Raw genomic sequence first — 249,021 nt, 5'->3', positions numbered from 1 at the left:
AGACTGAAGTTTCTGACCTTTGTTATTTTCCTTCTTTCTAAAGAACTTTTTTTTTTTCATCTTTTTAGGGCTGCACCTGCGGCCTATGGAGGTTCCCAGGCTAGGGTTCAAATCAGAGCTGCAGCTGCCTTCGTACACCACAGCCACAGCAATGCCAGATAACATCGTGTTCACTAAAAAACAAATTGTGCTCAATCCTCAAGTCCCTTAGTGACATCAACTTGCCTCATCTAACAAGTACCACCCTACCCTGCAGTAACCAGACCCCACACTGACTCATAAGTGGAATTATCCCCAAGATTCTGCCCCCTGCCCTCTCTCATTGTGTCTTGTCTCATGGCCCATGGAAATCAACCCAGGTTTGCATCTCTAGCTCCCAGCAATTTACTGTGAGATTGCTCCACGGGCAGGTAACTGTCCCAAACTCAACTCCACAGTTCAACAAAAAAAAATTCTCCCCCCTGTGCTCCTGTGGTGAGTTAGAATCATTACTCATTCGGTAATTTAATAACTTATAAAAATAAAAGTAATTTAAAGATATTTTTTAAAATAAGAATTTAGAAACCTCAGTAACTCATTATCACTCACCTTCGCTATCCAATAAGCTGGGCCTTTGAGCACCTTTTTCACTGCCTTTGTTTTTTCTCCATCTTCCTCAGATCCTGATTATTTCTCACACAGACCGCTATTAATAATAACATAATCTCTCCTTTATGGTGTCACAGCTCTCCTTCCCTCAAATCTCAGGATGGAGCAGCTCACTCCCCTACTCAAACACCAGGGGCAGCTTATGCCTTATAAAGTGAAGCTGCTTTTGGCATTTATTTTTTATTTATTTAGGGCTGCACCTGCGGCATATGGAGGTTCCCAGGCTAGGGGTTGAATCAGAGCTATAGCCGTCAGCCTACACCACAGCCACAGATACTCAGGATCTGAACCACTTCTGTGACCTACACCACAGCTCATGGCAACACCGGATCCTTAACCCACCGAGTGAGGCCACGATGGGAACTCCCCTTTTGGCATTTAAATGCCTCCGTTCCCCAGATACAATCAACCTCCCCTGATTTGCTGCTCTTGATCAGCTCAGAAGACCCTCAGCCCTTTCGCCTGTTTAATAAACTCCTGTGCATCCTTCAAGGCCACTTTCAAAGCTGTGTTCTTAGTTAATCCTTCTTTGAGCTCCCCGATGGAATGAATCCTTCTTGGCATTCCTGTGGCATTTCCTTCTAACAGTTGTGTAAGTCTGTCTAGATATACCATTTGTGCACATTTCTAACATTGCAGCCACCTTAATCTTTTTCGATACTGCAAAATACTGAAGAAGGACAATGAGTTTTAGAGTTGAAGTAGGGTTTGAATTTCAGCTCCTTTACTGGATGTGTGATGTTGCACCAATTAGCCTCTCTCAGCCTAATTTCATCATCAGTAAAATGGGGAAATAATGTCTGTCGAAAAGCGTCGCTGTAAGAATTCAACAAAATAATATGATCAAAGTGCCAAGCACAATGTCTTCTTACTCACACTTACACACCAAAAATACTAGCTCAGTTCTCCACTCTGTATCATTCCAAATAACCTAAGGCAAGGCTTTATGAGCAGCAGGCTGTTAAAATGTTTCTTCGATAAAATTAATAATATTGATGGGAGAAAAATCTATCAAAAGAGTCCAAGGAATTACAGCTGAAGCCACAAACTGGCCAAAAACTGAGATGAGATCAAGACGAAAAATATTTTAAACAGAGAGGAAAAAAAGGGGAAGGATGAGCTTTAGGAAGCAGACTGATCAGCAAGGATTCCTGTAGGGGGAGGAGGGCATTGTGTGTGTGTGTGTGTGTGTGTGTGTGTGTGTGTGTGTAACTTCCTAATGAACACCAATAGTAATAATAAAATCAACTTTACCTTAAAGGCATTTGTTCAAATTACGCTCATATTTTCAAATGTTCTCCCATTTTTCTGTCTTGTCAGAAATGCTGAGCAGCCTGATACTCCCACTCAGTTCTCCTTATTCTTCCATTTCAGGTGATTTGCAACAGGAGCAAGTACTTTCACAGATGCTTTCCTCATCACAAGGCTAATGGGTTCACCGGCTTCACTTTCCTCCCCCATCAACTCAGGATCTAGATCTAGTGCGCTCTCTACTGCGCCCTCTAGTGGAATTGGTATAAAGAATTATGGGGTAGTTGAGATATGGGCTATATACTCGGTAAAGATAATATATATTTTTGTTGTAAAATTTCTCCAACATATCAGACTAAACATCAGTGAGCTTACAAAGCATGGATGGGAAATGTCTAATAATGTGTATGATAGGAGACCAACTTGGTAGCGACCATGCAGTCTTGATTGTTTTCCTCTATAAAACAAAATTAGTATTCTGAAGCATCAAATACTGGTGAGAAAAGACATATAAGAACTAAGAGTTTAATTTCCCCCCAGATTTGAAAGAACCTTACTGTTTATATCATCTTATAGAGGAAAATTTTGTGTGATGAATTTTATTAGCAGCAGAGTTACTGTATGGTAATAATATCAGATAAAAACATGGGCTTTTATTTTATAGGTAATTGACAGTGGAAAATTAGAAAGTAATTTCTTTGAAGCAGTCATTCTTTTAAAGAAACAAGAACACTTGGGAGAAATTGCTTGCCTATAATGGTGAAGGGCATTGATCTGAAGAAACGTTAAGGTCATCGAAGAAAATATAAGCTTAAAAAACCCAAATGTCATATAAGAAAAGAGAGGCTTGGAGGTAAAGTCATAATTTTGATTCTTTTCAGAGTATCCATATGATAATTTGGAAAATATTCTAGAAAATGGATGGCAAAAGAAATACAATCTATTTTTTAAATGAAACAACTAGAGTACATGGGCCAATATAAACAAACTGAAATAAAATAGTTGACCCCAGATAGAAATTCTGAAATGTTTTAGGCCAATAGCATTTCATTTCATCCAAATCTTCTCATTGATCTTTATTACTTGCTCTATTACTTGCTGATTTCACTCACAGCTGTCATAATCCTTTTAGACAAACTATTTTACTTAAATTTGACATTTGCTTCTTTACAACTAAAGTCTGCAAATCCCGAGGGCTTTATTTTAGTGATTATTTTTCCCTAGGACACCTTAAAGACAGTGATATAAAGTGAGTTTATATACATTTTAAGAAGTCAAATTTATAAAAAAAACCTGTTACAGAGAAAAACATTGACTTTAGTGAAAATGCCCAATTACATAGAAAAATCATAAAACGTGAATATATAATAAGGGAATGGGACTCAATAATCATAATAATCACTTCCATTGAGAACACGTAAAAATTAAAGAAATACAGCAGCCACTGATTCATAATGATTTTGAAATCTGGCTGGGTAGACATTTTGAAGGCCTGCTACCTGATGAGCAGGTACAATTTCTTCATTAGGTCCAGATTCTGCTTCTTGGGAGCAGCTCCCTCGCCTAGTGCTCTTGGTGGCCTGTGGCACCCCTGGTCTGGGAGTATGTTTAACTTTCCATTACATTCCTTGTCCACACTGCAGCATGCATTTGAGAATATGCCTCCTGGGGAGTTGCTCAGCTCGCTGACAGCCTACTTCTTTTCCCCATTGTGTTGGCCATATGAGGTCATTTTAAGTCCTGAAGGGTCACAGAATTTTAGTATCCAGATTTTTTTTAGTATCCAGACCTTTTAATATCCAGATTCGTGGTTTCTTTAACAATAGAACTCTCTTTAAAACATAGTAGGCTTTTTATCTATTGGAATTCAATCAGTTCCACATTCCAAAATCTGTATCAAGGGTTCCTCTCTAGAGTCTTCTTAGATTTGCTCTTTTCCACTGCTCGCAAATATGCACGACTCTATACTTATCTGCAGGCAAAATGAACTTATCAGACTTCTCTGCGAAAGCCAGACTTTTAGTCCCTTCTCCCTAAATCATTTCATCCAGTTGAGAGGAGGTACTGGATGCCACACCCTTGGTTTGAAATTTACTCTGAGACAATACTTTCACAAAGGCTTTTCAGAGCTTTTAACAATGTTGTGGAGACCATAATCTCATTTACTTTGTCAGCTGACTGCTTTTACTCTTTGTCTCGCAACACTTTTTCAGTTTTATCTTTTTGTGGTTGAGGTTGAGAGCAATTTTGTTTTCCAACTCTACAAGTCCCCCAATTTTTGCACTGTATTCTTTTTTATTCCTGCTACCATACAGTCAGATATTTTCTGGATTCATCTCTTTCTTTTAATACCTTGTATAATATAGCCAACAGCAGGCAAAACATTGTTCTCCAATCCTTCCCTCTTACACATTCACTAGATGTGTCATTCATCTTGTAAATCACTGTGGACAACCGCCAGCAAATATTTTGCCCCTGGATAACATCAATCTCCCTTTCATTCTTCAATATCAACTTTCTTGCTTATCTACCATCAACTCTTAAACCATTGACATATATTTTACTGTATTTTTGTTACAAAAACTTCCAATTCCTCATAGTAAATTCCCTCAGTAAAGATAATCTAGGTTATATTGCAATAACAAACAACAACAAAGAGCTCATCAAATTGAAACACCAGGTTTATTTTTGCTCGTGTTTGCTTGGCTTACCCTGCGCATGGCCAGCTTGTCCTCAAGTTGGGACCCAGTAATACTCTGGGACAGAGAAGTCACCGTCTAGAGCACCACCAGTTGCCACGACAATGGGCAAGAGAACAGGGTGAATTATTCACTGGCTTTTAAAACACAAGGAAGCACATATGGCTTGTAGTCACACTACATTGACTAAAACAAGTTATATGACTACACCTAATTCAAGGTGGGCAGGGAGTTATAATCCTGACATGAATCTGAAAGGGAACGGGAAATATTTGGTAGACAGCATCAATGGCTATCATATGCTACAAAATCTTTATCATTTTGCTTTTCACGTTTAGGGCAAGCACTTACCTGGTACCAATTTTGGTACGGTGTGATGGGATCCTGTATGGGTATCAGCATCATTTCTTGAAAAGCCCATTCTCTTCCCACTGCTGTACAGTGCTACTCTTGTTATAAATCAAGTGTTCATATGTGTATGGCTCTGTTTCTGGGGTCTGTACTATGTTCCTTTGGTCTATTTATCTAAACTTGTCCTAATTTCACATTATCTTAATTGCTATTGAATTATTATAAGTCTTGATAAGAGATAGAATGAGTCTTTCCACCTTGTTCTTCTCTACAATGTCTTGGCTTAACATGGAACAAGGTATTTCCATATGAAATTCAGAAATAGCCTATCTTTGAATTTGATTGCATTGGCAAGAAAAAATAATACCCTTACAAATAATGAGTCTACCAATTTATATTATGTAATTCTAACTATATTTTTCTTATTAATATCTTTCATTCTTCTCATTAATATCATTGTTTTAGCTAAGGAAGTCTTGCAAATTAGATTAGTTCATAGGTGTTTGATACTTGTGTGTTTTGTATGTGATACCTTTACATTTTTTTAATTTTATGGTAAAGAGAAATAATTGATGTTTATATTTTGACTTTGTTTTCAATAACTTCTCTAAACTCTAACTGAAATAATTTATCTGTAGATTTTTTTGGATTTTCTCTGTACACAAGCATATCATTGCTGAATCATAACAGCTTTACTTCTTCCTCTTCAGTCATTATACTTCCTATTTTTTTCAGCTGGCCTTATTAAACTGATTAGGACATTTAGTACAATGTCGAACAGAGTAGTTAGAATATCTTGTCTTGTTCCCAGTTTCAAAGGGAAAGCTTTCAATATTTCATCATGATATTTGCTTTAGTCTTGGGGGAGTAGGTAATCTTTATCAGATTAAGAAAATTATCTTCTATTCCCAGCATTTGTTAATAATTTGAACTATGAATAAGTGCATGTTATATTTTTGTCACAGGACTTTTATTACTCTATTGGATGATCCTAACATTTTTCTTCTTTACATATTAATGTGGCAAATTACATTGATATTTTAATATTAATCATTTCATTATTTGGGCGATAAGCCCAACTTGGTCATAATTTGTTCTGGAAATTTCCAAACACATGTAAAATTTGAGGGAAGAATATAAACCTCCCATGTAGCCATACTCCAGCTTCAATAATTAACAGTATACGATCAACATTCATTCATCTATATTTCCATTTCTCCATTTCCCACCCTCACCTCAGATTAACTTAAAGCGAAGTCCAGATAGACACTGTATTATTATTTGTATATATGCTTCAGTCTCCTTAGAACTCTTTTTTCAAAATATAGCCATAATAGTTTTAGATGTGTGTCTTGTAAACAGCATATAATTGGTTTTCCATTTAATCTAGTCTGACGAGGTTTTCTTACCTGGGAGTTCAGACCATTTGCCTTTAATTACTGTCAGTATGAATTCAAATGACCACCTTCTTATGTAATTATATTTATCTCTACTGGCTACATTGCTGTTTCATTTTTTCCTTATTTTGGATTGCTTTTTATTACTCTATTCTCCATTCCCACTCTAGTTTGGAAGGCTTACTCTCTTTCTATTCTATTTGAAAGATTTTTAAAAATTTCCCTAGAAATATACCTTCCAAAATATTAGTCTTTTCTCATTTACCAAACATGTATTATCTCCATACATCAAGTGAAGTAAAAAGAACAGAGATAAGAAAATGAGTAGCAGTTTCTGGTTCTTGAGTTTAGTCTAAACCAACAACTTCATTTTTCTTTTGAAGAATCCCTACACCTCCCAAGTTCAGACTACTTACTACTTTTTTTCATTTTGCAAGTATCATGTGCTTATGAAAAAGAACAGATTATTTTACAAGTTTATTGTGGAGATTGTCAGTCGTCTATGACATCAGTCTTTTTCACATATTGATTTTCTGGTTTTGGCTTGTCATTTCAGAAGATTCAGCTGTGCTGAATCTTTACATGTATGTTTCTACATATCACACCTATCCCCTCACAACAAATAATTAAAGTGAAGTATTATCTCCATTATACAGATGAGGAAACTGATTTCAGTGAGACTAAGTAATCATACAGCTAGTAAGTGGTGGGCTGGATCTGAATCCAGACTGCCTGTCTCTTATGTTTATTTTTTTCCCACTCTACTACCTGGCAGAATGTAGGCTAAAGAAATTGTAATGTGTATTAATACCTTAAGAGTGTATGATTGTCACTTGAGTTTACCTCGATGTAATTCATATACCATAAAATGCATCTTTTATTTTTGGGGGAGGGCACATCAATGGCATGTATAAGTTCCTGGGCCAGGGATTGAACCTGAAGCTGCTGCAGTGACAATGTTGGATCTTTAACCTGCTCCACCACAAGGGACCTCCATAATTTGTCTTTTTTAAATGTACAATTGAGGCCATTTTATTATATTCACAAGGTTGTACAAATATCACCACTACCTAGTTTCAGAGTATTTTCATCTCCCCATAAAGAAACTGTCTCTATTAGCAGTCACTCCCTATTTCTCCCTCCCCAAGTACCTTGGCAACCACTATATATAGTTTCCTATCCTGAATATCCTGGCCTTTTTTGTGTAGCGTTTGAGTCTGACTTCATTACTTAGCACGGTATTTTCAAGGTTCATCCATGTTGTAACATGTATCAGTGCTTCACTTTTACAGCTGAATAATATTGCATTGTATGCATACACCACCTTTTGTTTATCCATTCGTTGGTTGATGGACATTTTTGACTATTACAGATAATGCTGCTATAAATATTTGTCAACTTTTTGTGTGTATTTTTCTTTTTCTTTATTCTTTTTTTTTTTTTTTTGGTCTTTTCGCCTTTTCTAGGGCCGCTCCCACGGCATATGGGAGGTTCCCAGACTAGGGGTCTAATTGGAGCTGTAGCTGCCAGCCTACACCAGAGCCACAGCAACATGGGATCCGAGCCGCGTCTGTGACCCACACCACAGCTCATGGCAACGCCGGATCATTAACCCACTGAGCAAGGCCAGGGATCGAACCCGCAACCTCATGGTTCCTAGTCAGATTCATTAACCACTGCACCACGACGGGAACTGTGTGTATTTTTCATTCTCTTAGGTATATACCTAGGAGTGTAAGTGCTGGGTCACGTGGTAAATCTTTAATTTTTTTGAGGAACTGTCAAACACAGCATCATTCATTTTATGTTTCTACCAGCCAAGTTTAAGAGTTCCAATCTCTCCACAACATAAACACTTGTTATTGTTCATCTTTTTGAGTATAGCCATTCTAGTGGCATGAAGCCATTCTACTGCCATTTCAACCGAGCAGTTTTAAGATTTATTTTTATTTAATTTATTTATTTATTTGCAGTTTCACCGCTATGTCAAGGTATGGATTCCTTTCTTTTATCCTACTTTTTGATTATAGCCATTCTAGTGGCATGAAGTATCACACTGGGGGTTTGACTCTCAATTCCCTAATGACTAAAGATGCTGAGCATGCTTTTATGTGCTTATTTGTTGTTTGTGTATCTTCTCCAGAGAAAGTTTATTCAAGTCATTTGTCCATTTTTTAATTGGTATTTTTGTTGTTGTAGTTCTTTACATATCCTGCATATTAAGCCTTGTCATACATATAGTTTATAAATATTTTCTTCCATTCTGTGGGTTTTTTTTTTTCACTTTCTTGATAGTGTCCTTTGAAGGACAAGTTTTTAATTTTGAGGAAGTTCAATTGATTTTTTCTCTCTTTGAGAGAAGAGGGTTATTGGTGCTTTAGGCCTCATATCTAAGAAATTACTGCCATTTAATCCAAGGACACAAAGATTTATGTGTAAACACTATGTAAATACTACTTTTATGCTCTTCTGAGACAGAAGAAAAACTTCGGAGAATTTCATTTATCCCTGTACCTTATATTCTATTGTTATCAAACATATAAATATATACATATTGAAATGCCATATAATACATTACCACAATCATTTTATGCAGTTAATTTGCATATACATATTTACCAGTTTGTTTTCATTTTTTACTGAAATTCAGTCTCCATAGGGCTTATTTTCCTTTTGTCTGAAGAACTTTTTAAAAATTTTTCCTTCCTTAGTGTGGCTCTGCTGTTCTGAAATTATCTCAATTTTTACTTTAATGATTTTATTCTGCCTTCATTCCTAAAGATTATTTCTATTGTGTAGAGTCCTTGGCTGAATTACTTTCAACACTTTGAAGATATTTTTCTACTGTCTTATTTCTAGTGTTACTACTGAAAAATCAGAAGTCTTTTGAAGATAATTCATTCTTTTTCAACCAAGTGGTTTTAAGATTTATTTTTATTTATTTATTTATTTGCAGTTTCACTGCTATGTCAAGGTATGGATTCCTTTCTTTTTATCCTACTTGAGATTCATTGAACTTCTTGAATATAGGGCTCAATGTCTTTTATCACATATGGAAAATTTCAACTCTTATCTCTTTCAATACAGTCTCTGCCACATTCTCTCTCCCCTCTTTTTCTGGAACAACAATTACGAGTGTGTCTGCCATTCTCACAATGTTCACGTCTTTTATCTCTCAATCATTTTCCATCTTTCATTCTCTTCTCACTTATAATCCAATTTACTAAGTTTTTCCTTTAGCTCTATCTCATCTGATAGTAAACAGCTCCACTGAGTTCTTAATTTGGTTATTTTTTCAGTACTTGAACTTCTAAATGATTGTTTCCAAATTTAAAAAAATTCAGAATTTTAGTATCTGGAGTCTGTATGGTCTGTTTCCTATTGGTTCTGACTTATATGTATCATCTCATCATGTTCCTTCACTTTATCTGAAATACTTTCAGAACTAATTTGGGAATTTGGATGATCATCTTCCAGAGAGGATAGTTCTGCCAGCCACTAGAAAGTATTAGCAGTGTTATCAAGATTTGAGTTTTTCTAAAGCTGAAGTACACTTACTACCTTCACTCCACCAGTCTCTTTGCTGAAGTTTCCCCAGTCAATTTGTGGCTGGAGGAAATCAATCTTTAGATTTTCTCAAAAACAAACAAACAAAATTACTCACATTAGAATGCTTAAAACTTTTTCCCCATGGTCTTGATACTCAAAAGGACAGCTTGACCTTAAACAAAATCATTTGGGTTACACTCTTTTTTTGAGGTTTTTGAAAGTTCTGCTTCGCATGTTTCTTGTGAAATCTGACAGCAGTATAATTTTATTACATTTTTTTTTATCTTTTCTGTGTGTAGACCCTGAGAACTTTTACCTTTATAGTCAAATAGTGTTTCTAGGATATATCTTGGTGGGTTAATTTGGTTGAGGGTCAATTCTTCTGGAACTCTATGGGCCCTTTCAATAAGAACTCAGGTCTTCTCCTATTTGAAGAAAGTTTTCTTAGATGGTAGCTTTTAAAAAAACTTTTCATTTTAAACACATTTTAGCCTTACAGAAGAGCTGTATGAATAGTGCAAAAAAGGCCTCTATATTCCTCACTGTGCTTCTCCTAGTGTTAACAACTACCATAAAAATATTATCAGAATCAGAAATTTAATGCTATTAATTAAATTCCAGAACTTATTTGAATTTCACCAATTTTCTCACTAATGTCTTTTTTTTTTTTTTTTTCGGTCTGTCTTTCTAGGGCCACACTCATGGCATATGGAGGTTCCCAGGCTAGGGGTCCAATCGGAGCTATAGCTGCTGGCCTACACCAGAGCCACAGCAATGCAGGATCTGAGCCGTGTCTGTGACTTATACACCACAGCTCACAGCAACACCAGATCCTTAATCCACTGAGCAAGGCCAGGGATCAAACCTGTGTCCTCATGGATGCTAGTCGGGTTCGTTAACTGCCGAGCCACTACTAATGTCTGGTTTTGGTGTCAAGATCTTATCCAAAATTCCACATTGCATGTAGTTATTTTTCCCTAAGTCCCTCCAGTCAGTAACAATTCTTTAGGTTTTCCTCATCTTTCACCTTGACACTTTTCAAGAGTATTGATAACTTATTTTGTAGAATGTCCTTCGGTTGGGTTTGTCTGCTGTTTTCACTGGGTCAGAATAATATTATGCATTTTTTGCAGTTTTATTAAAGAACTAGTATTGTACATTTCTTAGTAACTCATATTAAGGGGGTTCATGAAGTCAATATGTTTTATTACTGGTGATATTAACTTGAATTATTTAATTGATATCTACTGAATTTCTCTACTATAAAGCTATCTTTTCCTTTGTAGTTAATATGTACAACCTCTGTGATGCCTATTTCTAGCCTATTCTCTCTCCTACAATATGTCTAAACATTTATCACGTAACTCAAGCCCCCCAGATGTACTAGACCTGTTCACTCTCCACTCTTATCCTGCTCCTCTGTCGCTAGATAAAAGATAATCAGATATGCATCCTCTTTGCTCCAGACTTTCCCCCCTTTTTCTTGCCCTTTTTCCTTCCCCTCAAGCTTTATTTGTGTTCTTGACCCTATTTCTCTAGCCTGCTCTTGGACCCAGTTGCACCGACTTTGGTGTTGCTGCATTTTACATGAATACAACTCACACAAAATCAGCTCTACATCAGGTCCCATTATGCCTTTTCGTTGTTGTGTCAGCTGGAGTCACTGTCACTCCACTGCTGTTCATTACTGTGCATAAGGATGGCAGGTAACAGCTCTTCCATACTTAATGTGCCCCTTTATCAAGAGAGATTGAAATGCCACAAATAGAGAAACGACATGTTGCCATTCAGTTCATCCCTGATGAAGTAAGCAATGCTTGATATCTTCCAGCTGATCATAAAGTTAAAGGAAACAACCACGTGCTGTGAATGGGACTGAAATAGTCACAGGTCTTCTGCTCTCCCACTAACCATCAAGTGTCAGGCATAACCACCAAAAAAATGTTACCTTGTCTTGGTGTTTTTCTTTTTTTTTAGATTTCTTTTTATTTATATATTTTTATATATATATATATATATATATTTGTCTCTTTGCTATTTCTTTGGGCCTCTCCCGCGGCATATGGAGATTCCCAGGCTAGGGGTCGAATTGGAGCTGTAGCCACCAGCCTACACCACAGCCACAGCAACGCAGGATCCGAGCCACGTCTGCAACCTACACCACAGCTCACAGCAATACCAGATCCTTAACCCACTGAGCAAGGGCAGGGACCAAACCCGCAACCTCATGGTTCCTAGTTGGATTTGTTAATCACTGCGCCACGACAGGAACTCCTGTCTTGGTGTTTTGATTCTAGTCGTTAAAATCATGTTTCTGTTGTTGTTGTCCAATGTGACCTCAATACAAGCTAACAACATGCACTTGAGAGTTAGCATTACAACCCTGGAGATGTTACAGAAACCCTTGGGCCACATCACTGATATTGCTGTTACCTCCAAGCTTTCAGTCAGCATCTTTTCTGAGTCACAGAAATTAATATATATCAAAATACATAAAACAGAACAAAAGGTTTGTAAACACAATGGATTCCTAGCTGGTAACTGGCTGGTGAGCTACAGAGTGGAGGGGTAAGGATAAGGACTGTCAATTCAAACAATATACAGATCACTCAAAATAAACATTATCTAAAGCACTTTGGATTTCTGAAGTCTAGTTGGGAATTTTCAGAAAGCATCAAGGACCATAGCAGTGTTCTTCAGATCTACACATCAATTTTCTTCGCCCAAAACCCATTTCCTCTTCCTTCACTCATTTCGTACTTCTAAACACACACACACAATACTTAGCAAAGGCTTTGCATTAGTTATGTGACAAGGATAGAAGAAACAGGAATTAGCTCTGTTAATAAACAGTTAAAGGAAAAGCAAACCACTGACATTAATTCCACCTTATGTTTATGCTTTGATCTATTCAGCTATGCTCACTTACGCATACTATTGTCAATATCTTTGAAAAAGAAGAAAAACATGTAAGAATTAAATATTTTAAGGACCTTTCACAAACCAAATGGTGGCAGGTTTTTATTAACATATCTTACAATGTTGATTATTCCTAGTTTTGTAATTTCTGCCTAATTATAAAGGTTGATTTAGCTTCTACAGTAATGTACTGTATTTAAATGATCATTCATACAAGATATCACACCAGTACATTTTTTTTTTTGAATAGTATACACACATCACTCTAATTTGGACCTGTTATTTTTAAAAGTGAGTTTATAAATGGGACTTATAAAAGTTATGGGGGAAAACTAAAGTTCTAGTTTAGCAGCATGCATGTATGTAATTCAAGTACAGTTTTCAACCAAGTGCTTTTTAAAATTTCACTGGTGACTAATTCACCAATATCAAAATAAACACTATCAAATACCCAAATTTTAATGTTAAGGCTAATATTTTCACTTCACATCCATATGCACAACCATAAAACATTCCATTTTAAATATGTAGTAATCAAAGTCTGAATACATTATACCATGTATATATAGCATCAGAGTTTCAAACTGTAGAATTATTCAAGTTCATGAATCTTGTAACAGTATTTACTAGAGATGTAAATCAGCATTTTGTTCTTCAACCACACTTACAAATGGTCTGGTATCCATAATGACCAAAGCAAAAAATAAGACAGGCTGAGTTTATGATACAGTATTTAAAAAAGTAGCAATGTGTTGGAAAGAACTGCTATTTAATTAAACAGAATCATTCTAGTCTTTCAGAAAGTTATCTTAATATTTTGGAAAGGTATATAAAAATAGCAAGCTATTTCCATGTATTTTATTGTAGAGCTATAGGTAATTTTTTGATTTTTTGAACACATTTGAATATTTACTCTTCTGTTCTATTTTAATGCACGGTCATCATTTAATGTCCATTTTTATATCTTGTAATATCATGTCATTCAATAATTTTTAGAACACAGATCTGACTTTATTTTTACATTTTATCATTAGATGTTTTTTAGTTTATTTTTACACATAAAAATGTAATTTTATATAACAAGCCATGGAAGTCCAACGTATCAGGAATTGCTTGATAGCACTATATATTAAATAATCATCAAATTATTGAATCATTTGGAAGAATAATCTTGGTAGCAATAAATAACATGCTTCTCTGTAATCTTCCTTCTATAAGAACAGAGTGGGTTTTAGCTCAATCATATCCATTTTTACGGACTTAAAAACCCTACAAACATAAATTGCTTTTCACAGCAGCTTCTAACAAGGATGCAGATGTACAGCTCATTCATGAAGATCACCACCACTGGGCCTTTTTCTTTTCCTTTTAGGAAACCAAGCAGAAATAACAGTGATTATACTCCACAAATTCAATACAGATGAACCTCTTGAGCTGATAAGGAAAGTTTCAAAACTATGTTTCATTTGTGGGAAAGTCAGAGCATCTTCCAATCCAATCATTTAAATAAAAACTTGGTTGGTAATAAAAGGTGGGCATGCACAGAATCAAAATCTGCCATGTGTATGTATGCTCTTAAAACTTCCGATTTTTTATAGTAAAATCTATTTGTTACTACCTCAAGTAATTCATCCAAGTGAAATGGCAAATTTTGATTTTTAGGAACTCCCCCAACCACACATTATGTCCCCCAAAATGTACTGTATTATATTAACAGCAGCTATCTACTTATTTTACAACTATTTCAATTATTTACCTGGGGAGAATATTTATGAAATTCCTGAGAATGAATTAAGTTTTCAGCAAAGCCTTAAACTTTTAACCGATTCCTCACAATAAGAAAAAATTTTAAAGTTCTACAATTAGACCAACTTTTACTATACAATATTTCACATAAATCATGTTTTACATTTTTTTCTAATTACATACAGCAAAAACCTCAAATCAACACAAGAATGGCAGAGGGAAAGGATGCATTATGTTTAGCAGGTGCAAATTAAAACACAGATATAAAGCAGTAAAACTTTAAATAAATCACACCCACTCTAAATATCAATGAATAGCAGATATGCATTGCTTGGAGAATCATTTTTAAATGATTTTATCAACAAGTTGTGCTTCTTATTAATCGTGGACTTTAAAAAAAAAAAAAAAAAAAAGGACCACTAAAGAATGATTTAACTTGTTACTTGTTACGTTTTCCAGATACTTACAAAAAAAATTATACCATTAATGTGATTACCAAGCACCTAATTTTGGAAAGGCTTTATAATGTATGTTTTCTTTTCTTTCCCTCGGCAAAAGCGTTATTCCCCCAAATTAAGTTAAAGCTTATTGTTGATAATTCTTAATGAAAATGATACAATGCAATGCTGAGGTGGTGAGTCACAGCCCATTGTAATGTGGACCCCATCTTTTATTGATGTGATCAAAAGTATGAGAAATCCACTGTTGTTCAAGAACCTTGTATCTTTCCTTACAAATGTAGAGAGGTTTGCCTCGCCTAGAATAAAAAGGGGGAAAAAGTATTAAAATTAATACAATGAAGATTTCACACACATTTAAAAAAATTTATTTTTGTTTGTTTTTTAAATCTTAAGCGCTACGCCTGCAGCATATGGAAGTTCCCAGGCTAGAGGTTGAACTGGAGCTGCAGCTGCTGGCCTACTCCACAGCTACAATGCAGGATCCGAGCCACATCTGTGACCCACACCACAGCTCACAGCAATGCCAGATCCTTAACGCACAGAGCAAGGCCAGGGATCAAACCCGAATCCTTATGGATACTAGTTGGGTTCATTACCATGAGCCACAATGGAAACTCCCTAAAAACAGATTCTTTATGGCAAGATCTCACATAGTAATTTGGTTTATTTCATATTTCTTTAACATGATGCTAGGGAAAATATCCCCCAAGAGAGAAACAGCTCTAAATTAATGATTGCCAGAATTTCTTAATATAAAAAATAATTATTATTAAAGCTAGGAATGGCAGATTATTTTTAATGACCAAACTTGAACAAAATAGGTGGATATAGTCATGCACATCTAACCTCAGATCTCGGTCTTCCTCTCCATGAGCATCCAAATACACAGAACCCCAGAGGCAGAAGCGGTGGCCTCGAATGATGATAATCACTGATGCATTGATCAAAAGGAAAATTCCTGTTCCAGCACCACAGTTCTGAGAATGCTAAAAAAATTTAAAATGTATCAATGAGCTTCATAATAAAATGGACTTCATAAGAAAATCAAGAATGCCTTTAATTGTCTTCTAAATAATACAGAAATATTTAAAATTTTTAAAAATCAGATTTCATCTAAGTTAAACTTATAATCTCATTCTTAATACTTTATTAATAGTACATTAGGAGGAATCTGGGTAAAGATTATCTGAGAAATCAATTAAGAACTAACCTAAACTTAATTCAGAGGCTAATATCCACAACAGAATATATGACTATTGTTTCACAGCACAACATTTAAAAGAATACACCATTAAAGGGCAGGGGGAGTAGGGAGAACTGCACTTAAGAAAGGTTTTTAGTTACTTAAATAAAACCTCAAGGTTTTTTGTGGTGGTTTTTGTTTTTGTTTTCACCCTTCTATTGGATTTAAAATAACAATAATAGAAACAAGATCTTATAGGTATTGTGTACTTAATCCACAGAGTAGTTAAATTTGAAGAGCTGGCTTGACTATATAGACCACATTTCCATATGACATGAGATTTCAGTTTTCATAAATTTTATATTATTTACTATTGCTTACCAATACACATTCACAGTAACTTTGTTGCTTGCAGCAAAGTCCTTTCAGGCATACAAAAGTACCACAAACAAGGCAAACGGCAGGATCTTTAGGAACCTTGGTGCAGACACTACAGGTTTTTCTATGGTAGTACTGGAAAATGGTATTATAATTTTCAGGCAACTGTAGCAGGTGTGGCAATTTCCATTTTGACTCCTGGATAAGCAAGGCCTAAAAAATATCCAAAAATATTCATTACTCCTATGTATTTAAGTCCCTAACACAAAATATTTTTTTCAAGGCCTTTAAAAAAAAAAAAAGGAAAATCTGTCTCCAAGAAGATGGCTTATTTTTTTCCTTTTTTTTTTTTTTTTTGCTTTTTAGGGCCACGCCCACAGCATATGGAAATTCTCATGCTAGGGGTCAAATTGGAGCTGAAGCCACCGGCCTACGCCACAGCCACAGCAATGCAGGATCCGAGGTAAGTCTGTGACACCACAGCTCACGGCAATGCCAGATCCTTCACCCAGTGAGCGAGTCCAGGGATCGAACCTGCAACCTCATCGTTCCTAGCTGGATTTATTTCCACTGTGCCACTATGGGGAACTCCAAGATGGCTTATTTTCTTTATTAACATTCTTCCTATTTCCATTTTACAAATGACAAAAGATAGTACTTCAGCAATTATCAATCTATTTTTAAATTTTTTTTTTTTTGGTCTTTTCTAGAGCCACACCCTTGGCATGTGGTGGTTCCCAGGCTAGGGGTCTAATCGGAGCTGTAGCCGCTGGCCTACGCAAGAGCCGTAGCAACACCAGATCCGAGTCATATCTGTGACCTACAGCACAGCTCACGGCAACGTCGGATCCTTAACCCACTGAGCAAGGTCAGGAATCGAACCCTCGACCTCATGGTTCCTAATCGGATTCGCTTCTGCTGTGCCATGATGGGAACTCCCAATCTCTATTTCAATGTAATTTTCAATTACAACATAATTTTTAGTCTAAGCACCCTAAATTATTTAAATTTGTTATTACTTTAAAAGAAAAATATTACCTATAACTAGACAGGGGAAAATATATCCAGAAGTACTTGTTTTTAAATATTCTTAATGAATAATTTTAAAGTTACACAAGTTTTTAATCTTTTTTAGGCAAATTAACAGTTCATTGGCTTTTTCTTTAACAAAGAGTACAGTTACAATTCATTAATTCATTATTTCTATTCCAATACATTATATATATATATATATATATATATATATATATATATATTTTTTTTTTTTTTTTTTTTTTTTTTTTTTAAGGGCCGCACCTACCCATAGCATATGGAAGTTCCCAGGCTAGGAGTCGAATCGGAGCTGCAACTGTTGGCCCATACCACAGCTACAGCCATGCCAGATCAGAGCTGTGTCTGCAACCTATACCACAGCTCACGGCAACACCAGATCCTTAACACACTGAGTGATGCCAGGGATCAAACCTGCGTCCTCATGGATAACAGTTGGGTTTGTTACCACTGAGCCACCATGAAAACTCCTTGTTTTTTTTTGTTTTTGTTTTTATTTTTCAGTACATTAGAACCTTGAGTTTCCGTCCCAGAAGACGAAAAATCTTACACTGCAAGATGTAAGATCTTCTGCATCCATAAGTGCTGGGGCTACAACTTTTTTCATAAATTTTTTCACTAAGTATGAAAAAAATACCCAATTAGTTCAATTTCACTACAGGGTATCTTCATTTCTGCAGTTATATAAAAATACTGGAAATAGCACTAATTTTCTTTCTAGTTGTTACTTCATTAACATTTAAGACAGATAAAATGCAGTATGAATCTATAACCTTATGAGCTGACAATTCACATGGTGATCATTTCACATTACTTACCGCCATAATACATTTAAATCAATGCAATAACTAAGTATGCAGCTTTGTGTTTACATAAGTATGTTCAAGGATAAAGTGGCCGTGGAAGCAAGGACTTATATAGGCTTACAACATGCTATTCGCCAGTACTCAGTGCCCAACCCTGAACTCCAAAGACTGCATATTCTGTAATGGGTTGGTTATACTGGAACCTTTCCATCAATGGGAGGAACAGAATTTTGCTGTGGCTGTGGGATAGGCCGGCAGCTATAGCCCCAATTCGACTCCTAGCCTGGGAACTTCCATATGTTGTACCTGCAGCCCTAAAAAAGCAAAACTAAAAATAAAAAATAAAAATACATAGCACACTTAAGAAACATTCTTCTGTAGTTTGAGCAAGATGGTAACAGGCAAGTGGTATGGAATAAGGTTAGAAAGGCTTAGCGAGACAGTGAAAATCCTTGAATGCTATGCAAGATTACCTATCTTTCTCCAAAGCCAAGTGGGGCATCCATTTTCAATGGTGTTTAAGCAGGAGCCAGTTCCCATCAGAACTATGTATACTAGTTACTATTCTTCTGATTATTTGAATTCAAGATCTTAAAGTCATGTACACCTAGTCACCAATACCTGTATATTTTTCTCAAGTGTCTCTTGCATTGGTTACATTCTATCTAATTTCTACTGTCAAAACAATAGTCCAGATTTTCTTCACCACCTAAATAATCTCTGGCTTCTCTCTCTCCGTAGATCAATATTCCTCCTAAAGAATCACTAAAATTACTTCCCTAAAACACTACTTTCGTCATATTATTCCATTTATCAAAAACTGTAGTTCTAAACAGAAGAAAGTCTGAGTATCAAACCAGGGCACTCAGAGCCACCCACTGCTGTCTCCACTCTATCTTTTCAATTCACTCATCTCCACGACACCTTCACCAGCCAGGGTGACAGCGCAGGGCCAGCAAAATTTTAAGTTAAAGACATGATCTTTTAGATCTACTAGTCCAAATGGTTAATTTTTATGTGATACCTCTCTTTCCAATAAGCTTACAAGTTCCTTGTCTATCTTAAAATTCCTTTGTATCTTCCAAGTCTAGTGCTATGACTATTTAAAGTATTCAATAAAAAACCTGATGAGGGGAGTTCCCATTGTGGTGCAGCAGAAACAAATCCGACTAGTAACCATGGGGCTGCGGGTTCAATCCCTGGCCTCTTTCAGTGGGTTAAGGATCTGGCATTGTTATGAGCTGTGGTGTAGGTCACAAACATGGCTCGGATCCTGCGTTGCTATGGCTGTGGTGTAGGCCTGCAGCTGTAGCTCCAATTTGACCCCTAGCCCGGAACCACCATATGCCATGGGTATGGCCCTAAAAACAAACAAACAAACAAAAAACCTGATGAGGAGTTCCCATTGCGGCTCTGCAGAAACCCCTGATAACCTAAAACAAAGCATCATATATACCTTAATTTTGTTAACTGAAATATTTCTGCTTTTACACTCATAAACAGATATTGTATAAGTAAGCCACTTTAAAAAATAATTAGTTTGATAAATAATGTCAAGACCAGATGACCTGAAATGTTAAATTCTTCATTTTTCTCTTAAATACTAGCATATCACCACTATGGCAAATGAGTATTACTCTTTTCACATACCTTTCCTTGTTCTGCATGTCTTTCAGTAAATGAATTTATCTCAAAACACCACTGAGATATAATATCAAATGCTGGAACTGGCCAATCCAGACAGGAGGCACTGATGAATGGATGTTCTGTTTGGTAAAATGTAGGAAGAAGTCCCAGGCAGCTGGAAAGAACTGAAAATTCTTCTTCTTCCTTTTAGATATGAAACAGAAAATTCTCAAGACGTTTCATCATGAAAATTTCCCATTACAGATGTTTTAAGTGTCATACCCATCAATTACTTTTGGACAGTAAGAAAATTTTCTTAACTGAGTCAACCAAACAAAGTGAAGGGGGTAAAAGGGGCAAAGAAGAGAAAAAAAAAGGGCCCAAGGTGTTATATCCAATAATACTATAATATTTCTCTTTGAAATTTAACTCCTAAGTACCATAACCTCTGCTTCATTTATACACTTATTTTAAAAATAGTGTTGCCATATATCTGATGAATTCAGTCTAAAGGACCCAGCTGCTCTATGAAAGCAAAAGTTAGTTTGGGGCAAAGGGAAAGTGACTTTTGGTTTAAAAGACATAGACTGTCAGTGCAGATAAGGAAGAATAATAGTCGAAAATTGGAATTCACAATGGGCAGTGCTAAATAATCTGCCTGGACCCTGAATGAATATGAAACAAAGTTAGTTTTAAAAAGAGGGTGAAGTTTTAAAAAAAACTGGAGTGCTCTAAGTGCCAGGTAATCTGAGTTGTACTCAGTAATAACAGAACCAGAGAAATCAGAGATCCAAGGACTCATGTCCTCAAAGATGATTTCTAAAGGAGTTTATTAGTCTTGTTTGTTTTTTGTTTTTTGGGGTTTTTTTTTGTCTTTTTGCTATTTCTTGGGCCGCTCCCGCGGCATATGGAGGTTCCCAGGCTAGGGGTCGAATCGGAGCCATAGCCACCGGCCTACACCAGAGCCACAGCAACGCAGGATCCGAGCCGCGTCTGCGACCTACACCACAGCTCACGGCAACACCAGACCCTTAACCCACTGAGCAAGGGCAGGGACCGAACCCGCAACCTCATGGTTCCTAGTCGGATTCGTTAACCACTGCGCCACGACGGGAACTCCAGTTTATTAGTCTTGTAAATACCAAAATACACTCCCCCAGCCCCCTTTATTTCACTAAAAATACATTTGGGAGGCTAGTTAGTCTACCTTTGCCTGTCCACTGGATCAATCCCTATCACCCTTCAAATTCCAGCTCCTCAGGGACGCCTTCCCTGATCCCAGTTAATGATACCTTAGACGACTAGCTCCACTGAGATAAAATTAATCTGTCTATACTGTGTAAACACTTCTTCTTGCATTTATACTAAGAAATACTTTAAAAATAAATTGGCCTTTCCTTTAAGACTGTGTGGAATAATCTCTGGGATAGGGGCTCTGTCCTCCTAGTGCTTGGCACATAGCAGACAATCAACAAACACCTGTTTGCAAAACTGAACTAATTATGTGGATTAAGTACAAAATGCTGAAATAAGCTATAAAGAAGAAATATAGATGCAAAAGCAAATGACATGCAGGTTGTAAAAGGTGCTCATTTTTTACATCACTAGAAATGAGGCCCCAACCCCCCCATTTGTACAGATACATAAGTAAGGCATCTTAAAAGCTAACTTTATTGAGGTATAATTTACATACCATAAAATTCACCCATTTTAAGTGTAGTCTGATGAATTTTGGTAAATATATGATCATGTAACCACTGAATAATTCCATTCCCCTTCAAAATTCTTTTGTGCTCCTTTGCAATCAATTCCAGCCCCTACTCCTGGCCCCAAGCAACTACTAATCGGCTTTCTGCCACTTTAGTTTTGGAATTTTTTTTTAATTTCATATAAATAGTCATACAGTATGCAGCCTTTTGTGCTTGGCCTTGTTCTTAGCTTATTTTGAGCTTCATGTTACTGTGTGTATATGCAGTCCATTTCTTCTTATTGCTGCGTGGTATTCCACTGAATGAATACATTACCTTTTGTTCATACATTCACTTCTTGACAGAATTCTGGGTTGTTTCCAGTTTTTGACTACTAAAAATTAGTCTGTTATGAACATTCATTTAAAAGTCTTTATATGGACATAAATTCTTTTTTTTATAGATACCTATTTAGTTGTGGGTTGTACTGTAAATGTGTGCTTAACTTTTTAAAGAAGCTGTCAAACTTTTCCCAAATTTGACTATACCATTTTGCATTCCCACCAGCAAATGAATGAGAGTTCCAGGTACTCCAGATTCTCACCAATACTTGTAACATTAATTTGTACTCCTCTAATCAATAATGATGTTAAACACTGAATTTTTCATGTACTGTTGGTCACTCATGTATACTCTGATGAGAAGTGCCTGTTCAAATATTTTGCTCAACTTTGTGCTTTTTTATTACTGTGTTATAAGAGTTCTTGATATATTCTGCATTTAAGCATTTTGCAATATATTTTTGAGATAATTCATATACCCTAAAATGCACCCTTTTAAAACATACAATTTAATGAGTTTTAGTATATTTATAAAATTGTGCAACCATCACCCACTAATTCCAGAGCATTATCAACCTAGAGCAAATGGAATTATTTTAATTTCATTTAACTGCTCATTGCTATTGCACATAAACACGATTTTATTTATTTTTTTTTACATTTTTCATGTATCCTTCAACCTTGCTGAACATGCGTATTAGCTCTAATAGTTCTTTGGAGATCCTTCGCAATTTTCCACAAACAGATCATGGAAAGAAAGAAACTGTTTTCCCTCTTCCTTTCCAATCTAGATGACTCATTTCTTTTTCTTGCCTAAATGCTCTTTCTAGAACCTCATATAATGTCAACCTTAAAAGATGTGACAAGGCCAGACATCCTTGTCTTGTCCCTGATCTTAAGGGGCAAGCTTTCTCTCTTTATTCTTAAGTTTGGCATTAGCTATGGGTTTTTCATAGGTGCCCTTTATCAGAATTTCCATTCTATTCCTTTGTTGCTTTAAGTGATTTTTACCATGAAAGGGTGTTAAATTTTGTCAAATGACTACTGAGGTGACCATAAGCTTTTAAAAAATCAAATTCTATTAATATGGTAAATTAAGTTTATTGATTTTATTGTTGTTGAACTATTGTACATTCCTAGGATAAACCGAAGGACTTTAGTCATGATGTATTATCCTTTTCATTGGTGCTATTTTGTTAAGTCTTTTGCTTCTACGTTCAAGAGAGATATAGAAGTGTGGTTTTCTTTTCTCATGCTGCCTCGTTTGGGTATCTGGGTAAAACTGGCCTCAGAAAATGAGTATGGAGTGTGCACACAGCATTTAGAAACTCTGTTTTCTAAAAGAGTTTGTTATAAAGTTGTCAATCTTTTCTAGAAGGATATTATAGAAGCTTAATAGCTAAATCAATTCTTACTCAATATAGAGCTATTCAAAATTTTCTATTTCTTCTTGAGTCAGTTTTAGCAATTTGTATCTTTCAATGAATTTATTCATTTATCTATATTATCAAATTCATTTGCAAATGTTATTCATAATATTTTCTTATGGTTCTGGAGAACATTTCCTCCTTCATTCAATTTGTTCTTTCTCTCTCTCTCTCTTTATATAATCAATCTAGCGAGGAGTCTGGCTTTTGCTTAAAAGCCTGTGTGTGATTTTTCAGGCCTAACTACAGGCTATACAAAGGTTTTCACTTTGCAGGACTCATAGTGAAAACTATCCTCCCTCCATCAGACTTGGCACACAGTCAGTGCACTGCCATCTCTGAAGCGATTTGCAGTCACAGTGTCAGGCCCCCTGGCCAGTCATGCTCCTTCACATACTACACTCCTAGCCCTGTACCTTTATTCCTAGGCCTCTTTATCTGAGGCCTTGCACAAGAATCAAACTTTCTCACTCTGACTCAGTACCCAGTACCTTCCCACTCCTATCTCTACCCCTTCACCTTCTCTCCACCTCAGAGTCCATAACACTGCCAGAGCCTTCTATTTGAGGCTCCCTTAGCAGACTCCCACATCTGTGCTGATCCACCCGATCCTCAACTAGTATGCCATTTCACTCCTTGAGGGTGATGGAACAGGGAGAATCGGCATTTTCTCTGCTTGAACCATTATGGTGAGTGATGAAAGGATTAACTCTTTCATTTTTGGCTTGCTGCTTTAATCAGCCACCCCAACATCTACCAGCTCAGTTCTCTCTCTCCCAGCTCAGCTGAGCTCCTGACATTTAAATGTACCCATTAATGTATCCATTACAGATCTTTGCAAAGAACCAGATTTTGGACTAATTTTCTCTGTTTCTGCATTACTACTTCAGTGATTTTTGCTCTCTTTTCCTTTCTTTTACTTGCTTTGGATTTAATTTGTTTTATCTCCAGTTTTTTAAAGTAAAAATTTAGATAAATGGATTTTAGATCTTTCTTCTTTTTAAATATAAGCATCTGTCACTGTATCTCTTCCCAATCTATTTTAGTGGCATTCCACAATTTTTCTATGTTGTGTTTTCATTTTCACTCAGTTTAAGTGTTTTTTGATTTCCATGTGATTTCTGCTTTGACCCATAAGTTGTTCAGAAGGTACTGCTTAATTCTCACACATCTGGGTATTTGTGTACTTCCTTCTGTTACTGACCTCTAATTTAACTGCCTGGTAAGAAAATACAATTTGCAATGATTCAATTTACAAACAAAAAGACATACAAAGGAAATTTTAAAAGCATTTTCTTTGGGGTAGGGCACACAAAAAAAGGGTATTGCCTATCACTTTCACTGCTCAAAATAGCACTGGACATGCATTAAGACAACAATAAAGAAATAGATATTTGAAAGGAAGGGACAATACTGTCATTATTTTCAGAGGATATGATACACAGAATAAATAAAAGAATCAATAGGCAAACTATTAGAATTAAGAAGAGTTTGGCAAGTACTCAGTCATGAGAACACCCCAAAATCAACAGTATTATTCTAGAGCTCACTTCAGCACCACATATACTAAAATAGTATGATTCTATACCAGCAAGGAGTGATCAGAGAACGTTACAAAAAATAAGATATCATTTAAAAAGAAATTAAAATTATAAAGCCTCTAGGATTAGCTTTATAAAGAATACCTGACTTTAAAATGACAATTTTAAATTTTATGAAAATATTAAAAGAAGTCCTGAATAGACATACAGACTACATTCAATGCCTTTAAACTATAAATTCAAAGAAAATTCTCATCTAACAGCTTGTAGGATTTTGGAAACAAACTTACAAAACTGATTATAAAATTTTATATCTAAGAATAAAGGTCCATCTATAGCTAACCAGGAAAAAAATTTGAGAAAAAAAAGATGTTAGAAGGAAGAAAGAAGTAATGCTCACTCTGCCAGATATAATGTCTACAATAAAACCACTGTAATTAAACACTGTGCTACTAGTTCACTAACAAATACCTCAATAGTATACAATAAAGAATCCAGAAATACGGAAACATGTTAGCATCTGAAGTTAGTATCCAAAATTTATGTTATTTTATAAATAGGTTATTTTGTAAATAGTGTCAAGAAAACTCATTAAATACAGAAAAAAACAAATCTTTACTTCATATAAACTCCAGATTGAATGAAAAAATCTAAACGTAAAAATATAAAAAATCAAAACTATAAAAATAAAAGAAAATACAAAGTAATTTTATAATCTCACACTACAGAAGGATTTTTAAAATAAGATTCTGAAAGCATAAGTCATAAATTAAAAAGTGATAGATCTGACAATATTAAAAGTAAATATTTCTGTTCCACAGAGGGCAACAGAAACAAAAATCTGTGAAAAGATATCCACGATGAGTAAAACTGACAAAGCAGGAGGATAATAACAGAAAACCCAATTTTTAAAAATGCTCAAAGAACAGGAGTAGAAAATATACAGAAGAAAATTTAAATGTCAAAAAAATACATGGGTAGATGATCAACTGCATTTATATTAGAGAAATGCAAATTAAATTAACCATAAGGATATACTTTACCCCCATCTCACTGGCAAATATTAGAACACTAGATAATAAAAAGTGCCGGCAAGTGCAGGGCAAAAAACAAGAATCCTCATGCACTGAAAATAGATGAGAATGTGAACCTTGAGCAGCCATGTTAGAAAGCAAAGAGGCAGAATGTATCCTATGGATCCACAATCTCATAAATAGGTAGAGAACCCAGAGAAAGCTTAAAGTACACAAAACATTACCTTCATTCCAGTAGTTTATTTTTTTTCATGATAGCAAGGATTTGGAAGCAGCCTAGCTGCTCACCAATGAGGAGTAAGTAAAATGTGGACTATACATATGTTGGAATACCAACTATGCAGAAATAAGAATTATTTAGAGATACAAGATTAGGTCTAAATGATATAATATTTAGTAGGAAAAAACATAAGAAAAATACAAGATGTATAGCACAATACAAACATATTACTTCTGAACGTAATGGCTAAGGTATGTGGGGAACAAAGGGAGAATAATATTAGAGGCATTATGCATGGTATGCCATAAGCTGAAGAATATGATCAACTGAATTCCATCCACATGCACCTTCATCTTTCCTCTCAAAAATGAAAAAAGATAATTTCAGGTAAAGAAATGAACAAGGAGAACAATATGATTTCTATCAGATGAATGAAGCAATTTCTTAATAGCTGAGAAGTATCTTCGTCCTTCAATTTCCTCACTGCAAAATGAGAACCTCGTTTATAAGCTGGTGAAGAAACAGCCAGTCATTATAAATTGCTTTGTAAAGGTATCTAAACAAATAAATGTTAAGTCTTTTCTCACCCAAATGAAACAAAGGGCTATAAATGAATAATTCTTGAGTTAATCTTAAGAAATACAGAAAAAAAAACATTAAGAGAAAACTGATGAATGAGTAGATTTGCAATTAGAATCAAAAGAAATAAAAGAATAAATTTTAATAAAGCATTTTTTGGCTAAAAGTATGAGATATGAATGGGTGAAACAAAATACTCTAAATGGGAGTTCCCGTCGTGGCTCAATGGTTAACGAATCCAACTAGGAACCATGAGGTAGCGGGTTCCGTCCCTGCCCTTGCTCAGTGGGTTAAGGATCCGGCGTTGCAGTGAGCTGTGGTGTAGGTTGCAGACACGGCTGGGATCCCGCGTTGCTGTGGCTCTGGCGTAGGCTGGCGGCTACAGCTCCGATTTGACCCCTAGCCTGGGAACCTCCATATGCCGTTGGAGCGGCTCAAAGAAATAGCAAAAAAAGACAAAAAAAATACTCTAAATGAAAGTGACATCAAGAAAAAAATATCAAATCCACAAAAGTTAAAAGTGTGCATAACATTATACCCATCTATATCTTATTGCCATGATTAACAGAAACAAGCCAAAGTGAATAAAGTATGAAAGCAAGCAAATATCTATCTGTATTTTTATATTATATATTCATATATTTCTGTAATTACATATATTTTATATATTACATATATATGTAAAAAGCAAAAAGATTACACAGATGACAGAAATCTAAACAAAAAGAGCAAATTTCTATCTAAAGTTATATCTTACTTTTTTCCAATTGAATATATCCACTTAACTCATATAGTCCAATTTTTTCCAATTGAATATATCTGCTTAACTCATATAGTTTAACCCTTCAACTTAAACATATGCAAAATACTTTCACTTGGGCCCCCACAAAACTGGCCCATATTCCTCCTCTAATATAACTGTACCACAAAGGTTCAAATCTCCCAGGCTTAAAACCCAAGTACAGCATGCTTCTTTCTTCTCCCTTGATTTTCGCATGTTGAACTAGCTATCAAATCCTTACTACTCCATCTATGAAATCTTTAAATGCTTCTTATCTTCTTCTAATATGTCCTTCCCCAACTGGCTCTTCTGTTCCCAGTTCCTCCACTCCTCACAACTCACAAAATGTCTTACATTAGGATGAGGTTTTATGCTGAAATACAATTTGAATGTCACATTTTTGTTCAAAAATCTTTCAGTGGTCCAAATTCCTTCATGTGAAATTCAGGATCCATCACAACTTCCCCTTCATTTACCTTCTGACACTATGTCACCCTGTTCCTTTCCATGTCTCCTAACTGTTGAGTTTCTTCCTTGGTCTAAACTACTCCTACTGCTCCTCCACAGGCATCACTGTATGCCCAAGCCCCAGACTAACTTTCATGACCAATTCAAGAGCTTCTGCTTCCAGGTACTTTATTACGGGAGAAAAATACCCTCCAATAAAAACACATGACAAAATAAACAATTAGGTAACAAGAGCACAAAGAACCACAGCCTTTAGCTTTTTAATGTGAAGAAAGCCAAGCTGATAAAGGAAGTAGAGATTCTGCTTGGTTAACCTCTTCCATGCTTGAAGATGCTCATATGCCAGAAGGAAATACACTTTTAAGTTCAAATTTTAAAGTAAATAACTATGAAAGAAAATATCTAATACATCAATATTTTAAATTTGTTCCTTATCTTAGAACTCTAAATAGAATGTTTGGGAACAAATGTGCAGAGTTTATCCTTAATCACTTGATAAAAAAACAAGGAATTTAAACTATTTAATGCATTGTCAATTATTTAAGAGAGAAGGAATGATTAATGACTTAATTCTGACATACTGCATGTAGGCTTCAAAGACCATAAATATGTGTCGTACTTCTCATATCAAATTCCCTGGAAACAAATGGCAGATAATGTCAGGATCATAATCCTATAAACAAAGTTTGGTTTACTTACCTTCTGGTTTCCTACTGTGTCACTGTCTTGCCTACTCACACTGGCCCACAGTTTTACAAAATAGATTAAACCCATGATAATCATTCATCCAAGAATATTCTGCAATTCTAAAATTACATAAATACCATCATATCTTTGACCAACCAGCTTTCTGGCCAGCATTAACATAATATCCTTTAAAAAGGTTATTACAAGCCAGTTATGACTAGTGATAAATATATCAATATGACAAAAATAATGACAAATATATCAATATGAACACTATCTTCTGTTCAAGTGCTGGGCATTTATTATCACAAATCTAATCCAAAACTCCTCTAATATAAAATACTAATATTAATACTATCATGAAAATATTTGTTTGAATGCTAACAAATACAAAAGTAACAATGACAGTAAATATTCTAAATATGTCTTTGAGCTAAATTAATGTACATTTGTATGACAGTTCGGGATACAGATTATTATATTATATATCAGTATATTTTTTAAAATTAGCTAATTGGGTTTTTTTTTAAGGTTCTCTACTCTCTATCCCAAATTATACCTGGCAGCTAGGTAAATCTTCCCCAAAAAGGTGGTGCTGGAGAAGGCTGGTGATTCTGAGGAAAGGTAAGCAGAAGTCTTGTAAATATTTTTCCATGGATTCAGGAGACCAAGCAATAGGGCTAACCTAAAGTTAAAAAAGAAAATCTAAACAATTCATTCTATAACAGACATAGCTTAAAAAATTACACTCACAATGGCAAGAATATCTAAATTTTTAAATAACCACTACATCTAGTCTTAGAGAGAGCATACCATTGTACACTCCTGAGTTCCTTCTTCATGGTATAACTTTCCTTTAGATAGTTCACTTATCACAAAGCTCAATAACACTTCATGAGATTTTTCTGCATCACATATATTCTGGAAAACAATTAAAAATTAGTTTAATCAGTCACTGAAAATTACAAAAACATTTATATTGGAAAAAACACTTTTAAATGAGTATAATTGTGATTACATTGTTTTTCAAGCAAGTAAACTTCACTTTCTCAAAATCTGTGTACAACAGTATGCCTCCGGATTCACAATGAAATTGGGTAAGTGATTAAAGCTATTCTAATACTTCTTTAAAAGACACCATATAATGTATGTGTAAATGAACATATCTAAATCATATCTTTTGTCCCAAGAATTCTCACCCCTCGAAATTCTTCCTAAGGAAAAAATCTAAAAAGAAAAAAATAGCTATAGGCCCATGACATTCAATGAAGCACTATAATAATGAAAAATTAGAAATGACCAATCAAAGTGCAGTTACCTAAATTATGACATATCAGAATTTTTTATTAAACTATATTTGATTTACAATGTTGTGCCAATTTCTGCTGTACAGCAAAGTGACCTGTTATACATATACACACATTCCCTTTCTTGTATTATCCTCCTTCATGGTCTATCCCAAGAGACTGGATATAGTTCCCTGCACTGTATAACAGGACCTCACTGCTTACCCATTCTAAATAGAACAGTTTGCATCTACTAACCCCAAACTCCCAATCCATCCCACTCATTCTCCCCTCCCCTTTGGCAGCCACAAGTCTGTGACATATCAGAATATTTCATAGGCAGTAAATATGACAAATTTGAGCTACGTGAAAAAATATTTACAGTATGATGTGAAAAAAGCCAACAGAAGTATATATACACTCATTATAGTGGAACAAATCACATATGCATGAAGTATAATATGGACCACAAGTTTTTTCTTTTACAATTCCCTCAAACTCCTTGGATAAGATTTGCTAAAACAATTTAATGTAAAAATGAAATAGGACAATGTGTTTATTAAAGAATTACAGATAACATTAATAAGTCTACAAATTGATTAAGGTTAACAACTCTATATTTTTATAAGAAAGGAAAAATAAAGCTATTTATAAATTTAAATTTATTTCAATAAGATTTTTACACAATGAAATGCATTTTTTATGTTCAGAGACATTAAAATTGTTGCAAATTATAGCAAAATAAAATTATAATAAAATAATAAACGTGATGTCATTTATTCTATTCATTAACTATATTTTTAAAATAGTAAAATATAAGAATTGAGTAAACCCTGTGGGATATAAATTTATCCTGAATTATTAAGGCACTGATAGTTGGGACCACAATTTTTTTTTTTCTTTTTTTTGCTTTTTTTTTTTGCTTTTTTTTTCACCTGCAGCATATGGAGGTTCCCAGGCTAGGGATTGAATCAGAGCTACAGTTGCCAGCCTAAGCCACAGCCACAGCAACGTCAGATCCGAGCCGCATCTGCAACCTACACCACAGCTCAGGGCAATGCCGGATCCTCAACCCATTGAGTGAGGCCAGGGATCAAACCTGCAACCTCATGGTTCCTAGTCGGATTCGTTTCTGCTGCACCACGACTGGAACTCCCACAAATTTGTTATTTGATGATACTTTCCTTCTCACATGTTATTGTGCTTTCATCAATTAGAATGTAAATTCAAAATATCAGGAACTATACTTTATGTCTTCTATATCTCTCTCTACCTAACAAAAATCTGAGCACTAAATACTTGCTGGCTAACTGATGGAATTTATTTTGGTAATGGAGTTTTTATCTTGGAACTTGCCTACATGCACCTCTTTTTTTTTTGTCTTTTTGACATTTCTTGGGCCACTCCCGTGGCATATGGAGTTTCCCAGGCTAGGGGTCTAATCGGAGCTGTAGCCGCCAGCCTACGCCAGAGCCATAGCAACGCGGGATCCAAGCCGCGTCTGCAACCTACATCACAGCTCACGGCAACGCCGGATCGTTAACCCACTGAGCAAGGGCAGGGACGGAACCCGCAACCTCATGGTTCCTAGTCGGATTCGTTAACCACTGCGCCACGACAGGAACTCCTACATGCACCTCTTTTAATAGTGAGTTCTTTGCACTATCTTTAAATGACCCCCCAGCTTTCTGTCATATAATGCAGCCCTGTAGTTTTATCATATCCTGATAAACTATAAAAAGACTCTGACTCTACAACTGATATCCTTATATCACATGGCCTACCACACCCCTGCATAATTAATCAACAGGATGATTACTTGTCAAATATGATGACATATAGGTTATACAATTTGCAAGAAACAATATGCCACTGAATATCAAAACAGCAACATATGTTTTTAGAAATGACTTAATCAGAGTGGTTCTTGAATAGGCAACACAAAAGAAAATATTAGACAGGTTTGCTGCTTATTAATCAATGCAATATATTTAAGGTTGTGAAAAAATACAATTCAGCCTAAAAGTCTAATTCAATATACTCTTTTAAGTAAAAGATTTACAGAGCATAACAACAGAAAAGTATTTCAAGTATAATACTTTCTGATTATGGGAAAAATATCCTTCAATAAAAACAAATGGTACGTAGATCATGCAAGGAAGTTACTGAGTGATAATTAGCTTTTAAATTATTATTATGAAATACCTTTTAAGGACTTCTTTTACACATAGAAGACACTATATCAGATCAGAAAGCCAAACACAATGTAGTATTCATTGTTTTACATTAACTCTTCTCACTCAAAGAGTATTAGATTAAGGAAATAATTTTACTTCATATATAAACAGCCTTAGAAAACCATATTTTATATAAGCAATATTTGAATAAAGCAAAGAATAGGCTTTTTGGTAAAGCTTAAGAAGATAAGCTTTAAGAAGCAAAGCTTTTTTTTTTTTTTTTTTTTTTTTTTTAAGAAGTAAAGCTTAGGAAGAGGATTTCTGAGACCACAGATGAAAGACCTAGGATCACAATCAGGAGAATCCTATTGGAAAAGTGGCAAAGGTATGTGAGTAAAATAAAAGAATTAAGGGTTGAAAGATGCAATAGATGCTGTGCTGGGTAGATGCTTTGTCCAAATTATAGCACCTCTTAAACTTTTAGAGGTGGCAGACCTTTTGAGTATTTGCTGGATTCTACGGTCCTACTCCCCAGCAAAACAAAACGAAACAAAGGACCCCAGATTAAGAAATCCTGATGTGTTAATACTCTTTTAATAGAAATTCCACTAACAAAAAGAACACAATGTATAATAACTGAAATGATTTTTCCAGTGCAATTAAACCTCATTATCAAATTAACTCTAACATCCCTCTGAAAACACATAGTACCTATGAATTTTATTTTACTAGATAAGATCTATTATCATTGGAATTATCATACCTGAGGATAAGGAATTACAAACATGAAATGAGTAAGACTCAATGAAGAAAGAAAATAAGGATGGGAAAGAGAGGAGGAAGAGGTAAAAGAAAAAGGAAATTTTTAAAAGGAGGAATGAGGAGTTCCTCTTGTGGCTCAGTAGTAACAAACCTGATTAGTATCCATGAGGACACAGGTTCGATCCCTGTCTTTGCTCAGCGGATTAAGGATCTGGCATTGCCATGAGCTGTGGTGTAGGTCGCAGATGCAGCTCAGATCCTACATTGCTGTGGCTGTGGCAGAGGCTGGCAGCTGCAGCTCTAATTCGACTCCTGGTCTGGGAACTTCCATATGCTGCAGGTATGACCCTAAAAAGCAAAAATACATACATACATACATACATAAAAGAATGAATGATAGAGAATACAGTGATATTTCATTATTCATAAATATTGCTGCTGCTATTATTTACAACCTGTCACTTATCTAAATGTTTAGATCTATAGTAGAAAAAGCTAATAATGTGGTAAACCAACATATAGACTGTCATAATTTTTTGTTTTCATTCATTAGAGCAATTTATATAGCTATAAATTTCCAATTTATGTTCTGATAAGAATCTGACTCAAATGCTTTAAGTATTTTTTAAAAACAGCTAACAATTACCAAATTAAAAAAGAAAACCGACAGAAGAGTTTTCCAAATTACTTCATGTTCCTTCCATCATAGACTTACAATTGTCTAATTTTCTGTCAGGAAGTCTCATTTTAATGAGAAGTCAGATGAATAGATTTAGACCCAAATTATATCAGAAAGTGTTTTAAATGTGTACTGCTTCATGATTAGACAACTTACTAAGGAAACATTTAAACAATGACGCAGCATAAGATTTGTTACACTTGATTTGAATACAAACAATCCAAATAACAGATTAGAGTACAGAGAAACTGAAAGAACATTTAGAAAAAAGAAAGATAATTAGAGAAGGCAAAATTATCCCAGAAACAACTAGAAAGAAGGAAGAAAAATCATTGAAAGAAGAGATAGAAATTAATTTTGTTATTTAGAATAACAGAATTTTAGAAATAGAGGGGACCTTATAAATCATATGTTTTAAACCTCTCATTTACCTTTGAGAAGGCTGAGGTTCAGAGAGCTTTATGTCTTGACCAAAAAAGTAATATCTCTATTGAGTGGCAAGAGCTTGGCCTAGTACTCAGGTACAATGGCCAACCACCAATATCTCTAAATTAGGATATAACAAACTTTGTCACGATGCTATATTAAATTTTTTTACACATAAGTATTTATAATTGTTTTTCTCTCCTTAATACAAGTAGATATGATTTTAACAGAAACTTTTCAATGAAGTTTAAAATCTCTTTAAAAGTCTAAGCCAAACAAAAGGTTCAATCTAACACTACAAGTATTACTTTTTCCTGCCGATTTCTCCAAATAAACACTGAAGTAATCTCCCTATTTCACTTATCTCTAAGCCAAATTACTCATTCAGTTCTTTGGTTCCACAGTATCTCATTTGTTTTCAAGCCACTGAAAATACTAACATTTAACTAAACTTGCACGATTTTTCTAAATTGTCCACATAATTTTAACTTAAAGAGAATGCCTTTAAATTTACTAACAACTTATACATATATATTTTTTAACATGGGAAAAAGCAGTTTTTAAAGAAGTATAATTAAGAAAAAGCTAGGATTTTTAAAATCTGTAAGTGGTGAGTCAAAAGCGATCTTTGGATTATGATTGCGGATGGAGCAAGGGGAAGAAAAAAAATGACGGATAAGCAAAACAGTTTAAGTCTACATACATTTTATTACTTGCTTCAATTTTTATACCTTTTCAAAGTTTAAGGCTTGTAGCAAAAGCGAAACGAAACTGCCCAAATAAAAAGGGAAAGAGGCCAAGGTTTAGAGATGGATGCAGAAGTCCTCATTGTATAAGGAAAACATTATTAACTGTTTTAGCCAGAAGGTGCTCCATTTCCCATTAATACACTGTTAATAATTGATTTTGTCTTTCAAACATCTAATCTCATTCACTCATAACACAACTTAAATAGTTCACCAAACTACTAAATGACAAATTCAGATAAGATACTGACCTTTTTGAGAGCTCCCGTGTGTTTCCAGGCTGACCTATCTTCCTCACTGCATTTAACTGAAAGTGCCACAAGGCCTTGCGTGTACAGTAGGGTAAAAAGCACCTTCACGATGCAGGTGAAGTGGTCTAGAAGAGAAACAGAAGATCATTATTTCTTCAGAATCTGGACAGTTTGTACTCAAGATAATTTCCCAAATATATATATATTTACACATATGCCTTTTCTTGCAGATGTAATTGATTTTTATTCAACACTTGTTACATATATATATATTCAACACTTTTTACACATATATATATTCAACACTTTTTACACATATATATATTCAACACTTTTTACACACACATATATAACACTTTTTACACACATATATACACATATGCCTTTTCTTGCAGATGTAATTGGTTTTTATTCAACACTTGTTATAAAATAATAATGTGATATTATATTCGCTACCCAACAGATCTGGAATTATGAAAGCAAATTTTCTTTATTCATTTACATACTATGCAGATGAGAGGCATTTAGCATATTGGAAAGTGTGCTCTGTTTTAGAAGACCTCAGTACTAAGGCCACTCAACCTCAGAATAGCTGTGTAATCTTGGAAAATCACTTGCTGGACATCATGTGTTTAGAAACAATGACTGGGAGTCTGAGGGCTTAAAACTGACACTTTGCTTCTAATCTGATATATATCTTCTAAAGGATAATACAATACAGAACTTCTACAATGAAAGAAAGAAAGAAAGAAAGAAAGAAAGAAAGAAAGAAAGAAAGAAAGAAAGAAAGAAAGAGAAAGAAAGAAAGAAATCCCAATATTTTAAGTACTCTAATTGAATTTTAAAACTCAGTGAAAACTATAACAATGCAAGAATAGTAATAACAACACGTAAAATGCCTGGTAGCTTCTGGCACATAATAGGTATTAATAACAGTAGCTAAATCATCATAATTAACATTTAAATACATCTAATAACTTAGAAAATTTTTTCAAATGTTTCCTTTCAATCTTCATAACAACTGGACAACTGAGCTTCAAAAGGATGTGCCTGTGATGATAAAGCTAATAAGCACCCAGTTCTGAACCTGAATCCACAGAAATCATTCAAATTCAATTATTCTTTCTATTATGCCACTCCCCTTCGTAAATGGTTACTTCCAATTAATCAGCTGCTAAATTCAGAAACTTGTTGACATCCTTGATACTTTCCATTAAAAGAAAGTATCTTGATCTCCCCATTAAAAGAATCACCAAATCCTGTTAATTATTTTTAAAGCTCTCAAGCCAGTTCCAATACTCTAGACCATACTTCCATCCTTTCTTTCATAGACCCATAAACTGTAGCATAAATACTTGTGTTGCGGGTCCCCAGGACTAACTCCAGATTTGCTGATTCACTAGGAACACTAACAAGACTCAGCATATACTCCCATGATTTATTGCCACAAAAGGATACAAAGAAAAATCATCAAAAGCAAAAGGGATATTGGGTGAAGTCCAGAACCCTCTCTCTGTACAGTCACACAGGACATGCTTAATTCCCCCTGCAATGTGCTGTGACAGCATGTGTGAAGTATATACCATGGAAGCTCTTAAGAGATTATGCCTAAGATTTTTATTAGGAGCCACTCACATAGGTACCCTCTGCCTAGCATATACCAAAGTTCTAGATTCCCAGGAAGAAAGCGGGTATGTTCAGCATAAACTACTTTATACAGTTTAGGCATAGAGAGCCACTCTTATGAGGGGAATGGTGGAAAACCTCCCCAAATCAAAGCTCCCAGATACTACTTAATGGCCAACTTTGGTAGCAGGTCTTTCAAAAGATAGCAGTCAGGTCTTCTTGTTAACTTTTCTTTAGCCCCTTGCAATTTTTTTGTTGTTGTTGTTTATTATAGCAAGACTGATCTTTTTAAAGGAAATATATGGCATTGTTCCACTGGGTCTCTGTACAAGTGGAAACACTCCCACTTCGAAGCCTGGCTAATTCTTAAATTAGTCAGAAGACACCTTAAAAATTATGCCCTAAGAAAAACCTCACCTGATTTTATTTTATTGTTTCCTTGGGGCTACAAAAGTGGCATGTGAAGGTTTCCTGGCTAGGAGTCGAATCAGAGCTACAGTCACCAGCCTACACCACAGCCACAGCAGTGCCAGATCCAAGTCGTGTCTGGGACCTATACCACAGCTCACAGCAATGCTGGATCCTTAACCCACTGAGCAAGGCCAGGGATTGAACCCGCATCCTCATGGATACTAGTCAGGTTGTTAACCACTGAGCCATGACAGGAACCCCCTCTTGCCTTATTTTGTATTTCTCTCTCTCTCTGTGTGTGTGTGTGTGTGTGTGTGTGTGCGCGCGCACGCGCGCACGTGCATACACACACATGCTGTTTCTTATCAGTGTTGAAGGGCTGGGGTGGGAACTTGAGATAAGCTGAGCCAGTCAGAGTACCTACCTGGGATTTTTCTAACTGGAGGTAAATAAAGGAAGGTGTAAAGATGAGAGTCTGGAAATATCAGCGGCCATGTTCCAGGTCTGTGGCAGAGACTATCTAAGGCAAGACTGAAGCAGATCCACAGATCTACAGAAAGAAATATAGACCCAAGATGGCAAGAACCCTGCCAGCATCTGAAGCCCTACTTCTGGCATCCCTAAGACTATAAACTCCTACAGTTTGGTTGTATACATCCATTGGTGCTCTTTCTTTGTGCTTCTAAGCTAGCTCTAAATGGATTTCTATAAATCCTAATACCTAGGTATTTTACACATACCAGGATACAGATAATAAGGATTTAGAGTCTGGAGAGTGGGAGAGAGAGGCAGATGGCTATATGTATGTACAGGGTGTAATGGGAGCAAATAGAAAAGGAACTAATATAGACTAAGGGCGGGGCATAAAAAAATTTAAAGCCACCCGCCCCATCAAGGAGTGTTAGTCTTGCATGATACAAAGAAATAAGCCATAATAAGGAAGGCAAGGATGGTACAAGGCAAGGAAAGGGGAATTCCAGACAGAGGAAGCATTTGTGCAATGGCCACTGAAAGAGCCCAGGACTTAACACGAATTGTAAATTGTCCAGTGTAGCTAGACTATAAGCAGTGAGCTTTGAGAGACAAAGCTAGAAAAGTAATCTTTATGCCAAAGACCAAAGGTTGCAAACTGAAGGCTACCTGTTTGAATGTAGCCCACAGACATATTTGGTTTGCCTTTATCCTGCTTTGCTTTCAGTTACTGATATTTAAAAACAGAATATTTCTTGTAAAAGTCCAGAATTCTACTGACTCTTGACAAACAGGAAGATCTGACAGTACTGGCCCACATTCTTACCTGCCAGCAATTATCTGGAGCTGAGTAGTAACTGGCCTCTTTGGCCAAGTATACATTCTCTAACTTGTCCCAGTCCCCAATTCCCAATTATATCAAACTAAAGACAAGGAGTCAACAGAATACATTACTGTTAGGAATTAACTTAGGCTATGAAGCCAAATTGTTTAGATTTAAATTCTGAATCTTCTGATCTTAGGTAAGTTAGTTAAACACTCTGATTTTATTTCTTTATCTGTTAAATGTGGATAATATTGCCTGCTTTAAAGGGATTAAGTGAAATATGGTTAATTAAATGTTTAAAATAATGACTGGCAATGGCAATCAGTGAACATCTGTTGTTATTAATATCACTATTTATGTTACTTGTTTGTTATCTATAAAGCACTTGATTTATAGCACCTAGACCGGGCAATGAAAAGACTTTAAACAGGATAGTGATAATATTAGATTTGAATTTTAAAATATTCACTGCTGCTTCCTAGAAGAAAGGGACTGAAACAAGACTAGAGGCAAGAACACCTATTCACAGACAGCGGAAGTACTCTAGCATATGTCAAATTAGATGGCCTGATGGAGAGAATGAGTCAACTTAGAGAAATATTTACATTAGAGAAATTATAGGATTTGAAAGAGCTGTGGAGGTAGAAAATGAAAGTAGTCTCTCATTCTACAAAGAGTAAACAGTGGTACTATTAACTAAAATGGAAAACACAGGAAGAGAACAATTCTGGATAGGAAGAAAATGAATTAAAGTTATATAATTGAGTTTGAGGCATGTACAGAAACTGAGGTCTGCAGCTCATCAGGGAGTTGTAGATTGGAGCTAGATATTTGGGAATCACCAAAGAATAGGTATAGTTGATGTGATGGGAAAAAAGGTAAAAATGAGACAGGGTCAGGAACCAAGGAACAACTCAAAGAGTGGTAAGACGAAGAGGCTAATGAAAGCAGCCTTGAAAATGAGTAGAAGAGATAGGAGGAGAACCAGGAAAAAAAAAAAAAAAAGAGTATTTCATGACAATTAGATGTTTTAATAGAATGATGAAAGTTACAGAATTTGCCTACTAAGCACAAAGTCACTTTAACCAGGAAATCATGTATATTGTCTAGAAACACCACCCGCATACAGCTGCTTCTCACTGTAAACTAAATAAATAAATTTTTAATTAGAAAGAAACAATGCATTTAAAGAAATGTTACCTTAGGCTTTTTATTGAAGCAAAGTATGAATTTTTAAAATTACTTTGTCTACTGTGATTATCATTTTAAATATTTAAACATCTGTGAAATCAATGTCTTTTAAGGACTTAGAAAAAAACAAGTAATCTCATTTTCAGTGTATATTAATTAAGGTTGCTGTCTTCCAAGGTTACTACAGAGAGCAAAATCCTTTAAATACAATTATCAAAATTTAAAAAGGAGAAAAATTGGACATCTACTCTCAATCAACATTTTTTTTAAATCCCCTATCAAGCCACCTGAGAGTAAACAAAGGAAGATCAATATTTATTTAAAATGCCTTAGAAGCACACAGACTTAAAACGATGGTACAGATTTAAGTTTTATAGTGCTACCACATGATAGGGAAAAGGGAAGGAATAGGGAGACAAGGCACCTTCAAGGGCTCAAACTTGCCCCTATTGATCACATAAGATGTAGAGTTTGGTAGGGTGGAAATACTGGCCTGGGGCTCTTTAAAAAGTGAATTTTCCCTTAGAATCACAAATGAAAATTATTGGCATTAATATTTAGTTTTATTATTCTTTACTGCATCTTCTAAACTGCCGTGACGACTGAACTACTAAATAGATGTCACATCTATCACATCACAGTATCACAGAAAATGAAGTCATTATGGGGGGGTGCTTTTTTTTTTTTACAGCCTCACCTGTAGTACATGGAAGTTCCCAGGCTAGGGGCTGAATCAGAGCTGCAGCTGCCGGCCTACGCCACAGCCACAGCCACAGCCACAGCAAAGCTGGATCCAAGCTGGTCATGACCTACACCACAGCTCACAGCAACATCAGATCTCTGACCCACTGATCGAGGCCAGGGATCAAACCCTCATCCTCATGGATGTTAGTCAGATTTTTTTCCAATGCACAACGGGAACGCACCCCACATTCATTCCTGATAACTCTCCCTATCTCTGTTCTCTCATCTTCCTCTCATCATCCCATTATAATCTGCATCTCATTCTACAACAACTCAAAAGCAATTTCTTTACTGCTATTCCTTATTATAGAAATATTTATTTGTGTATGACCAAGAGTCCAAGGGGGAATTTATAAATAACTCGCTTTTGGGGTCAATATTCTTTTGAAAATATGGTAAGAGCTATGGAACTTCTCAGAAAGAATAGACATCTACACACAAAAATTCTTATATCATTTGGGAAATTCTTGGACTCCTTGAAGGTCGCTAATGAATTCCTAAACCACGGATTAAAAATCCTTGGTTTGAAAAGCTATCAAAGACTACTGGACAATAGGACACAAGCCAACACAACCAAACAGTGTTTAAACCATTGTTATTCTATACTGGAACTCAAAGACAACACATTTGTTAAAAAATCCACAAATTCATAATAAAACTAAAAAAAAAAAAAAAGCAATCACCTTTGGCGAATGACAAAAAAGAAAAAAGTCACTTTCCTGAGAATTGGTAAATCAATCAATCAAGCATTTAAACTGACTTTCCTGCCCAGAAATAAACCCATGTATATACGATCAATTAATTTATGCAAAGGAGGCAAGAATATACGATTGGGAAAAGACAGCTTCTTTAATAAATGGTGCAGTGAAAATTGGAAAGCTACATGGAAAAGTATCAAATTGGACTACTTTTTCAGACTATATACAAAAATAAACTCAAAAATGAATTAACGACTTAAATGTATGACCTAAAACCATGAAACTCTTAGAAGAAAACACAGGTACGTATGCCCTTTGACATCACTCTTAGCAATATTTTTTTTGGATATGTCTCCTCATGAAAGGGAAACAAAAGCAAAAATTAAACAAATGGGACCATATCAAACTAAAAAACCTTTGCACAGTAAAGGAAACTATCACTAAAACAAAAAGGTAGCCTTCTGAATAAAAGAAGACATTTGCAAACTATATGCCCAATAAGGGGTTAATATCCAAAATATATTAAAAACTTAAACAGTTTATACAACCAGGGAGCAATAATTAAACTATTTCTAGTATTTAATGCTGTTAATATGATACTAGTATCATATTAACACTAATTAAAAATAATGAGTCGGAGTTCCCGTCGTGGCACAGTGGTTAACGAATCCGACTAGGAACCATGAGGTTGCGGGTTCGGTCCCTGCCCTTGCTCAGTGGGTTAAAGATCCGGCGTTACCATGAGCTGTGGTGTAGGTCACAGACATGATTCAGATCCTGCGTTGCTGTGGCTCTGGAGTAGGCCGGCGGCTACAGCTCCGATTCAACCCCTAGCCTGGGAACCTCCATATGCCGCAGGGGCGGCCCAAGAAATGGCAAAAAAAAAAAAAAAAAAAAAAAGACAAAAAGAAGAAGAAAAAAATAATATATAAATAAATAAAAATAAAAATAATGAGTCATCTCATTTTGAATAACTCTATCGTACTACTGTATCAAAATAAAATATGTACGCATGTAAATAAGGTGGCGGCATTAAAGCTGCCAGTTTGCTCTGTTTTTTACATTTCTGTATTATCATTTTAACTTTTTAAAAACAAAGATTTTCAGGAGTTCTTGTCATGACAGTGCGGAAACGAATCCGACTAGGAACCATGGGGTTCCGGGTTCGATCCCTGGCCTTGTTCAGTGGGTTAAGGATCTGGTGTTGCCATGAGCTATGGTGTAGGTCACAGACGCAGCTTGAATCTGGCATTGCTGTGGCTGTGGCATAGGCTGGCAGCTGTAGCTCCAATTCGACCCTTAACCTGGGAACCTCCATATGCTGTCGCCAGTGCAGCCCTAAAAACAAAAACAAAAACAAAACAAAGATTTTCTGAGTGATTTCCACATGCCTTTATTATCGACTGAAAAGCTAAAAATACAGTCACAAGGAAAAAAGACCTCTTTATTTGACTGTCATCTTCTTTACATATACATGATTTCTATTTACTAATAGAAAAAAAAAGTGCCATTTAGCTCAGAACATTTCCATCAGACTGAATGCTATATTTCTGCCCATGATTTTTAGAATATTCATTATATATACAATATAATCTAAGGATCTGAATTATAAAGACATACCTCTGCGTAAGGGTTGTGGCATCATTAAGATCTGGATGAGCAAAAGGGATGTAACATCATGATAAAGAATTGGAACCTCAGCCTGTTGCTCCTCATTTCCCAGCCTAAAAGAAAAATGCATGATCACTTAAACAGCATTATATATTTCTTCTTTCTAACTCATTTTATATTTCACATATATGTCTATGGAACATAAATCAAACTTTTATAAGCAACTGAGAAATTGCAAAAGGGAAAGTTATGGCCATATTTTTGCCTAAAAATATAATCTTTTAGGCTCATATATTTCCTTGCCTCTGCTCAATATAAAAAAACTACCTAGAAAATATATTAGGTCTTACTAAAGTAAACAATTGAGATACATTAACTTAGTTACAAATCTTTTTTTTTTTTTTTGGTCTTTTTGCCATTTTCTTGGGCCGCTCCCACAGCATATGGAGGTTCCCAGGCTAGAGGTCAAATCAGAGCTGTAGCTGCCGGACTACACCAAAGCCACAGCAACGCGGGATCCGAGCCGCATCTGCAACCCACACCACAGTTCATGGCAATGCCGGATCCTTAACCCACTGAGCAAGGCCAGGGATCAAACCCGCAACCTTATGGTTCCTAGTTGGATTTGTTAACCACTGAGCCATGACGGGAACTCCAATTATGAATCTTTCTGATCTCTTAAGACTATAGAAATCAAATGAAGCATTAAATGGAACTTAAGAGAATTAGTTTTACCACACATGAGGTGGGCCTTAAGACACTTGCTATCACAGACTTCATACTGAAGAATAAGTGTTCATGTTATTTAAAAAAAACAATTCACAAACAAGTTACAATGAAAAGGCATGGTTAGTGTCTCATTACAAGTTTCTGAATAATACAAAATTCAAATAAAATCTTTAACATTTTCAAAGTTCCAAAAAAGATAATAATAATCAAAGTAGAACTTAAAATATACTATAAAACACATAGAATATATTATAAAGCATCTCTTTTTATCCTAAAAGAATTTTTAAAACTCCTTTAGAAGTTTAAATTTTTTGATCACAGGTTTAGTTTTTAATGTCAGAGAACAAAAGTAATTCTTAAGCTTCTAAAATTGGCTAAATTCTGCAGCTACACTTGAGATTAGACTTGGGATAACAAAAATTGCTCAAATCTTTTATTAGGCTCCATAATTCAACTATGTACTGCTTACTTACTGTATGTCAGGCACTGAACACACTGGGGACATCCCTCTGCTGGGAAGCTTATATAACTGCCAGAGGAAGACAGATCTTTGAATGTCTCCATTCTCTACAAATATGCTTGTCTTCCTCCCCAGAGGCAATCTGTCATTAATGCAAGAAACCTGGCATTTCTTGTCTCTTAAGTCTCTGGCATCTCTTGATAGGTCCAAAGTTCTTAAAAAGAAAAAAAATCTAAGGGGCATCATTTCCTCATCTATTACTCAAATTCCCATAGAAATGGTTTTCCATTGGTTATCAACGATCTCCCAATTAGAAAATTTAGTGGACATTTTCAATGCTTATTTTACCAACCTTCAACTTGGACAAGACAATGCTCTTGTCTGGAAAATTCTTTTGGCTTTTATAAAACACTCTCCCAGGCGCTCTTCTATCTCTCTGATTACTTCACTTTAATCTTCTTGGCAGGTTCTTCTTCCTCTGATCAACTTTGAAATAGAGCTGTCCCTCAAGGCTCCAATTCTCACTCTCCCTTCACGCCAAGGACTCCTTTTGAAAGATCTCCTAAACCCTGACTTCAATCACCAGTCATACACTGATGACTCCCAAGTCTCTATCTCCAGCCATGACTCTCTTGAACTCTCTATCTGAATATGCACTACCTCCACTTCATCTGGCAGGCAGCTCAACCTAAACATGCCTGAAACTGAACTCATGATCATACCACTCTACTCTACACACACAATCCTATCCTGGGCATAACCAGTTGGATCTCCCTCTATAATCATAGTCTTGATGTGGTTTACTGATTATATCCTCTAGCACAGTGTCTGAAACATAACTTGCATAATAAAAGTATAAACAATAAATAGGTTAAGAACTTGGGGACAACTATCTTATCTCACTCACCCCATATTTAATTGGGATTCTATCTTTACTCCCTCTGGCCATCCCTATAACCACTACCTTCTAACTATCTGATGTCTTCCAATTTCACATCCCTACAACTCATCCTCTACACTGTTGTGCCCTGAAAAAAACATATCCATTGTATCATGATTACCATTATTTCCCCAATGCCTGGATTAAGCAGTTAATAAAAACTAGCTAAAAAAAAAAACAAATAAAAATAAATGGAAAAATAAATGAATGGATGAACAAACAGCAGGGAAGAGACAAGACTCCAGCACATAAAGAGACAGATAAAATGAGCTGAGGAAGGAATATCTTAAGTAAATTACAAACATAGATACTACTCATTTTCGTATTTTGTCATTTTATCACAGTTCATTTAATTAAATGAACAAAATGACTCAAAAGGAAATATGCAAAAAGGCTGAAATCAGACCCAAACAAAGGGGAAAAAAAGAGTAAAAAGAAAGTAACACTGAAAAATCTTTGCTGACCTATGGAAGGAAAATGACGTGGTTAAAAAAATAAAAAGATCCACAAAAAAGCCATTTAAAATAAAAATGATTTTGGATTATCAAACTACTGCATTAAATCTAACAGATGATTAAATAAAAGACTCAAAAGGATCTTTACGGCTTTTAAATTACACCAGTTTCACTCTTATGCAAAGATCTACTTGACTGCACAAAAATCAAATTGGGTTAAGAACTTCTTAAAACCTAAAGACAAACAAACTAAAGAGCTTCTTAGAAATAGAAAAGAGCATCTGAAGTACAGTTTCTTCAAATAAAGATATTACAAGCGGGAGTTCCCGTCATGGCGCAGTGGTTAACGAATCCGACTAGGAACCATGAGGTTGCGGGTTCGTCCCTGCCCTTGCTCAGTGGGTTAACGATCCGACGTTGCCGTGAGCTGTGGTGTAGGTCGTAGACGTGGCTCAGATCCTGTGTTGCTGTGGCTCTGGCGTAGGCTGGCGGCTACAGATCCGATTAGACCCCTAGCCTGGGAACCTCCCATATGGCGCGGGAGAGACCCAAGAAATGGCAAAAAGACAAAAAAAAAAAAAAAGAAAAAAGATATTACAAGCAATTAAAAACTTGAAACGGCTAATAGAATTTCAGATTCTCATTTATTATATGTTAATATTTTTTCTGTAATAGAATCTTTGTCAAAATTACAGGTGAATTACTTTTTGCTTTTATTTATTTGCTTATTATTATTACAATGATCTTCCAATATTATTTAAAATCAATCTATATCACCATAAGCATGAAAAACTCTATACTTAAGATTATGCCCTCTATTATGATTATTTATATACACCCTGTTAAAAACTTAGCAATTTTTATATTAAATTCAATTAAGAATGTATAATTAGCAAATATTTCAAAACTAGAATGATTTTTAAAAAAAAAAAAAAAGGATAGAAAGAATGGGGAATGTTCCCAGTGGAGGAAACGCTCTACTACAAAGATAACTATTTTTTCTAGATTAACTTATGAGTTTAAATAATTCCAGTCAAAATCACAAGTGAATTGAAGGGTTTAGAAAAAGGTTCTAAAGATCATCTGTTAGAATAAACAGATGAGAACAGTAAAGAAAAACTGGGAGGTGGAGAGGAGAAAAGAGAAAAACCTCAACCAACCAGAGGTATACTCCTCAATATATAGCATGGTTTTATCAAAGACACAGATAGGCTTTGAGATCAATAGAACAAAGGAGAAATTAGGATCATAATAATATAAATCCTAGTTAGGACAACACAGATCCTAATTAGGAGAATATATAAAAATTACATATTAGTGTATAATAAATGATATATAGACTGCTGGAAAACTAGCTGATGATTTGAAAATAAATTATAAATATTTATTTATTGATTTACTATTGATGCAAACCAATTCCTAGTAGATTATATTATTTTAAAAAATCATCCCATAAGGAAACTCTACAGAAAATATACAAGTAGATATTGCATATTCTAAGATGGGAACACACTGTAATACTACTTATAAAGGTAAACATCAGATCTTGGATGGGATAGGCAGGCATTCTAAGTATGAAAGTAATCAAAAAAATAAGAAATATGTGTGAAATTCTATATCCTGTCACCTGTAATGATGTCCTCTGAACTTTAATATATTCATTTGATTGACAATAAAGTAATGTATTAGTTAAAAGCATAAACTCTGATATCAAAACAACCTGACTTGTGTTTAAAAAAAAAAATTAGGATTTAATGATTTTGGCTAAGCTTACTTAGCCACTTTAATCTATCTCTCCAAAAGTAAAAGGGAAACAGTAATAAATGTCTATTTTTTCTCAGGAAAAAAAAAAAAAAAAACGTGTCTGGTTTAGCTGTGGAAAAACTTAAAACTCTAATATGTCAAGAATATAATTATAGGGAGTTCCCGTCGTGGCTCAGTGGTTAACGAATCCAACTAGGAACCATCAGATTGTGGGTTTGATCCCTCCCTCGCTCAGTGGGTTAAGGACCCGGCGTTGCCATGAGCTGTGGTGTAGGTTGCAGACGCGGCTTGGATCTACATTGCTGTGGCTGTGGTGCAGGCTGGTGGCTACAGCTCCGATTATATGCCTAGCCTAGGAACCTCCATATGCTACAGGTGCGGCCCTAGAAAAGACAAAAAAAAAGAAAAAAAAGAATGTAATTATAAAATTTAAAAGCAAACATATTTTTGAAAGAAGTTTCATTATCCACAACAAAGTATGGTAATATTTTAAGCCATAATGGATCATTCAGATAATTCTTTAAAAATAAGATGGCAAGAGAAAAATGGACAGATGTCCTGACTATATTAATTCACAAAGAGTGCACACAAATAGCTGATAAATATGAAATATTTAATGAAGTCAACTTTACTAAAAATTAAATAATTTTTTGTTGCTTTGGTACCTCATTTTTATCTACCAAATTAAATAAAAACATTTTTAAGTGACAATACTCAAGCTTGACAGAAATGGGGATATCCCTACATTGTCAGTTAAAGTTTATATATGTACAGTCTTTCTGAAAAGCAGTGTTGCACTATGTAACATGGAGTGCCTGACACTTGGTGAACACAACAAATAAATGAGTGAAAATCTAAAATATTCACATGCCTTCATGTTATCCTATAGTTCTGGGATTATATCTGACACATTAAGAACTGCTTAATACATTATCTGATATTATACTAGAAAAGAAGAAACAATTTAAGTGATTAATAACAGGAATGAATAAATTAGGCATATCATTTAAAGAATTTTTAATGATGTAGGAATTTGGTTGTGTTATTTTTAAAAAGCGGATTCTAAAACTGATACAATATGACTCAAATAGCTTTTAAAAATCCATATGTATATACATACACACACACACATACACAGAAAAAGAGAAACTGGAAAGAAATGTCTTAACATGTTAATAGTCAAAGGAATTCCTGGAAAATAAGATTGATATTTTCCCCCTACTATTTGCTCTCATTATGACTCATGAGTTCATTCAACTGTAATAAACTACATATAGCACGTATGTTATGAGGTTTTATATTCATTCTCTTTCTCAACACTTTTGTATGTTCTAAATATTATACAACAAATATAACTTTATAATCAGGAAAAATTTACAAAAACAACAACCTGGAGTCTGTTGACTACTAAGGTAAAAATAATCATTCTGAGAACACAGAAATGGATCTTTCCTGGCACACAGTTAACATATACTCTGAATGAATGAATGGATACACCCCACTGTAGAAAAGAGAACCACAGATTTTGAATGTAGGGTTTAATATCATCATTGTGAAAACTATCCATTAAATGCTTCTTAACACTTTAAAATACATAATTATTTCTATCTCAAAGTTTTTAAGGAATCTTTAAAATCCAGATTATAAAAACTATACACTACTACAAACTCTATGCATAATAAGAGGAAGTGGATGGATTAGATTTATAAGCCTAATTTTCACTTTCTTTTTTTTTCTTCTAATTTTATGGCCACACCCACAGTATATGGAAGTTCCCAGGTCAGGGACTGAATCCGAGTCACAGCTGTGACCCACACAGCAGCTATGGCAATGCCAGATCCTTTAAACCACTGCATCACAGTGGGAACTCCTTCCCTTTCTTTTTAAAAACCAAAGTGATTATCAACACAATGAAATTTAAAGAAAATAAGGAAATAATTTTCATGAGGATTATAGAAAGTATATATGAGAAACCTATATCATTAGGTGTAAGAATTTATGTTGTAAAAGTATTAAAAGTGAAAATATAGGGAAAGATACTTTCATTTTAAAAAATCTAATATACAGAAATGAAAACCAAATGATATAATCAACTGTAATATTACAAGTTATTGAACTAATGAACTATAAAAATGAGAGCAAATAAGAGGGGGGAAAAAATCAACTAGGTTTTCCCCAAGTTCCTCAGACCTCTCCAAATCTGATTCCAGAGCCTAAGTTCTTAACTATTACTTTATGCTTCCTTAGGCTCTGAAATCAGAAAGATTTAGATACAAATCAGCTCTATTCCTTCACAGCTGTGCGCTCTTAAAGACCATGTTAGTTTTTCTAAGCCTCATTTTCCTTGTGTATAAAAACTGGGGCAACAATGGTACCTAGTATATAGAGTTACAATGGTGATCAAATGAGATTATATATGCAAAGCACAAAAAATATGTAGCATGAAGTAAGCACTGGATAAATGATAAAAACAGCATTTACTACTATCCTAATGAGTATTAAATCTTAGGGCTAGAAAAAAACATAACCTAGCAATCGGTAATAGGGAAAGCATAGTATCTCCTTGTTCTTTAAACTTTAAATTCGCCAATACCACATTTAAGAAATTTCTTGTTTCCTAAACATCTTTACACTCAAAGAGTTAGGCATTCTAATATGTCATCTGCACACTTTCCTGTCCTTGAGTATGCAAGTGTAGCTAGAAGGGAAAATTACTAGCTAATACCAAGAAAAGTGATTTATTTTCCTTAGCCAGAACATTCAAAATATTCCTAGCTGGCTATTTTGGGCCACAAACGCACACACGTCACTTTTTTTTTCTGTATTTTTGAGAAGTAACGGGATACTATATATATATATATATATATATATATATATATATATATATATATATATATATGTAGCCTCAAAGTAGATCCCCAACAGCTAATTATTAATTACAAAAGATAAAATAATAACTTTACAAGAGTTCCGCTATGGCACAGATGGTTAAGAATCTGACTGCAGTGGCTTGGGTTGCTGAGGAGGTGGAAGTCCGATCTCTGGCCCAGTACAGTGGGTTAAAGGATAGGGCATTGCTGCAGCTACAGCATATGTCACAGTTGCAGCTCAGATTCAATCCCTGGCTCAGAAACCTCCATATGCCATGGGTGCAGCCATCACCACGACCACCACCACCATCATCATCATCATAATTTTACAGCAGAAAAACCTGACAGATAATATATTAGCCATATAGTCAAGAGTTACTTGTACCAATAACAAGACAAATCAACAGCATGTACCTCCTGATATGACACAGTAAAAAGACAATATTACTTCTGTGACATTTCTGACAGAAGTTTATCACCTGAATCTAACCACAAGGAAATACAAAGACAAAAATAAACTGAGGGGTTCTACAAAATAATTGCCTAAGCTCTTCAAAAAAAATTTTTAATGTTGTAAAGTACAAAGAAAGTCAGGAACAATTTCAGATAGAAGGAAATTAAAGAGACATGAAACCAAGAAGGAAATTAAAGAGACATGAAACTAAGCACAGCATGCTCCTGAATTTTCTTTGCATGGCACTTGCATTTTCCAGGACATTACTGAAATAACTAGTAAAATCTGAATAGGTTCTGCATGAGGTAGGAGTCAATATTAATTTTTCTCATATAAATATCCAATTAACCCAGTACCACTTACAATAAAGACTGTGCTTCCCCATCTGCTCCACAGCGCCATCTACACTACAAATCCAATATCCACATTTGTGTGGGTCTGCTTTGTTTTGTTGTTTTAACAGCAAATACAAATTTATTTCTCATCCCTCTGGATTATACAAGTGGGAGCATAAAGTACAGATTTTGCACTCCTGGATTTTTCTCTTAATATTGTATCTTAATAGAGATCCTTCCATATCAGTAAACAGAGCGCTTTCTCTTTTTTCTCTCTCTTTTTTCTTTTTTTTCTGGTAGATATGTTTTAATTTACTCGTGTAGGGAAGGCAAAGCAGCAGGATAGCTAATAGTGAAAAATAAAACTGGATCTATTCCTTATACCATACATCATGAAAAATTCCAGATAAATTTGAGATCTAAGTGTAAATACTGAAGCTAAAGAAATATTAGAAGAATCATATATGTCAATATCCAAATTACAAAAAGAACTCACACAATTCAATAGCAAAAAAATAATCCAATTAAAAAATGGTCAGAGGATCTAACTAGACATTTTTTTTAAAATATACAGATGATGACCAAGTACATGAAAAGTGCTCAACATCACTATCACCAGGGAGATGCAAATCAATGCCACAATGAGATACTGCCTCACACCTGTCAGAACAGCTATCATCAAAAAGACAACAAATAACAAGTGTTGGTGGAGATCTGGAGAAAAGGAAACCCTCGTGTACTATTGGGATTGTCACTTGGTGGGGTCACTATGAAAAAACAGTATGGAGGTTCCTCAAAAAAATTTAAAAATAAAAATACCATACGATCTATCAATTCTAGTTCTGAGTATTTATGTGAAGGAAAGTAAAACACTAACTCAGAAAGTTATTGTAAATAATGCTGCAGTGAACATGCATTCCCCATATTCACTGCAGCATTACTTACAATAACCAAGACATGGAAACTTAAGTGCCCATTAATGAGTGAACAGATAAAGAAACTGTGGCATATATATATATGTGCACTATGAAGTATTATTTAACCATAAAAAAGAAGAAAATCTTAGCATTGATGACAACAATAGATGGAGCTTGAGAGCATTATGTTAAGTCAAGTGAGTCAGAGAAAAGCAAACACCATACAATCTCCCCTATTCATGTAATCTTAAAAACAAAAAGCAAACAGACAAAACCGCTCATAGATACAAAAAAAACAGACTGGTGATGGCAGAGATGAAGTGGAGGGTAGGGGGTATGTATGGGTAAGGGTGGTTAAAAGGTACAGACTTTCAGTTATATAAAGTACATACAGAGATGTAATGAACAGCATGGTGACTACAGTTAATAATACTACATTCTATTTGAAAGTTGATAAGAGGATAAATTTTAAAAGTTCTCATCATAAGAAAAAATGAATGCATGAACCCCCTTATAACCAGATAGGAAAAAGCCTCAGTCAAAACCAAATTCCAGAATTAATTTTTTAAAAGATTAATAAATATGACTACATTAAAAACAAAACTTTGCATGACAAAAAATCATAAAGTAAAAAAACATTAGACAATATGGTGAAATATATTTGCAACTTATCACACAAAGGACTAATATCCGTAATGCAGAAACATATTTTTTACATAAGGAAGAAAAAGACCAACGACTTGATTTTCAGATGGAGAAGAGACAGGAAGTTCACAAAAAGAAATGCAAATGGACAAAAATGACATATACATGTCTCTAAATTTATTACATAGCTTTTACTTTGGAAAAATTGCTTTATGTAAGTAAAATTTAAAAATCAAGGGGAGGAATTCCTGTTGTGGCTCAGCAGGTTAAGAACCCAACTAGTATCCATGAGGATGTGGGTTTGATCCCTGGTCTCATTCAGTAGGTTAAGGATCTGGCATGGCCATGAGCTATGTTGTAGGTCACAGACACAGCTTGGATCCCACACTGCCAATTCTAAATTGGGAAGAATTAAGCATTCATCCTGCCAAACCGTGTTTCAGAGTAACCAAACAGCTGATATGGTAAAGTTCTTTTTTATAAAAACAATCTAGTTAATGAATCAAAAGGAAATTTTTGTGTTTTTCTTTTTAAATCACTATTTTGCAGTGCCTAATGAAACATTGGATTTAGGCAAGAATCATAATGGGTCGCAAATACCATTAGATGAAAGGCTATGGGGAACGTTACAATGAAGGGATCAGGTTAAGGTTACCTGAACCCACTGGTCAATTTTTTTTTCCTTTCTCTTTTTCTTTTTATGGCCATACCTACAGCATATGGAAGTTGCAAGCCTAGGGATTGAATCAGAGCTGCAGCTGAGGCCTACACCACAGTTAGACCAGCATCGTACCCGAGCCACATCTGTGACCTATGCCACAGCTTCAGCAATGCCAGATCCTTAACCCATGGAGCCAGGCCAGGGTTCAAACTCACATCCTCACAGAGACAATGTCCAGTCTTTAACCTGCCAAGCCACATGGGAACTCCTTCACTGGCCAATTCTGACATAAAAGGACAACCAACCATGATATGTCTCTCCCAGAATCTTTTATCTGCATAAAAACCAATATGATTCTTTAAAAGATTCTCTCGCTTAGTGGGAATTTCTATGCAATTTTTACAAAAAGTATAGCAGTAAACTGTCTTCAATTTTTATTATATATTTCTGTTTCATAAGGAAAATTCACTTACTTATAAAGAATTTCAATCCCACTTAACCATTTTATTAAATCAGTTTTAGGAGTTCCTGTCATGGCTCAGTGGTTAACGAATCCAACTAGGAACCATGAGGTTGCGGGTTTGATTCCTGGCCTTGCTCAGTGGGTTAAGGATCCGGCGTTGCCGTGAGCTGTGGTGTAGGTTGCAGACACGGCTTGGATCCTGAGTTGCTGTGGCTCTGGCGTAGACCAGCAGCTACAGCTCCGATTGGACCCCTAGCCTGGGAACCTCCATATGCCACGGGAGCGGCCCAAGAAATGGCAAAAAGACAAAAAAAAAAAAAAAAAGTTTTAACTGAATTTAATCTTTCAATAATACTTACTGCGAATTCATCTCTTCTACTAACTGTGTAAGCTTTCTCCAGGGATTATACTCAGAATCAATGCTATAAAGTCGCATGTGTAAGGCTAATACATGGAACAGCTGATCTAAATAAAATGAAGAAAAGGTAATTAGAAGTTCACACAATTATTCTAGAACAATATTCAGGCAAAATTTTTAGCTAATTTATAAAAAAATGTTTTCTATCCTTATAATTTACTGAGTTTAAGTATCAACTATTTCATGTTCTCTTTTAAAGTAAATGCTGAGATATATATCCAAATAAATTCTACTAGAATTTAGACTATCTTATGCTCAATCTTAATACAAGAATGGTTTGTTTTCCTTATTTCCCGCCACAGATTACTTTTTCTTGGCTTTATGCTTCAGTCTTGATAACGTGTACTTCTCACTGTTGTGGTCTCCTAACCAAAATTTACTATTGTCTTCAATACCTTACACTTAGTAATACGGATAATAATATCCATATAAACCACTGTTAGGTGTAGTTCTTTCTTTATCTAATAGTTTCCCCCAAATATTCTTTAGATTGAATTGTGACTTGATCATAGATTCAATGTAAAGAAAAAAATAATGGAAATAAGACTATTCTGGCTATTTTCATTTCTTCTACTCAAACCATGACAAAAATCTATCAATCTTAGCTTTCAACAAAATTCTACTATTACATTTAGGAAAAAAACTTTGTTTAAAAATTTTCAATTATTTGAAAAAAATTCTAAATTTTGCTTTCAAATCACAGGTCTTTTTTCTGGCATAAATAACAAGGATTGGGCTAAATTATTCTGTGGTTAATACTCAAAAAATTTGAATTAAAATGAACCAAAAGTTGGAGTTCCCTTCGTGGCTCAGTGGTTAACGAATCCAACTAGAAATCATGAGGATGCCTTGATCAGTGTGTTAAGGATCCAGCATTGCCGTAAGCAGTGGTGTAGGTTGCAGATGCAGCTCAGATCCTGTGTTGCTGTGGTGTAGGCTGGCAACTGTAGCTCCAATTCAACCCCTAGCCTGGGAATTTCCATATGCCATGGGTGCGGCCCTAAAAGGCCAAAAAAAAAGAACCAAAAATCACTTTCTAAAAAGTCGAATAATCCTTTTTTTTTCTTTCTTTCTTCTTTTTTTAAATGGCCATACCTGCAGCATGTGGAAGTTCCCAGGCCAGGGGTTGAATCAGGGCTACAGCTGCTGGCCTTCACCACAACCACAGCCACAGCAACGTGGGATCCGAGCCACATCTGCAAACTACACCACAGCTCACAGCAATGGCGGATCCCCAACCCACTAACAAGGCCAGGGATCAAACCCACATCCTCATGGATACTAGTTGGATTCTTTCCACTGTACCACAAGGGGAACTCCTAGAAAGTATTTCTTGACGTACTAAAATTAACTCTTAAAACCAGAAAGAAAAAAGCCAAATAACACAAACATACTGTTGTCACTTACTCTCTAAATTAAAATATTCAAAACTAAACATTTTCTTTCTCTGAGCAACTGACTTAGAAATCATCCAAATTTCAGAATGTCTTGAAATTCATCAATATGATTCTTGTACATACATATATATTGGAGGAAAGGTGTAGTAGTGGTAGCAGTAGGAATAGTAGTGTTAGTAGTTTGGGGAAGCGATTTGTAAGACATGAGAGCTCTAAGATGAACAAAATAAATGTTCCACTCTGTGGGGCACGGTAGAGGAAACGGCAGGTGGGCAAGGCAGCTGAACCTAACACTCTATTCATACAATTAAGTTTCCATCTGATCTCTATATAACAAGCAGAATCTAAATACCTTAACCTGCTTCACCTTCTGTCTATAAGTCAATGAATAGCCTAAATTCTCTCTTTAAATTTCTTCATCCTATAAATAGTTGAGAATTTATTAGTGCCAAGCACTATTTAATAATCACTTTACACAGATTATCTCAATTTATTTTTACAAAAATTCTTTCAGGTAGGTAATATTGTTATCCCAGTTTAGAGACAAGTAAGTTTCCCAAATTTTCAGTTTTTTTCTAGTAATCTGGTTCTATTGATAACACTGAGAATTAGGGACATTTTTAGCATGGAAATAACATAGATCTACTGGTACTTTTTTTTAAATTTCAGTTCAGTTACACCTAAGAGCCTGGGTTTTTGTTTATTTGTTTGTTTGTTTTTACCAAGTACATAATTTATAACTTTTTTAAAGTGTCTAAAAGCTAAAAGTTTTTTTAACAAATAAATTCCTCTAGCAGAAAATATTAACTCAAGTTGTAAGGTAGGGAGCTTTGCATTCTTTTTATATAGTTTTAATTGAATCAAAGGACTCTTTTTTTTCAATATCTCCTTTCAAGATGAAAGTCAATTAACTTAAAGTTTATCTGATTTAACCAAAAGCACAGAAATTGGAATTTTACTGACCTGTTTTGCATTGAAACCATGCCCAGCATAAAAATAATGTTGCAATCTGCACATTTTCCTAGCCTTTACCATAATTAAAGAAATACAAATGGTAGAAGAAAACTTTTTCATCCTTATACTCCCTAATTCTACTGGTAAGGAAATAGGCCCAGAGAAAGGAAGACCTTGCCAGGTTACCCTAATGTTTACTGGGAAAGCTAAGAATAGAATTCAAGATTTGCTAATTCATAAGTTTATTTCTACCACTCCAGTTCTCCTTAGGGTTTTTATGATTAAAAGAAAAGTACAAAATTCCTTTTTTAACATATACTCCTTTCCATTCCATTCCTCTGAAAAACTGAGACTATAACCCTGCAGTGTCTTCTAAAACTATTTATACAAGAGTCTTTGGTATTGGCTTTAACTAGAACTGAAGGATGATAACATCTAATGAGGTACATCTATCTTTCAAAAACAACCCTGGAAACTGCAAATAACTTCACTAGGCAACAGACTAGGCCAAATAATATTCAATATTTTTCAATATGTTTATACAATTCACAGTGTTTTCAACGGAAAAGGGTATTAAACACTAACTGTGTGCATGACATTTAAAAAGCTGAAAAGAAATTACACCAAGACAGTGTACTATTAAAATTCTGAATAACAACAACAAAAAGAATAGATAACTTTTTCTGGAATGACACATTTTAAAGTTCTAAAATCAGACTTACATGTATTTATAAAAGGATTTAGAGGAGTTCCGGTTGTGGCTCAGTGGTAATGAATCCAACAAGGATCCATGAGGATACAGGTTTGATCCTTGACCTTGTTAAGGATCCAGTGTTGCCACGAGCTACAATGTAGGTTGCAGACGTGGCTCTGATATGGCATTGCTGTGCCTGTGGCAAAGGCCAGCGGCTAGAGGTCTGATTCAACTCCTAGCCTGAGAACTTCCACATGCTGCAGGTGCAGCCCTAAAAAAAGGCACAAAAGGGGGGGGGGAGGTTAGAAATGAGAAATATCACTAACTTATAGGTATGCTGTGATTTCAATAAATGGATAGGAGATACCACTGTCTAGTAAGAGCCAGGACGTCCTGGATTTGAATCCAAGCTTTGTACCCTAAAAGCTGGCATTTCCATAAGAAAGGGAAAGGGAGCCCTTCTTAGTTCTCTTTCCCTCTCATTCTGCACACACGACTTTACCTAAGCTCTACTTCCACTTCTACCTGTAAGTTTACAATTCACAAATTCCTCGAGCACTTCAGATGTTTGATGGGCACCACATAATCAATATATCCCAAACTAAACTGATTATATAGCCCAGCCTAGCTCCAATGTTCATTTCCTCTTATAATCCCATTTGAGTGAATGACATCACTGCAGATACAAACATCCAAAGAAGAATGTGGAAGACATCTCCCACATTCTCCCCCCGCCCCCATAGCCAAGTGATTACCAATCCTATTAGTTCTGCCTCCTATGACCCATTCTCTTCTACTGCACTCCTACCTCATTTCTCAATTAGATTACTCAATAGGGTGCTCATTCAGCTTTATGTCTTTCGTTTCACCCCCTTCTAATCCCTGTAAACAATAAGTCTCTTCATATTATCTCAAAATCAGTTGGTTAACCACTGAAGGAACAGGCATAGAAAGCCCTTCATGAGATGACCACTAGCTTCTTTATTACTTAACCTTCTTTCCTCCACTCCTTTACCAAGTATTCCCCAATGTGTCATAGTCTCACTCTGTCTCTGCAAACTGTTCTCTCAGCCTACAATACCATCTTATTCTCCAGGCAAACCTGACTCATCTTTCAAGAGCCAGTTCAAGTGGTCCTCTGTAAAGCTTTTCTAATACCATACCAGAAAGATATGACCATCCCTTGCTTTATGCATTCTCTATGCTGTGTTACCTCTACTTCAGCACTTCTTATATAGCCTTGTAATTATTTTTCACATGTTTTCTGTTCATATTAGATGGTGCTATCTCCCTGAAAAAAGACAATTGTTTCTTCTCTTCTTTGTACTTTCCAGGCTAGCAAGGTGCTTGATATTTAATAGGATTTTTTTTAATATGCTAACTATTACATCAACATCAACAATTCTATTTTTTAAAATCATACACAGAAGCTTAAAATTCATGATGGATTTATACTCTTCCTTTTCTGCCATAATGATGCACTAGCTCAGTAACCAAGAAGTAGGCCAATTAATCAGCCTTAATTTCACTGCCTCCAAAGAGACCAACCTTTCACCTCTAACTACTAAAGCTTGACCTACTTGCTCCTACCATCTTCTCCCCCATGCTGGTTGCTGTGACAACTCACCTGGGACAAGGAACTCCAACTTCTGCAAAACCTAATCAAACTCTACAACTGTGACAAGTCTAAGGTATTATAATGCACTTAATCACAAGAGAAACATATCATTACTAAAACAGAAATCAGCACTGAAAGACTGGTCTGTCCTTGAAAAAAAAAAAAAGATTTAATTATAAGAACCCTCAGCTGGAACAAAAAGGTAAGATCTATATTTGTCAATATGAAAGCAAGATTATTTATCAAAAAATTTATAAAATAAAAACAATTCCAACTTTATTGTAAATTTGAGAGTTACATGTATGGCTACGGCTACCATACACAAAAAACACTAGTAAGTCAATTTTTATGACTTGAGTGAATATTCACTTAAGGAAACTGAACCTGAAGTTGTTACATGTTAAACTCTTTCAAAAATGCTTTTGAAGCAGATGTTTAATGAGCTAAGTACAAGCTTGGAAATTCTGTTCTTCTGTCCATTATTTCTAAACACGTAAGAAATCGAAACTGGCAGATTATTTCTTAGTATAACTCAAACTGATGATTAAGAAAAAAATACATATCAAAGGGAAGACCTTAGTAAGCCATAGATATCAGAATTTTACCACTGTTAAAGAATAAGGTCATATTACTTGGTAACAATTTTATGATATTATTAAACAGTATCTTTATGGAGTCTTACTCAGCATGAAGTTAACATCAAAATAATTTTCTCTAACTCTGAATTCACCAAAAATTATTCTTTGAGCAACTAAAACTATTTTAAGATAAATGCATACATCTGAGCTGGACTGCTTTCTATGAATAACAAACACAGGGCTAAGTCCTCCACTGTATGCATCATTTCTTGAAAAGATCTTATATTATATCAAAATTAAGTTAAAACTTCACAAGTGAAAATGTCAAAGCAAAGGTTTGCTTTAACGTTTCCTGACTAAAGTTGTTTTTGTTTTGTTTTGTTTTACTGCTTTTTAGGGTCACACCTATGGCATATGGAAGTTCTCAGGGGCTGCAGCTGCTAGCCTACACCACAGCCACAACAACACAGGAGCTGAGCCTTGTCTGCAACCTACACCACAGCTCATTACATTGCCAGATACTTCACCCTCTGAGCAAGGCCAGGAATCGAACCTGCATCCTCATGGATGCTAGTCAGGTTTGTAACCTGCTAAGCCACAACAGCAAAGCTTAATTTTTAATCTCTATAAAGTCATGAAATCCACTTGTGATATATAAACTGTGACTTCTTAAATTACAGTAATAAGCAGAAAGCTTAGACCCAAATATATGGAAAGATGTTGATCTACTTAAAGATAATTTATTAAAATTATCCTCCAATGTTAATAATTTATCAATAACGCCTCTTCCATCTCCACCCCAGCTACCAGCTTCAACAATTTCTACTTGAGAAATACACTAAGAACATCATATGGCAAAAAAAGTGTTGAAAGCCTGTGAACTTCACTGGAATCTATGGAGTTTCATGTCTACCTTCAAATCACTTGAATGAAGAAATTAACTGAGTAACTTAAAAAAACATTATTCTTAATAAAAAGTTATGCCTTCAGGAGTCCCCGCTATGGCACAGTGGATTAGGAAGCCTACAGCAGCAGCTCAGGCAACTACAGAGGCATGGGTTCAATCCCTGGCCCAGTGCAGTGGGTTAAAGGGTTCAGTGTTGCTACAGATATAGGTCACAGCTGAAGCTTGGATTCAATCCCTGGCCAGAGAAATTCCATCTGCCATGGGTGCAGCTATTATTAAAAAAAAAAAAAAAAAAAAAGTTATGTTTTCAATTTTTGCATCTACTTTGCCTACATCTGTTGCTAACCAAGTTGGTGGTACTTATCAGTATACTTACCAATTTGTAACAAAAACTCCAAATTCACTTATCTTTCAGTCTTGTTCAAAACGCCATGTCCACCAAAAGCTTCACAGATGTTACAAGCTAATATGATCCCAAATTTCCAAATTTTCTAGAACTTTATCAATACCCCACTTTAGAAATTAACACTTTCTAGCTTATAATAAATTTATCTAGAAGCAGTCTGATCTGCTGAATACAAGGTCCTTAATGCCTGACCTGCCAATGGATAAAGAGGAGGTCCAGAGTTCTGACCCAGGAGTTACAAACAGAGCTGTTGGTGGGAGCTGAAGCAGATGCCTCCCACCAGGACCAAGGGGAAACCAGCAAATAGTGAAAACTAAAGGAGAACTAACTGGTATCCAAGAAAGAAAGAATCAGGACTTGAGAAAATGTCTGAAGGAGTGGGCCAAAACAAAAACAGGATTCACAGTGAAAGACTGGCAAAAGAAAACAGGCAAGATAACAGCAAGGTTAGCATGGGAAAGCCTAGAAAGATCCCAAAGTGTGAATAGGACATCCTTGACTAAGCTCATGGGTGAAAGTTTTTAAAGGTTCTGCATCCTTTGGGACACTTAAGGGCAAAGGATATGTCTTACATAACTAAACTTAGAATCATAAGAGCTGGGTTCAATTGCAAACTCTGACATTTTCCAGATGTATGAATTGGCAACATAATCACTCTGAACTTCAGTTTCCTTTTCTATGAAAAAGAGAGAACATCTATTTTACATGGTCATTCTAAAGGCTAAATAATTTATGTGAAGGTACTTTATAAACTTTAAGAGCGCAAATATAAGGTATTATTAAAATACCATAGTATGCTATTATGTGAATTAATTAATTTTGCTCATTTTTTTATTGTGGAAAATTTCCCAGACACATATTTTCAATGAATTTTACTCTGGTTGAATACTGGTCACTCCACCTCAATACTTCAAACACTGTTTGAATGTGGAAGTGCTAAATGGCATTGTTCCATGACAATTTGATTTCTCAGTATAAATTTGGCCAGTAATATTTTCCCTCTCATTCTTGTAGATAAAAGTCTCCTTTCCTGCCCCACCCCTGCTGTGTGCACGCGCGCATATGTGTGTGGTGTGTGTGTGTGTGTGTGTGTGTGTGTGTCCCCATCCATATTTATCTATCAGGCATTACTTACTGTTCCAGACAAAGTTTATTAAATCTTTTCTTAACTAAACTAAACTTCAATTCATTAGGAATTTGTGATGGGACATTATTCCAAAATATTATTCCCTTATCATTTGCTTAATTAGTGGAGCATTTTCTCACTCCTTTTCACCAAAATATTAATGAAAAAAGAAAAGATACTTTTAAAATGAGACTGACTTACAGGAAGGATTTAGAGAAAAGGCAAAATTTTTGTTTAGTAATACCATTAGTGTTCTATTGGAAGATGAAAAAAATTATATATTTGATCCAAGATCCTATGAAACATCATCAATTTATGATCTGGTTTTCAACTTATATTAGATTTGAGTTAGGCTTGAGTAAGTAACAAATACGTTAAATTAATACACTTGCAAAATAATATGATTTTATAGAACATACAACATATTTTGCATACATGATTTATAGAGTGCTTTTAAAACAATTAGGATAAATGATGCAAAAGAAACTAAACAAAAAGTCATATGAAAACTAAAAACAAAAATCATGTATACAACCTAAATATATACAATTTTTAGTTTGTCAATCATACCTCAATAAATCTGGGGGACAAAAGAACATGATTGATAAGGGAAAAAGAAAACTAAAAACAGTTTATAATTAAGATAAGCTTATCACGATCTCTTCTATACTGACACAGTAATCTCTTATTCACTAAAGGGTAAAATAAAAAGAAATGAAAGTCTGTTAATTTAATATAAATTAACATTGAGGGTGATAACTGAAGTGGTTGCTGCTGGACTTTTACTACTATTTTTGGCATTCTAGATAAATTCATCGTTTCTAAGTCTGGATGACTTTAAGAACCTCAGAGAGGGAAAAAAGTAGTTTTTTTAACATAAAACTGAAATTTCTTTACTAAACGCTAATATAACAGTTTCTGGAATATTATCAGCAAACAACAAATTAATAAGAAAGAATAATTTATATAAGTGAAATTAACATTTCTGCCAATTCAAACAAGAACAAAAAGCTAAAACTGATTTACCAACAACTTCCCCTTTAAAACATAAGGTTTAAGTGCATATATCAAAGGGTCAATAAATGCTAAACACTCAGTAAAAAAAAACCTTCCAAAACCTTAAACTTCTAAGAATCAAGTGATAACCCAAAATAAAACATCAAAACCTAATACAACTAGTAAGAGTTTTAAAAGTAGCTTGGATTTCACATAAATTTGTATCTTTATGTTAGAAAGTTCAAGATGACTGATCAGTCATCTTGCTTTGAAATCATTCCAAAATTACATATATATCTTTTTAAAACAATATACACATATTTTATAAAAACTAATATGTATTCTATAACTTAAAATAATTACAAATATTTTTATCATTTAAGAAAATATATTCATTTTTCAAAAGAATATGCTTTAAATAATTTTTATTTCCCATATCAATCACATTAGGTAATGTTTTAACTCCAATGATTTTGGATCAATAATTAGGTGTACCAGACATTAAATAATATTACCCCTAGTATTCACATTCTCTCAACAATGATTACACAGTGGTAGCATCAAAATCATGCTCAAGAAAAATCTACTTTAAGTTCTAAATGACACTTTTCAGAAATATACCCTTACAAAAAATACTGATCATACTCATTTTATAATATAAAACATATTCATGAACAAAAGTAAACATCTACAATTTTAATACATGTGTACACATCAAAGTACAGTACAAATGCCTTCACTAATTAACAACGGCTATTTATATGGGGATCTGTAGGCAACACAAACTGTGTTTATAAAAAGGTTTCTTAAATAAATGTAAAATTTCTTTTAAAGAATTTAAGTTTGAGGATTTTTTAATAGTTGAGGATAATACACTGCTATAATTTTGAACCAATGTTCAAATCTGATCAAGTAGTATGACATTTATTTGTTGAGTATAATAGTAGAGAAAGAGCTAAATATTCATGATTCTTCTAAATATAAAATTAACCATTTAAAGCATAGAATCACTATTAAAACTGATTATATAAAACATAAAGAAAATTTGAAAAAGACCAAGCATATATTGCCTATATATGCTTTAAAAATTGACATAATTAGAATTTTTTTTTTAAATTTAGCATGTTTAATACTTACTTAAACAAGACCTTTTACCAGCTGTGCTTGCACCACCTGAACATAAATTCCCTCCTCGATGAATTAATTCAAGTTCCAAATTGGTTCTGAAAACAAAGCATTAAAATACATCTGTCATTAGACTAGAGAGATACTTTTGGTTTTTTTTTTTGATATGTCTGAATCAACCTAAATAAAGTTCTTTGACTTTATTTTTTTGCAAAAGTATAGTTTATGCAATATCAATGATAATCATATTTTACCTGATATTTAGAAATAAAAAAGGGTAACAGTTTATATACCCTTACTTATATGTTCATATTTATACCTGGAAAACTGCACACGTCACAGTGTAATTGTTGCAAAATCCCAGCTGTTGGCAAATACTATAAGCTAGGCCTTAAAGAAAAAAAGCTGGAACACATTTCAAAAACCCGCACATGAATCTGATGAAAGAATTTATACTCTGTTAGCTACTGGTTATGTGGTTACTAGCATATAAAATACAAAAGCATATCAATTTTTCTATCAGAGAAATGGCTATCACTCATTGTAGCTTAGATGGCATCTAGAAACCAATACTAAGAAACAAAAAAACCACTAACATCAAAGTGGCTATGAACAACACATATAATCAACGGCAGCCTCCTTTATGGACTTCTAAAATCATATTTTTATTAAAACATTACAACTATTAACACTGCAAAACAAAAGTATTGTTCATATACATATGAAATGACCATATATTTAGCAATTATTAGCTTACAAAATAGCAGTAACTAGTAAACTGATATTTCAAAAAACAAATTAATTGGAATCTAAAGAATTTATTCAAAAACAGCAACAGTGAAATAGCCAATTTTGACAAAACAATAAATGAAAATTTCGAGTGCTAAATTGTGCATAGTTTTATTTTAACAATATTAATAAACTGAAAGAAATCTTTATTTGCCACAACTAAAACTGAACAAACTAGTTTATATCCAAATATGCATATGACACTAATAATGGCATAGCCCCCATCTTAAAAAAAAAAAAGGACAAAGTTTCAAGCTTACTCTTTGCAAGTGAATTCAGGAAAGAACAGTATCATTTTTTATTTAAAACAAAACATTTTGAGCTGGTTTTTGTTGTATTCTGAATACAGAATGTTTTGAAACATTATTTCACATATTTACTTACAAATGCAAACTGTTTAAAATATTAATATTCCTAAATCTGTACATTTGCCACCCATTTCTAAAGGAATGCTTTAATCCTCTCTACTCAGGGGGGGAGAAAAGCAATTTAACACTGATAATGTTCCTGCTCAGAGCTCCATCTGGTTGCTGCTGATAAGGGCATCTGTGTAACAAGGGAATTTTCCACCCTTCAGGCGATTTGCATTGCTCACTGAACTTCTAAAAACCTACCAGCAAGGAAGCAGGGACAAGGATTTCATATTAGTGGACAGAAAGCGAGCGGAGACCAGCATGTGTTCCTTCATCAAGGGAATATAAATGAGATCAATACATTTTGTTTTCACAAATCTTCTGTTGCCTAATCTGTAGAAAAAAATTAATGGCTATATTCTCTTATAAAAACTAAGATTTCCTAGATAGTACTTTCAAAAGAGCTAACCAGAACATGATTAATTCTTACAAATGAATGACAGAACCAGAATGTCAACCTTTATTTCAGTATAATTTGCAAAAATATTCATCAAAATATAAATACATGAACAATCCTATTTATTCAACTGTCAAATAAGATACTCTAAAGGATGACAAACATGTTACCAGAAATTTGATTTTAAAGAATACTTGAAAGAAAACTATTAATGTAATTAATTATTGTAAATTATGGTTGAAAGATCGTGTGTACAGCAATCCTTCTGAGTTAACGAAAAACAAAAACTACCTATCCAAAAGTTAGTATCATATAATATCTAGGATTTTAAAAATGAATATGTCAAAAGCCCTAGCCATCAGCTTTTCCTTAGTTTCTAACAAAACTGTCCCTTTAAAGTCTTGCTAGAGAAAAGAACACACAGATCCGTCATGTGCCCCATGACTGCTCTTCCCTCACTGTTGAAAATCACAATACAATGTGCTGTTTCTGCCCCCCTGAATGCATGATATAAAGATGTATTGGGAGCAGGAGTTTCCAAGCCATTTTGTTCTTTCCAAGCCAAATTTCTATATTTTCTAATATGATCACATTTAAATTAATTTGGAAGGGGGAAAAAAAAAGAAGAGTAAATCTCTACATTAAAAAAAAAAAAAAAAGAAAGACTGCTAAAAGCCTATCACGGTGGCCACCTAGTTATATACACCCACATAAAAACTCTGACTATGCTTCAGTTCCTTCACGCTTGACCAAGGTATATTTTCCCTTCTACCCCTACTCTGGCAATAACTTCTATTTTTAGAGCTATAATTTGAGAAACAAACATGTGTATAAAATGCACACACAGAGAGACACACACACACACTGGTTAGTGTGGCTTCAAGGCCTGAGCCTACACCTACTACACATCCAAGTAATTCAATTTCTTAGAGAAAAAAAAAATCTTCATCTACATCATGGCATGGCCTTATATTATAGACTACTCAGCTCAAGTTCAAGCTCAGCTCAGCTCAGTTAGGAAGAACTAACTCCTTTTTCTTGGAATAGGAAAGGAGCACTTCCACATACTCTATATTTCAATTTGCTCATCTTCCCTTTTGAAGTTCTACATCACTTTCTCATTATGACATGTATTTGTAAACAAATAGTTTGAACACTTTGCTAGGTACCATCAAAGATTTAGAAACTGTATCTGTTCAAAATATTCCAAGGAACTGACCATCTCTTTGTTTTGATATGTAACCAGTGATAAGAATTTCTAGTTCCTACAGTTTATTCTCTCTCTCCAGTTGATCCTTCATTCTATTTCTTTAAACTCAGCAGTGACTCAAATTAAGAAAAAAAATTAAAACAGGGGAACAGGGATTTTTTTTTCAACCTAAGAATTTTTTAGTTTTAAAAAGAATCTATAATTTGGTATTTAGCAAGCATTCTTTTTATTGCAAACATAATTGATAAGGTTTAAACTTATAATGCAACTAATGTATAAAGCAAAGTGCATTCAGTCTACTCAGTAGTTTGCTCACTTATGACTTAAAGATGTCTCCCCAACTACATCTCAGTCACTCAAGTTTCACCTTCTTTCCATTTCCGTGTTTCTCACTATATACAGGACAAGTGCTACTAACTAATAACTCTAGGCTATATAAACTTGGGTCCAAAATCTTTAGAAAAATCAATGACAAATTAGTGTGATTCACTGTTTCAATAATAAAATAATGAATTAGTATTGAAGTGAGGAAAGCTTTCTTCCCTAAAATTAACTTTGCATGTTCCATCTGAATGACTGATATTTGCAATAGGATGTTTTTTGGAAATACATTAAAACTTGAAAAGAGTTATTTTGATTAATTTTAATACAATAAAAGGATATCATTTCAACAATTCTCTGCTGCCCTCAGAAAATCCTCTAAGCCATCACCATGCAAAAAAAATTAAAAACAGAGATGCATATTGTCCTATCGAATAAAATACATATATAGCTCTAAAATAGTTATTGACAGAAACAGCTTTACTCAAAGCTCTTCGAAGAGCAACAAAATTGTTCAGCTGGGATAAATTCAGTTCTAGGAAACCAGTATTGTATCCCATTCAAATTACTAATGTCAAATACAAATAAATTTGCACGTTCTAAGAACTATACATTTAAGAATTACAAACTTTAAGTCACAAGTTAAATAATTCAAATTAAGTTTTTTCTAAGTATTTTACCATATTAAACACTGTTAAATATTTCAATGCCTACAGTTTATGCATAAAAATAATTATCATCTGTAATCATAAGTATTTAATGAAACAAGGTTATATGCTAGGCAGAAAATAACTATAAGGACCTGGTTTCCTACCCTGAAAAAGTTACATCTTATTCAAATAGGATACTACATGCTCTTTCCCTTCAATTTGTATTTTTGTTAATTTTTCAATCAATTTAGTTTGTGTGTGTATGTGTTTTCTTTTTAATGATTAAGTAAAACTCAGAGAATCTGCAATAGCCTGGGTAATTTTAAGCAAAGGATAATGAGATTGTTAAAGGTTAGATGGTTCCACTTTCAGAATCATTATCCTGTGGCTTTAGAGTTTATCACTAGGGATCAAGAAGTATAGGAAGAATAAAAAGAGAAATTACAGAATGGGAGAAAATAGTTTCAAGTAATGCAACGGACAAGGACTTAATCTCTAGAATATATAAGCAACTTACACAACTCAACAGCAAAAAAGCCAATCAACCAATGGAAAAATGGGCAAAAGACCTGAACAGACTGTTCTCCAAGGAAGATACACAGATGGCCAGCAAACACATGAAAAAATGCTCAACATCGTTGATTATAAGAGAAATGCAAATCAAAACTACCATGAGATACCACCTCACACCAGTCATCATTAATAAGTCCACAAATAACAAGTGCTGGAGGGGTTGTGGAGAAAGGGAACTCTCCTGCACTGTTGGTGGGAATGTAAACTGGTACAGCCACTATGGAGAACAGTTTGGAGATACCTTAGAAATCTATACATAGAACCTCCATATGACCCCGCAATCCCACTCTTGGGCATATAACCGGACAAAACTCTACTTAAAAGAGACACATGCACCCGCATGTTCATTGCAGCACTATTCACAATAGCCAGGACATGGAAACAACCCAAATGTCCATCGACAGATGATTGGATTCGGAAGATGTGGTATATATACACAATGGAATACTACTCAGCCATAAAAAAGAATGACATAATGCCATCTGCAGCAACATGGATGGAACCAGAGACTGTCATACTGAATGAAATGAGTCAGAAAGACAAAGACAAATACCATATGATATCACTTATAACTGGAATCTAATATCAAGCACAAATGAACATCTCCACAGAAAAGAAAATCATGGACTTTGAAAATAGACTTGTAGCTGCCCGATGGGAGAGGGAGGAAGTGGGAAGGATCGGGAGCTTGGGGTTATCAGATACAACTTAGAATAGATTTACAAGGAGATCCTGCTGAGTAGCATTGTGAACTATGTCTAGATACTCATATTGCAACAGAACAAAGGGTAGGGAAAAAAATTTATACATGTATGGATAACTTGATCCCCTTGCTGCACAGTGGGAAAAAATTAAAAAAAAAAAAAAAGAAGAAGTATAGGAAGACCAGAGAACATATTTTCTCCATTTCTCTACATATACCCTTAGTAAGTAACAGCCCAGGTTGCTGCTGTGGCACAGGTTGAATCCCTGGCCCAGGAACTTCTGCATGCCATGGGCACAGCCAAAAGAAAAAAAAAAAGAGAGGGAAAAAAACAAAAGAGTCTCCCAATATCACAGCAAGTTTTCTATAAAAAATTCTATTAAAAATTATATTTTTCTATAAATTATTTATATATTTAAACCAAGAAACAGGAATCCAAAACTTCTACCCAACTAAATTTAAATCAAATTATTTATCATACTATAGCAAAATTCTATGTACAGATCATTCCCATTAAACCTGGATTTCTTATAAGGCCAATCCTAATAAAGTCAAAAGCATAAATACACAAGTGACATAAATATGTGTATATATATACATGTGTATGTGTACATACATACAAATACATATAGCATAACTGAACTGGTCTACATTCATCTCAATCTTTTACCACAATATTGTACAACAGTTTATAAAACCTTGAAACTTGCAAAATTAAATTACAGTCAATTTAGTTTTCACATAAAGTGTATTTTGTAACAAGTGTGCAATTGGTTAACTCTTCAACAAAATGTTAAATTAACTGTTACATCTTCCCCTAAAGTATTCTGGATAAATAACAATAATAGTCTAGGAATGGGCAAATTAGAAAGTTACTTGTCAATCCATTAGTCTAGCATTTTCATTTTTAGATAAAAACTAATTTTTTTTTATCTTGAAGTCTAACTTGCTTGCTGTAATATTCTTAAATTTGGTTCCATTTTTCCTGGATTCAAAGGAGTACATAGTTTATTCATTCTTGTTACCCCTGCTCCAGGAATGGGGCAGAGGGAATGGCCATGATGAATTGCATGTATATGACTTATAAAAATTGAACAAAGGAGAGGGGAAAAAAGGGTAGTAATTGAAAGAACAACTCAGATTTGAGTTCTAGTCCTTTGCCACTAATTTGTCACATGGCTTCAAGTCACATTATTTCTCTTTATCTTACCTATTATAATTCTACTTGGACAAAATACAACATGTGCTTCTAGAGATCCAGGGGTCTAAATCAGATTTGGCAGAATGTGTTTATAAGTTCCTAATTGTGCCTGCTTCTCTCTTGTTTACTTTTTTTTTTTTTGTCTTTTTGCTATTTCTTGGGCCGCTCCCGCGGCATATGGAGGTTCCCAGGCTAGGGGTCGAATCGGAGCTGTGGCCACCAGCCTATGCCAAAGCCACAGCAACGCGGGATCCGAGCCTCGTCTGCAAACTACACCACAGCTCACGGCAACGCCGGATCGTTAACCCACTGAGCAAGGGCAGGGACCGAACCCGCAACCTCATGGTTCCTAGTCAGATTCGTTAACCACTGCGCCACGACGGGAACTCCCTCTCTTGTTTACTTTTTTTATGGCTCTCCATTTTCATTTAACTAAGTTTTCTAAAATTCCTATTTGGAACTATTTCTTAGGTACTGAACATCTCCTCAGTTGATTAGACTAATTCTACCTAATCTGAGAAATGAAAAGTATTTACCTTTGCTTTCTTGAGTATCTGATGGCTACTTACAGAGGTTTAGAACATGCCTAATCTCTTGCTTCCTCTCCTTTATTTAATTTTCTAAACCACCTCTACTCTTCTAGGATATTACTAGATCTTTCAAAAGCTTAAAACAAAGTATGTTCTTCTTAACTGTTGTTCTTTTTTTTATAAATTAAAAGTATTTGGAGTTCCCACTGTGGTGCAACAGGATTGGCAGCCTCTCTGGAACAATGGGATGCAGATTCCATCCCTAACCCAACACAGTGAGATAAGGATCCAGAATTGCCACAGCTGTGCCACAGGTCACAATTGTGGCTTGGATCTGATGATCCCTGACCTGAGAACTCCAAATGCCACAGGGTGGCAAAAATAAATAAAGTATTTAACATATTACAATATTTTATTTCTAGTCTAACCACTTTTTGACAGGGTTGCAACAGTGATTTTTTTTTTAATGGCCACTTCCTCCTCCATATAGAAGTTCCCAGGCTAGGAGTCAATTGGCGCTGCAGCTGAGGCCTACACCACAGCCATGGCAACACTGGATCTGAGCTGCATCTGTGACCTGTGGTAGCTTACGGTAATGCTGAATACTTAACCCACTGAGAGAGGCCAGAGACTGAACCTGTATCCTCACAGAGACTACCTCAGGTTCTTAACCGGCTGATCCACAATGGGAACTCCAAGCAGTGATTTCTTAACAAAACCCTTCATATGTAACACATGCTTTGAGGTAGTCATCTGCCCCTAAACACGCATAATATACTTTTCCTCACATATCCTATAATGCTCAATGACACTTAAATCAAAATTCCATTAAAATAATACCATGGGTGCGGCCCTAAAAAAGACAACAGTCCATTAAAATAAAAACTGGACAATGAAGGAAAACTACACTTTTATAGGAGGTTCTAAAACTAGTCATAATTTCAACCAACATTAAAAGTATGAAACCTTTCTTCAAATAAATATGAATGTCGATAAATAAAACAATAAAACCAACTATTAATAATAAGTAAATACTATAAATACCTACCTAGCAACAGAATACATAAAGAGAAAATCATTATCTGGTGAGCCTGGAGTCTTGCTATAGTCTCTATATTTCTTCTGAGTGGTATTTTTTATATCTTTCATTACAGATTCCATTTCTTTACTTAAGTTGGTTTCTGACTGTAAAAAATGCAAACACACATAAAAAGTTTATGTGTATTCATTTTCTCTAATAATAGTCTAAAACTACATTACTTATCATATGAGCACACTAGGAAATTAAGATTTAAAAGTCAAAACAGATAAACATTAGCTATCCTCTATAAATAGATGTAGTGTACAAACATAAAACAGATCAAGGGATATTTTCTCTTATTTTAGGGACCTTCCATCCTAATTTTATATTGTGATCCAACTATGCCTTTTTTTTTTTTTCTCCTAGGGCCGCACCCGCGGCATATGGAGGTTCCCCAGGCTAGGGGTCAAATCGGAGCTGCAGCCACCGGCCTAGGCCACAGCCACAGCAACGTGGGATCCAAGCTGCATCCGTGACCTACACCACAGCTCACAGCAACACCGGATCCTTAACCCACTGAGCAAACCTGAAACCTCATGGTTCCTAGTCACATTCGTTAATCCCTGAGCCACGACGGGAACTCCTGATCCAACTGTGAATTAACCATACAAACTATACTCTAAACAAATGAGTAGATGTCATTAAATTATTTTAGGTTTCCATGCTTATAAAAAAATCTTTAAGTTCATTTTTCAAGATTAATATTGATGCCTCTTTAAGCATATTTTTAAACACATAAAATTTGGATTTGCAAAAGAAAAAATCATATTAGACTCTAAAATTAGTCTTCAATTGAGAAAAGGAGATGGATCTTTCTGAGTGGCTTTAAACTATGAACTTCTGTTTCAAAAGTCAGATATTCATAGTTCCCATAAATTTACTGCATACACTGGGCACACCTGTCACTTCTTTCAGGGACCATATCATAAATCTATAATGAAGGTGAAATATTTAAGAATTTAAGTCAAATAAATAATTCCCACTGGATGAGATAAAATATATGGTCACTCATACCAAATACCAAAGTAAAATAAACTGACTTAAAGTGAACTGTTTGATCATATATAGAATATTTTATTTCTCAATTACACACACAAGCATATGCATAAATATATCATACTGATTCTAATATACCTAAGGAGCATATTTTAAAATGATTAGATTATGCTTGGCAATGCAAGATAAATACATACAATATTTGGTTTTGTTTTAAAATATTTCAAAATAACCATATCTAAACTTATAGAATTTTATGATCTGGAAGCTATATTTTAAAACTATAACAATTTAGGGAGTTCCTGTTGTGGCTCAGCAGTAATGAACTCAACTAGTATCCATAAGGATACAGGTTCTGTCCCTGGCCTTGCTCAGTGGGTTAAACATCTGGCGTGCTGCAGATTGCAGAAGCAGCTTGGATCCCATGTTGCTGTGGCTGTGGTGTAGGTCAAGCTGTAGATTCGATTCACCCCCTGGCCTGAGAACTTTCCTATGCCACATGTGCAGCCCTAAAAAGTGAAAAAAAAAAAAAAAACTACAACAATTTAGACTAAGGAAAAATATAACCTTTAGTAATAATTTGTATACTACTCTCACTTTTGTTTTTAATAACCATAAAGAGTAGAGGAAAAACCTCTAAAAGCAATTTCTACTAAACATATAGAAACCCAGAGTAATTTAGAAACGGAACAAAAAGTACAGCTGAAAAGGAGAGTTGAGTTAACCAGGAATTTCTGCCTTACACTGATGCTTACTGGGAAAGCTCCCGGTCGTCCCTGCAGCTCTTCCACTTCCTTTATGAGATCTTGTACACTTTTGTTACTAGGACGTTGCCAAAGATGGTTTTCGACATTGCTTCCAGGGTAACAAGGAAGAACACTGTTAGCGAACTGCCTACAGAGAGGACATGTGAATTCTCCTTTGTCCACTGAGAAGCCCTGAAGAACCTGGTCATTCTAAAAGATGAAACAAGCATATAAATAAATGAACCCTGCAGAAAAGGACCTCTAATATATGACATAAAAACATTTAAAAAATCATTTAATTATTGAAGCTTATCAAATCACTTTTACATTACAGCAATCATGTAACACTTGCCATAACCAATGAACTGCTTAAGTATTCTACCCATCTCTCAGCACGAAACATTTAAATAATGATGTAATCAATCTGAAATGTGGATTTAAGATAAAGAATAACAGAAAAAGCAGGTTACATAAGGTGAATCACCTTCCTCTTACTCCATGCCCCTGTTTTCATTTTCTGTAAGTGACTACTGGAAAGATTCTTCCAGTGCTCATGTTTTTTGATGTAGGACAGACAGCTTTTGAGAGTACTTAAGCCTAAAAAATGTGATGTGCCTTCTAAGGTATCTAACTGCTGAACACAAATGACAGGACCTGACATAGTAGGTTTGTTTAGGTTCAATACATAAGGAAAAGATTTAGAGTATTTAGAATATAAAGGTGATAGGAGGAGAATTAATTTAACATCCTTTCCTTCAGATGTTTCTGATAGGAAGAGGAGGAAAAATTAGAATTTTTGAAACAGACACACATCATGTACAAAGGCCTAGAAGGAAACTCTTGTTCATGAGACTACAATACATGCTAACTAGCCAGGAATTAAGGCAGGAATCCAGGCTGCTACATTTGTTCCTGTCTTTTGCCTGACGCCACCCATATCTGTTTCGTTCTTTTAGGCCATTGCTATGGTGTAGTCCTAACTACTGTGTTACTCTTTTTCCCAGCTCTCTTATTCTGCCGCTAACCTAATACTTTATCTCAAAATATGTTTTTGACGTACTAATATATATGTATGAATGCTACAATATGACCATTATTATTAACAATACAAAAATAATGATTAAAAAAAAGGTATGAAGAAGGAAAAAATGAATTTATTTGCCTGTGGTTACAAAGGTAGTTAATGAAAATGTCAGATGAACTTAAGTTCCCCAATTCTTTAGTTTAGTGTTCATTACACTATATCTTGGATCACAAATACTTTGACCAAAAAAGAGCTGAATTCTTTTTTTTTTTTTTTTACTTTATGACATTTTTTTTTCAAGTTCTTAAAAATGTAACACCATGTCTTATTAAATCCAATTCTATAAATAAATAAATACTAAGGCCCTGTCATGTGTCAAATTCTGTGCCAGGTGACAGCAAGAGTTAAGAGACATCTTCACTTAAAGGCAAAAAGAAACAAATCGCTTATAACAATAATGTGATAAATGCAACAGAGGAGGCTTTCCAGAGGAGACTTGTAAGGTAAGTTTTAAAGATATACAAGGAGTTCCCTGGTGGCCTAATGGTTAAGGATCTGGCATTCACTGCTATGGCACAGGTTTGATACCTGGCCCAAGAACTTTCGCATGCCACAGACACGGCCCCCAAAAAAAGATATACAATGAAAGTATACTAGAAGGTTGGGGTGAAAACTTCCACATGCCACAGATGTGGCCAAAAACACACAAAAAAAGATATACAGTAAGAGTGTACTAGAAGGCTGGGGTGAAGGTCCTGGTCATTGAAGGACATTCTATAAGCTCCCCTGTAGCCATCTTTTTGAAGAATGCCAGGTTCTCATCCTGGGCTTGACTGAAAGTAGGTTCTTTCCAATTTCATCCTCAGAAGCCCCTTCAAATATGTTCATTTTCCACATCCCTCACGCCTCAGTATCCTTCTCATCTCCAGTACCGGTTTAAGATCATTACTCTTGCATCCCCTTACCTATGCGGCTCACGTCATTTAGCAAGATCACCCTTTTCCTTCTTTTTTTATTGTCATCCATTGCCCTTAATATCAGAAGACTTGGATACCTATATCAGTTTCCTCATCACTCTAAGATGCAACCTCAATATGCATGTGAACTATCAACCTTTTATCTTAGACCCTCATATTCTTAACTTCATCAGCTGCTATGGCTTTGATCGCCACTCTATCAGAGCATCTGTTACCATAACGATATCCATATCTTTGTCTTCTAATGACCAAAAATTGTCCATATCTGAAAATATTAAACTCAAACATCTTACATTCTGAATGCTAACTCCTATCCCTTTTAGTGCTTCCTTTTTCTCTCAGTTTATCAGGCCTTTCCCAACCTACCTATACACCATGATCTATCATTTAAAAACTCTTAAGTTAATACTTCTCATTCCCCCTCCACATGACTTTCCAAAATATATACCTAACACGATTTTCATACAAAATTAATCCAGTGTATGACTGCAATTCTGCATTCAAACTGAGTATTGTTAGGGAAAACTGAAATAACTTCTTGCTACAAACTGCTTGCAACCTCACCTGAGTCCTGAATACTGCCTGGCAATCTTTTGCCAACATCCTACAAAGCACTCTTCTGCCCAATTCCCAAGTGGTTTTTCCAAACCACTTCCTCACTTGTCAAGTTCCTTCACCTACTGTACCTACCATAGCTTTGCCCCCCTTTACTCTAGGAACATAAAGGTGCACCTCCTGCTGCAGAAAGGAGAGAGTCACAGAAGTTAGACAGGAGGCAAGGGTCGGCACGACCATGAAGATGACACAGGCACTGAGGATTCAACATAAACTGGTTGGAACAAACTAGGCCCAAGATGGAGGAAGATTTCATTTCCAGTAGACCCTGAGCTTCATTATACACTTATTGTTATACACTAGCATACTAAATGACACACCCACCAGCACCATTACAGTTCAGGGGCCATCCACAAAGAGCCAAAAAGTGAGCAATAGCCCAATTCCCAGAAATCCCCACCCCTTCCCCAAAATAGTTGGATTCATTCTCCCATTTGTTAGCCTATGAAATTACTCAGTCCATAAAAACTAACCACCCCCAGAGTTCCCACTGTGGTTCAACAGGTTAGGAACCCAACACTGTCTCTGTGAGGATGCAGGTTCCATCCCTAGTCTCGCTCAATGGGTTAAGGATCCAGCACTGTGGCAAGCTGCAGCATAGGTCTCAGATGCGGCTCAAATCTGGTTTTGGCATGGCTGTGGTGTAGGCCTCAGCTGCAGCTCTGATTCACCTTCTAGCCTGGGAACTTCCATATGCCACAGGTGTGGACGTAAAAAGGAAAAAATCATAAAAACAAATAAACTACTAACCATTCCCCAGCCCTCACACCCCAGGGCTGCTCTCACCTTCTGAGAAGGACCACATTCTGCCCATGGAATGCGTTATCTCCCTGAATTAATCTCTCACCAAGTCTAGACAATCCTTCTCTAAATACATTCTCTAACCTCTTCTCCATTTCCACTGTCATGACTAAACCCAAACTATCATCATCTCTTACCTCCTAAATAATATAAGCTATCACCATATTCGTTCTTATTCTTCTGCAATCCCATAACAATCCCCTGAAATCTACACAATTGCCACAGTGACCTTTCTGAATATATCACCTCTCTGCTTAAGAGCCTTCAATGGCTTTAATGGCTCTTTCAGAAGAATCATCTAAAGTCCAAAATCCTTAGGTGGACCACATAGGCTCTTTATAATTTAACTCCTAATTACTTCTCCAGTCTTTCTTATCACTCAAGCACTTTACTTCATCAAAAAGTTCTAGCACTTGGCAGATGTTCCTTAATATATCTCTTAACACTCAGCGCATATATTGCAACTGTTTATTTCTCTCTCACACAATGCATAGTAAATTCCTTGAGAAGGAACTGTGTCTTTTTCACTGCTGTACCCCCAATGTCTATATCAGTACCTAGAACACTGTAGGTACTGATAAATACTTCTTGAATAAGCCACTGAATACAGAGGTATGAAAAATGCATAAATGTGCTTACAAAATTATTAATTAGATTATTAATGCTGAACTCATGGAAGATAAAGTTAAAGTAACAGGCAAGCCCAAATCATGGAGTGCCTTGAATGCCATTTAGGGAAGAATGAACTTTATTCCATCAGGAAGAAATCAGTAAAAAAAATTTTAAGCCAATGACATATCATCAGATTTACATTTTAGAAAGATCAATGTAATGATCAATATTAGATTTGGAGTAAGGGAACTAATAAGAAAGTGATTAAAAACAGTCAACATGAAAAATGAAGGCATACACAAAAAAGAAGAAGTGGAAATAATGAAGTCAGAATGTAGTTCGAGATTTAAGAAACAGAATCAACAGAATTTAGTAAGTGAATGAACATGAGAGGTAAGAAGTAGAATGGGAAAAAGAGAATTCCTCTGCTTCTGAGTTAGGAATCTGGGAATAGAATAGGCCACGCCTTTAAGAAGAGCTGAGAGAGAAAAAAAAGGCTGCAGCTACATGGGAATGCAAGATCAAGGAAAGAAATTTTGAATGTCAGAGACCTGAGCAACTTTATGAACTAAAATAAAGGAACAAAATAGGCAGAAAAACTGAAGACATAAAAGAAAAAGAGGAAAGAAAAAAAAAAAAAGGAGTTCCCATCACGGCTCAGTGGAAATGAATCTGACTAGAATCCCTGAGGACACAGGTTTGATCCCTAGCCTCGTTCAGTGAGCACTGCCGTGAGCTGTGGTGTAGGTGGAAGACCACAGACATGGCTTGGATCTGACATTGCTGTGGCTGTGGTGTAGGCTGGCAGCTACAGCTCCAATTTGACCCCTAGCCTGGAAACCTCCATATATCATGGGTACAGCCCTAAAAAACAAACAAACAAACAAAAAAAAGGTTTCTTACTGATAGTTCAAGGTTCCTATGGTGATAGGCAAAAAGGAAAACTAGAACATAAACAGAAAAATTTTTCCTGAAGAAAAAAAGGAATACTACCTCAAAAACAGAAAAGCAAGGATTGGGTGGGATGCAGTCATTTATTGGGGAACAGAAAAGCAAAGCGGGAAGCTAAGGCAGTATGTGACACACAGCCACTTGGTGTCACAGAAAGAGACAGACTCTGATGAGAGGAAAGGCATCTTGGGATTTAGGCAAAACAGAGAGTCTGGGAGAAAGGAGGCAAAGGTTTGGAATAACTGCCCAAGAGACTAGGAGAGGGAACTGATCAAAGACAGGTAAATCAATTGAGAAGCAATATCTCATTGAGAAGTCCATGACTCTAATCCAAGCCACTATTCTAAGAAACCACAAATTTAGGGAGGTACAAGTTCACTTAGTTTTATGATTTTTCTAACAGTGCTAGCTGCCTAGGTCTAAAATCAAAGGAGGCAGATTAAATGACTGGTATGGCACAGGATATCAAAGTGATATAGGAGTTCCCTGTTTTGGCTTAGCGGGTTACAAACCCGACTAGTATCCTGAGGCCTTGCTCAGTGGGTTAAGGATCTGGCATTGCAGTGAGCTGTGGTATAAGTTGAAGACGCAGCTCGGACCCTGTGTTACTGTGGCTGTGGCATAGGCCGGCAGCTACAGCTCTAATTTGACCCCTAGTCTGGGAACCTCCACATGCCACGGTTGTAGCCCTAAAAAGCAAAAAACAACAAACAGACCAAAAAAAAAAAAAAAAACCTCCAAAACAAAAGAAAGTGAGACTGGGTAAGAGCTAATGGGCTAATACAAGGGGTCAAAAGACTAGAGATCTTGAAGTCAGAAGCAAAACACACTAATAAAAGTAAAAATAAGGACACTGAAGAATAATCACATAATAAAATGATATGGTAGGCTATTAAAACTTAACATTTCCAAGCTAGAGTAGAAAAGTCTAAAATTACTGCTATGGAAGTCAGTTGCTAATGTGAAGTAAAAAAAAAAATGAAATCCCTAAAGTTGAAGAGGTCAAGGAATTGTAAGGCTGGATAGTTCAAATGGCAATCATAACCACCCAAGATGAACTAGGATGCATATGCTGTAAAAAAATATTTAATACTTAGAAAGACATATACACCTTTAAAATGTTTTGGCCAACTTACCCGTAATGATTCCATGTAAGATTTATGACAATCTATATGTAATGTGTGGCCACATGTTTGTACATAAACACCTCCTTCCCAGCCAATTGATACTGCCAAGAGACAAGAACTCTTAAAAAGAAAAACAAACAAACAAAAAAAGGACAAAATACAATTAATTTTAAAGAAGTATACACACATCTAGACAAATTCACATAAACCTCTCAATTATTTCATATTGTTATACTAGCATGAACTTTGTATTTCTGTGATATAAAGAATACACATGACGACAATTCTGAAGCAGAATTTTTAAACCTGGAACAGTTTTAGCTTCCAAATAACTACACTCATAATGAAAGAGAATAATTATGAATTAGCTTTTCTCTACTCCATAAAATATAAGAAACTATACTGCTATTATCTTACCTGTTCTATATGGTACTTCATTTCTCTGTGATAATTAACATTTCCAACTTAAAGTACCTACTTCCCCCTGGCTTACAATAATGCCACTCTCTTTTGGTTTTTCTCCAATCTCTTTAACCATTTGGTATGGCCTCCTTTTAAGACTTTTCTTTCTCTGTCCACCCCTTCAATAGAACTCATCGAGGTTCTATTATTAGTGACATTCTCTTCTCTTTAAAATTATTCTCCCTGAGTGACTTAATGAGTAAATTCAACTATCCTCCAAACCTGGGTCTCTTGTTTGAGTGCCGGATATAAATACTCAGCTGCCAACCAGAAATCTCACATTTGAGGTCTCTCAGATAACATAAAACCAGTGAGTCAAAAACTTTCATTTTCTCCATGAATCTGTCTCTTCCTTTTGGTTTAAAAAGTCCCATCTGGAATACCCCTCATGGCACAGCGGAAATGAATCCGACTAGTAGCTACGAAGATGCAGGTTCGATCCCTGGCCTCACTCCGTGGGTCGGTGGTCCAGCGTTGCCATGAACTGTGGTGTAGATCGCAGATGTGGCTCGGAATCCTGCGTTGCTGTGTCTGTGGTGTAGGCCACCAGCAGTGGCTCCAATTTAACCCCTAGCCTAGGAACTTCTATATGCCATGGATGCAGCCCTAAAAAAGAAAAAAAATCCACATCTGTTTAGTCACCAAATCAAAAAGCTAAAACTTATTCTACATCAAATCTTTTCCTTCACACCACATTATTAGTTTCCAAACCATATGAAATCTCTCTCCTAAATAATTCATGATTTTGGCCTCTCTTCTTCATTCCCACTGTAACATTTAGATCTGTGTCATTTGTTCTGAGGGACTGGATTCTTGAATAAAGTTTCTTAGCTGGTCTCGAAGATGAATCCTGCACACATCTTTCTAAAGTACAAATTTGTACCTGAGCATAACCCCCAAAAGTGACTAAACATTTACAAGGGTTTAATACAATACACAATAAAGAAGGGACTCAGATTGTATAAGCAAACAACAGACCCTCTAGAAATTTGTTTTAAACAGTAATTGCTTTCATCTCCTCTTTCTCTTACATCTTTGACTTCTCCTTCTCTGCTAATTCTTTCCCTTCAACCTGTAAACAGGCTTAGACTTTCCTCCTAATTTTAATTTTCTCTGAATTTTCATTTGGCCTCCGTCAAACAGCATTTGAGCATGAATTTGAGTTCACTCCTTACAGCCTGAAGCAAATAGGTGGCCAACTCAGTGCAATATTAGGCACAAGGTCTAACATGAGTGACAGCATATGATGAAAGATTTGAGAGCTATCAAAACTGAGTAAACTTTTAAATTTTATTTTTATACTGGAAAGAAACTCATACACTACAATGTAAGATGACCAAATCATCTTTAAACAATAGTAAACAGAATTTCAATATTAAATCAAGACTCTTCATGACATCTGAAAGTTAAAAATATTACACAGTGTAAAATGCCTTCCCAGTCAATTCAAAGATGTGCAACAGCCCAAATCAAATACTCACAGCAGGTGAGCTAGCTTCTGTTACAATCAAAAAAACAACAGGAGACCTGCTCCTCTGTTTTATGTTATAGAGCCATTTGAAGTAGAAGCAGATTTTGATATGAGATCATTTTAGAATGGTTGGTAGTCAGCTACTAAACAAGTTGCTCTCTTTGGCAATATATTATAAAAAATATATAATGAATCTTTCTTTTTAATAAAAGCAATTAGCTTTTAAAACTTTAAATAGTTATGTCATTTGTCTATGTAACTGTTTGATGTCTTATTTTAATCTGCCAGAATAAAAGAAGCAGAAAATCATTTACTAATACCTATATTACATTTATCTATATTTTAGGAAGACTTTAACAATGTGCCCACCACTGCACTAAGAGTTTAACATTGACTCTTTACAACCTCACTTATTTATTAAAACCTCAAACAGTAAGCGGTCTTAACCTTTTTATAAAAAAGGAGTGAAAAGTTGAACAAGATGACTCACTTATAAATGGCACAGCCCACATTTAACCTCGTCTATCTGACTCCCTCCCTAACGTATCATATCTCTCATATGCAACACTCTAGTTTTACTAGCAAATGTACTATCTTACATGATTAAAATTTTATACATCAACCTTATAAAATGCATGCTTTTCATATGAAAAGAGCAGAATTTACATAATTGGATTCTATAATCAGTATCAGTGTCCACTGATAGTAATTCTTCTGCTCCGTATGGTCTGTCTGGCTACAAAACTGAACTCCAATAAGCATCCTCAATGCACATGACATGTGTTAGTTCCTGAGGGGGCTCTAAAACCAATAGAAGAAACGGCCCCAGACGTCCAAAGGTATACAATCCAGGGAGCATATCATTTATAAATAAAATAACCATTCTGAAAGCAAACAAAAGTATTAATGTAGAAATAAAAATCTCACGGTCACTAACAGAAACAAAAAGAGATTCAGTCCAGTTCAGATACCAGTCCAGAGCTTTAAAAAAAAAAAAAAAAAAAAATTTTCCTAGAAATGAATAGCTAGTCCGACTGCAAGAAAAAGATACCCTACTTTTTCTCTCCTTTATTAAATCTCCTTTCCCTCAAAATTATTTAGTTCTTAGTTCTGGGTAATATTTTGACTGAAGAAATTATTTCTATTTTCTCTTTGGCTTTGGGATTCATCTTTACTCATTTATACTCTAAAATGATTCAAAATGATGAAATTAAAACCAAGATTACATCAAGAAAATAAAATCTAAATAAAAGTGGTAGTAAATTTTTATGAAATCAAAATTTAGCATAATTTCATTATTTTCTTCAAAATGGATATACTAGTCTCTGATTAATAAAGTAATATATTTATATGCTGCAAAAAATCCAAAGAAACAATAAAGAAAAAGTGTGAAGTGTGTGTGTGTATCTCTGTGTACATACACATATGTATGCATGTATATACACATACCGACTTCTTTTTTCAAACAATGATCATTTCATTGTAAAGCCTCTGAAAATATATGGAAGCACTGTCCTCATTACCTAACCCAAACTGCTTAATAAGCCCTATTTTGAGAACTCCTAAATAGCTACCTTGAAAATTAAAAACACCACTTTACATTTATATTGATCTTTATTACCTGTAAAATGACCTAAGAAATTCCTAACCTGTTGGGTTACTGCAAGAAAGACCATTATAAGCCCTATATTACAAACGAGGAAACTGAGTCTTAAGAGTGTTTGGCCAAGCTCTCATTGCTAAGAAAGGGCAGAATCAGGATCAAACCCCAGTTTTTCTGATCTGGGACTCTCTTTCTACTCTAAACAACACTTCCCTAACTAGAGCCACCATCTCCTCCAGAATCCACCGGAAACCTCCTTAGTCTAGACTACTGAACCATACTCTCTTCTGACTCTTACCATCTTAGATCAATTTCTGTTTATTCTAATTAAGTATTCCATCTTCCATGTATCCTACTAGTTGCCTCCATTTAATCCAGTGCATTATGGGCAGGAAAGAATTATATTTGGAAATCTACCAAAATAATCATCTCATTTTGATAACTAAAAATAGTGCTTCATTTTATGTTTTAAGTATTTAAGTTATTATCAGATGTTTATTTAATTCAAAATACAGTAGAACCAAGCAACAAAAACTGGTGAAAAGAGCCCCATTTGACAATCCACAATCTTATTTAGACATCCTTAGATAACTAAATAAGACTGATGATACCTCGGTGCTAGAGCCACTAAGTGCAAAGAGGTGGGGGAAAAACTACCAAGTTTACAAGAAATTATAAAAGCCATGACTAAATGCGCTCCCACTTTACATTTAAAAAGCATCATAGGAGTTCCCGTCATGGCGCAGTGGTTAACGAATCCGACTAGGAACCATGAGGTTGCGGGTTTGGTCCCTGCCCTTGCTCAGTGGGTTAAGGATCCAGTGTTGCCGTGAGCTGTGGTGTAGGTTGCAGACGCGGCTCGGATCCAGCGTTGCTGTGGCTCTGGCGTAGGCCAGTGGCTACAGCTCCGATTCAACCCCTAGCCTGGGAACCTCCATATGCCACGGGAGCCGCCCAAGAAATAGCAAAAAGACAAAAAAATAAAATAATAATAAAAAAAATAAAAAGCATCATAATGAGATTTTATTGTCTATCTTCAAATGAAAGTAAAAAGAGGCAAAATCTTCATAAAACATTCATACTACATCTAAAAGGTTTTACCATTCCTTTGAACTGAATGTGTACACCTCATAATAAATAGCATTTAAAACAAAGGTATAACATTTAAAACCCAAAATTTTTATTTATTAACTGACTTTCATTTCTTTAATATCCACATATTAATTTTTTTCTAATAAACTTCCAGATCCAAGTCAGAAAGACATTTCGTTGAAGAAAAATATAAAACTGTGGAGGGAAATAACCATCAATTTTGCAGGCAAAAATACTATTGATAAAAAAGAGCACTTACATCTTTAAAATAACGCTGTAACAATGAAAGCCTCACATCATGAACTGCTGCACATGTATCCCAAGGGTAAATCTGTTCCTCTTCAGTAATAGGCAGCTTTTTTGGCTCAACGTTGTCACGGCACTGCCCCAAAACTACATTAACAGAGATAAGAGCTCATTACAAAACCAACATATACACTTTTTCACCAAGAAAAGCTGAGTTATTCACCAGAAGCTACACTAATTTTTCTAATATTAGAATATGTTTAAAAATCTAGAAAAAAAAGTGGTATTCTAGTTTTCTTCAACTGAGTAAAAATAAAGCTTTAAATATGATAACATTTATTTTTTACACCAAAATATGAGTATGAGCTCTGAATGGTTTCCAAAATCTGTCCAAAAAAAAAGTCTAGAAGTTATAACTCTCCAATACTAATAAACTTCATTTCTAAATATGCTATTTTTGGAGTTCCATTGTGGCTCAGCAGTAACAAACCAGACTAGTATCTATGAGGACGTAGGTTTGATCTCTGGCCTCACTCGGTGGGTTAAGGGTCCAGTGCGGCCGAGAGCTGTGGTGTAGGTCACAGACATGGCTGGGATCTGGCATTGTTGTGACTGTGGTATGGGCTAGCAGTTCCAGCTCCATTTCGACCCCTAGCCCAGGGACTTCCATATGCCATGGGTGTGGCTCTAAAATAAATAACTAAATAAATAAATATGGCATTTTTCACCAAAAGGAAACAGATATCATTGAAGGAAAAGCTAAGTCCAAAGTTGGGGAGAAGGGTAGTTGAGCCTGGAATTGTGTGTGATAAAAAAGCAAGGAAGTATTCAAACACTGAGGGGGCAGGTCATGAGGAATTTTAAAGGAGTTCTAACTAGAAAATTTGGAAATCAAAAAGAATAATGACAGTAACAGATAACACAATCCTTGATTCATGTAGGGAACACCAAGATAAAATAAAAGGCTAAACTGTTAGATTCTCAATGTATCATCCTATAGATTACCAACCACCACAACCAAATGATTATATGTGGTTAGCAATACCAATAATGGGACAAATTATCACTATGGGCCTCCTGATGTGATGTAATGGTTTAATTTCATTGAGGTCAAAGGACATACTTTGGATGATTTTGCTATTATTAAATGTATTGTGACTTGTTCTGTGACCTAATATATAGGCTATCTATACAGTCTATCTATATATATGTTCCATTTACTACTGAGAAAATGTATATTCTACTGTTATTTGGATAGAGTTTTTCTATATAAGTTTGTTAGATTAAAATGTTCTATAGTTTTGCCAAAGCGCTGTATTTCTTATTTTGATCTTCTACCCAGTTGTTCTATCCATTATTGAGGTCTCCAACTATTATTACAAAACTTCTTCTCCTTCCAATTATAATATCTTTTGCTTCATGTATTTTGGGTCTCTGCTGTTTGGCGCATATATGCATATAACTGTTACATCTTCTTGATAGATTGACTCATCTATCAATATATAATGTCCTTTTTATCTCTTGTAACAATTTTTGAGTTTATTGCATCTGATATTCACATGACCACCTCAGCTCTCTTTTGGTTACTATTTGCAAAGACTATTGTTTCTCATCCTTTTTACTTTCAACCTATTTGTGTCTTTGGATCTATAATATCGCCTAGAATCAGCATATTCATGTTGTTTTATCCATTCTGTCAATGTCTGCCTTTTAATTGAAGAATTTAATGCATTTATATTTCAAGTAATTACTGATTTAGAAAAACTTTATTCTGCTATTTTGCTATTTATTTTATATAGTCCTCAATTTGTGCTTGCTGCCTCTTTGTGCTTAAATTGAATATTATAGCATACCATTTTGATTCCCTTCTAGTTTCTTTTCTGTTCTTTCTAAGAATCAAGTTTAAATTTATATGAGCCTAGTTTCATAGTACACAAAAACTCTGCTCCCTTACATCTCCATCTCCCCTCACTGTCCTTTTTATGTTTTTATCTGAATGCCTGCATTTTTCTACAAATAAGAACAATGATATTTGGTTTAAAAATCTCAACCTTGGAGTTCCCATCGTGGTGCAGGGGAAACGAATCCGACTAGGAACCATGAGGTTGTGGGTTCGATCCCTGGCCTTGCTCAGTGGGTTAAAGATTTGGCATTGCAGGAGCTGTGGTGTAGGTTGTAGATACCGCTCAGATCTGGCATTGCTGTGGCTCTGGGGTAGGCCGGCAGAAACAGCTTCAATTAGACCCCTAGCCTGCGAACCTCCATATGCTGCAAGTGTGGCCCTAAAAGAACAAAAGATACATACACACACAAAAAAACCCTCAACCTTCACCTGAAACTAACACAACATTGTAAATCAACTATAACACATACACAAAAAAAGTTGTTTTGGGGGGAAAAAATCTCGATTTGCAGTTCTTTCCAGATTCAGTTCCTTCTTCTTACAAATGTTTTTTAAAGTACTATGAAGATAAAAATGCTGCTTTACTTTGGACTTTCTTAAATTCTGCAAAGATTTTGGGCATTAATAGAATGAAAAATATTATATACTATTATATTCTCCTCCTACGGAGAACTGAAGCTCCCCAAATCAGTAACATTTACAGCAGGCATTCTGTACATTGGTATGTAAATCAATACTTCTAGAACTTCACAGAACTATTATAAAGGCCCTTAATTTAAGTACTATTTTGACTGATTATCAAAAGTCTATAATTCAGCAGAAGTCAAATATAAGACTAAGGGAAGAAAGCATGAGACTTTTCTTTGTTACATGATTTCAAAAGCAGGTCAATAAAGAATCAATAGATTTTAAAAAGTTCTAGAGCAATAAGCACACCTAGTACCAAACTGTGGTTTCTAAATACCATTTCCTACCAAAATAAACTAGAGTTTCTTAGAGAAATGGCTGACTTCAGAACAGAAAATGCATAAGATAAAAATAGTATAAACTTGTTATGCCAGAAAATGTGAAGTCCCAAGTCTACAAAGTTTGTGCCAAAAGAACTCAGGAAATAACTTGAAGAAGCTCCCATAAAGAAGATGGAAGAATGTGAACATCAACAAGAAATTAACTGCAACAGAGTTCATAGTGATACAATAAGTATTAATTATTTTTAGAGAATGCTAAAAAACCAGGAACTCAATATTTTGAGCACAAGAAGATAAAAGGAAAGAATACAGTAATTATACTGTCTTTTATATACAATCTATACCTCAGAATAACCAAAATAGTTGACAAGATGAAATTTATTTTATAAAAGTAGTTCAGCTAATAAAGAAAACATGAAAGAGATTTGTTACCCCTGATGAACTGATAAATCTATGCAATCACCATTCACTGCTAATATCTCAAAAGAGAGAAAACAGAGGAGACAAGAATGTGTTAAACATCACAAGGATACAATCAGCAAATTCCAAAATGTTCAACAACACAATTTCTTCAAATAGTAAAATGCATCTAGTTAGGGAGAAGGGTGACAGGCACATGGGAGATGAAAAAGGAACCTATTAATTAAAAGTCTACAAGGGAACCCTACAATTATAAATAAATTAAACAAAATAAATAAGAAACAATTGGGGAATTTTAAACACTGACTAGATATCTGATGGTATTGAGGAACTATTTTACTTAGGAGTAACTGATTATGTTTAAAAAATAAGTCCTTTTGGGTGTGGCTCAGAGGGTTACGAACCCAACTAGTAGCCATGAGGATACAGGTTTGATCTCTGGCCACACTCACTGGCTTAAGCATATGGCATTGCAGTGAGCTGTGGTGTAGGTCACAGATGCAGCTCAAATCTGGCATTGCTATGACTGTGGCATAGACTGGTAATTGCAGCTCCACTTTGACCTCTAACTGGGAACATCCATATGCTGTGTGTGCAGCCCTAAAAAGCAAAACAAAACAAAACAAAACTCTCCTTTCTATTTAACAGAAACAGTGAAGTATTTATAGATGAAATAAAACGATGTCTGGAATATGCTTCAAAATAATTCTAGGGGGAGGAAATAAATAAATTAAAATTTGCTGCAAGTTAATTATTGTTGAAGATTGATGGGAACATGGAGGTTCATTGTATTAGGCTCTTTATTTCAGTATATGGTTAAAATTTTCTATATTCAAATGTGAAAAGATAAAAGAAAAAGAGAAGAGACAAATAAAATAAGGAATTCATAAATAAGGAAAAAGTGAGGAGAGGTAAAATGTGAAAAGATGTCAGTGGGTGGGTAAGACTCAGGAGGAAAGGAAACAGCCAGAGATTTCCCCTGCTACATTCGCTACCATTCCCAGTTAAAATCACTTTGAAATTTAATGCATTTAACGTTAGCTTCTTATTCTTTTCCCCTATTTCTAAAAATAAAAGACCCGTAGTATAGCAGAATTATCTAATATTAGTTAGTGGACAAACTTGTTAAAAAGAGATTAACTGAAGTAATAAGAAAAAGCAACGTTTAAAATATAAAATAATGAACAAATAAAAGTCTAAAACAATAACATAAGCTTCATTAAGGCAGGGATATTGTTTCATTTTGCTTCTTAGTATAGAAGTGGTACTCAGTAAATACTTGTGAAATGAATGAATGAATGAAATAAAACATAAGTTGATGACTATACAGTATTTGGTGAAGGAGTTAGAGAAAGTTTAGTGGCAATAATCTAATAAACTGATTCCCTCATAATAGCAGAACAGATAAGTTTTACTTAACTGCAAAAATTAGTCAGTACTCCCACATATTTCCTTTTTAGTAAGCATTTCTGGTCTTGATAGCTCTACTCCAATGTCCTATTCAGTCAGGGTTTTCTAGACCAATTTAATTTTTAAACAAGAAGAGTAACAAGAGGAGAAACTAATTTACCAGGCACCATATTAGATCCTTTGGCCTATACTACATTACTTAAGTAACACAGTCCTTTGAAGTCAATATTACCTCTATATTTAAAAGAAAGCAGGAGTTCCCATCATGGCTCAGTGGTTAACAAACCCAATTAGTATCCATGAGGACGTAGTCTTGCTCAGTGGGTTAAAGATCTGGTGTTGCCATGAGCTGTGGTGAAGGTCGCAGACATAGCTCAGATCTGACGTTGCTGTGGCTGTGGCATAGGCCAGCAGCTGCAGCTCCGATTCGACCCCTAGCCTGGGAACCTATATATGCCACAAGTGCAGCTTAAAAAAGACAAAAAAAGAAAGAAAGAAAGCAACAAACTTGGCTAGATTATGTCAAGCAATACCTGTATTTGAACTCAAGGGAATCTCTTATATCTAATTCTTTCTACTTTACTGTACCAATTCAGAGAGTAAACACCCCAGAAAAAAATGCTCTGAGAAATATGTAAGACTTTCATTTTCTCTTTGCTTCACACATATTCCTGTTGAAAAAGGACTGAATTCATTGGGACTGGAGTGTGTAATAGTTAACACTACCTCAAAATAGTTCGGTATGGCAGAGGATAGAGAACATTCAGGCATATCCTTCAAACAACAACAACAACAAAAATGTTCTCCCTACAGATTGACAAACAGCAGGTTGTTTCAAGAATGACTGCTTCTAAGCTCAAGAAATAAAAGCAAAGCTACCTAAATATGCCTTATGTAGTTAAAATATTTAAATTGACAATATTTCTAGGCTTAAAGTGCTTCCAGATTTGAGAACAATTAAACTGTCAACACAGCTGAACTCAGTTACTGGCCACCTAGCACTAGTAATACACCAACACACATTAAAGAAAAAGATCGTATAATATCTAGAGAGACCTCTCTACTAAGGGCTTCTTCCAACACTCATGTCCAGGAAAGTGAGATAAAACCAAATTAAGAATCTCTGCTATATAGATCTCAATCTATTCTTGCCATAGTTGTATCTAAACAAAAAACACAGCTTTCATTTATTAGAGATATTTGTTATTCTGTTATGCTTAGTCTCAGAAATGTTTCCACTGAAAAATTACTTTGATTTTACCTGAAGATGCTTGCAACAAGACAACCAATCCTGTAGGTCTGTCTTCAGAAGAGGGGCCACTCTGTCCACAGATAACACAATCATATACTGCCTCAGAAACCTGTGGCTCTGCTGTGGCGATTTCCATAGGAATATCATTCTCAGGAGAATCTGAGGGAAAAAAGTTGGGTCTCTTAATTTCTCAATAAACTTATGGAAAAAAAAAATCAAGCTCAAACAATTTTTAACTTCAAATATCAATAAATGTCTATTAGCAATAAAACTGGGAAAATGCTCCTACTAAGGTAAAATGTTTACTCAGAAAAAGACCAAAAAAAATGCAAAGAATAGATATAATGAAAGACATATTAAATAATATGGTTAAATACACTTCTGATGTATCATTCACATATAAAATGAAAAATCAAAAACACAGATGCAAAGACATTTGTATCAAGGAGTTCTCTTGTGGCACAGTGGGATAAGGATCCAGCATTATCACTGCGGCAACTCAGGTCACTGCTGAGGTTCAGGTTCAATCCCTGGCCCGGAAACTTCCACATGCCACAGGTGTGGCAAAAAAAAAAAGGCATTTGTATCCAAAAAAACCCATAAAATATAATAATATAAGGAAATAAAGGGGAGATTGTTTAATTTTTTTCTGAGGCACCCTCAGAGGGGAAATGTATAATGACATGGCAGCTCTCAGAAGTAACTGACAATATTTACTAGGAGATAAAAGTGGAACAAATGATTTCTCCTTTACTTTTAATTGTAGTGACTAAACCTTAGTGATAATAATTATCAATATATATTTATATATGTAGGGAAAACATTTATATATGACTATATATATTAATAAAGCAGAACTATTATAGAAAATAACAGTAATCCTCTGGTGACATGTCATTAAAAGGAATAAAATATTGAGCCAATAATCATTTTCAAATAAAGACTCTTAAACTCTTGAAGATCAATGACATCCATAGTGGCAAAGAAATGAGTAGAGGGGATCTGGAAGATCAGGGAAGCAGAAGTGATTTACGACATGTTTAAATGATGGCGGCATATATAAATAAACGTGTAAAAATACATGACAGAAATTGAAAGATGTCAAGAGTAGATATGTTTTAATAAGAATTCATGCAGTAAAAACACATCTGATATTTATTACAAATGAGAGGAAAGTGGGCAGCAACCTAAAATAGAACTTTAGATAATGCCAGAATTAATGGAAATAAAAAAGAAACCAATAAAGAAATCAAAGAAAAAACAACAATTTATGAATACAGTCAGAATCAGAAAACTCAATGTCTATGAAAATAAGATTAATGAAAAGAAGATTTCAAAAGAAAGTACCAGAAGCCATTAAGATTTGATATGTGATTACTTTGTCTTTTAGGGAGAAAACTATAGTACAGAAAAGAGGGGATGTGTCTGACTACTCTCAAGTTCAAAGAAGAGATGTATGTGATTGCTCTAAAGTTCAAATACAGAAATACCTGACTTAAAGTGACATGAAATAAGGTTTAAGTGCCAAAGAAGTAGAATTTCATTAACTCTATCTCACACACAAAGATCTTTTCCCTTTTATTTTTTAATGTCTTGGTACAGTTAACTTGAAAACTTCAAGGAAATCCTATTACCAAAATGCATTATCAAAGAGACTGCTAAGTCACCTTTTTGAGAGTTTTTAAAAGGCTTAATAATCTACATGCATAGTCAATTTTTATTTTAATTCTAATCTTAATAATTACAGACACTAATGTCCCTTTTTTTTTTTTTCTTCAAGAATCCAGCATTGTCACTGCCATGGCTCTAGTGGCTGCTGTGGCACAGGTTTGATCTCTGGCCTGGGAACTTCCACATGCCTCAGACACAGCTTGGGGTGGGGGAGTGCATATAAGATGTAAATGGTTACAAAAACAAACAAACAAAAAGAAACAGGCAAAACTAATGTATAGGATTAGGAGTAAGGATATGGTTACTCTTGGAAAAGGGAATGATAGAGAACAAGAAGAGGGGTTGGGGATGCTGGTAATGTTCTAGGGTTTCTCAATCTGGATGCTGGTTACACAGTGATATTCAGTTATTAAAAATTTTAACAGCTGTAATTCATGATACATGCATATTTCTATATGTTTATTTCAATAAAGAGGTTTTTTAAAACCCCATTAAATAATATAACTGAGTATACTCTCTAATAAGTATTATAATGAAGATACTCAATTCTGCCAACTACATGTACACAACATCTGCACATATTTTCCACAACAAAAAAATCCAAAAGCATGTGGCCTGAAAATTGACATAATGAAAGAATTACAATGATTTTCTCTAGGTAAACTAAATGGAGATAGATGCAAAACTGAGAGAGTAGTACTCAAAAATGATAAATACAAGTGCCACCACAGACCATTCTAATAATGAAAACATTCTTACTACAAATAACCCCTTCAACTCTTAAGCTCTACTTTGACTTCCAATACAATTAAAATTTTAAATGTTTCAGGATAAAACTGACACTTCCTCTTTTAAAACAAAAGTGCCTATTTCAAATTACTATAATTAATATTATTATAATAAAGGCAAAAAAGATTAATAAAGCAATATTTAATTCATCTGTTTGGTTTTACACAAACAGAAAAAGCTACCTGACTTAAGCAGGTACTTCTACTGAATGCTATTTCAATTTGCCAAAGTTCTATTTATAATCACTCTGTTAGAATGACTGCAAAATGGCCCCAATTCTCCATTCCTCTCTGAATTATGATCTTTGCAATGTGACTTTGCAAATCCTCCCATCAAAAGGTAGAATTTATTCTCCACTCCTTGTATATGGGCTCCTTTGTTTCAGTGTAGTCAAGAGATGCCTTTCCAAGACTAGGCCTAAAGTGGTCTTGCATATTCTATCTCAGTATCTCTCTCTCAAGATCATTTTCCCCTTCCCTCTTCCCTTTCCCCCTCTTCCTCTCACTCTCTCTCTGTTTCTCATTCTGTCTCTATCTGTCTCTGTCTCTTTCTGTCATTCTCTACCATGCCACCTACAATGAGAAGTCTAGGGTATCTTGTTGGAGGAGAGCCCATCTGAATAGAGCCAAGTTGTCCCACCAGCTCAGCCCAGACCTAACTAACCATCAGATCACTAATCCATGGGTAAGCCATGGGTAAGCCCAGATGACATCAACTAAGCCTTTTGCAGGAAAGTTTGGTCCAAATCAGCAGAACTACAAGCCAACCCACTGACTCCTGAGAAATAACAAATGGTTTTTGTTTTAAATAACTAAATTTGGAGGCAGTTCATTACATAGCAAATGCTAACTGACAAAGTTTTCACTGTATGTCAATTACAGTATGTAACCTTCCAAAAGAACTGAAGAAGTTTGCTTTACTGAGATATGTGAATGATGAAAGCTAATATTTAAAGTGATAAATGTATTTCCATTTAGAATATTCTCTAGTTTAAGGAATTAAAAACTCATTTTCCAACAGTAGCATTTTTAATCTCTACCTATTCAAACATTGATTTTATTATCATCAGACTGAAAAACTTCAGTGTTCATGAATATTATAACTCTGCTTCAAGAGTTTACATTGTTACATAAAATTTCTTAATCTAACATTGGTTAAAATTGCTTAAAGGCTATTTTCACATAAAATTAATCTTTAATTACAAAATAGCTTTGCCTTTCAACTTTTACATTTATAAATTCATTTGATTAATTTACTATTTTTAAATACTTTTATTGAAATATAACTGATTTACAATGTTGTGTTAGCTTCAGGTATACAGCAAAATGAATCAAATATATATATAAATACACATATATATTCTTTTTTTATATTCCTTTCCATTATAAGTTATAACAAGATATTGAGTATACTTTCCTGTGCTATACAGTAGGTCCTTGTTGGTTATCTATTCTATATTTTAATTCCAAATTCCTAATTTATCCTTCTCCCTCCCTCTTTGGTAACCATAAATTTGTTTTCCACGTCTGTGAGTCTTCTGTTTACAAAACAGACACATAAGTTCATTTGTATCCTTTTCTAAAACTCCACATATAAGCAATATAATATGGTATTTGTCTTACTCTGTCTGGCTTCACTTAGTATACCAATCTCTAGGTCCATCCATGTTAACACTTATCCTCCTGAAACTATTCCAAAAAATTGTAGAGAAAGAAATGCTTCCAAAATTCACTCTATGAGGCCACCATTATCCTGATACCCAAACCACACAAAGACACCACACACACAAAAAAAAAAAGAACAGGCCAATATCACTGATGAACACAGACACAAAAATTCTCAACAAAATACTAGCAAGTCGAATCCGACAATGCATTAAAAAGATCAAATACCACAATCAAGTGGGATTTATCCCATAGATGCAAAGATTTTTCAGTATACACAAATCAATCAGTGTGATATGTCACATTAACAAACTGAAGAATAAAAACCATATGATTATCTCAACAGATGCAGAAAAGGCTTTTCAACATCCATTTCTGATTAAAAACTCTCTGGAAAGTGAGGGGACATACCTCAATATAATAAAGGCCATATATGACAAACCTCACAACTAACATCATACTCAATGGTGAAAAGCTGAAAGAATTTCCTCTAAGATCACTGAATTAATTTAAGCTAATAGGCATTTGTAAAACAATCTAAAATCTTCTTGGTACATCTTTTGTTTTTGTGTTTATAGAGTTCTATCCATAAATAAAGGAACAAATGGAAAAATGATGTAAGGATGATATATTTAGTGCCCTCAAAATCTTGGGACATATATTTTTGTTTGAAAACATTATGCTTCTCCATGAGAAGAGTTAACTGTGAAACATAAGTATCACAAGGTAAAGTATGATGGGTAGGCATAGATAATTTTCTTTATTGCATAAATTGATCCAAAATTATAAATATTTTGTTTGGTTTTAAGAATACATAATATACTTTAACTTCTAACTACAATTGGGTACTTGCTAGTAACCTACTAGGTAAGCTACTATTCATAAACTAAGTACACTACTAGAGTTTAAGGAATTAAAAACTCATTTTTAATGAGTTTTCTGCTAAGAAGCCTGTGAAAACTGTCACAATTGCAAAACTCCTGCTGTGCAATATCATTAATTCTGGTAAAGATGTATAGCACTGTCCTTAATTGGTCATCAGTTTTATTGCTAATATTCTTGTTTTCCTCTCCTTTTGTTCACTTGGTACAGAAAAATCCTCATTCCCTTTTTAAAAATAGCCTCATTTTAAAATAATTTTAGATTTCCAAAAAGTACTGAAACTACTACAAAGGGTTGGCATACACCTCATATCCAATTTCCCCTTAAATTTTTTTTTTTTTTTTTTTTGCTATTTCTTGGGCTGCTCCCGAGGCATATGGAGGTTCCCAGGCTAGGGGTAGAATCAGAGCTGTAGCCACCGGCCTACGCCAGAGCCACAGCAACACGGGATCCAAGCCGCGTCTGCAACCTACACCACAGCTCAGGGCAACGCCGGATCGTTAACCCACTGAGCAAGGGCAGGGACCGAACCGCAACCTCATGGTTCCTAGTCGGATTCATTAACCACTGCGCCATGACGGGAACTCCTCCCCTTAAATCTTTATATTAGCATGATGTGACTGTCACAATGAACTAAAACTGATATATTATTGATCAATTTTATTGATGTAATATTGATAAACTAAAGTCCACATTTTCTTCAGATTTCTTTAGTTTCTACCTAATGTCATGTTTCTTTACTAGGATGCCATCCAGGATACTGTCTTACATTTAGTTGTCATGTCTCCTTAGGCAACTCTTGGCTATGACAGTTTCTCAGACTTCCCCTGTTTTTGATGACCTTGACAGTTTTGGGGAGTACTGGTCAAGTATTTCATAAAACATTCTTCAACTGAAATTTGTCTGATGTTTTTCTCAAGATTAGTCTGAGGTTATGATTTTGAGGAAGACCACTGAGGTAAAGTAACATTCTCATCAACAACATACCAAGGGTACATAATGTCAGCATGACTTATTACTGTTGACATTGACCTTAATCATCTGGCTTAGGTAGTAACTGCCAACTTCCTCTCCTATGAAGTTACTTTTCCCCCTTCTCACATCGTACCTTTGAGAACGAAGTCACTAAGCACAGCACACACTTAAAGAATAGGGGGTTATATTCTATCTCTTTTAGGGTGAATATTTACATAAATTATTTGGAATTCTTCAGCATGGGAAATTTATTTTCCCTCATTTATTTATTTATTTTATACTTAGAGTTATAACCCAATACTACTCTATTTACTTTCTTGTTCAAAGTGGTTCAACTCTCAGTTGGCTCCTGAGTCCCTCCTACACAGTGCCCCACATCCCACCCACCAATGTGTTTTGTTTCCCAGAAAACAAATTTTCTAGAGCTGTGAGATGCTCCAAGCCATCTTGCATATTCTCTGTCCTAGTCCCAGAAGTCACCACTTCTCCAGGGAAATCTGGTTCCTTTTTAATTTTTTAACATAGTTTTGTAGAATTGTATTAAAACCAAGATCTGGGGCACTGGGTATGCTTGTTTCTACCAGATATTCATTACTTCTAGGCCCTCTCAGCTGACGCTGCAAGGAAAAATGTCTGTATACTAACTTTTTACGCAATAATGTATAATATTTTATTAAAGGACTTGCAAAGTACTGTATGTTATAAATTTATAATATTCTATATATGTTACAAGACTAGAAATCTTAGAAGAACAACCCATGCCCAAAGACAAAGGCAAAATAAGAAAGAAGCAATTACAGAATGCTTTCATTCTTACAACATAGATGGGAAATCTGGCAAAAAGATAAAAGCTATCTGACAAAGCAGAGGATTGGACTAAGAATAAATTGTATCTGCACTACTGCTAAGTAGTATCTCGGATGTGGGCCTTGTTTCATATGTTCATAATATTATAATATATAATGTCATTTGTAAATGAACAGAGTAATCAGAGGCCAGGAGACAGATGACTATGATTTTTATCTTGGGCAATATATGAAAATGGGATCTCAAGTAGGTTTGGGGGAACAAACAGATCTCTTTGGGAGGGAATAACTCTGTAAATAAAAGGAATATATAAATATGAATGGTCCAGAATCCCACTGGCATGGCCATAAAGAACATAAATAAAGCAAATGCTCATGAATCTATATTACCTCACCTGTTACCACTGCAGCATGCAAGAATCAGGACTAGCAGAGAGTGGAGCTCATTATCCTGATGGCTTCTGTGAATTGCCTCTGTTTGCTAGCAATCATGTCTCCCTGATCCCTCAATTGTTGTTCCTGTGCCCTGGCTAGTGCAAAAAAGGTCAAACCTTCCAAAAAGTAGTAAGATTTAGGACAGCGAGTCAATAACTTTGTAGACTAACGACATTAAAATTTATGATCTTGAACATAACTGGTCCTTAAGCATTGTTTATCAATTTTTATACTTAGCCTTGGTAAACAGTATCTCTTATTCTCCTTAGCAACTATTCCAAACTTCAGATGGCATTCTTTTCATTCAGCAGAACTCACTTTTTACTTAGCCCTGAAAACTGAAGCAACTGAGTGATGGCCTGAATTTCCCATTTCCCTTACCCCTAGTGGAACTTACCTCTATCTCCATCCACTCTTTCCTCCTTCCCTCTAGTCTTCTCAGGGGAGGAAGTGGACATTCTCTTACTCAAGACATACCATCTAACCGCCCCTGGATACTTTTCTCAGAAAACTTTTAGTTTTATCTCACTTGAAAATGAGAGGCAACAGATAAAAAACAACTTCTAAAAACAGTATTAACTAAGCTTTTTTTCTTAGTTCCTAGAGTTGCAAAAAATCAAAACTGTACATCAAACTGATTACATGACTTTCCCAAAAAAGGACTGTTCTCAAATGACTTCAGAATACAGAGCTTTTGACTATATACCCTTAGTGGAATTACCAAAAGACAAAATGATCTGTAACAATTTAAAAATATTTTAGCTTAATTCAATGATTTCATTGTTTAACATGATATCAAGGTTGATATTTTGAAGCTATTTTCTTTACTTTGAAGGAAAAAGTAATTTCCTTACAGATGACGTGTTATACTTGAGTAGGAGAATCTTCTCAATCCCAGGACATACATGCTGAAATACTCAGTAGTATCATGACAGCTACAACTTACTTCATTTAGTAAAGACAGAGAGTTAAGTGAAAGAGCAAATAAAGAAAAATATTAACTAAGTGAAGGTTATAATGATTCATGGGGATTCCTTTAACTTTGCTGTATGTTTGAAATTTTTCATAAGAACAAACAGCGTGTGTGAAATTAACTCATTTTTGTTTAAGAAAAGCATTTATATACATATACACTTAGAAAAAGATTTGTAAGGACAACCTAGGTTAGGAAATCTGGTAGTAAAAATATAATATTGTTTTCTTATTTTTAATTATATGTGTTTTCTAACTTTCCATAAGAAAAATGTAATACATTTGGAATAACAGAAATTTTAACTTTATACATTATAACAACAAATATTAGTAAGTTTCCAATTCAAGACTGCAGACTCAACATATGTTTCTGTCTCTCATTCCTTCTAAAAAGAACTACTGAAATAAAAGTAGAGAAACACATAAAGAAATATTCACATAAGAATACAGAAAAAAGATGGAATTGTGAAAAAAAGAATTTCACCAACCAACAAATAAGAGGTGTCAAAAAAACTGCCGAAAGATTAGAAGGAGATGTACTTACAATGAAAGAAAGTCATAAAACCTGCAACCACTTATGCATTATGATAAAGTTACAGAAAAAGAAGAATTGATCTGTCCATTAGTATGTCAACTCTGGGTTGAGAATAAGCCAGTGAGGCAGAAAACAGGAGTCCTAAGTATGAAATGAGTCTGAAAATGGAATAAGTAATTAAAAGTCTACATACAGAACTTTACTACTCAGCACCCCAAATCCTTCCCCAACTTTGACTGATGGAGCACTCACATAACTTGGCATTTACCTCATGAAGAAAAAAAAGACGGTTTCTTCAAATGAACTGAACAAGTTTCTTGGAGAGCACTGGGATATCTAATTAAGTGTTAACATCTGGGGGCCCATATAGGGCAACCTGCAGTCCTCCCACCCAAGTTTAAGTCTGACAGCTGACATTCCTCATGCATACGCACGCTAAAGAGAATTATTAGGATCAAACCTATTTACACCTCAGTAGGACAAGCTCAAATTAACTACCCAGACCATCTTTCCGGGAGAATCAAAGATTATCAGCCATGAAGAAAACTAACAACATGAAAGACAGACCAACTTAAATTTCTAAGTAATTGAGAAGAATAAAGGATAATTGAAAAAGAGAAAGAGAGACCTCTAACACATTCAAAAAGATTTGAAAAACTATTCTATAGGCAAAGATGAAGACACTGAAGAAAAGAAATCTCTAAGCATGTAAAATAAAAACAAAACATGATATAAAAAAGACATAAAAAATTAAAAGAATCCAGACAAAACTTTCCTTGAAAAAGACACATGCACTGGCATATTCATTGTAGCACTATTCACAACAGCCAAGACAGGGAAACAACCTAAATGTCCATCGACAGATGATTGGATTAAGAAGATGTGGTATATATATATATACAATGGAATACTAGTCAGCCATAAAAAGAACAAAATAATGAATGCCATTTGCAGCAACATGGATAGAACTGGAGACTCTCATACTAAGTGAAAGTAAGTCAGAAAGAGAAAGACAAATATTGTATGATTTCACTTATATCTGGAATCTAATATAGGGCACAAATGAACCTTTCCATAGAAAAGAAAATCATGTACATGGAGAATAGACTTGTGGTTGCAAAGGGGGGGTGGAGGGGAGTGGGATGGACTGGGAAATTTACAGTTAATATACGCAAACTATTGCCTTTCAATGATAAGTAATGAGATCCTTCTGTAGAGCAATGGGAACTATATCTAGTCACTTGCGATGGAGCATGATGGAGGATAATGTGAGAAAAAAGAACATACATGTGTATGTGTGACTGGGTCACCTTGCTGTACAACAGAAAATTGACAGAACACTGTAAACCAGCTATAATGGAAAAAATAAAAATCATTATAAATACAAAAAAAAAAAAAAGATTAAAAGATTAACCCAAGAGGAGATTCCACCATGGCTCAGTGGTAACAAACCTGACTAGTGTCCATGAGGATGTGGGTTCAATCCCTGGCCTCGCTCAGTGGGTTAAAGATCCAACATTGCTATGAGTTGTGGTGTAGGTTGCAGACATGGCTCAGATCCCACATTGCTGTGGCTGTGGTATAGGCCAGCAGCTACAGCTCTGATTCTTCCTGAGAACTTCCATATGCCATGGGTGTGGCCCTAAATAAGACAAAAAAAAAGAAATCAACCCAAGAAATCCAATATCCAAGTAGTAAGAGTGCCACCAAGAGAGAATAAAGAAAATATAAAGAGAAAAGTATTGTAATAGTTCCCTATTGCTATTTAACAAATTATACCAAAATGGCTTAAAACAACATTTATTATCTCACGGAGTTTCTGAGGGTCAGGAATCTGGGAGCAGCTTAGCTGGATGGTTCTGATTCAGAATCTCCCACAAGACTGTGATCAAACTAATTGCTGGGTAGTACTCATGTGAAAACTTGACAGGGCTGGGAGTTTCACACCCAAGCTCATTCACGTGACTGCTGGCCAGGGGCCTCAGCTGCTAACAACACAGGCCTCTCCATAGGGCTGCTCACAAGCTGGCAGCTGGCTTTCCCCAAAACGAGGAATCCAAGAGAGAGAAAAAACAGCATCTTTCATAACCTAATCTCAGAAATGGCATACTATCACTGCTGCCATAGTCCAGTGATCAAGCATAACAATTCTGGCACAATGTCAGAGAAGAACACACAGGGCATAATAACCAGCAGGTGTGGATCACTGGGGGTCATCTTAGAAGATAGCTATACTAGTTATGAAGGAAATCATAGGAACATTTTTTTCTCGGAGCTTTAGATATATGAATCTTCAGACTGAAAAGGCCCATTAAGTACTAAGGAAAAGGAAAAAAAGATCCACCTAGATATGCCATAAAACTTCAGATCTCAAAACAATTATAAAAATGTCACGGGAGGAGTTCCCAGCGTGGCTCAGTGGTTAATGAATCCGACTAGGAACCATGAGGTTGCGGGTTTGATCTCTGCCCTTGCTCAGTGGGTTAACGATCCGGCGTTGCCGTGAGCTGTGGTGTAGGTCGCAGATGCGGCTCGGATCCCGAGTTGCTGTGGTTCTGGCGTAGGCTGGCAGCTACAGCTCCGATTCAACCCCTAGCCTGGGAACCTCCATATGCCGCGGGAGCGGCCCAAAAAATGGCAAAAAGACCAAAAAAAAAAAAAAGTCACAGGAAAGGGGAAAAAAATGCTCACATACGAAGGAATAAGAATCAAACTACCGCCATACTTCTTATTAAATGAATGGTAAAAGACAAGGAAGTACTGCTGTAACAGACATGACAATATGCATCAGTGGGTAATTCTACATTCATCCAAATGAACAATCAAGCATGAGAACAAACTAGAGTCCCATGCAGAAATATAAAGAATCAGCAAGTTTAGCTTCTAGCACAAACATTATTGAGACTATACTTGAGGCTGCAGTCCAATAAAACAAGACCCCCAAGAAGACCTTAGATAAAATGCAAGAAACCCCAGATCAGCCCTAAAAGAGGAAAATCCCAAGGTAATGGCTGTACAGCATTCCTACAGAGCAAGCAGACCAGACTGAAAGAGAATTCCATGCAAAGGACAGTATGATTGAGTGCGCAGAATAAAAGGGCTATCATAGAGGCATATTATTTAAGAAAAAAGACAGGTAGAAACTTTAGGAAAAACAAAAGACAATACAGCAAACTAATGGTCAAAATAGAAATGAGAAAAGACTGGTATGGTTTGACCAGTTGTGAGACTATAAGAAACAAGGCTATATACTAAATTAAATCTCTTTAAAGTGGACTAGGAGTCAGGCCACTGAATTCGGAAAAAAAAAAAAAAAAAAAGTAAATGAACATTATTTAGCCCTGTACCCAACAACATTCAAAAAGTCATCTTAACTGCTTTTCAACTTTTAGAATCAACCTTTGGATGGAAGACACAACTGTAACTGCAAAACAAAATGTTAGCCACCTTAATTTAAAAGAATACAACTAACTAATAAGAGGCAGGAGGTAGAGGAGTTCCTGCTGTGGCTCAGCAGTTTAAGGACCTGACACTGTCTCTGTAAGGATGGAGGTTCCACTCCTGGCCTGGCTCAGGGGGTTAAGGATCCAGCATTGCCACAGGTGTGGCATAGGTTGCAGATGCAACTCAGATCTGGTGTTGGAACTGCAGCTCCAGTTTGACACCTGGCCCAGGAACTTCCACATGGCACAGGTGCAGCCATAAAATTAAAAACAAACAAATAAAAAAACAAAAAAGGCAAGAGGTAGAAATGAGGAGAAGAAAAATGAAATATAGGGATGTTTATTAGTTCATTTTATATGAAGGGGTATGAAGAAAATGACTGTAGATAGAACAATAAATAGATATTATAATTATCTTTAATGTGTAAAAACCAAAAAAATATAATTATCAGTTTTGGGAAAGAAGGAAAAGAAGATAACATGGAGAAAGAGAAAGTATTGTCAGTGAACTAAATCCTCATCCTTCATATGAGAATGTCAACTGATACTATAAGCAGAATTTTGTATACTTTATATCAAAGTTATATCCTCATCATAAACTCTACTGTTAATTGTTTAGAACATGGTATGCTGAGTCTGGATTGACCCCCTTCCCCACACTTGTAAATGTTGGTTATGCGTGCTTATGTGCACATAAGTGCATGAGAATGTACATGCATGTTGGAATGCACATATGCATATATATTTTAACTAAAGGCATGACTTTAGTAAATTTTCTTTCAGTATTTTTTTCTAAAAGTAAACAAAAAAAGAAGGAAGGAAGGAAAGAGAAAGAAAGAAAGAAAGAAAGAAAGAAAGAAAGAAAGAAAGAAAGAAAGAAAGAAAGAAAGAAAGAAAGAAAGAAAGAAAGAAAGAAAGAAGGAAAGGAAAAGAAAGAAAGAGAAAGGAAAGGAAAAAAAGAAAAAAAAATCACTGAACTGTAAGAAGTAGTCATGGAAGGAGTACCCTGGTTAACTGAAGACTGAGATTAACTGAGATTTAATCTATTTCTCCAATGTTTGTAAAAGATTATTCATAGCAATCTACCATCATACAGGAAAATGGCATCCCCTCTCATTGTATAAATGCTAACGCTAATCCTAATGAAGGTGACAAGTGCACCTGATTTTAAGAAAAAGTGAAGGGGTAGCAGAAGGAAGATGACACTAAGAGTATCTGATAAGTATTTTCAGGATCTTAGAATAATTTCACAGAAAAAAATCAAAGTAAGTAAATGCATATTGGTGAAGCTAACAGATCTAAAGTTCATAGAAGAGACCAACAGGAGAACACTGCATTGCTACCAACAGGAAAAACTTCTTAACTGCAGCTATTCAACAACAGAATGGAATATCTAAAATAAAAGTATGATCTTTCATCACTCTATGGTTTAAATAAAGGCCAGAAATTATCTATCTGTAATGTTTAAAAGTAGTGGATGATTAAACTAGATATACATAATCCCTAATGTAATAACTATAAGTATGAGAGTTCTAAACTAATAAATTTTGACTTACCAACATCCATTGCAGTTTCCATGAAGCTTTTCTGTCGTGAAGCAAACTCTGCAAGCAATTTCTGCTGCCTCTCTCTAGCCTTTTGTCGCCTAGATCAAATGGAAATAAAGTGATAAATACCAGACATGCTAAAGACTCATCTACTATCTTTAAGGAGTATATAAATGTATGAAAAGCCCCTGACAGTTACAAAAAAACAATTTTCTATATTATGTATTAAATTTCATGTAAAATTTCAAGGATTCTGCTCTTGCTTTAAAATGGTTTGAAAATCACCGGGCTTAAAGAGGTAAAAGTAAAAGATTTACTTTAAAATGTGAAATAATAATTAAAGTAGATAGAAAATTTCGATGTCCAGCAATACAATTCCCTAAATATACGTCAGTTCATAGCTATAACAAGAAGTGTTTTAGCAAGAAACTCACAAGTTAACCCCAGGCACAAATAATAGCATACTGGTTGCTAGAAGAAACTTTATATTAAATAAGCTGTGAACAAAGTTTAAAAGATAATAGATTTACTGTTATCTTAAAAATAGGTCTCTCCTGAAAGACAATTTGCAAAAAGCCAAGAGGGTTCCCAGTTTGCACTAGGAGGTAATTCAAGTTTGGTTTATTTTGTTTGAAGTAAAAGAGCATGAAAGAGTCTCAAATACAACATAAAGAATAAAACTATATTAAGCATAAATACGCCTATGGATAAGTTCACTTTATTCTATTTATTAATTATCCCTTATCTACTTCCAAAGAGTACTTTAATTTGTGGCTAATTGCAAAAAAAAAAAAAAATGGCTATAACATAAGAAGAAGAAAATAAAAGTGAACTAATAAAAAAAGGAGATAGGCTTCCTTAGGTTTAGAGATGTTAATAATACTAATAAGCAAAAAATTCTATCCTCATCAAGGTAAGGTTAATATTGTAATTTAAAATGAAAGAGGGAGTTCCTGTTACGGTGCAGTGGAAACGAAGCCAACTAGGAACCATGAGTTAAAATATAATATGTGGGAGTTCCCATCGTGGCTCAGTGGTTAATGAATCCAACTAGGATCCGTGAGGTTGCGGGTTGGATCCCGGCCTCGCTCAGTGGGTTAAGGATCCGGCGTTGGCATGAGCAGTGGTGTAGGTCACAGATGCAGCCTGGATCTGGCATTGCTGTGGGTGTTGCACAGGCCGGCCGCTGTAGCTCCAATTCGACCCCTAGCCTGGGAACCTCCATATGCCATGGGAGCAGCCCTAGAAAAGACAAATAATAATAATAATAATAATAATTTGAGATTCACCTAAGAAAATTCACTTCATTATGTATTTTATTTACAACTCTTATTTCTAATACTGTTTTTAAGCCAAAATATCATTATTCAGGTTGATCATTCACCTTATTCATCAAACTTAACTCCCAATGATGTAGGCCATTTTCAAAAAGTTAAAAATGACTCCTGTCCTCTCTATCCTTCCTGAATATGGAAGGTGGTACAGCGGCCTAGGACTGGGTAACAAGACCCAACAGCCTGGCATAGGAGAGCATTCATGTAGGGAAAAGTTACAAGAAACAGGTTACATACAAGAGAACTAATCAGTAAGTAATACATATTAAGGATTTATAGAAGCCAGGTTTCTCACTACAGGAGGAGAGAGTTACAATTATGAAAAGAGAGAAAACAAGAATAAATGCTATGATGTTGGATTAGAATTGGAATTATCAGATTGAACTCATAGTCACAGTTGTTGTGTGTGTGTGGTTTTGTTTGTCTGTTTTTGTTTTTTTGGCTGCCCCACAGCACATGTAGTTTCCAGGCCAGTGGATCCAATTGCACCACAATGGAAATTCCATAGTCACAATGTTTAATACCTCTCTCTCCCCTCTCTCCAGCCCCCCTCCCTCTCTCTCTCCCTCTTGTCCCCCCTCCCCCATCTCTCTCTCTCTCACACACACAAACACACACACACACACACACACACACACACACACACGTGCCTGAGAAACTCTACCCACTAAAAAGGTCTATGACTATCTATATATACTTCATTAGAAATGAGCACATGAATTGTGGTTTCCAAAAATCATTCTCTACTAAAAGTAACCAAGACTCTGGAAAAAATGGCTAATACCAAACACAAGATGAACCTAGGCTCCCTTCTTGACTCAGAAAATATGAAAATACTCAAAGAACGGTGGGGATAAAACAAAGGGACACAGAAACATGCTTGAAGGGACTCCCACTAGTCAAATCTAGAATAATTTGAGCATCAAAATGATTAACAAGTAGTTCCCATCATGGCTCAAGGGAAAGGATTCTGATTAGTAACCATAAGGACGCAGGTTCAATCCCTGGCCACACTCAGTGGGTTAAGGACATGGCGTTGCAATGAGCTGTGGCATAGGCCATACACAAGGCTCACATCTGTTGTTGCTGTGGCTGTGGAGCAGGCCAGCAGCTATAGCTCTGACTTGACCCCTAGCCTGGGAACTTTCATATGCCGCAAGTGCAGCCCTAAAAAACAAACAAACAAAAAAAAAGCAAAAAACAAACAAACAAACAAAAAAAGATTTATAAGCATATGAAGTTACAGTTATAAACCACAAAACGAAATAGTAATCCACAACTCCAAACTGATTATGAATAAATTGAACATTGATGACAAAAAGGATACTGCAGCATTTCAAAGTATCTCTCCACAAATCATAAACAGGGAAAAGGGAGGAAAGTTACAAAGGGTAATTTGACTTGAATTGAAGAAGTCTTAGGGACACTCCCTTGATCAAGTGATCAAAGTTAATCATTAGAAATGAAAAAATTAAAAGCATATGACACCTGATGGGCGGTACTCAAAACAGTAATACATTCTTGATAAATATCTCAAAGATGTATAACCAGAATCTAAACCTAATGGGAACCAGACAAGCCCAACTTGAAGGGTCATTCCACAGTGTTTACTGCCCTGTAATCTTCAAAAGTGCCAAGGTCAAGAAAATAAAGGAAATATTGAGAAAACTATTCCACACTGAAGGAGACCAAACAGACATGACAATTAAATGCAATGAGTGATTCTGGACTGGATCTTTTTGCTCTAAAAAACATTATCGTAACAACTGTCAGAACTTGGGATCTCAGGATTTTATCATACTATGTAAAATGTTAATTTCCTTATTTTGAAAGGCACATTGTGATTATGTAAGAAAATGCCTTTATTTCTAGAAAATACACACTAAAATATTCCAGGATAAAGGAACTTACTCTGAAATGATCCACAGAATTCTTTGTATTAGCCTTCAAACACTTGTGTAAGTTTGAGATTTCTTCAAAATAAAAAGGCTTTAAAAATTAAATCCATCCTCGAAGGAAAAAACTTTGCCATCAAGGAAGAAATGGAAATAAAAATGTGCTAGACTATTCACAACAGCCAGGACATGGAAACAACCCAAATGTCCATCGACAGAGGATTGGATTCGGAAGAGGTGGTATATATACACAATGGAATACTACTCAGCCATAAAAAAGAATGACATAATGTCATTTGCAGCAACATGGATTGAGCTAGAGAATCTCATACTGAGTGAAATGAGCCAGAAAGACAAAGACAAATACCATATGATATCACTTATAACTGGAATCTAATATCCAGCACAAATGAACATCTCCTCAGAAAAGAAAATCATGGACTTGGAGAAGAGACTTGTGGCTGCCTGATGGGAGGGGGAGGGAGTGGGAGGGATAGGGATCTTGGGCTTATCAGACACAACTTAGAATAGATTTACAAGGAGATCCTGCTGAGTAGCATTGAGAACTTTGTCTAGATACTCATGTTGCAACAGAACAAAGGGTGGGGGAAAAATGTAATGTATACATGTAAGGATAACTTGATCCCCTTGCTGTACAGTGGGAAAATAAATAAATAAATAAAAATAAAAATAATACATCCCCCCCCCAAAAAAAAATGTGCTAGAGATGCTAAATGACCTATGAGACACAGGAGATCTCCAAAAAATGTCTAAATAATAATAGCACTGATAGAATATGTGTTTGGTCTCCTATACTTTGTAATCTTATAAGTTTCAGTATGTTTCTTTAATTAAAATAGTAAGTTACAGAGTTCCCATCATGGCTCAGCACTAACGAATCTGACTAGTAACCATGAGGATACAAGTTCGATCCCTGGCCTCGCTCATTGGGTTAAGGATCTGGTGTTGCTGTGAGCTGTGGTGTAGGTCACAGATACAGCTTGGATCTGGTGTTGCTGTGGCTGTGGTGTAGGCAGGCACTATAGCTCTGATCCAACCCCTAGCCTGGGAATCTCCATAGGTTGCAAGTGGGGCCCTTATAAGACCAAAAAAGAAAACACCACCAAAAAAACCCCAGTGAGTTATGCACTCAATAGCTCACCTTTAAATATGTCCATGTAGGAGTTCCCATTGTGGCTCAGTGGAAACAAATCTGACTAGCATCCATGAAGATGCAGGTTCAATCCCTGGCCTCACTCAGCGGGTTAAGGATCTGGTGTTGCCATGAGCTATGGTGTAGGTCGCAGATGCAGCTCGGATCTGGTGTTGCTGTGGCTGTGGCATAGGCCAGAAGCTACAGCTCCGATTTGACCCCTAGCCTGGGAACCTCCATATGTTGCAAGTGCAGCCCTAAAAAGAAAAAAAAAATGAAATAAATGTCCATGTACATTTAGAATACACACCCATAAAATATTTCAAATAACAAATCTAAATATCAGACTAAGCAAACCTCAAATATAATTAATTGGCACTAGTATTAAAATTCATTTGTATTCTGGAATTAAGTAAACTCAGATAATTGTTACTTTTTTTTTTTTGGTCTTTTTAGGGCCACACCTATAGCATATGGAAATTCGCAAGTGAAGCACTGAATCAGAGCCCTAGCCACCAGCCACAGCCACACCAAAGCCGAGCCACATCCACAACCTACCCTGCAGCTTGCAACAACACCAGATCCTTAACCCACCAAGCGAGATCAGGGATCAAGCCCACATTCTCATGGATACTAGTCGGGTTCTTAACCCTCTGAGTCACAATGGGAACTCCATAGCTGTCACACCTTGATTTTGGTGTTGTGATACTCTGGGCAGAAAACCCAATCAACAATGTGACTTCAACAAAAACAATGTGCAAATAAATGGGTGCTATTTAAATTGCTTTTTGGTGAGGGGGGCTGTACTGGTGGCATGTGGAAGTTCCCAGGCCAGGAATCAAATCCATGCCACAGCAGCAACAATGCAAGATCCTTAACCCACTGTGCCACAAGAAAACTCCTTACACTGCTTTTAAAAAATGAATTTCACCAAAAGTTTTCTATGATTTCCAGAAAAGGAATGTCACTGTTATTTTTCCCTTGTGAATGTTTTCTTTTTTTTTTTTTTTAATGGTCACACCCACTGCCTGTGGACGTTCCCAGCCCAGGGACTGAATCCAAGCTGCAGCTGTGGCATAAGTCACAGATGCAGCACTGCTGGATACTTTAACCCACTGCACTGGACCAGGGATTGAAACTGTGACTTCACAGTGAACCAAGCCACTGCAGTTGGATTTTTAACCCACTATGGCACAGTGGGAACTCCAGTTTTTTTCTTAGGTTATTCCTTTCTAAAATCAGGCATAAATGTGAATAAACCTTAACAAAAAAACAGATTCACACAACTCAGGAATTTTCCATTATGACCTCAGGGGTAGAGTCACTGAGGTTGCATATTATTATATCCTTCTAAGATTTTCTACCTGTATTCTGTTTTCTATGGAGTTTACTATGACAGTGATGCCAAATTTGTCTACAGGTGGGTATTTGGGACTAGATCATCATTAAGTGTTTATGAACTGTTCTGCCTTTATAGCAAAACTTAATCCAAAACCCAAAATAAACTGAGAAACAATGTGAGAAGCAAAGTGAGATTCAAACAGATTCATTTAATACTTAGCTGTCTGCTTAGAACTAGTTTCAAGTCCTTCTCGGTATTATCACCACTCAAAGGAAACAAAGCTTGGGAGTTCCCATCGTGGCCCAGTGGTTAACAAATCCGACTAGGAACCATGAGGTTGCCGGTTCCATCCCTGGCCTTGCTCAGTGGGTTAAGGATCCGGCGTTGCCATGTTCTGTGATGTAGGTCGCAGATGTGGCTCAGATCCTGCGTTGCTGTGGCTGTGGTGTAGGTCGACAGCTACAGCTCCGATTCGACCCCTAGCCTCGGAAGCTCCATATGCCGAGGGATCGGCCCTGGAAAAAGGCAAAAAGACACACACACACACACAAAAGGAAACAAAGCTCATTACAAAAAAAAAAAAAAACTTCAAAAATTTCTAGGATATTATTTATTACAACAGCATTACAGCCTTTGTAAAAACAGCATCTGAACTATGTCCTCGTCTATTATGAGTGATAATATCCTTTTTTTTAAAAAAAAAAGACATTATTTTATAGCCAAAATGAAAGATGACCAGTTTAAAGGAAGTTTACAAAAATAAAAATTTTATCCTGTTTTTCATCTTACAATTTTATCTGGATCTATTAAATTCTAGGCAGCTACTAACTCAAAATTAATGAACTTTCATCTAAATTATATAATTACTCCTATTCATAAAGTACTATGAGAAATAGGAACTCTCCTAAATTCTTAACGTATTAAAGCCTTTTGTGTACACTTCTATTATAAATTATCTATAACAAAATTATGTCAGAAATGATGTATAACTATATATGACTAAATCTGCTCCAGATACAGTTACCAAGGATGACTCCTAACTATCCAATCAAGTGGGACTCACAATCAAAATGAACTTTTGCTTCATTTTAACAATCTTTTTTCTTTTAGGTCCGCATCTGTGGCATATGGAAGTTCCCAGGCTGGGGTCAAATAGAGCTGTAGCTGCCGGCCTATGCCACAGCCACAGCAACACTAGATCCAAGATGTGCCTGTGACCTACACCACAGCTCATGGAAATACCAGATCCTTAAGCCACTGAGTGAGGCCAGAGATTAAGCCCACATCCTCATGATACCAGTCAGGTTCGTTAAAACTAAGCCACAAGGGAACTCCAGCATTTAACAATCTTGATATGTTTCTTCCTATCTGAACCTCCTCCTCTAATGTCTCTCTTAAGCCACTCTCTGCAGTTTTCCTCCTATCCTCTAGCAATCTGAGTCACCTTTGTAGGTACCCCTTCCCCAGTCATTCCCTTTAATGTTTTTACCTTCAGTTTTATATTGTTCCCATCTTCTTACTGTACATACGCTTCTATATACAAGACTTTATTAACTATGTGCCAAAATCTGTAGCTTCAACTGGGAATTCTCACCTAAGCCTCTAACCCTCTTTCTAACTAGACATCTTCACCTGTATAACTTCCTTAAAGTCAGTAATGTACACAACTGAGCATATCAATTTTGCTTCTAAGCCTGAGCCTCCTCCTAGTCTCCTTTATCCTGATACACAGGAACACCGTCCAAAAATAAATAAATAAAAAGGTTTTATAAATGTTTTGATTTTACAACAAATTAAAAGCAACCTAAAATTCCAAAAGCTAGAACCATAAGTATGTTTTAAAATACTACTTGCTTAATGATTTGTGATCATATACTGTAAGGATTGGAAAGGACCAAAAGAAACTAAAACAATCAAATTTTTGAGAAACTTTAAATTTTCTATTCTCATTTAGAGTTGAATTAATAATAGTTTTTGAAAATAGTAGGAGAATTATTAGATTCCCCACACTAATAATAGAAATAGCAATTTTCCCAAAGAGGCCTACAAACTTAGGGTTGTAATTTCATGTTGGGATCAGAAACTCTTGTCTTCATAGCCCATCTAACTCTACTGCACAAGCAATGACTATCTTTGGTCTCATGTATCTTGCAAATTAATCAGCTATGATTAGAGCTGTAATAATTCAAGTGATTAGTCTCAGATCGCCACACGGTGGAGGGGTGGGGAGGGAGATAAAAAACCTTCAACTGTACCATACATAAGTTTAAAGCATTACAGATAAAAATTACCTTTCTTCTTTGTCCAGTGTTTTCTTCTCTGCTGCAGTGATTTTTTTGGGTGGCACAGGAGGGGTTACTTTTCTACATATCTCTTCAATGATGCGTTTGTTCATTCTGCTTTGCAATGCAGCTTTTAGTAAAATTCTTTCTACTGCAGTTATACCATCTCCATGACTATATTTAGGAATTTCTGGTTGGATTAAAACTTCTATGTCATCCAGCCAAGGAGGGTAGTAGGAGTTTTGTTTTCCTGAGAGTTTGTGGTGAAGTTTAATTAACAAAGACAATATGCTTTCTTTAATTTCCAGAATGGCTGTAGTTAACTGTGGACCTGAACCAGGAGCAGACCATTTACTTGAAGTTTTAGGACGAACCACCTGATTTGCTTCATTGTTATTGCGATTGATGATCTCCTGAAACTTCTTTCTACGTTCTGCCACTAAGCTGAAAACTTGAGCTGTACCAGAATTCTACCATTCAAAAGTGAAAGAAAAATCAAAAGAAGTTACTCAATGTCAACTTCAAAAACATACTAGTACTATATTTTTGAAAGAGAATGTTCAAATTTTCATCTACAGATTTAACAGATGTGCTCTTTAAGTAAATCTGTCTCTTCACTTTTCTCAAGTATACTTAGTCCCACTCAATCTGGAAACAACAATGAGGAGAAAGGTGATTGTCCACAGTAATACCTCTTTTGCAATCTCCAAGGAAAATAAACAAAGCTTGAGTAATATCCACAGCCATATTAAAGAGGAATCATAAACTAACTTCATCAGCCTACAGGAATAAAGCTATTCTAGCCAATATTCATCAAAAATACTATACTCTTCACTAATTTCTACAAGATCATTATATCTTCTGCTTAAGAAAACTATAAATTACTTTTTTCCAAAGTAATGAATCAGAACTGCTAATTAATTTCATTTTTAGGGCATTTCCAAAGTTGAAAATTACTTCTAATATAAATGCTTAAAGTTATTACTAAAATGAAATATAAAGATGAAAAATCAAATTGACCTGTTTCATATTTAAATATCATTATAATTTGTTATTTGAACAGATCTTTTGTAACTATTTTTCTCAATAATTTACCTTCTAAATAGCCTTATTGCAAAAGTAGTAAAACTGCATTAGGGCTCTTAGAAATCATCTTTTAATGAAATCCATTAAACTGACCTGTATCTTAATTAATTTTTTAAGCAAGAATAGAAAGGATACTGCAATATCAGTTGAGCTTTTATGAGCTAAATTGTAATATACATTATGTTTTTAACATTTAAGCTGTTTTTCAAAGTACTCTCTACCAGCATTAGAGGCAAAAGTTGTCTCTTTTAGATTCCAATATTTTAATCAGAATTCTTCTTGGTCTTCATAGCAAAAACATATTGCTAAAGTCAAAGAAAGCTACTACAAATTGACTCTACTACAAGAAATGTCTAATTCAAAGTTCTTTACTCACAAAAATCTAAATTGTAGAGATTACACGTATTTAAGTTTAGATACTTGCCATGACATTTCAAGAATTTTCATTTCAGCTTTTTATACATTAATTAAGCTACATGCAATGAGAGGGCTGATTTTTAAAATAAGTCCAAATACACACTATATGGAGTTTTCAGATTTCTGTGGACTTATTTTATCAAACTTAACTGCCATAGAAGCAAAAACAAAAAAAGTGAATGGACATGCCACCAGCAATTAAAGACTAAATTTATTTTGATTTAGGCAACAGTCGTTCATTTTTAAGATGTTAGTAACAATGCTAAATGTAAACAGACCAAAGTGTGCCACTTATAACTGGTGCAAAATACTAACACTACTATGAAAAACCCACTATTAAGTATACAGTATTATTTTCCACATTCAATAATATGAATTTTCTTAAAAATTAAGCCTAAATTACTACATTTAAAAAACACACACATGTTAAAGAAACTTTTTTAATCTACCATATTAATTAAACACACACATATACACACAAATACTTCAATGTCTGTCCTCATTTCCAGTTAAAGCCATATTGCTAGTTAATGTAAATATCATGTACATCTACCTCTCTTTGAAGAACTCTGGGCCTTCGTGAACTCTGGTAGATTAAAGGAAAAAGGTGAGTGAGGCAGAAGTTGCTTAGATATATCAGAGGCAATAAAAGACAATTTAAATTTATCTACAACCACATTTATTTTTCTATTGAATATGATGGTATATCTAAATGATACATCCCAACATAACAAAGTCTTTTCTTTTTTTATTTCTTTTACACTTACTTGTAAAGAACCCAAGCTATCAGAGCTGGTACTTGCAGGTGAGTCTCTCTTCACTTCGGGAGCAGTCTCTGGAACTCTTACTCTAACATAGTTTATGAAGTGTCGCATGTTCGATACTAAGTTACTACCAGGAAACCAACTGTCATGACAACGTTCTGGTCCACATACTGATGCCTAAAACATAAACATGATGAATATCAAACCTTGCCAATCATGGCCAAGGTACAATGAAGATGTAAAAAGCCCAAATAATAGTCCACCATGGTGCTGGGAAAACTGGACAGCTGCATGTAAATCAATGAAACTAGAACACACCCTCATACCATGCACAAAAAAAAACCCGTCAAGGAGTTCCCGTCGTGGTGCAGTGGTTAACGAATCCAACTAGGAACCATGAGGTTGCGGGTTCAGTCCCTGCCCTTGCTCAGTGGGTTAAAGATCCGGCATTGCCGTGAGCTGTGGTGTAGGTCGCAGACACGGCTCGGATCCCGAGTTGCTGTGGCTCTGGCGTAGGCTGGTGGCTACAGCTCCGATTCAACCCCTAGCCTGGGAACCTCCATATGCCGCGGGAGCGGCCCAAGAAATGGCAAAAAGACAAAAAAAAAAGAAAAGAAAAGAAAACTCCTAGGAGAGAACATAAGCAAAAACATTCTCTGATTCTCTGACATAAACCATATAAATGTTTTCTTAGTTCAGTCTCCCAAGGCAACAGAAATAAAAACAAATATAAGTAAATGGGACCTAATCAAACTTAAAAGCTTTTGCACAGCAAGAGCAACCATTAAAAAAACAAACAAACAAACAAAAAACAAAACAAAACAAAAACCCACAACCTACGGATAGGGAGAAAACAGCTGCAAACGTTGCAACCGACAAGGGCTTAGTCTCCAAAATGTACAAACAACTCATACAACTCAATAACAAAAAAGCAAACCCAATCAAAAAGTGGGCAGAAGACCTAAGTAGGAAATTTCTCCAAATCAGGTACATGGATGGCCAATAGGCACATGAAAAAATGCTCAACATCATTAATTATTAGAGAAATGCAAATCAAAACTACAATGAGGTACCACCTCACATCAGTCAGAATGGTCATCATTAAAAAATCTACAAAAAAAAAATCTACAAATAACAAATGCTGGAGAGGGTGCAAAGAAAAGGGAACCCTCCTACACTGTTGGTGGGAATGTAAACTGATACAATCACTATGGAGAACAGTATGGAGGTTCCTTAGAAAACTGAATACAGAACTACCACATAATCCTGCAATCCCATTTCTGGGTACATATCCAGACAAAATTATAATACAAAAAGATACACGCACCCACATGTTCATAGCAGCACTATTCACAATAGCCAAGACATGGAAACAACCCAAATGTCTACCAACGGATGGATTAAGAAGATGTGGTACATATATACAATGGAATACCACTCACCATAAGAAACAATGAAATAATGCCATTTGCAGGAACACAGATGCAACTAGAAATTCTATTACTAAGTGAAGTAAGTCAGAAAGAGAAAGACAAATCCATTTGATATCCCTTATATGCGGATCTAAAATTTGGCACAAATGAACCTATCTATACAACAGAAACAGACCCACAGACATAAGAGAACAGACTTGTGGTTGCCAAAGGGGAGTGGGGCAGGAGTGGGATGACTGGGAATTTGGGGTTAGTATATTTAGAATGGATAAGCAATGAGGTCCTACTGGATAGCACAGGGAACTATATTCAGTCTCTTGCGAAAGACCATGATAGAAGATAATATAAAAAAGGGAATATTATATATTTGTTTGACTGGGTCGCTTTGCTGAACAGCAGAAAATAGCACAACATTATAAATCAACTATACTTTAATAAAACTTAAAAAAAAATGAAAAAAAACTTCACTGCTTGTCATATTCCTAAATCCCTTATCATCTAATCCACAAATCACCAAGTGCTAATAGAGCCAAATGCAAATACAAAATTCAAAAACAAAATTTATTGAGACTAGTAAGGTTAAGTCCAATGGAAGTTAGCTAACCTTCTCCTGAAAAAAATACATTTTTCAATTTGGAACTATGTAGTAGAGAATATTATTCACCACTCACTAGGAATAAGTCCTAATACAGTCAAATAGTGCTAATTCAGACTAATTGTGGAGGAAAGTCTGAAAAATCAACCAAAAGTATGATTTAGTCTTAAAGGACTCTTAATGATCTTTTAACATCTATAAAAGAAGATACGTTGATTTAACTTAGAATACAAAGTACTGCCTAGTTTTTTTACTTCTTTGTTTTTGTTGCTGAGTTGTATTTTGCATTTTTGGAGGGAAAGGGTGAGGAAAATATTAATTTATAAAATCAATTTGTAGTAACAATTACTTTTATGGAAATGATACTTCAAAAGTCCTGAAACACATTAACAGCCTGTATTCTTAAGTACTTTGAACATTCTCCCTTATAACAATACTGACTCCATTAACTTCAAATCTTTTTTTTTTTTTTTTGTCTTTTTGCCATTTCTTGGGCCACTCCCGCGGCATATGGAGGTTTCCAGGCTAGGGGTCCAATCAGAGCCATAGCCACCGGCCTATGCCAGAGCCACAGCAACGCCAGATCCAAGCCATGTCTGCCACCTACACCACAGCTCACAGCAACACTGGATCCTTAACTCACTGAGCAAGGCCAGGGATCGAACCCACAACCTCATGGTTCCTAGTCGGATTCGTTAACACTGCGCCATGACGGGAACTCCTTCAAATCTTTATAGAAAGAATTTGCTACTCAAAAATAATCCATAATCAAATTAGAATTTCTAGACTGAAGATCTAACATAATTTTTTACTAGTACTCAGTGTTATTAGCATAACACCAAAAATGTATTAACCACTTTTTTTTAGATCTATATATTATGATTTCAAATTCATTAATTGTACAGAGTTTAATGTAACTTCTAAAAGAACACATGGGAGTTCCCATCGTGGCTCAGTGGTTAATGAGTCCCACTAGTATCCATGAGGACATGGGTTCGATCCCTGGCCTTGGTCAGTGGGTTAAGGATCCAGCATTGCCATGAGTTGTGGTGTAGGTTGCAGATGCAGTTCAGATCTGGCACTGCTGTGGCTGTGGTATAGGCCAGCAGCTACGGCTCCAATTCAACCCCTAGCCTGGGAACCTCTATGTGCTGCAGGTGTGGCCCTAACAAGACAAAAGATAAAAATAAAAAATAAAAAAATAGGAGTTACCGTCGTGGCCCAGTGGTTAATGAATCCGACTAAGAACCATGAGGTTGCGGGTTCAGTCCCTGGCCTTGCTCAGTGGGTTAACAATCCGGCGTTGCCGTGAGCTATGGTGTAGGTTGCAGACGTGGCTCGGATCCCAAGTTGCTGTGGCTCTGGCGTAGACCGGTGGCTATGGCTCTGATTAGACCCCTAGTCTGGGAACCTCCAGACTAGGGAGTGGCCCAAGAAATAGCAAAACCCCCCCCCCCCAAAAAAAAGAACACATGTATTTGAAGATTTAAAAAGGGCATTTTGCATCAGTTCTTAAGAAGATTTCATTTGAGTATGATGAATCCATAAATACATTTCAAGCTGACATACAACCTCTCATTAAGGCATGTCATAACTTTAATATTTAAAAATATAAGAAGCTACTTACCTCTTCATCTGATTCCTCTTCAGCTGAATTTTCAAGTCCTAATTCAATCAGATATAAAACCATGCAGAGTACATGTTCTGAAAGATTCTGATGATCCATCAAAATCTTTAAAAAGAGAAAAATGCCCCATAATTATTTTTTCCACAAAACATACTTCATTTGATTATCAAAAAACATTTCAATGTTATAGATCAAAGTAACATAAGATATATACATATATATGTATATGTATGTGTATATAATTATGTGTATACACACACAGACATATAATTCATAGTAAAACTATGCATGGTGAAAAGACCAACTGAAACCAAAAAAACAGGTTCCCTTTCAAGATCACATAGTATTTTAGGCAATAGCTAGAACTATTAGTTCACTGACTTCCTAAAGGTTAACACATTAAATAATCCATTTAAACTATTATTATAAAAATAGTAGTATCTAATAAAATAATTTAACAAGAATATTTTCTATCCTAATCTACTGATACTCTTCTCCTGATGACAAGGATATTAGATAAATAAAGTTTGTTAAATAGGATAATTCACACAAATATGCTTAGCGTAGCACATGGCATAAAATTAGGAGTACAATAATTGTTTATGGAACATTAATTTTCTTAAAATTTGTCTCTAAAATTAAAGTTCTGAGGGTGAGTATTTTGTGTGGTTGTGTAAATGTGTACACAATGTGTGGTTTATAGGGGGTGAGAAAGGAAAAAGGAATGCAAGTGGTTAGGAGAGAGGCTTCTCTCAGGAAACACTGATAAATCCGACCTATACATGGATTACACAATGCAAGCCTCACATACCTTATGCAGGACCTCACGGCCAACCCACATGAATCACTCATTCAATATAATGTAACAAACTACTAACCAGAATATATATGAAATAAGATAAGGAAAAAGTGGCCCAGCAGCTATCACTTGGTCTTAATGCATTATAAAATAAAGGGAGGGGAAAGCCATCTAGCCAAACTATGAAAGGACTAAGAGAAAGAGGTTCTGCAGGCAAGACTGCAGACACGGTAAAAGAGACCAGTCTAGGCTGAGCCTCACAGAAAATGCCCAAATGGCAGGGGGAGCTTGGAAAGGGCCTAAGTCACTGAAAAGCCAATCAACTGTGACTAAAGACTTTAAGTTCACCAACTTTCAAATGTTTATTCTGACAACTAAGAAGGCTTTTCCATTCATATTTTCTGTGGCATAGTGGTGAGGATAAACGGACTTTCAAAACCTTTTTAAAAACCTGATTTTTCTTTTTTCTTTTTTTTTTAGGGCCGCACCCATGGTATATGGAGGTTCCCAGGCTAGAGGTCTTAATTGGAGATGAAGCCACCAGCCTAAGTCACAGCCACAGCAAAGTGGGATCCAAGCCACATCTGCAACCTACACCACAGCTCATGGTAACTCCGGATCTTTAACCCACCAAGCAAGGCCTCATGGATGCTAGCTGGGCTCATTAGCTGCTGAGCTACAACAGGAACTCCAAAAAAAACTGATTTTTCATACAAATTCTGTATATAACTAGCTATTTGACCCTGAGCAGCATCTGGCCTTAACTTTTCTCATCTTTAAAACTGGAATGATAGTCTAGAACTGTTGAGAGGGTTATAGGAATATCTGGAATTTGCTTTAGTACATATCTAGCAATTGGCATTCAACACATAGTAGGTAGGTGGTGTGGATGGTGGGAGGAGGAAGAACAGCAATAAGAGAGGACTTAGGGTTGGGAGGCAACTGTGGTCATCCTTCCTAATTCAGTACTTTCTAGGGGAGAAACCAAGGATCATCCACACATTCGGCTAGCATAAGCAATTTCATAACACAGGTTTCAGACTCCAAATGATTGCCTATCATTACTACTCAGTCTCCTCTTAAGAAATACAACATCACTAACTAAAATCAAATAAATTTCACTTTGAAACACTGTGGCATTAAAGCTTCAAATGAGTAACTTGAAGGTTAAAGGAAAAAAATCACTTTATTAGGCACTGCAAAAAAAAAAAAGAATGATTTCTGGGGAGTTTTATTAACATGTTCTAAATTAAAGGTTTTTGATATTAAGACACATGACAGGAGATGAAATGGTTTACTGACACTGATTTTTAGAAAGTTGGCCCACCAATGCAGTGTTAAAGGTTTTTCTATTATCACTAAAGCCAGGAAAGCTATTATAAAGTGAAATTTTTGAAAAATTTATTCATAATAATCTTACACCAAATAAACAGTGACTTTCTATTTTTGATGAAGTACTGTTTTTATAATAAACAAATGAAAAGTTTGAAAAAATATAACTTGAAAGAACACACTCATTTGAAGTTAGGCTTCTTTAATTTTTAAGTCATTAATTACTAACTTATTATATTCCTAAACTTTACTATCTGAAATAGTTATTTAACCTCTAAAATTTAAAAATCATATCTGAAAAATTAGAATAATAACAGAATTTCACTCATAAGGATTTCTGCTACAACTAAACAAAGTAATGCATACAAGTATACATAAGGCATTTGAAACAAAATCTGGCACTAACATTCCAAAAATATCTACTATTTGCAAAAAAACAAAACCACAAATATCCTTTTAGTAAGAAAAAAATTCTACCTTTTTTAACAGAAAAAACATTTTAAATCATTTTACTGAATAATTGTCCTAGAAATTAATGATAATAAACCATTCAGGATATCTTTGGAGGCACATGACTTAAAATCTTAACAGGAGCAACTTTTGCAAGTAAAATGAAAAACTGGTCATGGGGTAGAGTTAAAATGAATGGGGGTACAGAAATCTAAAAGCTATATTGTTTACACAGCAAACTTTAAGAAAAAAACTAAAATGTCCAGTTAACTAAATGTATATTTTCATAAGTAATTTAAATAATGTATATGTGGTAACTGGAAATTTGCCTAATAGGTTTACTTTTCTATTTCTTTTAATTTAATTTTTAATTTTTCAAATTCTAATTAGAAAAAAACAATATTTTCATTGTTTCTAATTACATAATGTTTATCATGTCTATAGTTTCTTTATAAATATCTATGGTTATTTTATCTATATGACTATAGCTTGTCTTTCATCTCTTATTCAGATTAAAACATAAATATGTCTGCTATATATATATTCCATTATATTATGTACACAATTTCTGAGTACACAATTAACCAAGTAACTAATTCAGTTCTGTGTGAGAAGAGCCAAGAATAAAACAAATTCTAGGTAATAAGAAAGTAAAATTATCACTTTTCACTTTTCGAGTTTCTAAGGTATTTAACAAAAGAAAATTCTTAATGCTATCATATAGGAACCCATTCAAATCCCTCCAAGTCCCTTCCTCTTGATCAGAGGAAGAAAACCAAGAGAACAAGCCTAAACACAGAGTCACTGGCCTGTATGGTGCCATCTTAGTTTTGTCATTTTAGTGGATTCTGGTGATTGTGCGGTCCCTACTGTTCATTCTATTCTACTGGTAGTCACTCAATATTTCACTTGTTGTGGCACAGAAACCATAAAGAAATATTTATATCGGAAACTGCATAAGATAGTTTCTCACAAAGAATGGTGTAGCTCCATTATTTTCAACTTAGATTTGAAACTACATATAGAATACAATAGGATTCACATATATGTGATTATGACATATACTCACATCTTAAATATATAAATACACTTTGCTTTATAAATGGTACTTTTAGGTAAATATTATCCTTTAGCACTTTTATTTAAAAATTATGGAAATAAATTCTAATCTGAATCTTGCTAGTCAAATTACTACTGTACCTTGTAAAGCAGAGTGAATAGCACAATGTGTAAAGTTTTACAGTGCAAAAGTCTCATGAGACCTTTATAGCTGGGATGGAGTGCTGTCCTTTTCTTATAGGGAGGCCAGGGATTTCCAGGGAATTTCCCAGTCTGTTTTAAACTGTAAAAATAAAAAAGTAAAAGAAAACTAAAATTAGATGATAGACTCAAGATTAAGATGTGGTTTAAATGGTGATTTATAGACATTAACTTTTGTCATATTTTCCATGTAGTACTGTTTTTAGCCAAATTGCTCAAAAATGCCAAACAAATATCTATTCTTTCCACAATGAACATATCATTTCCTTTTATACTGGGTAAAAATAACTAAAGAGAGCTAAGCTAAAAATGAGAAAGAAATATGAGTAGAAAAATGCTAAAAAGAGAATACAAAATTAAATACTAAACAAAGAAATTTCCAGTTGCAACAACTGAACAAGACAGATAACCTAAAATTTTCACCACTACCAGCAACTGAGAAACCTGGATAAAATATAGTCTTTTGAATGTGTCCTTGAACTCACAAAAAAGAAAATGGAGTTCCCCCTGGTACCAGAAGAAAAGAATTGACAACAACCACTAATACTGTGTTTGCCAATGATTTTAAAGTCCTTGTGCAGGCAGACCTCAAGGTGTTAGGCTCACACAAGGCTCAGAGATGGAACTGAGATCTCACATAAAGCTAAGATCCTTGAAAACCTTTACCCTCAGTGATAGGATAATTCACAAGGAGAGATAAGAAAGTTGTCTGTCTCTTCTCTGATGGAAGAACATGCTCCCCACAAAGATGATAATTATGAACTTGTATGCAAATAAGAGCAGACTCAAAACACAAAAGGCAAAATCTGAGATAATTACACAGAGAAACTAACAAATCCACAACCATAATAAAGAATATGAATATACTTCTAACAGAATGTCCAAGAAAAGTTAATTTTTAAGAATTTTGAAGGAGTTCCTGTCATGCCATAGCAGAAACAAATCCGACTAGGAACCATGAGGTTGAGGGTTCAATCCCTGGCCTTGCTCAGTGAGTTAAGGATCTGGCGTTGCCATGAGCTGTGGTGTTAAGTTGCAGACGCAGCTTGGATACTTTGTGTTGCTGTGACTCTGGCGCAGGCCGGCAGCTATAGCTCCAAATGGACCCCTAGCCTGGGAACCTCCATATGCCATGGGTGTGGCCCTTAAAAAAAAGAATTTTGAAGATTTTTTTAACAACACAATTGACGAGCTCGAACCAAAGACAGAGAACATCCAATAATAAGAAAATACACATAATTTTACACACAATTAGAACATTTATAAAAACTGATGAAATACTAGGATGCAAAGTAAATCTCAACAAATACCAAAAGAATTGATATACAGATGATAATTTGTAACAAAACAAATAAAACTAGAAATCAACTAAAAGGTAATCCCAAAAAGTCAGACATGTAGATACTTTAAAACACTATGTTCTTAAAAAATTCAGAAGTCATAATTATAATAGAAGACTTAAAATATTTAGAACAGGAGCTCCCGTCATGGTGCAGCAGAAACAAATTCAACTCGGAACCATGAAGTTACGGGTTCAATCCCTGGCTTCACTCAGTGGGTTAAGGTTCCGGTGTTGTGGTGAGCTCTGGTGAAGGTCGAAGACTCGCCTTGAATCCTGTGTTTCTGCGGCTGTGGTGTAGGTCAGCAGCTGTAGCTCCAATTCAACCCCTAGCCTGGGAACTTCCATATGCCACAGGTGCAGCCATAAAAAGCAAAAAAAAAAAAAAAAATTTAGAACATAAACTATATAGAAAAAAATGTAGGATACAACAAAGCAGTACTTGGAAGGAAATTCATAACTTCAAATGCATGTTTTTTTAAAAATCAAAAACTAAGCATCCAAGAAAAATGAGAAAATCCAAACTATGTTAAAAGAACATAATTACAAATAATAAAGGAAAAAAGGAATAAAATAGAAAACAAGGGGAAAAAAGAAACAACAAAATCAAAGGTTGATTCTTTAAAAGAAAAAAAAAAAAAAACAGTAAAACTGGAAGTCTTGTGATAAGACCAAACAAGAATAAGAGCCAGCAAAGCAGACAGGACTTTTTAAATCACTAATTAAATACTTAAGACAAAATAGAAGATTGCTTAGAAAAATGTAACTTGACAGTCACTCTCAAGAAAAACTACAAATTCTAAGCAAGACTATAACCTTTAAAAAAGTGAATCAGCCATTTAAATTATAATTTAAAAGAAAACAAAAACAAACAATACAAAACAAAAAACATGAGACCCAAGTGGCTGAATAGGCAAGCTTCATCAAAACTTCAAGAAAGAGTCACATCAATAAGAATGAAGTTGGACCACTAGTTCATTCCATATGTAAATATTAACAAAGTGTATCAAAGGCTTAAATATAAGTACTAAAACTGTAAAACTCTTAGAGGGAAACATAGGCATAAGTTTTTGTGACCATGGATTGATTAAGCAACAGATATGACACCAAAAGTATAAGCAGAAAAAAAACAGCTAAAATGGACTTCATCAAAATTAAAAATTTTATGCTTAAAAAGGCATGCTCAAAAAAGTGAAAAGATAACCCACAAAAATAGAATGGTAGAAAATATTTGCAAATCATATGCCTGATAAGTCTAGTATATACAATATAAAATGAGCTCTTAAAATTCAGTAACAAAAAGAAGTTTCCTTTATGGCACAGCAGATTAAGGATCCAACAATGCCACTGCTATGGCTCAGGTCACTGCTGCGGCACAGGTTCAGTCCCTGGCCCTGGAATTTCCATATGCCATAGGCATGGACAAAAAGGAAAAAAAAAAACTTCATTAAGAAAAAGACAACTCAATTTTTAAAATGGGCAAAGGATCTGGATAGTTCTCTAAAGAAGATATGCAAATGGCCAGTAAACACGTGAAAGGCTCCTAAACGTAATTGGCCATCAGAGAAATGCAAATCATAACTAAAATTAGAGGAGTTCCCATTGTAGCTCAGCGGTAATAAATCCAACTAGTAACCACGAGGAGGTAGGTTCAATCCCTGGCCTTGCTAGGTGGGTTAAAGATCCGGCATTTCCATGAGCTGTAGTGTAGGTCACAGGTACAGCTAGGATCTGGCATTGCTGTGGCTGTGGCGTAGGCCAGCAGCTAGAGCTCCAATTTGACCTCTAGCCTGGGAACTTCCATATGCCACAGATGCCGTCTTAAAAAGACAAAAAAAAAAAACAAACACCTAAAATTAGATATCACTTCATAGGGTCTCAAAAGGAGAAGAGAGAAAGAGCCAGAGAAAATATCTGAACAGGTAATAGATGAAAACTTCCCTAATATGGGAAAGGAAACAGTCACTTAAGTCTAGGACATGCAGAGGAGTCCCATAAAGGATTAACCCAAGGAGGAACATGCCAAGACACATATTAATCAAACTGGCAAAAATTAAAGACAAAGAGAAAATATTGAAAGCAACAAGGGAAAAGCAATAAATAACATGGCAATGGAATCCACACAAGATTATCAGCTGATTTTCAGCAGAAAACTCTGTAGGCCAGAAGGAGGTGGTATAAAATGAAGAAAAGGAAAACTCTACAACCAAGAATACTCTACACAGGAGTTCCTGCTGTGGCAGTGGGTTAAGAATCTGGCATTGTCTTTGCACCAGCTCAGGGCACTGCTAAGGTGCAGGTTTGATCCCCAGCCCAGTGCAGTGTGTTAAGGATCCGACATTGCTGCAGCTGTGGTGTAGGTCACAGCTGCAGCTCAGATTTGATCCCTGTCCCAGGAATTTTCCTATGCTGCAGGTGTGGCTGAAAAAGAAAAAAAAAAAAATATTCTACCCAGAAAGGTTCTCATTCAGATTTGGCAGAGGAATCAAAGACAAGCAAAAGCTAAAAAAATTCAGCACCACCAAACCAGCTTTACAATGCTAAAGGAACTTCTCTAAGCAGAAAAGAAAAGGCCACCAGCCAAAACAAACAAATGACAACAAAAAAGACCAAAAAAAGGAATTCCCTTTGGGGCAGAGGGTTAAGGATCCAATGTTGTCACTGCAGCAGCTCAGGTTGCTGCTGTGGCATGGGTTCAATCCCTGGCCTGGGAACTTCTGCATGCCATGGACAGCCAAAAAGAAAGGAAAAGAAAAGAAAAAACTGCAACTAGAAACAATAAAATTACAAAATGAGAAAGCCTACCTGTAAAGGCAAACATACAGTAAAAGCAGGAAATCATCCACACACAAATATGATATTGAAACGAGTAACCATGAGAGGAAGAGAGTATAAATGCAGGACATTTAAATTGCATTTGAAATTAAGAGATTAGCAACTTAATCATGCATATTCATAGATTGCTATACCAAAACCTCATGGTAACCACAAACCAAAAATCTATAATTGATAACACAAGAAAAAAATTAAAAAGAATCCAAACACAACACTAAAGATAGTCATCAAATCACAAAAGAAGAGAACAAAAGAAGAAAGGCGATACTACTTCACACCAACAAGAACTGCTATAAACAAAAAGACAGATAACAAGTGTTAGTAAGAATGTGGAGAAATCAGAACCCTAATGCACTGTTGGTTGGAATGTAAAATGGAGAACAGCTTTGGTAAATAGTCTGATAGTTCTTCAAACAATTAAACATAGAGTTACTATTAGATCCAGCATTTCCACTCTCAGGCATATACTCAAGAGAAATGAAAATGTATGTCCACACAAAAATTTATGCACAAATGTTCATAGTAGTATTATTCACAACAGTTCCAAATGGAAAAAAGCAAATATGCATTACTGAGAAATGGATAAATAAAAGTGGAATATCCCTAAAATGGAATATTATTTGGCAAAAAAAGCAATGAAATATTGATATATGCTACAACATGAATGAACCTTGAAAACATGCTATGTGAGGAGTTCCCATCGTGGCACAGTGGTTAACTAATCCAACTAGGAACCATGAGATTGTGGGTTCGATCCCTGGCCTTGCTCAGTGGGTCAAGGGTCCAGCATTGCCGTGACCTGTGGTGTAGGTTGCACATGCGGCTCGGATCCTGCATTGCTGTGGCTCTGGCGTAGGCTGGTGGCTACAGCTCTGATTAGACCCTTAGCCTGGGAATCTCTATATGCCACGAGAGCGGCCCTAGAAAAGGCAAAAAGACAAAAAAAAATGTTATGTGAAAGAAGTCAGTCACAAAAGATTACATTTGATTCCATTTATAAGAAATGTCCAAAATAGGTAAACCTATACAAACAGAAGGTAGATTAGTGGTTGCCAAGATTTAGAAGTAGCTATGAATGAATATAGGGTTTCTTTTTAGTGATGAAGAAGTTCTGAAATTTACTATGGTGATAATAGCACAACCCTGTGAATATACGAAAAACACCTGATTGAAATAATATACTCTAAATGTATAAGTTGTATTGTACATGAATTATATCTAAATAAAGCTATTTAAAAAAAAAAACTTCAAGAAACAAATAATCTCTATCTCTTGGCATAAGTTTTAGAGACCAGCAAAACGGTAAAGGTACACAGATAATTTTATAATTAACAAAACAAGGAAAGAACTTTTAAAAAAAAAAAAAAGTATAGGACTATCACTCTTATGAGTAGAGCGGAAAAAATCTTTTAAAAAAATTGGTAATTCATATCAAGCAAATAAAAAAAAGGAGTGCTTCATAATAAGATGGAGTTTTTCCCAACAATTCAAGGATGTCTAAATTGTATACCACCATCTACAGAGATTCAGGAAAAGCATCTAATAAAATCAAAAACACATTTATAATAAAAATTCCTGGTAAGGATTCAATAGAAGAGAACTTCTTGGAGTTCCCGTCGTGGCGCAGTGGTTAACGAATCCGACTAGGAACCATGAGGTTGCAGGTTCGGTCCCTGCCCTTGCTCAGTGGGTTAAGGATCCGGCGTTGCCGTGAGCTGTGGTGTAGGTTGCAGACGCGGCTTGGATCCCGCGTTGCTGTGTTGCTGTGGCTCTGGCGTAGGCTGGTGGCTACAGCTCCGATTCGACCCCTGGCCTGGGAACCTCCATATGCCGAGGGTGTGGCCCAAGAAATAGCAACAACAACAACAACAACAAAAAAAAAAAAAAAGAACTTCTTCAACCTGATAAAGGACAGCTACAAAGCAACTGAAGCAAACGTATCTAATAATGATGAATTAAAAGCATTAGGAATAAGACAAGAACGCTTTTCATTACTGTTACTATTCAGCACTATACTAGCAATCCTAGCCAGCAAAGTAAGAGAAGAATATGTGTCCGTATGTGTATATATGTATATACACAAAGAAACAAAATTATTATTCCCAGTTAATATAACTGTCCACATTTTAAAAACCTACAAATTATCAGAACTAGTAAGAGTCCACCTGAACCTAAGATGAATAACAAAAATCAATTGCATTCTTATTCACTAAAACAAACAGAAACTGTAATTTGAGGAAGTATACCACATATAATACTTATAAAAATTTTAAGATAACTTTGAATAAGCCTGACAAAAGATATCTAAAACCTTTATAAAAAAATGCTATAAGGTTTTATTTAAAGATGACCTAAATAAATGAAGATAGGCCATGTTCATGGATAAGTAAACATATTACTGTTAAGAAGGCATTTCTACCAAATTAATCTATGAATTAATCTATGAATTCATCAGTACAATTTCAATCAAAACCCAAAATGTTTCATTATTTTATATGGTCATCATAAAATTCTAGGCAAAGGGCTAAGAATAAACAGCTATTAGAAGAGAGAAGGAAGAGGAGGAGGAGAAAGGAGAGGGACTTAGAGTTATTTATGACAATAACATATTTACAGAATGAACAGAAGAGAAATAGACCTACCTACACAGATTTACCTGATACACTCAACTGTCTTTATCACAGTAGTTATTTATGTTCTATGAAGCTACCACAACACTGAATCATTGCTCCTAGGGGAAATGCAAGGTTAAGTTTCAGCAAGTCTGGGGTCACAACATTTTTGTCATCAAAATGCTATTTGAAATTTATAGGTTTCTTTACCAATGCAAAACAGGCTGGCCCTATCAGCACTGAAAATCTGGTCTTCCACATAACCCTTTTCCAGTATAACTTTTAGCAAGTATTTTTTTAATTATTCCACTGTCTCCTGATCTCTAGAACCTGCTCTGCATGCAAGTTAACATTTTCATACCATACACCTTTTGAAATCTGCAAGCCAGCCAGCACTAGCCAAAAACGGTTTAACATTTACCTGACCCTGGGTAAACGGGACAATAAATTTCTTACACTCTCAGACTCAAAACAATTCTGTCTACTACACTTTTTTATCCATCATTATCTCATGAGTCCACAAGTTTAGCTTCTCAGTTTTTCAAAAGCTTCATCACACACACATCACACATAACATCATACATGTTACTTTAGCCCTTTTTGGAATGGCTTCAAGTACAGATAAGTGATTTCCTCTACCTTTTTCTAGATGTACCATATAATTGATTCATTATCATTGAACTCACAGCCAACAGCAGCCTAAATGAAGCCTATCTAACAACATATTTTCTCTATATGGCACATCAAAGCCTTCTAGCCTCAAGAACACTAAACTAGATAGCACGTTGGCACTACATTTGGGGGTCATTTTAAATAGCAAAATCACCCCAAACAAAGGACAAAAATGAAAAAACGAGGCACTAAATTGACCATAAAAAGACACCTGTTTATAGTATGAGCTAAAACAAAAGGGTAGAGCTTAGCTAGGCTGTCCTCAACCAAAGTGCACTCTGCATATCCACTCAGATCTGCAAACAACCAAGAAAGTGCTCAGAGAATTGATTTGGGGCTTGAAAATAAATTTTATCAAGTAGCCAAATTTCCAAACACAAAATCTGCAAAAAGTGAGGATCAACTGTATATGACAGAATTAGCATTACATATTAGTGAGAAAAGGATGGATTGTTTAATAGTACTGAAGCAACTGGTTTTCTGCAGGAGGGAAATAAATAAATCACTACTTCACCCTATATGTAAAAATCAACTCCAGGTGGATTAAAGATCCAAATATAAAAAGTAAAACTTGAGAATAAACTTTAGACAAACTAACAGAAAAATCATTAAATAAAGCAGACACAGCTCTTAGAGCAACAATCACACAGGGAAATTTAAAGATTTTTTAAAGGCTCAACCTTACCTAGTAATCCAGAGAATGCAAGTGAGTCGCACATTTAGCACTTGAAGTTAAAATGACAGAATAAACATAAGTATTTCATTTTACTTTCACCCAAATTCCAATAAAAATAGAGCAATGGTATTTTTTAAAGGATGAAAAGCAGAAGGATGACGGTAATCAGAAAAGAAAAAAAATGCAAAACTGTGTTAATTGTAAAGCAAATTGGACATGTGATTACGCTAGTAAACCTAAGTCAAATCACAAAAAGGCAATGAGAAAAGCTATGAACCCCAGTTATACTGCAGAATTCTCAAAAGATTTAGGAACTGTAAGCACCCAGTAATTCAATAATCAGAGGTGGGGAGCTAAGAGCTAAAATGTAAACTGGGTAAAATCTGCTTCTCTCCCATCCACTCCAATACAATTAATTCATCTCTGAAGAAGGTAAGACACAAGCACAGTTAAGGGCAAAGTCATCATAAGCATTTTGATTCAGAGCCCTTAGGCTTTGACTCCATTCAGTTCACAGAATAATGGCAGCCAGACCATTACCTTCTGGGCAATATCTGAAAATATTTCTCTGAGGAATCCGACAAGACCAAAAAGAAAGTTCTAAAGAGACTTAACATAAGGGCTTCTCAACAAACCTGCCTGTCCAAATTACCGTACTTTGAAACTCAGAATCTACAAGATCCACCAAGGCACTGAAAGCTCTTCATCAAGCAGCCAGAATTATCAGACACCCAAAGAATGCCTATAATACAGAAGCTAGAGAACAAACAGTAGAAAACTCAACTTAGAGGAAACAGATAAGAGGGGAAAATCTTATAAACAAAAAAATTATAAAGAGAGGCAACAAGGTTTCTTAAAAACACAAAAATTATAAGGAGAGGCAACAAATTTTCCTGTAACATGGGTTTGGCAGGGGAAAGTCAGTGTAGCCCATATACCCTGAGTTAGCAGAATTTCCTGACATCTATAGGAGGAGAGAACACCTGTAAACAGGAAAGAATAATAAATTCGCAGTGTGGTTTCCATGTAGCAGCTAATTTTTCCTGAATGTCTTCTGAGAAAAAGGTCAGGGTAAGGTGGTGTTTTCAGCCTTTCAAGATCCTTCCGCCTGTGGGTGTGTTGGGAGCAAAGGCTTATTTTCAAGGTGCTAATGTGATTTCTCAACATAATTCCAAGGAGAAAATGATCCAGAGAAAGAGGAAGAGGAGGATATGGCAACTTCTCAGGGACTGCTGACATTCCCGGTTGCAGCCACAAAATTTTCTCAGGATGAGTGGGAATTTCCATACATTGTTCAATGGGAATTGTACAGGGATATGATGTTAGAGAATTATAGGAACCTGGTCTCCTTGGGTCGTTTCTGGTCATCTTTCCGAGGCAAAAGAGTGATCCCTGGGATGGGAAGGGAATGGAAACAACATACCCAGGATCTGGGACCCCCACCAGGTGAAGGATGGTAAGCACAAGATTCCTGGGGGCACCATCCTGTTACCTCACCACCAACCAATCAAAAGAAAGTCACACATCCTGCACCCTCAGCCCTAATTTTGCCTATAGAAATTTCTCCCTGAAACTATCAGGCAATTCAGGGGTTTTTTAGAGCAAGAGCCACCCATTCTCCTCGCTTGGCCTTGCAATAAGCCCTTATCTGCGTTTAAAAAAGAAAAAAAAAATTACCATTAACATACCAGAGATATGAGTTGCATCTATGATTCAAAAAGAAGATGCCATTAACTTTACATTAAAAAAAAAAAAAAAAAACTGGGAGTTCTCATGTGGCTAAATAGGTTAAGTATCTGGCACGGTCACTACAGTGGCTTGGGTCACTGCTGTGGCATGGGTTCAGTTCCTGGCCAGCGAACTTCCATATGTTGTGGGCACAGCCACCCGCAACCCAAAAAAACAAAACACAAACAAACAAACAAACAAATGATTTCTATAGTGGCTACATATGAGCATAATTTTCAAATCAATCCCAATATGATATAAATGTTTTAATTATCCTACTGCATTTAGCATAGAAAAGCAATTTTTAGCTTTTGTTTGTTTGTTTGTTTTAAGCACTAGGCCCCTAAATATGCAGCACCTAGGCTAATAAAGTGTTCCAAAACAAAGGTTATATATTTGTTCAAGGCAGCAGGTAATACATCATTCTGATCGCCCTTTTCAAAAGCATTAGTGGAATAATGCAAATGAAAAGCTATATGACAACAAAAAATTTTAAGTGACTCAAACTGACATCTAATTATTGACTAGTTTTTTTTTTTGTCTTTTGTCTTTTGTTGTTGTTGTTGTTGTTGTTGTTGTTGTTGTTGTTGTTGCTATTGCTATTTCTTGGGCGGCTCCCGTGGCATATGGAGGTTCCCAGGCTAGGGGTTGAATCGGAGCTGTAGCCACTGGCCTACGCCAGAGCCACAGCAACGCGGGATCCGAGCCGCGTCTGCAACCTACACCACAGCTCACGGCAACACTGGATCCTTAACCCACTGAGCAAGGGCAGGGACCGAACCCGCAACCTCATGGTTCCTAGTCGGATTCGTTAACCACTGCGCCACGACGGGAACTCCTAATTATTGACTAGTTTGAGGCAAAAAAAAAAAAAAAGACATACATAAACTCATACATCGTACTTTCCAACATGGGCCAGCAGCCATTAACCTTCATGGTAGAAGATGGGAAGCTACAGAAATATCAGAGATTATAGTTCAAAAAATTTGCTTTCCAGCTGGATTTAAAGTAGTCACTATATAAAAATCACATTTGTCTTTTGGAAATGGCCTAGACAATAGTTCCAACATTGCCATTAACAAACATATTTCACTGAACTTCTCCAGACTACAATGTTGTCACATGTAAAATATAACACTGAATTGAATGAATGGTTTTCCAGCTGTTGGTTTGTTTTGATTTTTTTGTTTTGTTTCATTTTAAAAGACGAACTGCCCATTAAGGGGCATTTAGGAGGGAGTGAGGAAAGCAGGCTGAGCCACCTCTACTCTCTTGGGCCTCCTCTTGCTATTGCCCAACCCCCTCATCTAGTGATGGCCCCCAAGAACTTACAGCAGCTGGAGGGAAGGACTTGATCCTATAATTCTATAATTCTAAACATCACACAAAGCAAATGGCTTATTTTCAGTTAAACTCTCAGCATAAGAAAATTTAAGAACCTTGGAGTTCCTGCTGCGGCTCAGTGGTAATGAACCCAACTAGTATCCAGGAGGATACAGGTTGAATCCCTGGTCTCACTCAGTGGGTTAAGGATCCACTGTTGCTGTGAGCTGTGGTGTAGGTCGCAGATGCAGCTCAGATCCAGCATTGCTATGGCTGTGGTACAGGCTGGCAGCAGCAGCTCCAATTCAGCTCTTAGCCTGGGAACTTCCATATACCGCAAGTGTGGCTCTAAAGAGCAAAAAAGGAAAAAAATAATTAAGAAACTTAAATTTCATTCATTTAGCAATTACTGATTGTCTACAAATTGCCTAGGATCAAGCTAGATTCTGAAGACACAATAACTTTAATTTATCAAATATGTTTCTCTATAATTCTTCAAAAGGCCTTTCTAATGCCTTCTTGAAATAAGAAAGAATCACACTAAGTAAAATCAATTTTGCTACTTTTGCTCTTCAAAAGAAAACAAAATGACCAATAGCCAATAAATCTTACACTTTAGGGTTATTTTCTCATTATGTTCTAATTAGAACTGAAACAGTCATTTATACAGTCATATAAGATATCATATAAAGAAAACAGAAGCTGTATATCACATACAAAATAAATTTCAAAAAAATTAAGTTTTACATAGAAACACATTCTTCATGGATATAATATTTACTTTAAATACACAAAATATTATTAGATTAATATAATAATATACACATAAAATTTCACAGATTAATTTACCAAAAAAAATGATTAAAAGGTTTTACTCTGGGAGATCTCTTGTGGCACAGCCGGTTAAGGATCTGGTGTTGTCATTGCAATAGCTCGGGTTGCTGCTATGATGCAGGTTAGATCCCTGGCCTGGGAACTTCCACATGCTGAGGGCATGGCCAAAAATAAATAAGTAAAAAAATACAAGAGTTCCCACTGTGGGCCACTAGGGTAAGAATCTGACCGTAGTGGCTCAGGTTGCTGCAGAGGCATGGGTTTGATCCTCATCCTGGAGTTAAAGGATCTGGCATTGCCACAGCTCTGGTGTAGGTCACAGCTGCAGCTTGGGTTCAATCCCTGACCCAGGAACTTCCATAAGCCACGGGTGTGGCTATAAAATTTTTTATTTACTTATTCATTTATTTTTGTCTTTTGTCTTTTTAGGGCTGCACTTGCAGCATAAGGATGATCCCAGGCTAGGGGTCAAGTCAGAGATGAGGTTACCAGCTTATGCCACAGCCACAGACACAGCAATGAGGGATCCGAGCTGTGTCTGCAGCCTACACCAGAGCTCACAGCAATGCCGGATCCTTAACCCACTGAGCAAGGCCAGGGATCGAACCCGCATCCTCATGGATGCTAGTCAGGGTCGCTAACTGTTGAGCCATGATGGGAACTCTTAAATTTTTTAAATTTTTAAAAAGTAAATTTAAAAAAACAACTTTGTAATATATTCACAAATAAAATTCATTTTACTTTGACAGTTTTCCCAGTTGTCAAGAAGACAGCAATATTACCACACTTTTTGTAGCTATTCATCATCTACATTGTTGATGGCAAACAATTTTATTCTCTGAATTTGTGCCTCCTCTACTGGTTTAAAAGTAGAACAACACAAAACCAAGTTTTGAGTTCCACTGGTCAAGTAACAACTAAATAAGTTTGGGGGGTTTTTGTTTGTTTGTTTACTCGTGATGTTTTATAAAATTTATTATCAGATTAACATCGGATTTTGGATTTGAATATAAATCTCAGCCAGGTTATTATTTTTAATCTTAAAATATTTTCCCCTCTAAAGATTGTGAGTATACTTTAATGAGACCATATCTCACATCTGCATTACAACTGAAATTTTTCTATGTAAATACAAGATACCCATTATTATACTAACCAATGTAATGGACTTACAATGCTGTATATCTGTCCATTGCAGACTGCACATCTCTACGATAAACTGTTCGAAGAATGACCATGACAGGGTCAAACTCGTGATCCCAGACTTCAGCTATTTTTCAAAAGAGAGCAGAAACAAAATACTGACTTCTTAGGAATAAAGTCAATCTTTATTAGTCAATGATTAATTACATTTAAGTATATCTTAAATTTAAAAGATGGGAAAGTTTAATTTGATGATATATTTGCCTTAATGAGCTTCACACCATGACAACTTCTCTAAATCAAATTTCATTTCATTATTATGATGGTTCTTAAGTTCAGCAAGAACTAGTAAACAAAAAAGTTTTATAATGTGATAATTCCTCAATAAAAGTTTAGTGGTTTTTTTTTTTTGTAAAGTGCTAGGCAGAAAATAAGAAACAAAATGAATCAACATTTTTGAAAGTACTCAAAGATAAAAATGTGAAAGCTAGGAGTTCCCGTCGTGGCTCAACAGAAATGAATCTGACTAGTAACCATGAGGATGCAGGTTCGATCCCTGGCCTTGCTCAGTGGGTTAAGGATCTGGCGTTGCCATGAGCTGTGGTGTAGGTCACAGACGCAGCTTGAATCCCTCATTGCTGTGGCTGTGGTACAGGCCAATGACCTCAGCTCCAATTTGACCCCTAGCCTGGGATCATCCACATGCCGCAAGTGTGGCCCTAAACACACACACACACACAAATGTGAAAGCTAGATTAAAAAATTAAGGATCTTTTAATTTTTAAGAGCTTACTTTATGAACATTTTTGGCTTACAAAAGATTTTCTGTTCTCTTGCTCAAAGCAATAACTGATCTCCTTACTTTCTCCATAATGAGGAACCACTATCCCATGTGTGGTATGTGTACACTAGTTGTACACAAGATAATTTTAAGTAGTAAGTGCAATAAGTTTTTTATGTTAAAGCTATACAATTACATTAATATATACTAGAAAATTGTGTATTGCAAATAAAACCCATGATCTCACTAATAACAATGCTTAGGATGAGGAGACGTTTGAAAAGTGAATCAAAAGAAAACATAGCCTACTAAGTATATAAGAGTAGAAATGGAATTTGCATGTGACCAAAAAATTCTAAAACATGGCCTGAGAATAATTTTAGAAACCACTGCCTCAAGAGAGTCTGTTTCCTACATTAAGTTTTCTCCCCTCTCATTCTCTCTAGCAGAATTCTTAACATTTGAAAACATAAGAAACTTATGGAGCTCCCGGTGGTGCAGCAGGTTAAGTATCCAATGGTGTCACTGCTGTGGCTTGGGTTACTGCTATGGCTCAGGTTACTGCTGTGGCACAGGTTCAATCCCTGGCTCAGGAACTTCTATATGCCGTAGGAACAATACATAAAAGGGGGAGAGGAAGCTTAAGCGTCTCCCTACATATCTACTATAATTTCAACTTTTTGGCATTAAAAAAAAATTGTCAACAATTGTCTCTATTTCATATGACAAGCTATTCATCTTAAGTTATCATAAGTATGTTTAGGCCTTCACAAAGACAAAGACCTTTGTTGCTATTTCCATTGTCATTTATTGTTCCTCGGTTTTAAATCTATTAAATTGCATAATTAAAATGCCAGTGCTTTTGTCAGAATTCTAAAACCACTGAAATGGAAGAAAACTTTCATGATTAACTAATAGTCCAGGAGGCCTCAAATAGTGTTCCATGGAGTGAGATTTCCACAGAGATTTAACAGGAGCTACTTTAGTAACACAAAGATGGTAAAACAGATATAAAACTATGTCCACTCTCCACACTCCCTTTAACAAGAGTAGATTTGCTTTTACTGCTTTTGCATAACAGACTGACTTGGGGCTTAGTTCCCTAAAACTGAAGGCTTATTTTAACCACTTTTAAAAAGCTTAAAAATCACTCATCTATTCAAACTCTTCCATTTTACAAATAAGAAGTCAAATCCAAAGATAAAAAAACTTTTTCAACATCGTAAAACTAGCTAATACAATTCGGCTACTGTATTTGAAAATGAAACCAAAATTCTTAATTCTAATCGTCAAATGCCCGGTGCTCTCTGTGTCTCAAACTTTCCTGTGCATGATAATCGTCCTATGGAGCTTGGTAAAAAGGAAGATTTACAGAATCTATCCCCAAAGAGCTGGATGAAAGAAGACTGGGGCTGAGGCATAGAAATCTGCTTTGTTTTTTGGTTTTTTGGACTATGACCATGACTTGTCCCACGGCATGTCCCAGAAGTTCCCGGGCCAGGGAGAGAACATGCACCACAGCAGCAACGTGAGCTGTGGCAGTGACAGCATTAGATCCTTAGCCCACTGTACCACAGGGGAACTCTCAAAACCTGTATTTTAATAAGGACCATGAGTGGGTCTGAGTCAATTATCACTTTTTTTTTTTTTTGTCTTTTTAGGGCCGCACCTGAGGCATATGGAGGTTCCCAGGCTAGGGGTCAAATCAGAGCTGTAGCTGCTGGCCTATGCCACAACCACAGCAACACCAGATCTGAGCCACATCTGCAACCTACAACACAGCTCACAGAAACACCGGATCCTTAACCCACTGAGCAAGGCCAGGGATTGAACTGCATCCTCACAGATACCAGTCAGATTTGTTTCCACTGAGCCATGACAGGAACTCCCAATAATCGCATTTTAATACAAGAACATCACTCTAATTTGAAGATCATCTAAATTTTAGTTATAAAGTGTTCTCCATAATAAAGAAATACTGTGCTTTCCTTTAATGGAATACATTCCAATCAGAGATTCTAGATTGTTCTTACTCTTTTTGAGAACTCTCTGAAAAATCCCATGTGATAAAGCTTACTTTGCTGTATCAAGGGAAAGGGGGATCAAGAAGCATGTAACTGCTATCTTCTTCACAATTTTAACTTATATCAGTGAAAATGTAAAGGTGAAGAAGACCATGAATCAAGATATCATCTACTTCTGTCTCCTGTTAAGCATGTCATCTACAAATTCAGGGGGAAAAACTTAGAAAACCAACCACTTAAGGAAAAGGTTTCTAAGTATTAAATAGGTTCAAAATGTGTAAGAATGTTACCAGCATTCCATATAGATTTTAACTGTTTCAAGTTAAAATTTGTGTAGTTAGAACTATTTCAAAATCTAATTTAGAGGACAAATACATTCAAGGTATTTTTAAGTATATATTATACCTTATAACTTCTGGGTCATTCCATTATAAAAATAAACTTGAATTCATATGTAAAGTTCCTTTTATAATTTAAATCAGGTAAGAAGCCTACTGTAACATAAACTATATATTTGTAAATAAATGGAGTCAATGTCATCATATCAGAAGACAAATATACATCTAAAAGAAAATTAAGGGGAAAAATCAAAGCTAAAACAATAAAAACATTTTATTTTGGTATATACATTGAACCTTCAGAAAACTAACATTTGAAAAAATACATATATAAACATACCTTTAGGTGTATACATGCCTTGTTGCATAGAACCTCCAGGTTCAAAAACAGGAGCCTTAAAATCAGCTACAGCTGATAAAACTGATTCAAAGCTATAACTGCCTGGAATAATGCCACTTTTTGGATTTGGATTTTCTGGAATATGATGTATGCGTCAAGAAAAAAAATTATAATTAAAGCCAGCTTTAAAATCTTACCAAGATATGTTAGTTTCTGACTGCTAAAATATGCCAAGTAACTGGTTGTAATATATAACGTCAGCCACAAGAGGGCCATATAATAGTTCAATAATAACTTTTATTAACAATGAATTTTTAAAATAGTTTTAATATAGAAGCCTACTAATAAATTACATACTTAAGTAGTTTTGAAGTATATTTCCCCTAAAACAAATTAATAGTTTCAGTAAATGAAAAAAAACTTAAAATTAATCTCCTGTTCATCATTTTGCAAATTATCTTCTATTTTCCCTTAGAAAATCAGAGTATGCTAAAAGTCAGTCTAGATTTTTGAATAAAGATTATTTTTCCAAAAACACAAAATGTCATCCTTGAAATAAAAAAGAAAAAGATACCAAGCAAATTTTTAAAAAAGAGGAAAACCAGAAAACCACAAGGATTCTTTCCAATTGGTCTTACATTAATCTATACAATTTTTTTTTAAATTCAAAGTTACAAAGAATGCTTTACACTGTTACAGCACTGATACACAGTATATAATGGTTGAATAAAATCATCAGACAGTATCAAATTGCCTATGAAAATCTTCAAGATTATGATATAGGCATTCAAGTAGGAGCTATTTCACCAAATTTTAGTCAATTATTTCAAACATAATCATAATGTACAGAATAAATATAGTCAAAATTTTACAAAATAAATTTTATCACAATATAACATGAAGAGCATTGCCTAAAATTTTAACAATAACTTAAAAGATAATAAAATGTCCATTACAGGCTCAGTCCTATACAGAGAATTCTAAGGGGGGTTTTTTTTTTGGTTTTTTTTTTTTTTCTATTTCTTGGGCCGCTCCCGCGGCATATGGAGGTTCCCAGGCTAGGGGTCGAATCGGAGCTGCAGCCACCAGCCTACGCCAGAGCCACAGCAACGCGGGATCCGAGCCGCGTCTGCAACCTACACCACAGCTCACGGCAACACCGGATCGTTAACCCACTGAGCAAGGGCAGGGACCGAATCTGCAACCTCATGGTTCCTAGTCGGATTCGTTAACCACTGCGCCACGACGGGAACTCCGAATTCTAAGTTTTTAAAGTTTGTAGACAGTAGTCTCTATCCTTAAAGCCTCTCAGATTAAGACTAAGTTCTAAGAAAAAAATCATCAAAATGTTTAAAACCCTGGTAATAATTACAAGATGTACCCTTAAATTTTAACCATGATTTCCAGGCTGGCTGTATACATAAAGTAGACCTAGCTGTCTTTTATCAAGTGTCCGGCTCCCCTTTGCAAATGCTGTCCAAGAAAATCAGATCCTGGAGTAACAGAGGTCTAACAAGAGTACCCTGAGAAGCAAAAACATCTGCCCCTGATCTGAATACAGAACTGGACAAACAATTGGAGTGTTTTTTCCATATTATTTTTCAATTTCAAAAAAAATTTTTAATAAAAAAAGTGGACATATCTTTAATCCATAAATGCTACTTATATCTTAGATCCTGCAACAAACAGAAAACTAAGTTTTCAAAGGATATGAGGTCCAGTAATGAACTATGTGTCCTGTCATTCATACACAGCTGGGCTACCATTTCTGCCCTGAGAATCTCATCATCAGACATTCCTAAAATTAAAAATAGAAGTCATACATCTGAGTATCTGTAAATTAAACTGTGTTACCAACAATGAGATGCTTTAACAATCAAAGAGCAAAGAATGCAATATCCCAAATATAACTGCAGTTTAACTACTCTGCTGTTTGCAGTTCCATTAAGTAGAGTTTTTTAAAGGATATTCTAAAAGGAGTATCACGGTAAAACACATATCAAGAGTTTGAAACACATCCCTTCCTTTTTTTTCCATAAGCCAGTTACTACCACAGGGAGAGGGAAAGAAAGGAAGGTTAATAGTTAATACCCAAGTATCTGTATTAGTGCTTTTTACCTAAATGTAAACGAAGACTCAAAAGAATCACAAGAAATGTAAGAGCGCCTTCTAACATGGATCTCTCGTGCTCTGCATCAAGTACTGTGTTTTGATGTTGTGAAGCCATTGTCAACAAATCCACTACCTTAAATCTATTTAAAAAAAATTTGAGACAGATTTTTTAAAGTTAAAACAAAATTAATTTAAATTCCAAATACTTCCTAATACCTGTCTTAATAAAATTATGCTTACCTTTCAAAGACAGATGAAATAAAATAATCTGGATCAAGTCTAGATGCACAAACCTTTAAAAGACAGAAGAATAAAAATAACTAAAACCCACAAACTTTCTCAGTATTTAGTTTTGCTTCTTGTATTAATCATGTTTTCTGTTTTATCTTATGATGTTTTGATACCTAGGGGGCCCTTATAAAACCAGAGGAGAAACTACCCCTCTTAGGGCTAGCTAATTTCTAAAGGTGGTAAACAGCTTACTTGAAAGCAAGTCTTTTATACGCACCCACACAAGCCATTTATTTAATTCACATACCAAGCCAATATCCCTCCTGGCCTCCTGGCCTCCTGCCAAGGGCCAGGTACCAGATAGCTAAGGGCAGCCTTTCTGCCCAAAGCCTACCAAGATTATTCAAATGAGCCAGTCCTAAACTGTTTCCTCTGCTCTGCCATGCCTTTCCCATAGAAACCCTAATAAAGGTTCTGATCACGGATTTCCCCTCACTCTTCCTTTTGCCTCCTGACCAAAATCTAATACTTCCCCTCTGGTCCTGCATGGTGTGGCATGCCCCCATTCTTTGGAAAATAAAAATAATAAAATCTTCTTTCAATAACATTGATCTTTCAGTGTTTTCATTTAGTCACCTGTACAAATTAAAATCCCACAGGTACAAATAAAATTTTTTTTTTCTTTTTAGGGCCATACTCTCAGCCTATGAAAGTTCCCAGGGTAGGGGTCAAATTGGAGCTGTAGCCCCTGGCCTACACCACAGCCACAGCAATATGGGATCAGAGCCGTGTCTGCGACCTACACCACAGCTCAGAGCCAACACCAGATCCTTATCCCATTGAGCAAGGCCAGGGATCGAACCCGAACCCACCTCCTCATGGATCCTAGCCAGGTTCATTAACTACTGAGCCAAGAAGGGAACTCCCACAAATGAGATACTTCTAAAGTACAACATCAGCATTATCAAGTTGGCTTACCTGTAGCAGGTAAATGTCAGGATCAATCATGGAATTACAGAAATGAGACTGGACATAGGTCATGGCTTGTCCTTTGATTTGCAGACCATTTCTTACCCACATATTGCTGTGGATTTCAGCAAGACTTGCCTAGTAAAATAAAAATTAAGTACTTTGGACAAAGAAGTCATCTAAAGTCGACCTATATAAAATCATATTACTATAAACAATTATTCAAAAATATTTTATAACTTAATCACAGTGTCAGCCTGACACGCTATCCAATGTCTAAGATATTTAATTCAAATATATACTTTTAAATTTTAAAATGAACATTAGTTTTATATACTCCCTTCTTTTGGAGCTTATACATGAAGTTAGTTTTTCATGTTGACTCCCAGATGCATTTATAACAATTTCTACTGAAATTTTCTATGAGGAATCATTAACATATATTTAACTTTTTCCTTTTTAAAAAAAAAAATATGCTGCGGGAGCGGCCCAAAGAAATAGCAAAAAGACAAAAAATAAATAAATTAATTAATTAATTAAAATAAAAAATATATATACATACACACACATATGCTTAAAGAAACACAGAAATAAGTATAAAACAAAGCTAATTGTCCAATATAATCTTTAATTCACTCTAATTCAATATGCAACCTAATCATTTTCTTTTCTTCTTTTTTTTCATCTTCTTAGGGCCGCACCACAGCATATGGAAGTTCCCAGGTTAGGGATAAAATTAGAACTGTAGCCACTGGCTTATGCCAGAGCCAGCAACACCAGATCCAAGCCATGGCTGCAACCTACACCTCAGCTCACGGCAACACCAGATCCTTAACCCACTGAGCAAGGCCAGGGATTGAACTGTGTCCTCATGGATGCTAGTCAGATTTGTTACCACTGAGCCACAACAGGAACTCCCAACCTAGTCATTTTCTAAAATCTGAATGGTAAGGAGTTCCCGTCATGGCTCAGTGGTTAATGAATCCAACTAGGAACTATGAGGTTGTGGGTTCGATCCCTGGCCTTGCTCACTGGGTTAATGATCCGGCATTGCCGTGAACTGTGGTGTAGGTTGCAGATGCGGCTCAGATCCCGCGTTGCTGTGTTTGTGGTGTAGGCCAGCGGCTATAGCTCCAATTCGATCCCTATCCTGGGAACCTCCATGTGCCACGGGAGCGGCCCTAGAAATGGCAAAAAGACCAAAAAAAAATAAAAAATAAAAATAAAATAAAATCTGAATGGTAAGAGAAGGTCAGATTAGAATAAATTTTCTTACTATATTAATATTTAACTCTTCATGTATTTTTGTCTGTATCAACTAAAACTAAGCACAGTCATAACTTCATCTCTTCTTTGTTTCTAACTCCCAAAGTTAAAATTCAATAATGACTAACAAATCCAAAACTGCCAGGATAAACAAACTGATGTGAAAATCCCCCTAAGGTATATAAAAGGTAGTCCACCAAATCATAATGTTAGAAATGAAAGAAACTACAGTGAGTACGTAGGATAATTGTCTTCTCTTTTCTCTCCTCTCATTTTACAAATGGGAAACTAAGACTTGAGTAGGTGAAGCACTCCAAACAACATGGATAATAAAATAGTGGTAGCACTAAGGCTAGAATTTGTTGGGTCTCCTGACTCCCAAAACAGTGCTGAAGAATGTTAAAACTCTCCTATAAATAAATATAGTGAAAAGAATTCCTAGGGAAATTATAACTAAATGTAAATCTCATAAAATAAAAAACACCTAAATATACAAAAACACAAAACTCTTTTTTTAATTTCAAACATTTTAGCTATAATAACAACGATAAAGGCACCAGATAAAATAAAGGAAGAATCACTTAACCAAGGAACTCAATTCAAAACCTTTTAAAAGCCTGAATACGTACCTGAATTTGGAGTGGATGAATCATTAGTTTCATTAACATTTCCTGATCAGGTAAAACAGAATCCAAATCTAGTTCTTGACATTTCACAGCCTAAAAATTACAATTAAAAAAATTACTAATTTAATACATAGTTCCAAATATTCAAAAACTAAACAATTGTGTAATGACACTCTTACCTTACTCAAAAACATAGCGTAATAACGATGTAGTGGCAGGTGAAAAGTGACTTGGTTAGGTGCCGGCTGAAATAAACAAAATCCACGTCAAAGAACACTTCACCAAGTTCAAAGGTTTTAAAATGCTAAAACCACATTTTTACCTCAATTTATTCCTATACTTTTTTATTTAAAAGTAAAATTTTGGAAGTTATGGCTCAAAAACCCACTGTAGATAAAATTATTCCATTTTAAACACCTAAATGCAAGCTCCTTAAAGGCAGAAATTGTATACTCCTCAACTTTGAATCCTCTGAAGCATCTAGCCCAGAACAAGGGATGTAATAGATTTCCCTTTACAGTAGACCATTTGGGAATCTTCAAAGGCATGAATACCAAACATGATAACAGTAACAAGAACAGTAATCATAGCTAACACTCGCTGAGCACTTACTGTGTGCCAACACTTTATTGTGCTAACACTTTATTCAGATTTAATTTCCTATGAGAACCCTATGCGGCAGAAACTGAATATTCCCATTTTGTATAGGGAAATCCAAGCTTAAAAAACTTGTTACTTCCTAAAATTAACAAGTAGTAAACTAAGGACCTAGTCTGGACTCCACTGTTTTATTCAGAATAGTAAGAGCCTCTGACCACAGCCCTAAACTCCACTGTTATATTCAGAATAGTAAGAGGCTCTGACCACAGCCCTAAAGGTTTTGCCTGGTGGGTGACATGCTCCCCACATCCGTGCTGAACACAGTTAATACAGGAAAGCTTAGTACACTGTATGTCATAGACCTTCAGTATCCTTGTGAAAAATTACGTTTTAAATTTGTGACTCCCACAGGCCACATGATCACTACAGTGAAAAAGTATACCACATTTGTCCTTCTTAAACAAGAAAAATTAAAAATTAAAAAATTAATTTCTAATGCTTTTTAAAGTTTTTAGTAAAGTTTCCTCCTGTTAAAATTTTTATCCAAAACATTCAGTTATTTATGCTAATGTGGAGTTCCCATTGAAGATCAGCAGGTTAAGAACCCCACTAGTATCTATGAGGATGCAGGTTTGATCCCTCGCCTTGCTCAATAGATTAAGGATCTGGTGCTGCACGAGCTGCAGTGTAGATCACAGATGTGGCTCAGACCTGGTGTTGCTGTGGCTATGGTGAAGGCCAGTGACTGAGGCTCCAATTCAGCCCCTAGCTTTGGAAATTCCGTATGCCGTGTGTACAGCCCTAAAAAGAAAAAGAAAAAATAATAATAATTATTAAGTTAATATAATACCAGTATAGAGTTATGAAGATCTGCACTGTTTCACCATCCCTGAGATTTTTCCAAAACCAATCTGAGAGTAAGATCTTCTTCAACATGTGAATAAACATCTACAGAAAACTGTTCTAATAAATAAAAGTTGGACTTCCATAAAAATGAACTTCTGACACATGATGTAACATGGATGAACCTTCAAGACATTATGTTAAATGAAATGAGACAGTCACAAAATACATACACTCTATGATTATATGAGGTACTTAGAGTAGTCAAAATCAGACACAAAGTATCATGATGGTTGTCAGGGGCTGAGGAAAAGGGAAAATGGGGAGTTTATTGGGTACAGAGTTTTGGTTTTGCAAAACAAAAAGTTCTTGAGGTTGGTTGCACAACAACTTGAATATACCTAACATTACTGAACTGTATACTTTTAAAAAGGTTAATAAAATGGTAAATTTCATTTTATGTGGATTTTAATTTTACCACAATCAAAAATAAAAATAAAACAAGTCTGCCCCTCTGTTACTATAATCATTTTAGTAAAATATTATACATAAATTAGCTAAATCAGAATCTCCCCCAATTTCCTTTGAAGGGAGCCATCATGAACAGTGTTTAAGATCAGATCCTTAAAACGTGGATTTGCATGAACTCAAATCCTGACTCTGTCACCTATACCTATAAAACTGTGAGCAAGTTACTTAACTTTTCCATACCTGCTGCCTGACCTGTCAAGTGGGAATATTAAGCAGTTGGATCAGCTGAAAATCAAGTGAGATAACATAGTACTCAACACATACATCTATTAATTAATTACTAAGCCATAGACTCTACCTTGTCTTTTAAGGCTTTAGCATATAGTAAATGCACATTCTTCTGCAGTGCTGCATTCCATAACCCCTCCTTGTCCAATATCACAAATCAGCCACTTGATGAACTCCTCTTCTACTCCATGGCCCTCAGATTTTATTCTCAGCTTTCTATTCTTGTTCTAGGTGACTTTATCCAGTTCATAGCTTCGACTGCCAACTATCAAGACAACTCCCAAATCTCAGCAGAAATCTCATCCCTGAACTCCAAACCCTACATTCAAGTGTCTACTGAAGATCAACACTTAATATCCCACTCTTGGATATATCCAGACAAAACTTTTCTTAAAAAAGACACATGCACCCATATGTTCACTGCAGCACTATTCACAATAGCCAAGACATGGAAACAACCCAAATGTCCATCGACAGATGTTTGGATTCGGAAGATGTGGTATATATACACAATGGAATACTACTCAGCCATAAAAAAGAATGAAATAATGCTATTTGCAGCAACACGGATGGAACTAGAGACTCTGATACTCAGTGAAGTAAGTCAGAAAGAGAAAGACAAATACCATATGATATCACTTATATCTGGAATCTAATATATGGCACAAATGAACATTTCCACAGAAAAGAAAATCATGGACTTGGAGAATAGACTTGTGGTTGCCAGGGGGGAGGGAGAGGAAGTAAAATGGATTGGGAGCTTGGGGTTAATAGGTGCAAACTATTGCTTTTGGAATGGATTAGCAATGAGATCCTGCTGCATAGCACTGAGAACTATGTCTGGTCACGTATGATGAAGCATGATAATGGGAGAAAAAAGAATGTATACATGTATGTGTAACTGGGTCACCATGCTGTACAGTAGAAAAGAAATTGTATTGGGGAAATAACAAAAAAAAATTTTAAATAATAATAATAATATCCCACAGGGACGGCAAATACAATGTGTCCAAACCAAATTCAGCATCTTTGCCCTAAAACTCAATCCTCCTCAAAGTTTCTTCTCCAAATTCCTATAATACAAATCTGAAATGCAGACTCCTTCCTTCTCTCAAACCTCCTATATCTGAAGAAGCACCAAAGTGTGTTTGATTTTCTAAGTACCTCTTAACTCTACTTCCTCCTCTCTTCCCACACTGTCCCATACTAACCTTAGCTGAGGCCCATACACTTAGTGCCTAGATTTCAGTATAACCCTTTGCTTCCATTCTTACCTTCCATAAGACACCTTTTGTGGTATCTGCCTAGCTCACAACCCTCCCCATTTTCTCCAAATGTCCCTTCCTATCCTAATTTCCAAACATACGCACAAAGGGATTGGAGCCTGACAGTCAAGTTTATAGTAGCCACATCTGACTGGAATCAAGGCAGGGTCACCCAACCCATCCTAGACAGCAAGGTTCTCTCTCATTTGAAAATTGAACAGAGTCATGGAATATGGTTGAAACTGCAACATTAGGCAACTATAGGAAGGTAATATTTAACCACATAAAGAAGCACAGAAAACCAATTTACAGAAAGGGAAGAAAAAAAGAGGCAGAAAGACAGTGCAAAGAAAAGGTGAGACAGGAGTTCCTGTTCAGCTGTCCCTTCAGTTCCTGAAGTCCAGCAGCCTCTGCACTCATAATAAATCACTCCTCCTTTAAATTAGGCTGCCTCAAAAAAGTTTTTTTCCTTGCATTCAAAAGAACCTGAATTAACACATGCATTTAAACCTTTGTATATTGCCAGGAGGTGGTCTTAGCAAAATATTAATCTTGTATTTCTCCACTCATAATCGTTTCATGGCTCCCTATAGTTTTAACCTCTTAGAACTTCCAACTCTTGAGAAGACAGGGCTTACCTCTCCATCTTCATCTCCTGATATATAAACTCATGCACCATAGGCAGTATCCCTAACCCACACTTCTCTTCCTTTGTATATGCTAATCCCTCTGCCTCAAATGTTATACATTCCTGCTCCCACTGGATTAATATACCTTTAAGACTTTGCTCAAATGACATTTCTACTAGGAAGCTTTTCCTGAGTCCCTAAAGGTAAATCTGATATTCCACTCTATTCTCTCCCCCAGCACCCTGGTCACAACTTTATAGAGGCACTGAGACCAAACTAGCCATCTACTTGTCTTTCATTTCCTTAAATTAGAAAGTCAAGTTTATAGTAGCCACATCTGACTGACAGTCAAGTTTACAGTAGCCACTTAAATTAGAAGTCATTTCATCAATGTATCCCCAGTGTTTAGAAAATAGTAAATATTCAATAAATATTTGCTGGATAAACATATGTTCTACTTTCCTCTTATCAGAGATGAATCAAACTACTCTGCTATACACTAATAAATGTTGCCTTACATGATATTCAGTATTTAAGGATTCTTAAATGGCCTATCCTTTGGGAAAATTTATTCCATCCTTTGCTTCTATGTGATTGTTTGATTTGGCTTTATCCAGTTGAAAAAACATTATTTGCTTAATCTGTGCTGGATTACTACAAAAACTTCTGACCTCCACTCTCAAGGTTGAAAGAGAACAATTTTTTTTTTCTTTTTACAGCTGTACCTGCATCATATGGAAGTTCCCAGGCTAGGGCTGAATCTGGAGCTGCAGCTGCTATCCTATACCACAGCCATAGTAACACTGGATCCAAGTCACATCTACAACCTACACTGCAGCATGCAACAAGGCTGGATCCTTAACCTGCTGAGGGAAGCCAGGGATTGAACCCCCATCCTCACAGATACTATGTCGAGTTCTTAATCTGCTATGCCACAACAGAAACTCCAAGAAGAACAAATATTTATCACACAAGAAATATGTGCCTCTTAATCCTCACTGGCTAATAGTATCATCTTAAATAAATACATGAGGAGATGGACTCAACCCTATCTTTAAAATTAGGAGTTCCCTTCGTGGCTCAGCGATTAGCAAACCCAACTAGGATCCATGAGGACCCCACATTACTGTGGCTGTAGCATAGACCGGTGGCTACAGCTCCAATTAGACCTCTAGCCTGGGAACCTCCATATGCCATGGGTGCGGCCCTAAAATAGCAAAAAATAAAAAATAAAAAAAATTTTAAAAACCTGTCCAAGATCACACAGCTAGTTGATACGTGGCAGAGCCACAAATTAAATTCAAGTATGCCTGACTCTAAATCTCTTTCTACTGCCAATAGCCAGAATAGTTGAAATACTACCTGAAAGGAGCTGAAAGATATAGGCTCTGGACCAGAACTGCCAGTAATTTGCTATACAACTAGAGGCAAGTCATTTAATAACTCTGCATCTCCATTTAACATCTACAAATGGAGGGAGAGCAGTAACTTCCCTACTTCATAGGGTTGTTTGGAGAAACAAATATACCAAAGCATGTTAAGAAGCAAGAAACTTTTAAACAACATAAGAAAGCATATTGTTGGGGAGTTCCCACTGTGGCATAGTGGGTTAATGATCCAGCTTGTCTCTGTGGAGGCAGTGGTTTGATCCCCAGCTTGGCACAGTGGGTTGAGGATCCAGCATTGCCACATTGTGCCAACGCCACAGCTGCAGTTCAGATTCGATCCTTGGCCCAGAAACTTCCATATGCTGTGGATGCTGCCAAAAAAGAAACTCGGGGGGGGGGGGGGGGCGTGTGGGTGTGGGTGTGTGTATAGTTTGATTCCTTAGGTTCTATACTTATTTTCAGAGTTCCCTTGTGGCTCAGCAGGTTAAGGATCCGGCATTGTCACTGCTGCAGCTCAGGTCACTGCAGTGGCATGAGTTCAATCCCTGGCCTGAGAACTTCCATATGTCTCAGGTGTGGCCAAAAAGAAGAAAAATAAAAAAAGCAAAGTACAAAACTTTTTGTTTTCTCTTTTTGGCTGCACCCGAGGCATACGTAAGTCCCCAGGCCAGGGATCAAATCCAAGCTGAAGCTGCACCCAATGTCTTAGCCGCAGCAACACCAGATCCTTAACATTGCACTGGGCCAAGGATCAAAAACCACACCTCTGCAGTCAGATCCTTAATCCACTGTGTCACAGCAGGAACTCCTATACTTATTTTTCAGAAACTCCTATACTTATTTTCTTTTCTATGAAAAATCCATTTAAATTTTTGGAGTTCCCATTGTGGCTCAGTGGTAATGAACCCAACTACTATGCATGAGGATGATCCCTGGCCTCGCTCAGTATGTTACGGATGCAGCACTGCCGTGAGCTGCAGCGTAGGCTGCAGACACAGCGCAAATTTGGCGTTTTCCCTATTTTAGTCTTCCTGTTGTCTCAGTGATCTACCACTTCAACAATAACTCCTAAAGTTTCACATACCAAGAAGAAGTGGCCTGAGGAAAGCTCTATCTGAAAAGCCCCAGCTGAAAGACTAATCCTGGAGGTCGTGAGGAAGTAGTGAAGTAGGCTGAAATCATGATGGAGCTCTGTGGAGACGGGACGTTTTCTTTAAAGCTGATTCATTACCAGAGTTCCCAGCATGGTGCAACAGAAACTAATCCAACTAGGAACCATGAGGTTGCAGGTTCAATCCCTGGCTTCACTCAATGTGTTGAGGATCTGGCACTGCAGTGAGCTGTGGTGTAGGTCGCAGACTAGGCTCGGATTCTGCGTTGCTGTGGCTGTGGTGTAGGCCAGCAGCTGTAGGTCTGATTGGACCCCTAGCCGGAGAACCTCCATATGCCGTGGGTGCGGCCCTAAAAAACTAAATAAATAGGAGTGCTCGTCATGGCTCAGTGGTTAACGAATCCGACTAGAAACCATGAGGTTGCGGGTTCGATCCCTGCCCTTGCTCAGTGGGTTAAGGATCCGGCGTTGCCATAGCTGTGGTGTAGGTTACAGATGCGGCTCGGATTCTGCGTTGCTGTGGCTCTGGTGTAGGCTGGTGGCTATAGCTCCAATTGGATCCCTAGCCTGGGAACCTCCATATGCCGCAGGAGCGGCCCTAGAAATGGCAAAAAGACCAAAAAAAAAAAAAACTAAATAAATAGATAAATATTTTTTTAAGCTGATCCATTACCACTTATATAAAGAAAGTTTAAGCTTAAAGACCAACATTCAGACATTTTAAGAATCACAGTGATTTGGTGAAGGCAGAATCAGAATCCAAATGGACAAAACAGCCAGAATGAAGGCTAAAGGCAGACACAAATACTGAAGGAGGAGTCATCAAGGATAGAAGAAATCAGTCTGGGACAGGCAGGATGAGAGTTAAGACAGTAGGGGGTTCTTCCCTTCATAAATAATTTCGTCCTAGGGCCACTGGGAGTAGGGGAGGGGAGTTAAGGAGAACCAAGGTCGGGAGGGCAACTGCATGCAGCGAGTGGGATGCTGAGTGGTTTTTCAGGATGAAAAGTATCTTCACAGAAGTGCGGTATGGCCTGGCACAGGGAGTCAGGGCATCCACACAGCCAAGCAGCCCTGTATAGTATGTCAGATCAAATCAGGGTGAGGAGAGCATCCATGTGGGGACCGACCTGGGAAGAAAAATCAGAACCTGACAAAATAAAGAGGGAAATGACACAGGGAGCCAACCTGGACTAAAGAATCAAAATTCAAGCAAGATGAGGGAGTTCTCCTTGTGGCTCAGTGGGTAATGAACCCGACTAGTATCCATGAGGATGCAGTTTGATCCCTGGCCTCACTCAGTGGGTTAAGGATCCTGTGTTGCTGTGGCTGTGGTGCAGGCTGGCAGCTGCAGTTCCAATTTGACCCCTAGCCTGGGAATTTTCATATGCGCAGATGTGGCCCTAAAAATAAAATTTCAAGCAAGACGAAGAGCCCCTTAAAGCAGGTTTCTGTGTCCTTTTGACTTGTCCCATTATTATTTGAGCTTTTCTACTGTTAGCAAGATGAAGAGATTATACACATGTGCAAAGCACCTAAAATGGGGCATCAAAGCCAAAACAGAATGAAGAGAGCAGCTAGAATGAGGAAGCACCTGGTATAGGAATTGAAAGCATTCAAAGCACACAAAAAGTGAGAAGGATTCTCCACAGAAGGGTAGTCCAAGTCGGGTAGCAGGTGCCCAAGTGGGATGAGGAAGGTATCCACATATATAGGAGGATGGGGGACAGAATGCAGGGAGAAGAGTGCATCCATGCAGGGGAAAGGGAGGCAACTGGAGTAGAGAAATTGGTTCTATATTCAAGGACTGGTCAAATAAATAAATATATTAAGCCAGGCTTCTCACTGTTAGCAAAAACTAGAGTTAAGATCTGTGGTGTTATACTGGAATTTAAAGTATAAGTTTGAACTCACAGCCTTCAATATATAGAATAAATAGAAAAGTAAATGTAGACATAAATATGTATATGTTTATACATAAATGCATATATTCTGAACCTCTGTTCACTGAGAAGGGAGTAATAACACCTCATAGCAGTGAGCCCATCAAGTACCCAAATCTTGCTTTCTCAATACTATTCTCTACTAAAATTAACCAGAGATGCTCAACGAAATGACTGATTCCAGAAATAGGGAAAATATAAGGTGAGCTTTTTTTGTTTTGTCTTTTTAGGGCCGAAACCTGCAGCATACAGAAGCTCCCAAGCTATAGGAGCCACAGCCACAGCCACAGCCACAGCAACAAGGGATCCAAGTCACATCTGTGACCTACACCACAGATCACAGCAATGCCAGATCCTTAACCCACTGAGCAGGGCCAGGAATGGAACCCACATCCTCGTGGATACTAATAAGGCTTCTTACCACTGAGCCACAATGGAATCTCCAATACGAGGTGAGTTTTTGAAACATCTTGTTGGGCCCCTAAGAGAAGAAGTGCTCAAAGAATAATGGGACAAGTCAAAAGAACACAGAAATCTGCTTTAAGGGGCTCTCACTGGCCATATCTGAAAAAATTGGAGCATCAATAGTAGTAGTAAATTATAACTCACTGAATAAAATAGAAATTATGAATCTCTACACATAAAAATTAATGAACTGAAAATTAGATAACAGATGTGTTTACATAGCTTCAAAGCACCTCCTCACAAAATAGTTTATTAATTACAATGAGAAAGAGGGTAACTTCAAGGTAAGGAAGTCTAGCTGGTACCAGCCTAATCAAATGAACAAAGAGAACATCAGCAGCAATAGGACAAAGATCGTAAACCTCCACGGAGGGTGCAATGAAAACACTGTAACATTATAACATCACTTTTGTAGCATTGCTATAAAAGATGCATAATCCGAATCTAATCATAAGAAAACCCAAGTTGAGGGATGTTCTACAAAAATAACTGAGCTATAGTCTTCACAAAAGGCAAAGAGAGAATGAGAAATCATTGCAAAAACTAGAGACAAAACTACATGGAACATGTGACTCTAAAAAGGATCCTTTTGCTATAAAGGGCAACCATTGGACAATTTGTAAAACATGAATGAGTTCTAAGGATTACATAATAATAATATATTAATGCTAATTTCCTAATTTTTATGGTTATATCTGTTTATATAAGAGATATCCTGGTTTATAGGGAAAACACACTGAAGTATTTGGGGGCAGAATTCCTGCTGTGGCACAATAAGATCAACAGTGTCTCTGCAACAGCAAGGACGCAGGTTTGATCCCCAGCCCAGCTCAGTGGGATTAAGGATCCGGCATTAATACAGCTGTGGCATAAATCACAACTCCAACTAGGATTCAGTCCCTGGCCTGGGAACTCCATATGCCACAAGGCAGTCAAAAGAAAAGAAAAAAAAAAAGAAAGAAAGAAAGAAAGTATTTGGGGATAATGGACAATAAGTTAACTCTCAAACAGTTCAAGAAAAAGTTCTTTGTACTCTACTTCTAACTTTTCAATTAAGTATGATTGTGTCAAAAAAAATTTTTTTAAGAAAAAGAAATAAATAAAAGACCCTCTCCCTCCCATCCCAAGAAAGACAACAGGAGTTGCATCTCCCTAGAGTTCAGAAATCAGATGGGGGGTTGGAGTTGTCCGAAACAAATTCTTTCTTCTGCTTGTGGTGAATTTTAACCCCACTTCATAAAAGGAATAAAAACGGCTTCTGATAGGAAACTTGACTAACCAATTAAAAGCAAGCCCTATTTAATTCATAGACAGCATATTCTGTGCCAACTCTTCTCAGTTCATTATCAATAACAATCATCTTTATCCACACCCATAGGAGAACATTGACCAAAATTAATAAACCTGTGATACCCTTTCCATTAATCTCCCCCAACCTATTTACAATTGCACTGTCACTTTTACCTCTTGAACGAAACTGACTTTGACTCTTGACAAATATACATTTAATAACAGAAAAAAAAACATGCCCTCCTAAGAAATAAATAAAAATGATTAATGTACTGTAGAATCTCCTAAATGTCAAAAAACCTGGTCTTTCACGTCTCCCTCTTCAAAGTCTAATGATTTTATGTTTATTCCAACTTTTTTCCCTTAGCCCATGAAAAGATACTCATTATTTTCAATGTTAAATGAGATATAATACTTCTCAATGCTTTTATATATATCAAAAATATACATACCTCATCTACGAAGTTAATAGCATCAAACCAATCTTGAAGAGCTTCAAGGCAGTATCTAACAACATTTCGGGTGTATTCTTGAGTTTCCTAAAATAATAAGTTATATAAATTTTATAGCATATAAACATATGTTCAACTTCAAAGTATACATAATACAGAAAAATAAGTTTGTTATTATATATATAATAGTGAAATATACATATTTTCAAAATAACCATATTTTCAACAATCATCCCGAGGAGTTTCCATTGTGGCACAGCAGAAGTGAATCCTACTAATGTCCATGAGGATGTGGGTTCGATTCCTAGCCTCGCTCAGTGGGTGGGTGATCTAGCGTTGCAATGAGCTGTAGTGTAGGTCTCAGATGCAGCTCATATCTATTGTTGCTGTGGCAGTGGCGTAGGCTAGCAGCTGCAGCTCCAATTCGACTCCTAGCCTAGAAACTTCCATATGCTGCAAGTGCAGCCCATAAAAGCAAAAAAAAAAAAGAATCATCCTTTCGCAAAATAATAGTAAAGACAAGTGACCATTATGAAAATTAAAGAACACTATATATGTTATCTTTTATATAATATATTCCTGAATATGGATCAAGGCTGAAATAAATTTACGTGATGTAAATTGAGTTTCATATCAAGAGATCCTAAAAATATAGTTTCCCTACTGTTATTAATGGGTGGAGTTTCTTTGCAGATGATGAAAAAGTTCTGGAAATTAATAGTGATGTTTGCACAACACTGAAAATGTAGGTAATATCATTGAATTGTACACCTTAAAATGGTTAAAGTGGTAAATTTTGCTATGCATATTCTGCCATAATAAAAAATACAGAGGGCAGAACAGATGAGTACTATAAGTACTCTGTGAATATCATAGATTGCAACAGAATTTAAAAGAAGAATGAGCATATGCCACTTAAATAAAGATTATGAAAGAAAATAGTAATGTTTTATGAACACATGTATCCAGTGAAATAGGTGCATATTAAGTTAAATGGAAAAATAAATCATCAGAGCCTCTCTTTAAAAAAAATAGGCAAAGGATTTGAATAAATATATACTGGAAGAAGATCTACAAATGGCTAATAAGCACGTGAAAAGATGCTTGACACTACCAGTCATTAGGAAAGTGCAAGTCAAAGCCTCAACAAGATACCACTTCACACCTAAGATGGTTATAATTTTTAAAATGTCAAATAAAAAGTGTTGGCAAGGATGTAGAGAAATTGAAATTCTCATATATTGTTGGTGGAAATATAAAATGGGGTAGCCACTTTAAAGCTAAACCATATGACCAGGCAATTCTACTCTTATATACTCAAGAGAATTGAAAATACATATTCACAAAAACCCACATACAAATGTTCACAGCAGCATTATCTAAAGCAGCCAAAAAAAAAAAAAAAAGAAAAGAAAAGTGAAATCAACCCATGAATGGATGAATAAGTGAATAAGTGTGGTATATCTATGCACTGGAATACTATTCAGCCATTAAAATGTTTGAAGTACAGGCACATACAGCAACATAGTCAAACCATGAAAACATTATGCTAAATGAAAGAAGCCAGACGCAAAAGGCCACATATTACATGGTTTCATTTATATGAAATGTCCAGATAAGTAAATTTATAGAGACAGAGGGGAGATTAGTGCTTTTCAGGGATAAGAGGAGGTTAGAATTGAGAGGTATGAGATTTCTTTGAGGGGGTGATAGAAATGTTCTGAAATTAGTGGTGATGGCTTCATACTTTGTGAATATACTGAAAACTGGTGAATTTACGGTTTAAAATGATTTTACGTTATGTAAATTTTATCTCAATAAAAAGTTTTTTAAAAAGACATTTGGGGGCATCAATGAAGAATAAAAGAATAAATACTATCAAAGTCAAATAGATTAAACTCATCAGCTACATATATAAAATATCCTAGACCTTTTAAAAAAGATTTAAGGAGTTCCCGTCGTGGCGCAGTGGTTAACGAATCCGACTAGGAACCATGAGGTTGCGGGTTCGGTCCCTGCCCTTGCTCAGTGGGTTAAGGATCCGGCGTTGCCGTGAGCTGTGGTGTAGGTTGCAGACGCGGCTCGGATCCCGCCTTGTTGTGGCTCTGGCCTAGGCTGGTGGCTACAGCTCCAATTGGACCCCTAGCCTGGGAACTTCCATATGCCGCAGGAGCAGCCCAAAGAAACAGCAAAAAGCCAAAAAAAAAAAAAAAAGATTTAAGTCTCATAGTCATTTCTGACCCTGATAGCATCCCTTATAAAGTAGATAGTATCATCCCTTTCTTTCAGAGATTGACTTCTCCTTCACCCAGCTCAGACTCCAAGTCCTGATAATTCTTCCTCAATAATATCATGTAGGTTCTTGTCCATTTCCTCTTATTTCTGATACCATTCAGACCAAATATCACTTATCAAGTTTCTCTGCCAACAGTCTCACCCTGTTTCAATCTATCCTATATGAGATTTATTTTCTAAAAATACTATTTTACACATTCTGTTCCCTATCTCTTACTGAAAAAAAGTAATAGCACTTATAAGTTACATATAAATAATGTTATAAACAAAATAACGTGGCAGATAATTCACAAATACACATTTAAATTGCTGTACACCTGAAACTATCACAACACTGTAAGTTAACTATACTCCAATAAAAATTTTTTTAAAAAGAAACATTTAAAATCAAATGGTCTCCCATTTAATCGAAGGTTTCAGTAAGGGGTACCATTATATCCTCTTTGCACAGTGTAAATGGATAAATCTTTCTGGAGAACAATTTGGAAAGTATCTAAAAAATCAACTATACTTTAATAAAAAATAAAAGGTATCAAGAGTCTTCAAAAAGGTGGCTAGTTAATTCCATTCCTAAATATAGCATATTTAATAATCATGTTCAGATGATCTCTTTCCCCCCTCCCCATCACTATCATACCTGTCCCAAAAAAACCTCAGTATGCATGCTGATTGACTACTTTTACAACCATGAGCAAATTACTTAAATTTTATGAGTTTCAGTTTCTCCATATATAAAAACAGGCATAATACTCCCTAACTCCTAGGACTGTTATGAAGAAGCAAATGAAAGAATGAACATAAAACTGCTCTATGTCACAGTCTAGCTCTATATCTAAGTACAAGCTAAGTGCCCCCAGAGGGGCCAGACACAACTTCTGTCAAGTTGGCAGTAACCTGAAGTTGCCGCTAGATGGAGATTTTACAGCTGCTTTGTTCTGTTCAAAAGGCAAAAATTAGTAAGATTCTAGAAATGGGCCATCCCTTACCCAAGCTATCTGTTCTTAATCTAGTATTACTTGTTTAACCATCCCTTAACACTTTCAAGAACCAAACAACACACAGGGCAATCATACACAGAAAGTAAGCTATCAGGCAAAGTTCCCTTTTCTATTGCAAATCCCCTAGTTTCATATTTTATAATTAGAGAACATAAAGAAATGACTTTTTTTTACTTAAAAAAATAGTCTTTCTTCTAGTTTACATTTCTAAATCAGGGAACAAACACTGTTGCTAAAAGGCTCAAGACATTCTTGCTTAAAAGACAATTAATAGTAAAGTGGTAAAGAGCACTGGTTCTGAAATAAGATGGATTTGCTTTCAGACTCAGCTTCCACTTACGTAAAGCTGTGTAAATTTTGGCAAGTTATTTAACCTCTGGAAGAAAGGGATGATACTATCTACTTTATAAGAGATGCGATGAGGAGCAGATAAGAATATAATGTAAGGAATAAAGTGTAAAGAACAAATGTCTGGCACAGTGTAGGCTCTCATCAAGAGAACATCTTATCTAGGAACCATATGCTCCTTTGGCTGAGAAACTACTCTCAGTTTCTACCAGAACAATATGAGCCCGTTTTCCCTCTATCTTCAGTTCTTAGATTAAAAGAACCATAAACACATTGCAATCCTGGCCTTCAAAGCTGAAAAATAAACTATTGCCTGGAAACAATGATTTCTCATTATCACAAAGATAAACACAGCCCTAGCCTTGTAACCCAAATTCAGACTAAACACAGTTATCAGAATAATCCTCCTAAAACAATGATGTTTTCATATTAACATCATATCAATCCCCCCACCTAAATCATCATTTTTATTGGCTTATATGATGCTACCCTCTTGTGGTTTTTCTCCTTTCCCTTTCTGATGTCTAAAAGCTAGTTTTTCCTTCAAGGTCCATATCTCTTCTCCCTCTAATTGACCACTTGCCATTCCCTGGCGATAAATACCATTTATATTCCCAAGGGTCTAAAATTTATAACCCTAGTCCAGACTTTCTTTTGAGCACAAAACTCATATACCCAACCAGTCCATTCACTATTTCCACTTATATGTTTCAGATGCATCTCAAACTTAACATATCCAAAAATAACTCCAATCTCTCGAAACCTGCTCTTCTATTTTTTTTCAGCTTTTTCCTTTTTTTTTTTTTTTTTATGTCTTTCTAGGGCTGCACCTGCAGCATATGGAGGTTCCCAGGCTAGGGGTCCAATCAGAGCTGTAGCTGCTACACCACAGTCACAGCAACTTGGGATCTGAGCCGTGTCTGTGACCTACATCACAGCTCAGGGACAATACCGATCCTTAACCCACTGAGCAAGGCCAAGGATCAAACCCATGTCCTCATGGATGCTAGTCGGGTTCATTAACCACAGAACCATGATGGGAATTCCTAAACCTGCTTTTCTATACATCTTTTTCACCTCTGTAAAATTACCTCCACGCATAGTTACCTAAAAGTTTTCTTACTCATCAATAACAATAATCCATTACCACGCCTGTTGGTTATATACCCCAAATACATTTTTAATATCCAAAATGCACCTTGATTTATACCTTGAATTTCAAATCTGAATTTCCTAGACTATTATCACAGCATCTTAATTGGTCTATCTGCTTCTAGTCTTGAAACTCCACACTCTTCCCCCAATCCAGTCTTCCCAGCAAACAGAATGATCTTTACAATGGAAATCTGATCACATCAAACCCCTACTTAAAATAATCACTAGCTTCTCCTTAAGATGAAAACCAAGGCTCATGAGCATGATCTCTAAGAACCTGCATTAATAATCCAATCCCTGCCTATCTTTCCAACTCCATTTTGTTCTACTCTATGACTCCAAACACAAACTCCATAAAAGGACTAATCACTTTCCTACTGGAGGTAGGTTACTCCATACTATTTACCCTACTACCACCACTAACCCTACTTTTATTCTTCACATTGCTGGCTCCTTGATATTCTTTCTTTGGAAAGGCCTTCCCTGATCCTCAAATCTAATCAGTCTCCACACCCATTACTCTCATAGCCATATGATATTTTCCTGTAGAACACTTATAAAAGCTTACGAAATAAACCTATGTGCTTATTTACTAAATGTCTGTCTCCCTATTAGACTGCTCCAAGAGAACAGGAACCACATCTATTTGGGTCATGACCAAAAACCCAGCATCTATATAGCATCTGACAAAGAACAGTATTCAACAGATATTTTTTTTAATTAATGAACAAATAAATATTATGTGACAGTTTTTTGATAAATGCTACAGTAGAGATTAAACAAGGTACTACAAAAACAGAGACTGTAATCATCAATCTGCAAGAATTTAAATGAGCCAATTACCTATCATCTGAGTCTTAAGAGTACAGTTTTTGAAGAGCTAATACTAATGGTTTTTCACTCCAGTTAGAATTGCTGCCAAAGTCCTACTGCACACCACTGAAATCAAACTCTCTGACAGTGAGACTTGGGCACTGTCTGTCTCACCATCTCACAAATACTTACAGAAAGTATTTTTAAAGCTTCCCATATGATTTCTCACATAAGAAAAGCAGTAGACTAAGCAGACAGATTGAAAGTATATGACCAAAAAGGGACTATCTGGAACAAAAGACCTGGAATCAAGAAGGAATTGTGTGTTGAGGAATGGTAATCAATCCAAGGAAGGCATGGAGGTAGAGGGGTTACAGGAAAGCGAAGAGACAAGCTGAGGGCAAACTGTGGAAGGTCTTAAATACCTCAATAGGAAAGATGGACATTATCCTATAGACAGATAAGAACTTGAATGATTTTTAAGCAAAGCAGAGATATGCATAGAGCTTAGAAATAACTTAAGTATTGGAACATATTAGAGTAGGAAGAATCTAGAGGCAGGAAAAGCAGTTGAGAAATTACTTAACAACCCAGATTTTAAAAATATAAAGAAATAAATTAAGACAGAGGAAAGAAGTGATAGAGAGACATTTCTGAAATGTAAAAGAGAATTCATGGTATCTGATTATAGCTTGAACACAGCTGGAGCAGCAAGGGGGGAAGGTTTCTATCTCACATAACTGCATCATTTAAGACACCATTCACTCAGCAGAAGTGAGGACGCAGGTTCAATCCCTGGCCTCGCTCAGTATGTTAAGGACCTAGCGTTGCCATGCACTGTGATGTAGGTCACAGATGCGGCTCAGATCTTGCATTGCTATAGCTGTGATTGTAAGCCTACAGCTACAGCTCTGATTCGACCCCTAGCCTGGGAACCTCCATATGACACATGTGCAGCCCTAAAATAATAATAGTACTTTTTTAAAAAAAGACAAAAAAGACACCATACATAAAATGGCACAAAGGGCACAATATGGGCAAATGTTTCTAAAAATTTGGTTAGGAATCTCAAAAACTTCAGCTACCTATAAGGAGATCTACACGAATAACTGGAGCTACTGAAAATGTGAATCTGGCTAGAGTGTAACAAAATTGTGAGTCATCTTCATTTAGAGAAAGGTGGAGCCATAAGAGAAAATATAAATCGGCTTACACACATTTAAAGAGTATATGTAAGACAGTCTCTTAATAAAACTATAAGGAAGAACAGGCTTTGTGCTGTCCCATTTCTATTTTCTTTCCTTTAGTTTTTAAAAGAAGAGGAAAAAGACTGAGAAGTTCAGTTTTAAACGAGTTAACCAAGTCACCTAAGTAGGAAGTGGCAGAGCCAAGACCACTATAAAATCTTCTCCAACTTGCTTAGTGGTACAGTCTAGCCAGTTGGAATCTCATGGGATCTACACAGCAAAATCTCATTCAAGTTCAATAAGGTTCAATAAGGTTCAAGAGATAATATTTTCAATAAGGTTCAATAAGGTTAAGAGATAATATTTTTTCTGAACTGTCCAAAGATTCTGGAGACCTATCGAACCAACACTTTAAAATTCATAAGTAAAAGATATATTTGTCTAGAAAGACATAAATGCATGCAATTATAAGTAAGCGTTTCCTAACCAATTATAAGAATTTATGTTGTTGCTATGATACTCTTAAGATTTTTTTTTTACAAACAACTGGAAGTTGTATGGAATGTACACTGGTTTTGTTTGAAATCTTAAAAGTATAAACTTTACTGAGGAATATCTGATCCCTTGAAAGACAAGAAGCATTAGGCAACTCACTGATAACGGGTAAAATGAAACAATAAAGATGAATGTGGAGAGTTATAAAGCTCCAGAGACTATCCACAATAAGAGAAGACTGGAAAGATCTGATAATATAAAGGAATTCCATCTCAGGTCAACTTTCACAGAACTGAATTCAGAATTAAACACTGAATATTATTACATACAAATAAACAAATCAATGTTTCACAAATCATTTTCTTAATTAGTTTAAAGCCAAATGGAGATATTAACAAAAATACTTTCCACATACCCTAACTTTACAATGTGACAGGAGTCCCCACATTGGCTGTGCACAGGCCTCAAGTTCAGCAGCAAAAGCAGCATAGTAGGTCTGAGATTCAAATTCCACGTGCTCATTTAGTTCTCTCTTGTTTAAGTTCATACCTTGCAAAAATTAAAAGATATAAACCTTGTCAACTGGAAGCAAATCCCTGAATTAAAAACCAAGTAAAACACTTCCTCGTATGAAACAGTAATTTTAATGCACTCAAATGGCAAAAATGACACAATATGTATAGAAATGTATAAATTATTAAAAATAAAATAATCTAATTCTTTTGGAATTCTTTACAAACTAGGTTTTCTTAGAAATAGTTTGTGAAGTGTCTCTTAAATAACATAATTGACTATATTAAATTAAAAAGTCATAACTATTTTAATTGATGCTGGTTTAAATTTTTATGACAGTGTTACAAATCTTTCTTGGAGAAGAGATTAGAAATTTATTCTAGCTTAATGCTTTAAAATGCTTTTAAAAATTAAACTCCTGGGAGTTCCCATCGTGGCTCAGTGGCTAACGAATCCGACTGGGAACCATGAGATTGCAGGTTCAATCCCTGCCCTTGCTCAGTGGGTTAAGGATCCGGCACTGCCATGAGCTGTGGTGTAGGCTGCAGATGCGGCTCAGATCCCAAGTTGCTGTGGCTCTGGCGTAGGCCAGTGGCTGCAGCTCCGACTGGACCCCTAGCCTGGGAACCTCCATATGCTGTGGGAGTGGCCCAAGAAATGGCAAAAAGACAAAAAAAAAATTAACTCCTGTTTCCTATGTAATAGTTTGACATTTCATAACATATGTTTTCATTAATACTTTATTAAAACACTTACAAATAGCAACTCATTAAAATGAGACATGTGGAGTTCTCATGTGGCTCAATGGAAACAAACCTGACTAGTATCCATGAGGATGCAGGTTCGATCCCTGGCCTTGCTCACTTGGGTTAAGGATCCAGCACTGCCATGAGCTATGGTGTAGGCTGCAGACGCAGCTTGGATTCCAAGTTGCTATGGCCGTGGCATAGGCGGGCAGTTACAGCCCCAATTCGACCCCCTGGCCTGGGAACTTCCATATGCCACACTTACAGCCGTAAAAGTCAATAAAATAAAATAAAATAGAGTAAAATGAGGCATTTCACATGTAACTAAATGATGTGTTATTATCTTTTAATTAGTGTTTGACAGTTCAACATCAGGCATTTTGCAAACGAAAAAAATTAAGAAAAAAAACTGAAATTCCTACCTTGAAAGAAAGATACAAAGTTCATCCATGTCACTAACAAACCATGGTCCTCTAAAAATCTCTTAGCCACACTTTGATGAGAAAGTATATTAATAAAATCACTGACAAGAGGCCAGTAAGTGTTATTCTTCAGCAATGCTTCTCCACAATTTACTACCACATGTAAACTATTTTCTTCATCTAAAATAGATACACACACACCAAAAAAATTAGTTTAAAAAAAAAAGGCTTAACAAATGATACAGATTATACACTTTAGAATCAGAGACACCTAAATTCAAACCCTATCCTGCAATTTAACATCTATACAGCTTTAGGTTTATTACAAAACTCTGAATCAGTTTCATCTATAAAACAGAGAAAGACACCTATCTTAAGGGAATTAAATGAAAAGTTAACATAACACTTGCCACATCATTGTAATAATTATTACCACATGTCTAACATATTACATTAAGTTAGTTATATTTATAAAACCTTATTACTTCCTTGATTTTAATGACATAATGCAATATTTTCAGTTGCAATCAATAAAATGTTTTTATCCCTAGATTAATCTCCTTCCATCTTTTCAAAAAAATCTGTATGACCTGAACAATATATATTTAATTGCTTTCTTCAATTCAAAGAACATGTAAAAAAAACAGGAGTTCCCATTGTGGCACAGCGGAAACAAATACGACTAGGAACCATGAGGTTGAGTGTTCGATCCCTGGTCTCACTCAATGGGTTAAGGATCTGGCATTGCCGTGAGCTGTGGTGTAGGCTGCAGATGCGGCTCGGATCCCGTGTTGCTGTGGCTCTGGCGTAGGCTGGCGGCTACAGCTCTGATTGGACCCCTAGCCTGGGAACCTCCATATGCCACAGTTGCAGCCCTAAAAAAAGGACAAAAAGATAAGAAAGAAAGAAAGAAAGAAAGAAAGAAAGAAAGAAAGAAAGAAAGAAAGAAAGAAGAAAGAAAGAAAGAAAGAGAGAGAGAGAGAGAGAAAGAAAGAACTAACGAACAAACACGTAAATTTTTTGGCAACAAAGTATTTCCAAAATGGAAGAACAAAAAACACACATAAATTTCTTAAACCTAAAAGAAATTAAAAGTACACTGTTGGAAGGAAAGGATGAGGAGGATCAGCCTTGTATAAAATTTTTACTATTAGAAGTAATAATCCCAGGAATTCCCACTGTGGCTCAGAGGTAACAAACCCAACTACTATCCTTGAGAATACAGGTTCGATCCCTGGCCTCGCTCAGTGGGTCAAGGATCCAGGGCTGCCGTGAACTATGGTGTAGGTTGTAGATGTGACTTGGATCCCCTGTTGCTGTAGCTCCTATTCGACCCCTAGCCTGGGCACTTCCACATGCTGCAGATGTGGCCCTTTTAAAAAAAAAAAGAAGTTATAATCTCATCCTGGGTATATATCTAGACAAAACTATAATCCAAAAAGACACAAGCACCCAAAAAGATACATGAAGATATATATTCATTGCAGCATTATTCACAATGGCCAAGACATGGAAACAACCTAAATGTCCACTGACAGATGAATTGATTAAAAAGATGTGGTACATATATCTATAACAGAATACTACTCACCCATAAAAAAGAATGAAATAATGCCATTTACAGAACATGGATGCAACTAGAGATTATCATACTAAGTAAAGTAAGTCAGGAGGAGAAAGACAAGTACCATATGATACCTCTTATATGTGGAATCTAAAATATTGCACAAATGGATTTCCCATTTGTGGGTTTGATCCCTGGCCTTGCTCAGTGGGTTAAGGATCCATTGTTGCCATGGGCTGTGGTGTAGATCGCAGACGCGGCTCAGATCCCGAGTTGTTGTGGATCTGGCGTAGGCCAGCAGCTACAGCTCCGATTAGACCCCTAGCCTGGGAAGCTCCATATCCGCGGGAGCAGCCCTAGAAAAAGGTAAGAAGACAAAACGACATGAAATAAAACAAAAATAAAATAAAATATGGCACAAATGAACCTATCTATAGAACAGAAACAAGACTCACAGACATAGAGAATGGACTTGTGATTGGCAATGGGGAGGGGGTGGAAGTGGGATAGACTGGGAGTTTGGGCTCAGTAGATGAAAACTATTACATTTAGAATGGATAAACAGTAAAGTCCTACTATATATCACAGGGAACTATATCCAATATCCTGGCACAGACCATTATGGAAGATAATATAATAAGAAAAAGAATGTGTATATATATATATACACACACACACACACACACACACACACACATATGTAAGACTGGGTCACTTTGCTGTACAGCAGAAATTAGCACAATACTGTAAACCAACTATAATTTAAAAAAAAAATTTAAAGAAGTTATATATACATTAGCTCTTTTGAGGTATTCCAGCTTAATTGACTTACTGGACAAACAGGCCCCCCACTCCCACTGTAAAGCACTAATACCCATAATACACAGAATGCTCAAAGTAGCCTATTCCCTAATACACAAGCCCCAAGAGATTTGCTTATCCAATGTCTGTTTTTGTTTCTGTTCATACTAATTGTTCTTTTTATTATTATAATTATAAAATTTAAATTAAAAGTATATAAACTGATAAAATATGAATGCACAGAGGTATTACAAAAATTAGACCATAAGCATTTGAGAGACAATAAAAGCACCTGAAAAAATCTTGGAGGAGAAAAATTATAAAAGTCTACAAGGATTTCACATTCACATTGGTCACAAAAAATCTTTATGTTCTGATTCTACTTTAAATCATAGATGATGCTTTACAGATGCGGCATATATAAGAAAGATGAGGGAGAACTCCAGTAAAGAAAATCATACCTTAAAAATGCTTTGCCCAAATTAAGACTGGAGCAAACATGCATTCCTGTGTTTTAAGTTAAAATGCACTGTTTAGGAGTTCCCACCATGGCGCAGCGGAAACGAATCCGACTAGGAACCTTGATTGAGGTTGCAGGTTCGATCCTTGGCCTCGCTCAGTGGGTTAAGGATCCGGCGTTGCCATGAGCTGTGGTGTAGGTCACAGATGCGGCTCGGATCTGTGATTGCTGTGGCTGTGGTGCCGGGTGGCGGCTACAGCTCCAATTAGACCCCTAGCCTGGGAACCTCCATATGCTGTGGGTACAGCCCTAAAAGGACAAAGGACCAAAAAAAAAAAAAAAAAGCACTGTTTAAGATTCATATGTATCATTTTTTAATGATTCTTTACTTTAATCAATTCTTCAACTAACCCCCTAGTCATCAAACTCACCAGTGAAGACAGCTTCTACTGCACTTCTTATTTTCCATAAGTTAAATTCAGGTTTCAGTCTATAAAATTATTTGACCCAACCCTTAAATTTAACAATATATAAGAATAGGACCCCCTAAAGTATGCTCTCTTTCAGTGCTTCTCAATAGGATAGAAAGGCTCTAACTGAATGAGAGAGTAGAGGTAAGAGGGCTTTTACAAATTATCCACGCCTGAGATTGAGAAAAACCCTCACTGACAACCACTGTCACTGTGACCTTGTATGAGCCACTGATATCGATAGGATAACGCTGGGATTTAAAAAAAAAAAAAAAAGTTGAGAATCACTGTCCTATTTAATTGAAATCAGAAGATGAATAAGCAGAATGTAATTAAATAAAAATCACTTTTTTCCTGAGAGTGCTTTAAATACTACCTACCGTTCTTGTGAAAAACACCTTGGAATCTTTAATGACATAAAACGATTAGAACTTCTAATTTTACCCAAATGGTACTTTTCAACTACAGATATAGAGAGATCAATGATTCACTAATAAATGACATTCACTCATCAACAAATATTTTCTGAGCTCCTACAGAGGGTCAGGTATTTTAGCAAGCTCTGAGAATAAAGTGGTAAATAAATTAAGATTTATATAGTCTCTCTCTCCACTGAGATTAATACCTAAGAAGACAAAGTGTGGTAAGGACTCTAACAGGAAAGGTACAGGAAGTCATAAGAACAAATAAAGCTGGTCTACAATTTAGGAAAAGTTTCCTGAGGAAGAGATGTTTAAACAGAGATTTACAGAGTGAGAAAGAAATTGGGATTAATCAAATAGACTAGAGATGGGGGAGGAAATGGTGCTCTAGATAGAGGAAGCAGTACAAAAAAGGATGGAATTACTAGAACAAAGAATATGGAGGACAGGTAGCAGAAATGAGTCTAGATGTTTGCAATTCATGTGAAGAGAATGGCAAGCCACAGAGAGAGGCTGAAGAGAGAGGAAATGACTAGACGTTTAGTGTGAAAAGAGACTAAAGGAGGGTGATGATGGGAGTTCCCTGGTGGCTCAGCAGATTAAGGATCCAGCATTGTCACCGCTGTGACTCGAGTTCGATCCCTGGCCCAGGAACTTCCACAAGCCACAGGTGCGGCAAATAGATAAACAGATGAGTGAGTGAATGAATGAATGATGATGGTGATGACTAGAGGTAGAAGGCCTAGAGACAACAATGGCTTGAACTATGGTGCTGGAATCTGAGAACTGGCTATTCTAAGATATTTAGAAGGATTTAAATGACAGACCAGATGATGTTCACTATATCTACAAGAAGTAAGAAGTCAAAATGACTCTAAGGTTTTTAGATTGGGAAGCTCTGTAGATGATTAGAGTGGTACCAAAATACCTATCTGAGTGCTAATACATACAGACATACACATGCACACATGTAATAACAGAAAAGAAGCAGGCTTAATATAGAAAGAATGAGAATTTGGTATGGACATTGTATATCTTGAGTTGCTTATAGACATCCAAAGAAATAGTTCACGAAACAATTTGATATTCAAGAGAGAAAATAAATCTGTCATTATTAGCAACTACAAACATTCCTATAGTTATGCAACACATGGTTTTAAGTTCCATTTTACACAGATATTCATAAGAAAAATCGTTAAATTTCAGGGATATGGAAGGTTTGGAATCACAAAGCAGCAATGGTGTAGAAATGAATATGACAAAGTAAAAGTTTAAGGAAGAGGTCATGTACTACTAGAGGCTTTTTCCTTTTAATCTTCAGCTATTACTATGACCACGTGAATTTTCATTGTATTAGCTCCTATGTTTACTAACAATGTAGACAAAATTTTCAAATATTGCCAAATAGCAATGTATACAAAGGCTAGATAGAGGCTGTTAAAAAATAAAAAGAAAGTATAGAGATCTTGTGTAATATCTGCAGCTAGTTCAATATTTAAAGCTCATTCCAATACTCTTCATGTAAAAACAGAAAAAGCATATGGTGCTTTTAGAAAACCAGTAAATATCATGAAATGTTATGCTACTTTTAAAAGAGGAAAAAAAAACACCATAGAAACTAAAGACTTGGCTTAGAAATAATATAATATACAGCTAAAAAAATACATTCATATTTAAAGATCTTAGGAATACTACTTATAGCTATTTAGCTTCTGGAAAATTCTATTTCTGTTACGAATTTCTAGGACAAACTAACTGCGCTAGAAGGAAGTATGTGTAGAAAGCAACCAAGACCATGTAACATAATTTCAGAAAATATGGGAAACGTGAGAAACACTGAGACACCAAGACCAAGTGCCAAGAAACACCAAAATTAATAGAACAGGCAGAAAATAGTTTTAGGCCACACAAAGAACAAAGAATCAACAGTGTGACATGCTAATGAAAATCAAGCAAGATCAGGACCAAAGTGTTGCCACTGGCTTCCTTGCCATGCAGTTACAGAAACGGTGATTATATAATTTGTTGTATAAACTAGGGCTCTTTTGAGAGCAAAAAGGACTGTATTAAAAACTATGTTGGAGGAGTTCCCATTGTGGCTCAGCAGGTTAAGGACCCGACATTGTCTCCGTGAGGCTGAGGGTTTGATTCCCTGGCCTCACTCAATGGGTTAAGGATCCAGTGTTGCTGCAGCTGTGGCACAGGTCACAGCTGCGACTTGGACTCAATCCTTGGCCCAGGAACTTCCATATGCCATGAGTGTGGCCAAAAAACAAAAAGAAAAACAAACAAACAAAAAAAAACTGTGTCAAAATAACAGACATAACTTGGAACTGTTCTGGAAAATGAAGGACATCCAGTCACTGGAGTCATGCACAATTTTGGAGAGAGAAAGAGAATGACAAAAGCAGATACTAGATTGGGTTAATAAGCAAATGGAAGACAAGAAAACAAACATAAAAACTCTCTCAGGAGAGCTGTCGGGGGGCGGGGGGGGGGAGGGGGAGGAAAACAGACTCATATACATCTTCCCAAACATTCTTTCTTGAAATGCAAACCATATATAATAAACATAGTTAAACCAATTAGTCAAGAAAATAGACTCCACATTCTTTTCAAAAGAATAGATACTTCTGTTTTTTTTAATTTTTCCAGTTTATAAATTAAAAATATTACTTTTATAAAAGTCCTTTTCTAATAATATAATTCTACGTGTAAGAATATCATTGACGAGTTCCAGTCATGGCTCAGTGGCAACGAATCTGACTAGCATCCAGGAGGAAGTAGGTTCAATCCCTGGCCTCCTTCAGTGGGTCAAGGATCCAGCACTGCCATGAGCTGTAATGTAATTCGTAGACATAGATCGGATGTGGCATTGCTGTAGCTGTGGCGTAGGCCAGCAGCTACAGCCCCATTTCAACCCCTAGCCTGGGAACTTCCATGTGTCATGGGTACAGCCCTAAAAAAAGACCATAAAAAAAAAAAGAGTATCATTGATACAGCTGAATGATGATAGATACTATTTCAAAAAGAAAAAAGAAAGAGCAATAAATGTAATAAGTAAATCTCTAAGAAAAAAAATGGTCATCCTACACAAAGATAGGAAAAACTATCATACAAAGTAGCTTCTCAGTTTTCCTCTTAAAAAAAAGTAAAGAGGTGGAATTCCTGCTGTGGCACAGTTCATTAAGGATCTGACATTGTTTCTGTGGAGGTGCAGGTTCAATCTCTGAACTGGCAAAGTAAGTTAAGGATCCAGCGTTGACACAGCTGTTGTGTAGGTTGCAGCTGTGGCTCAGAGTCTATCCCTGGCACAGGAACTTCCATATGCTGTGAGGGCAGCCAGTGGGCAGGGGTATGGGCTTTGAAGCTCAGATACCCAGCCTTACCACTTAACAGCTATAATAACTATAGACTTGATTTAACTCCCTAGGTCACAACTGCCTCATCTATAAAATGGGAGAAATACATTTACAAATATTCCACAGAATCACTAATGGTTAAATTGGATAATACATTTAAAGTACTGGAAAAAAAACATTGTATATAATGCTCAAAGGGTGGTAGCTACCATAATTATTAGCGAGCTACTATTACATATAAGGCATCAAGCCCTGCACTGAGGCCTACATAAATTTCCAGGCTATGGTATCGCATCTGAGAATATGGAGACTATCAGTATAAAGAAAAAATAAGCGCTGATATGCAAGATGAGTCAACAGCAAAAGTCTCAAGTACAACAAGATCTCCCAACCACAGAGAATGGAAAGTCCTAAGATTTACCTTGAGGCATTGTTTGTTGTTATGTTTTAAGTTTAGCTCCAAGTGCCAACAAGTGAAGAAGCAGTCCTATTAATGTTGGCCAGGCTGCGTTGTGGCTAAGAACTAAGATTCTGACATCAGGAGATATAAAGTCCCTGGCTTTGTCATCTACTAACCATATAATCTATGGCAAATAACTCAAATTTTCTAATCCTCAATTTACTCACTCATCTTTGCAGTGAAAATAATAATGCCAATCCAAAGAATTGTTCAGAAGCTTGAGGCAACAAATAAATAATATTAACATACCGCCAAGTACACAGCAAATACTCAAATAATATAAATTATTACAGAAAGGTAAATCAAGATCAAAGACCACAAATAAATAAGAATGGGAGGAATTCCTAGAAATGGGGTTAAGGCAAATTTGAGGTGTATTAACCATGAAGTAGGCATAAAGCAGAAAAATTAAAGACCACGCTAAAGGAACATATGAAAGGCAAGATTCATTCCCCCCCCCCTTTTTTTTTTGTCTTTTTGTCTTTTTAGGGCCCACCTGCAGCATATGGAGTTTCTTAGTCTAGGAGTCGAATCAGAGCTGTAGCCACTGGTCTATGCCACAGCCTTAGCAACACTGGATCCTTAACCCACTGAGCAAGGCCAGGGATCAAACTTGCATCCTCATGGATACTAGTCAGATTCATTTCCACTGAGCCACAACGGGAACTCCTACTTCAACTTTTAAACTATTAAAGTATACATATATAAAATGCCCAAAGCTGAACTAATTTAAAAAAACAGAAACATATCTAAAAAGAAAATGGTTAAATAAATTATGGTAAGGTTAAATGATATTAACTACTTGCAATCATTAAACTACATATTCTTGATGTGTAAAATAGCATAATTTAAAGTACATATCTGTATCTATAAATATACTCATATCACACAAAAAGACAGAAAGGAAATATCCCAAAATGTAAGTTATCTATGCTCAACAAAACTATAGGGATTTTACAGTTTTTCTTCAAATTTTGTGGAAACTTCAAAAATTTTCCTTAACAAATGCGTATTATTTTATAATATTTTTAAAGCTATTTTTCAGCATACAAGGAGTTTTTAAGGCTGGTTATACAAAGTATACTTATAAAACTAGTGAAATAATTCTGAGTTTACCTTGTAGTTCACTTTTAATAAGGCAACTTTCCATCATGTATAATAGCACAGTGACCATAATATCCAGCAGCTGACATTCTTCTGTTACCTGTCTGGCTAGCTCCTCATTGCTGAACAACTGAACACTAATATGCACAATTCTGTTAGACATTGTGTCTGATTCATGACTTTTCTTCAGTGTTTTCATAATGAAAGCATAATGCTGAACAAAAGTTTTTGTAAAAGCAACCTGTAAATGTTTTAAACAGAAAGAAAAAAAAAACAGTTTGAGTTTTAGAACACATTTTCTAGTATATTATATTGGCATTTTAAAGCTATTATAGCTTATGATGATGTCCAAGGTAAGGTGATGGTAGTCTCACATTTTCTTTTTTTTGGAAAATTAGCAAATACTTTGATGGTTAAAAAAATGTTTAATATGCATTTTAAATTATTAAAGTTTAAAAGCAATTACAAATACAGTTTGAAAATACAAATCTTAACTGTGCTTACAAATATATCAAATTTAATAATGTCCAAGTATGTGTCTCTGTCCTGTGCTACCAACTCTAACAAAATCTAAGTCTCATCTGAAAACCATCATAGAGTTGTTTCTATAACTAAATAATGATTCGATGTGATTACTCCAAAAGAAATATCTTCACCTATTTGATCTGAAAGCTGACCGCTATTCTGGCTAAATATTCTTTTCTGTGTAACATAACACTTCCTCTATTGCCTTCATAAGCTGATATAGACACAAAACAATGGCATTATTAAAGCTTCACTCCCAAAGAGGCTTTATTAGTTAAATCATAAAAATAACTACAACATGATTTATAGTCTCTTCAGACACTAGGCGGTGTAACTTTGCCTTAGCCACACCCTCTGAGACAAAAGACTTCACCTACCTACATGTATACAAGTCAGAAACTGTTGTCTTTAACAGTTATAGCCAGCAACTATTAACTCCATAGCTTTTGCCATTCCTAACCCCCCTAAATTCAGCTGCCCCCAGTAAACCATTCTCATAGTACCTTGTACAGCTCTTTCCTTTAGAGATCTTACTGAGTAACTACATATTTATTTGTCCAATGGTGTATTTGTTTATCCCAAGCAATCCTATTGGATCAAGTTTTATGCAGAAAGGCAACTGTAAGGAATCAAGCTCTATAATGGTGCTTCTGACTCAGATCTATAAAACTGTGCTTTTTGTGTAGGCCCTACTTTGGCAACAGAGCTGAGAAATACATCAAAAAGACTTAGTAATTCAAAAGCAAAGAAAGGGAGCAAAGTTCAGAAAGGAAGGGAAAAATGTATATACCTTATACTCTTGATCTGGAAGCATGTTGAGTAAGAAAGTCACCATCTTCTGGGGAAATTCATACTTTATAGTCCAAAATAACAGTTCTTCTAAGAAACTTTTATGTTTCAAAACATCCATTATGGACTGATCTATATAAGAAAAATAAACTTTATCACATAATGATTTAAGTTGCTAATCTCATTTAAACCTTACTATAATTAAGAACCTATCAACCTCAAACACCTGAATATAGCAAAAAAATTAAGGCTATCCTTTCAATAATCCAATGCTAATACTAACAATATCAAGCTACATTTTCATAATGTCCACAGTAAATAAATAATAGTTAATCCTTTTAATTTAATATAAAGCAGTTACTAGAACAATAAGTAATTACTTGTCCTTAAATATAAGCCATTTATCTAAAATTTCTACTAAGATTCAAAATAATTATAAGAAAGATATCCATGGCACTTAATTTAAAACAGTAATAACAATTTTAGGAGGTCCCGTAGTGGCACAGTGGTTAAAGAATCTGACCAGGAACCATGAGGTTGCGGGTTGGATCCCTGACCTCACTCAGTGGGTTAACGATCCTGCATTGCTGTGAGCTATGGTGTAGGTCACAGACACGGCTTGGATCTGGCGTTGCTGTTGCTGTGGTGGAAGCCAGCGGCAACAGCTCCAATTCAACCCCTAGCCTGGGAACTTCCATATGCCACAGGTGTGGCCCTAAAAAGTAAAAATAAATAAATAAACAAACAAACAAAAATCATACTATTAAGGACAAAAACTCCAAAGTTATCTAATTTTTTATGTTTTGGAAAAAAATGTATAGGATTTAATAACTTATCTATTCCTTTAAAAGTACCCTTCATAAATGAAAACTAACTTTATTAGAGAGAATACTCACTAGAGCATTGCTTACTCTAGCACACAGAAGCATTTCCCTGGTAGGAATATACCAGGGAAGTAACAGAGGGTTAGATATGCTTACTTCCACTGGACTCAAGATGCTCTCTTTATGCACAGAGGAAACAGGAATAGCATGCCCCTTTTAAATAAAGGTATTCAAAGGGGGAAGAAAATTATCTACTGGAAAGCCTATTTCTAAAGCCAGGTTCCACCACTTGAGGGGCTAGGCTGTCTCTTGCTTATCTCTACCTCCTTGCCATTCTTAAATCAACAGGAAGGTCTCAACTTGTATATGATGAACTGAATATTTTTAATACTTTGGCTATCTCCTTCTCTCATTTTCTTTAATATTTGTCACTCAGAATAAACCAGAAATTCTATTAATCTTTGTTGCAGCAAATTATCTTGGGATACTGCTCTGAACCATCAGCTATATATGTAAGTGCATCAAGAGCCAACTATGAATGGACAGGTTCAGTGGGAATGCTTAAACAGGAACTAGAATTAGATAAGAGATCTGAAAAAAACAGAATCACATGAACCAAAATACTCAGGTACAGCTCTAACTATATTACAGTATAAGCAGTCTTACAGGGTAACCCCACAGAGTTTTTTCAATGAACCATACCCCAATGTTACAGTTCTTCTATTACTAAGTTATGTGTTCTTACATTTCCTCAGGTAATAGGTCTAAAAGAGTAACAACTCAGTATTTAACCACTCTCTTGATTTCTTTTGTAAATAATTAAATTTAGTAAGACGAAGCAGATACAAAAGTTTGATATAACTTTAATTCAATTTTCCATTAATAATTAATAATGCATTATTTTCAGATTAATAAATCCATTAATCTGGAGACACTATGGAGAGTTCCCATTGTGGCACAGCAGAAACAAATCCAACTAGTATCCATGAGGATGCGGATTCGATCTTCTCGCTCGGCGCGTCAAGGATTGGGCGTTGTTGTGAGCTGTGGTGTAGGTCACAGACATGGCTTGGATCCTGCGTTGCTGTGGCTGTGATATAGGCCGGCAGCTGTAACTCCAATTCAACCCCTAGCCCCAGGAACTTCATATATGCCACAGGTGCAGCCCTAAACAGAACAGCAAAAAAATAAAATAAAATTCTACAGACACTATGATTTTTAACTACAGAGAAGCAAAAGTATCTACTAATCCTCAACTGTGGTTTAGACTGGCAGCAGCAGCTCCGATTCAATCCCTAACCGGGGAACTCCATATGCCACAGGTGCGACCCTAAAAAAAAAAAAAAATCTGCAGCACACATTGCTAAAGCCAATTTATTTCTCCTTTATTTTGTTTTTTTTTTTTTAGGGCCACACCCATGGCATACAGAGGTTTCCAGGCTAGGGGTTGAATTGGAGATGTAGCCACCAGCCTAATACACAGCCACACCAGATCTCTAACCTGCTGAGCAAGGCCAGGGATCGAAACTGCATCCTCATGGATGCTCATCAGATTTGTTTCCGCTGAGCCACGATGGGAACTCCCAAGCCAATTTATTTCTCAAAATTCACATACTACTAACATGATTGAAAATTTCAGACTACATTTATATACAGTTATATACAACACAATTTTTCCATCTTCAGATAAAAAAGGAAAAAAAATACATCTTCACTGCTGCTCTTAAAAGATATGAGTTTGCCAAGATATTTAAAGCATGTGTGTAATTCCCACTGTGGTGCAGTGGATTAGGAATCCAACTGCTGTGGCTCAGGTCACTGCAGAGGTGTAGGTTTGATCAGCCATAAAAAAGAACAAAATAATGCCATTTACAGCAACATGGATGGAACTAGATATTCTCATACTAAGTAAAGTAAGAAAGAGAAAGACAAGCATCATATGATATCACTTACATCTGGATCTAATATATGGCACAAATGAACCTATCTACAGAAAAGAAACAAACTCATGGACATGGAGAACAGACTTGTGGTTGCCAAGGTGGAGGGGGAGTGAATGGGATGACCTGGGAGTGTGGGGTTAGTAGATGCAAATGATAGCATTTGGAGTGGATAAGCAGTGGATAAGCAATAAGATCCTGCTGTACAGCACAGGAAAGTATATCTAATCACTTGTGATAGGACATGACATAAGATAATTTGAGAAAAAGAATGTGTGTATATATATATATATATATATGCATAACTGCGTCACTTTGCTGTACAGCAGAAATTCACAGAACACTATAAACGAACTATAACAAAAAAAATTTAAAAATAAAATAAAATTTATGTTTGAGAATAACCAGAGACGTGTTTATTATCAGCACAATGCCTCTCCTCCTGTCTATCATTACATATTTTCAGTTCACTTTGAGACTGTTGAATCAACTTCTTACAAAAACTAAACCACTCTGTGACTTCAGATATTTTCAAAAGCAGCAATCACTTCTTGAAAACAGATGTTCTACTAATTCAAAAAACCATTTCTTTCATGTACATACTTAAACCAAATATGATAAGTTAAATCTCTGATGACTTCTAACCAGTAGAGGAAGGAAGAGAAGACAATCAGTGCAATCTTAAATGCAAAAAACTTCATGTATAATAGAAAATAAACTTAAATTCAATGTAAAGTCTGCATAAAAGTATCTTCAGCCAGAGTCTGACCAGACTGAAGGAAGACAATGACCTCTTACCCCATAATAGGTATTTTCTGAACATCCCTAAAACTTAAATGCAAATATATGCATAATAATCTGCTTCAATACAGATGTGTCTTAAGAACTAAGGTAAACATATGGACAACTCTGGTAAATCAACCCAGGTAGCCAAAGGGGTTTCTAATTTCTTTCAGGCATTCAGGTTCTCTGCTGGGACAGGAAGAAGGGGAACATGTTTCATGTGTGCATCCTGGACAGCAAACCAAATTTCATGCCCTCTGCTAGCAGTCTATAAATTAAACGCAGCAGCATATAACCAGAACACACTTATAAATGAGCCTCAATTGACAATGCCTGCTTGCTCCACCTCCCAAGCAGTCTTAAACATTCCACAAGACATAGCACCAGAAGTAAGAATCTCTGCCTTAAAATAATATTTTAACCTCTGGAGGCTTGCTAGCAGATCATACTAATCCAGAAAATACACTATGTTAAGATCTGGAAGTCCATGGCAAAAATCCAGAGCACAGGCTTCCAACTAATAAGTACTCCAGAAAAGCTTTTAGGGAAGGTTAAGAAAATATAGTGATAAAACATTTAAAGTCTGGGATTTGAATTAAGGACCTATCTCTCATTAGCCATTATGCCTAACATGCCTCCCTTTCCTCATTCATAAAACAGTAATAATAATAAAACCAGCTTCATATAGTTTCTTTGAGAATTAGGTGCAACAACACATGTGACATAATTAACACTATGTCTGGCATATACAAAAAGTTTAGCAAATATTACTCATTACCATTACTAATATGGTCCCTCATTACAAGCATTATCTACTTCCTTCTTTACATAAATATATATTGAGTCTTTACTGAGCCCTTAATACGTGGTGAGCATCATTTATTCTCACTCATTCTCATTCTCTTTCACTCTTGTTATTTTTCTCTCTCACACACACACACAATCCATCCCTGGCTTGTCCACTGCATACCCCAGTTTATAAAAAGATGTAAACCAAATTAAAACTTTACAACAAAAATGCTGGATCTAAATCAAAGATTCAATGAAAAGACTTTTTTTCTGGCTCAAATATGATATTGCTCATTTTATGAAGAAAATAAATATCCCAATAGTAAAGGTTTTACTTGGTTTTCAGGTCCCATATAATCACCCCCAACAACACTTTCTCTATCATTACACAAATCTAATAACACAATTCTGCCTTCAAACAGTTTTGATGTCAATATGCTTAGCCAACCACATATTCTCAGTGATCAAGCTTTTTTTAATACAAGGGAAAAAACAAAATATAAATACCTTTGGTGTTACTGCTTAGTTTGACCCTCTTTCTCTTTCCCAGACCTTGACTCCCATCCTGATCCTCCTGGAGGAAAACAAAAGTAGCATTATCAATAGTTCTCTTCAAGAATTTACACATTTTATATAAATATTAATATGCTTATAAATGTTAAATATAAAATATAGGTATGCTTATACATTATTTTTATTGTACATTTATTTATTTGAATAAATCATGGTCATTCTTTTAAAAATAGCCAATACAGATTAATGGAAATGCTTATACATTATTAATCAACAATTTTATATACTTGCTTTAATAAAATGTATTTTAATGTTGCTAACTTTAAATTAAAAATTAAATTTAAAATTAGAAAAATAATTAAAATATATAATGAAAATCCTTATGAATTCTACACAATCTATGCTTCTAATGAAAGATTTTTAAATATCCCAAAATGCCAAAACAAAAATTTTCTTAACCTTATAAATATAATATCAAATGCACAAAGAATCTAAAGGGAGGAGTTCCCTTGGTGGCACAACGGTTAACAAATCCAACTAGGAAGCGTGAGGTTGAGGGTTCGATCCCTGGCATCACTCATTGGGTTAGGGATCTGGCGTTGCCATGATCTGTGGTGTAGGTTGCAGACGTGGCTTGGATCCCTCGTTGCTGTGGCTGTGGTATAGGCCAGCAGCTACAGCTCTGATTGGACCCCTGGCCTAGGAACCTCCATGTGCCATGGGTGCGGCCCTTGAAAAGACCAAAAAAAAAAAAAAAAAAAAAAGAATATAAAGGGAATGAGAGAACAGATTAACATAGCAAGGAAGGAGAAAAGGGGAAGAGGGTTAAAACAATGACTAGAGGAAAGGCTTTGAAGAGTGTATGACAAACAAAATGAGTTCAAGAGATCAAGTTCTGAAAAATAAGCAAAGCATATTAGAAGATGAGTTGATGGTCAAAAAATATAATAATAAAAACAAATTAAAATGTGCTTAGGAAAAAAATCCAAGAAAATACACACATGCTCACATGTGATATACCCACTCCTGAAAAACAAAACTCACATTAGAATAACAAGGCTTGGAGTTCCTAATGTGGCTCAGCAGTAACAAACCCAACTAGTATACATGAGGAAGTGGGTTCAATCCCTGGCCTCACTCAGTGGGTTAAAGATGCAGCATTGCTGTGAGCTGTGGCGTAGGTTGCAGATGCAGTTTGGATCCCAAGTCACTGTGGCTGTGGCCTAGGCTGGCAGCTGCAGCTCCTATTCAACCCCTACCCTGAGAAATTCCATATGCTGCAGGTGCAACCTTAAAAAGCAAAAAAAATAATAATAAAAATTAAAATAGCAAGGCTTAAGGGAAGGAGTAAGGGATAGACCGCTCACAACCTATTTTGTAACCAAAAAGTTTATAACCAAAGAAGCAACAAAAGCAATAACTGGTACCTGGGGAGATCATCTGGATGCCCCAACAAATACCCTGGAGGGGTTTGAGCCTGTATCAGGGGATGTTAACAAAGTACCACAACACCAGTAGGAAGCTAGCTGGCTGAGACAACTTGGAGGGAAGAGGAGAGAGGAAGCAGCCTGTTACTAGTGAAACCAACATGAGGCTAGGGATGTGCCGCTTAGGGAGGGAGCCATGGGTACAGGTGCTCATTTCTAATTTTCTTTCAATGTTGCTAAAAAGGCTTCTGCTGCCTTCACAGTTCAGGGGGTTTTCCCCTCAAGCTAAAGGATATAATTCTACCCCGTTATCCCAGCTCTCCTGAACAGGAATCCAAAACCTCCAAGTTATACTGACACCTTTTTCCTATTTTCCAAACATATATGAGGCAACTGGTATTATAAAGACGTGTGGCAGCATTTTGGCACATAGTCTGTTGTGTTAATTAGTGATGTTGGTGGCAGATTAGAACTATGGTACAAATTCCCAGATACTTTCTCAATTAAATCAAATCTCTAAAGCAGAAAGCCTCAGGTTTATGCTGCTGCTCTGCCTATTGGTAGAATTTCCTTGGCCTACCACAGCCTTAGTTTCAGGCTGATGCCAAGTCCAGCATCAGTCCTCAGGACCAGTCTATGGTTTCTCAGAGACATTACTTAGCTAAATCATTCAGCATTTACTAAGCACTTCAATATACCCTCCCTGTTAACCCCCGCCAAAGCTAGGCCTCTATGGTCATCTACTTGGCAGCAAAACTAACGGTCAAACTACACTCTTCTCCTCTGCCGCCCTCACCTTGCCCTTGGAGAAACTCAGTCAGTTTGGAGCAATAAAAGACACATACAAGAATGTAAAACCAGGCCAGAAGACCCAGAAAATTCCCAAGTTTGAGATCTTAACTAATAGCCATTTATGAAACTCTTCTCCCAAGCCCTGAGAGAAAAGACTTGCCCAAATTTTAATTTTATATTCCAGGTTAGGATTACTTCTTAATTCCAAATACAAACTCCTATGAAAAGAGTGTCCTTGATCAAGTAAAGGTCACAGCAACACAAAGTTTTATAAATTTCCCCATGTTATACTCTAAAGCACAAGAAAAATTAGCCAAACAGAGGCGAGGAAAGTCATTCCAAGAAGACAGTGTGAAAAAAGGCACAATGACAAGAGTCTAGAAACAAAGATCAGTGAGTTGAGTTTGATATCATGGTAGATATCTAACTCAGCTAGAAAGGGAGTTTATCTCCACCTAAACTGGTGAGAAAACAGGTACTCTGATACATCGTTTGAGAAAGCATAAAACAGAACAATTTTCCTAAATGGCAATTTGTTGATACATATGTCAAAAGTTTTTTAAAGTGTATTTATCATTGGAACAGAAATTCTAATTATGGGAATTTATTCTAAAGAAATAATCAGACAAGTGAATAAGGACTATATGCATAACTACACATCATAATGTTATCTATAATTTTTAAAAAAAAGAATCTTTGGTTTCCAATAGCAGGGTGATTAGGTAAATAAATTATAGCACACATATACCCTATGAAGAAAAACCATACTAAAGGTCTATATTCATTGTGACCAGACAGATGTTCAAAAACTATTATTACAGGAATTCCCATTGTAGCTCAGTAGGTTAAGGATTTGATGTCATCTCTCTATGAGGATGCAGGTTGGACCCCTGGCCTAACTCAGTGGGTCAAGGACCTGAGGTTGCCACAAGCTGCAGCATAGGTTGCAGACACTGCTCAGATCTGCCATTGCTGTTTCTGTGGTGCAGACCTTAGCTCTGATTCGACCCCTAGCCTGGGAACTTCCATATGCCACAGATGCGGCCATAAAAAGAAAAAAAGAAAAAATACATTATTATGAAAGAACTATGCTATATAGAATAGCATATGGAATATGAAACCATTTAAGTACTAGTAATACACACAAATAAAATCTGTTAAAATACACTTCTTGTTACAGATGTTCAAAACTACCATTAGTGAGAAAGCAGAATACAAATAGCATATATAGCATGAAGCAATTAAATTATGCTGTACATAAAATCTTTTAGGATATATATGCTTATAGTAAGTCACCTCTAAGCGCCAGAGTAAAGGTAATTTCATTATCTTTTGTTAACATTTCTTTTTTATTTATTCAACTATTATAAATTGTAGCTTTAAGCCAATATGTTTTAAATACTAATTCTTATTTTCAATCCTAAGCACAACAATCTGCTCAAGACAACAGATTACTGCTTTATCTATTACAAGTCCCACACTCCCACAGTCCAATAATCGAAGAATGTTAATACAGAATATACAAGGCAAAAAAAAAAATTCAACGTATCAGGTTATTTTTTTAAAAATCCGAAGGAGATCTTGAGAGACTACAATACAATGAAACAGAGGTTTATGTAAACCACCGTAATCTGAGATTGTTTGCTTTAAATCAATTCTGCAAGTACAAAGCAGAGAGGGAGCTCTAAACCTTGTCAGCTATAAATCTGAAGGGGTGGGTGGGTGGGGGACCTGGGCATTTCATTTGAATGTGGGACTCCTGCCACACTCCAGCATAGCTGCTAAAAGGCTAACACAAAACCTCAGGCCCTAGGGAAACCACAACATGCTTCAGGTAAAGATGTTCTTATTACTCCATACTGAATCAGCTCATAGATTTTTTAAAAGAGAATGAATAAAAGAAAAGCTATGAACAGTAAAGAATATCAAACAACTAAAGCTAAGTAGTTAAAGAGGTGTCTTATGGGAATAAAACATATTTCTATGGGGGTAAACAAGAAGAAATGTGTGAAAATTATAATATTTAATGCAGTATTGAGAAGAATGTCCTAATAAGTAGAGCTAGTTGCCTCATAAACTAGGTAATTCCCACCACTGCAAGTGTGAATGGAGAAGCTTAACAACTGTCAGAAATATTGTAACATTCCTAAACTGGAAAAGAAATATATTAGGTATCTCTAAAGCTTTCTCACCAAAAGTTTCTATGATTCCCCACCATATACTTTAACATTAATGTAATTCATGAAAAATAATTAAAATTAAACCTTATATCTCTAAAAATAAAATATTTCTCTTTTACATATTCATTTATCACAAGCTACTTTGACTTTCAATTTCAATAATCCTTCTTTTGCTACAAGTTTTGACAAATTAATTTTAATTATTCATTGGTTCTCTCAAATAAAGGCAAGACTTTTGGGAGCATATCCACGTAGAAACTTTATTTTGCTAAGTGATTGTTTCTTAATTATGTAAGAGTATACAAAACAGAAGACCAGAAGTAAACAAGCAAAATTAATAAATCAATGGTTATCTTTGGATAGTACAGCTGAAGATATTTTCTTTTTTATACTTTTTTCTTCAGTTTTTCCATACTGAACATTCATATTTTCATAGTTACACAAGGGGAAAAGTGCTTTAAATGATTTCATCTTATTAACAGATAAATACATCAAAGTCATAGAGAGTAATGATGATCTGGTCACTGAACCCAGATAAACAGGATACTGCTTATAGTAATGGCCACAGTGAATATAATCATCCCTTGAAAAGTTATCTTGATCTAAAAGATTCTATCCTCTCTAAGAAACTCTCTACTGCACCCATGTACATACAATACCAGAGATAATTTTCTTCTGAATTCTCTGATGGTTATAAATAAATCTGAATGAAAAAATGAATAAACATAAATTTACATTTTAAAATACTTCATAAAGTTAAAATGCACTCCTATTATATTTCCTTTTTGGTTCCATACAATACAAAGAACATTTTCTACTATTACGTATTAGCTACACACAAAAAGAAGTAAGAAGTAGTAGTATGAAGACTGCCATGTGTATAAATAGCACTGCTGAGTACATAATGTTCTGTTACTCTAGGGACAGCAGGTACAAATATCCGACACAACTTGCGTGAATAAAATTAAGTAGCCAGTAATATGTACACTCATTCAAATAAAACTCTTTACAAACAGGTAAAATCTTGCTGCTGTCAGAGCAAAATTCTTCATTTTTAATACAAAGAGACAGTATTAGATTACCCCTAGGATATCTTCCAATTCTAAATTCTACCTTACAGTACTTTTTTAATTGCTATAATTCCCTCTCTATGGTAGTTTTTGAGATGTCACTGCTCTCTTCTCATCCTGTCTTCCTTTTTATATAGTTGTTAAATTATAACAATGAAATCACAAAAAAGGGTTTGTTCAATAATCCCATGGGCCTGTAAGGTAAGGGTGTAGAAATTCCGATCCTTAAGCCATATTGAGCTCTTCATTAAATTTCAAATATATATACTAAAAGCAAACATCATTTGTGCCTACATTGCAAAATAAAATATAATACGGCTTTAAAAGCTTAGAATAAAATTTTGAAATAGCATAAAATAGGTATTTGTTGAAGAACATTTGTATCTGGGTACTCTTTTATCATACTCTCCATTTACCTAATCCTTTCACTTACTTTCTCCTTTATTTTAACCTTTACTAAATTTCTGCTTGCCTTTTTAATGGTGCATTTACATAATATATACAAAAATGCTTTGAAAAGACTATTAGTACAATACAAATTTAAAATGTCAGTATCATTAATTTTTAAGTGAGCTATGGACATTCTTTTCTTCTTCCCTCTAAATAAATCAAACTAAAACTCAATTAACTTGGAAGTTCCCATTGTACTCAGAGGGTTACAAGCTGAACTGATGTGAGTTGGATCCCTGGCCGCTCAGTGGGTTAAGGATCCAGCATTGCTGTGAGCTATGGTATAGGTTGCAGACACAGCTTAGATCTGGCATTGCTGTAGCTGTGGTGTAGGCCAGCAGATGCAGCTCCAATTCAACCCCTAGCCTGCCTGGGAACTTCCATATGTGGCAGGTGCAGCCCTGAAAAGCAAAAAAAAAAAAAAAAAAAAAAAAAAATCAATTAACTCTTATTTATGATATGAAGGTCCAAAAGGAATTTTTTTCCATGTAGATCACTGGTCCTAATAAAATAATGTTCCTCATTAAGAAATAAAAGCAGGAGTTCCCGTCATGGCGCAGTGGTTAACGAATCCGACTGGGAACCATGAGGTTGCGGGTTCGGTCCCTGCCCTCGCTCAGCTGAGTTCGGTCCCTGCCCTCGCTCAGTGGGCGTTGCCGTGAGCTGTGGTGTAGGTTGCAGACGCGGCTCGGATCCCGCGTTGCTGTGGCTCTGGCGTAGGCCAGTGGCTACAGCTCCGATTCAACCCCTAGCCTTGGGGTCCCTGCCCTCGCTCAGTGGGCGTTGCCGTGAGCTGTGGTGTAGGTTGCAGACGCGGCTCGGATCCCGCGTTGCTGTGGCTCTGGCGTAGGCCAGTGGCTACAGCTCCGATTCAACCCCTAGCCTGGGAACCTCCATATGCCGCGGGAGCGACCCAAGAAATAGCAACAACAACAACAGCAACAACAACAAGACAAAAAATAAATAAATAAATAAAAGCAGAATAAAATAGGAGACACCAAGAAGAGATTAGCAGAAAGTTGTAATTGTTTAATTTCAGTATTAACTAAATTCAAAACTATATTTTGTTCCTTAAGCTGCAATGAATGCTAGTAGAGTTTTAGCATATCCCCTTTTGTTTTACAAAGGTAAGACTGACTTTTTTAAAAATAACTTACATCTTTAAATATAAGCTTTCGTTCTCTTGAGGTACAATAATAACTAATATAATTAAGGAAAAGTTTGATCTTATTTAAAACATTACAAGACACATTTCTGGCTACAGTAGTATTTCATTATAAGTTACAGTTTTTCCCAACAGACAAGTACCACTGAAATAAATGAAAAACACATAATCAATTATAGGTACGTTATTTAGCTATAATCACTAGTCATTTCTAGGCTATCAGAAGAATCCAGAGTTCTCTTTGTGGCTCAGTGGTTAAAGAACCCTACTAGGATCCATGAGGATTCAGTGTTCGATTCCTGGCTCACTCAGTGGGTTTAAGGACCCAGTGTTGCCATGAGCTGTGGTATAGGTCTCAGACACAACTCAGATCCAGAGTTGCTGCGGCTGTGGTGTAGGCCATAGCTCTGATTAGACCCCTAGCCTGGGAACTTCCATGTGCCGCAGGTCCAGCCCTAAAAAAGAAGAAAGCAGAAAAAAAGAAAAAAAAAAAAAGAAGAAGAAGAATCCAGGGGAAAGAATGGTAAATGTCACATTCTGGTTGAAGAAGTTTTAAGAGCTCTTTACAAATTCTTTGACACTCCTCCCTTCCAGAGGTGGAATCTATGTTCTCTCCCATTGAATCTAAGCCCACTTTAGCAACTCCCAAAGAATAGGATGCAGTGGAAATGATACTATGTAACTTTCCAGGCTAGCTCAGAAAAGGGCTCTACAGCTTCTGCTCTCAAGCTACTCATCCAGGGAGAAGCCAGTAATTGAGAAGTCCAACAACTTGAGATCACCATACAGGAAAAGCCAATGCAGGCTGAGTTCTCTCTGCACAGTCAACATCAACTGCCAGCCTTGTCAATAAGCCATCTTAAATCTCCATCTCAGCTGAGTCTTCAGATGACTGCAGTTGCAGCCAACAGCTAACAGGAACCTCATGAGATAACCCAAGTAAGAACTGCCCAGCTGCCCTTCCCAAATTCTTGAGTCATAAAATTGTGAGGGGAAAAAAGGTAATGTTAAGCCACAAGGTTTAGGACAAATTTGCTAGATGGAAATAAAAAGAACAGTGGTTTGGAGTCCCCTTGTGGGTCAGTGGGTTAAGGATCTGGCATTTTCACTACAGTGGCTCAGGTCACTGCTGTGGCGCAGGTTGGATCCCTGGCCTGCGAACTTCCACATGCCATGGGCATGGCTGGGGAAAAAAAAAAAAAAAAAGTAATTTATCCACTTTACATAAAAATTTCTAGAACTGCAAAGAGGAGACCTAGTATCCACTTCCAAATGCACTACTAAGTAGAAATATTCACTTGCCTGAATGAATCAGCTAATTCTTTGGAATTCAGCTTTCTCATCTATAAGAAAGTTAGGCACGATGAACTTGAAGGTCTAGCATTCATAATTCCTTTTAAACCTTCAAACTGTCCCCTCCTAGGAAAAATGATGGATTCTCATCTTTGTTTTATCACATGACTTTTCTAACTCAAGATTTGACTCTGTAGTACATACTTCAATAAAACATAAATGAATTTTTTGTATTAAAAATTATGATCATGGAGTTCCCACTGTGGCACAACAGAATCAACCATGTCTCTACAGCAGCAGGGACACAGGTTCGATACCAGGTCTGGAGCAGTGGGTTAAGGATCCAGCATTGCCACAACTGAAATGTAGGCTGCAGCTTTGGCTTGGATTAGACCTCTAGCCCAGGAACTCCATATGCCACAGGGGCAACCAAAAAGGAAAATAAAAAAATTCTGATCAATCTCACAATCTTAAATAGAAAGTTCCTACCACTACAACCCTTCTATGACTAGCCGTACTCTGTATTTTTCCATACTTCTACTTTAAATACGTGTGTAACTTTTATAATCAGAAAAATACAATCTAGTAAAATTTAAGATATGCATACCATATAATTTAGCAATTCCACATCTTAGAGAACTATTTGCATGTCTGCACAAAAAAAATATAAGCATTATATCTTGTAATAAAAAAGTGGAAATTATAAAAATGATTAGAAAAACTATACTTTATTCATATTTCAGAAGGAAAGAATGGATGGAAAGAAAATATTGCCAAAGATGGATTTGCACAGAGTAAATTTAAAAGAACAGATGGAACAGATGGAAAGAAAATATTGCCAAAGATGGATTTGCACAGAGTAAATTTAAAAAGAACACAAAATACTATTACTTTTTTTGTTTTGGTTTTTAGGGCCAAACCTGTGATATTTAAGTTCCCAGACTAGGTGTCAAATCAGAGCTGCAGCGTTCAGCCTATACCGTAGCTGAACCAAGCCACATCTACGACCTACACCACAGCTCAGGGCATCACCGGATCCTTAACCCACCGAACAGGGTGAGGGACTGAACCCACGTCCTCATGGATATTTGTCAGATTCACTTCTGCTGAGCCGCAACAGGAACTCCTATTACATTTTTTTATTTATGTACACACACACTATACCTTTCTATTAACCAATAACTTGATTACATAGAAAAGGATCTGTTAAGAACACCAAACTACTAACTGAAGTCACCCAGAGGAGGAGCTGTTATTATGGAGGGCAGAGAAAGGACTTTCACTTTATTGGAATTATCTGGCAAAACAACTATAATGTATTTGTGTGATATTTGGTTAAACTTTTAATATAAATTTTTAAAGATAAACTTCATTACTCTTAAGCCTTGTTTTCACAAACTATTTCCTCCGGAAAAATGAGCAGAAATGTCTATAATATGATCCACAATAGCTCAAAACTTAAGTATTTGAATCCCTTCTACATATAAAGCACTAGGACAGAAAACATTTATCAAGAACCTAATTTACGGGAGTTCCCGTCGTGGCGCAGTGGTTAACGAATCCGACTGGGAACCATGAGGTTGCGGGTTCGGTCCCTGCCCTCGCTCAGTGGGTTAACGATCCGGCGTTGCCATGAGCTGTGGTGTAGGTTGCAGACGCAGCTCGGATCCCGCGTTGCTGTGGCTCTGGCGTAGGCCGGTGGCTACAGCTCCGATTCAACCCCTAGCCTGGGAACCTCCATATGCCGTGGGAGCGACCCAAGAAATAGCAACAACAACAATAGCAACAACAACAACAACAAAAAAAAAAAAAGACAATAAATAAATAAATAAATAAATAAATAAATAAATAAATAAATAAAAGACAAAAAAAAAAAAAGAACCTGATTTACATTTGGTTCATGATAGGTAATCCATATGTTATCCCATTTAATCCTAACATTAGAATTATCACCATTTTTCCATGAGAAAATTGATGTTCAGAAGTGTAAAACCTGGCAAAAAACATAGTGATGTTATGAGGCAGCATTCAAACTTTGATATGCCTAACTCTAAACACCAAACTTCTCTTAAAGAAATACCAAAGTAGATATCCCTTCAATCTACTTTCAGCTAAACAACTCTACTTCAAATTCTTAAGCTTTCAGATGCCCAAATGATCCTTTTTTTCATTCCAATGAGAAAATATGATATGTCTATAAAATACTTTTTAACAGATTAAAACTTTAATTGTAAAATATAATTTAAAGATCAAAAAACAAAGATCAAAAAGTCTAAACTGTTTTTAAATATACCTTCACGTACTCTGAAAGTAAGTGTTCTCAGCTACTATCACAAAAAAAGCATTTTGTAAGAATACATACTGAAATGAAGTATTTTGAAGCTGTCACTATCAAAAAGTATTTACTATGATTTACACTGAGACATAATCATAATTAAGGAACAAATGATTATATAAATTACATTACACAGAGCAGTTGCTAGAACAAAGTATCCAAGAGAAATTAACAGAAGGGAGGAACTAAGAAGAACAAGAGCAGAAGCTAATGGAGAGTTCCCACTATGGCACAGTATCCAGCGTTGTCTCTGCAAGCAGCTCAGGCTGCTGCTGAGGCATGAGAGTGATACCCAGCCTGGTGCAGTGGGTTAAGGATCCAGTGTTGCCACTACTGTGGTGTAGATCACAGGTGCGGCTCAGATCAAATCTGAAACTTCCATATGGCCCCCCCAAAAAAGAGCAGAAACAACAGTAATGAAGAAAAAAAGGCCCAATTTCAAATCTTCTGATATCCCTCAAGAAACTAATTCCAGGATGGAGTTCCCGTCATGGCGCAGCAGAAACGAATCCGACTAGGAACCATGAGGTTGCAGATTCGATCCCTGCCCTTGCTCAGTGGGTTAAGGATCCAGCATTGCTGTGAGCTATGGTGTAGGTTGCAGACGTGGCTCGGATCCCGTGTTACTGTGGCTGTGGTGTAGGCAGGCGGCTACAGCTCCAATTAGACCCCTAGCCTGGGAACCTCCATATGCTGCGGGTGTGGCCCTAAAAAGACAAAAACAAAAAAAACACAATGAAAAAGGAGCTATTGACTGGGCAAAACACACCAAAGAGTTAACATGATCAATCAATCATAGAGTGTTGGAACTAAAAAGAAAACTCGGCTAAAAAAAAAAAGAAAGAAAAAGACATTACTTCCAGGAGAAATTCAAAAGCTTCCCACCCACACACACACACAAATGGATCTACTTTCAGTATTCTACCATAGAATACAGTGTTGTTGCAATGCAGGTATGTACAATTAAAGTCTCCACAGGAGACTGAAAAGCTAATCTGGAGAGCTTAGGCCAAAACAAAAATGACTAACTTTTTCCCTATATAGAGGAAAAAGTATCCATATTAAAGATCAGGAGTTCCCTTCATTGCTCAGTGGAAATGAACCCGACTAGTATCCAGTGAGGATGTGGGTTCGATCCCTGCCTCACTCAGTGGGTTAAAGATCAGGCACTGCCATAAGCTGTGATGTAGGTCGCAGACCTGGCTCAGAACTGGCGTTGTTGTGTTTCTGACACAGGCCGGCAGCTGTAGCTCCAATTCAACCCCTAGCCAGGAAACTTTCATATGCCTCAGGTGCGGTCCAAAAAGGCAAAAAAAAAAAATCATTATATATACAAAATAATATACTAAAACAATATGAAGCTTTCTTGTTGCTGTTTTGTTTTTTTTTTTTAAGGGGCCGCATTCACAGCATATGGAAGTTCCCAGGCTAAGCGATGAATTGGAGCTGCAGCTGCCAGCCTATGTCACAGGCACAGCAATGCCAGCTCTAAGCTGAGTCTGTGACCTACACCATAGCTCACCACAATGCCAGACCCCTAACCCACTAAGGGAGGCCAGGGATTGAACCCACATCCTCATGGATACCAGCAGGGTTCGTAACCCACTGAGCCACAACGGGAACTCCACAATATGAAGGTTTTAACCTACTTTATTAAAAACAAACATAAAACTATAGATTTTTATTGTTCCAGATCACATTAAGATATTTAGATTATTCTAATAAGATGTTTTGTAATAACAGTGAACCATTTCATTATGCAATAAATACATTTCTATCTTCCAACTGATAAGCATAGATACAAGGCCCCTTTCTGGTTTGGCTGGCTTTAGCCAAGGAAGGGTCCCTGCACCCATTCATATGCACTAGTATTCCCAGATGTCGCCTTTGAGAGGCCATTCCACTTCCATACAAAATGCCCTTAAAGAAAGCAGAATAGGAGTTCCCGTCGTAGCTCAGTGGTTAATGAATCCGACTAGGAACCATGAGGTTGCAGGTTCAATCCCTGACCTCGCTCAGGGTTAAGGATCCGGCATTGCCATGAGCTGTGGTGTAGGTTGCAGACATGGCTCAGATCCCGAGTTGCTGTGGCTCTGGCGTAGGCCTGTGGCTACAGCTCCGATTCAACCCCTAGCCTGGGAACCTCCATATGCCGCGCAAGCGGCCCAAGAAATGGCAAAAAGACCAAAAAAAAAAAAAAAGCAAGCAGAATAAGCAATTTAAAATCATATGTCTATTATCTAATCACTTCCTTCTTTGACACAGAAAGAATTAGCATTCTTACCCCCAACACTCCCTTCTCCCAGCTTCAGAATGAAATTATTACTGTTTTAGTCAATAGTTTATATATTTTTGAAAGCCTATTTTAAGCACTAGCAAGTTTTCCCCATTCGTCATTACAGCAACACTATTCTTAGAAGTAACTCTTTAAAGCTAACAAAAAGCAAAAATTACAGCCAACCATTTATAACAATTTCTAAATGATTTTAATTTCTTCACTAGACAAACATATATATAGTGTTACAACATCCCAGGCACTACTACTTTAAGTGCTTACATATATTAATTGATTCAAGCATCATAATAACCCCAGGTGTTAAGTACTATATTATTACCTCCATTTTACAGATGAGGAAATTGAGGCATGGAGAAGTCAAAACACTTATCCAAAGTCACACTACTAATTGGTGTGATTCAAACCCAGATATTCTAATTCCAAGTCCAGTTTCTAAGCAGCATATGAAACTGCCTGTCCAAGTTGTTGAAAACTCTTTTAAAATGTTAGTCCAAAATGAGACACCACAAAATGCTGCATTTTGTGGGAGCTTTCCTGGGGGGGGAAATACTACTACAAAGTTTATATTGGAGTTCCCGTCGTGGTACAGCAGAAACAAATCCAACTAGGAACCATGAGGTTGCAGGTTTGACCTCTGGCCTCGCTCAGTGGGTTAAAGATCCGGCATTGCCATGAGCTGTGGTGTAGGCCGCAGATGTGGCTTGGATCCGGCATTGCTGTGGCTGTGGCACAGGCTGGCAGCTGTAGCTCCCTAGCCTGGGAACCTCCATATGCCACGGGTGCAGCCCTAAAAAGCAAAAAAAAAAAAAAAGTTTATATTATAAGGCATTAGATCAATTACATTTCCATGAAAGAAATCACACTTCCAAAAAGAGGATATTTGGCTTAGTTCATATATTATCTATGCAAAATAAGTTTTCATAGAGAAAAAAAAAGTATTAAATGTAATACAATTTAGTTTTTTAAATTTCAAGCACTAAATGTATAGATCAATAAAAATATGAAATTTAAATTCTACAAACATCAAGATTAAACACATAGATTAAAAAAGCAATTTTCCTTTTAAACTGCATACTAATTAAAAAACAGGAATGTTATAAGGAATTTATTAGAAACATTTATTATTAATAAATACTATAAAAACTGAAATTTCAACTGACAGTCTATTTAGCAATACATACACTGCTTTAAAAAAATAATAATAATCCTTGGAGTTCCCATTGTGGCTCAGCGGTAATGAACCTGACGAGGATCCATGAGGACACAAATTTGATCCCTGGCCTCACTCAGTGGGCTGAGGATCCAGCATTGCCATGAGCTATGGTAAAGGTCACAGAAGTAGCTCAGATCCCACATTGCTATGGCTGTGGTGTAGGCCAGCAGCTCCAGCTCCAATTCGACTCCTAGCCTGGGAACTTCCATATGCCACAGGTGCAGCCCTAAAGAGACAAAAATAATAATAATAATCCTTGACATATAAGATATAACTTTATATGAGATTAGAAAAGCAACTACATTTCATATTCTTCTAGTAACTTATTCTAGACTTACCTAAGTTTTTTTAAAATAAATTCACTGTACATATGACAACTGGATAAATTTGAGGATCTCTTCATAGGAGAATTATCTATCTCTCATTTGTTTTCCTTTCTTTTTTGGGGGGGGCCACACCCATGGTATGTGGAAGTTCCCAGGCTAGGAGTCAAGATCAAACCCACACAACAGCAGCGACCTGAGCCACTGAGGTGACGCCAGATCCATAACCCACTGCACCACAAAGGAATTCCTTATTTCCTATTTCTAGACTGTGAAAAAAGAAATGAATTTACAAACAAAAAATAAAAATGTTGTTGTAGTCCTTGTCTTGTCACTAAGCAACTGTGTGATCTTAAGGGCTGCAGTGTCCATAACTACAAAACGAGGAACTCAAACTAAGCAACATCCACAAATCTGTATGGTAGTTACAAAACTTTTAAAACTCTTTCAAAAAGTTTCAAATGTTAAATCTCACCTCATCTGAAGAATCTAGTTGTCCCAATGTTCCTGTTGCACCTGCAAAACCTTTGGAAAGGAGAAAAAAATTGTCCTTCATAGTTGTTATACATTGCTTACTTTATAAGTATTTTGAGACACAGCAATATCAAAAGCCAAGTTTTGTTAAGACAATTCATTCTAATAGTTATCCTGGCAGAATTCAATATTGACCTTTAATAAATTTGGGCCTTATAGGTTTATACTTCAATAGGAAATCTCTAGAGAATACCCTGATTTAATAAACACAAATGGTGATTCAGAAGGATCTCTTTCTTTTTATATTTAAACGATGGTTTACTAAAATATTGAGCTATTCAAGTTTTGTGCTACTCTTAAATAGCAACTGCTACATTTTTCATGAGTTAGAAGCAGAACCTTTAATAAACTAACCGAATTCCATTTAGGAAAAATGCAGTATCTTCTTTGATCAGTCTATTCTTTCTTGCTTCCAAAATTTTACTACTTTTACTACTTTCCTTACAAAAAAATGACACAGCACTTAAATCTCTTCATTAATGAGTAAAGTATGCGGATTTTTGTTTTAGTACAGAAAAGTTATCAGTGTTCAAATTAAATATTTAGACAAACCTTGACCTGCCAGAGTGCTAGTGCCAGCAGATGGCTCTTGTATACCATATACAAGTTTATCCTCAGGATAAGTAAGTCCAGAGCTCTTCAAAGCTATAAGGTACTTTTCATGACTTTTCTTTGCACAAGCATTTTCTCCAAGACCTAATATTTAAAATAAATTTAAAATCAGAAAAAAATATTAAATTCGAAATAAAAGTATAGCCATCTCAGTAACTAAGTATACATATATAAAACAGATAAATATTCTAATGGAGGGGAAACTCTAAAATGGATAATGTAAAATAGCTTCAGACAACCGTTTTGTGCTCATGTTTGGCATTAACAATCTCAGAATGAATGCACAGCATGTTTATAACATATAACGAAGAGTTCCCATCGTGGCGTGATGGAAACAAATCCAACTAGGAACCATGAGGTTGCAGATTCGATCCCTGACCTTGCTCAGTGGGTTAAGGATCCAGCATTGCCCTGAGCTGTGGTGTAGGTCGCAGAAGCAGCTCGGCTCCTGCGTTGCTGTGGCTGTGGTGTAGGCCGGCAGCTACAGTTCTGATTAGACCCCTAGTCTGGGAACCTCCATATGCTGCAGGTGCAGCCCTAAAAAGACAAAAAAAAAAAAAACGAATAGCATATAACAAAATCCACTAAGTAACCAGGCATCTAAAATACACCAGAGATTATATACAAGACACAGAGGGTGCAAAGGTTAATAAGGCATGATTCCTGCCTTCAAGGACCTTAAAATTAGTGATTAAAAAAAGGGAGATAACATGGTAAGTGATGATTATGTAACAGACTTCACCATTTGGTTTGCCAGCCTGTGCTCTCATAATGTAGTCAGACTTATCCAAAGCAAAGTTTTGGGAAAGTCTTCCTGGAGAAGATAATGCCTGAGAGGAATTTTCAAATATTATAACTGAGATTACTCCTAATGTCTGTATACCAAGCATAAAATGTTTTTATAATCACATTTAAGGAATTAAAAATATAATTTCTACATTGTATCAGCTAAAATAAATTTATTCCAAAAATACTGAAAAGTTCAGGTTCTAAAATTAATCCTAGAACTTTCACTTTAGAATTTCAGCATATTAATTAATGCCACTTTTTCTTTTTTCAATTGAAGTATAGTTGAATTACAATGCAACGCCAATTTCTGCTGTAAAGCAAAGTGACCCAGTCATACATATACATACATTCTTTTTTGTATTTTAACTTCCGTCATGGTCTACCCCAAGAGACTGTATGTAGTTCTCTGTGCCATACAGTAGGAACTCATTGCTTATCCATTCTAAATCTACCTACCCCAAATTCCCAGTCCATCCTACTCCCTCCCCTCTCCTCTTTGACAACAACAAGTCTGTTCTCTATGTCTGTGAGTCTGTTTCTGTAGATAGGTTCATTTGTGCCACATTTTAGACTCCAGATGTAAATGATATAATATGGTATTTGTCTTTCTCTTTCTGACTTACTTCACTTAGTATGAGAATCTCTGTTGCATCCACAATGCTGCAAATGGCATTATTTTTATCTTTTTATGGATGAGTAGTATTCCATTGTATACATATATCCCACATCTTCTTAATCCATTCATCTGTTGATGGACATTTAGGTTGTTTCCATGTCTTAGCTATTGTGAATAGTGCTGCTATGAACACTGGGTTGTGTGTTTCTTTTTGAATTATAGTTTTGTCTGGATATATACCCAGGAGTGGGATTGCTGGATCATATGGTAGTTCTATAAGCAATGTCAGATCCTTACTCACCAAGTGAGGCCAGGGATCGAACCTGCAACCTCATGGTTCCTAGTCAGATTCATTTCCACTGTGCCACAATGGGAACTCCAAAATTTTATATTTTTAATTAATAAAATATATTTTATCAACCTCTCACAATAAGCCTCAGAAAAATGAACATACAATAACCATTTTTGGAGTTCCAGTCGTGGCACAGTGGTTAACAAATCCGATAGGAACTATGAGGTTGCGGGTTCGATCCCTGGCCTTGCTCAGTGGGTTAACGATCCAGCTTTGCCGTAAGCTGTGGTGTAGGCTGCAGATTCGCCCCAGATCCCACGTTGCTGTGACTGACTGTGGTGTAGGCTGGCAGCAACAGCTCTGATTAGACCCCTAGCCTGGGAACCTCCATATGCTGCAGGAGCGGCCCTAGGAAAGGCAAAAAGACCAAAAAAAAAAAGGTAATAACCATTTTTATAAGTTAGGAAACTGAGACCTACAAGATAACATGGCTAATAAGTGAGTAAGCAAGGAATGACTAGAAATGAAGCTAGACCACAAATTTTAAACTTCTGAATCAAAATCTAATGTAATTTCTATCACTAGAAGTTAGCTAGGGACTTCTGTTGTTTTGTTTTTTTTTAATTTCAAGAAATAAGAATTTAAAAGAATTGTAGGAATATAAGGAGACAATTGCCATAAATGATTCTCAAGAAATACATTCCTACAATGATTAAGAACAACTTGCTCTTCTTTTTCCCAATAGTTGATAGTTTCTGAATAAAGAACCACTTTTTAGGTTGAATAAATAACAGATCTCCAGGTATAATTTTGAACTCTCTCCAGCTTCATCACCAAAACTCAAACACAAGCTACCATCATTTTATCCTAGGCTACTGCACTTGAGCTTCTGTTCTTGCCCCTTCCCATCTACTCTTAGCTAAAACCACAAGCTGGAGTTCCTGCCAATGGCACAGTGGGTTAAGAATTCAACTGCAGCAGCTTGGGTTGCTGTGGAAGTGCAGGTTCAATCCCCAGCCAGCAGAGTGGGTTAAGGGATCCAGCACTGCCACAGCTGCAGCTCTGCTCAGATTCGATGCCTGGCCCAGGAATTTCCACATGCCATGGGTGTGGCCATAAAAATAAAAATTAAAAAAAAATAGTAAGCCACCTTTTCATTTTATTTATTTATTTATTTATTTTTGCTTTGTAGGGCCGCACCTGCAGCATATGGAGGTTCCCATGCTAGGGGTCGAACTGCAGCTGTAGCTTCGGGCCACAGCCACAGCAATGCAGGATCCGAGCCGTGTGAGCCACATCTGTGACCTACACCACAGCTCACAGCAATGCCAGATCCTTAACCCACCGAGTGAGGCCAGGAATCAAACCCACAACCTCATGGATGCTAGTCAGATTCGTTAACCACTGAGCTACGACGGGAACTCCACAAGCCACCTTTTTAAAGTACATATCTGATCACGTCACTCTTAAGCAAAAAATATTTTCATGACTTTCTGCTACATTCAGGATAAGATATAAAACCCCTTAAATAACTAACAAGGGCCTACCTAATCTGGCTAGCATAATGCAGTAGCCTTATTTTTGCCACTATCCCCCTACATTCATTTCATTTCAACAATACCCTTTTTAGTACCTTTTTTAAAAAGTAAGTTCATTCTCACCCATAAATATTTTCATATGCTAGTCCCTCTGCATGGAATCTAGGAAGTATCCAGATGTTACAGTATTTACATTTATCATGTTTGGGGTTCATTAAGCTTCTTGAATCTATAAATCAATCCATTTGGGGGAATTTTAGCTATGATTCTTTCAAATGTTTTTCTGCCCCCTTCCCACTCTCCTTTCCTCCTGGGATGTAAATTGTATGTATGTTAGATCATCTGATTCTATCTAATAGTCCCTGCAGCTCTGTTGTGTTTTCTCTCTGTTCTCTAGATTGGAGAATCTATTAATCCACCTTCAAAAAATCTTTAGCCTTTAGCCTTCATGAAATCTTTCTTCTACCATCTCCAAACTGCTACTAAGCCCATTCAGTGAATTTATCAGTTCAATTATTTCACTCTACAATAATCTTCAGTTCCAGAATTTCTTTTTTTATTGTTTACATTTGTTCACTAAGATTCCTTATCTCTTCACTAACACTATATTTTCCTTTAATTATTTCAAAATATTTTCCTTTATTTCTTGAACATACTTATAATAGTTGCTTTAATGTCTTTATCTGCTAAACCCAATTTCTAGGCCATTTCAAAGTCAATTTCTATTACTGTCCCTTTTCTTGGTTATGATGCAAAATTTCTTATTTTCTTGCATGTCTAGTAGTCTTCTTGTACACTGGACATTCTGATGACAAATTAATCAAAGATTCTCGATTCTGCTGTCTTCCTTCAAAGAGTATTAATTTTAATTCTACAAGGCATTCAATAAATAGCCTGATTACCTAGAACTCATAAGGCTTGGTTTTACACTTTGTAAGAAGCAGATTTCTGGAAAGCCTAAGATTCTTAAAAGGCCCTGGAATTGACAGGCATAATCTCCAAACTCTGTCAGGATTCAATGTTTCAATAAGGCTGACTTAAAGTAGAATTTATTCTAAGGTTTGGCCTTCTGGTGTCTCGGCTTGATGCCTACGGTATTAATAAGATCTCTCCAGTCTGGTTGTGCTGAACTCTAGTGTCTCCTAACATCACCTCACCTTTAATATCTCTATTCTATTCATCTCTACTATCTCCTTTTAATTCGAGAGCAGTAACCCCAAAGCACGCTCTATTAAGCCTGAGGTAGTCTCATCCTCAGTTCTCAGTCAAGCACTTTCAGAGGTGCCCCATACATCTGCCCCACTACCTCGTGCTATTCTGCCCCAGAGATTCCAGTTTCCAACTGCTTCAGCTGCCCTAAACTGTGACCTCTTCCTCCTTAACTCAGTTGGACCACCATGCTGCTTCAATGCCAGCCTTCTACAATACAATCAGGAAGTTATTCCCAGACAGAAATTCAGAGAATTGTGAGGCTCATCTCATGCTTTTCCTGTCTCTCAAAGGTTTACAGTCTTGTACTGCCTGAAAGTAACTGCCCCACATTTTTTTTTCCAGTTTAATATTATTTATGATGTTAAGGACAAGTCCAGGAGTCAGAAGCAGAAAATGTTCTCTACCTGGAATCTAACTCCATCCCATTATCACCCAGCTTACCTCATCCTCTAGCTAAATGACTTTCTCTCCATCATTAGGTTTTAAGTGTCATTTCCTCAGTGAAGCTTTCCCACCTTCCCAATCAATGAAATTAGGTCTCCCAGGGAGTTCCTGTCATGGCTCAGTGGTTAACGAATCCAACTAGGAACCATGAGGTTACAGGTTCGATCCCTGGCCACGCTCAGTGGGTTAAAGATCCGGCGTTGCTGTGAGCTGTGGTGTAGGTCGCAGACGCAGCTCAGATCCCAAGTTGTTGCTATGGCTCTGGTATAGGCTGGCGGCTGCAGCTCCGATTAGACCCCTCGCTTGGGAATCTCCATATGCCACAGGAGTGGCCCTAGAAAAGGCAAAAAAAAAGACAAAAAAAACAAAAATTAGGTCTCCCTTTTATAAATATTTGTCCCATCACTTCATAGTATTTACTACAGTTTATAATTACACAATTTTTTGGTTTGGGGATTTTGTTAATGTCATCTCATGAACTAGACCATAAGCTTTATAAGGCAAGGATAAGAATACCTGGTTTATTACTTACCTTCCCCACTCCAAGCTCTTATACCTAGGCCCAAAGCCAAGCACATAACAATGCTTAATAAGTACTTGGTAAAGAAATAAATATATCAGATAATACTATCTCTAAATAACACATGATTAACAATATACGTAAAAATTTCACCACTCTAAGAGTTCCCAGCGTGATTCAAAGGTAACGAACCTAACTAGGAGTTCCCGTCGTGGCTCAGTGGTTAATGAATCTGACTAGGAAACATGCAATTGCGGGTTCGATCCCTGACCTCACTCAGTGGGTTAAGGATCCGGCGTTGCCGTGAGCTATAGTATAGGTCACAGACATGGCTTGGATCCTGCATTGCTGTGGCTCTGGCGTAGGCCGGCAGCTATAGCTCCGATTAGACCCCTGGCCTGGGAACGTCCATATGCCTCAGGTGCTGCCTTAGAAAAAGCAAAAAGACAAAAAAAAAACCCCGACTAGGATCCATAAGGATGTAGGTTCAATACCTGGCCTCACTCAGTGGGATAAGGATCCAGCATTACCATGAGATGTGGTGTAGGTCACAGACATGGCTCAGATTCTGTGTTGCTCTGGCTGTGGTGCAGGCCAGCAACTGTAGCTCTGATTCGAACCCTGGCCTGGAAACTTCCATGTGCCACAGGTACAGCCCTAAAAAAAAAAAAATTTTCACCACTCTAAAGAAAGAACATAAACTTCAATTTTTACAACAGCTGTTCATGACCCAGCAAAAGGATACTTACTATTTAAAATATTTATAACAAGATTTTTAAATAATTGATATGTTTACCCTACTATAAACTTGAGCTAAACTACAGGTACGAAAACTAAAGTAATTTACATAACAGTATATCATGTACAGATATACTTAAAAGCAAGGTTTTTTTGTGGTTTTTATTTGGCAATGCCCAGGGAATGTGGAACTTCCCAGGCCAGGGATCAGACCTGAGCCACTGCAGTAACAATGCCAGATACTTAACCTGCTGGGCCACAAGGGAACTCCCTACAATTCTAAGTTTTATAACTTAAACTCTACATCACTATAAAATCCTAGGTCATACAACACAAAAATAAAAAATTTAGAATACCAAAATGAACAACACAAAATGGTTACTGTTATTGTTTGGAGAGGGGAGGTGAAATAAAATTATGAATATGTCACACCAACACTGGAGACCTGAGTTCTAGTTCCAACCCCAAAATAAATTAACTCTGAAGTCTTGAACTGGTCATTTAATTTTTCTGGGGTTCAGTTTCTTTATCCACAAAATAAGTATTCTTAATAATTTCCAGCTTTAACATTCCATTAAAAAATTTACATTTTACTTTTAAGTTCTAAAATAAATAATTTCTTATAATTATACTACATATAAGTTTAACTTTCTTCTCTTCTAAATTTTACTCACCAGAAGTCAGATCTTTGTAGTTTTGTTGGTTTGTCAAAACCTGAGTAAGAACAGACCGCATTGCTCCTCCCATTTTAGTTAGATCTTCTAAAAAGGAAATTTGAGGTTCCAAAAGCTGAAGGACTTTGTTAAGGTCTTTTTCTGATGGTACATCAGCTGCTAAAATAACATATAATAACTTTCTTTAAAATATTTTGCTAAAAATAACAATATTTTATTCTCTTAAAACTACAAAAACTTAGATGACATACTTTATATTCAAAAGGTTAATACAAGAATTTTTTTTTAGCTTTTTTGGCCATGCTCACAGTATGTAAAATTTCCTGGTCCAGGGATCAAACCCAAGCCACAGCAGCAACCTGAGCCACTACAGTGACAATGACAGATCCTTAGCCCACTGCACCACAAGGGAACTCCCTAAGGACTCTTTTTGTAGGCATTCACCCAGCACCCAGACCAGGGTAGACTTGTTTAAGAATTCAGTCTCCTGAGAAAGGACTAAGGAAAAGAGAAGACTTCGTAAGGTATCAGCCACGTAATTTGTGTAAGAAACATTCAATTTGAGGGCCCTGTACTTCTAGATATATACATGTAATCATAAGATCAATGATTATTAAAATTAGATAAACAGTATTTAAGAAAAAAATTTAACAATTCTCTCTAAACTATGGCAAGGCAAAAATCAAATATATTGAGAGGAGTGTAAGAATATAAGAACAAAATTATGTCAGCTCTAAATTCAAATCTGTGTAGTAAATAACCTATACTCTATCATATTCTAAAACTACAGATTCATGTTAGCTAGAGGTCAAAGCAACTTAAATAAAAATAACTTTTCATAAATATGGATTTTTTACTACAACGATTTTAAAATACCAGCCAAGATATGCCGGTAGAGCGAGAAAGAAGAAATCTGGACAGCAACTTAAAAAGAATACTTAAGAGGAAAAGATACATGTTTCATAAATACAAGGTCTAAAAAGGATGAAGTGAATAGAGAGATTTAGAGTTTAGCCATGACTGGTTAAAAGAAGAATGCATATAAGGGAGATAATAGGGGGCTTGTGTGCCCAGGAAAAAGGACATCAATTTCATTCAACATTTAATTATCTACCACATGATAGGCACTGAGAAACAAGACAAGAAATAAGACATTATTTACTCTTGGAACTCACAATCTGGTTCAAGGCAAAACTAAATAAGACACTATTTAGTCTTGGAACTCACTACCTGGTGCAATGAAATTCTACGGACCTAAGTCCAAAGATCTTATTTCTTGGTGGAAAAGCAATATATACATTATTCCTCTTTATATTCCCCACAACGACTTATGTATTAACATAGCAGATATTTAATCTGCATTTGTTCTTGATTGCCAAGGGTTCTAAAACAAGCTCTGACACTGGTCTAAAGATGGTCAGTGAAATGAGAAATGGAACACAAGGCAACCTGACAAACCACCAAATTATCTGAGCTTCAATTACTTTAGATTAGATGATTTCAAATCTTTAATTTTAAACAGTGATCTCTACACAAAGTAATCCAATAATTTATTTTTGTATAGACAGAAGAAACTAATGCTGAGCACAAGTGGTAATATAGAGAGGAAAACATCATGAAACTAGTAAGCTCATGAAACTCATCTTAAGACAAAAAAAGTGCTTCCATTAATTCCTTTATGTTTTCAAATAATGGTAACATAATTATCAAAGCCATGTACCTATGTCATCCACTTTTAATGATTACTAAATGTCACCAAGTAAATAAAAAAATGAATATAATACAGTCTAGTATGAACTTCTCTTTGATTAAACAATGATAAGCTTTGAGGTTCTCATAATAAATAATTTCTACCTATTACTTATCTAAAATAGGACAACTGTAATACAAAATGTAAATTCTCAAAGTCTATTAATTAGTATATGAGAAACAGAATGAAAGGCAAGTTCAACGACCCAACTACTCTCCCGTTCCTTCATTCCAAAGTCAGAGTAGTTTGGGAATAAATCAAATAACATTTCTTTCTGTATTTTAAGACATCCACTCTGAGAAGAATAGAAGTACTTGAGAAAAGATTGTATATTTTCCTTAAAATGTAGAAATAAGGAAGTATAAGTATTTTATCATAATGCAAATAACATAATAGTTTTAGAAATGATGAAGATACTCTATTTCTTCACAATTTTAGGATAGAGGATAGACAGAAAATAATATGTGCCATAGTTTCAAATTGGATATAAGATTATTTATAATATTAAATAATTTTAAACCTTCAAAAGTAATGCAAATGAATACCTTAAATGATAAAAATGCAAATATCATTAGAAAGGTAAAAGACATCATAAAAACTTAACTTGTTTCATATCACTAACTGATATCTATAATTCACAATGTCAGACCAAAAACTTTAAAAGATGATATTAAATCCAAATATTTAAGTAAAAAGCATATTAATCAAGATTGTGACTAAATTTTAAAAGGTAAATAAATATCTGTAATTTGCATGTTTCTTTTCTCTTTTCAATGCTATCATAATGCTTACATCCATATACTCTATCAGTAATAAGGGTGTGAGCAATCTGACCCTCTCATAAGTTGTTACATACAGAGCGGAATAAAAACATATAAACCTCTACAAAAAAAGAGAAAGCAAGAGAGAGGTGAAACAGTAGTTTATCTTCTAAAAATCTAAATTAAAGTCAAACATTGCAGGACTTCTTAATTCTGCTCCACCATAATATAATCATAAAGAAAGTTACCTTAACCCCATAAAATGATTATTTTCTCATCTGCAAAAGGCCATCAAAGTTTGATCAAAAACATTTACAATCCTAGGGCCAGAGACTGCCAAACTGTGCCTATTACGAGGTTATTTATTTTTTGGGGTTTTTTGCTTTTATTTTTCTTTTTTGGTCGCCGCTCAGCATACAGACTTCCCGGGTCAGGGATCAAATCAGTTGCCACCTAGGCCACAGCTGTGGCAACGTCAGATCCTTAACCCACTGTGCCGGGCCAGGGATCAAACCTGCATCCCAGTGCTCCCAAGACACTGCCAATTCCATTGCACCACAGCAGCAACTCTTCTATGAGGTTACATAATCGATATTTAGGGTGTTTTTAATCTAGTCTCTGTATTTCATAGTCATTACATACAAAATGTTAAGCAAAAAAATGACATCTAAAAAAATTCACCTCATTGTTAATGTTAAAGTTTGTTAATTGGGAACTTAAAAAGAGTACTAACGAAGAGTGGATTAAACATACCTGGTTCATTATAGCCTTCTCTTAAGTACTGAATAAGACAAAAAATAAATCTTGGAAGAACAAATTCAGACATCATCAGTAAGTCTTTGGGGACACAAGGAACATTTGAACTTGATTTAATTTGATGCCTTTTGCAAAACCTGTAACATGAAAAAGAAAAAAAAATTAACATTGTTGTCGAATCTGCCAAGAATACACTAATCCTACTTACAATATTTATAAACAGAATGTGGGCCACTATCAAAGCCAGTATATTACTCCTCTATGATTTTTTAAGGCACTAAATTAAAAGAATATATATATATATACTTTTTTTTTTCTGCTTTTTATGGCTGCACTCATGAGGTTCCCAAGCTAGGGGTGGAATTGGAGCTACAGCTGCCGGCCACAGCCACAGCAACACAGGATCTGAGCCACATCTGTGACCCACAACCACAACTCACGACAATACCTGATCCTTAACCCACTGAGTGAGGCCAGGGATCAAATCTGCAACCTCGAGGTTACTAGTCGGATTCATTTCCACTGTGCCACAATAGGAACTCCTAAAGGAATATATTTTTAATTGGTCTTTAAATAAAAATGTCACTGAGGAAGACTTCTTCCTAATAAAAGACCATACTAGTTAGATTCCAACTAGAATATAAAAAGAAAATCTCATTATATGGTTTATATTATTTAACCACAATTTACTACTTTCAAGTATTATTTTATTACTTTCATACTTTAAATAAAACCCATTAAGTACAAATTGATAATGTTCCAAGAATTTGTATTTTCCATTCCTTAACTACTTTGAACTTATTATAGTAATGAATAGATAAGTGATATAAATACTTAAAGTTTATTTGAAAAGTTTTTTGGTTTTGTTTTTGTTTTTTTTTTTTTTGGTAATGGCCAGACCTGTAGCATGTGGAAGTCTCCAAGCTAGGAGTTGAAATCAGAGCTGCAGCTGCAGGCCTACACCACAGCCACAGTAATGCCAGATCTAAGCCACATCTGCAACCTACTTCACAGCCTGCAGCAATACCAGATCCTTAAACCACTGAGCAAGGCCAGGGATCAAACCCACATCCTCACAGACACTATGTCAGGTTCTTAACCCACTGAGTCACAACAGGAACTCCTATTTGAAATGTTTATATACTTAAGAAGATATTCTTTCCAATCTTGTTTATACTTATTTAAAAGTATGATTGGTATATTTGAGCAAAAATGAAGTAAACTATTCTGTATTCACAATCCAAATAATCACAAATAAGGTATTTTGTGACCAAACACAAAATAAGTCAACTAAACATACAATGTACCTAGAAATAAACTTATTATGATGGGTGCGAAACTGCTTTAGCTGAAAAACACAAAAGATCTGAATGGAGAAAAACTACATACCCAAATGGAAAAAAACTTTTTTTTTTCTGTCTTTTCTAGGGCCACACCTGTGGCATGTGGAGGTTCCCAGGCTAGGCGTCTAATAAGAGCTGTAGCCACTGGCCTACGCCAGAGACATAGCAACGCAGGATCTGAGCCATGTCTTCGACCTACACCACAGCTCACAGCAATGCCAGATCCTTAACCCACTAAGCAAGGCCAAGGATCGAACCTGCAACCTCATGGTTCCTAGTCAGATTGGTTAACCACTGAGCCACAACAGGAAATCCAAAAAAACTTTCTTTTTTAAGTAACTTCCACCAAACTTAATGACACTAGATTTAAAGCCCAATGAGACTAATAGCAAACTAATTCTAAAGTTCAAAAGGAAGAACATATGTGTGAAAAAAAAAATCAGTAAAACTTAAAAAGGAATTAATGTTAGTGACCTAGCTTTAAAACATAGTATAGAGCTAATATAATTTAAAATGTGTGGTAATGTGATAATATCAATAGACCACAATGGACACTAGAAATAGACAATGTGATGGCTATGACAATAAATGTGGGGAGTAGAAGATTTTCAATAAATTGCTAAAGGACAACTGATTACATGCAGGAAATAAATTCGACTCTTTTCTTACACCAAATATAAAATATATTCCACACAGATCAAAAATCAAATGTGAAAAAAAATTACCAGGAATAAAATAAACTTTTCCCCTACATTACATAAATGTACCAAAGTCTAAGTAAGATCTGAAACCAAGAGCCATAAAAGAAAATAAAATTTGGCTACATAAATCAAAAGCTTCTATGCAGAAACCAATTACAAACAAAAAAAAATATTTACAATAGGTAAAACAGATAAAAGATTAATATCAATGATTTATGAATCTTGGGAAGTAGATTTTAAAAAAAGAAAAGAATTCAACAGAAAAATCAGCCAAGGTCATGAACAATTCACAAAAGAAGTGATTAGCCAACAAACTTGAAAAGAAGCTCAATTTCCTAATAACCAAAGCAATAAAGTTTACTAAAATATAAAATGAGTGATCAGAAAATGAACACCTAATGAAATAACTAACCCATTCAATGGAGTCATTAAAGGAAGGCCTGAGGAGAAATTATCCACTTAGAAATCAGACTGCTACATCCTTAGAAATCTTAGTATCATCAAAAATGAACAAAAATCAGACACTATAATGCTTGAGAAGCACACAGAACCATTTATGAAGAGTTTTTACTGAACAAGTTAAATATGAATGACATCAAGTCTCTAGAGCTAACTTTCATTTATAAGAAATATAGGATATAAAGGAACAAGTTAAATGACAGGACAAAAAAAAAAGCAAACAGACAAATCATGAATATAGAACATCATAGAGACAATTGACTATGTTTCTCCAACCTATCAGTAGCAGGAAGAAAAAGGAAATAAAAGGATCATTCACTAAGAAAGCCTTGAGAAACCCAATAACCGCATGTAACGTGTGAACTGATTCTAAAAACCAACTTTAAAAAGGCAATTTTTAGACAACTGAGGAAGTCCAATTAAGAACTGGGTACCAGAGTTCCCATCATGGCTCAGTGGTAAACAAATCCGACTAGGAACCATGAGGTTGTGAGCTCGATTCCTGGCCTCGCTCAGTGGGTCAAGGATCTGGTATTGCCATGAGCTGTGGTGTAGGTCGCAGACGCAGCGTGGACCCCAAGTTGCTGTGGCTGTGGCATAGGCTAGTGGGCTACAGCTCCAATTAGACCCTTAGCCTGGGAACCTCCATATGCCACGGGTAAAGCCCTAGAAAAGACAAAAACAAAAACGAAAACAAAAGAACTGGGTACCGATCTGGCAATCTCACTCCTGGCATATATCCGGACAAAAATGTAACTCAAAAAGATACATGCACTCCTGTGTTCACTAACTTGAAGACTTAAATACAAGACATGATACCATAAAACTCCTAAAAGAGAACATACGCAAACATTCTCTGACATAAATCATACTAATGTTTTCTTTAGTCTGTCTCCCAAGGTGACAGAAATAAAAGCACAAATAAACAAACTGGACCTAATAAAACTTAAAAACTTTTATATAGGAAAGGAAATCATAAACAAAAAAAGACAATTTACAGACTGGGAGAAAATATTTGCTAATGATGCAACCAATAAGAGCTTAATTTCTAAAATAGACAAATAGACAAATAGCTCATACAACTTAATAACAAACAAACAATCCAATCAAAAAATGGGTAGAAGACCTAAACAGACATTTCTCCAAAGAAGACAGTGAGATGGCCAATAGGCACATGAAAAAAATGTTCATCATCTCTAAGTTATTAGAGAAATACAAATCAAAACTACAATGAGGTACCACTTCACAGAGGTCAGAATGGCCATCGTTAAAAAGTCTACAAATAATAAAATGTTGGAGAGGGTGTGGAGAAAAGGGAATCTTCCTACACTGTTGGTGGAAATATAAATTGGTACAGGCATTATGGAAAACAGTCTCAACGTGGCTCAGTGGTTAATGAACCCGACTAGTATCCATGAGGAGGCAGGTCTGATCCCTGGCCTCACTCAGTGAATTAAGGATCCGGTGTTGCAGTGAGTTGTGGTGTAGATTGCAGACATGGCTCAGATCCCACGTGGCTGTGGTGCAGAACAGCGGCTACAACTCCAATTCAACCCCCTAGGCTGGAAACCTCCATATGCCATGGGTGTGGCCCTAAAAAGATGAAAAAGAAAACAGTAGGGCAGTTCATTAAAGAAATTAAAGTAGAGCTGTTACATGATCCAGCAGGATCCAATCCTATTCCTGGACATATATGCAGAGAAAACTATAATTCAAAAGGAAAGATGAACCCCAATGTTCATAGCAGCATTACTCACAATAGCTAAGACATGAAAGCAACCTAAATGTCCACCGACAGATGAGTGAATAAAGAAGACATGAAAAATAAATACATATACATATATGTGTAAGTGAATCCCCTTACGGTACAGCAGAAACTAAAGAACACTGTAAATTAGTTTCAATAAAATAAATTTTTTATGAGTTGTCATGGCTCAGTGGAAATAAATCTGACTAGTATCCACGAGGATGCAGGTTCAATCCCTGGCCTCACTCAGTGGGTTAAGGATCTCATGTTGCCGTGAGCTGCGGTGCAGGCCACATATGCAACTCAGATCTGGCATTGCTGTGGCTGTGGCTGTGGCACAGGCCAGCAGCTACAGCTCCAATATGACCCCTAGTTTGGAAACCTCAATATGTCTCAGGTGCAGCTCTAAAAATAAAATAAAACAAAATAAAATAAATTGTTTAAAAAAGAACTGGGTACTAATTCATTAGATAATTTTATTAGGTAAGACAAGACATTGTGGTTATGTAAGAAAATGTGGATATTTGAAAATATTAAGGAAAATGTATATCAAATTTTGTGGAAATTATCTGAAAGTGGGATACAATATACTTTTACCTTCTACCACCTACAGTGTTTGAATTTTGTATGACAAATACACGCATAACTTTGTAATCAAAAAGAAAAAATTTACTTCAAAAACAAACAATAATAAATTATGCCATTCATTTAGTTTTAGTTTCACAATTGGAACATTAATTCCTAATCTTTTTTGGCAGATGGACCCCTTTGAGAGTCTAATGAAAGTTATCACTCTTTCTTAAGAAAAACATATGCAAACACAAAAAATAAAACATTCAGGGTGTTCACACATTCATGAAGTCTTTCTACCCTTAAGGCAGAGTTTTCAAATTTCACGTCAATAGATTACATTGTAAAGATAGGGATTTCCTCAGTCCTCAGGCAGACAGACAGGTAGGGTCTGAACATTCTCCTCAGTTGCCTCTGTGTCCCATCCAAATATCATTTCCGTATTTATTATATTATGAAAATGTTAGAAAGTATTACACCTTAAATCCAAATCTTTAAAGGAAAATACAAATTTAAAAACTTCTTTCTGGAGTTCCCGCCATGGCTCAGTGGTTAACAAATCTGACTAGGAACCATGAGGTTGCAGGTTCGATCCATGGCCTTGCTCAGTGGGTTAAGGATCTGGTGTTGCCGTAAGCTGTGGTGTGGGTCGCAGACACGGCTCAGATCCCACGTTGCTATGGCTCTGGCTTAGGCCTGCGCTACAGCTCTGATTCGACCCCTAGCCTGGGAACCTCCATATGCCACGGGATCAGCCCAAGAAATGGCAAAAAGACAAAAAGACAAAAAAAAAACCTTCTTTCAGATGGGGTACACAAAATCTAAGTAAAATCAAAGAAACTTTCAAAATCCTACTCTATTTTAAAAGTCTTTAATGATAGAAAGAAAGAGAAAGAAAAAGAATCTGGTCTGTGTAACAGGTTAGAAAACCTGAGGTGATCAAAGATAATTTAATTGACGTGCTTACAAGCATAAATGTCAAAGAAAGAAAACAAATGAAAGGAAAGCCAAAAGAGAAGAAAGGGAAAACATAGTGGGGCATAAAGACTAAAGGATGCAATGAAAAAGTAGGAAGAGAGAAAGGATTAAAGAAGAACACAGAAAGCTCTTAGATACTTTCTTTGTAGGAAAGAAATGAATTCAGAGGAGCTTCTGGGCAGAGAGTAAAGAACATTTGAACAGAGTCTCAAGTAGCTTTAAGGCATGACACTTCAACCCAGAGCAAAGCTGAAGGAACAGCAAGAATGGTCTACACAACTAGGGACTATGGTTACAAGAATCATTATAAGATAACATAAAACTGTCAAACAAAGAAAAGGTTTTTGTATTTTAGGATGGGGAAATGGTGTGGGGGAACTAAAGCACCTTACATATTATATAGCAAGTGCTCAATAAAGGCTTGGTGAAACAAAGAATTAACCTAATAGTGGAACTCCAAAAATGATTTCATGAGCATCCAACTAAAGAAAAAACAGAAACCAGAGTTCCTGCTGTGGCACAACAGGATCAGCAGCATCTTTGCAGCACTAGGACACAGGTTCAATCTCAAGCCCAACTTAATGGGGTAAAGTATCCTACGTTGCTGCAGGTGCAGCTCAGATCTGATCCCTGGCCCAGGATCTTCCATATGCCTCAGGGAGGCCAAAAAAGAAAAAAAAACAGAAACTCATTTAATAATCCCAGTTTTTCAAATGTGCCTGGTGGTGCCTCAGGCCTTAGGAATAAAGGACCTTAAACTCATGGAGCTAACTTTCTATGGGGCGGGGGGGGAGAGCATGGGGAAGAGGAAAGAGAAACAAAAAACTAACATGAATAATAAGCTCTACAAAATATTATTATACCATGATTTATATCTATTTTTTAAATTAAAATATAGTTGATTTGGGGAGTTCCCATCATGGCTCAGTGGAAACTAATCTGACTAGCATCCATGATGATGCAGGTTTGATCCTTGGCCTCGCTCAGTGGGTTAAGGATCCAGTGTTGCTGTGAACTGTGGTGTATGTCGCAGACATGGCTCAGATCTGGCGTCGTGTATCTCTGATTTGACCCCTAGCCTGGGAACCTCCATGTGCCACAAGTATGGCCCTAAAAAGCAAAAAAAAAAAAACCTATATATATATAGTTGATTTACATGGTTGTGCCAATTTCTACTGTACATCAAAGTTGACTCAGCCATTCCTTTTTATATTATTTTCCATCATAGTCTATCCCAGGAGATTGGATACAGTTTCCTGTGCTATACAGTAGGACCCTATTGTTTATCCTTTTTTTTTTCTTGGTCTTTTCAGGTCCACACCTGTAGCACATGGGAGTTCCCAGGCTAGGGGTGGAATTGGAGCTGCAACAGCCAGCCTACACCACAGCCACAACAATGCTGGATCTGAGCCACGTCTGCAACATACACCACAGCTCATGGTAACACCAGATCCTTAACCCGCTAAGTGAGGCCAGGGATCGAACCCATATCCTCAGGGATAGTAGTCAGATTCTTAACCCACTGAGCCACAATGAGAACTCCTGTTTATCCACTCTAAATGGAATGAATAGTTTGCATCTACCCCAAACTCCAGTTCCATCCCACTCCCTCCTTCCACCCCCTCCCAGCATGATTTATAGAATACATCCATCAGGCTCCTTTAAATTGTGTTTGTCAGTGAAGGCCTTTCTGAAGAGGTGATATTCAGGATGTGAAATGAAGGAGTTAGGCTAGACATGCAAAGCTCTGTGGGTAGAGCATGTTGTCAAAAGAAGTATGACAAATGCAACTGCATATAAATAGGTACTAAAGATCTCTCCCCAAGTGAACAGAAAGAGGGCTTTTTAGACAACTGGTATGGCCCCAAAAGAAAAACAGCAGGGAGTAATGTGTTTGCCTCACCAGTTATAAGTCACAGACACTTTCTTCATGGAACCCAATAGTTTTGAATGACCAAAAATGGTTAAATATTTTTTAGTTAAGCAGGATGTTACAGCAATAAATAGAATGGCAGAATAGAACTTCAAAAACAGTTGATAAAATGACTTCTCCAAATTTTGCTGTATATCAACTTTGTAAAAAGTTTTTATTGAGGAGTTCCCACTGTGGCACAAAAGGATCAGCAGTATCTTAGGAGAGCTGAGACACAGGTTCGGTCCCCAGCCCAGCACAGTGGGTTAAGGATCCAGCATTGGCCGCAGCTGCAGCTTAGGTTGTAACTATGGCTTAGATCTGACCCCTGGTCCAGAAACTCCATGTGCTGAAGGGTGGCCAAAAAAGAAGAAGATAAAAAGTTTTTATTGAAGTACAATTGACAAAAAATTGCCCAACAGCTAAGTGTGCAGCTCAAGGAAGTATCACAAACTGAACACACCCATATAAGTACAAACCAGATCAAGCAACAAAATATTACCAGCATCCCAGAGAGCCTCCTGTGATTCACTGATACCAAATTTAAATGACTAAAAGCAGAGTTCCAGTACTCTGACTAAAAGAGAGGGAGTGGAATAGGACAGTAAGGGAGGGGATAAGATGCAAAGAAAGAAAAAGGAACAGGGGATTCTGGCCATCCATCTACAAATTCCTGAGACTTGGTTGGGGGTAGAAGGGCAAGGAGAGGCCAACTCAAATAACTCAACCACATATTTCAAAAATTAGAGGAGTTCCTGCATGGCTCAGTGGGCTAAAAATCTGGCATTGTCACTGCAGCAGGTCACTGCTGTGGCGCAGGTTCAATTCCCTGACCCAGGAACTTCCACGTGCCACAGGTGCAGCCAAAAAAAAAAAAAAAATAGAAAAGCATTTGAGATAAGCTCACCTAAAAGTTACCCTGTGGCATGGACATTATGTTCTCAACTTAGCACAAATTACATACATGTACATGTTATTGCATATAATTTAATATAATTCAGAGGATTCCTAGAGAGTCACACAACCCAAATGAAAAGCCCCTGAAATAATCTGTTCTCTTCATTTCACAGATAGGGAAGTATCAGAACCACTAAAGGACCTACCTAATAAAATTATTAAAAGGCTCCTGAAATTCACAAAAGGCATACCATAAAGATATAAGGCAACTAAACTATATATTTAATATGACCCCAGTAAAAATATCAAAGGAATAAATAAGATGATTCTAAAGTTCCTATGGAAAAAAGTTAAAGTTAAAAAGTTAGTAGCAAAAAAAAAAAAAAAAGGAGCTCCCATCGTGGCACAGTGGTTAACGAATCCGACTAGGAACAATGAGGTTGCGGGTTCGGTCCCTGCCCTTGCTCAGTGGGTTAACGATCTGGCATTGCCGTGAGCTGTGGTGTAGGTTGCAGACGCAGCTCGGATCCCCCGTTGCTGTGGCTCTGGCATAGGCCGGGGGCTACAGCTCCGATTGGACCCCTAGCCTGGGAATCTCCACATGCCGTGGGAGTGGCCCAAGAAATAGCAAAAAAAAAAAGACCCCCCAAAAAAAAAAAAGTTAGTAGCTATTCTTAGCTATTAAGAATAGCTAAGAAAGTTCTATAAAATAAATGTAATGAAAGTAGAGTAGGTTTTTTTGTTTGTTTGCTTTTTATTAGGGCCACACTTGCAGCATATGGAAGTTCCCAGGCTAGGGGTCAAATTGGAGCTGTAGCTGCCAGCCTACGCCACAGCCACAGCAACATGGGATCTGAGCTGCATCTGCAGCCTATACCACAGCTCATGGAAATGCCAGATCCTTAACCCACTGAGCAAGGCCAGGGATCAAACCCACATCCTCATGGATATTAATCGGATTCCTTTCCACTGAGCCACAAGAGGAACTCCAAAAGTAGAACAGTTTTATCATATACTAATATATTTTACAATTAAAATACTCAAAACAGTGTTGTATCTAGCCTTTAGGGAGATTACACTCTAGACAGTAGACATTAATGGTAAATTCAATTAAATAAAGTACAGAGTAAAGTAAAACAGAGTTGAAACAGAAATTCAGTTCCAAATTCACCTATAGGTGTTTTTATGTCATTTCTTTAGATATACATTTCTAACTCTCTATTATGTATGGCTTGATTAAAATGCAGATTCACCTCATGTCTAAAATTGTTAGATTACATGAATCGTTAAGAAATAAAAGGAAACATTTTAAATTCTATTTATACAAGTTCAATATTATTTATTGGAGCCTAAAAAACTAGAAAGGCATGAACAAAATATTTATGAAAATTAAATGTTTTAAATCCAATTAGGGAAGACATATAAGATCAGAAGATTTGAAAGTAAAATTATAGATGTAAATGTACTTATTTATTAAAATAATAAATAAATTATAGGAAGTTCCTTTCATGCCTCAGTGATGTGCGATCCCGACTAGGATCCATAAGGACGCAGGTTCAATCCCTGGCCTGGCCCAGTGTGTTAAGGATCCGGCATTGCCATGAGCTGTGGTGTAGGTCACAAATGAAGCTTGGATCCCGTGTTGCTGTGGCTGTGGTTTAGGCGGGCAGCTACAGCTCTGATTAGATCCCTAGCCTGGGAACTTCCATATGCTGGTTGTGGCCCTAAAAAAGCAAAGAAAGAAAGAAAGAAGAAAGAGGGAAGGGAAGGGAAGGGGAAGGGGAAGGGAAGGGGAAGGGGAAGGGAAAGGGAAAGGGAAAGGGAAGGGAAGGGAAAGGGAAGGGAAGGAAGGGAAGGAAGGAAGGGAAGTGGAAGGGAAGTCAACGGAAGGAAAAGGAAGGGAAGGGAAGGGAAGGGAAGCGGAGGGAAGGGCAACGGAAGCGAAAAGGGAAGGAAGGGAAGGGAAGGAAAGGGAAGGGAAAGGAAGGAAAGGAAAGGAAAGGAAAGAAAGGAAAGAAAAGGAAAGGGAAAGGAAAGGAAAGGAAAGGAAAGGAAAAGGAAAAGGAAAGAAATTATAAAGTGAATGCTTAAAGACAGAAAGAAAAAAAATGTGGTAATGGTACATGAAAAGACATAACAATCGACAGATTAATTGCTGTGAGTTGAGAAATGGAATCAAATATATGTGGGATTTAATTCATGACAAAAGCAGATTTCAAATCTCTGAGGAAAACATGGCTCATTCTGAGAAATGGTATTGAGATAACTGAATAACCAGTCACTCTGGGTCCAGGAGGGAGGAATCCCCTCTCACCTTATACCATGATAATAAATAAGGCCCATATCAAACTTCTACAGATGAAAAATACAACTTTAGAAATGAAAAGTACACCTGATGGGATAATAGTAGTTTATACACTAGAAAGAAAAGATCAGTAATTTTGGCAAAGCAATAAGAAACTATCCAAAATAAAACATGGGGACAGAAAAAGAACAGAGACTCAGTGAGGTGTGGGATAAGAACAAGCAATGCTACACTGCATTGGAATTCCAAAAAAGGGACAAGGGGAGAAAGAATAAACACATGAAGAAGGGCCAAAATTTTTCCAAATTTGTTGAAAACGTAAAATCACAGAACAAAGAACTTATCAAGGGAGCTCCTATCGTGGCTCAGTGGTTAACAAATCCGACTAGGAACCATGAGGTTGAGGGTTCAATCCCTGGCCTTGCTCAGTGGGTTGAGGATCTGGCGTTGCTGTGAGCTGTGGTGTAGGTTGCAGACACAGCTCGGATCCCGCGTTGCTGTGGCTGTGGCATAGGCCAGTGGCTGCAGCTCCGATTCAACCCCTAGCCTGGGAACCTCCATATGCCGCGGGAGCGGCCCAAGAAATAGCAACAACAACAACAATAACAACAACAACAAACAAAAGACAAAAAAAAAAAAAAGAAATCACACAATCAGGAACACAAGGCAGGGACATATTTAAAGTCCTAAAAGAAAACAAATCCAGAATTAACACAAAAATACATTTCAAAACTGAAGATAAATAAAAATTTTTCAGACAAAACCCAGAATTCATTGTTATCACATTTGCACTACAAAAAAAATATTAAGTTTTATAAGCATCCCTATGATAAGTCCACATTTCAAGAAAATAACTCTCAGGAGTTCCCTTGTGGCTCAGCAGGTTAAGAACCTGACTAGTATCCATGAGGATGTAGGTTCAATCCCTGGACTCACTCAGTGGGATAAGGATCCAGCATTGCTGTAAGCTGTGGTGTAAGTCACGGAGGAGGTTCAGATCTGGCACTGCTATGGCTGTGGCTGTGGCATAGGCCAGAAGCTGCAGCTCCAATTCAACCAGAAATTTCCATTGCCACAGGTACAGCCCAGAAAAGAAAAAAAAAAGAAAAAGAAAATGGCTCTCCTATTAACAGACATGTGAGTGACACATCTTGGAAGTGGATCCTCCCATCCCAACAAGCCTTCAGAAGACTAATGCCAGCCAAGATCTTGATTACAACCTCGTGAGAGACATTATGCCATAACCACACACTTAAGCCACTTCAGAATCCTTGGTACATAAACAGTATATGATAATAAATGTCTGTCATTTTAAGTACTATCAACCAAAAAGAGCTAAGCGTCAATGACAGAGCACTATATATATATACCCAACAACATCTGGACACTCACTCCACTGCTTGTAAAATACGTATCAATATATTTCTCTTTGGGGATTTCTCTTGTGGCTCAGCAGGTTAAGGATCTGGTGCTGTCCCTTCAGTGACGCAGGTCACTGCTGTGGCATGGTCAATCCCTGGCCCAGGAACCTTCACATGGCACAGGTGGAGCCAAAGAAAAATTTTCTTTTTCTAAATTTTTTAGAAGCAAGGGGTATTATTAATTCACAGAATCATATAATTACCTTAAGCATACAGACAGTATTTTCAAATAATCACTGTGTACATTTATCAACATTTACATTGACTACCTTGCATAGGATTAGCACAGGAAGTACCTTCCCAGTGTATATAACTACTCTCCATTCCCCTCCCATTATGAACTGAAGTGAGGTGCCCTAACATTCATACACTGAAGTCCTAACTCCCAGTGTGACTATATCTGGAAACAGGGCCACCAAAAAGGTAATTAAAATTAAATGAGGTCACAAGGTGGGACTCTAGTCCAACAGAACTGGTGTCCTTTTTAGGAGAGAGACACGAGGCATACGTGCATACAGAAGGAAGGCCATGTGAAAACACAGAAAGAAAGCACACAGCTGCAGGCCAAGGAGAGAGGTGTCAGGAGAAACCAAACTTGGCAGCACCTTGATCCATACTCCAGAAATTTCTATTGCTTAAGTCCCCTAGTTTGTGGTACTATGTTAATGATAGCAAGCAGACTACTTACATTCCCTCAGTAAGACATGACTGCCTAAACACACAATGGAGCCAGCCTACTGGCCAACAGTAAAATTAATCAAAACCAGAGATTAATGGCAATGCTGACAAGCAAAAAATATCAAAAAAGGATATATGCATCTTATCAACTTTGTGGGACTGAAGCATTTAAAACTGACATTACATAAAGTATGCTCTCAGACCACAAAGTAATTAAACTGGAAATCAGTAACAGACAAACCTAAAAAATTCTCCAAAGTTTGGAAATCAATAACACACCTGTAAATAATATAAGGACCAAAAAACAAAAAAATCACATTGGGACAATTTTCTAATACCTATCATATTTGCAAAGACCACAAGTTTGATGACATATTGTCCTGGCTAGGTAGTAAAGTGATGCATATTCTCATTCCACTGCTGGAGAGAGTGTAAATAAACATACCGAATGTAAGGACTACCATAAGTATAAATGCACACCTATTTGACCCAATCATTTGAGGAGATGAAAGTCAGGATTGCTTAATTCTTAATCTGGAACTTTTGTCCACCATAAACTACAGTCAAAGAAAGAATTTTCACATGATGTCCAAGTTAAAGAGATATGCTGGAAGACACAGGCTACCCGAAATAAAAAAAATTTTTTTTAAAATAGTGCAATTCCCTTAGCTTTCAATGGTTTGAAGAAATAATCAAAGAGAATATCATAATCCAGGCTAATTTTAAAAATCTGACCCAATGGGAAGTATAGACCGGCACCTGGCCAGGGACCACAGCCTTGGGACACACCCAACCAGGGGTGATTAAGAACTCAGCCTGCAAACCCACCCAATCAGTGGTCCAAATAGCTGCACCACTCAGGCTGGAAGCAGAGTCTGTGACCCTGCCCAACTAGAGGTGATTATGGAGCCCAAGCAGTAGCCACATTTGACCACAGAGCCAAGCCAGAAGCCCCACCCACATAAGGAGCCCAGCCAGCAGATTCATCCACACGTGGAACCAAGCCATCAGGTCCCTCCCGACCTCAATGGAGGGGCAGTGGCCCCACCTCACTGGACACCCTGAAAGCGAATGCTGCCTTCTAGTGTACACCATCAACTGGTCCATCCAGAATATCAAGCTGGGTTGACTAGAAATATTTCCCTGCAAAAATGAACCCAAAAAGAACACTTCCTCAAATGCCCAGATGCCAACACAAGGATAGAAGGATCACAAAGAAATCAAAAAAACCTAATACCATCATAGGAAATTAATAAACCTCCAATAACTGACCCTGAAGAAATAGAGATTTATGGATTGATGACAAGGAATTCAAAACAATACTCAAATAAACTTTGTGAACTATAAGAAAACACAAATAAAGTAAGTAAAAGTAAGGGGAAAATATATTAATAAAATGAGTTCAAAAGCCATAGAAGTCATTTTTAAAAATAAACAGAAATCCTACAGCTGAAGAATATAATGACTGAAACTAAAAAACCTAACATAAAACTTCAACAGCAGACTTTAATCAAGCTGAAGAAAGAATCAGTGAACTCAAAGACAAGTCCTCTGAAGTTACCCACCCAGAAAAGCAAAAAAAAAAAAAAAAGAGAGAAAGAAAGATGAGAATGAATGAAGAAAGCCGAAAGGACACACGGGACAACATTCAAAGAACAAATACATGCCTTATGGGAATCACAGAAAGAAAAGCAAGAGATGGAGACCAAAAGTTTACTTAAAGATATAATGGCTGAAAACTTTCCAAACTGGGGAAATAAATGGACATCCAGATTCACGAGGTCTTAAAGTCCCTAAGTAGGTTGAGCCCAAAAACAGCTGCACTGAAACACACTGTAATTAAGTTATCAAAAGTCCAAGACAGGAGTTCCCCTTGTGGTTCAGCATAATGAAGCCAACTAGTACCCATGAGGATGCAGGTTTAATCCCTGGTCTCGCCAAGTGGCTTAAGGATCCAGCATTGCTGTAAACTGCAGTGCGGGTCACAGACAGGGCTTGGATCCCATGTGGCTGTGGCTGTGGTGTAGGCTGGCAGCTGCAATTCTGATTCAATCCCTAGCTAAGGAACTTCCATATGCCCCAGGTGCAGCCCTTTAAAAAAGTAAAAAATAAAAAATAAAATAAATTCCATGAGCAAAAAAAAAAAAGCAAATAAAGGAAGCAAACCTTAGATAAGGAAAAAAACAATCAAAATATCTGAACCAATATTTTCCCTAAGAAGAGAAATGAACGGGAGTTCCCGTCATGGCTCAGTGGTTAACGAATCCGACTAGGAACCATGAGGTTGCGGGTTCGGTCGCTGCCCTTGCTCAGTGGGTTAAGGATCCAGCATTGCCACGAGCTGTGGTGTAGGTCGCAGGTGCGGCTCCAATCCCACGTGGCTATGGCTGTGGCGTAGGCTGGTGGCTACAGCTCCAATTCAACCCTTAGCCTGGGAACCTCCATATGCCACAAGAGCAGCCCAAGAAATGGCAAAAAGACAAAAAAATTAATTAAATAAAATAATTATGCTGAGTAAAAGACACCAGATCAAATAGGTGTGTGTGTGTGTGTGTGTGTGTGTGTGTGTGTGTGTGTATCTCCACATCAGGCTGCCTAAGTCTGTCCTGCCTTTGAGGACTATTTGTGTTGAATCATCAATAATAGAGACAATGAACATTTTAGGTATTCAGATGAAAGGAAAACAAAGTAAGAAAAATGGAAATGGGAAAGAAAAGGTTTTCCTCCTCTATTTGAAGCTGTATACATTAATTAACTTTTTAATAATTCAGGGTTAAAAGGTAAAAACAAGATGTTGAATTCTCACTGAAAAAGTCAAGAAATCCTGAATGTATTGTTGTTTTTCTGCTGATTATCTAAAAATGGTGCCCTAATTTAGGTTCTGAGAAACATTTTTTTAAGTCATTATATGAGGAGTTTCCCATCATGGCTCATCCATGAGGATGCAGGTTCAATCCCTGGCCTCCCTCAGTGGGTTAAGGATCTGGTGTTATCATGAGCTGTGGTGTAAGTCACAGACACAGCTCAGATTTGGTGTTGCTTCGGCTGTCGTATAGGCTGGCAGTGCAGCTCCCATTTGACCCCTAGCCTGGGAACTTCCATATGCCATGGGGGCAGCCCTTAAGAGACTAAATAAGTAATAATAAATAAAATAAAAAGACAAATAATACAAACTAGTGCAGAAAAACTGGATTTTTAATTTAAAGCTTTTTACAACACTATTATGATGATGAAAAGTAACAAGGTGAAAAGACACAGGCCCCAGAATGAAAAATGAAATTAGGAATTCACATAAACGAAGCTCAGTATTTAGCATATTTAGTCTTAAAACTCGGAGTTCCTGTTGTGGCACAGGGGTTGACAAATCTGACTGGGAACCATGAGGATGCGGGTTCCGTCCCTGCCCTTGCTCAGTGGGTTGAGGATCCGGCATTGCCGTAAGCTGTGGTGTAGGCTGCAGACTCGGCTCGGATCCTGTGTTGCCGTGGCTCTGGTGTAGGCTGGTGGCTACAGCTCTGATTAGACCCCTAGCCTGGGAATCTCCATGTGCCGCGGGAGCGGCCCTAGAGAAGGCAAAAAGACAAAAAAAAAAAAAAAAAACACTCAGTGAGATAAAACAAAAAACCCAGGGAATTCCCCCTGTGGTGCAATAGGTTAGTGCGAGTGCAGCCATTAAAAAAAAATGTTCACTATAGCCCTTTTGGAAACAGTGACAAATACAAAGCATCAGCAAAGAAATAGATAAGCAAACTGTGGTTTAATCACACTGTAACTGTTTAATAATAATTTGAAGTGAATGAACTAGTCTATATTAGCAACATGATAAATGAAAAAGGCATGTTGCAAAAGGATTCATATAATGTAAAATATTTTACGTAAAATTTTCACACTAAAACAATTTATATGTGTGTGTGTATAGACATAGTTTAAATGTAGTACATTTAAGTATATGTAAAAGTAGAGCAAGCATGGATATAATACATGAATTCCAAGATAATGGTAACCCCTGGGGAGGGAAAGAGAAAGGAAGGACGAAGAGGATGACCTTTAGTTTTTTGATTGAAAAAAGCTCTAAGGCAAATATGACTAAAGGTTGACCACTATTAATCTCAGTGGTAAGTACAAAGGTATTTGTTATATTATCTTGATAATTCATGTATCCTGAAAAGTTTCATAGTTGTAAATAGTTTTAAAGAACTTAACAGGACATAAAAATGATTAGAAAAAAATTATGACAAAAAGTACAGTGAACACAGAAAAGAAGATAAAGATTTCTTTAACTCTTCTTCCTCCAACCTCTCAGAACATAAGGAGTGTTGTGCTCCTTTGTTTGAATTCGTGACTTGAGTTAGATGAATACTGCTCTAGAGAAAATTCCAGATTCATAGGAAAGAAAATCTCACAAGTAATCCATTTATAAATACACAGACACATTCTAAAACTCCAAATATGTACAAAGAAGATATTAAAAAAAGAGGTAGTTATGGCACAGGTCTTCTACACCATCACATCTTTACTGAAAGTTTGTTAGTTGTAGGGATATAAACCAGAAAAGAAAATATTGTTAATTCAGAAAATCAAATCCTGCCATATGGTTTCACACTATACTTATGCTATAGGAGTGCTACCTCTACACATGAGCTTCACAGAAAAAATAAAACTCACCACTGGACTTTGCAAGGCAGGTTACAACATAAGAACATCAAGGACAGGACTACATACAGTGAGCTAAAAAAAAAAAAAAAAGTAGTGGAGAGGATCCCACTAGAAATGGAGAAGGTAATGTTGGCAGTGTAGGTGGAAAACACTGAAAGGGCTCCAGACTTTAGCCTAGAAAAAATGGGAAGCTATTTTAAGCAAAGAAGTGACACACATCAAGCAGAACTTTATATGAGTGAAGGTTAGACTGAACTGTGAAATTATTACAGGCAGGAAAACGGTAAATTTTCATGGAATAGGTTATGGCGTGATGAAGGCCTGGCCTAAAGTGACAGCAGAGAACGAAGAGAACAAATCTAAGATAAAGCAAAAGAAAATTCTTGGTACCAAGCATATAAGAAGAAGGGAAAGGGAAGAATCAGTGACACAAGCAGACACTGTTAGATATCTACCCCAAATCCATTCCTCTGTTTTTTGCCAGCCATGAAACAAAAAGACCAAATATAAACAAAGAGATGGAATGAAAGTTTATTAAAAAAAAAAAAAAAAGTCTGGCTCCCCAGTAACACCAATAAGCTGCTAAACGAGTTCTGAGATACAAAACAATAAATGTCTTCAAATGTCTTCAAAGTTTAAGCCACTAGTAGCTGGGATTTCTGACTGGGGGTTATGGGTGGGAAATGATACTTATTTTAAAAGAAACAAAAAAGGATGAAAGAAAAAGGAAAATCTACATGTAACTATTCTGGAGAGGTATAAATTGATTCAATTTTAGACACGCTGACATTAAGGTAATGAGAGGAATTCAAATGGACTACATTTTCCAAATTGGCGTGTCTCGAAAAATAATAACTTCCTGGATTTAACCAATGAACTGCAGGATATTCAAAGTTACAGATTTCTTTACCATAGGATTTCTTTAAGATGCACTGCAGATAGCCAAGAAAATACAGTCTGTAGTATTTTCTAAGTCTGACTACAGTACACCTCTCAGTAGATCTCTGTAAAACATGTCTAGAGATATAAGTATAACTTATTCTTCAAACATTAAGAGTAGAATACGCTAGAAAGAACTCTAATATATGAAAGGACAATACAATTAGAATAACACCTTTTTGGAGTTCAGCAGGTTAAGAATCTGACTAGCATCCATGAGGAGGCAGGTTCAATCCCTGGCCTCACTCGGTGGCTTAAAGGATCCAGTGTTGCCATGAGCTGCAGTGTAGGTCACAGACACAACTCACGGCCCAAGTTGCTGTGGCTGTGGCACAGGCCGGCAGCTGCAGCTTTGACCGGATCCCTAGCCCGGAAACTTCCATAGGCCACAGGTGCGGCCCTTTTAAAAAAAAAAAAAAGAATAACACCATTTTGCAAACTCTAATAAAATAATGAATCTAGACAATGATAATAAATACATGCTACAGTCTTTAACATAGGAGGTCCCTGATGGCCTAATAGGTTAAGGACTTGGCATTGTCACTGCTATGGCTCAGGTCATTGCTGTGGTACAAATTCAACCCCTGGAACTTTCACATGCTGTGGGCTCAGCCAAAAAAAAAAGAAAAAAAAAGAAAATCTTTAACATGACAGGGGACTTTAAAACAAATGGATTGGGCTGACAAACCTGAACCCACTGATCAACCTAACACTTACTAAAGAGACAAGGAGACATTCTGTAGCTCCTGCTGTGATTCCAGAGGAAGTTAAAAACACCATTAAAAGTTTTCTAGCACCCCTCCAAAAATAGAACCTAAAATTTCATCAAGAATCCAGATGTAACTACTAATTTATAGAAAAGAATGGGCAGAGAAACAAGTTAAATATCACAGAGGTGCAATTAGGAAATTCCAGAATGTGGGTTTCTTCAACTAATAAACTACAAAGAAGGAAGAGGGGAGAACATAAATTAAGAGTATAAGAACAAAATATAACATTAGGACCTTTTTGCATCCTAATCCTAAATCAACCCTCAGAAATCATTTATGAGACAAGAAGGAAAATCTGAACACTCACTGGATATTTGAAGACATTAAGAAATAACTTCGAATATTTTAGGTGTGGTAATGGCACTATAATTGTTCTTTTAATTGTGATAAAATACATATATCATAAAATTTATCATTTTTAAAATGTTTTAAATTTTATTGAAGTGTAATTGATTTGCAATGTGTGAATTTCTTCTGTAGAGCTAAGTGACTCAGTTATACATTCTTTTTCAAATTGTTTTCCATTATGGTTTATCACAGGATATTGAATACAGTTCCTAGTGCTATTTAGTAGGAACTCATTGTTTATCCATCCTATATACAACAGTTTGTCTCTGCTAATCCCAAACTCCCAATCCTTCCCCCCCTCCACTGCTCCTTCTCCTTAGCAACTACAAGTCTACTCTCTGAGTCTGTTTTTGTTTTATAGATATGCTGATTTATGTCATATTTTAGTTCCACATAAATGGAACTCTTTCTGACTTACTTCACTCAGTATAAAAATCTCTAGGTCCATCCATGTTGCTGTAAATGGCATTACATCATTCTTTTTAAAATTTTTTATTATAGTTGATTTACCATGTTCTGTCAATTTCTGCTGTACAACAAAGTGACCCAGTTATACACATACATTCTTTTTCTCATATTATTGTCAATCATGCTCTATCACAAGTGACTGAATATAGTTCCCTGTGCTATACAGCAGGACCTCATTACTCATGCATTCTAAATGTAATAGTTTGCATCTACTAAACCCAAACTCCCAGTCCAGTCCACTCCCTCCCACTCCCCCCTTGGCAACCACATGTCCGTTCTCTGTCTTTGAGTCTGTTTCTGTTCTGTAGATAAATTCATCTGTGTCATATTTTAGATTCCACACATAAGTGGTATCAGATGGTATCTGTCTTTCTCTGACTTACTTCACTTAGTATGAGTCTCTAGTTGCATCCATGTTGCTGCAAATGGCATTATTTCATTCTTTTTAATGGCTGGGTAATATTCCAGGGTGTGCGTTATCACATCTTCTTTATCCATTCACCTGTCTATGGACATTTAGGTTGCTTCCATGTCTTGGCTATTGTAAATAGTACTGCTGTGAACACTGGAGAGCAGGTATCTTTTCAAATTATGGTTTTCTCTGAAATATATACCCAGGAGTGGGATCGAAGGATCATATGGCAACTCTATTTTTAGGAGGGTTTTGTTTTCTGTTTTTTGTTTTTTTCTTTTTACATCCTCACCTATAGCATATGAAAGTTCCCAAGCTAGGGGTCGAATCAGAGCTGCAGCTAAAACCTATGCCTCAGCGTGTGATACTGCCGGATCCTTAACCCCCTGAGCAAGGCCAGGGATTGAACCCACATCCTCAGACATCAGGTCCTTAACCCACTGAGCCACAACAAGAACTTCTGTTTATAGTTTTTGAGGAATCTCCATGCTATTTTCCACAGTGGTTTTACCAATTTACATTCCTACCAACAGTGTAATAGGGTTCTCTTCTCTCCACACCCTCTCCAGCATTTATTATTTACAGACTTTTTAATGATGGCCATTCTGATTGGTGTGAGATGGCACCTCACCATAGGTTTGATTTGCATTTCTCTAATAATTAGCAATAAGAATCTTTTCATGTGCCTACTGGCCATCTGTGTGTATTCTTTGGATAAATCCTGTTTAGATCTTCTGCCCATTTTTCAGTTGGGTTGTTTCTTATTGTTGTTAATGAATTGTACAAGCTGTTTGTATATTTTGGAAATTAAGCTCTGGTTGGTGGCATCATTTGCTAATATTTTCTCCCAGTCCTTATGTTGTCTTTTCATTTTGTTTATTTCTTCTGCCGTGCAAAAGCTTGTAAGTTTGATTAGAACTCTAAAAGCTTGTAAGTTTGATTAGGTCCATTTGTTTATTTTTGCTTTTATTTCTATTGCCTTGGAAGACCGACCTAAGAAAACAATGGTACAATTTATGACAAAGAATGTTTTGCCTATGTTCTCCTCTAGGAGTTTTATGGTATCTTGTCTTATATTTAAGTCTTTAAGCCATTTTGCCTTTATTTTTACCTACGGTAGGAGGGTGAGTTTTAACTTCATTGTAACCTTTTTTTTTTTTCCTTTGGCCATAGGGTGCAGCAGCTTGACAGAGATCTCAATTCCCACACCAGGGATTGAACCCAGGACACAGTGGTGAAAGCACCAAACGCCAATCACTAGACCACCAGGGAACTTCCCATTTCAACCATTTTTAAGTGTACAATTCAGTGTCATCAAGGATATTCATGTTGTGCAACCAGCACTACTATCCAACTCAAGAACATTTTTATCTTCCCAAACTGAAACTCTACCAATTAAACAATAACTCCCCACTGACCCCTTCCCCCAGCCTCTGGCAATCACCACTCTACTCTCCGTCGCTATGAATCAGACTATTGCAGGTACTTTATATAAATAGAATCATACAGTATTTGTCTTTTTGTGTCAGGCTTATTTCAGTCAACATAAGGTTTTCAAGGCTAATCCATATTGTAGCATCTGTTTGAATTTCATTCCTTGTAAAGGCTGAATAATATTCCATCTTATGTATATGCTACATTTTGTTTATCCATTCACCTGTCAATAGACATTTGGGTTATGTCTTATTTTTAAGGGTTCATATCTCTTTATTAAAATATATACTCAAATATTTACAAATTTATAAGATATCTGAGATTTGTTTCAAAACACTCCAGTTTGGGATGGAAGGGCATCGGGGAAAAGGATAATAGATGAAACAAGATATCACTTTCCACTTTCCAGATTAACAAAGATCAGAAAAGTTGATAACACCATGTATACCATCCAAGATGCAGGGAAACATGCTCTTTCATATATTGTTGGTAGGACTGTAAATTAACTTATGGAGGGCTCTAACAAAGCTTAAAATGGAAAAAAATTTCCATTAACCAAGATATAACTTCTGGAAATTTATCCTCACACATATACTCACACACATACACAAAGAAGTATATATAGGAATAATGACTGCAACAATATTTACCAAAAAAAAAAAAAAAAAAAGCCCAAGACAACAAACAACTTATATGTCTATCAGTAGGAAACTGACTGAATAAATTATAGTAAAATACAGAGAGTCAAAAATGAAATAGAATACAATTTAACTTTAGGAGTTCCTGTCATGGCACAGCAGAAACAAATCCAACTAGGAACCATGAGCTTTCAGGTTCAATCCCTGGCCTCACTCAGTTAAAGATTTGGCGTTGCTGTGAGCAGTGGTATAAGTCGCAGACATGGCTCAGATCCTCTGTTGCTATGGCTGTCATGTAGGCCAGCAGCTACAGCTCCAATTCAACCCCCAGCCTGGGAACCTCCATATACTTCCGGTGCAGTCCTGGGGGAAAAAAAAGAATACGGAGTTCCCATCGTGGCACAGTGGTTAACAAATCCGACTAGGAACCATGAGGTTGCAGGTTCGGTCCCTGCCCTTGCTCAGTGGGTTAACGATCCGGCGTTGCTGTGAGCTGTGGTGTAGGTTGCAGTCACGCTCAGAGCCCGAGTTGCTGTGGCCCTGGCGTAGGCCAGTGGCTACAGCTCCGATTAGACCCCTAGCCTGGGAACCTCCATATGCCACAGGAGCGGCCCAAGAAATAGCAAAAAGACAAAAAAAAAGAATGCAATTTAACTTTAAAAAAAGAAAATGAAATGGTTCTGTATACTAAGAAGAGACAGTGTCCAATAAATATGCTCGGGGGAAAAAAGCAAGTTACAGCAGAGTATATCGCTATTCAGCCACACATTAACTGCTTCCATTTCTGGCATTACCACACACCAAATAACCTAAAGACTTCTCACAAGAAAACACCTAGAAATGCTGAGTGAATCATACTTAAAAGATTTTAAAGGTATAACTAAGCTCGAAATAAAGTAAGGGAAATCTCTCACTGAGGAGTGGGATAGAGGAAAGAGAAACCTTTACTTTATCCACCTATTTTTATGTTATAAACCAATAAGTATTACTTTTAAAATTAAAAAGAAATCATTCCTGAAGTACACTGAAAAAAAGACGCTATAGACTTAATAATCCATGCCATCTCCTGAATAAAGCAATGTAATCTCAAGGCAAATTTTCAGGCAAAAGAGCCAGTATTTTATTCAATTTAATTCAACATTTACTAAGTACCTACTAAGTGCAAAAGCCTTTGATTAATAATAGCAAGAGAAGGTTCCTATTTTTTAGAGTTTACAATCTGTGAGGGAAAATAATGAAGGAAGCAAAAAAGAAATCCATAATACAGGGATAGATCATGAAAATGGTCACCCTTTGCTTCGAAATTTGAAAAATAGGGGTACTCTCCTGGCTTAGTGGGTTAAGGACCTGTCATTGTCACTACTGTGGCTCTGGTTACAGTCATGGCACGGGTTGGATCCCTGGCCCCAGAAACTTCTGCTGCCAAAAAAAAAATTTTTTTTTTGAAAAATAAATGTTTCAAATCTCAATTTCTGATTTGTACCATCAAAACCTCAAACCATTCACACATTATCTTAAAAATTCCATTATTTTCCTTTTTTTTTAACTCAGCCCTCCATCAATCATTTGTGACAATGAATTGCACTTACATTAGTGGCAAAACTATGCAGTTATACATATAGCTTTTTGTTTTCTCTTTAGGCCACACTTCTGGCATATGAAATTCCCAGGCCAGGGGTTGAATGGGAGCTGTAGCTGAGGCCAAGGTACAGTAATGGCAACCCCAGATCCAAGCTGCATCTGTGACCTACACCACAGCTTGTGACAATGCCAGATCATTAATCCACTGAGTGAGGCCAGGGATGGAACCCATATCTGGGTCTCTAACATGCTGAGCCACAATAGGAACTCTCATACAATTATTAATGCAGAGTTTCTATAGGCCTGGTAATCTCTTCCCACAAATGAATTCTCAGTTGTTTTCTTCCTTTTATTTGTACACCTGTTAAATATCATCACATTGATTATACACTAATCAAAAACAACTGAATCCTCCTTCCATATTTCTATAATTATAAATTTGAAAATTAAATAGAAATAACAGGTTATGATGGATCCAAGATTCGACTCTTTCCTATCTCCAACGCTACAGCATCCTACTCTCAACAGTCAGACACTTGGGAAAAGGATTAAGGCACAGCAAGGTTTCTTCTCTTTTACTAAGAACATGATACAGAGGAAAACAGAATCCTCCTAAAAGTTTACCAAATGGGATTTACAAACTTCTATGGCAGTTAAAATAACAAAATGCTCCCAAATCAAAACATCTTCAATCTTTAGCGATCTAAAAGGATTTTAAGAAATATCAAAAACTGAGAAATGCTAAATACATTCCACCCATGCAAGGGTTGTCCAGTTTTGCCCACCAGGAATATTGATATAATTTGTTGATGATTCCCAATTCTAAAAAGTTTCAGAGGTAGCCTTTTAACCTGCATTGCTTGCTAATATCCTCAGGGCAGTAGATAAGGTGTATAGCCTGGAGGAATTATTCTATCCAACCCAAAGAGTTGTCGAAATTTCAGAATAATCAAATGGCCACAGTATTGTTTATTGTTCACTCTTGCCCTTCATGAAATTGGGCAAGGCAACTACTGGCATGTACAGGCAATAGCTATGCATTGCAGAGAGGCAATAAATCTTTAAGCACTATATCATTTCATAGAGGGTTGCCAGACTGACACAAATATAAGAATCTACAAGATTCAGTAAAGGCAGACGCTATAAGACTAGGATGCAGACTAACCACAGCTCAGATGCCCTAAACCTGTACACGTACCTTCAAAGAAACTCACTGAGATATTTCTGCTCCTGCACTGAAGCATCACAATGAGAGATCAGATAGGCATCTCATCCAGATCAATCTGATAATTATACTATGTGTTCTAAAATTCAAAAAAGAATCAGAGTTCCCGTTGTGGCACAGCAGAAGTGAATCCAACTAGGAACCATGAGGTTGCGGGTTCATTCCCTGGCTGTGGTGTAGGTCGCAGACGCGGCTCAGATCTGGCATTGCTGTCGCTCTGGCATAGGCCGGCAACTGTAGCTCTGATTAGACCCCTAGCCTGGGAACCTCTATATGCTGCGGGTGCGGCCCTAAAAGGACAAAAGACAAAAAAAAAAAAATCAATACTCTTTCCCACCCTCACATTCTTTGGCGGAGGATGGGGGGTTTCCTCCTAAATGCTAACCTAGTCTAGGAAGTAAAAAATGTCTAAGTATCAGTACAGAATTGTTCCAATTTCTCTGCTTTGAAACCTCACTTTTGTTTCTTGTTTCTTTTTTTTTTTTTTTGGCCACACTCTCAGTATGTGGATTTCCCAGGCCAGGTTTTGGCCCAAACTGCTATAGTGACGATTCCAGATCCTTAACTGCTGCACCACAAGAGAACTCCTGAAATTCATCTTAAGTTTTTTGTTTTTTGTTTTTATTTTAAGTAAGTCTTTAAAAAGGAAAAGAAACGAAACTATAAATAACAATGGCAGGGATTTCCCATTGTAGCTCAGTGGGTTAAGAACCTGACTAGGATCATAAGCATTCAGGTTCAATCCCTGGCCTCAGTCAGGGGGTTAAGGATCCAGCTTGCCCTGAGCTGTGACATAGGTCGAAGACACAGCTCAGATCCCGAGATGCTGTGGCTGTGACAAAGCTGCAGCTCTGATTCAACTCCTAGCTTGGGAACTTCCATATGCTGCAGGTTCAGCCCTAAAAAGAAAAAAAAAACTGGATATTAAAAAAAAGAGTTCCCACTGTGGCACAGTGGTTTAAGAATCCAACTGCAACAGCTCAAGTCTTTGTAGAGGGGAGGGTTCAATCCCCAACCTGGGGCAGTGGGTTAAAGGATCCAGCTTTGTCACAGCTATGACGTAGGTGGTTGCAGCTTTGGCTCTTATCAATCCCTGCCCTGGGAACTTCCATATTTGAGTGCATCAGTGCGGAGTAGGGAGGGAGAGTATAATACAGGGTAATGAACCAAAGGACCAATAAGAATGCTATTTGTAGGAGTTCCCGTCACGGCTCAGTGGTACAGATCTCAACTAGAATCCATGAACATTTGGGTTTGATCCCTGTCCTCGCTCAGTGGGTTGGCGTTGCCATGAGCTATGGTGTAGGTCACAGACTGGGATCTGGCGTTGCTGTGGCTGTGCAGGCCGGCAGCTACAGCTCCCATCTGACCCCTAGCCTAGAAACTTCCACAGGCTGCGGGTGCAGCCCTTTAAAAAAAAAAAAAAAAAAAACCTATCTCTAGAGGCAACAGAACGAAATGTTGAGCTGTCAGGCTCTGGAGCCAGCATGCCTAGCCAGCTGCTTATATAATCCTAAGCAAGTTTCTTAAAACTCTGTGCCACATTTTCCTTTTCTATACAATGAAGATAATAACAGTAACAATCTCAGGGTTGTTGATTAAATCAGTTAATCATGCAAAGCAGATTTTAATATATGACCACTATTTTCCAAATAGATGGATAAAAATCCAAAGTTTGGGGAGTTCCCTTGGTGGCAGAGGAGATTAAGAATCTGGTGTCACTGCAGTAGCCTCAGTTGCTGCTGTGGCATGGGTTCAATCCCTGGCCACTGAACTTTGCATGCCGCAGGCAAGGCCAAAAAAGAAAAAAGAAGAAAAAAACCCAGTACCACCTCACACGAGTCAGAATGGCCATCATTAGTAAGTCCACAAATAACAAACGCTGGAGAGGGTGTGGAGAAAAGGGAACCCTCCTACACTGTAGATAGAAATGTAAACTGGTACAACCACTACAGAGAACAGAATGGAGGTTCCTCAGAAAACTGAATACTGAACTACCATATGACCCAGCAATCCCACTCCTGGGCATATTTCTGAACAAAAGTAAAATTCAAAAAGATATATGCACCCCTGTGTTCACAGCAGCATATTCACAATAGCCAAGAAACAACCTAAATGTCCTAAATCTCCATCAACAGATGAATGGATTAAGAAGATGTGGTATATATACAATGGAATACTACTCAGCCATAAAAAATGAAATAATGCCATTTGCAGCAACTACAGATTATCATAATAAGTGAAGTTAGAAAAAGAAAGACAAATACCATATGACATCACTTACATGTGGAGTCTAAAATATAGCACAAATGAACCTATCTACAAAACAGAAACAGACTCATAGACATAGAGAACAGACTTGTGGTTGCCATAAAAGGGGGAAAGCAAGCGGGATGGACTGGGAGTTTGGGGTTGGCAGATACAAACTATTACACTTAGAATAGATAGACAATAAGGTTCTGCTATATAGCTCAAGGAACTATATCTACTCTCTTGGGGTAGACCATGATGGAAGATAATATAAAATCAGGGCAATAGATAGACAGACAGACAAGACAGAAAGACATATATACCTCGGTCACTTTGCTATATAGCAGAAATCAGTACACTATAAATCAAATATACTTTAATAAAAATATTCAACTAAAAAAATTTCAAAGTTTTAATAGCACTCTGTTGATGAGGCTGTCAGAATGCAGGGAGTCACATGCTATGCTTGCTACTAACCCTTATGGGGGGCAATCTGTAAGTTCCACTTAGAGAATTTAGCCCATTGATATTCTTGCACAGGTGTGAAAAGACAGGTATACCAGTTTATTTCATACTGAAGCCCAAATGTCCATCAAAAGTGATGATTAAATAAAAAATGGCAAACTCATGATGTGGAACACTATGCAGTTTTTTTTAAGTCGAGTACACTAATTAATGAGAACCTACTATATATAGCACAGGAAAATCTACTCAATAGTTTGTAATAACCTATAAGGGAAAAAAGAATGGATATATTTATAGGTATGACTGATTCACTCTGCCATACACTGAAACTAATACAACATTATAAGTCAACTACACTCCAATTAAGTTACTTTTAACTAAACAGAATACACTGATTTATTGACATGGAAAGACCCATTAAATAAGTGAAAACTGAAAGATGTATAGAACAGTGCATGTAATGTTACCTTTTGCATAAAAGGAGACTGAAAAATCAAAACACATATTCATCCTTGTTTGTTTTTGCACTGAGAAACTAATGGGAAGAAACTGGGCAGATGGGAGACAGGATGAGAGTGAAATTTCAAACTGTGCATCTTTTTATTTTATTGTTTTCCTTTTTTAACTACATAAATATTTTACCTATTCAATTATTCAATTTTTAAAGCATTTTTAAGTGTCAGGCATACACTTTAAGCTCAAAAATGTTAACTGCAATTATTATTATTGTTGTTAGCAACAGCAGTATTATAAATATTATCATTATTAGCAAGCTCAATATACCTTCTTTCTGAAGCTTTTTTCTTACTCCCTCTGCACAGAAGGCTCCTCTAACTCCCAGACTATTTAAGGAATTTATCATTTTCTACTCTAGCGTAAGCAGCTTAAGGGGTAGGTCAATGTCTTGTTCATTTGTAATACCCTGGGAGCCTTGCTTGTACCTAGTAGATACAAACATACAAACCTTATGGAGAAACAGTAACCTACAAATACTCCAAAGAAAATAGTGGCCATTTCTATAGGGATTATACTCTATTGTTAATTATAAGACTTGAAAATTGAAAAACTTGAATGACTGGATTTGCTAACATTCTTTCAACTACTGAATGAGTGCCCAGCCAAAATCTCCTCTCTTGGACTAAGTTTCTTCTTTTCCCAGGACTTCCCCCAGACACTGGCACTACGTCCTAAGCTAAGACACAACATGTACCAACTCTTTAACTCACTGCAATCTCTGAAATATCTTTTGTCCTAAATCCAAACACTCTAGTACATCACTTCTATCGAAAAAGCATTTGTTGGTGTTTCCTTTTAGACAGAGGCTCACATATTAGTTAGTGAATAAAGTGCCCTTTTAACTGGAGAAGACCTAACACTTGATTCCTAGCTCGCTTGGTGTTTTGTTTGCTCTTCTGGTATGGAGGGTATTCTATAACTGCTCGCTCAGTAGCTCATTTCTAGATGTCATTCCAGCACACCAAATACTCCACTGACAGCTCAACAGTCACTTTTCATGCATGCCCCTCCCCTTCCCTCCTCCCTCAACCCCCATCAGCTCAAGAGCTCCTTACTGACACACTGACAGTTCAGAAGTCCCTTTGCACAAGCTGTCCTCCCCTGAAGCTGCAAGGCCACCTCCCCGACTCTCATCATTTCGCGACCCAATTTGAGCCCCAATATCATCCCCTTCCCAGCCAATCCAAATCACATCATCAAGTTCTTCCCAAGAAACAGGCAGCTTTAAAGCCTTGCCCAACTAGTACACAATTGACAGCTCGACATCAGATTCCCCAAGTACTATTTCCTCCTCTCTCCCCTCCCATCCCACGCACTGTCTCTTTTCTCGCACTCACTCACTCACTCGCCTCGGCTTCCCCGAAAATTCACAGCCTCCTTCTCTAAACAAGCTCTCCGCTCTACCCCTACCCCATCCCCTTTGCACCGCTGACAGCTCAGTCATCTCCATCCCCGTGTAGCTGCACCCTTCCCAACTCCTCTCCCTTGACAGCTCAGGGTCGGCTCCGAGCTCCCCCTCTCCAAGGCCTCCCCAAACCTCGGCCTGGGCCTCCAGCGCTGCCCCCCGCCGGGGGGAGGGCTCCACTCACCCACTCTCCCGCATCACGTTGCTGTCCCCACAGTCACAGGCACCCCCGGCCTGGCTGCGGAACATGTTGAAGTCGTGTCCGGTGTGGTCACCCTGGTGGAAGCACTCGGCGCACAGCGACATGCAAGGGGAGATGCCGCACGTCCGGCAGCGGTAGGCCACGAAGTTGGCTGTCCAGACCAGGCCGCAGAGCGCCGCGGGGTCGTAGGCCCGCACTGCCGCGCAGAACTCGTCGTAGCCTCCGCCTCCAGCCAGAAGGCACTTACACCACTCCAGGGCCTCCTCCTCGGCCGCCCCCGGACCGCCCCCGCCGCTGGCCGCTGCCGCCTCCTCGCCGTCCGCAGCCGCTGCCAGTGGCCGCTCGGCGCTCAGCACCCGCTCCAGCAGTGCCTGCAGCTCCTCAGCACCTGCCCGGTTGTCCGGCCGGCTGAGGGCCGCCTTCAGGTGCGCGGCGGTGGCCGCCTTGTCCAGGGCCAGCCCCTGTGCGGGCACCTCGGGTTGGGATGACTGCGGCCCCCCGACGGCCGCCGCGGCCGCCGCCGCCATGATGAGAGCTCAGAATTTGGAGAGTCCAGGGCCGGCGGCTCCTCTGGGGAGGGTGGGGGAATTGACTGCTGCGACTGCTCGGCCCGCCCAACTCTCGCGATACCCCGGGGCTGCCGCGCACCTACGCCTGCGTCCCCGCCCCTGCACACGCCCCCTCCCGCCGGGTGCCAGCTTCCCGACCTTTTCGCCTGGGGTGGTCGTCCTGTGTCTTCCTCCAACCTCTTGGCTCTCAGCTATCGTTGAGAGCCGCTAAAATAAGGGACACGACTTAAAAAAAATTTAATGCGGGCAATATGGAAAACCTGTAATGGGGATAATTTTTCCTTTATTTACCTGGACTGTAGACATTATAGACAGTATCTTTCAGATACATTTTAGGCATCTACATTTCGTTTTAAGATGTAGATTACCACTTATCAAATCCTTGCTATTGAATTACAATTATTATTGAAAAAAACCTCCTAATGGCTCCCCTTGAATCAATTCTTTTTTTTATTAAAGCTGATTTACAGTGTGCCAATTTCTGCTGAACAGCAAAGCGACTCAGTCGTATATGTGTGTGTGTGTATGAATATATATTGTATATATTTACACACATGCATGTGGGTATGTGTATATATATATATTATTTTCCATCATGGTCTATCCCAGGAGATTGGATATAGTCGCCTGTGCTATACAGTAGGACTTCGTTTCCCCCGAATCAATTCTTACCGTTAACACTATTTCCAGTTTAATCTTTTTTTTTTTTTTGTCTTTGCTAGGTCCGCTGGGGCAGCATATGGAGGTTCCCAGGCTAGTGGTTTAATCGCAGCTGTAGCCGCCGGCCTACGCCAGAGCCACAGCAACGCGGGATCTGAGCGTGACTGCAACCTACACCACAGCTCACGGCAACGCGGAATCATTAACCCACCGAGCAAGGCCAAGGATGGAACCGCAACGTCATCGTTCCTAGTCGGATTCGTTAACCACTGAGCCACAACGGGGAACTCCTCCAGTTTAATCTTCTAACATACATTTTTTAGAGGATTAAAGTACATTATTACCATCACTCTCCTGTTCAAACTCTTTAGTGGAAACAAAAGGGAACTCCTTGAATCTTCTTTTAAAGTCCACTACAGTCACAGGTATCCCAACCTAACTTTCTATCATTATCTTTTGATTCTACTCCAAGTTTGCCATTTGAATGAGACTAACGGGGCTGTTTTATGTTTTCTGAAGATGCTTGATGCTTTCCTGCTTTTGCTCTTTATTGTTCCTAATTCCACTCCGTACAGTCACCCCACACCCCTATTCTAGCAATGTCTGCCCATTTAATTTCCCTTCTTCAAAAAAAAAAAATGGCTCTGAACTTTTTTGATGATATAGCCTATTGCCAGCACTGTGAAAAACTTCATCCCCACAGCATTGATAAATTTCTTAAGGGCAAAGAATGAATTTTCTTCATCATTGCCCATAAGTGTTCAAATATTTGATTATTGTTGTTAAATGGAACATAATTACAGTAGATAATGTTTGATGCATATTTCCTGTGTGCCTCATTCTTTCTATGGGTAACTTAACCCTCTCAATAATTCTATAAAGTAAGGAAACTAAAACATAAGGAGGTAATTTATGTGTCCCAAAAAGACACAACTGACAAATGAGAGGTGACTGAAATGCAGATCCATCTGAGTCCAAAGCTCTGCTCTTTCTACCACATCAATGCTTCCCAAACTTGCCTGACCCTAAGAATCAGCTGAAGTTTTACTCACAAAAACACATTCTGGGGCCCCATCTCAGACCCAGGGAATCAAAGTCTCCAGAGGTTACACTGCCGTATCTAGCAAAATCTGAATCTTAAAAGAGATCATCATTGATGATCCTTCCAGAACTAAAAATCTGCAGCATATTGAGTTCCTGTAGCTCACCTCCAGAGAGCTGGATGTATTATTAAAAGTAACTTAGTAACACATGACAAGAACAACCAAAAATGAAAAAAGCTGGAGTTCCCTTGTGGCCTAGCAATTTGGGACTGAGTGTTGTCATTGCTGTGGCTCAGGTTCCACCCCTGACCCTTGAACTTCCAAATGCCTTGGGGTATGGCCAAAAAAAGAAAACAGCTGTAGGAGAAGCAATCCAAGAAATTGGAGTAATAGTATTTCCAATCCATAACCAGTGCTATAAATGAATCTAGCATAACTAATATGTACTATTTCACATGTCCTGATCCTACATTAATAAAGCATTTCACAATCATCACTTAACAGCGGTAAATAATTCAAAAAATGCTCAATAATTCCCTTTATGAATCACCAAGTTATAAACCAAATGAAATCTAGGAACATTAGAACTAGTGTGTATTCACTAATCAGTGTCTATGGTTTCAGACAGTTGGGGAAGTGTGCTGATATCTGTCCAGGATTGCTTTCCTGTGAAGAAAAACAAGGGTGCGTGCTCCGCTTCACCATGATGATACACACTAGCAAATGCATCCTCATTTCAGCATTCCTCAATGGCCTGCACACAGTCTGTTTGACAGAAACGCAATTTCTACAAATTTCTACAAAATTCCACCACTTGTCACCAGTGCCTCTTTTTTCCTGCAACAAAAACAAACAAAAAAATTTAGGTGTTCCCACTGTGGTGCAGTGGATTAAAAATCTGACTACAGCAGCTAGGGTCACTGCAGATGGTTCAATCCCCAGCCAGGCACAATGATCCAGCGTTGCAGCAGCTGCAGTGTAGGTCACAGCTGCAGCTCAAACTCGGTCCCTGGCCTAGGAATTTCCACAGTCTCCAGCTGTAGCCATAAAAAATGATAATAATAATAATTAATAAAAATAAAGTTTAGGAGTTCCCATCGTGGCTCAGTGGTTAATGTATCCGACTAGGAACCATGAGGTTGTGGGTTAGATCCCTGGCATTGTGTAGGTCACAGCTGCAGCTCAAACTCGGTCCCTGGCCTAGGAATTTCCACAGTCTCCAGCTGTAGCCATAAAAAATGATAATAATAATAATTAATAAAAATAAAGTTTAGGAGTTCCCATCGTGGCTCAGTGGTTAACGTATCCGACTAGGAACCATGAGGTTGTGGGTCAGATCCTTGCGCATTGGGTTAAGGATCTGACGTTGCCATGAGCCTTGGTGTAGGTCGCAGACGCAGCTCAGATCCCCGAACTGCTGTGGCTGTGGCATAGGCTGGTGGCTACAGCTCCGATTCGACCCCTAGCCTGGGAACCTCCATATGCCATGGGAGTGGCCCAAGAAATGGCAAAAAAAAAAGACAAAAAATAAAAATAAAAAATAAAAAAATAAAGTTTCAATACTACCTCCTATTTCAGTTACATAGACACTAGAGTACACATACAGAAATCTGGACGTTTGCCAGATACCCCACCTACTTTGTTCATGATGCTCAAAATCAGAGAACCATTAAAATAACTGGTAATAATAAGAATAGAAATAACCCAAGTGAAGTATGGGCCAAAAATGTGAAAAAAAACATTTTACCAAAAAAGATATATAAGTGGCTAATAGACACAGAAAAGACACTCAGCATCATTAGTCAATAAAGAAATGCAAATTGGAGTTCCCTTCGTGGCTTAGCGGAAATGAATCTGACTAGCATTCATGAGGACGCAGGTTCGATCCCTGGCCTTGCTCAGCGGGCGGAGGATCTGGTGTTGCTGTGAGCTGGGGTGTAGTTTGCAGACACGGCCAGGATCCCGCATTGCTGTGGCTGTGGCGTAGGCCGGCAGCTGTAGCTCTGATTTGACCTCTAGCCTGGGAACCTCCATATGCCGTGAGTGTAGCCCTAAAAAGCAAAATAAATAAATGAAAGAAAGGAAGAAAGGAAGGAAGAAGGAAGGAAGGAAGGAAGGAAGGAAGGAAGGAAGGAAGGAAGAAGAAAGAAAGAAAGAAAGAAAGAAAGAAAGAAAGAAAGAAAGAAAGAAGAAAGGAAGGAAGGAAGGAAAATGCAAATCAAAACTATGAGATACATGATGTTCCAACTGTGGATCAGTGGGTTAAGAACCAACAAAGTCTCCCAGAGGCTGTGGGTTCAATCCCTGGCCTCGCTCAGTGGGTTGAGGATCCAGTGTTGCTGGAAGCTACACCATAGGAAGCAGATGCAGCTCGAATCCAGCATTACTGTGGCTGTGGTGTAAGTCAGAGGCCATGGCTCTAATTCAAACCCTAGCCCGGGAACTTCCATATGGCACAGGTTTGGCCATGAGAAACAAACAATAAGATACCACTATACACACTCACTAAAATGGCAATGATTAGAAAGAAAGACAATAACAAATGTTGGCAAGAATATGGAGAAACGGGACCCCTCATACAACACTAATGGGAATGTAAAATGGTTCAGCCTCTTGGGAAAACAGTTTGACAGTTATGTACTTCAAATGCTGAATATAATTTTCCATAGAACTGTAAAATTCTACTCCTAAGAATTTACCCCAGAGAATTTAAAACATATCCACACAAAGACTTGTAGGTAAATATTTATAGGTGTATTTGTCACGTAACACACACCAAAAACAAAACAAAACAAAACATAAAAACTTGGAAAAGGAGTTCCCGTCATGGCTCAGTGGTTAATGAATTCCACTAGGAACCATGAGGTTGCGGGTTTGATCCCTGGCCTTGCTCAGTGGGTTAAGGATCTGGCATTGCTGTGAGTTGTGGTGTAGGCTGCAGACGCGGCTTGGATCCTGTGTTGCTGTGGCTCTGGCGTAGGCCGGTGGCTACAGCTCCGATTCAACCCCTAGCCTGGGAACCTCCATATGCCGAGGGAGCAGCCCAAGAAATGGCAAAAAGACCAAAAAAAAAAAAAAAATTTGGAAAAGATCCAAGGGTCTATTAATTTGTAAATGGATAAACAAAATGTGGTATATTCATATAATGATACACTATTAAACAATAAAAAGAAAAAAGTACTAATGCATGCTACAACATGGATACATTTGAAAAATATTATGTCAGTGAAAGGAGTCAGACACACCAAAAAATGCATATTGTATTATTCCGTTTATCTGAATTATCCAGAAAAGGTACATTTATAGAAACACAAGACAGACAAGCAGTTGTCTGAAGCTGGGGGTTAAGAACAAGGAGTGACTTCAAATGGGCACAAGAGATCTTTTTAGAATGGCAGGAATGTTCTAAAGATAGAATGTGGTGATGGTTGCACAACTGTGTAAATTTACTAAAAATCATTGATTTCTACTGTAAAAACAGGTGAATTTTATGGTGTGAAATTATACTGCAATAAAAGTTAATAACAATAATTAATACTACTTTTTGTTTGAGTTGAATGGAATAATCAAATTTCTATCCAGGTAGAAACTATTTTACTGCTTTAGCTTTCAGAATCAATATGACTGACTCTCAAATCTTTGCCTCTCCTGGAATGTCTGGGACTTGTATCATTTGGATCCAGAAAATCTGACATTTTCCTCTTTCAACTCATTAATGTAATATTAAAACTCTTCTTTGAAATTACCTCTCAAATCACTGTGCTGTGTCATGGAGAATTCCTACGATGATCATATTTCCATGAGGAAAGCCAGACTGAAATGCAGCTGAAAACTCTGGACTCATTTAAATACATTTAAAGCCTATACCACCTAAGATTACATTTAATCATGCTACTGTTACTCTACTGAAGACTTTGAATAAATAACCATGCAACATTGGCTGTTACAGAAAGTTACAAAATAATATCTAAAAAACAATGTATTAGAGTTCCCGTCGTGGCACAGTGGTTAATGAATCTGACTAGGAACCCTGAGGTTGCAGGTTCAATCCCTGGCCACGCCCAGTGAGTTAAGGATCTGGCGTTGCTGTGAGCTGTGGTGTAGGCCAGTGGCTACAGCTCCAATTAAATCCCTAGCCTGGAACCTCCGTATGCCGCGGAGCGGCCCTAGAAAAGGCAAAAAGACAAAGAGACAAAAATAAAATAAACAACAATGTATATTTTTGTATCCCATCTTAGTTTATCCCATCTCAAGTTTAGAATCTTGAGATATTTCTAAATTGGCTTTTCAAATTAAAATAAATCGCACAGACATAAGGTAAAAGCTGTAAATGATAAACAACATAATTTCTTCCAAAATTAGAGACCCTTAACAGAAAACTTATAAATAAGGTAAACTCTCCAAAGTGGTTTTCATATTTGTATATATGGACTCTCTTGGTTTCAAGAGACAAAAACCTGACTCAGCTTAAGCCAAAAAGAGGATCGTATTAGATGAAATGAACAATGGAGGGAAGGGAGAGGTGAACCTGCCTGCATCTCCAGTGAGCGTTGGCTCCACTGCCTCCAACAGCTTCTGTGCCTGGGCCTCCCCCATGCCCAGCCCTAGGCCACATCTCCACAACTTCATAACAGAGTAAAGAGGTCTCTTCTCTACCAGATCCACTTAGAACCCCAGGGAAGGAGTTCCCGTTGTGGCGCAGTGGTTAACGAATCTGACTAGGAACCATGAGGTTGCGGGTTCGGTCCCTGCCCTTGCTCAGTGGGTTAAGGATCCGGCGTTGCCGTGAGCTGTGGTGTAGGTTGCAGACGTGGCTCGGATCCCAAGTTGCTGTGGCTCTGGCGTAGGCCAGCAGCTACAGCTCCGATTAGACCCCTAGCCTGGGAACCTCCATATGCCACAGGAGCGGCCCAAGAAATGGCAAAAAGACAAAAAAAAAAAAAAAAAAGAACCCCAGGGAAGAACTCTGACTGGGCCAACTCAAGGTCCATGCCAACTTTATCACCAGAAGGAAGAGGAAGAGATACCTGTTGGAAACATAAATATGCAAGATGTCAACAACAGTATTTCTGCCTGGCCTCCAGGGACACACCAGACCTTCTCTATGTGCACAGCAGGTTTACCAGCTCTTTAATTTTTTTTTTTTTTGTCTTTTTGCGGTTTCTTGGGCCGCTCCCGCAGCATATGGAGGTTCCCAGGCTAGGGGTCGAGTCAGAGCTGTAGCCACCGGCCTACACCACAGCCACAGCAACGCAGGATCCGAGCCAAGTCTGCACACTGCGCCACAGCTCATGGCACCACCAGATCCTCAACCCACTGAGCAAGGCCAGGGATCGAACTTGCAACCTCATGGTTCCTAGTCGGATTTGCTAACCACTGAGCAACAATGGGAACTCCAGGTTCAGCACTTCTAATGGGAACTGTTGAAATTCACACCATAAGAAACATTGTGCCTACTATGTACAAGGAATTGTGCCAGGTGATCACCTTTAAAATTCACAGCAACCCTGAGAGGTAATTATTATTTTCCCCATTTTAGTAAGTAGCAGTGATACCTTCCCTTTCATAGCATTCAAATCATAATCAAGAACCCTGTAAGAGAATCCATTTATTTTACCTACATGTGACTTTCTCCTTCTCCTCTCTCCCTCCCACTCTTTCTCCTTCCCCCTCCTCTCTCCCTTCTGCCCTCCCTTCCTTCCTTCAAAACTGAGTCCTTTTAGACCTTGCAATCTGCAATTCTCTCATCTGCTTAATATTGAAACAAGGACATTTTTAGTAACTTTCTCAACTCATGCTTTAGAAATATTTTGGGGAAAAAGCATGACGGTGCAATAAGGGTCTGACCTACATTATCTCCTCCGCAGACTGGTCTGTGCAACTTTTCCAAGGTTATCAATGCTTAACAACCTTCTGGGATCTTTTTTATCATTTAATAACATTACCAATTTGTCCTAATTTTCTTCCCTCCCCCCCTTTTTTTTATAAAAAAGTCTCCTCTGTGCATTTTTATTAAAGACTAGAAGATTTTCACCCACTGCCATATTCATACAGAAAATTAGTTCAACCAATATTAGTTGAGCCCCTACCAGTTGCTCTCTGCAATAGCTGACAATAGCACAGTGAACAAAAGAGACGTGGTCCATGGTGCGGCACAACTCTAGGGGGCACCATTCACACAGAATACAATGCCCCTGACATGGAGCTCACAGAATGATGGAAGCATAGTATAAATCGTAGCCTAATCTAAGGATACATTAATACTATTGCTACAATTATTGTTACTTCCGACCTTGAGGTGAGAAAATATTTTTTTCCTTTTTCTTTTTGGCCACCCTGCAGCATATGGAGTTCCCAGACCAGGGATCAGATCAGAGCCACAGTTGCGACCTAAGCCACAGCTGCAGCAATGCCAGATCCTTAACCCACTGTGCCAGGCCAGGGATTGAACCTGCATCCCAGCGCTCCCAAGATGCGGAGATCCTGTTGCGCCACAGCGGGAACTCCAGAAACTTTTTTTTTCTTCTTTTTAGGGCCAAACCTGCAGCATATGGAAGTTCCCAGGCTAGGGGTGGAATTGGAGCTGCAGCTGGCAGCCTACACTGCAGCCACAGCAACCTGGAATCCAAGCCTAGTCTGCAAACTACACAACAGCTCACAGCAATGTCGGATCCCCAACCCACTGAGCAAGGCCAGGGATCCAACTGAATGCTCATGGATGGATACTAGTAGGGTTCTTAACCAGCTGAGCCACAACAGGCACTCAGAAAATATTTTTTAATGGGCACCAAAAGTACTAATCACAAAAGAAGAAACTAACTGCCAAAATGGGTTAATTTGAAATTGTAACTTTCTGGAGTTCCCGTCGTGGCTCGGTGGTTAACGAATCCAACTAGGAACTGTGAGGTTGTGGGTTGGATCCCTGGCCTTGCTCAGTTGGTTAAGGATCCAGTGTTGCTGTGAGCCGTGGTGTAGGTTGCAGACACAGCTCAGATCCCATGTTGCTGTGGCTGTGGCTCTGCCGTGGACCAGCAGCAACAGCTCCAATTAGATCCCTAGCCTGGGAACCTCCATATGCCCAGGAGTAGCCCTAGAAAAGGAAAAAAGACAAAAAATTTAAAAATAAAATTGTAACTTTCTGTTCATTAAAACACATCATGGGGAGTTCCTGATGTGGCTCAGTGGAAACAAATCCGACTAGTATCCATGAGGATTCAGGTTCTATCCCTGGCTTCACTCAGTTGTTTGGGAATCCGACATTGCGGTGAACCGTCCTGTAGGTCAAACATGTGGATTGGGTCTCAAGTTGCTGTGACTGTGACTTAGGCCGGCAGCTGTAGCTCCCATTCGACCTCTAGCCTGGGAACTTTCACATGCTGTGGGTGCAGTCCTAAAAAGCAAAAAACAAAACAAAAAAAACAACAAGGATCCGGCATTGTCATTTCATCAGCTGGGGTTATTGCTGTCACACAAGTTCAATTCTTAGCCCAGAAGGAACTACCACATAACAAGCACAGCCAAAAAAAAAGAGTTTTCAGAGTTTTCAGTTTACAGAGTTTCTGTTTGGGATGATGAAAGTGCTTTGGAAATAGTAGTAATGGATGAACAACATTATGGATATAATTATTGCCAATGAATTTTACCCTAAAAATGGTTAAAATGCAAATTTTGTTATATATATTTTACCATAATTTTTAAAAATTAGTAGCATAATTGAATCCAAACATCACTGAATTATACACTTTAAATTGGTGAATTGTGTGGCATGAGAATTATTGCTCAAAAAATCTGTTAAGGAGTTCCTGTTGTGGCTCAACTGTAACAAATCCAACTTGTATCTATGAGGATACCAGTTCAATTCCAGGCCTCACCCAGTGCATTAAGTATCCAGCGTTACCATGAGATATGGTGTAGGTTACAGACTCAGCACAGATCTGGGGTTGCTGTGGCTGTGGTGTAGGCTGGCAGCTATAGCTCTGATTCAACCCCTAGCTAGGAACTTTCATATGCTATGGGGGCAGCCCTAAAAAAAAAAAAAAAAGAAAGAAAGAAAAAGAAAAAAAAAGAAAGAAAAGAAAAGCTGTTAATAATAAGATACCACTGAGAGTTCTCTGGTGGTCTAGTGCTTAGGATTCAGTGCTTTCACCAATGTGGTCTGGGGTTCAGTCCGTGGTCTGGGAACTGAGATTCCACATCAAGCCACTGCATGCCATGGCCAAAAAGAAAAAAGAAAAAGAAAAGAAAATCACTAAGAGTAAAAGGCAAGCTATAGAATAGGACAGAATATTTCCAACATATTTAATCCAGGAATGATGTACCTCTAGAATATATAGAGAATTCCTACAAATCAAAAAGGAAATGATCATCCCATTAGAAGATTGGAGAAGAGACTTCAATAGACATTTCGCAAGAGAAGATATCCACATGGCAAATAAACATGTGAAATAAATAATCATTAGTAATCAGAGAATTGCTAATTAAAATCATATTGAGCATACTACGCTTCCAACAGGATGGCTAAAATTTTAAATTAATAATACCAAATATTGGTGAGGATGTGGAGCACCTGGAACTACCAATTAGTGTCAGCGGGAATGCAAAATGTTTCAGCCACTTTGGAAAAAAAGGTCAGCAGATTCCTATAAAGTTAAATCAACACCTACCCTGTGATCCTAAGATTAAACCTTAGAGGAACAAAAACATACATATCCAAAAAAGATTATATGCAAAAATCTTCGTAGTAATGTTATTCATATTAGCTAAAAACTAGAAACAGTCCAAATGTCCATCAACAGATGAATGTATAAACAAATTGCAGTCTATTCATACAGTGGAATGCTACTTAGCAATAAAAAGGAATGAACTACACCAAGGATGAATCTCAAAAACTAAATGCTAAGTGAAATAAGGCAAACACAAAAATATGTTTTTGCATGATTCCATTTGCATGAAGTTTTATAATAGGCAAAAGTAAGCTGTGATGATCAAAATGAGATATGCAGAGTTCCCGTTGTGGTGCAGTGGAAACAAATCCAACTAGGAACCATAAAATTGCAGGTTCGATCCCTGGCCTCGCTCAGTGGGTTAAGGATCTGGTGTTGCCATGAGCTGTGGTGTAGGTCACAGACGCGGCTCAGATCTGGCATTGCTGTAGCTCTGGCGTAGCCCAACGGCAATAGCTCCAACTAGACCCCTAGCCTGAGAACCTCCATGTGCCGTGGGTACGGCCCTAAAAAGACAAAAGACACACACAAAAAAAGATGTGAGATGGCAGCAACTTACTGGGAGAAGTAGAAGGGAAATTACTGGGATGAATGGAAGTGAATGGTTTTCTTTTTTTTTGCCTTCTTGCCTTTTCTAGGGCCACTCCTGCGGGACATGGAAGTTCCCAGGCTAGGGGTCGAACCAGAGCTGCAGCCGCCAGCCTATACCAGAGCCACAGCAACACGGGATCCGAGCCATGTCTGCAAACTACACCACAGCTCATGGCAATGCTGGATCCTTAACCCACTGAGCAAGGCCAGGGATTGAACCCACAACCTCATGGTTCCTAGTTGGATTCGTTAACCACTGCGCCACGACGGGAACTCCAGTGAATCTTAATTGGGATGGTGTTTACATGGTATATTTGTTATTCACATTTCATCAAATTGTACACTTAAGATTTGTGCATTTTGTGAAAAGTATGTCTTAATTTCAAAAATTGAAACAAACTAAATATCCATAAAGAGTAGAATAAATATAGTATATCCATACAATGGCCCACTATTCAACAATGAAAATGAGCAAACACGGATGAATCTTACAGACACATGTTGAGCAAAAGAAGTTGAACAAATTGAGTATGATTCCACTTGTATAAAGTAAAAATTGACAAAAATTAATCTATAGCAGTATATTAAAAGACTTTTGGAGGTGGGGGCAGCAGGGAGTGATTGAGGGGAGCCTAAGGGAGATGTTTTTTGGGTGTTGATAGTATTCTATCTCTTGATGGTCATTATAGATTTATTCATTGTATTCACTTGCTCAGTGAGCTATTCGTTTATGATTTATGCTTATATACAAGTCAGTAAAAAAAATTTTTTTCTTTCTTCCTGCACCTGCAGCATATGGAAGTTCCTTGGCTAGTGGTAGAATCGGAACTACAGCTGCCAGGCTACACCACAGCCACAGCAATGTGGGATCTGAGGCATGTCTGTGACCTACACCACAGCTCATGGCAATGCCAAATCCTTAACCCACTGAGCAAGGCCAGGGATGAAACCCACATCCTCATGGATACTAGTTGGATTCATTTCTGCTGAGCCACAAGAAGAACTCCCAATAAAAGTTTTTTAAATTAGTACTACCTGTGAAGAAGACATATATTTTTGTACTCAATAATTTATGATTAAGTGAATCTTCAGCACTGAATAAGAAACATTTCAAATTTGGAATTTCAATATAATAAATTAACTTAATTTGAAAAATATGAGGAAATGTACTTTCTAATATTAGGAATATTAGAAAAAAGAATAGTTTGTACTCAAATTTCAGTAAGCCTCTTTGCCTCTCTTTCACACATATAAAGGAGAGACGATAAGGTTCATTTCATGATAACAACACGATATGATTGAAAGTCAGCATGAGAATGCAAAGAGTTCCTATCTCCTGTGGGCACCTAGAGGACACATGCATTAATGATACTTGGAACACATATGTTTGCCTGCTACAAAAAAACAGAATCCCCTAAAAAGAAGAAAAGGAAAAAAATATCAAATTATTGGAGTAGTGTAGAACGAGAAAGGGAAGCAAGTAGCCTATGCAGAACAAAGGCTGAGGAGAGATTCATAGAAGGACGTTAGGGCAATGATTGAGAGAATGGGTTTTGTACTCTGAGTTCCTGAGGCTCTGACCCCAGTCCACCCAGCACAATTGCACTGTGCTTAGGCAATTCACACTACTTATCCAATCGTACTGATTTGGGCAATTCATCTAATATGATTTGATAATATAACTTTAGTTTCTTGAGAACCAGGAGGCATCATTTTCTAGAACTTAACACAATATCTTAACAAATTCCAAACATTCCATATTTGAGTACTAATTAACTATTTCTCAAAGCATGGTCTGCAAACCCGTGGGGGGACTGAGAACCTTGCAGAAAGTCCACAAAGTCAAGATTATTTTCGTCATCATCATAATATATTACTTTCTTTTTTAACTCTTATTTCAAGAGTACATAAAGGAATTTTCCAAATGCTACAGGACATATGATGATGCCATCATTCTATCAATGAAATGTGTTCTTTTTCTTTTTTTTTTTTCTCTTTTTAGGGCCGCACCCAGGGCGCGGCATGTGGAGGTTCCCAGGCTAGGGGTCAAATCAGAGCTGTAGCTGTTGGCCTACACTACAGCCACAGCAATGCCAGATCTGAGTTGTCTCTGCAACCTACACCACAGCTCACAGCAATGCCGGATCTTTAACCCACCGAGTGAGGCCAGGGATCAAACCTACATCCTCATGGATACTAGTCAGATTCATTTCTGCTGAGCCATGCTGGGAACTCCTGAACTGTGTTCTTTTCTCTTTTTTTTTCTTTTCTTTCTGTCTTTTCTTTTTCTTTCTTTCCCCTTTTTTTTTTTTTTTTTCCTTTGCCATATCTGTAGCATGTGTGGAAGTTTCCAGGCCAGGGATCAAACCCGTGCCACAGCAGCAATCAAAGCTGCTGGAGAGATAATGCCGGATCCTTAACCCGCTGCTCTACAAGGAAACTCCAAGATGTGTTCTTTTGCTTTCTTGTGTTGTTTAGAATTTTCTAAGTTAGTAGGATAAGGATTTAAATAAGTATATTTTCAGAGATAACTTTTTTTTCTCAGTACTTCTACTGTATTCTTACTGGCTATATTCAGTTATATCTGCTATGGTGTCTGCAATCTCATTATCATGGACTAAATTGTTATTTTTAAATTATGAAGTTATCATTGCACCTATGCAAACAAACAAACAAAAAAAGTCAGTACTAGGATGTTCTCTTGTGTCATAGCAGATTAAAGATCCTGTGTTATCACTGCTGTGGCATGGGTTCGATCCCGGGTCCAGGGGTCCCTGATTCTTGGATCCCTGGTCCAGGAACTTCCACATGCCACAGGTGCTGTCAAAAAAAAAAAAAAAAAAGTCAGTACTTTTCGTTATCTCATTTTTCAACATTTTTACATCTGAAAATGTTACTAAACTTCAAAATTTTATCTAAATCTGCTGCTTTTAAGAAGTTAATTTTTTTTTTGTCTTTTGTCTTTTTTGTTGTTGTTGTTGCTATTTCCTGTGCCGCTCCCGAGGCATATGGAGGTTCCCGGGCTAGGGGTTGAATCGGAGCTGCAGCCACCGGCCAGAGCCACAGCAACGCGGGATCCGAGCCGCGTCTGCAACCTACACCACAGCTCAGGGCAACGCCGGATCGTCAACCCACTGAGCAAGGGCAGGGACCGAACCCGCAACCTCATGGTTCCTAGTCGGATTCGTTAACCACTGTGCCACGACGGGAACTCCCAGAAGTTAATATTTTATTCTGAAGTAGAAGAAAAGACATTTATAGGTTTCTTACATTTAAGAATGACT

The 249,021-nt window shown here is 36.6% G+C and overlaps 1 protein-coding gene across 4 annotated transcripts; it reads right to left on the bottom strand.

Annotated features, from left to right (window-relative positions):
- Nucleotides 1-12,885: 12,885 nt before the first annotated feature.
- UBR3 (ubiquitin protein ligase E3 component n-recognin 3) lies at nt 12,886-234,735 on the bottom strand. Of its 4 annotated transcripts, none has more exons than XM_047772845.1 (40): nt 234,134-234,735; nt 203,829-203,968; nt 200,565-200,723; nt 193,682-193,825; nt 193,071-193,120; nt 178,046-178,112; nt 173,204-173,334; nt 171,901-172,129; nt 163,246-163,425; nt 161,980-162,113; nt 154,274-154,360; nt 143,708-143,773; nt 143,532-143,621; nt 141,646-141,774; nt 140,677-140,729; nt 140,443-140,576; nt 140,037-140,122; nt 138,325-138,466; nt 134,872-134,968; nt 121,620-121,761; nt 117,839-117,943; nt 114,187-114,360; nt 113,973-114,005; nt 111,926-112,386; nt 103,920-104,008; nt 90,201-90,350; nt 84,252-84,385; nt 79,374-79,484; nt 73,255-73,467; nt 71,483-71,619; nt 63,660-63,745; nt 53,788-53,893; nt 42,745-42,848; nt 35,158-35,282; nt 29,644-29,751; nt 29,390-29,515; nt 20,089-20,268; nt 16,586-16,795; nt 15,868-16,007; nt 12,886-15,317 (listed from the first exon to the last, which is right to left on the bottom strand). In XM_047772845.1, the coding sequence occupies exons 1-40, from the start codon at nt 234,676-234,678 to the stop codon at nt 15,200-15,202; spliced, it is 5,715 nt and encodes a 1,904-aa protein (XP_047628801.1). In that variant the 5' UTR covers nt 234,679-234,735; the 3' UTR covers nt 12,886-15,199. The 4 variants fall into 4 exon arrangements, with proteins under 4 accessions (XP_047628801.1, XP_047628802.1, XP_047628803.1 ...); XM_047772846.1 differs by having other exon boundaries at nt 73,267-73,467; XM_047772847.1 differs by lacking the exon at nt 113,973-114,005.
- Nucleotides 234,736-249,021: the final 14,286 nt, after the last annotated feature.

The sequence above is a fragment of the Phacochoerus africanus genome, chromosome 3 (genome assembly GCF_016906955.1).
Source record: "Phacochoerus africanus isolate WHEZ1 chromosome 3, ROS_Pafr_v1, whole genome shotgun sequence".
Classification (NCBI taxonomy): Eukaryota; Metazoa; Chordata; class Mammalia; order Artiodactyla; family Suidae; genus Phacochoerus; species Phacochoerus africanus.
The sequence above is the reverse complement of the archived record's forward strand: the minus strand, read 5'-3'. Positions and strand labels throughout refer to the sequence as shown.

Excerpts from the sequence above, each read along its gene's own strand:
- UBR3 (XM_047772845.1), bottom strand. The coding sequence starts at position 234,678 with ATGGCGGCGGCGGCCGCGGCGGCCGTCGGGGGGCCGCAGTCATCCCAA. Across the intron at positions 162,114-163,245 it reads CTTTGTATCTTTCTTTCAAG|GTATGAACTTAAACAAGAGA; the intron begins GTAGGAATTTCA and ends AATTTTTGCAAG. Across the intron at positions 53,894-63,659 it reads TGGTAAAAGGTCTTGTTTAA|ATCAGCTGTTCCATGTATTA; the intron begins GTAAGTATTAAA and ends CATTTTATTTAG.